The sequence below is a fragment of the Rattus norvegicus genome, chromosome 7 (genome assembly GCF_036323735.1).
Source record: "Rattus norvegicus strain BN/NHsdMcwi chromosome 7, GRCr8, whole genome shotgun sequence".
NCBI lineage: Eukaryota > Metazoa > Chordata > Mammalia > Rodentia > Muridae > Rattus > Rattus norvegicus.
The window spans coordinates 28,374,541-28,662,898 of record NC_086025.1 but is presented as its reverse complement, the minus strand read 5'-3'; the positions used below and the strand labels follow the sequence as shown (position 1 = coordinate 28,662,898).

The 288,358-nt window shown below is 40.4% G+C and overlaps 1 long non-coding RNA gene and 1 other non-coding gene across 25 annotated transcripts; both read left to right on the top strand.

The window, feature by feature from the left end:
- Positions 1–71,408: 71,408 nt before the first annotated feature.
- LOC102548260 (uncharacterized) lies at positions 71,409–164,798 on the top strand. Of its 24 annotated transcripts, none has more exons than XR_010053222.1 (14): positions 71,409–71,601; positions 71,873–72,017; positions 74,208–74,417; positions 74,533–74,592; positions 100,080–100,208; positions 100,929–101,070; positions 101,571–101,793; positions 102,328–102,529; positions 103,449–103,574; positions 127,502–127,604; positions 132,881–133,085; positions 152,262–152,470; positions 160,236–160,395; positions 160,499–164,798. It is a non-coding gene; the product is annotated as an uncharacterized LOC102548260 (long non-coding RNA). The 24 variants fall into 24 exon arrangements; XR_010053229.1 differs by adding an exon at positions 124,315–124,531 and having other exon boundaries at positions 71,448–72,017; XR_010053224.1 differs by having other exon boundaries at positions 71,462–72,017; positions 160,472–160,734; positions 164,537–164,798.
- Mir135a (microRNA 135a) lies at positions 163,634–163,733 on the top strand. The gene has a single exon (NR_031881.1). It is a non-coding gene; the product is annotated as a microRNA 135a (primary transcript).
- Positions 164,799–288,358: the final 123,560 nt, after the last annotated feature.

Genomic DNA, 288,358 nt, shown 5'->3' with positions numbered 1-288,358 from the left:
TGGCACTTCTTGGAATCAGAGAGCCCATCACAAAGAGCCAGAGATGGCCCGTGCACTTCAAAACTCTAAAAATCATTTTCAGTGACCTCCAAGGTGATTGAGGCCCTCGAGCCCATCAGATGGGCAGCACTTATTTCAATGGAAAACAACTGAGAAGTGAGTTTATAAGCATGAGTTCTTCAGGGCAGGGGGTGGGGATAACGAAAGAAAGCAAGCACATTTCATGGTGCCTGGTTAAGGCTTTGGATCCTGGGGAAAGGATTTGAACGGTCTAGTGCCTCCTATAAATTGAAATTCTGTCTGGATTTGCTTGAGTCTTGGTTTGCAAAAGGTTGGGGTATTTGCTTCCTCACCACCTTTTCTTCCTCTCCCTTTTCCTTCTTGTCTCTTCCCACTAGCATCGCAAATCCCCTCACAAAACTGTATTTCAGATTATGAGAGAGGCTGGCCCTGGGAGCCTATACAGCGTTCCATGTTCTCTTTCTCTTCCACACTTCCTTTCTTCATTTCTTCCTCAAGTTTCGCTAGTGGCAGAGTTAGCGGCGGGAATTTCAAGCAAAGGATGCTGCTGGACCTGCAATATGAAACAGAGACATCCACTGTTGCTGTGGGTGTTGTCATACCTTAGTCCTCCTGAGAAGAAAGTCAGCCATCATTCGCAGGGACATGGATGACAAGGAACTGTTAGGAGAGATGCTGTTCCCTATGAGGTAGAGCAGCCAAGTGAGTCTGGGAAAGCTCTACCAGGGCTCTTGATATTTTCTAGCCGAGCATCAGGATCACCCGGATGTTGAAGAAGATGAAGTATTGATTGATAATGAATCGACAAGTGAATGAGAGAGGGAGAGGAGAAAGATGTAAAATTGAGGTGTCATTTCTGTCTTGGTAAGCGAATCAACATCTGAGTGCATAGAATCCCATGGCTGATTTGAGAACTCAGCTACTTAGGGGAGCAAAGCATGAACACATTGAGGACTTGGGTACTGTGTGTGTATACACGTGTGTATGTGCGTGTGTGTGTTCGTGTGTGTATATACATCTATGTGTGTATGTTCACCTCTATATTGTTCTATCAGTGATTGACTACATATTTTATGTTATTAAAATACATTTTAATTAAAACAGAATTACATCATTTTCCCCCTTTCCTCTCTTCAGACCATTCAGCAATCTAATCACTAGCCCCATTGTCTTTACTTATTACTATTATATATTATATATAATGCAAATGTAATATATATTATTTACATATCGTACATATAACATATCATATATCACACATGTATATGTGTATGTGTATACACACACACACACCCACACACACACACACACACACCTATACACACACATACACGGTCCCAGCTTGACCATTGTAGATTCTTCTAAGGTAGGCATTGTTGGAATCAATGAAGGTGACTGGGGCTGTAGAATGATATGAGGTAGAAGAGAAAGCACTGAGATCTATATTTTATAGGATGGCCATGGTACTAGTATGGGGTGCAACTTTATGGCTTTTGTGTATAGATTACAGAAGCAGGGGTCAAGGATCCCTGTTTAAGAGGGAGGAAGAAAGAAAGTCAGCCCACAATGTTTCGTTTTGAAACACTTGTGAACCGTGATGTATTTTTTATAATGTCATGGACAGAAAAACTTTACAAAAACATGCAAGAAACATTGGATCTTAGAGAAGTTTGGAGAGATACTCAAAGCAGAAAATATCGAAGGCTTGGCCTAGGCAACTGTTTTGTGTTGTTAGGAACTACACTGAGCTAATTCTCTACTTAATCATTTAAATTCCCGTGTTATATTTCGGAGGGCAGTAGGGAAGGGGAGGGATTGGTAACATGCAAACGTCTGTATAAAGTCAGAGAATTTGTTTTAGACTCCCCATTGCTACGAAGCCAGCCAGGATCCATCCTCATCTTTATAAATCTTGTTTGTTTCAGAAGCAGAGAAATATCAAACATAGATTCCCTTGTATCTGAGTCCTACTTCAATACTGAAATGGCTGAACTCATAGATATTTCAGAGAAAGAAAAATGGCTGTCCTCAAAGACTGTAGGTTGAATTGGTTGTTCTGTGGCTGCTGCAGGAAATTACAAAATACCAGTGGCTTGGAAAAAGAATTTCTTCTATTGTACTATTCATGGCTAGAATTCGGAAGTTAAAGTGTTGACAGGGCCGTATTCTTTCCAAAGGCTGGAGGACAATCCATCCTTCCCCTTGAAGCTGCTAATGGCTGGTGATATTCTCTGATTGGTATCAGTTTAGCTCCAGTCACCATCTCGGCCTGCCTCCTTCTCCATGTTTATCAGTTCCTCTGTGTGTCGTTTGAAAAGGTTTGGATATTGCAATCCCACTCAGATACTCCAGAATGGTTTTCTCTTCTCAAGATCCTTTTAATGTCATGGCATCTGGGAAGATCATTATTCCAACTGAGTCACACCCACAAGTTCTAGGGATCAGGACATAGTCAAGTCTTCTACAAAAGCCACTATTTGACCCTCTACTGAAGGGAAGAGTCTTCATATCAGATTCACCTATAACGATTTCCCAGAAGGTCTAGCCTACCTGGAATCTGCTAAGTAAGTGTCCTCAGAGGTCCATGTATTAATTGTTGGGCTACACACTGTGTGCTACTGAGGGGTGTTGGACCCTTAAGAGGGGGGACCTAATTGGGTGGTAGGAGAATCCTAAAGTAACAGGAGGTGTGCCCTTAAAAGGAGGGTCGGAGGAGCCCAGGTCTTTCTTTACAGTGATGAGAACAGCTTTTCCTGCACTACATTTGCAATGTAAGCTCTGCCTCACCAAAAGTAGTGTAACCAACCAACCAGTGCTGCCATCTTGAATGGTGAGTCATACATTGGTTATCTGGCTCATGTGTTACTGTAACTGAGAGCTGTAGCCTGGTGAATAGCAAAGGATGATGCACAAGCTCAGAGGGAATACTATATTCATTATTACTATGAAAAGGCATTTATTAGTATAAATTATATGGTATTATATTACTAGTATATACTGGTATATATGTTTATGCCTATATACAATAATGTGCGTATATAAATGTATAGTAATATACATATATTATGCAAATACACATATACAATATGCACAAATATATCATATATAGTATATATACATGTATATGTATATATTTTCCTATGACACTGTTCTGGGAAAGTAACACTACTTCAGTTACTTCTCTTATCACTTTGACAAAGTACCAAACAAAAGTCACATAAGAGAAGGATGGATGAATTTTTTGGCTTTAAGGGTGCATCATGTTGGGGAAACCATGGCAACAGGAGATTGTCATGGCCCCTGGCTCAATAGACCAAGAAACAGAGAGGGAGTGTTCTAGATGTAGAGTCCATATGTAATTTATAAGGTCTACTTCCAGCAAACCATGGTCCCACCTCCTAAAGGTTCATCAAATTCCCCAAACAACAGCATCTGGGAACCCAGTGTGCAAATAGAGGCCGTGTTACCTTTAAAACATTAACAAAGGCCTAATAAAACAAAATAAGGAAACATACTGCAAAGGTTTTCTGAGACAGGTCCACGTATATGTACAACTTGGAACAATTACCTAATCTCAGGACCTCAAAATCTCCTCTGTGAAATAAGTCAAACAGAATGGCTTGAAGTTCCCTTCCACTTTCAAGTTTATTTCCCCCTGTAGGAATTATCCAGCAGGTGTCTAGTGTCGCGCCTTGCTCGCATTATAACAAGATAGCTTGCAGGCGTCATTGGAGGCCTACCCCAGAGCATCGCGTTTCTCTTCCAGTAAATGGGTCTCTGGAGAGCCCCTCAGCCGAAGCTACCTCCTTAAGCAAATTAAAAGTTTTATTGGTGAAATATAACTTGATAACGTACATGCATTGTCATTAGAACTTAACAAGAAAGAATATTCAATTTGAGACACCAACAGAAGAGCGGGCAGAATGGCGGGTGCTTAATAAATGCACTTGGATTTGAACACCCGGGTCCCTGGAAGGAGCTGCTGTGCGGTCTCTCCCTTTAAATGGAATCTCTGGAGGACGAGCCTTGTCACCCGCTCCCCTATTTTCCTTTCTGTTTCAGAACTGGGGGCCTGGGACTTCACTTGGGCCCAGGGTTCAAAAACAAAAACAAAAAAAAATCCTTCAGTGCCTCCAAAGCTTTGGCCTGGTTGAGATGTGGCTCTGTTCACTTCCCTTCCTGTTGGAAGCCCCTGGCATTGTATCCACTCTAGGACTCTGGGATTCAAATAGCCCTGCAGCCAAGATCTGCTCTGGTGCTAAATGGCCTCAAGCAGTGTGAGGGTTTGTGCCTTTGAAGCCTAGCACCTCTGGGCTTGTGGCTTCGGTTCTGTAAACCCTTGTGTGGCCTGTTCCCCTCAGCACCAATCCTTCAATTAATTGCTTGTCCTAATTCCTGGCAAATACCATTCCTTGGGGCTGGCTTGTCATCGGGGGGTCTAGCCTTTGACTTTTGCTTTTTCCCAATGAGGAAGAGGGAAACAAGAGTCCAGCCAGTTACTAGGTGTTCGCTCAAGTTCTGGCCCAACTCTTGGGCACCTGCCTCTCAGGCAGCTCAGAGGCTGCCTCAGAAACTGAAAAATCCAGCATTCCCAGGGCACTCAGCCCTCATAAATATTGATGGGTATCCTGAATTTACGGTCTCTGCTCTCAGATCCAGCAGTTTAAGCACAACTTCAATCCACTTTCTTCAAGTAATGAAAGACGTTATTTTTTTTTAAAATTCCTTTCTTGAAGAGACCCTGTTTGTTGAAGGAGCTAAGGAGTGAAACACAGAAAAAGCTCCAGTAACTGTATTATAAACAGGTATATGGCTTGACATAGGCATGTATCCATGGTAATAGTCTCTAACACCATAGGATGAACTCCTCTAGAGAATGAGGTACACATTCAAGACCATCTACACATTAACCTACCCTGGTTGCTTTCCAGGAATGATCTATTTCCCAGGAAATAAGTCCACTTCTATTATAAAATTTTATACCACATTTGGCTATCAATATTTGACCACATCAAGTGCTAATTTTTGTCAATCTTTAGCCAGATAAATATTTTCAAATAACCTAACATGTTTAGCTATGGTAACACGTTTATTATGGTAGCTACTCCAGACGAACAGGTGGAAGCATTGGCATTCAAGGCTGGCCTTAGATAGCCTAGCTATACTGTTTCTTAAAACAGCGAATGAATGAGTGAGTGAGGAAATGAATGAATGGAATATTGAGTTGTCCTCGCCCTCCAAGAACTCAAAGATATTGTCTTTACTTCAGTGTCTGCACTCACTTTTATTCCACTCCTGAAATGCTTGCTGCTTCTCTCTGCCTCTATTCTCAGTCCCCCTTAATGGCTGCCCATCAAGGCACACCGAATATTACAATAAATCAGGGTGTGTGATTTCATTCCTCCCTAAATAATAAACTCCCTCAGTTCTGAGGCCCACACACTCTTGTCCACATATCTAACATGTCTGGTCCACAGAGAACACCACAGAGTATAGGACTCGCTCCCTCCCTTCTCTTGCTGGCATGTGCTAACTTTGATCCTCTAGTGTCGACAGTGGACCTTGGGCTGGGCTTTAGCTCTTTGCCTGGGCTTTCCTTAGAGAACTGATGTCAGCACAGATTAGATAGAAAACTGGGCCAAACGGCTAGTGTTTAAGCCTCTAGAGCAAGCTGTAAACATCCAGAGAGGGAGGAGATGTTGAGTTCATCATCTCCCTTCAACGGTAAGAGCAGCAGGCAAACGTTCCCTGTTCCCTCCCGGAAGCCACAGACCCTCCCTAAATCCCAAAGATTGTTTAGATGAAGAATTTCAGACCACAAGGTAGAGATTGCTGAGATCTCTGTAAGTAGGTAGCTAGTTTAATGGGAATCTGCAAGGTAAAAATGACCCCAAAAAACAAAAACAAAAACCAACAAAAAACAAACTTACAGAAGGAGCCTGCAACCCTTATATTGAGGTACTCTTACCTCTCTTTATTCAAATACTTCTTTGTGGTGACAAATAAAACTGGAATATTATCGTGTCTTCAGCCATAATCTTCCTCTAATACAGAGTTGTTTGTTTGTTTGTTTTCTTTTTTGTGAACTCAAAATAGAGCACAGGGACGTGCTAAGAATTCAATGTCCTCATTTCTAGACTTTTGAAAAATGACTGAACTCTTCCAAATATTTTGTTTCTTTCTCCTTTTAAATATTAAATTTTTATTGTTGTAAAGGATATGTACATGTCTCTGTGTAGATAGATAGGTAACCATGGCTGCCAGTGCCTGTGGAGGACAGAGACATGGATCCCTTGGAACTGGGTTTACAGGCTGTTGTGAGCCACTGGACTTGGACACTGAGCAGGAAATCAGGTCTTCTGCACGAGTTCTATGTGTTCTGAGTTGCGTAGCCATCTCTCTGGACCTCGTTTATGTTTTGTGAGACAATATTTTTCTTAAGCGACAGGAGTACTTAATGTTAAAAATGAAAGTGGTATTGACTGTTCTGTCAAAACTTTGCGGTTTTTTTCTAATTCAATCGATTTCTAGAACTTTCTAATTAGGTATTTATAGTTCATGAACAGTTTTTTTTTTAGAGTTTTTATTTACTCTCTGAGATTTTTCATAAAATATATTTGAATTATTTTCTTTCCTTTCCTCCAGCTCTTACAATATCTCCATCAACCTCCCACTGAACTTCATGTTCTTTTTCTAAACAAAAGAAACAAATTTTGTGTTGGCCGGTTACCCTTGGGCATCAGGCCTGGCCTGCATTATGATTGTTATACCCAATTATACTGATTTTCCCTCTTCCAGCAGATGTCAGTTGTGAATAGCTTCCTGGATAGCACTGAGACTTCGAGCCCACATTTCTCTCCTCTGTGCTGAGGTTTCTGTCTGACTTGAGCTTGTACAGTGCAGGTCATGTGTATGCTCCTAGTTTCTATGAATTCACATGTTTAGCTACCCGGCTGTGTATGAAAAAAATGTTTCCTTCAAGTCCTTCACCACCTCTAGCTCTTATAATCTCTCCATCTTCTCTTCTGCATACATCCCTGAATCTTGATGGGAGTAGTATGATACAAACATCCCACATAGGGATACACATTTTGAAATCTCTTAGTTTCTGCATTGTTGAGTTGTGGGTCCCTGTGTTAATTACAATCTACCGCAAGAAGAATCTTGTCTGCCTAGAGTTGAGTGACACACGGATCTGTGGGAGGAGCAATGCAGCATTGAGGATCATCTTACTTACAGCACTGAGGGTCATTGTGCAGGATAATGACAGTAGCTTTTCCTCTAAGCCCTGTGTTCTCTCTAATCTCAGGTCCTTGGCCTCATTAATAGACGTAGGTATAGATTGAGTTTGCATTGAAATGTGCTAGAATGCTGGTCTACAGATAGAAAACCCAAGTTTAAGCCCCAACCTTGAGAGAGAGAGAGAGAGAAAGAGACAGAGAGAGACCCAGAGAGAGGGGGGGAGAGGGCGGGAGAGGGAGAGAGAGAGAGGAAGAGAGAGAGAGAGAGAGAGAGAGACAGAGACAGAGACAGAGAGACAGAGAGACAGAGATAGAGAGAGACAGAGACACAGAGACAGAAACAGAGAGACAGAGACAGAGATAGAAAGAGAGAGACACAGACAGAAACAGAGAGACAGAGACAGAGATAGAGAAAGACAGAGACACAGACAGAAACAGAGAGACAGAGACAGAGACAGAGAGAGACAGAGATAGAGAGACAGATACAGAGAGAAACAGAGAGAGAGACAGAGACACAGACAGAGATAGAGAGAGACAGAGACACAGACAGAGAGACAGAGAGCAATCTTGAGCATGTAACAGAATAGGGTGAGCCATAGCTCGGTTGGAACTCCCCCTACCTTCTCTCCTCATCCCCCCCCTGTCTGCTGTACGTCTACTCCAGCTCCTACCAGTGAGTCCCAATGCCAAGGACACATGTTTAAGGAGCTACCCTTTTTGGAAGGCAGCTGGAGTCAATGCAGACACAGTGGCTTGCTGTTTTGTTCCTGCTGTTTTTCTTTGAGTGTAGAGCTATACAGCATGATGCTACCCCTAGTCTGTTAGACTCATCCTTAAAATTAAAGGAAGCTAGAGAATCTCAGAACACCTCTCTGGCTCTGAAACTCAATAGCCGTGTATGCACCTATGGGACATTAAGTGGTTGCTTGTAATATCAAGATGTGAGGCAAGATCAACTTTTCTCCTTCGGTTGGTGGTTTTGGGCCTTCTTCCTTTCTTATCCTCTTGAATCTTTAGGAGCTCTCTAAGATCATTTATTCATTCTCCATTTAGCCTATATACAGTGCACAGTAGATAACATTCTCTGTTTGAGACACTGGGTTACACAGATAAGTAAAAATTCTTTTGCTTCTCCTGTGGTACCTGTTCAGAGATGCAGTCACTTCAAGGCAAACTTATCAACACGTATACGAATATGGAAAGGTGACTGGTCTCCATCTGATGATAAAGGGAATTGAGATACATACATAAGTAAGATGTGAACACATAGCTCTTGAAGTCCTAAGGAGAGAACTTTGCCAACACAGGGCATCCAATCAAGGACTTGGTGTAGTTAAAGGCCTCATAAAGAATATGAGGGAACCCAGGGCTACATAGCAAGACTCTCCCAAACACTTGAAAAACACAGCAAAGTCATCCACAAGATCAACTGAAGACAATTGGGTAGCTTTAATTTATTGATTTTCATGGTGAAATGGACTAAAGTCAGTTTCTACTTTCATTAGGAAACTAGACATCCTTAGTTTAAATATGCTTTATGTATTGGACATACACTAACGGTTCTGGCAAATTAAAATCTTAACTGACTTCCCCAATTGCTTGCTTTCTGTACATAGTGGGACCCTAGTATGTTTGTTCCCCAACCTGATATAGCTCAATGAAATATTATATAAGATAGATAATGGCACATAGAACTAAGGGAACAGGAGAAGACAAGTCTCTATTCTAGAAGTTAAGTTGTTTTTGAGGGACTCTTAATATTAACAGAAGAACTCTTCTGAGTGGAACCATATTAACAGAAAAAGCTTTTATTTTTTTACCTCAAACTCCAGTTAAGTGTATTATTTCTATGCTATCCTGTGTAACTTGATATTCAAATCTAATTTCACACATTACATATCACTCAATGCTACCCATAGCGCTGGTCTGTCCAGACTGTCAAGTTCAACTGCAGATTTGGTCAGAACCATGAATGAACACTGCAGACACCAATTGTTCTTGGGTTTTAATTTTGATTATTCTGAGGTAAATGCTAATAGTCAAGTTTACATTCTCGCCTCCACAAGACCAGTACTTCTGAGAGGCTGACACCACAAATTCCAGTTAGAGAGGGAGAGAGATTCCTGGGAGATCTGCTGAATATTTTCTCTCATTTTTTATTTGTTCTTTGGGCCATCCCTTACATTCTACTTTTCCCCTAGATGTTAACTTCAAAGTCTGATACCCTCTCCATATTTTCTGTTTCCTGTTGACAGTTATACATCTTTTACCTGGTTCACAAAACCTTTGTAAGTTGGGGTATTTCTCACCTCTATTATAGTTTAGTACCCCATTTGTAATTGCTAGTATCCCTTTGCACCTTCCCCAAGAAAGAATATCCAAATAGCTCACCTATTATATGCTTCACCTAGCAAGGAGTATGCACTACACTTAGATACTGTGTGCTGTCAGGAAGTGGTCCAAAAGGAAATACGCCATAAAGACAAAGCTTCATGTGCTTAATAAAACCAACGTAGAGTTGAAAATTTTTGAACGGATTTTGTCTTATATCATTTGAGACATAGATTTCACGTCACTATAACCTTGGTAGGTGGTTCTATTTACTGATACTATTACCAATATTTTTCTATTCTATGTTTGATGAATTATGTATCAGCAAACACCTTACCCATACCTCCTATGTATTGTAGGACTGTTAAACTCTAGCTTCTACCTAATATGTCTGTGTGTTTCCACTCCTAGCTCAGAGCCTGACACATGAAAATGCTCAATAGGTAGTTATCAAAATGGGCCAGAGAAAGCTCTTTGATGATGTTTGTCATTTAGTTAAGCAATCCATGTGTAAGTCCTATTTTAGATAATGGCCTACCCCAATGAGTATATCCGGTAGCTAAAATTCTAAGCAGCTAAATGTAGCCAATATCGTTGGTTATTAGAGAAAATAAAGGCTGGTATTTATGGAGTTGGCATGGTTCGTTTTATAAGCCGATTCTGGGTTTAGTCAAGTCAGGGAAGAAAAATACAGTCATTGGTTCTAAGAGAGGCCACATACTCACACATTAGGGAAACAAATTTTCTGACATTTGTTTCTTTCCAGTTGAGCAAACTTTACTCACCTACTTGGACAGCCACTTGACTTCTGTTTGAGTTTTTACTAATGAATAGGGATTGATAATAATAATAATAATAATAATAATAATAATAATAATAATAATATCTAGCATATAAGCTATTATCAAACATTTTTATGATGATAAGACATATGCCACCATTTGCACACACACACACACACACACACACACACACACACACACACACACACACACACACACCTTATGTAACTCAGGACAGCTCCAGACTCATTGTGTACTCCAAGCTGGTCTTGAACTTGTAATCTCTAAGTCTCTTGTATCTAAGCACTCTGTACTTAATTTGAATTACTTAGGACAGTGCCTGGTGTCTTTAATACTATATGTGTATTCGCTGTGATTATTAGGTATGACCTGGTTCTCTTTCAAGGTTTAGCACTTTAGCCAGACCCTCTTCTTGTCTCATTTGACTGATTTAGTGGGGCCCAGAGAAACTAAGTACCTGCCTAATAAGTGAATAAGCTCATAGCAAACAAATTATTAAGTATCTTTCAATTTTTGAAAATTAATTTGCAGCTGGGGTCTGCCTGTAATCCCAACACATTTAGAAGGATGAAGCTGGGGAATCAATGCCTTAAGGCTTTGTTGGTCTCAAAGGCATTACTGTCCAAGTTCTTCCTCCTCTTTCTCCTCCTCCTCCTCCTCCTCCTCCTCCTCCTCCTCCTCCTCCTCCTCCTCCTCCTCCTCCTCCTCTCCCTCCTCCTCCTCCTCCTCCTCCCCCTCCTCTCCTCCTTCATCATCATCCCATAAAGTAACCATGACCTATCCTGTGTTAAAGGTCCTTGCTGGGCATTGTGATCCCCCAGTTACTTGGAAGGCTGAGGCAGGAGGATCACTGAAGTCAGGCTTGGGTAACATAAAGAGAGGCCATCTCAAATTATTTTGAGGGGGATTATGAGAAATCCATGTGCATGTGAAAACAGTACAAATGGCTGATGGCTGAGCAGCTAAGAGGTTATATACCAGGTATAGGAAATTGATCTCAAAACAACCTCCAAACATCTGAGAACACTTTTTTTTTGTTTTTTTTGTTTTTTTTTTTTGCTACAACTTTCTATATGTGTCTTACAGGGTTGATTTGGATCGAAATTTGAAGTACTATGGTTTTTCATTTTAAAATGCATTTCGCACGCTCATCTCTAATCGAGAAGTTATTCATATTTTCTGAGAAAAAGAGACCGGTAAAGTTGTTGGCAGTGGACCCCAGTCATCCTGGCCTCAGATGCTCCTGAGAAGAAGTTTGTAAAACATAAGGGCGTTGCTCCTCAACCCCAACTAGTTAAGAGAATGGGTTTGGTGTGCTCTCTTCTCAGGTTAGTTCCAGAATGTCTTTTAAACTATTCTTCCCAACCCTCCTCTCTGGAGTCTGTAGCCAGGAGTGCAGACAGCTAAACAAACCCACCACCATCTGGTGGAAAGGGGCTGAAGTGCAAGTCCAAGATCCCGGGCAGAAAAACTTTTTGAACAATGGCCATTTTGAACAGGCTTCAGAGACTTAAGAGCCAAGCAGGGACAGAGCATGCGACTGCATTTTACTGCCTGAAGAGTATCTGAGATGCCGTTAAGCCCACGCAGTGGATTTGGAGATGTTTTTTGGCCATTACTTTTATTTGTTTTGGCTCAGGATCTCGCCACATAGAGAGCAGAGTTAGTTAGAGCAAGCAGCTTCACGTCTGTTTCAAACCGGAGGTCATTTTCAGCAGAATCCAAACTTTCTCTTTTCCTTGCCTTGTGCCTGCCCTGCCGGTGTGGACCGTCTTCAAAAGCTCCCAGACCACAGCTGATGGACAGAACACTGTCTTTTGTGAACAACTAACCGGCAGGAAGGTTAGTGAGTTTCCCTTGGCGGAACGCGCGGGTTCGGCTTTCTTAGCACCGCACTACACGCCTGCCTTTTGGCACTAATCAAGCAGTTCTACATCCTTGATTTTCTCACCCCAGGATGAGGTTCCTGACTGTTAGAATTCCATTTGCTGTTTCTTTCCCATTGCCGTCCCCTCCCTTCTTCCTCTTCGAGTGTGCCACTTTCTAATTCACATGCTGGAAATTCTTCCTTCCTCTCCTTTTTCTCTCTTGATTGGTTTCCTCCGGTGTTATTTTGTTTAGCGCCTTTCTGTAGGAATCCAAAGGCAAAGCCAACAGCCCGTTGACTCCTTGGAGAAGTGCCATTAACCTAAATTCCTCCAAGGGCCAGGTGAGTGCTGAACCCTATTAATCAATCAGATAGGGACAGGGCTAGACAGAGTATAATAATGTGTTCAACTGGATGCTGCCTTTTTACAAACTGGCCTAAGGTCTCCAGAGGTCAGTAACTCAAAGTCTTTAAATGAAACATCACGGTTTTAAATTTTTCCATCATTTTCGGCTGGCTTTCTGTGGCTGACACAAAATGCCTGAGGTAATCAACTTCCAAATAGCAAAAGTTGATTTGGGTTCACAGTTTGGGAGGTTGTAGTTTGCATTCAGTTGGACCCATTGCTTAGGGCTTGTATAAAATAGCTCCCCATTCTGTAAAGGGGAAACTCCTCACCGGGAAGCAAAAGATGCACAAGTAAAGATCCAACATCTCACAGTCCCTTCCTAGGGCAGGTCTCAGTAACATAAAGATCTCCCATCATGCCTCACTTTTCAAAGGTCCCAGGATCTCCTGATAACTATCCTTAGTATCAAGTCAATATTTCCTTCATGGGACCATTCAAGAACTATTCAGAAAATCCTTGCCTATGCTAATTAGAACAGGGGATAAAGACAGCCCACAGTTCTTTTATCTAATCTTGAAGCAGTGGTTTCCTACCCAGTCTTCTCCCCTCTCTGCCTCAAGAGGTTGGTTCTGTCTGTTGTTTGCATGTCAGTCATCTAGGACCACCGAGACCAAGACATGTGCAGGACCTCCTAGATCAACCAGGTTAGTCAGGACGTTCACATAATTGAGTGGCATGGAGGTTGGGTGTGTCCACTCTTCTGGGTTTCAGGGACATTGAAAAGGCGCCACCTCTCCCTACCAAGCTCTCACTCATTTCTTCCCACAGTCAGAGGAAAGAGTTAGCTGCCCGGAAATAGGAAACCAGGAACAGGCACATAGCTGTGTGCTGTACCTTCTCTCTCTGAAGTAGGAGGTTCCCATTTTATTCTTCTGCTGATGTAGCAGGTCAGAAGCCTACTGTGGCTGACTCATGTGTGATGATGGATTTATAGTTATGACACAGTGAGCATGAGAGATTATCAACACTGATTGACAGCAACTAATCAGAATCTTTCAAAATATCTAGTGAGGAGGGTTGGGAGTGTTACCACCACAAAGAGGAGGTATGGCTGAGTTGGCCGAAATGCAGGTTCCTTGATCTGATCCATGCATTAGCTTGTGTGCACTGAAATGGCATACTCCACCCTATAAGTGGGAATAGCAATACAATGACTTGAAATATATATATTTTTAAAAGAGAAAAACCCTGCCAAACTGCAGCAGTCTTAAAGAATAACCTTTAGATATTTTCAAATTACATACTTCCTACTTCGAGCCCACCCTCGAGTCATTTGTTCTTCTGTGCTCCCTGGACATAACACGTAGGCTCTGGTCCTGTATTTCATCCGTGTTCCAAAAACGGGTGACACAGTAATATGCTGGATGAGGTGGTGCTGGAGAAGGCTGTCTGTTGCCTTTGAAATTTGCAGTCAATATTTTATTTCATTGCACTTTTTATTTTTATCTAAGTTGCTGTTCTGCGGTTGTGAAGAGACACTGTGATCAGGCCAACTCTTATAAAAGAAACATTTAACTGGGAGGCTTGCTCACAGTTTTGCATGGTTAGTGTGTATTCATCTTTGTGGGAAGCAAATAGGTGCTGGAGCAGTAGCTTAAAACCACAACCCACCACCGGGGACCTACTGCCTCCAACAAAGCCAAACCTACTCTACAGGGCACACCTAAATCCTTCCCCAAAAGTTCCACTGGAGAACAAAATAACTTTATGGGAGGTCGTTCTCATTCAAACTGCTATAATATTAAAATTAGTCAATTAATTAAGTGGGGAGTGGGTAAGTCAGAGAACAACTTCTTCTGGGATTTGGGTATTTTCTTCCACCATGTGGGGCTTGGTGATCAACTTAGATCCTTAGATGGGTGTCATGAATCATTATCTGTTGAGCCATGCTCCATGTGCCCAAAATTCTAGCAGTTTAGATTTTTAATTTAAAAAGTCAACAGTTTATATTTTAATGAAAAGTGTGTGTGCGTGTGTGTGTGTGTGTGTGTGTGTTGGGAGGAAAGAAGTCACAGTGGCACAGTGCAACTGTAGGTGTCAGAAAACAAATTGAGGGAGTAGGTTCTCTCCTTCTTATATATATGTGTGTATGTGTGTTCGTGTGTGTATGTATGTGCATATATGTATATGTTTATATATACACATATACACATATGTATACATACATGTAATATATGCATATATACACATACAACAATATATATTATATACATTATATATACACACTATACATGCACGCATGTATGTATGTATGTATGTATGTATTGAATTGTGATCAGTCTTGGTAGCCAGATACCTTCCTATTTAAGCCATCTAACCTGACCCAATATTTCCATAGAACTGGGAATATACATAAGTGAAATAGTACATGCTTACATGTGTGAGGACCTGGGCTCAATATCCAGCACTCAAAATGTGGCCTTCTGAGAACCTTCTCTTCTAGGCATCAAACCTGGACTTGTATCCAGCGATTGAGCCTCTTGTTATTTTCTTCCTTCCATTGAATTCATGGGTTCCGATTATATTTATCTTTTCTAAGATTAGTCCAGGACGCAGAGCCAATACATTTTCTACTCTCATCAAATATCACCACATATCATCAAATGTTTGTTTCAGGAGCATTTGTTTTCTTCTAGATCTTCTAGTCACATTTATATTAGAAGGAGGAAACTGAGGCCCATATATACTGGACATGAGAGGTTCTTTATATTAATCAAAGTCAAGTTCTTCACAATTGGATTTATTAGGAACTGTTGATCCCTAGAGCTTTAGCAGTAGAGAAGAAACCAAAATTTAGGGTTTTGTGAAGAGGACCACAAGCTTGGAACTGTTGACAAAAGCGTACTCTTTAGTAATCGCTGTGACTTATTGAAGCTTGGCATGTAACGTTCACATCTGCCCACAGCACATATGTTAAGTCTCAGGATAGAAGATTTGACTAGTGGATGTATAATTCTGATCCTCCTCTAGAAGGAGATCTTTCCAAGCATGTGGGAGAGGTATCATGACATGGGAACTGCCATTCTCCTTCCAATGCACTCTTACAGACACATGCATACACACACGCACATGCACTCACACTCGCACCCCGCCCCCCACACACACACACTTTCCTCTCTATCGATTTTTTTACTCTGTTTTCCATAAAATGTGTCTTTTCTGTGGGGATGTTTTCTTAGATTCTGCTTCCTTGTAAGTTAGCCCTCCGTTCACCTCATTGTGAAATGGTTTAGGTCAGGGAACAATTAGTCAATCCCCTTTACTCCCTAGTATCTCCATGTCTTTCTTTCTCCACAATCACTTGGCAAAATAGAATCCAGACTTCTGCCAATAGAATTAGTCTCTTAGAAAATAAACACCCGGAACACACTGGTCCACTATCTGTGTTTCTTCTTTATTCTGTTTTCCCATCTATACCCTCTTAAGAGTAACATCTATACAACTAGCGTCTAACATCCTGAAATTGAGTGCTTTCAACTCTGATGATGTTTCTATGGTGCCACAAGCCCCTAATGATCTCACTCTATTTTTTGCAAGTTTCCAGTCACACTCTTTCTATTTCTCATTTTAATCATCCTAATAGTTTCTCATTCTCTCATACCCTGGCTTCTTCACCACCTTTAACACTACAGCCAGGCTTCCAACTTGTAAAACATTTTCCTGCCTGATGTCCTCAAGTCCTCCTCCTCTTGTGGCCCTTTAGTTCTCTGCCAGTCTACTCTTCTTTCTCCTCACCCCTGTTAACCCAATGCAAGATATCAGTTGATATTTTGTGCAGGATAGTGAAGCTTTCACTGTTTTCTTCCTCTTTTGCTTTCTGTTGCTCATCTTTCCCATGATAACCTTGTTCATATGAATGACTTTCGGGATCACATTGGTGCATGTTATTCCATAATTCTCATTATAGATTCTTGTCTATTCTGTCCCCCAAATCTTCATTTCCAATTACCTTGCCAATATCACCCTATCAGAGTTCTTTCAAAGCCAGCCTGTCCTCTCCATTTCCTTTGGTGTGGTAACAGGACTACCACTCCTACAATCACGCAAGAAGAACATGGTCTTATCACTTCTCAGGTTAATCTTCCACAGTTTTCTATCTCTGCCATATTCCCACGTCTCCATGATTGTTCAACCCCATTACCTCTCCAATATCATCATGGTCTCCTGAATGGTGTCAGTTGGATATATATCCTAATTAATCTTTTGAACAAAATCTTCGGTTTAAATTGTTTTAATACCTCCCTGCTTTATGCCAAATATAATTCAAACACATTGCAAAAGCACCCCATACTTGGTCACCCATTATTTTAGATTCTTCTAGAATCCCATTGCATCAGTTTCATATGTGTGAGAAATCTACAAGGAGAGAAGCTTTTTGCATTTCCACTATTTTCCATATTGAAAATCATCTTACTCTTTTCTTGCCCTGGAAGTGTGATTCCCCATGGTTTATTATAGAAGGAATCTACTCTATTAATTCTATCTGATTCTATCAATTGTCTTCTTGTCATGAATACCAATAGTGTTTTACTTCAGTCTCTTAATCATTAGTCTGCCTCACATCAGAGTCACCCAGATTTCTGTGCCCCCAGGACCTCAAAGAGTCAGAAAGAAGCAGAGGAATTTCCACAGACTTCAAAACCAATTTAGTGCTTAGTGTAAGCGGTTGCCATCTTTAGTCATTTATTCAAATCACTAAGTTTCAATGACTTAAGTCTTTTTCTGGAAACTTGAAACAATAATTCCTTGTTTATGCTAAGGATTAAGTGAAAGTACAAGCCAAAAATCTACCATAAATTTTGCTAGACAGTAGCCTCAAACAAGGAAATTATTGCTAGAGCCTAAAGGAAATCTCCCTTTATTTAGTTTATATGTCTGTCTTCATACCATGCATGGAACACCTTGGTTGACAGATGTAACAGCTGGTGTTGGTAGAATCCATAACTGAGCAAGTGGATGAATTACCGACCAAACAGCACTGTGCCGAAATTGTTTTATTTATTAATAGAAATTACTGTATTCAAGTATGAACACACACATAAATTCAGTACTGTTGACTTCTTGATGAAAGAAGTTTTCTTACAACAAACTCCCGCAAACAGCTTGGCCAATAGAAACTTGTTGTCTGGAAGTTCTAGGTGGTAAACATCTCAATTCAGGGTCAGCAAGATGGCTCAGTCAACAAAGGACCCGGTCACTAAGCCTGATGGCCTAAGTTCAGTCTTCCTCATGGTGGAAGAACTAATTCCCACAAGGTGTTCTCTGACTTGTACATGCATGCCATAGCACACACACACACACACACACACACACACACACACACACACACACAGACACACACACATACAGACACACACACACACGTACACTCAACATATACACTACACACACACACGGGGGGGGAGAGAGAGAGAGAGAGAGAGAGAGAGAGAGAGAGAGGTTGGGGGGAGATAAATAAACATAAACTTTTTAATTATAAAAAAGAAGTGTGAGTTCAAGTTATTGGCAGGGTAGTTGCATCTGAAGGCTATGTAAGCCAACAGTTCTTTAGTTTCCAACCTGTGGGGCAAGACCCGATTGAAGGTCACGTGTCAGATGTTCTGCATATCAGATATTTAGAATATGACGTATACCAGTTGTGAATAACAAGGACATAATTTATGGTTGGGGACATGACAACACGAGGAGATTTTTTTAAAGGGTTGCAGCATGAGGAAGGTTGAGAACTTGTGACCTAAGCTAATATACTCCAGGCTTCATGCCCAGCTCTTGGGTTTGCTGATGAACTTTAAAATTCCCTGGCCTTCCCCTCACATATGTAGCCAATGTGTAGCTTGGTCTTCATGTGGTTCCTGAACACCTGGAGCAGGAGCTACCCCAAAGGCTGTTTCCTATACATGGGATGTGTTCTTCTAGCTGGGCTGCCTTATCTAGCCTCAGTGGGAGAGGATGCACCTAGCCCCACACGGACTTGATGCACCAGGGGGATCCCACCCTCTCAGAAGAGAAGGGAAGTGGGGAAGAAGAAGGTTTATTGGAGGGGGTGACTGAGAGGAGGGCATGAATGGGATGTAATGTGAATAAGTAAAAAATAAAGTAAGAAGAAATATAAATTAAGAACTATAAAAATAGGATGAAAAGAATAAAAAAGAAATGAATTCCTCAGCTTACAGAAGCACCACTTTGCCCTCATGTTTCATGATGGTCTCTATGTTTCCCTCTCATCTTCTGCATCTCTTTATATGTGTTTCTTATGTCTTATGCTGTCAATTTCTTTTAAAGACACAGTTGTATTAGGCTAGAGCTCACCTTAGCAATCTTATTCTATCTTGACCCTGTCACCTGCAAAGATCCTCTTTTCAAACAAAACCATGATCACATTCTGTTGGAGTGGTAGTTAATCTTAACAGTCAGTGCAACAGGGTGTAGAGTCACCTAGGAGACAAACCCCTGGTATATCAGTGTTTCTAGGGCAGGGTAATTATGCTGGGAGGATGCAGCATCCTATAGGCTGAGTCCCAAGGCTACATAGAAAGGAGAAAGTTGGTGAAGCACAGAGGCACTGGTCTTCCCCTGAGTTCTGAGTGCAGATGCAATGTGACCTGTCACCTCACATTTCTGCCACCATGCATTCCCTGCCATGCTTGACTGCATCCTTTAAACTGTGAACCAAAATAAACCTTTCTTTCCTTCGGTTGCTTTTGTCCCGTACTTTTTGTCTCGGCGATGAGAGCAGTGACTAGCTTCAACATGCTTGTAGGAAACACATCCTAGCTTATATCAGCTTCTAATTTATAGGAGCCATAATCTCTAAGAGGATGAAAGACCAATATAAAAGTAATTGCTGGACCAACTATATAAAAGAGTATATATTTAATTACTACAATGAATGACATAATCCCTTAGCTGTGCTTACACTTAATAAAGATAGTGGCTTGCAGGGCTGATGAAAACCTGGTGGAGCAAGAGTGCCTTGGAAGGTGGGCTGTTTCCTTAAATAAATGTTATTCCTCAATAAGTATTTTTTAATATATTGCTACTGCTTAACATTTTGAGACAGCTTCAGATTACTGGAGCTAATGAGACAGCTCAAACAATAGGATCAGGCTGCACACAATAAATGTGTGTTGAGAGAAAGAAGTTTCCAGGGAACCAGAATTGCTATGGTAACCTGATATATCATTAAAAATGTAATGAATAAATATCATCAGGGTCTCAGATTCATCACACAGGAAAACTTCAAGACTGAGATAACTAAGTCATTCTCACATTGACTGCTTGGTAGTTTGTAAGCTAAATCAGGGTGATAGTCCATTAGGAAAAAACTAGTAATACTCAAATAATCCAGACTCCGTAAGGCACATAAAACCCCCTTGGTGTTGCCTTTTCATTGAAATCACTGCCATTTTCCTCAAAATATTAATTTGAGCTGTAAAGTAACAGTCATAATAATAGACCTGATTATATGCTTTTCAGAGGAAATAGTATTTTGCCAACTCCTAAGAGCACAGCCGACACTAGTGTTTGGTGCGTGGCATGGCATTAGGGAAGAGAACCAGTTCCTGCTGCTAAGGGATCTCCTCCTCACACCCCACCTTCTCCTCTTCTCACTCCCATCTCAGCAGCTCACAGACACCCTCAGCTATGATTAGCACTTGTTCACGTCTTGAATCCCAATCCCATTTGCTCACTACATGCATAAATGAGGCAGCTCCCTTAGCATGCCCAAGGTTAACTGAAACTGAGCTTCGGGGGCCTTCCGATCTGGAACGTCCAGCCTGGGAAGGGGTGATAGAGAGGACACAAATCCCTGCTCCCATCCTGTCTCACCATCTCCTCCTGCACTGTCCTCCTACCCCATGCCCATTTAATGAGCAGAGTGTGGTAATCTTCCCATGTCTTTGTTAGATGTCCCTCCTGACTCTGGGCCTTTGTGTGGGGGCATCCCTCTCTTTGGAACGCCTTTTTCCCACTTTGCCCGGGTAATTATCCGCTTGTCCTGGAAGTTCCAGCTCTAGTTCTCCTTTCTCAGGCAAGTCTTCCCTGGGCTGGCCCCATTTGCTTCCCACAAGCTCTCATAGTCCTTAGTACTTCCATTCATAGTACCCGTCATGGTGGCATTTTGTATGAATGTTCAATCAACGGAGGTTTCCTTCTAGTGATCCAGTCTATCTTGTTCGTCACCGAGTTTCTGACTTCAGCACATAGCACCGTCTCCATAAATGCCTACCAAGTAACCGAATGGATATCTATGCTTCTCAGATTACACTTAAGAATTTCCGACAAAGGGCACTTACATCTGGTATATAGATTGGTCTCTGTTTGTGCTGGCCCAGAGTGTTGGCAGTTAGAGTGACTTGTTCGCCCAGTCTATAACTGGGCCGCTAATGGCTGGTGAGAAATGGAAACTTGTCTCCTCTGTTTTCCGGAAGTGTGTTTTGCAAGTCCAGTTACACAGTTAGAGCATTGTTATTCTTCCTGTTGTGTGTTATTCATACCATGGAGCTCATGGTGATGGATGCAGTGTGGATAGGTACTCCCTGTGGAGAAGGATGCCACACCTTAATGGTTTGATGTATGACTGCGTGAGCACTACTGTAAAGGAAGCTGAAGGAAGTGACAATAAATATGCAGTAAGTCTTTGGTGGGTGCAGTCACTTTTCTAGAAGTCCGGAAATGTTAGTAAGGTCAGAAGTAAGGTTTGTGCCATGGGTTCCATGTGGGTAAGAGATTAGAGTATTGTATCTTTGCTTTAATTGGTATAGTATTTTGCAAAGTTGGGGGAAAATTATGGGAGCAATTCCCTGTGCACAAAGAAGCTCATAATCTGGGTAGAAGTAGTCTACAGAAACAGAAAGTCTAGATATATAACAATGAAATTGCACACACACACGCACGCACGCACACTCACACGCACACATTAGTGCATTCAGCACTAACGCCAGGTTCCTTTTTACTCTGTAGTTTTGCTAACTTTTCTCCCCAGTATATAATTCCTATGAGATTTTGCCGTTCCCCACTGCTGTATCTCCAGTGCACAGTATAGCACTGACCATGTAGTAGGAGTCCATGTGTCAGTATTAACTGGATTGCCGAGGTGAGACCAGCCACTGTTCCTATTGCTCCCCTGAGTGCCCTGAGGGATGCTATATAGCCTGCCCTTAATAGATAAGTAACAGACAGTGGTATCTGATGATGTTCCTGCTTGAGTGAGGTGACAAACACCATAACCTCAGTATTCAGGAGGCTAAGGCAGGAGGATTACCAATTGGAGGACAGCTTTGGTTACAGTGTGAGATCCTGTCTCACAAACAAGATAACAGAAGAGTAAAGAAAGGCTTTCTAGAGACCCACAGACTGACTATCCATCCCATGATGCTATGTCTGGCATTAGAACACAGAAGGAGAGGGTCTGCTCCACATAGAGAGACATGAGAAGGTCAGAATAGGACAGTCAGACAGGCAGTCTGAGGTAGCCACCACCTGCCACACATTGAGAGAAGCTTTCATTTTCCTGCATATCCACATGTTGATAACTGGGGAAAACAAGACACAATGTTTGGACTTAGTGAAATATCATCTTGTGGGATGCTAGAAATGTCCCTGGTTTGCCTCTTGATGATATCTTGGCAAACACATATGCTAGTTATGCGTCTGTGTACTTTGAGTATACTAACTCAATTCCATCCATTTTTGCTTGCCATGTGAGAGTTGTATTTCATTTTTAAAAAGGGGGAACACATTTATGTTTGTGTATGTGTGCTCATGAAGGAAGCTCTCTTGACAATGACAAGGTCATGAGAGCTGTAGAAGCATTTAAGAAGGGAGAGATTTGACAGAGATATTTGTCAACCATAAGAGGTACAGAGAACTGGGGCTCCAGGAAGCAGAAGGCTCTGGGTTCTCCTAAAAGTGCTGAGAAGGTGGAAAAAGAGTATGTGTGGAGCCAAGCAGGGATGGGGAGGCTTAAGGACTTTCTTGGAACCATTCAGTGTCGAATCTTCATACAGCAAACTGTTAAAAGACTTTAAGTAAAGGAGCTCTGTCTAAAGATAAAGGAACAAAAGACAGAGTAGCGAATTCCAGAACTTTCTGTTGCCCAGGCATGGGGTAAGCTCTCATCCTTGGGGAAACTGGAGATCAGCTGAGCACCACATGTGTACATGTGAGGAAGCTCTAGAAATTCCAGATTCCAAATGTAACATCGCTAGAACCAAGCATCTGTGAGGACGCTTTGCTGAGCATGTGGGGCTGGTTTTATTGCACAAAGGTTAGAAGGGCATATCGGAAGAGGATCTCAGAAGCCTGTTCTGGTAGTTTTGGAAAGTCACAGTGTGGTTTCCTCCCTCTCTCCCTCTCTCCTTACGCTTCCCTCCTTGTCCATCTGTCCAACTGTCTCTTCTACTTCCTCCCTTATCCCTTTCTCTTCTCCATTCTCCCTCCCTCTTTCCTTTCCTTCCTCTTCCCTCCTGCTCCCCTTTCTCCTCTCTCCCTTCTTAGGAAAGCTTCAGCGACCCCTTGAATAATGGGACCAGTGATTACTTTTTAGGTATTATGAAAAGTATTTCATTATACTGTAGTCAATAAATTGTTTCCAGAATCAAATTGTTTTAATGTATTTAAATGTATTCTGAGTCTTTTATCTAATTGAAACCGTGAAGCAAAGTAGATTACTTATTTTTCTGCACAGGCACTTGCTTTCAAATCTGTAATAAGATTGTTTTAGGGTCAATAGCACCTTCACAGAAGGAAGGCAGAATCATTGACATTATAATCTCAGGTAAGCTGTGCAAACAAATACAACAGCACGCCTTAATTTCTTTAATTCACATGAAGTTGTTAGGGAAATTACTTATGTTCACAGTATGTATTCCTACTTCTGGGTCTTTAAGACTAAAACAGAAAGAAACAACATGAAAATATTGAGGGAAAAGTCAACAGCTAAAACCTCCAAACTTAACCTAGCCATCATCAATTAAGCAATCAAGGAGGGGAGTCTGTTTTGAGAGAGATTTCAGAAAATCCTTAATTAAAGGAGAGAATTCATTTTCATCCCTTACAGATATCGAAGGTGTAATTGAAATTCTAAATTCTATTTTTAAACTAGACACTAGGATTAAAATTTAATAGACTGTTGTATGCTACCTGAGGATTTACAGGGCTTCTTTTATTTTAAATATCAATTGGAAATAAAAGTTATTTTCACCTTTAAGTAAAATCGACTTTGGTAGGTTAATTTAAAAAAAAAAGTAAGACACATTTCTGTCTGTAAATGCAGATGGAGAAAAAAAAATCAGAAAATACAGTCTTTCCTGACCTCTAAAAAAAGGAATGAAAAGAAACAGGGGAAAGTAGAGATGTGTGTTCTCTTTGATCCAATCTCTGATCATAAAGGAAACTGGGGTTATGGAAATTGGTGGCTCTTTGATGCAGGTTTTGATCAGAATATTTATAAGCACTGGCGGAGTTCTTGCAGGGAAGTAGAGAAGGAGAAGCCTCCTACCCCAGACCTCCTTTGGCTCCAGTGTACCTGGCACAATTACAGAGAATGCCAAGGAGCTCAACTTTTGTTGAGGGGTTAAATCAGATTGCAAACCAGTATTTATCTGAGGTCCACAGGGCGCATAACTTTGAACAGCACTCCAGGTGCAAACAGCCACCTCTCTATGCTCGGCTCGGTGGGTACCAGACTTAAGTATGGTTAAGAGCTTCCCACTGGCAAACGTTGCCGTGGTTATTTTTAATCCAGGAACTGGCATTAGATCTGATCCAGAGCTCTTGCTGCTGTGGTAGAATTCAAAAGGTTGGTGTGGAAACTCATTTGTGTCCTGGGAAGACCACATCTGTGCTGTGTCTTAGTCTTGGTGTAAGCACAGTATTATCCTTTCTGAGTTCTTCATTCCCAACATCAAGTGGAAATTTCATTCTATTAATGATCCTGGTTATGCCCTTAGAAAACCAGTGTGGGCTGTGTTTCTGTACCCAGTAGATTTCTAATTGGATTTGGGTTCTTCTCCTTTTGCTTCTGTTGTACAGTTCTATTGCCATTGCGCTCAGAAGGCTTTCGCAGCTCCCTTGTATTCAGCCCATACTGAGGCCATACTGTGCAGTCAGCCATCTTTCTTTTTTTTTTTTTTATTAACTTGAGTATTTCTTATATACATTTCGAGTGTTATTCCCTTTCCCGGTTTCCGGGCAAACATCCCCCTCCCCCCTCCCCTTCCTTATGGGTGTTCCCCTCCCCACCCTCCCCCCATTGCCGCCCTCCCCCCAACAGTCTAGTTCACTGGGGGTTCAGTCTTAGCAGGACCCAGGGCTTCCCCTTCCACTGGTGCTCTTACTAGGATATTCATTGCTACCTATGAGGTCAGAGTCCAGGGTCAGTCCATGTATAGTCTTTAGGTAGTGGCTTAGTCCCTGGAAGCTCTGGTTGCTTGGCATTGTTGTACATATGGGGTCTCGAGCCCCTTCAAGCTCTTCCAGTTCTTTCTCTGATTCCTTCAACGGGGGTCCGATTCTCAGTTCAGTGGTTTGCTGTCAGCCATCTTTCTGAACCTGTTTCCTTACTCTCAGTCAGGTTCTAGGCTGCTTCATTTAAGAACCCTGTTCTTTCCTCTTTTCCATCCTGTGAAAATACAATCAAAAGTCAGTGGGATGGAGTTAGAGGTGCCAGTACCTCAAAGATGATCTTGGTTTTGAGGGCTTTTTTTTTAACAATAAAAAATCTCTTCCTTGATTCATTTCTGGAATTTTTTACTTTAGTGAGTTCAAGATGAATTCTGCTGATGAGATTGTTTGACTCTAAAGGTGACTAGGAAGTATTAGGGAAAATCCAAAAGACCAGGCGTGGTTATTCAAGCCTGTAGTCCTGGCACTATGAAGGCTAAGACAGGAAGTCAGTCAGTGGGTTCAAGACAAACCTGGAGTATATAGTAAGTTTCTGTCTCAGAAACCTAAAGAAAAGTATCAAGCTCTCCCCACCCTGTATCCGTGTGTCTGTATGTCTCTGTGTATGTTGGGCAGTGTCTGGGTTTGTAATAGGTATGTAGTATGTAACTGTGTGTAACATACACATTTGTCCATGGAAATGAGGACATTTTAATTTGACCCCGGCCGTATTGCTGTGCGAGTTGTGAATTAACGAAGTTCCACACACCGAGTGGCTTCAACAATACTTTATTTTGTCACAACTCTGGATGGCAGAGATCTGTTCTCTGTGAAGGTTAGGGGAAGGATCATTCTAGGTCTGTTTCTTAGCCTTTGGTTACTTCATGGTTGTGGCAGAACAATGCAAACCTCCCATATGGTTCTTCTAGCCAGTGTCTCTTTTGGTAGAGGTGCCCCTTTTATAAGGGCTCTAATCATATGTGATCCACCCTAATTACATCACTGCATTTTAATCTGCTCTCGAAATAGAGCTTAACACAGCTTAAGATGTGTACAAGTTAGCAGTGAGTTTCCTATCATGAGCCAAGCCCAGGTGTAGCCTCTAATAGCAATTACACTGGGTGTGGTGTTGTATCTGTAATCCCAGCCCTCTTGGAGATGGAGGCAAGAAGATTGAAAATCAAGCTCGTTCTCTTCTACATAGCAAGTCCAAGGTGAGCCTGGTGAAGAAATCCTATCCCAAAATAGGAAGAAAGTTACATGCTGTGCTACTGACCAGGATTACAATCTACAAATGTGGTGGTAGGCATAATTCAACCAAGCACGTCCCCAGTGAGCTGACAAAAAGAAACAGATGTGGGAGCCCCTAGTTTCCCCCCATGTCTCATCTTCATGCTTCTCTCAAATTTGATCAGAATCTCTGGAGAAATGGCCTCTATGATTTCTACGCTCTGCCCTTGAGGTCGGCCAGCCAGGCTGATTATGCTGAGCATCGTTCCCGAAACACAAATCCTGCCTCCTGCTGACTTTTACTTCCTGACCATAAGTGAACACTGGACCAAGACAAATCTCTTCGATGGACTACTGGCAAAGTTTATTTCCACTAAAAATCCAACCCACCATCATTTCTTTCTAATGGCTCAGATGATGCCTGATCAAGGTCTACAAATCCAGCGAGCCCACAGTCCTCATCACTTTGGGAGACTAAAATGTCAGATATCTTCTTTACTAGGCACTCTGTCATGCTCCCCTGGGGCTCGCTTTATGATCACCTTGTCTTCGAGGCGTGGTCTGTGCATAATCTGAAACAGTTGGCTACCAGCTGAACAATCCTGATTTAAAGAAAAATGTTGTGGATCCCTGGACTCTCCCTTGCGAGTCATCTGCTTAGAGAAAGGGGGTGAGATGAAGCTCAGAGTGAGAAATGGCTTGGGTCTCAGCACATTCATATTCATGGAACTCAAGGGGACATAGAAAAGGTTGCTGCCATGTAGAAGAAACTTCTATCAGGAGAGGATTTCACTGAGCAGTTTCACAGTTACTCTGAGTAGCTCAAACAGGAGAATAGAAAAGTATATTTGTACAGAACTTGTGAAGGACATCTGATTTCCTACCCTTATGTTCAAGGTGTTAAGGATTTGTAGGAATGGATACAAATGAAAAAGAGGGAGACGCTTCCTGTAGGATCTTTCAAACTTCGCAAATAATATGGAGTTGATTTTGTAGACATGACCACTAGCTATCAGAGTCGGGGAGTGCGGTCCTGTGTAGATGGAGCATGAAGGTGTCCTAATATAGATTAATGTGTATAAATCAAATAGAGGCTAGCAAAGGTATTCCAGACTGTTTGACCATGACTTGCGGCTGATTATCTTACATTTGGATGTAGATCATTGCACTCACAAATCTATGAATCTGAAGCTAGCTTTTAAAGCCATGTCCTAGTATAACGTGAAACCTTCCCCTCAGCTATCTTTCTTCCCTTTCCATCAGTTGAATTTCCTTCCTATCCCTTCTCTGCTCTATTTCCTTCCCCCTTGCTTCTGTTCCTTCACTCTCTTCTCTTCCACTACGCACTTCCCATATTCTGTCTCCCCCTCTGCTCCTGTCTTAGCTCCTTCCCTGCTGCTCTGATAAAAATACCCTGACAGAGCCATTTATACTGGAGGAAGGATTTAATTTAGTCCACAGTTCTGGGATCCTGGCCATTACAGCAGGGAAGTCAAGGATTTTGAAGCAATGGGTCACATCACACCTATAGGCAGAGAGAGGAGTAAATGAAAGTTTGTCCTCTCCACTTGATGCAGCCCAGACCCCCACTGGTCGCCACCACCCAGTGAATGGTTTGGCCCTGATTAAGATGGGTCTTCCCATATCCATCAATGTAATCAAGGAAGCCTGTCCCAGACACTCCACAGGGATAGCCTTTAATCTAGGTTATCTGACTGTCCCTTAGTTGGACTTAACAGTACTAACCATCACATCTCTCTGTCCCTGTATCTTTTATCTCTAGGCTCCACTCTTTTCTCCCCAACTCCCTCTCTTGCTGCACCCTAGTCCCTTGTGCCTCATCCTACTCTCTTCTCTTTGTCTTCAGTCTTTTTGTTTCTTCCCATGATGCCTTACATTACTGCATTGATTTTTCACAACCCACCTGCTGCATCCCACTATGGTTCTCAAAGCTATAGCTCTTGAGTAAAAGGAAAGTGGAAAATTGGAAAATGGGGTGAATGTTTCTGAGCATGCAATGACTGGGATTTAGTTCCTTTCATCTTTAATAAGTGGTAAGAATATTCATACACCAGTGAGTTGTTTTAGACTTCATGATTTACCATCAATAAATGGCCTATCTCCCTATGTCATACAGCTCCATACTTAGGGTTGTGTAAAAATTCTTGTGTAAAAGGTGGGAGGACACAAGCAGAAATGCTTAAGAACTCCCGTTAGGGAGCACACCAGGCAGGGGACTTGGCCCAAGTTCTGTGGCTGCATCAGGAACGCAAGATGTGTCTGACACTTGTCATCTGGTTGCATACTGAGGCTTCGTCATAGCCACACTTTTGAGAACACTGCACTGCACATGTCTGTGCAGGGCCAGCAAATGCTGTTCGAGACAATTGGCTTGGATTTGAAACCATGTAAGGAATGCAGCCTTTTGAATACATAAATAAAGCTTTCAACTATTATAGAAACATAGTATTTTAACTATGCAAAACATTTTTAATAATCTAATTTGTGTATAAGGGTTTTTCTTTTCTTTTTTTTTTCTTTTTTTGCCTGCACGTATGTCTGTGCACACATGCAAGTCTAGTACCTGAGGAGGCCAGAGGAGGGCATGATGCCCTCTAGGACTGGAGTTAAACAGTTGTGAGTCATCATAGGGATTCTGGGAATCAAAATCAGGTCCTCTGTATGAGCCACTAGTGCTCTTAACCTCTGAGCCATCGTTTCAGGCTCAGAGAATAAAATGCCTCAACGGATTTGATGCAAATGTTTCTAAGCACGAAAGCCTCAAATTCACATGTCTTTGGATGGTGTTGTGTTAAAATATTTGTCTTTAAAAATTGTTATTTGGCAATTTGGTGTTTCTCAGAAAACTGGAAATAATTCTACCTCAAAACCCAGCTATACCACTATACCCAAAAGATGTTCCGCCATCCTTCCCGGACACTTGGTCAACTATGTTCATAGCAGCTTTATTCGTAATAGCCTGAAACTGTAAACAGACTAGATATCCCTCAACTGAAGAGTGGATAAAGAAAATGTGGTTCATTTACTCCATGGGATACTAATCACCTATCAAAAACAAAAACTTCATGATTTTTGCAGGCAAATGGAACTAGAAAATATAATCCTGAGTGAGGTAAGCCAGACCCAAAACAACATGTGTGACAGGAACCTAGGATAACTGTTCTCTGAGAGGCTCCATGTAGTATCCAATAGAAAGAGATCCAGAGACCCACAGCTAAGCAGTAGATGGAGCTCAGGGAGTCTTATAGAAGAGTTGGGGGAAGGATTGAAGGACCCGAAGAGGCTAGGGACAGCACAGGAAGACCAACAGAGTCACCTAACGTGAATACCTAGGGGTTCCTAGAGACTGAGCCACCACTTAAAGAGCGAGCTCAAGACGGACCTAGGCCCCTGCACATATGTAACAGATGAGTAGTTTGGTCTTCATGTGTGTTCCCCAATAACAGAAGGGACTGTCCCTAAATCTGTTGCCTGCTGGCCTATGGATCCTGTTCCCCTAACTGGGCTGCCTTGTCGGGCCTCAATGGGAGAGGATGGGCCTTGTCCAGTAGTGATTCTATGTGCCTGGGTGGGGGTAGATATCTAGGCAGTGCCTCCCCTTTCTCAAAGGAGGAGAGAGGAATGGGGAAAGGGTCTGTGTGAGGGGGTACTGGGAGGAGAGGGGGTACCACTTTGGGTATGAAAGTGGATAAATAAATACATTTAATAAAAATTTAAAAAATCTTCCCATTTGGGTAGCAGAGCTGAGTTTCACTGAAACAGCAGCATGAATGAACCTTGGCTTGAGAACAGAACTTTCACCAGTTTCTGAAATGGCCCTAAACATACTTCTGCATTTTGTCTGAATATTTATAGAGAGCAGCATTTTCAGCATTGACAATTATAAAACCAAAATACCATGCCAGTCTGAAAAAAACTACTAAGGTGCTCTAGGTCCTGCAGCATCAAATATTCAGCCAAGATTTAATTCTTTATGCAAAATAAGCAAGCATCTTACTAGTCTGATATATTTCATCTTTAATAAATTGGTAAAAATATTTGTTTTGAATTTCATTGTGATTCACTATCGATAAATGTTTTATTTGAATGCCTATTTCCTAAAGTTTATACTGAGGGTTGTGTAAAATATTCATGGCAAAAGAGGGTCGGGAATGGAAAGATTTTAAGAAAGTCTCCTCAAGAGAAGAGCAAGTGGATCTCCAGAGCTATTTAGGGTGCATCACAGTTGGGAGGGTCTGCAGGGGCCAGATTTTATTGCAAAACAACGTATAATATAAACAGCACCCCTGCCATGCCAAGAACAGCTCTGCCTCAAGCAGTAATTCTCATATTACTGCTGTTGCTGCTATGGAAGCTGCTGGCAGCTACTGCAAGAGTTTGGGGTGCCAGGGTCCCCAGTGGAGAAGTTAGGGGAAGGACTGAAGGAGCTGAAGGGGTTAGTAACTCCATAAGAAGAACAACAATATTAACCAACCAGACTCCCCTCCTCACACCCCCAGAGCTCACAGGGACTAAACCACCCACCAAAGAGTATGTATAGGAGGACCCATGGCTTCAGCCGCATATGTAGCAGGAAGAGGCTCTTGGTCCTGTGAAGGCTAAATGCCCCAGTGTAGGGAAATGCCAGGGCTGCGAGACAGGAGTGGGTAGGTGGGTTGGGGAGCACCCTCACAGAGGGTGCCAGGAGGAGGGGGATGGGATAGAGGGTTTGTGGAGGGGAAACTGGGAAAGGGGATAACATTTGAAATGTAAATAAATAAAATATCCAATTTAACAACAACAACGAAAAAGTATTGTGTGCCTAGCTTCCAAATAAGTCTTGTTAATGATTTCAGTCTAAGGTCCACAACCCTGTAGAAAGGTTCTTAACTCATTCCAGAAGCCAAGAGTAGTGTAGAGCAATTGAGCCCCAGGGTCATCCCTGATATCTTCCTATAAGTCAGGGCAGAGCAGGCTTGTGTTTGTAGGGTGATCAGCATTCTGGTGACATACATGGGGTCTTCTCTGATCTTAGCCCTGAAAGTCCTGTCGTCTGAGGACTACTTCAGCACTTGGCAAGCCGGGACACTTAGTCACTCCATCAAATACAGGAAGAACAAGTCTGCTGATACCAAGGAAGGGTGCTCGAAAGGCACTGCTTTCTGACTCGTAAATCTGATCGCCAAGGGGTGTGGAGGGCTTGGAGTAAACTGCCAAGGAAGGCATCTTTTTTTTGTTTTAAATGTTATTAAAGGTTTGGGGAACAGTCTTGTGAGGAAAGGCTGAAGACCTACGTTTTTCTCCCCAGGATGTGAACCCTGGAGGGGAGAAGGCCTTAATCAATGTCTTCATGGGAACCGGGTGTTGCTCCTTGAACGGTCCTCAGCAGCTGCGCTCAGCCCCCACATTTGACAGATTAAGAGGGATTCTAATGAAACATTAGGAAGAACTTCTTGCCTTTAAGGACATTTTTTGGACTATCTTATTCTCCCGCCCTTCCCCCCCGAGGAAAGAAGGTATAAGAGTCCATCTTCAAATAAATAATTTTGTGAATCGGATCCTCCCTGTAAGCAAGGGACTAGCAGGCCCCCTAGCACCCCTTTTTCTCACTCCATGAATGGTTTAAATCTTTACTGGGTATGTGCCTAAGGCCAGTTGAACTCTGGAATTAATGAAAAAAGACACAAACCCTGTTCCTTAGGAGATGACATTCCCCAAACAGTCAATCAAACATCAACCGAATCCCTTTTTTTAGGTCATATCTTCTTGAAAGAGTCCCTAGAAGGATTTTTTTTCCTATTTCCTGCAAGCCAATTTACTGTGCTTCTCAGATAGTTCCTCTCAGACCTCAGAACTTCAACTAATTAAACTTCAGCAAGTGGCTGCACGACCGCCACCCCCTGACCTACTTTGAGGGCCATTTTGTTGTATTTTACTCCGGCCTCCTTATATCACGTTCGTAGAAGGTCAACAAAAAAATATTTCAGAGCTCTAATTAATGATAACAGCATTCATTCCTTTGTTTTCATTTGACACCATAGAAAAATTTCCTCACGTGTGCTCTGAATTAAGGTGACAGCTATGGACAAAGATGACTTCTTTGGACACTCTCTCTCTGGATGAGATGATAATAACAGTTTCCCTTGTGCAAGCAGAGGATCTTTCAAAAAGGAGGGAGCAGGGAGGCATTTCTGCGCTGGAGTAAGTGTCTCCAATCATTCTGAAAATAGAAACTAGTATGTATTTCCCTAAGCGTCGAGCTCTTGTATAGAGGTGACATCTTGGTGGAGCCTGACTCAGGAAGTGAGTGTCCTGTTCATTGAGACGGAAAGTGCCAGAGCGGAGCAGTAGAGAGCCCAGCTGCTGTCACCTCTTCTACCGCTGTCATAGACCCTTCTGGGATTGCAGATGAGGGCATCCAAGGGGCCGTGTGCTCCCAAATGAGGCTCTTTCTCTGCCTGCCAGGCTGTTTCCCCATGCAAACTGCATTCCCTAACAAGGTAACACCTCATTTCCTTCCCATAGGAGTAAAGCGTCTCTTTCTGAAAGCTCAGGGACTGTGTGTCACTGTGTTTACAGTATTTTAATTATTATAGACCCATTTGCTCAATTGAAGAGGCCGTGGATAACACTTAAATATCTGAATGGTCTAGCCTGTGTTCAGAGAGTCACTGAGCTCTGAAATGCTCATTTGCCAAACCCCGTTGTCTCGGGCCGTTAGGCAGCACCAAGATCTGTAATGATTTGGCCATTCTTAGCGACAAGCACAGAGAAGTAGTTCATTACCCTTAGTGCCCACAACTAAATATCCTGGTTAGAACTCTTATCCGAGCGGTTGCTTTCTTAGTTCTGCCTGAAGTGAAGCTGAAAATAAAAGCCACACTTTTCCTCCAGCAGCTGTGTTCATACTTGTCTCGGGATGTGTACCATGCCCTTAGCCCAAATTGAATGTAGAAACCTCGCTTGCGTTTTGGGTAAACTACCACCAGACAAAGCTCTTGCTTCCCGAGTAGAAAGCATCTGAACCAACTGCCCGCACGAGGTGATGAACTTACCTGACTGCCTGTTCAGTGGCCACACCACGGCCCAGCATGTGCCGAGATCCAGATGATGCAGAGGGAAGGTAGAAAGTGAATAGAGATGAACGCATGTCCATTTTCCAGTTTGCTATATGTTCCTTGGCTGGGCAAGAAAACTCATTTGATAAACAGTAACCATTGATGAACTTCCGTTCCTGGAGTAAAAACAAGGATGCATGCAAATACTTCAAATCCACAGCTAATCGGTTTAGGATGTCTGGAAGAGAACGAGTAAAGGGAGAGGAACAGAGCAGAGGTACGAAACATGCTAGCAAGTGGATGGGGTCTGAATCATCTCAAGAGCATGGGGCCAAATACTGAATGTGGGGTGTTCATCTGAATATAACCTTTCTCATGTTGTCAAAATCTGGAGTGGTTCTTATCCTCCTTTAACAGACCATTGATCACCTTCTAAGCTACTACCATAAGTTTACTTGTTGATTTTCTAAGTTTGTTCATGGTCCAGTGTTGTCCTTTTAGATGAGAAATTTGCAGTATTGGGCATTGAACCTAAGGCCTTCTGTGTGCTGGGAAAGCATTTTACCAGCAGAGCTATATCCTTGCTCCAATGAGGTAGTATTGCCCACTTCATGATGTAGTGTTTGAATGAGGATGGTCGGTCTAGGCTCACATGTTTGAATGTTTGGTGTCCAGTTGCTGGAACTGTTTGGGAAGGGTTAGGAGGAGTGGTCTTGCTGGAGGAGGTATATTACTGGAAATGTGGGCTTTGAGGTTTCAAAAACCCAAGCCATCCCCTGCCCTCCACCTCTGCCTCGTGTAAGCTGTCAGCTACTTCTCCACTGCCGTGCCTGCTGCCATGCTGCCCCCAGGGATGGTCATGGATTCACCCTCTGAAACTGTAAGTCAGTCTCCAATTAAATGCTTTCTTTCATCAGTTACCTTGGCCATGGTATCTTTTCACAGCAGCAGAGTAGAAATCAGAGGGACTGGGACACTCAGAGTGGACAGTGGGAAGTATGATTTACTTCCCGAGTGAATAAATGGAACAACAGCAATTACTATGACCCAAAGCTTCCAGGGGACTTGGGGGAATTTGCAGACCGGTTAGACTGACTTGGGTGATCTTATTTAAATGTATTAGCCAGTGTCACCAGAAGGGTAGTTATGAGCAGCCCTTTCTTTCTTGACTATTCTCTTTCTCAGTAGCCTAGCTCTGACCTGCAGGAATCTCTAATCTCTCTCCCTATTCCAAATGCACGGGATAAGTTGTATGTGTTTTTTTTTTTTTTAGAAGAAAAGATGGGTAGATTTGTAGAATCTCATTCATTTAGGGATGGAAATGTTTTTGTGTGGCTTCACTTTTTTTTTTTAACATCATTATTTTGCTTCACGTGAGAAGTGCTTTTCTTTTTTCTAAATTCCAGAGCTTTCAGATAACACAAAGCAGAATCTTAACGTCGCAAATCCTGCTTCCTATTTCATGTTTTTCAGCTCTGGACTTTGTAAGCTGACAACTCCTGCGTTCAAGCGACTGAATGCTTGCAGGCTGTTATTAGAGAGACAGCAGACAAGCACTCGCAGTCCAGGGCAGCAGTGTGAATGGATGAAGCTGGCTTGCCAGCCAATGTAGGGAGGGGTAGGGGTCTAGGACAAACCAAATCTCCTTGCCTCATCTGAATTCAAGTTCACGTTTTCAAAGGTAATGGTGGCAAAGTGTAATTAACACATCTTTATTACCAGATTGGAAACGCTGTTTTCATAATGAGGCTGCAAAATATTTTAATCACGAGCGCCATGCTCATTGGCTGAGTTCTTAAACATTTCTTTGTTAGTTCTAAAACACACAGATAGTATTGTGCGAATATATATTATCTGAACATATATATATATACACAATGTATTCATGCATTACATTATCATTTATCGCACATTACATACCACTCATCACTGATCATATACCATATGTCATATACCATATTTAATATGGCACACATCACATTTCAATGATATTATATAAAATATATATTGTAAATATTATACATATTTAACTGCATACACACACACATATTAACCACACATGGATTTTCTGGGGTAGTTGTACAGAACATGGATACTCCTTAGATGTACATATTGTTTATGGAGGGTTATATATGAGAAATAAGAAGACAACCATTTAAATTTAAGTCGTTCAGCACAGGCTACAAAATAGAGCTATAAGTAACAAGGAACAAATGTCAACTGCTCTCCTGCCCTGAGTTTCTGCTGAGATCAGTGGGTATGAGACCTTCTGACTCACCACACTTGTGTGTAATCAAACCTAGGTCTGCTTGTGCTTGATTTAAATCTTGGTTCAGCTTCACTGGTTGTATGACCTGGGAAGTTACTTGGCTGGTCTGCTGTGGTACCCTCCCCTGTCCAGGAGGGTCTGTAGTGGTTGGTGCTGGTTGGTGAATGGGAATCGAGGGGTAGTTACACAACCGGAGATGGCACTTTAAGAGCATCTCGAAGATTGATTGATTGATTGATTGAATGATTGATTGACTGAATGAATGTTGTTATTAGAACATCTCTGTTATTTCACAAGGTGGCAAAGCTGTGCTGACAGGCTGTCTTCACTATCCCTCTCATCTTTCCTGACACATATGATGCCCGCTTGTATATGGGCAAATTACAATGGCTGAAACTGATCCTATAAGCTCAGTACATATCTACTGGTCATCCAATCCCATATTTTTAGAGGGAAATTTTGGGGGATTAATGTCTTTTTAATTTTAAGCAACTGAAGTACAGGAGACATGACTCCCTAAATAACGGCATTCCTAAGTCAGTCTCAGTCTCTCTCTCTCTCTCTCTCTCTCTCTCTCTCTCTCTCTCTCCCTATGACTGATGTCAACTCTGTCGGTAATATTTCACAATGTTGTGGAATTTTGTAAGTCATTAGAACAAGACCTGATCAATTGATTCAATAGATTCCTTTCCCCTTTCCCCTAGAGATACGATAAAAAAGGAAGTTAGCTCCCTTCCCCCGACTCCCTCCCCCCCTCACACTCTCTCTCTCTCTCTCTCTCTCTCTCTCTCTCTCTCTCTCACCTACACATACATACAAACACACTTCCATCATCATCAAGGAAAAGAATAGTAAAATCTTATTCTTTCAGTAAAACTAAAACAATCCCGCTATCATTCCAAAACAAGCCCTCCAATCCCCCGTGCACATCAGCACATGCTCGGCAATGCTCATGGAAACAATTGTCAAATTCACCTTGCTAACAAAAGATTAATCTGTCCCCTCACAGTCTTAACAAAGAAGACCGTCAGCAAAGACACCCAGATCCTTCAATGAGAGATGAGGTTGCCTCTGCCGGCTGCACGTCTCTCCGAGGCAGCCCAATTGTTTTGAGTTCATTTGTAGGAGTTGGGTAGAATCGATAACATTCTAAATGAGCTGGCAGAAACTCGAAGAGGGAGAATGGAATTTGGTTCTGAATGCGGCTACTCACTGGTCTGAAATTCCAGACTAGTTTTTAACATCTTCCTGAACATGACATTTCTCTAAAGTTAAAATGAGAAGGATACAAGACCTCACCAAGTTGCTGAGAACCAAATGAAATTTCCAAACAGACCCCTGAATCTACCATAGCTTTCTTAGATGAAGAGTAGCCTTGACCAGACAGAGAGAGAAGATTACCACAGGGCCATTGGTCAACAGCTTATGGTGTATAAGGATGATTCTGAGGTTGCTAAAGGTGACTTACTCTCAAACCTTTTATTTTTGGAATAGGATTTTTTTTTCAACGTCTGTCTACTTGCCCCTGCCAATTTTTACTTTACTTTGTTCTTTAGACTCTTGCTATGCAGTCTAAGCTGGCCTCAGATTTCCTTTGTCTCAGCTTAGCGAGTACTGGAGTATCATCTGTGTGCTGCTAGGCCTGGCTTCTCTTACCCTCCTTACAAGTATTACTTCTACTGGATCCAAACACAGTTACAAAGGTGACAAGTTGATTATTTTTAAAGTCTCATCAATAGAAGATAAATGCAACCTTCAAACATCGTATAACCTCTAGATAGCAAGGTAGAGCACGGCCCTAGCTAATTCCTCACATGACACAGGGACCACAGGATTGTCACAAAACCACAGCAGGAATATAAAAACCTGTCAAATCTCAGATGCCAGAACTATCGAAGATTTTCGCTATGGACAGCAAAGGTGCTAAAGAAATGTTGTTATAAGTCTGATTTACTTATACATACATATGGAATATACACAGAATTCCAGGGAGCAGCACACCCTTATTTCCAGGATGAACTAACAGTTGAAAAGAAATGAGCTCTCCATCCTGTCTTAAGCGTTCAGTTCTGTGCCAGGCACTGTGTCTAAGAGCTGGGTGCGTATTAAATCGCAGCTGAACAGAGATTCATGCCTAAGGTCACAGAGGCTGAGCCAGGATTTCATCAGACACGATCTGAGTTCACATTGCTGTGGTTCAGAACTGAAAATGACTACTACTGTGAACTTAAAGATGCACTGTCCAGCTTTCCTCTTGTTACGCAGTACGGTACCCAAGAGCTGCCTGTTCTTGTGGGCTGTGGCTAGTTGCTGGCTAGTGGGGACTAACAGGAAGGCTGTGGGAAATCCCAGGAAAACAATTTCAATAGCTCACTGAGTGCTGAGATGCTGTGTACTTCTGATTTCCCGCTTCCTTTCTCAGACTTACAACTTGAATGTGAATGCTGATCTCATCACACAGGAGTGTGTTCTTGGAGTCCGAAGCCATATGTTGGGATGATGGAGCAGAGAGCTCAGAGCACTGCATCCTTTATCTTATTAATATCCACAACTTTTATGTGTATGTATGTATGTATGTATTTAGTGTATGTACCTGTGTTCATCTGTGTGTGTTCATGTGTGTGTGTGTGTGTGTGTGTGTGTGTGTGTGTAGGTGCATGCCTGATTCAGTGTGCACATAGAGGTCAGCGGGCAATTCATAGGTTTAAGGTTCTCTCCTACCCATTTGCAGGATTCAGTAAAATTCATGTCATCCAACATTCATACAAACTCCTCTACCTGATCAGATATCTCACCAGACTCTTCATTTGGGGATATTTCACTTCATTTTTGTTTCCTTAATCTTCCTGTAAACCTGACCTGCCCATTATTCTACATCTCTTTATATCCTGTATTTTTCCGACATGTGTCTAGTGTGCTCCTCCATTCACACCCTTTTCCTCTCCCTCCCTCTCACCACCACCATCATCATCATCATGATCATCACCACCACCACCACCACCACCAGCACAGCACCATCACCATCATCATCACCATCATCAGCTTCTTTCCTTTTCTTCTATCCAGATCGCTTACAAACTCTGCCTGTTGCTCCCTCATTTTTGAAAGTAGGATGAGAATTCAGAATGCACACAAACTGTGAGCTGCAATTTTGAATGCAAATACAGTAATTGTATTTGCATGGCAGGATTACGGATAATTTCATGACTACCCTGTCACTAATAACGCATTACGGTGCTCTTTGTTTCCAATGAAACAGAACGGGAGACTGCTCCTTTGTAACTCTAAATCAGTATTAACTGTTTTGAACTTGTTTATAACTTTTATTAGGTTTTTGTTTGTTTGTTTTGAAGACTATGCAAATTCCTCTCACCTGTCACAGCACCAAAGAAGAATGACCAGAATTAGGAAGCTAAATTATTTTATTTTTCAAAAAAAAAAAATCATAAAGCAGCGTTTCATCCCCTCCTAAACTAAGGATTTGGGAGTTTGTCTTCTGGTCAATATTATAAATGCCCATGAGTGCTCCATGCAGCAGTGGTGCTAATTGAAAATTAGTATTTGGCTCATTTAACCCTGGAGGCATATTGTCCAAGTTCCCTTTCCTCGCACGAGGACAAAACACGTACTGAGGAGGAAGAAGGGAGAACAAAGAGCCTGTGCTATTCGTTGTTGACTTCCTGCAGCTTGAACAGTGAGGGTCCGATGGTGCTTGAACTGAACGCTTCTTTCTTGGGCGTGGTGATGCACGCTCGCGGGGTAGAGACAGGCCTGAACCGAGTTCATGGCCAGCCTGGGCTACCTAGAGAGTTCCAGGTTCATCCGAGAGTTCAAGATTCCCGTGGTGAAACCCCGAGTATGCAAACAAGGGCCAGCGATGTAGCTGGGTAGCAGATGCTTGCTGTAGTTGCGGTCATGCGCAAGGCTCTGTGTTTGGTTCCCAGCGCCGGAAAACGAACAAACCAAATCCATCAGCATCGCCTTCCGTTTGCTACTCTCTGGCCACCTGCATCGTTAGAGCTCCACCCTATCTCATCGTTAGAGCCCCACCGTATTTTACAGACCCAGACTTACCGTGTCCAGTATTCTGGTTCTTAACATCGTTGGCTAAAGAAGTCTATTGTGAAAACAGTTTGAGGACCCGGCATTGTCTTTCGTCGGTGCGTATTTTCATGTTGAGGCAACTCGTAGCTTCAAATACAGAAGCGATGGTATTGGCTTTTCTGTAAATCTTGAGATTATGTAGGTTCCAGCAGAGATTTTTATTAGGACAGCCGGGGAAGAGAGATTCTGATTAAAGTTTCTTCAAAGAGGAACATTCTTGGCAACTAAAGTAAAATACACCTTCATTTCTGCAGCCGAAGTCGGAGCAAACAGTGATCCGTTTTGAGGCACTCTGGGAAATTCGCATGAATTCTGGGAGCCTGGTGCATCTGTGTGGATTGAATCCCGGGGCTATTAATTGGAGTGGCAAACCAAGCATTTTCTGGCCTTATTTATTAATGTTACCTGGGCTTTCAAGGGCGGCCTACCAGGTGTTGTAGTTTATACTTGAAGCTTTCAGAGTCTTAACTCTTTCATGCCACCTGATGTGTTTCTCGGAGCATCTCGATTTGCAGTCAATAGCAAAAAGCAGGTGGCTCTGATTGGGGTAGGAAGGAAAAACTGCTCACCGTTTCTCGCCAGCTATGAAGACATGTAATAATTAAGTTATGTTCTGTGAATTATAAATTGTGTTGTCTCATGGAGGTAGTTCAGATGTTTGTTGTCTGTTCATACAGTAAATCTCTCTTTTTTTCCCCCTCCCTTCTCGCTCCTTTTTTCTTACAGTATCAAAAGCCAGTTCAATGGCTTCCTTATCTGAAGAGACCAGCTGTTTCCTGACAGTTGGATCTAGTCTTTCCTTTCTAAATCAATGTCTGTCATAAGGAGACAGAAATATGTGTGTGACTTACAGGATTTGTCTTCATAATGATGAATGTTTAGCTAGAACATTGATTATAAAAATAGAATCCAGACTCTGAAAAGCAATTTAAAGCCATGGTATCTGTCTGTGACGATCATTAAAAGCTAATGAGTATGTTTCTTTGTTGTACTTAATCTTCCCACAGTCTGACTGGCAGCCTTAATGTCGGAGAGATTACACTCGGAGTGTGGCAAGCATTTTGTTTATTGGTCTCCAACTTCTATGCTAACTATCTAGTCCATTATTGAAATGGGATATATGCTAGAATCTGCTTTTTAATTAACAGACAGGAGGAAAATAACCCAGAGTCAGGCGAATGGAAAGAACATTCCAATGGTCCGTGCACCCCTTACTCGAAGATACATTAAGTGTGATTAGGGTTTGAAATCCATGTGAGAACGGTTGTTTTCCAAAGAAATGCAAGTGGGGTCTGTGCACATCCTTCTGCTGCTGCCTTATAATTTGATCAAATATCTGATGAGGCTAATCAATTGATCAACATTCTCCATGCCTCTTGCTAGCATGATAGGGTTTTCTTTTATTTTAAAGACTACGAAAAATAAGTGAAATTATAGGTTTTTTTCTCTAGATTGAGTGAGTTCATCATTCAGCAAGTAGCTCCCCAAAGCACCTGAAGCTCATTTGAGAAATCTGAAGGTTTTTTTTTAAAAAGTATATGCAATTATTTAGTTAACATATTCAAAGAAGCATGTGTTTTTAGGTATGGGATGTAGTTCAGAGACATTTCCTTATTCTAGCCCTATTTAATTTGTCAAAAGAAATTTTTAAAAAGCCAAAAAAAAAAAAGTCAGTCAGTTGTGGGGGAGTGGCTGGAGAGATGTTTTGGTAATGTTTTAGAGGCTTTGAAATATCACAGAAGCCTCATCTTTAGAGGAAATCATGATTCTTCTTGAAGAAGAGAGTATCTCCATCCTCAGAAAATCCCAGAACACTGCCCAACATGCTTCAGGGACACTAGAGTCTCTATGCAGCTAGTGTAGTTTAGGTGCCATGCAGACTTAAGTAACCAAGACAGACCGTTCAACCATTGGTTCAGTGATGGGCTCAGGGTTTGAACCACTATGGCCACTGCCTGGACGTAGAGAAACACCTATGCCTCCCTAACCTTCACCTCCGTCTCATTGTCACAGGGCAAGGACCACACCTTTCGGTGTTCACTGATTATAAAGAAAGGCTAAGCTCCTTGAAGAAATTAAAGAATCCCTTCCATCTCAATCAAACTAATCATGCAATCTCATTTTATAGGCCCTCTAACTAGTCAAACATGAACTATCTATGATCGTTTGGTGTGTGATCTATTTAATCAAAGTTTTAATATTAAGATTGCCCCTTCCAAGTCTTCACCTTATCTGTCAATCAAATTATCCAGGTAGCTTTCAATTTTGACTTATTTTATATTGGAAGCAGACAGTACTGGAAAGCCCTTCTCTGCAACATTTTAGAACCCAGATTTTTTGAAAGAACGTGTGAGGTGGAACCGCAGAGCAAACAACGGTTGCAGGCAGTGCCTTGCTTCTCGCTGTGCTTTCAAAAACCTTTTCGGCTTGTCTTTTAGCATTGTTGGATTGAAAGGTCATCGAGTCTACCTCATCTCTAAAGGGCTCTAAAAATCCCCCAGGGTTCCGAGACTTGCTGCGGACTAGTTCGGCAATCAGTTAGCAGGACACAAACTGACAGTTTCCGAAGGAACCTTTCTCTGGATGAAAGAAGGTAAACGCTGAGCCTGGAAACCGATTGAACATCAAATCGCCACATTTCCTTTCGTCTCTACCACTGTCCAATGTGTGGGCTGAAAAACCATTGTGAAGGCTGTGTCTCTCGGTTGCATTACTTCCGGGAAGGCTAATAGTGCCTGTCAACGATTTCAGAAGAGAAGTAATGTAAAACAATACGGTGAATTCCTTAATTGAAAGTTTTCTTACTGTGGCGCCGATGACAATCTCACAATCCCATTGAAATATTTTATAGTGTCCTTTTCTCCTAAGAAATATAGAACAGCTACAATTGAGCCCACATACGACACAAACAGAGAAGTGAGTAAACATCAGAGCAATATAATAAGTCTTTGAATTGTCCTGCTCGTATCACGCTAGGAGCAGCATTTGGTGCCAAGGAAGATAGTGACAATGTTCACAGTTACTGTGGTTACAGCTCCGTTTAGAGAGGTTAAGAAACTCGAGTTAAGACACCGGGAATAACCTTGGTGACATCTATTTTGACAACCTGATCTAAGTCATTCAGTTTTCTCTCATCAGTTGAAACGGTAAAAATGTATTTTTAAAGTGAGTTTTTATTGCTATTTTAATAAAAAATAAAATGATATAGGGAAATAGGGGGAAGCAAATGGAGAAAGGGGAAAAAATCACTCTATTTCTGCTAGGTATGGAATACTGGTGTTACCTGAACCATGCACGGTTTGCTCTGTTCACTTGGGTATTACGTTCTGGTATTTGACTTGTAAGAAAAGCAGAGAGAGCTTACAGAGACCCAACGGTGACTCTATAATGCAGTAACGACTTACCAAACGATAACTGTGACAGCATCGTGTCCAGTGCTGTAAAGATATTAAATTTTATACAGCTCACAAACACTGCTGACACGGGTGGAGCGGTACCCAAAAGCCCTGCTGTAGCAGCACCCAGTGCACAAGTGAGGGAATTGACAAATACACTCAGCCTGTGTACATGGTCTTACACATCCCACCCTGGGCTACCTGGCCCCTCAGCCTGTGTTCTTAAACTGTAGTTTACACTGCCATTTGCACTGTCCCAACATTCTAAGAAACACCTTGAAATACAAGGCCTTGGGACATAGAAAATACCCAAGAACGGCCCTAATAAACAATTATTTGGACCTCTCATGCTTCTCTGAGATGTGCTGAGTTTCCAAGTAGAGCCGTAGCTGCAAAACCCTATCTTCTAACTTGCTGCCAGAGACCATAGAATTTAAATATGTGGCATCAATGCAACAGACTCCCAGGATATGGTCAAGATGATGGACAATGTACTCGGTAGTTTATTGGCCTTCCTATAATAGAGCGCTCCAATCAGAGTCTTTCATGAGCCTGACCTGCTTCTATTGTTAACTTCCAGAATGGATATGGTGACTAAAGCAATTTTTTCCTATTGCAAATCACTGCTAAAAACATTTTTTGTTGACTTTAAATGTTAAATGATAGCATATTAAAAAAAAAACCCAGAATGCAAAAATCTAGATTCCTTCCCTTAGGGAGATGGATAGAAGATCGTGGCTTCTGACTCTGTGTTTCAGTGTGTAGAGTCTTGCTTTCTATCTATAGCCTTGACCACATTTCTCAGTTTGTTTATGTCCTTGTTTCCCCATTTGTTAATGGCCGGTGATAACTTGTCACATCTTTAAGGTGAGTGTGAGCATTCTTTTAATAGCAGTTCTAAATCTGTTACCATGTAGTGAGTATTTAATACTATGTGATGTTTACAAAAATGTCATCAATAAAGGTGTTTCCGGAAACAACCAAAATGTCCACCCACAGGTTCATGACTAAATACATTTTAGTTAATTGCACTGTGGACTCTCATGTAGCCACAGAAGTTAATCAGGTGAATTTCAAGTGAACCATAAAGGCTGAACTACAGGTCAAAGCTCCATTCTCAGGCCTCAGCTGACACATTGACAAGGCTCTGTGTTTATGAATTTTAAAAGAATGTGCCACCTTAGGGATTACTAATTATAATTACTATTATACATTAACTAATGAAAATGGATAGCAGAATTTCTCTGTTTGCCTTTTCTTAGCCCCGATGATTTTATGTCTCTGAGATCATTATCTGATATCTTTAGGTATTTTCTGTACCAACCCTGTATTTGTCTTCTTAGTTAGGCTGATCACAGTTCTTTATCCTTTTATTTCCATGTAAATCTGAGTTTTTGTCTATGTTCTTATAATAGGAACATATAGGTTGAACCCCTGCCTGTTCTCACCATGATAACCCCAATAGTCAAGCATACAGTACACACAGAAGAAGCATGGTGGTGCACACAGCAGGTACACAGGAAGGATTCACGGTAAACTGTTGGCTGGGATTGGTTAAGAGAGTGCTACAGTAGCTGATTCTTTTCAGATTAATCTTTTTTAAATAGTGTGAATCCCATTTTGGCTACCACATAGAACTCTGTGAGCCTTCAGATTTGGCTAGGACATGTTAATATTCACTAACCCATTTGGGGATAACTATTACCCTTCATGACATCTCCATGAAGGACTCTGACAATGAAAGAGGTCGGTTCCATGTCCTCTGGTTCTGTATTAAGGAGCTTCCGAGTTCATTAAAGAATTTCTAGTGGACTCACACTTTTCTCTACTCTCTATAGCTCTGGTTTCTGTTAAACATGTTACTTGGTTGTATATGTTTTGCTAATGAGTTTGTTTAGAATGCATTTTCTGAGACTCTTTCTCGATGTGCTGGTATGTGGCCCCAGGTGCTTTGGAAGATCGCTTAGTTATAAATAGTGATGAAAGGAGACACACTGTATAGACGGTAAGACAGGAGAGCTGGGGAAATTAGCACAAGGCAACATAGGCTCAGAGAACCATTTGTTCATCCACATCTGAAGGCAGAACAAGAACGGATCCTGACACCTGACAGTACTTCCGCAAAGATGGAAACATGTGGCCCTGAGTAGAAACTGGCCAAATGCTTGCCTCAGGCATGCTGATAAAGCTAGCTTCAGAACTATGCATGCCCAGCAGAAGCCTCTGCCATGGAGGAGAATGGATGGAGTTTACAGATCCTGTCCCCTACACACACACACACACACACACACACACACACACACACACACACACACACACCACTTTCTGATATTTCACTATGACAACACACAAGGGCTCACTCCCTTAAAACAAAGCTTTTCAAACTTTGTTACGTAGCATTTTGGGTCAGAATGTTTTTGTTGTTGTGAGATTGTTATACATATTTCTAATTCATTTTGTTATCTAAATATTCTTTCCCTTTCTCCCTCCCTCCCTCCCTCCCTCCCTCCCCTCTCTCTCTCCCTCTCTGCCTTTCGAAACCTCAACATCCAAGTATTAGAACAGGAAGACTTAGGGTTTGGGAAACAGATTCTTCTAATTCAAATCTCGGTCTCAATAATTCCAGAACCACTTCTCCCAAACCCCCTTCTCGGTCTCTATCCGCTAGATGCAAAACTTAATTCTGCTCGCAACTGCAACAACCAAAAATGTCTTCAGACATTGGCAGCCGTCTGTTGGAAGTCAAAATGCCCTCACTGAGAGCTGTTCCTCTAAGCCACCTTGATCGAGTAATGAGAGTTGTGATTAATGCCGCCGTTTCCATTTGTCTAGCACCTCACGGGCCTACAAAGCCATCCGAAAGTTTCAGAAAATCAATTCTGTTGTCACCAGGGAAAGCAGTATGAAGAGGTAGATGGTTGTGTCTTACAGTGATCTTCCAAGGGCTCTTATTACAAAAACTTGTTGCTCAGCAGGAAGCTGAGGAACGGAACATGCCTCTTGGTTTTTAGCTCCTTTGATGCCACCTGCAGTTCAAGATCCTGAGGCACATTTTTTGTTCACTCTTTGCCCCTCCTTTTTTAGGAAATGTCCAAAGAAATACTGCCTGGAAAGAATAAGGCATAACTTAAATTATTAACTACATTGCATTCGTTTATCTCCTATATTCCTACTCTTCAGGGGTTTGGAAGGAAGCAGGGAGGAAACAGTCAATGAAATTCTCTCTCTCTCTCTCTCTCTCTCTCTTTCTTCTCCTTCTCCTCCTCCTCCTCCTCCTCCTCCTCCTCCTCTTCTTCTTCTTCTTCTTCTTCTCCTTCTCCTCCTCCTCCTCCTCCTCTTCTTCTTCTTCTTCTTCTTCTTCTTCTTCTTCTTCTCCTCCTCCTCCTCCTCCTCCTCCTCTTCTTCTTCTTCTTTCTCTTCTTCTTCTTCTTCTCCTCCTCCTCCTCCTCCTCCTCCTCCTCTTCTTCTTCTTCCTCTTCCTCTTCCTCCTCTTCTTCTTCTTCTTCCTCTTCCTCTTCCTCTTCTTCCTCTTCCTCTTCCTCTTCCTCCTCTTCCTCTTCCTCTTCTTCCTCTTCCTCTTCCTCCTCTTCCTCTTCTTCCTCCTCCTCCTCCTTCTTCTTCTCCTTCTCCTTCTCCTTCTTCCTCTTCCTCTTCCTCTTCTTCTTCTTCTTCCTCCTCCTCCTCCTCCCTCCTCCTCCTCCTCCTCCTCCTCCTCCTCCTCCTCCTTCTTCTTCATCATCATCATCCAAAAACCTTTGGTCACAGCCTGTAGGACAAGACCCAACTGATGTGTATTCAGCTGAATTCACAAAATGACCTTGAGGTCTTTAATATTGTGTGACCAGTCCATTTAATGGTTGTCTTGACTTTGTTCGCTCTATATAAAGATCAGCTATTGATCTTTTCCCCATATGTGATGTTGTCTAACACTCATAAATTTGTCTGTCCCTCCCTTCATCCTCCCCCTCCTCCTTCTCTCTCAACACTGTCCCTCCTCTTCTTTCCCTCCCTCCATTCCTCTCTCCTCTCTTCTTTTTCTTCCTTCTCTCCTTTTCTGTTTGTCTCTAGCACATCAAACCTGGGCCTTCGGGCTAGAGTAAGAATAATGGCTTTAGAACCAGATCGTTTTAAATTCAGTCCTTGTGTCAACGGGTTTATCATTTTCTGCATTTCAGTGGAGTTCGTGATGCAAAAGAACAGTGCCTATTCTACCAGCCCAACCTCTTGAGTCACGATTGGCACAGAGCCTTCTACAAGATGTCATAAGGGAAAGATTTTGAGGGAAAAGTCTGAGAATACTTTAGGCAGTTAGTCCTAGGTGCTCCATGGTACAGTACTGATTCCCTTTTCCCTTCCAACGTCACCTGTCACCTACAAAGTATATTCTCGGATGAGTAAAAACGAATGGTAAAGTTGGGAAATCAAAGCATAAGCCATGCGGATGTCCTATTGGGCATCTGTGGAGCAGTACATGAATGGAGGAACGAATGTTTCAAAGCAGGACACCGAATTCCACGTGTAGGCCTTGAAGCTACCCTATCAGACTGGCTTCTTCCTCTCCAGATCAAGCGACAGTTTTGAGTTTTTGTCCCCGATGGGGGTGCAGGTTGATAACTGAAGCAGAATGGACAGGATTAGCTCTGTAGTATGTGCTCCTTCACTTCAGCATGGGAAGCTGAAGGCGAAACCCAGTCCATACTATAAAAGGGGCTTGCCTGGACGGGCGTCAGGAAATCCAACAAGAAAACAGAACGGAGTGAGAAGAAAAGTTCGTAAACCTGCTGGAAGTTGAAATATGCATTAAATCACCTGACACAAAAGCATCCTTCTTGGGTAGTTTTCTCCTGCCACATGCTTTGAAAATGACATCTGGCTAGTTCAGTGTCTTAACATATTTTTGTGTAGTGTGTGCATATGTGTCTTAGACTTCCTTAGATTTCTAGAGATAGTTTAAATACCAATGATCAGTGAGTATTTTCACCTCCTGTCCTGACCCTGATTCTTTTCCTCCTCTGCCACCTTCTTCTACATAAATTAAAGTCCCTTTTGCATATGTCATTGTCTTTTCTTTTTGAATGCCATATGTGTATCTTTAGTGGTTTATCCAGATGCGCATCGAAAAGACGCTGTCACGCCGTCACATTGTATCCCGTTATCCAAATGCATATGCTTGTCCCCGAGATAGCGGATGGGAGAGCTGCATATTTATGCTGTAATTTACATCTTTCCTCATCGGATTCCATATTTCTACTACTGATCTGCTTCTACGTTCGTGTGTTTGGTCCTCCATACTTTCATTTCCAGTTCTCTTCTTGTGATAATGACACTCTAAATATGGCATGACCAGTAGCAAACAGCTGTTACCTGAATCACTTGGGCTCCTGTCGTCAGAATTTTACTGCCAATTTTAGGTGTTCTGTCATTTCGGTTTATTAATAGCCTCTTTGACGGAATGGCTGCTTGATAGAGAGTCATTAAAGAAAGATTCAGCTAGTGGGTGACTTTTCTGGTTTTGTTTCGGGCTCACTGAGACCAGGTAACATTTTTTAATTCTTCATTTACTTGTTAATTTTTAAAAAGTATTTTCTCTGTGCTCTAAAGAAAGTCTCTTTTCTTCTTTTAAAGATTATTTGTTAGGTACCTGAAAACAGAAATGTTCTGTTTTCAAAATAAGAAAAGTTATATGTATATTAATGTACAATATTTACTGTTCTTTGGCTTACTATAATCATTGGAGATATATAGGTATACATGCAAATATTATAGATATCTATGTAACATATCAGTGTGCCTCATTTTCTTTATTCTTTGCTTTTACACAAGGATACATGCATCTCAAAGGGTGGCCTGCAACTTCAAAAATATCATTTTTGTCATTCCGAAACTGACCTTGAACTTCGGATCCTCCTCCATCTACTTTCCAGGGGGCTAGGACTATGGGCATGCCCAGTTTCATCTATTTCTTTTTTCCTCATTAATTTGTTTATTTATTCACGTTACATCCTGATCCTAGCCATTTCACTGCCCAGTCCTCTTTTCCCACAGTCCCTATCTCCCCTTCTTTTCTGAGAGGGTAGAGGCCTCCCCCTCCAGACAAACCCACTCTGGTACATCAAGTCTCTGTAGAACCAGGGATATCCTTTTCTGCTTAGGACAGACAGGCAGGTAATAGAGCAGGACAGCCCCTGCTTCGGGTGTTGGGGCACTCACATGAAAACCAAGCTGCACATCTGCTATATGTGTGAGAGGGTCTAGTTCTAGCCTGTGTATACTCTTTGGTGAGTGGTTCTGTCTGTGAGAGCCCCAAAGGTCCAGGTTAATTGATTCCATTGGTGTTCTTGTGGGGTCTCTATCCCCTCCCCCTTCGAGTCCCTCAACCCTTCCCCTAACTCTTCCACTAAAGCCCCTCAGCTCTGTGGGCCTCTTCATCTGTTTTGGTCCACTGCTGTGTGACACCTCTCCTCTCTGAGGACAGTTATGCTGAGCTTCTGTTTGCAAGCATAACACAATGTCATTAGTGGTGTCAGTCATTGGTTGGCCACTCCATCAGTTTCTGCTCTGTCTTTGTCCCTGCACTTCTTGTAGACAGAACAAATTTTGTGTTTAAGGTTTTGTTGGAAGAGTTGGTGTCCTTATCCTTCCACTGGATTATTTCTTATTGTGTAACTTGTCATTTGGGCCTGAGGACCATTGCTGTGTTCTTTGGTAAACACACAGTGAGAATCTCTCTGTACCTTGTACCTTAAAAATTATAAAGTAATCTCCATGTACTACTAGTTTTATGATATATGAACAACTTCAGCTGTTTTTGCAATACCTTGTTCTTGTCATTTTATTCTCAATCATTCTTAATTCCCTTGCATTTTTCCGTTCATTTTTCTTTTCTTTTTTAAAGTTTGAGACAGAGAAAGTTTCACCATATAATTCTGGAAGGCTCAGTACTTGCTGGCTTCAGACTAGCAGAAATCTGCCTGCTTTTGTCTCCCAGGGTGTTGGATTTAAAGGCATGAGTCACCGTGCCTAGCTGCCTCTGCCTACTGTATCATACAAGATGGAGACTTTCTACAAATACTTTTCCTTTTAATGAAATTAGGTCTGTTTTGAGTAGTGATATGACACATGTCTTTGGTTCTAGCTTTGGTACTTTATGTTTGATTTTTGTTTTTATTACTTCCCAATATTTTCTGTGTAGCCTTTTCTTTATTGCTTTATATATATGTTTTTTTTTCTAGCAGGTCTGAAGATTTTTTCCATGTTGCTTATATTACTGTAACTACTGTTTGTGTTTTATTGATTTATATAAATATATGTTTTGCTAAGAAGCTTGAAGCTTTTCATGGTGTGTGTGTCCGTCTCTCTCTCTCTCTGTGTGTGTGTGTGTGTGTGTGTGTGTGTGTGTATTTGCCTATCTCTGTACCAACTTTTCATGATATCAGTTATCCTTACCCATGAATCCCCCACCATGAGTAACAACAAAGGGCTTTGTCTTCCTTCTGGCTCCCTTTCCTCCACCTCTCTCCTATCCCATGGTAGAATCTCTTCTTATCTCTTTATGGCTACCTTGGCAACACTGAATAAGTCTTTTCTTCTTTTCCACTGTGTGTCAGCTTTAATTGATTGTCTTTGGTCTCCATCTGTGAATAATATTAGAAAAATCACCGGGAGAATTTCACATCCCATCTTACATCTTTCAACTTTTGCTGCTCAAACCACTTCTAATTCCCCATGTTTCTATCACCGTGGAGTTCTCTTTAAGACAATGCCAGCATTTGTTTCACTCTGAATCCTACCTTGGAATAGATTCAGTTTCCACTATTGATCCATTGCAGCCGTCTTTTATTTTAAGTTTATTCCTTCGTTGGCATATATTTGCTACCTAGTAGAATCTTCACGAAGTAGTCGTAAAAGATGTTTTGAATCCTTTAATATTTAAAGCTAATGATTTTCTTTGGACCTGAGTGGCGTTTTGACCTCGATATTTTAAGGTCGAACTGTGTGTCCTTTGGGGCTTCCGGGTTGTAGATTGCTTTGGGGGTGGGGGCTGGAATAAATGATCTTTATTTTCGTGTTTACAACTTACTTTACCACTCTGTCTGAATACCCAAGAATACTTTAGCATCCTCTAGGAATGTGTCAGGACTGAGAATGTGGAGACTTTCCACAACAGAAATGGTGCACATTTCTACCAGGAATATGTATTTGGTTATAATTGGAAATGTTTTTTATATAACTTAATGTTGTTCTATTTCATTAATTTGGGTTTTTTGGGAGATTGCAGATATGAATTATTGCAGATATGAATTATGTTTCTATGGCTGCTCATGTAAATATTCCTAAGTACCCTCTTTCTACCCTCACTTCCCTCTTTTAAGAAATCTCTTCCCTACCTTCCCTTTCTTTCCTACTGTTTGCTTTCTCTTGCTCTCCTTAATTCTGTTCTTCATATCACCTAGAGTGACATGATGTTCATGAGGCCATACTCTTAACACTTCTGCCGATTCATTTTTTTCTTGGATATTTTATGTGTTTGCATTTCAAATGTTATCCCCTTTCACAGTTTCCCCTCCACAAACCACCTATCACATCCCCATCCCCCTGCTTCTATGAGGATGCTCCCTCACCCACCCATCCCCACCTCACCCACATAGCATTACCCTACTCTGAGGAATCAGGCCTCTACTGGACCAAGGGCTTCTCCTCTCACTGATGCCTGACAAGGCCATCCTCTGCTACATATGCGGCTGGGCCCCTCCAAGTGTATTCTTTGGTTGGTAGTTTAATCCCTGGGAGCTCTGGGGTGGGGAGGAGGTTCTGGTTGGTTCCTATTGTTGTTCTTCCTATGGGGTTGCAAACCCCTTCAGCTCTTAGCTCTTTCAGTCCTTTCTCTAACACTTCCATTGGAGTCCCTGTGCTCAGTCCAAGCCAGGCTCTGGCAGAGCCTCTCAGAAGACAACTAAACCAGCCTCCTGTCAGCAAGAGTATCTGAGTTTGGTGTCCGTATAAGGGATGAATCCCCAGGTAGGGCAGTCTCTGGATAGCCTTTCCTTCAGTCTCTGCTTCATACTTTGTCCCCATATTTCCTTTAGACAGGAGCCATTCTAATTTGAAAATTTGGAGATGAGTGGGTAGCCCTATCCTCCAACCTGGGGCCTTGCCTAACCTCTGGATATGGTCTCTATAGGTTCTCCCTCCCCTTTGTTGGGTAATTCAGCTAATCCCATTCTCTTTGGGTCCTGAGAGGCTCTTATTTTCCTGGCATCTGGGACTTGCTGGTGGCTACTCCTAGTAAAAAGCTCAAGTCCAAGTGGATCAAGGACCTTCACATAAAACAAGATACACTGAAAATAATAAAAGAGAAAGTGGGGAAGAGCCTTGAACCCATGGGCACAGGGGAAATTTTCCTTAACAGAGAAAACTAGTGGCTTATGCACTAAGATCAAGAATTGACAAATGGGACATCATAAAATTGAAAAGTTTCTGTAAGGCAAAGGACATTGTCAATAGGATAAAATGGCAACCAACAGATTGGGAAAAGATCTATGTTTGATAGAGGGCTAATATCCAATATATACAAAGAACTCAAGAAGTTAGACTCCAGAGAATCAAATAACCCTATTAAAATGGGGTACAGAGCTAAACCAAAGAATTCTCAACTGAGGAATATTTAATGGCCAAGAAGCACCTAAAGGAATGTTCAACATCCTTAGTCATCAGGGAAATACAAATCAAAACAACCCGGAGATTCCACCTCATAGCAGTCAGAATGGCTAAGATCACAAACTCAGGTGACAGCAGATGCTGGTCCTCACCTGTGGAGAAAGAGGAGTACCCCTCCATTGTTGGGATCGCAAGCTGGTACAACAACTCTGGAAATCAGTCTGGTGCTCCAAAAATTACTACCTGCCGACCCAGCTATACCACTCCTGGCATATACCCAAAAGATGCTGCAATGTATAACAAGGCCACTATGTTCATAGCAGCCAGAAGCTGGAAAGAACCCAATTGTCCTTCAACAGAGGAATGGATGCAGAAAATGTGGTACATCTACACAATGGAGTACTACTCAGCTGTTAAAAACGACTTCATGAAATTTTTAGGCAAATGGATGGACCTAGAAAATATCCTGCTGATTCATTTTTATGCTTTCTTTGTTTCCTCTTTCCCTTTCTTCCCAGTGTAGGGATGAATTAGAGGGTCATGAGTTTCTAGCTATCCTTCCATAGAGCTCTCTGGATTCAACAATGAAACACACACACACACACACACACACACACACACCAGTTAATTTTGATATGCCCTGGCTAGATCAATGGTTGTGCACTTATAATACTCCCTGCTGCTAGCATAACTTTCCTTGGGGTACTCCTGGCTAACACCTTCTAATTTTATGTTTTATCTTTGCTGCCTTGACCATCTAGGAAGGTCCCCCCCCACCCCCAATAGGACTGCTTTCCTCTTCCACCTACATTTTGGATGATTTTTCTTCTGTAGTTCCTAAACTCAAAAACTCTGGATTTGAGTCATGGCGAATCTCCTTTTGTGTGTGTGTCTGTCTGTGTGTGTGTGTGTCTCCCAAACTCTGGAATCCTGAAAGACCTGCCTCTGTCTTCCCTGCCCAGCCATTGGCTGCTAGCATCTCCTGGAGAGCTGCTGGTCTTCAATCTACTTCGGAATTCTGAAGTAGGTTCTTATATCAGTGAAGGAATGCCACAGCAACAGGATGCATGAACTTGCTAGAGAGAGAAAGGACAAACAGGCAAAATCAGTTTCCTTCTTCCATGTTCTTTTATCTGGGCAGCCACTTGAAGATGCCCTTCAGGTCCAGGGGAGGACTTCTTGCTTTAAATGATCTGATCAAGAAGAACTTTCACAGCAGTGCCAAGCTGCTTGTGTTTCAGTTGACTCTATACGCAGTCCAGTTGATAACCAAGATTAAACATCAGTACTCACTGTGTTGATAAGGGAAAAACGCTTGAAATGGTGTCTCAAACGTAACATCTGGGATATGGCAATGACTTTCAAACCTGTTACAATCCTTGACCAATCTACTCTGATCTATAAAGTACTTGCATGGTTCTCTACCTCTCTTAGAATATCACTTGGAACTCTTGTGCTTCACCTCCTTCCTGCCTGCCCAACTCTGTCTCTCATCTGGTCTCTGTCTTGCTTTTACTGGAATAAATATTATTGTTACCATAATTCTTATCATATGCCCCCACCCCAGGGCCTTTGCGCATGCTTTTCTTCTTGCCTATATTTTTGTCCCTGAGTTTTTTCTCTTCAAGTAGTATTACACTTTAGATCTCACCTTATGTGTGTCTTCTTCAAGAATTCATCCCTAGCCCTGACTGAGTTAGCCTTTTTTTCTTTTCTATTTCTTTCTTTCCTTCTTTCTTTCTTTCTACCTTTCTTTGTTTCTTTCTCTCTTTCTTTCTTTCTTTCTTCTCTCTCTCTCTTTCTTTCTTCCTTCCTTTCTTTCTTTTTTCTTTCCTTTTTTCTTAGCCTTTCTTCCTTTAAAAAATCTACCTTTCTCTCTCAGGTTTCACATCCCCTTTAGGAACTATGAGCTCTGTGAGTCTGCCTGTTTGCACAATACTTCACTCACAGTGCTTATCACAGTGTCTAGAGCATAGCAGGTGTTTAATAAATCATTGTTGAATCAATAAGTAAATAGAACAATTAGTTAAGAAACTATCACTGAGAACCAACTTGTATCAGCCATCTGCCTAATTTTTATCGTGGAACAGACATTTCTTTGAGAAAACATGACAGAAAGCAAAGATGTGTTTAAAGAAAAAATAGAAAGAAGGAAACGAGCCTATTTAAGTGTCCTTGAGGAAATATTTTGATGTTGTAAAGTTTTGCATATTTACTTCATGTGTTGGTTGAATGGGAAAGGTACCCAGGAGTCTCAAATTTGCATCCAAACTACCCAACATCTTAAGTTATAAAAATGAGCAAGGGTTTTTATTACTTTTTGACACACTTTTGAAGATGTGTTTGGCCTTTTCTGCCTTAACTGACTTAGAATTACAAGAAACAGATCAGTTTTTCCCACATATTTCTTATTTCACCCCTTAGTCCAATACTAAATCAAGCAGCCAATAGCAGTGAGTGAAATAGACTTTTTACGTACTGCAATCAAGGCCTTTGTTTTGTGGAATAAGATAGATGTAACAAGTTCAGAGCATTAATTTCTCATATTTATCCTGTGTTATTGTGCAGTGAACATGCTTACTTTGAGTTTGCAAGAGGAGAAAGGGGAGAGACAATGGTTGGAGACAAAATGGGCTGTATTTGTTCAGCTGCAGTTCTGTTACTGATGAGACACCACCGGGCAGGCAGGGGTCAGGTCCAAGGCTGCACCTGATGTGTGTCAAATTAGATTTTCTCATGATCTTGGCATACAGAGAGAAGAGGAGCATTATTTCAAAAATGAGTTTTCTAAAAGTGCCAAAATAATGTCATAAATACATATCAATTTTCAAGTCCATGGTCTTTTTTTTTCTTTTCTTTTTTTTTTTTCAGAGCTGGGGAACCGAACCCAGGGCCTTGCGCTCGATAGGCAAGCGCTCTACCACTGAGCTAAATTCCCAACCCCAAGTCCATGGTCTTTAAATGTGTATATGTGTGTATATTTGTATGTGTGGATATGTGTCCGTATCCGTGTGTGTGTGTGTGTGTGCATGCGTGTGTGTACAGTGGTATGTGATACTTGAACAGCCAAAAGAGTGCACAAAACTTTGGCATTAGCAGATATATGTTAGCTTCTAAGACCCCTTTAGTTATTAGCTGAACAAACTTAGGATTTCCTCTCTCTCTCTCTCTCTCTCTCTCTCTCTCTCTCTCTCTTTCTCTTCCTCTCTCTCTTCCTCCCCCTTCCCCCTTCTCTCTCTTTCACTATGTGTGTGTGCATGTGTGTGTGTGTGTGTGTGTGTGTGTGTGTGTGTGAGAGAGAGAGAGAGAGAGAGAGAGAGAGAGAGAGAGAGAGAGAGAGAGAGAGAGAGATATGTTACGTATGTGTGATATGTGCACAAACGAATGTCTGGGTACCTGTACCTGGGTGCATGTAAGGAGACCAGATTAGAACATTAAATGTTCTGCTCTATTTCTATTTTACTCCATTGAATGGATTTTTTAATGAACTTAGAGTCAGATTGGTAGCCAATAAATCCCAGCCATCCTCCTGTCTCCGTCCCACACAGTGCTGAGGTTACAAGCCTGTGTAAACCATGGTCGTCTTTTTACATGCATGTTGAGGAACCTGAACTTAGGTCTTCCTGCCTTCAGTACAAGCACGCTGACCCATTATGCCTCAGAATCTTGGTTTCTGTATTATCAAAATTAGAATACTGGTTCCTGTTTCATATTTAGTGAGTCATTATGCAGATAATAAGCCATTATTACATTAAATAGTTCATGTTTTGCTGTAAAGAACAGATGCTACAACACGTGTGCATATTAAAGGTGCATGTGTCAGCCCAGTGCCCTCCTTGTCTGAAGACTGATGGCACCATTCCTTTCTGCTTGAAACTACCTCTTCCCTCCTCCAGAGGCACGCTATTGAGGGCTCTCAGGAAACGCACCATGGAAATATATCATGTCAGCATTACCTGACATGGAACATGTGCTCACTTTTTTTTTTTTGTACTAAGTATTTAAGTGGTTTATAAAATAACCCCTGTGGTGATTGCCATTTTAAATGACAAACTTTCATGCTCTTGTGATTGAAAATTGCAGCTACGGGCACACCAAACTTCTGCTAATGTGTTGACGGGGACAGTATTTACATGCTCGCATCAAAGTTCTGTCAGTTTAAAAGATTTGACTATCAACCAGTAAAATAATAGGTTTTTTTTTTTTTTTTTTAGCGGAAAACTAGCAAGACAAATTCAGTCTGCCTCATGAAGCAGATTTAATCCTTTAGAAGGAGAGAGCAGTCCTGTGACACTAAAAGAATATAACATAGTAAGCTGAAAGGAGGTTCCAAACCTGCCCATTCTGAATTTTTCAATTAGAACTGATAACGGTTTGAGGGAAGAGGCATTGACTTTAGTGGATCATTAACATGATCTTCTACTTCCAAGTGCCATGGAGAAGGATCTGAATTGGCTTCGTGGTGCTCTAGAATTGCTGAAAGATTGGGAATAGGGATTCAACTCTGTTTTCTCCTGGCGCAATGTTTGATAAATCTACATCCCATTCAGTCTCGTCTTCCTAGTTAGTAGTAATAGGCCTCAAAAAGGCACTAGCAAACACGAACGCATTCTAAGACTACCCCACTTTATAAGGGTTTCCCTCCTGGGGTTGGAGTCTGGTGCCTGGCATCTCATGACAGATAGGTGTCTATATGTTTGCATACATAATGCTTCTGTCCCAAACTACATACCAAAAGCCCTGGGGGAAAAGGGACTTGTTAATCTGTTCCTATTCTTGCCAATTTCTAGGTCAAATGTCCTGATTATGTATTTAATGAGGTAGTTTGAAGTTAGTCCCAAGTTATTCTACTGATCTGGTGAGTTCTTGCGCTCCTCACTGTAGCCTGGATTCCTGCGTTTGTGCATCATGCCTTTTCAAGGACCTCATCTGTTTGCAAGAGAAGACAGAGGTGAGGGTTTCTCAGCCTACAGGGTAGGCTTCCCTGTCTACCCAAATATGCCTTGAGGCAATGATGTTAGCCTAGAAGGCTCTTGACAAAGGACAGAATGAGTGTGGCTTAGGATCACCCAACTTTCAGAAACCGAGGCATCAGATGATTTTTGCTTTCGTTGATGTTTACTACACCAGTGTATTCAACCGCACCTAGAATTTCTCCCAGAAGTTGGCATCACACACATGAATTCGTGGGCTGAAGAACCAGTGAGCCTTCTTTCTCCTCCTGTGGATACACTCACTGTTTGTCCTTTTCATAGTCTGGATGTTTTTCCCATTCCTCAGTAATAAAACAATATTATTGCTTCTTTCCCTACCCCAAGGTTTACCTATTTCCAAAGTCCCAGATGTTCTTTCAGATAAAGAGGGGAAGGGGAGGAGAAAAGCTTGGGCTTTTCTCTTGCTCTTGCCCTCTTGCCCTCTTCCCCTTTGTCCCTTCTTTCCCCATTCCCTTTCCCCCTTCCCTCCACCAGCCCCAATTACATGGTGTTCTTTATAAGAGTTACCTTGGTCATGGTATCTCTTGACTGTGGTGAAACCCTAAGACATTGGGTGTGGTGGTTCCTATTTTGAATCTAGTTTTAAGGTGGTAGGGACAGGCAGAAACCCAGGGCTCCAAAGCCAGACATTCTAGCCTCATAATTAAGTTCCAGTCCAATGGGGAGCACTATCCCACAAACAACAACAGACAAGATAGTTGGCTCCTGAGGAATGAGACATGAGGTTGAACACACACACACACACACACACACACACACACACACACACACACACACACACACACACTGTCAGCTTATCTTTAAATGTCTGAAAGCCAAGATGCAATTTTCGAGCTTTCAGAATTTTGACTGTATAGCCTGTGGGCAGAGCATCTGTCCCCTTCTGGTTTCTATTTTTCTCTCCCCAGGTTTTTGTCCATGGATGCCTTTGGAGACCTCCCTGATGTGTTTTCAGTTTGTAACTACTATAGGTTCTGCCCCTTTGAATGTGAGTGCTCTTCCACTGAGAGCGAAACAGAATAACAACAGGTGATGCTGACGGGTCCTGTGACTGTTGAGGAAACCTTTCTTTCAGTATTCGTAACTGTTCAATGTGGTATAATAATAACAAAGAAACCATACATCCTATGCAGGGAGATCAGCAATGGGTGAGATCTTCAGTGCAGTATGCAGGTGTGGAAAACTGTGCATACATGCATACATTGCATACATGAAGTGCAGACTTTTTTACCTACAAACTTGGAATGCCCAACCAAGGCTCATATCATATGTCTACTACCCACTGGCTGCTTAGTTTGCAACAAAAAGTGTTTAGCTGTTTTCTGTTTCAGTTTCCTCATCTGGTTTTAGTTGCTAGGACCTATCATAGCGCTACTGAAATTAAATGAGTACTGTTTTAAAACATCATTTATTCAGAATAACACCCGTCATACACACAATCTCAATCCTAATTTTCATCTTTTGTTATAATATAGCAGAAACAACATGCTCTGGTCCCTTACTCCCTTCCCCACACAGCCCACCCACTACCAAGAGTCAGCTCTCCTTTCTCCTATGCCACTCAGTATGTTTATAACAGCCCTGTATTGGATAATGATGGTCTCTCTCCAAGGTGCTAGTTGTCAATGTAGGGAAATGTTCGTGACTGCTTGTAAAAGCCCTTGCCTCAAGGTCAGCTTTCCACCAGCATTGTCATAGGCTGTCTTACTGGTGCCTCTAGCCACCTGCTGATGTTTTTGTTTTGTTTTGGACTTCCTTAAAAATGTAACAAATGCAATAACATGCATGGGTCTTTAGGAGTCCCCTGTAGTGCTCGCTTCTATTCTCCCCTTTAATTGGCCACTGCCCAACTATGCTATCTTTCGTGTTTAATTTTACCATCTCCTCACCTGTGATCTCTATAGTGTATGGGCCCATCCATCATCCTTTATCCACCTTTCCAGAACTGAAACAGACCTAACACCTAGCTTGCTTCCTTCCTTCCTTCCCTCCCTTCTCTCTCTCTCATTCTCTCTCTCATTCTCTCTCATTCTCTCTCATTCTCTCTCTCTCTCTCTTCTTCCTCCCCTCTTTCCCTGCCTCCCCACCTTCCTTTCAGGTTGCTACTAAAACTCTTTCATCGTCAAGAAATAACATGAACTTGGCTGTAAAGTTTATAATCTCTACATCACCCCACAGTATAACAAATATGATAGGTCACAGAACAACTGCTACATCTATAATAACCAGTGCATTAGATTATAGAGATGGCTTTATGAAATAAAAATATATTCATTTTCTTACAGTCCTGAAGTACCAAATATCCAAATATTTCTTAATTTTGAGGAGTATTTAGCTCCCGGACTTTCTGATAAGAGACTTGAATGGTGTGTGTGTGTGTGTGTGTGTGTGTGTGTGTGTGTGTGTGTGTCTGTTTGTCTGTGTATCTGTCTATCTGTCTGTTCAGATGAAGTTAGAGGTCTATTTCCTCTGCCATTGTTCAGGTGTCACTGGCCTGGCGCTCACTCAATAGGCTAAGCCGGTTGGCCATTGACTCCCTTCTTCCCTGGTGCTGGGATTACAAACAGACACCAAGCTATTCTATGTGGATTCTGGGGATCAAACTCAAGCCCCTGGGCTTGTGTACAAACACTTTACTGAGTGAGCCATTTCTTTGCTCTGGTTTACAGTCTCAGAGATTCACTCCATTATCATCATGGTAGGAAGAATGGCAGCATTCAGGAAGACATGGTGCTAGATTTCTTTAGCCAATATTTTTCATTTTCTGCCTTATCTCTATAAACTGTGAGCCTGGTTGACCAACACTGCCTCAGATCTCTTAAATACCCCACCTGTAAATGTAAATGACATTTGTGTCCAACCAGGGAGGTCAAAGCAAGATGGAATGGCTTATGGAAATTATTGTAAACATGGCTTTTCTCAGAAGAAATACTCACTTACTTGTTAATACTACTTTTTCCAAGTTTGTTTTAGTATTTGTGGTGGTTTAAGTAGGTTTGGTCCCCGTAGACTCATGTGTTTGAATGCTTGGTCCATGAGGAGTGACACTATTAGGAGGTGTGTCCTTGTTAAAGTAAGCATGGCCTTCTTGGAGGAAGTGTACCATTGTAAGGGTGGGCTTTGAGATCTCTATACTCAAGCTCTGCCCAGTGTGGAAAGATTGTCTTCTTCTCTGCCTTTGAATCAAGATGTAGAGCTCTCAGCAACCTCTCCAGCACCATGTCTGCCTGGATGCTGCCATGCTTCCGCCATGATGACAATGGACTGAAGCCCTGAAACTAGAGGCCAGCTCCAACTAAATGTTGCCCTCTATGAGAGTTGTCTTCGTCATCGTATCTGTTCACAGCAATGAAAACCTAAGACAGTATCTCTGGGTGTTGTCTAACTTTATGTAAGAGCACACATTAGAGACTTGTGTTTGAGCTCTTAGAAAGACTGCATGAATGAAAGATGACTTCATTTGATCCAAGTAGTGAGTTGATTCCTTGTTCTTTCTTAGAATATAGACTAAAAAAGAAAATAGAAACCTTTTCATTTGTCATACTTCTCATAGAGTTTATTTCACCCTGCCCTTTTCTTCCTGACACACTCTTGTAACTTTCTGCCTGCTTACATGCTTGGATTCATCCACATCTGTTTGAAGCACACCTTGACAAACAGTAATGCTTTCTTCAAGTGTCTCTTGGTATCTCTTCTTCATCAGTCGTATTATTTTCCAGGATTGAGGTTCTAATGAGCTGGTCTTGTCCTTGAGGCATCTGCCTTTTTGTTATTCTTCCTAGAACACAGTCAACCATCTGTATTTACTAGGAGCCTTCTCAAATCTGCATACAAAGAACACACTCATCTTCCGAGACTATTACAAACCACAAATAATAGAGATGTTGCAACAACCATCACCCTTGGCCTTAATGAAACTATACTACTCATGACATCTCACTTTCAAACTTTCATCTTCTCCCTCCCAACTCTATTTATGTTTAGAGTCTTCAACCTCTTGAAGAATTTCAACCATTGACCCTCGCCATTTTTGTTCCTTGGGAAGGTTCTCCTTTTATCCTTTCTTAACCCTAATATTGCCTGGATCCAGTAAATGCTCCTACTGTTTCTCCATACTACTGCCAGGGTCCAGCTAGGGTTCCTACTGTTTCTCTTGCCACAGCCTCAGGCTGATGCCTTCTCTTGCTGAACAACTCAATTTCATTGTTGGCAAAAGCAAATATGAATCCAACGTTGTGCTTCATCTTACATTCAAGATTATCAACCTTAAACTGGCATTCATGGGGGCCTGATCAGCCTTCTGTACAATCATAGGAAGCCCATCTTCCCACCATATAATGGATGAAGCATCTCTCCTTCACTGGAATCCATGCATTCTCCTCTGAGACTATATTCCTAAGGAGCCCAAACCCTGAGAATTTTTTTATAGCACGGTAAGTGCATTTTTTAACAACATTGCTGGGTCAACTTAGTGAAAATTGTCCATCCATATTGTTTGATCATCCTCCATATCTATTCAGTGCCTCATCCCCAGCCTTAATATTTTATCTTATCACATTTAGCTCTTGTCAAATCTTCTTAGATAACCCCCGCCCCGTTCCTGATATTCCCCTTAGCATTTTCCATTCACTGCCCCAAATTCAGTCCATGGTATTGTTCAGAATTTAGCTGAACTTTTTCTTCATAGCAAAACATCTACTTCAGTAGCCTTTGCTGGATGAAGTCAAGAATTAAGACCCCTCTTCTCTTGACCAACTCAATATCCTTTCCTGTTTCCTCACTTCTCTTCTCTTCTCCTGAAATGGAGAAATGCCTCTTCAGAGAGGCAAATCCTTTTACCTATCTTCTGTATTCCATCTCTCCTTGCCTTGTCAAACATTTTGTTGTTCCTTTATCTTCATTTTCCTAGTAAATACCATTAATTTCCTACTAAATTCCCTTTTCATGGACAGTTGAATCTTGTCACCATTTATATGCTATGGTAAAGACAGACAGACAGAGAGGGGGGGGGAGACAAGAGGCAGACAGACAGACAGACAGACATACACACAGTGGGGGGGAGGTTGTCCTTTGGACAAACACACAAGAACCTATCATATCCTCACAGCTCCTGGGTCATCTCCTGTCTTTCACGAGGAAACTTTTCAAATATCTATAGGACATAAAATCTCTACTTTCTTATTTCGCAGTTTTCTCTCAGCCTGTTATGATGGGACTTCGACTTCTGGCATCCCGGGTGACCACCTTTGAATTTCACATGACTTAGCCCCAGGATTTTTTTTTCCTCTTCCTCCTTGACCTCTAGCAATGATACCCACAGTGGGCCACCTTCTGAGATGGCCTCTTTCATGAGTTTCCGAGGCTCCGTGGTCACAGTTTCCTCACTTACTCTTTGTCTACCCACTCCTTTAAATGTCAACCTTCTCAGATCTCCAGCTTTCAACACCGATTCTATATTCTGTGCAGAGTTTCTGTGTGCGAATCTGTCTCTTTCTCAAAAAGAAAACAGAAGTTCTTTATATGCCATTTCTACGTTGACACCATACAAGTTTGCATGTTGAACCCAGACCATCATTTTCATTCTTCTGCATTCTTCACCCTTAACTACCACTGCCCCATTCAAAACTAGCCCCACCTCCCACACAATCTTTCCTGCTCTGCTTGCTGACAGTTCTACCACCCTCTATACAAACTCATCCCCATTGTCTTAACAGCAATCCTCCATCTTGGCCCCTAGCACCTTTTACCGGCTCAGTTGGTTACCTCTAAATGTGTCTTCTTGCTTCTACATTCAGCTTGCTCTAATCTAGTTTACACAGGGGAATGTAGGATGATCATTTAAATCAAATTTTGGTTGCATTTCCCTCCTGTTTAAAACCCTTCCAGGATATTCCCTTGCAGCTGGTATGAAATGGATCTGAACCCTAGTTTTCATTTCTCTAACTATCAGCTCACTTACTTCATTGTATTCATGACAGTATCCTCCTTTCTCAGACACAGAACGATCTCGCTGTGTCTGGAACATTTCTCCCACACAACCCACATCTCAGATTACAGATGTCTGCTTCAAAGACATTGCTATTTTCCTTAATTAAAAAATAAATGTGATGTTTTACTAGCGAACTAATTTTCCATCACTCCGGCATCTCCTCCCCAAATTGAAAGTTCTGTGAATGTCAGGGTGGCTTGCTTTATTGAAGGAACATGCTCTCCCCACCCCCCACTTGCCAAAAGCCCTGCTATGTCATGAGTTTAAGAAGAGTTTTCAGTGACTAAACCAGGAATTTAGATGATAGGTTTTACTGCTTCTTGGGCTCTGGTTTTAGACTCCAAAGTTTAGGAATGCCCCATAGATTGACACAAAATCTCAGTATTAATTATTACTTTGTTTTCTCTTAGAGAATGCTCCTTGCCAAAGTATAGGAAATCAGTACCTCTTTACCTTCAAAGAAGTTTGCTGAAAATGGTCTTTCGTGCACGTCTACCCGTTCTACTGTGTCTTTGAATTCTCACAGTACACGCCAGTCCTTATATTTTATTTCAAAGTCTATCTTTTACTTATTTTCCAGGTCAGTAGTATAATTTTAAAAACCAGGATGATGGCAGAGCCTACAAAAAAAAAGGAGTAAGACTAATCTTACCATGGCATGTAATTTTGTTAACGCTAAAAAAGTTCAGATATTAGCTAGCCAATTTAAGCTGAACATCCCTTGGACATTTTAACAAAAGAAAGTCTGAGATGGAATAAAATATAGGTCGTAGTAACCATAAAGTGAAGCTCCTAGGTCTCAATATCTATATAGAAATTATCTTTTAATGTGAAGAATATAATAAAATGTATCTTTACTACTTTCATGGAAATGTTTTTTTTCTTAAGTGACGATTATTCTTATATTGACTGCCATCTCCGTACAGTAATATATAGAAATGAAAACACTCAGTACAGTAATAATCGACAGTGAGATTCATTTTCTTGTGATCTGAAAAGGCATTTGGAGCTAAAAGTTTATTTGTCATATATCCACAACTCTGTGACAAGAATTCAATATATTTAATAAGTAGTTAGAAAGCAGACATTTCCCCGAGGAGTATAGCAACCTCTAACTAGGATCATTCAGGTACTAGCATTATTAAATATGATGAGGACTAGAAGAAAAATCAGGGTAATATTTATCATTTATTTAAATAGTCTATTTTAATAGAAAGAAGAACCCCCATAAGATGAGAGAACCATTACTAACCCAATCCTTGCTGTAGTGGGCGCCTAAGAGCAATGCTTGATTTCTTGCTCCGTTTTTTACTGTTTGACCAGAAGTAGGTAGTGTGCATTGATTAGCAAAAATGCTATGCATTTTAAAAGAATTGGGGCGGGCATAATAATCAAGTAAACTGAGAAAGAAAAGAAGAACCAGTGCTGGATTGCATGGTGCCGTGAAAACTAAAGTAACTAAAATTGAAATGTTTTCATTGTGAACTTTTATGTTTAACAAGCCCAAACACTCAGAACCCTGTAAGCGATATTAAAGCCTTTTATGAAGGGATTACGTTTTGTATGATGAGTGTTTTAATATAAGTATGGTACGCTGCATAAAATATAACTACATTTAACTCACAGTAATTATGAGAGTTCAGGCAAAATTATTTTTCTCCTGTACTATCACATCGATACACGGGGGGAAAAAAAAGAAGAAAATCTTCTGGAACCTTCCAGTGGCGTGTCTCTGTTTCAATTATTTTTGGCTGTATATATCGCATCCCTGCATCGGCTACCTTTTATATCGACAGTTGGAAGCACAAGCCTTTTAACACACAAAGGGCAGCAGTGCTTCAGCCAATCTGTGATAAAAGGGGGAAAAAATGAAATCGCTATGGAAACTGCTCGAAGGATCTAAACGCAGTCTTTATAAAGTAAATGCCTGATGGTTGTGACTATGGGCAAAAAAATTCATAAATCCGAAGCTATCACTTCTGATTTGTTGTCGCTGTAAACGCCAAGTCCACACAGCCTGACCTCTGCCTCATTGTGTGTCCTGTGTTCGGGAGTAGTGAGGATTCAACAGGAAGAGGACCCACCGTGGTCTGCAGGGAGCACCGAGGGGCTGCGAGCATGCGCCGTGCAGGAATGAATGAAGAAACTCGCTTAGAACGTTTGTTTTTCCTCCTCTTGCCTGCTCTCCATTTTCTTTTGATTTGCAGTAACTTTACAGAGTCCATAATGTCTAGTCTGCTCTGTCTTTTGTTTTGGTTTATTCCTTGATAAATAAAGGTCCGGTCCTCAAATTTAACTCAGAGAGCAATTTCCTCCCATTGAGCATCAGACTTTGATCTTGTATTAAACACTGTCAACCCTCTCCCTCCTATCCAGTACGTTACTCCGATGAAGTAGGCTTTCGCAGTTCCCTCTCGTGATTGGGTCCTGAAAATTATTAATAGTAATAGTAATAATAATGATAATAATAATAATATCAACAACCACCTAATGGGATTGTAATTGCACAGCTCTGGTGACATTAGTTTGACTCTGGACAGCAGCAGATAGAAGTCAGGCTCACAAGTCTGATGATGTCCATAAAGTATCTGAAATGTGATTTAAATGTGGCTTTTTAAATTTAATGATGGTTCACGGGTAGAAGAGGGACCTTGGGTTCAAGGGGACATGGACAAGTTCTCAGAAAGTGAAATGCTTCAACTTCAAGAATAGATTCTTAACTCAGAAGAGGATGGATGTTCGAGTAAGTAGGCTGTGTTTTAGACCAGCATAGCTACTTTTCTTCCTTCTCCAGTGTTTACAAACACGTCTCACTTCGTGAGTTTGATTTTTAATAGTAACCGTTAGTGCTCGCTGTTTGTTTGCTTGTTTGTTAAGTTTATGGCAATGGGGGAACTGTCAGAGACTGCCGTCCACGGTAATTGACCGATTTCATATTGCCATGCTGTATTTAGTCGATTATTAACATTGCTAATCTAATGTTTCAAGGTACTTATGGACAATTAGCGATCACACACTGGCTTCTCAAACACACTTTATGCGAGCAGAGTATCCAGAGGAAAGCCCTAACATCCTCAAAGGGTAGTCAGAGAACAAGACAGAACTTTTCTAGGATGGACGTTGCCGAAAGTCAGCATGATGACCACCAGGGAGGACACATGGCTCTCTAAGCAACTGGCTTGATATAGTCCACAGCACTGACTATTAGAATTCTCTTACTACTAATGACTAGCCGGGCTGTGGAGGTGGCCTTTCCAGTTTCCATGGGTGCTTCCTCTTCCGTTAGAGGAGCGTTAATGATCAGTTACACAGAATCAAATGAGAATGTGTTTGGGCATGCGAACATAAATACAGACGTACTTTTGATTTGAAAATATTCAAATGTCTCATGCACGCTGACTTCACTGATGCTTTTTGTGCACATAATGAAAGTCAATTATCTGTGGAGAAAACTTGACTGGGTGGAAGGAAACTAAATCGGTTTTTAAAGACTTCCTTAAACAGCAGTGGCTAGGGAAAGGTCCAATAACATTTTTGGTTCAGATTGTAATGACTATGCCATGTTAATAAATCATGCCTTATCCCAACTTTTAGCCAAGGATGGAGAAGATTGCCTAGGACAGAATTGTAAGAATGGAGTACTTCCTGTGAAGCTCTTCTGTATCAGGACACTACCGGTTGCTATCCACCTCTTTCTTAGAGAGGCCAGATACGTCCTGTTTCACTCAAAGATCTGACTACAGGTATATAGATAATGAGTACCTATTAAAAAACAAAAACTTCCAAAACTGGAATTCCTGAGGAAATATTTGTTCTAGAATGTTTTATCTTTTTAAAGGCTTACGCAAAGATGCAAAGTAAATATAAGAAATCGTTTTCATTCCCTTCCCGCGCCCCCCCCCCGCCCCCGCCTTGGCTAATCCCCTTGTGGGAGTCTCCTAACTTCTGTGAAATTCTTTTGTGTTGGGTATCAACTCTCATCAGCCAGCTTCGTGTTGACTTCTTATTCATTGTGCTGGAAGTCTGAGAGCACGTTGGGAGCACATTTGCAGGACTCAGAACAACATATTGTTTCTTTTACACATGCTACGGTGTGAATGCCTTCCTTTTGCTACTACTCAAAATATTAACATTCTCTTGCGTGTGTGTGTGTGTGTGTGTGTGTGTGTGTGTGTGTATGTGTGTGTGTGTTCTCAGACTTGACTTCCAGCAGCTGCCATAGCACAAGGAAGGCAGAATGCTCTGCCGTTATTTCAGAGCACCCTACTGCCTACTAACAGATGAATGAAAATAGCTCACAGGGCCCTTCTAAAGCCATGTCTTATCTCATTTAAAGTGTAACACTGGGACTAGATCAGCTAGACCACAAAGTAGATCAAATCGTGGGATGGCAAAAGACTAGCAAGAGAAAATGTGAAATTTTGCTCCCACTAAAGACTGCATACTTTGGAGGGTGTCAGGTACCTCCTAATATTTTCTATTAAATGATTTGTGACCTTTTAAAACAAAACTCCCAGAAACAATATCTTTATCTGACTATGAATTAAACGGAAACCCAGGTAGCTGACTCACTCTGGATCTGAAATCCTGCAATGTCTTGGCCTATACTTTATTACATGTTCTCTGAAGTATATACTTGGGTCTTCCCCCCAACCCCCAACTTTGAATGTCATTGACACCAATATTTCCCCCCTGCTAGCTTTCATGACTACCATTTGACAACTTTCAAGAGAGTAAATTTCTGGGCTACGGAGGTCGCCGGGGCCTCTTTGGAACCCTAAGTGATCACGGTCTGAAGAGATTGTTGGAATTTGTTCGTTGCTCTAATTTTCTGTGTACTACAAAAATCTCTATAACCGTGTCACTAACGGGCCCATCAGAAATCGCCATCCCTCACCAGTTTTCACTCCAAATCAGAATTCACTTTGTAATCTCACATCAGCCCACGTAGATAAGAGGGAGACTTTTAATTAGAATTTTAATATGCAATCTAAGCCACTTGCAGATTGCGCACAGAGGTGATTTTCTGTGTATCTAATAGCTGCATGGAGAACTTAGATAATGTTTAATTTGGTGGAGATACTATTTTTAACTTGACTGGAGTTGAGTTACTTCAAGCATTCCTGAGCAGTCCCTCGGAAGTCACAGGAGCATGAGGCTTTACTTGTGGGAATGAGTAACTGAACAAGACCGTGGAAGTGACTAGGGGGGAAATTATTAAAAACTGGAATATTCACTAACGTAATGCTGACATCATGTTTTCTCCCACATCTCTTCTGGAAAACTCTGTTTTAGGTCTCTCAGATCAAGTTATGTAGACCTAAAGGGTTAAATACCCAGGGGAGCATCATAGGACCCAGAGGACCCTATGAATAGTAGGGCCCCACACTCTCCTCTCTTTAGATGCTACGAACCCAGCACACATGACAGTTTGTCTTTCCTTTCGAAAATCAGTTGGTGCATCCCACTGAGCTCTTACTGGAAGTAGGCAAATTAGGGAAGGATGTGATTTGTAAGCTTAGAATATTGATGGATTGTAGGATTGTAGCGACATCATGGTAGGAACTGTATGAAAAGGAAGCACTTAAGATCATTTCTCTACTTCGAAACACAGAAAGGTGTACGCTCTCCCCAAACTCTGAAACCTGTTGGTGCACAGCAGACACACCTATGGGTCTACACTCTCCAGAGTGTGCTGGTTTTGTGTTTCCCTGCACACAGGACACTCATTCACATCGATGGCCCTCTCCACACGCACCCAGAAAATGATGCACTCTGACTACGAGAGCTGACCGTAGTCAAACCTGTTAAGAGCTGAATATTTAAAAACCAGTTTGGCATACCAACGCTTAGTTTTCTGAAGAGAACAGGAGTGGAACAGAAAGACCTAAAGGGGGAGGAGATTATTAAAGATAACATGTGGATGGGGGGGGGCTGGGTGATGCTCTAATTAAACGCACTTACTCGTAAGTCTTCTCTTGTGCTCAGGAGTGAGAGGCTACAGGTTCCCTCAAAACTATGGCCAATGGGCAGCATTAAGGGCTGGGGTTGGATGCTGTCACCTCTTCTGTGGAAGGTCCTTGCTTTCATGGGATGTGCTTCTGTTATTTTCTTATTGAGAGAGTCATAACAAAGCTGTCCGTTGACAGAGAGCACATCCTTTAAACTGGGGTGCGGCAGATCCGATTTTGAACAGGGAAGAAATGAGCTACAAGATCCTCTTGCTTACTTCCTTCCCGCTTGTATATGAAGATTGGGCGCGTTTAGTGAGAAAGTGTTTACACTTAAGTTTTCTTCTTTGCTCAGTTCTTGAGATTAATAGGAGCACCCCCATGAGCAGAGAGTGCTAGACAGTCTTTTCAGATGTCACCAAGTTAAGCAATTTTTAACTTCTGGTTTTCTAAAGCCTGTATCAATTGCTTAGGGTTCTAGTCAAATCGGCGTGACTTGAAATGGTTTCAAAGTGTTGGGATTTAGAACAAGAGACGCTGTCCTTTTTTAGTGCCCGCCCTCTCCCCGTGCAGTTTTCTGAAGCACCCTGATGTCATGTCCTCTCCTTACTAGTTTGCTTATAAAAATAAATAAAGCAAGCCCTAACTACGTAGGAGAAACTGTTTGGCGGTGCATAGCTGTGTTCTACATGTCTCATTACCATTAACAGCCATGCATGACTAAACCGCCTTCTATTGCTTGGAGTATTTACCCTCTGGCTTTGTAGAGTGATGCCTGAGTGTGGATTTTACAAAGGAATTTCATAGCCATCTCTGCTCTCTGCAGCACATCCACTATCTCAGAATCCTGGCAACGGTGCTCAGGGAAAGTGAAGGGCACGTAGTGAGTCCTTTCCGGCTCACCTCTTGTCTTAACTCAGGGACAAGCTACTTTCCTTTAATTCTGTCCCCCATTTCCCACTACTGTCATATAACCAAAGGCAAAGCCTCCTTCTTTGTACACTGCAAAGGAAAAGAAAACCATCCAGTTAAAACACAGACACGAAAACTAGACAGCACAGTGTGGTCTGTTGAGGGCCAGGAATTTAAAGAAACAACTGTGTTGTCGACCAAGGAGAATGGAGAATAAGCCATCTCTCCCCACCCTCCATCCCCGCCTTGGAGTTTCTGTAATTTTGCAAGATTTAGGCATTGGTAAGGAATTAGAGATGAGAGACATTTGGGGGAATCTTGAGAAAGCAACAGAGTTTAAAAAGGGACAGGAGGACCAAGGAGAGTTCGGTCCCTAGGGAAACAGGTTTACTAGGGTGGCATTTGACAGAGAATATTTTGAATGGGCTTTACCCCTATGCATAAGATTGGGACCCTTCTGGTTGAAGGGACCCCATCTGTACTGGGACATCTATATTTCCATTCAGGGTATTTGAAATAACCTTGATTCTCATCTTCCTCCCTTATTAAATTGGCAGCCCTGCTCACGGTACACATCAAGGTTTTGTCTTATGCGCCAAGTCTTCCTCTTCTAACCCTTTCTAACCCTTCATTTCTTCCCAGAGAAAGAAGTCATTTACCGTCAAATGCCACGTTTCAGGACTAGTAGCTAAAGTCCCTCTTTGGGGGGGGGATGCGGGCTTAGCTCCTGCCATGAGCTCATCTGTCTCAGCCCCATTTATTTCTCCTGGGTGATGAGAAGACCTGTGCTTCTCCGTTAAAAGGCACTAGGAAAGAAGGAGTTAAAGTGAAGGCAGGCTCGCTGGTTTGCTGAGATCTGTCAGAGGCTGACTGGCTGGCTACATATCTGTCTCTGGAACAATAGGTACCTGTATTCTGCATGGGCTGCTGGGCAGGCAGTACTAACACTCTGGAGAAGGTCTGCCTCTGTCTGAGCCTTCCTGGTGAGATTCCCCAGTAACAGTCCTACTTTTCAGAGGAGAGAGAGAGAGAGAGAGAGAGAGAGAGAGAGAGAGAGAGAGAGAGAGAGAGAGAGTTTGAGGCTGTCTACTCTGTTGATAGAGGACAAAGCTTTGATCATTTTTGTTCAGGCTTCACTTGGTGAGAGGTTTTAGGTTCTTAGTCTCAAGTCAGTAGTTGTGCTGCCTTCCCCCCCCCTCCCCTTTCTTTCATATTCTCTTTCTGCCGCCCTCCCTCTCTCATTTCTCCTCATAGGTTCAATGCAGGCAGATGAGTGCCACAGCTGTAACTGAGGCGTAGAATAATCAACACATCGGAGCCAATCCCCCTGACACCAAGAGGGGAATCCGGCAGAGGTGACCGACCGCGAGGACAAGACCGTTCTTCTGACAAGTTTTAGGTAAGGGAACATTTATATACAATTCTTGCATTTCTGAATCTCGGTGACTGAGAGAGACACTTGTGATAAAAAGAAAGGGAAGTCGTTGTAGGTAAATATTTTTGAGAGGGCATCCTTCTTGTTGTCCGTTGCTTGCAGAACCTGTCAGTGTTTATGCGGGGGCTTTGTGTTACTAGAATCTTCAGAGGTGAGGTGTGAGCAGGACTGGAGGAAGGGTGAGCTGCTTTTTATGTCTGTATGGTGACATTTACCATGCTGTTTAAATCTGTATCTGTTAAAAAAAAAAAAGAAAGAAAGAAAATAGAATTTCTGTTTGACGATAGTAACGTTTTGTGCAAGGCAGAGCATATGGCTGTGCAGAATTCAAGTGGCGTTCTTTTATTTTTAATTTGTAATTATTTTTACATTCAACTGTACTGAGGTCAGAGAGTTTTAAAAATTAATGAGATTCCCTGTGGAGTTCAAATAGTAATATCTACGTGAGCCTCCACAAAGAGATAAGATTAGGCCAGTATATATGTATTTTTTTCTTTCTTTCTTTCTTTTTTTTTTTTTTTTTTTGGCCATGATTTGGCTGTCTTACTTTGAATACACGCCATCTGAAGCATATGTAGGGTTCAATAGTTTCTGGGAGTTGGTGTGATTTGGAAGACTAGCCCTTAATTTATTGTTTAGTGACCAAGAGGCATGGAGCCCCAGTTAGACTGCTGAGGATGAACACTGTTAGGTGGGGACATTCCTAAAACTTCACAGACTTTATTGTCATGACAATGGAGCGAGTCTTAGACTTTCGAGGAAAGAGCAAATGATAAATGAGGCAACGTGCTAAGAAGAAGAAGAAAAAGAAAATCTGCGAATGTGGCTTTATTTTAAGTACTGTGTGAAAATTCTAGGTAAAGACAGTTATTTAGGATCAAAGCTTGCTGGTCTGAACAAAGAGGCAAAGATCCGCACAGGTGAAAATTCTTTGCCACAAAATGAATCTAGAGCATAGATTAAGGGCAGGAAGTGATTTGGTGATTCACTATTTTATTTTATTATTATTTTTTTAACCTTTATTCTTGCCCCATAAAGGTAGTTCACTGGGTTGAGTCCAGGCATTTACAACTTTGATTTCCCACAATTTAAAAGCATTGTTTGTGTGTCCGTGGTCTAAGACGCTGTTTATAGGAGAGGCACTGAGAAGTAGTCTGAACAGAGGGTAATCTGGGCTTCCATTTACAAGATCCATTCAGGTCTTCCTGTGATATATTGTTATGTAAATACTTTTCGGCCAGGGAGAGCTGGGCTATGGAGATTCAATTTACTTTGAAAGTTGTTCATTATAGCAAGGATGAATGTTATTTATTTGATGCGATTCAAAGACTGGAAATGACTTTTTCATTGTGGTACTTTTTGTGATGGGTCCAGGGTGATCTAATCTTTTTAATTTTGGCTTTCACACCAGTGGAGATGAAAAGAGATCTGAACTCATTTATCGGTTGCTAGGTCTTTCTGGAAGCCCAAGTTCTGTTTGTGGTTGCTATGGTCAGGCTGACCTCAATCTCTGTGGTTTGAGGGACTTAAGCAGTCATTTTTTTTCTTTTCTTTTCTTTTCTTTTTTTTTTTTAATTGAGGAGCATGTACCTTGATTTATGTCCAAAACTGTAGCTGAATGTCTTTGTCTGCGGGTGATATATGGTGCAGAACAATTCATCTGTTCTTACGAGTAAACACCGCTGTCCCACTAAAAATATGTTTTGTTCGGAGTTAATGGTATGGAACAAGGCATTCTCCACAAATAGCTATCTTTTATTGTGTTGGGGCCGCGGAAACGCTGAGCAAAGTGCAGGAAATTGGCATCAGTCCTCGCGTCTATTAGCATTTCATTTGTGAGTCGCATGATAAGACCGGTAGGTGGACAGAGGGAGCCAGGAAGGGTTGTTTCGACATCTTCACTTTCTCAACTGGGACCGCCTAGCCTGACCCGCATTCGCCAGGACCCAGTAAGTCAGCGTTAGTTCCCCCTGACCCGGTGAGCATCGTTTCGCCCAAGCGCTAAAGCACACCCAGGCGGACGTGCTGAGGCTCAGCGCTGGGGACCGGTATTCTTAGGCTCCTTGAGGGAAAGTTGCTGGGTCCGATCTCGGCACCACCCAGGACTGTAATGTCTATGCGCTACTGAATGGTCCCCGGTCGCCTGCTTTCTAGACTCTTGTTAGAAAGGAGCCCGGGTGAATCAGAGGCTATGGAGAACGCAGCCCAATTCAGCAGATGAGCCGGAATACAGTCCTGCTCCCTTAAAAACTGCTAATTGATGGATGCTGCGGGGGAACAGACACCGCGAACGAGGGCAAAATAGGAATCAGGAGAGGCACGTATTGCCGATAGCACCACCGATTTCCTTCTCAAAGCAGCTTGGTAGGTCTCTCTCTCTCTCTCTCTCTCTCTCTCTCTCTCTCTCTCTCTCTCTCTCTCTCTCTCTCTCTCTCTCTCTCTCTCAATATGCTAATGCTTTTTATTCTAAATCGGCCAGCACGGACTATCCTCAGGAAAATGAGATCCAGGAGAAGTGACGCCCTCCTCGAACTGAAAGGTAAAAAGAAAAAAAAAAAAATCAACGTTTTTCAAACATTGCATGTACTTCCTGCCAAGCGGTGTTGGAAAACTGCTTTCTAAATATGACGATTTAAAAAATCTGAGTAGTTTCCTTTCAGCGTGTGAGGTTCGGAGACAACCAGTTAGAATCTTATTGTTAGTCGTTTTCAGAAGACTGCCTAGCTTTTGTTAACCAAGTGCAATCAGGTGCCTCCGGTGTCCTTTTCATCCTCGGGAAGCGAGAGCTGCTGATTGCTTTGGTGTTGATCCCCATTGGGGTTTGGGGGCGGCGGGGGGGGGGGGGGGCTGAGGGTGTGGGGGGGCGAGGCAGTGTCAATAAAAATAATCTTTACTTGTGTAGATTTCATTGTTAGAGCTAGCTAACTTCAGCCAGAGCTACGGCATGGCAAAGGTCTCTTCAGGCTCGGGAATTCTTTACAGGGTCCTAGTTTCCCCAAAAGCTTGGGTAAAGATGCTTTAATTGTTTAATTGCTGTGAGCTGACTAGCTCACCTGCAGCTCTTAGCAGAGAAGCTTTTAGAAGTTCTGTGCTGCCTTGCTGAAGTAATACATGGTGGCTTGTGTTAGTTTTGAAATAATTGATTTTTTTTCTCCACAAGGTTTGGTTGTTGTTGTTGTTTTATTTTGTTTTTGCTTTCTGCTATAATGAATGCTTTGCGAATCTCAGCTTCTGCAGAACTGACCCCAGGCTCCCTTTCCTGGGGTTACTGGCCTCAGGTCTTCTCCAAGGCAACATTTTCTGTGAGTTGTTAATTTCCTAAGAAATATTTAATCGTAGGTGTCTGAAGACAGATATATCCTGGTAGGTATATGAGTGTGCTGTGTGTTTGTAATATAAGATGTCATAAATTTCACATTGTGTTTTGCTCTGCTGTTATTTCAGAAGATTATAAGTGAATCCAGGATAGCACTCAATTTCCAGAAATGATTCAGTTCACTCTAAAGAGTCTGGGAGGAAAGGCCTGTAATGACATTTTGATGACTTTCATTTTAAGGTGCAATAGAAATTAAGTAAGATATTTTAATAGCTACTCTCTAATATCTCACCAATGCTGTGTTCTCATCGCTCGTTCTAGCTTACTGTTTTATGTTGGCTGGTAATTGTCTTCTTGTATGTGGGAATCATTTTATCCTTCTGTAAAACTTATTCCAGAAAAGTCTGGTTGTCTTTATCACAGCTCAGCTCTTGAGATGAAACAGTGAGTATTTCCAGCATGTGCCTCCTTCCTTTGTCATATCTTAAGGATGATTGGTTCGTTCTTAAAGAGAGGACCATCCAAGATGTTAGCCTGTGGTTAAAAGACAGACAGAAAAATGGCATGCAAGTCAGAGGAGACTGAGGAAAACAGAAGAAAGGACTGATGTGTGCGTAGTTCTATATTTTTAATTACACTAAGTAATGTACATAAACGTGCAGACATATTTTTTATTAATAGGTAAATGCAGATATCTCAGCTTAATGAGATCTCAGTGAATGACACCAGGAACATATCTGCACTTCTATTCTTTGGGGAGCTGTATACACAAGTAGAGTTAACCACATAGCTTTTACAGAATAAAATCCTTTGGGAACTGAAGTTGTGACACAGTGGATCAGTTTTCATGGAAGCCAAATAAATCCCTTACATCAATTTTCCTGTGCCAGTTACACAAAGTCAATTCCTTCCCAACTCCATTGTTCTAAATGCTAATTAGGAATTAAAAATACAATTTAACTTGACATGAGTGAATATTTAAAGTCGCAACAGAATCCTGCTGAACGAATACACCATTAGTTTCATTTTTTCATCAAAGTAGAATTAAACTCTCATATCTGATTAAATTATTCCATTCTCAGGGTATATTTGAAAATACCTTGGCATCTGCTTTCTTTTTGTAAATAATATTCTTTTCCAAATATTACAGGCAGAGTGCAGTTGAATCCTGAAAGGCTATTTTTTTTTCCTTGCCTACTCTAGTTTTGTCTTTTGTCTTGATGTATGGTTATTCTTACCTGTCTTCAAGAAAGGTATATTGACGTTGACGCCATTAACCTAACTTATTTGTCAGAGTTCGGGATGAAGTATAACTCCAAACTTGTTTCATTAGAGATTGTGTCTGAATTATCAAAAGGTGTAAGTTGATCTTGGGATGGTGTTTCAAAAGATGCTTAGGATGTATTTTCCTGGCAGTTAACAAGTTCCTTGTGTCACTGTATTAAGTATTTCCTTAAGCTACCTCTCTTCACTTTTCCCAAATGTTATCACCTAGTAAATGTATTGTAGCATGCTAACTGTCAGGGGATGGGCCTTCTGGGGTGGTACTGATCCCAGATCCCTTTCTGGATCATCATCCAAGTAACTGTTCTAGAAGCTTGTCAAGGATCGATGATTAAGTTTTATCTACTGGTTTGTATTTAATCATGTTTGTGATCCACATGCAGATTTTAATTCCATGGCCACCAGTGACATCCGAATGGTTTAAGAAAATAAAAAGTTATACTCAAAGCTTAATTGTCTGCCCCTTACTTTAAAAAAAGTGTTTTGGCTTTGGAATGCATAGACTGTATTAATGGTGTTTCTAATCTGATTGTGTGATTCTTTTCTCCTGATCTGTTTCTAAGTGGATGGCCTGTATACGCTTGCAATGACCTTGAGTCCTTGTGAAGTTGCTAGACTTTATGATTTTCTAATAATACACCACAGCATACAGAACCTCTGAGTCCTTAGTAATGTCTCTAAGGCACGGATTGATGCCCTGGATGTTTCTTGACATTATTTAGCCACAGTGCATTTAGCGTGTGTAAATCCTTGGATTTCCTGCATTTTTCTGACAATTGAGTTCACAGTTCAAATGCAAATCCTGAAATAAATTAGTAGGCTAGGAGTTTCCTTAGAGACAGAAAGATAAGGTCACACGTAGTGAATAGGAACATATGGCACGTAGTTAATTATGAAAACCTTACGGATTTGAACATAGTTTGCTGCAGACATTTTGAAAAATACCTATTTTTAAGGAAGCATTGGAAGAATTCAATTTACTAGAAAATTGAAATGTGGAAATCAGACGTGTTTTTAAAGATATCCTTCTGTCATGAAATTAGAAAGTATTTGTCCCTTCAGAAAACATTCTTAAGTATCTACAGTACGTTCACGTGTCACTACTGATTAAGTTTTCAACACTATTTATCTGGTTTTGATAAGTATAGGGAACTTAGATGTACATTTATCACCTTGGAACATATTTCTCTTGCTGATATTCTAAAATGGCTTAAACGTATCACACGCACACAGACATACACACAAACAAGTCCACAAACACACAAACACAGAGACAGACACACACGTGTACACACACCCACACACAAGTTTACAAGAATACTTAGATATCTGTCAGTCAGCATGCACTTCAAGTCGTCATCTTACTGATGTAAATTTAAACATATTATCTAAATGCAGCCCTTCTCCCCAACATTCCGCTCTGTGATGCAACACACACTAAACAGGTTCTTCCTTCCCTCTTCCACTAGTTCTTATACTGTGCTGGGAGTATGTTGATGTTATAATCTACTATTTAAAGAAATTCTAATTCTTGTGATTAATGGCTAGCACCTATTCACTCCAAGACCCTTTCCTCCATTTTCTAATCTTCTTAATTACTTTGCTAGCAAGGTATCCCCACACTCTGATTTGCAGATGAGGAAAAGGAGGTTCTGAGAAGTTAAATAACACCCCTCCCAAGGTCACCAAGCTAATAAACAGCTGAGGTGACTTAAAGCTCAAGTTCTTCAGGTTTATTAATTTTTCTAGTCATTCAACAAATATTACAGAGCCCTTGTGGTATCTTAGACTTGTTTAGGAGTCTCAGAAGAAAGGTGAAGATGCAGTAGGCTTTACATCCCTTGGACTCCATGGCCCCAATGTCTGCCTTTAGAGTGAATCATCTCATAGTCACCTTAACACTGTGATGCTATTTCCTCAACATCCCTTGAGCCAAAAGAACACAATTATAAAGTGCCCATGTAGCTTCATTCCTTTTTTGCAATTGTATCATTCCCTGTTTCTGAACAGGCGTTGTGCACTGGAAAAAGCTGTCTTTTCCTTGCCCCAGTAAAGCCCGTCTTGCATTTTCTCTGATTATCCCTGTACCCAAAACAATTTTCCTGTGTCCTTTCATAGAGTTCCTCCTGTTCTCTAGTGCCTGCACAGGGGTGGGGAGTGGGGAGGGGGGACGGGGACAACAAAACCCTGGTTCCCAAGAAACACATTTTAGAAATGAAACCTTCACATTCACTTCTCAGCAGTGATCCTTTGACCTGTGACATCTCCAACACCTAAGGTGAAGCAAAAGTGGAAAGGGCTCCTCTCATCTCTCGTGTCAGTGTTTGTGGATGTGCCCAGCTGATGAGCTGGCAAAGAGTTCGAGAAAACAGAAGTAAAATAAAGGAAGAAGGTAGAAAGTCTAGGCCTGGAGAGCTCGGGGCTGCATGCCCTGTTGCCTAGCACAGTGCCTAGCAGGGCTGAACAATTAGCACATAGTCTGCCCAGACTGAGAGGGTGAAAGACAGGGAGGAGATGCTGACCACAGTTAGGAGATTTAGCAGGAAGAAGGACTCTTAAAATCAGAACTCAACATGTTTAAAGACGTTCAAATGCTTATAGCATGATTAGTGATGGCATTGAGGAATGTAAGGTATGTGCAATACATACGTTTTTTAACTGTGCTTTGCTTCTTTTGGGGATAAGCTACCATCTATTGTTTCTGAGAGAAAATGCCCAAGTGACCTGCTGATGCACTCCCTATTGGCACCACAGTGCCAATAACACGAAATTCATGTTGCTGGTTTCATGATTTAACTCCATTTACTGTTATTCCTCCATTATCTGCCGCAAAGTTCATTATTATAAATGCTACTCCCCACACCCCCACCCTCACCCAAGAGCCACCCCTTTAATCAATATGAAGTTTTGCTAGTTAACTCTTCCTGGTAAATCTTTACCTTCCACCAAAGTCAAATTTAATCTTCAAGGGCATGATGCAAATCTCCATTAACCCGTCAGTTCTTGAAGTTACTTTTATTTATGGTTTTGTTCTACTGTATTTTTTTTAAAAGCAACCTTGGTACAGGAAGAAAAGTTGCTGCAGCCATATTTTTATGCTGACTCATTGCAAGTTATTAAGGGACAAATTGGGTGGGCATTTTCAAAATCAGATACTATATCTAATCTATTATGGGGCTATACTGCTGCCCATGATAGCCAAGTTTATATATGTTGATATGAATATAGGATTTATTCTAGTGAAGTATATATATATATATTATATAAAATTGGCATATGATATATGATATAACATATATATATCACCTGGTATAAATATATGTTTACTATGTGTTTATACATAATTATAAAATATAAAAATTTATATATATATATGTGTCATTTGTGCATAATATATTATGCGATGTACCCTTTCTGACTTTTAGGGATGCATGCCTTTGGAATGGTTCTGTGCTTTAGGGATTCCTTGTTCTTTGAAATAGGAGATGGTTAAACTTTGGCCATAAGGCTCTGAGGCTGGCCTCACTTTAAAAACTGAGAGATTTCTGCAGTTGTAATAGCAGCAGCAGCTGAACACACCAGTGGTGTTCCAGAACCAAACTAGGCTCTATGTGCTTATCAGCTACTGGATTAATATCGATAACGGGCAATGATGAGCTCGGAGTTCCTTTAACCCCAAAGTATTACAGCTCCTTCATTTTAGCCTTCATTTTAGGCATGAAGCTTGCCTAACACTTACAGCGTGTAACTGTTGGTGTCTGGCTGCCACCTTGATGCACAGTGGAGAGCAGCGGATGTCTGACAATATTTAGCTCCTGTGATTTGGCCATAAGGGCCGTCCACGTGCCGTTGATAATAAATATTCAATTAGCCAGTTTTCCCAGTGCACTCCCAATGACTCAAGTTTGGTGGAAGTCCCTGACCCACTCTGAATTTTTGATCATCTCTGTCCTGAATTCAAAATACCGACATTGCATATTAATTGGTATCTACAAGTACAAGGAAGACGCTTTAGAAATAGGCTATTTATAGCGAACTTTTATCAAAAGATGACAAAGAAAACCTCCTTTCAGCCTCACTTTGTTAGCTGAGGACGAGGAGTTAAGATGAAAAAAAGCAAAGCAAGACAAAGCGAAAAACAGCTGTAAGTGATGCCCAAATAATATCGCTCTGTTTTTAGGCATGTGGAACGATGAGGCTGTTGCTCTTTAAAGGAAATTCCATGTGCTGACATTTGCAAAAATAGTTTCACGTTACCAGCTTTTAATTTTAATCTAAAAGATGCATGGAGAATGACGAGATTTCAAGTGGCAAGGCAAGGAGCTCACGGACTTGGTGGAAACAGATATGCATGGTGACTCCCATTCAGTGCTCTGGTTACGTTTCACAAGCAGCAAATGCTACAGAATTAAAAACTATTTGAGTAAAGGAGCGATCGTTTTAAGGACTACTTAAAAAACAAAATCCAGTGGTTTCGGAGAGCTAAAAACCATTCGAATCCATTTGGTAGTCCTCGTCTTCAACCCATAATTCCACACAGTGAGCTCTCCCAGCTACCTGGTGCGTCTCTAGAACATCTTAACCTCAGCCTCTCTGGTGCTCTTACATTTTTGTTAGCCATCCACTGGAGCTCTCCCAGCTACCTGGTGCGTCTCTAGAACATCTTAACCTCAGCCTCTCTGGTGCTCTTACATTTTTGTTAGCCAAATACAATAAGAAAAATGGCAATGGGGTTTTCAAACTTTAGCCTTGCTCTAGGGTTTAGGGAACTTAATGTTTACATTTCAAATATGGAGGAAGTTGGTGTCATGTATGGCCTTGCTCATTCAAACGCTGTCTCTCTGATTCAATAAATATGGCTGTTATCATACACTTGGAAGAGGGAGCTATCCCTTCACTCACTTATTTTCCTGGCCTTTCTCCTCCCTTTGTAAGCCCATCTGACTAGTGTTGCTAAGACTACGTGAAGGGTTTTATATAAGGAGGAAATGTGATCTTCCCTTCATCAACTGTAATAACTGGAGAGAGAAAAGGAACCTTAAAGAACTAATTGGCTAATATAATGAAATTACTCTCCAGCAATCATACTTGAGCACTAGGAAGGGAGAAGCTTTTTCATCACAGGTGCGAAGCAATATTAACAATTAAATGGAGCTTTTAGGCATAGAAGGTTGGCTCAGATTATCTGCGAGACAACACAAATATTCAGAAGGAAGGCTGATTCTTGAAAACGGGGTTGAGGATAGGTAGCTGTTGTTTTTTTTTTTTTTTTTTTTTTTTTCTGTCCTCCCAGTGAAACCACAAGATGTCTATCTCATCAGAACTTTCAAAGATTAATTATGTAAGATTTTTAATTATTAAACTGCTGCATGCTTCATCAGAGTGTCATAATGAAAGTGAATAAGTCTGTGTGTGTGTGTGCGTGTGTGTGTGTTTGTGTGTGTGTGTTTGTGTGTGTATTTGTGTGTATGCGTGTGTGTGTGTGTTTGTGTGTATCTGTGTGTGTGTGTGTGTGTGTGTGTGCATGTAGAAGATTGAGGAGCCAGTAAAGCTGACTATGACTACAATTATACTTCAGGATATTCTTCAGAAATTTGTACATAAATGTACATTGAAATGTTGGAAAACCTCCTTATCATTGTTTATTCGTCTACCCCTTGAAATACTTCAATCTCTTTTCCATCTTAAGAAGACAGGCTCATACACTGTGATGAGAAACTTGAGAAACTGTCTTTATGACCTCTAGAAGTATGATACGCCACAGATAGATGCCTTTACTTTGTAGCGGAAATATTATGCCATTTCCACTCCCATTTAGATTAAAAAAAAAAACACTACTATAACTAACAGCCAACCTTGGATTCTTAGTTTTAAATATAAAATTTTAGGATGTAAAAAAAAAAAAGACTTTATACCTATGTGAATCATCCTTTCCCAGGAAATCAAACTTAGTCAGCTACAATATTTCAAAATTTCATTAAAAAATTAAAGGTATGGCCTTGCTTCTTTGCACTGAAAAGCAAAAACCCAGAAATGACTTAGTCTCCTCTTTTTTTGTAAAGTTTGAGAGAAGAACTGTGTTATTTGTTCCCTTTATGCTAGGTAGGGGAAGAATTGGATGGAAAATAATGTAGGCAGTCTTGTGACTTATCTCCTGTGGGTGACATGTGTTGGTCTTTAAGAAGAGGAAGACAAATAACATTTTCTTCAGGGTGGTGGTAGGGGAGACAAAGTATGTGTCCCTTCAAAAGACACAGAAGGAAGTTCTGTGAGAATACAGATTGCAGTATCCTCTAGGACATGGCAGCTGTGGATTCTCTGTATCTTTAGGTGACAAGGTGCACCATCCACCTGTCTAAACAGATACTTAAAGCAGAGGACCTTCTGCTTATGTCTAGGGTTGCCTTTGGGCCTCCCACATAAAGATGCTCAGTCACTCACATCTGCTTTGAGTTACACTTCATTTTGATAGTTGTTTGCAGAAGGTACTTTTGAACATTATACAACATGAAAGCTATGACGGAGACATCATCCAACGGGATTCTTTCTCCCCATCTCCATTCCCCACGGGCTGATATAGGACATAAACATTAGTGACTAGAGGAATGGTGCCTGCCCTTCTGCTGCACGTATCCTTTTGGATCATAGTGTTTGAAACAAAGAATAATATAGCTGAGGAAACTTGAGCAGCACACCCAAGAAGTACACACTGGAGAATACAGTAGGTGCTTAAATTTGTAAATCAGGAGAGTGGAAAGCAATATTTGAAGAAGAGGGTCAAGTATTCAATTATGGAGTCAACTATTTCCATTTTCACCTTGCTGAACTAGATTGTGGTACTCAATTTCTTGTTCCTATCTAACTTTAGTGCTGTATGTTGAAGTAAATACATTGTGGAGTAGGCATCCTCAAACTGCCCACTCACAGGAGATGATAAACCACCATGGTGGGTCTCCAGTGTGCTTATTCTTAATCATTTAACTTTGACATAAGATGCTTATCACCATCAAGGTCTTTAGCCTAATAATGTAGCTGACTTATTTTGAATAATGGTCTTCTTGATGGTAAATACAATTTTCCAGGCTTCATCTTGAAATATTTAAATAAGCAGTCGGGTTAAAGTGTTGCATTAAGGTCCAGGAGCACAGAGCAATTTTCTTGGCCCGCTACTGAATTCATTTCTTGTCAGTAATCAATGCATTTCTGATTCTCACAGATGCGTTCATTTTCTCTGAACATGAAAGCCCTGAGGATGGTTTCTGCCATTTTTTTTAAACATTGAAGTTCAGTATCTGGTTGAGGGTATTAGATATTTTTTAAATGTCTGATATCCTAAACTTGAGCACACATTCTAAAGAGATGCTAGTTAGAAGGCCTCTGTCCTCTGTGATGATGGCTGGGGATCCGTCCAGTTCATGTCTCCTTTTCTTGTTCATTTTGAGACGCAAAGAGAATCAGTAAGCTTGATGGTCAGATGATAGCTAGAGGCTCTAAATCAGACAAAATCAGATCAGCCTTCCAGACCTACTATTTCCTTGGTCCATGACTCAGCACTGAGAAGCACTTTCTTCTGAAAATAAAGCTTATGCCACTGACTTTGTTAGCATCTTTCTGTCCATTTTCTCTGTGTCAGGTACCATAGCTAAATACAACATGGGGTAAACCCATCTTTAAGTAACTACTTTGGGCGTGGCAAAGAAAAGCATCACTGGATAACGACTTGTTAAATTCTTATTAATTGGTTCTTTTTCCTTTTCTCCAGTGAGTATTGCTTTCAGAAAAAGACAAATGGGGTCAAATGGTCCATAGGTAAATCAGTTTTACCAAAAGGCTTTGCATGTAAGATTGACGCTATGATGCAGTGTTAACTCCACATGGCCACATCTCACAGTGATGCTCTCTGAGAGTGTGCTTTAAGTGGCTGTAGAGGGCTACATGCTATGAGAGCTGCTTCATGCCTTTCGTTGTGGAAATGCTGATGAACTCTTAACTTGATGGGCTTCACTCCTCACTAAAGACTCTAGATAAATATCCACTGCTTGGAACGAATGGGAGTCTACAAAGCAGGTTTTATACCTAAGATGAAGAGTGGACGCCATTTGCGAAAGGGTCTGACATTGCCCGGACTGTCTTTATAGCTTTAAAGATTTCTCTATCTGTGATTTTTATGGCTTGATAAAGGGGGGAAAAAGAAGCATGAAGATTTGCTTAAAATTTAAAACTTTCATTCTCCCGTGGTTTTACCTGCTGTCCATTTTCAGGACTTAAAAAAAAAAAAGTCTGGCTTCTCCTACTTCATCTGCAGGCTCTTGAAGTCTGTGGGATGCCCAAGTGTGTATAGAAACTCAGAAATAGCACAGTCTCTTTAGTTAAGAATAACATGTCAGTTTTCCTCTCTTGCCTTTGTGTGCTCTCTAGAGCTCACCCATGCATGATGTACCGGTTGACTTCAAAAGCAAGTCTATGGTTGGATTAGCTCCACAGGATAGAGAACAAGGTAAGAAAGAGTCTTAGTGCTTTTATGGCCCATGGGGCCACGTAGAGCCAAGCTATGTGGCTACCAGGATGAATTTATTCAATGGTATCCTTCATCTTGAGACAGGCAAATTCACATAATTCTTAACTTCAATGTCACCATTACATTTTCTGTATTCTAAAATTATGAGTATCAATAAAAACATGTTTTTAAATATCCAGAAAGGTTTACATATAACTATAATTTCTGTACCTGAGTTTGAAATTCCTCGGAGGAGATAGAAACATAATCAATTTGCAGAAAAAAAGTAGTGCAAAGTCATGGGACATTCATATACAGGAGCAATTTAAGTTTCAGAGTGGGGGAAAGTGTAAAATGTGGCATAATGTAAGAAACGACAACTGAGAGGTGCTTGCTTTCCAGATATTTCCAGTAGGATTGGCTTTTCTATCAAAGACCAGGTAGAGTCCTGGCTAACAGAGGGCCATGGAGGACGCTGAGTAAGCTAAGGATAGCATTGTATACTTGGAATGTATACTGGCAAAGGGTAGAGAAGTGAGAGCAGAATGGTTGAATGATGTAGGCTTGAGATAGGTAAGGCAGGGGATAGAGATAAGAGAAATCTGTCACAGTGGGGTGGTCCCATCACTGGGAAGTAAAAAGCGCCAACTATATGAGGTATCACTGTGGACATCAAAAGAAGAAGTCAGAAAGGGGTAATGGGGGATAACACTGACAGTTCTATGGTGTACAGATGACAGGGTTGTTTGTGAAAACTGGGAGCCTTAGGAATGCCTCAGAAAGTGGAGGACCAGATTTAAAACAAAAATAAAGCCAAAGAATCCAGCCAGATGGGTGATCTGTAAGTCTTAGACCAAGACTGTAGATACGATATAAAATAAACAGAGCTAAATTCAAGAGCTAGAAAGGATAAAAATCACACAAAACATGGACAGAATTCAACACTGTAGAAACAGAGATCAAAACAGCCAAGAGTAGGAAGGAATTAAAAATTGCTTTGATTGGCTGAGGCTATGTCGCCTTCCAGAATGCTCTAGAGAGCAAGGCTGGCTGAGGCTATGCAGTCTTACAGAATAGTCTAGAAAAAGGACTAACCAAATTTACTGCCATGATTCCATCTGTTGGTCTGTGGAAGAGAGAAGAAAGAGTGTGATAATAATTCTTTTCAATTTAATCTATCCCATTTTATCTCCAAGATGGCAAATATGTGTTGCTCAGATTTACATACAACTAAAAGTGGGTTTTAATTGCCTGGCTTCCTCATTCTAAAGTCCTTTGAGGCCATGTTGTTCATCGTTGTCTGTGGAGACTACAGGAGGAAGCAGCAGTCTGTGAGGTGACTGAGCACAGAGATTTTTGTATTACCGAATCCCAGACTGAGTCTGCACTGTGGTTATGTTCTAGTGAATAGAGCAGAAGCAGAAATGAATCGTTTGTCTCCAGAAACTGTCACTTTTGTGTTGCTTTTGGAGTCGCTGGTCAGTGTACTGAAGCTGTAACAACACTGCTTTGATTTGTCATCAAACCCTTGGTAGGAGACTTTAAAAGGAGAGACAAATATTGTGAGACTCAAATGAGCTTTCCATTTGAGAAGGAAAAGCCAGTGTGTGGAGTTATCGTTACCAATTATTACCGACAAGTATTTTTCTTCTAAGACATATGCTATGATTATAAGACCCTTAGTTACTCAATATGTAACATCAACATGAAACATCTCTATATTTAATTTCCTAGATCTCACAATGCCTGGTTAAGCTGTTTATAATCAATTTCTCCTATCTATATATTCTGGAAGAGGAATCCTTAGTAAAATAAGATGGCTATAATGATGGCTAAATTTGGAGTTGGTCCCATGGCTAAGTAGTAACAAAACCAGGCAAAATGTTTTTATACTAGTATAAGTCTCTTTTTAACGATGTTGTACTCTCCACTCTGGTATAGGAGAATAAAAACTATAGGAAACTATGGGTGACTATAATCACTATTCATCAATAAATCAGGTCTCCTGCTGGATGTCCCATAATGTACTGGTACGTATATTGTAAAGGAATTACTGTAAAGTATAAGTGAGCAGAGAATTGGTGGGCAATGGTTACGTGGGAATGAAATGAAATGTATTCTAAAAATAATAATTATGTAATAGGTGTCCCTTTTTCTCAATTTGTAAGGAGATGTAATACTAAGAAGTTCTGAACCTGGCTTATTTTGGGGGGGGGGGTTGCTTACTAAAGAGGTTGATTATGACCATCAGGACTTGCCTGAAAATCATCTCCGATATGAATGTCATGGGGAACAGATAGAACAAAGTGAAGAGGGAAAGGGAAGAAAACTCCCTGGAGAATCTAAGGTTCCTGGGAGGAAGCTTAGGTCTGGGCTGGACTTTAACACAGATGATCATGGTTCAAGTACAGCGTTTCTCCTGTCCTTAATGTCCTCCCATTGTCATGGCCCCTCCCCATATTAATTCTGGTCTCTCCATCTTAACTAAGCATTTAACCTTGATGTCCATGGACTTGAGGTTTGTCACTGTCTCTCTTTTACACTTTTTAACATCTGGTGCCTGCCTTATCTTAAGGCATCATTGACCTAATATTTTCTTGGTTGTGAGTTCCAACTGGACTCTTTGGTGCCGTCCTAGCTATTCCTATGTGTTTGGTCCTGATGATCCATTCTCTCTTGGAAGTTCCTACTTCCCAGGGTTTCATGGTACTAGGTCATCCAGAGGCGGTCTTCCTTATCTGTTTCTGTCAGGGACTTGACAGCCTCCCTTTCTCCAGGTCTATCCTCTGTTTATAATCCTTCATACCATGCACATTGTTGCCCCATGCTGTCATCCTCGGACGTAATTTATAAGAGTCTTAAAATTGACATATATCACTCAAGTCCCTCACATGACATTTAGAACTGAGTTCTCAACAGCTTGTTCTGTGCATCAGGGACCCCGCCCCCAATCTAATTACGTACAAACTAACTCATCATTGATTGTCCCCACCCTCCAGTTTCTCATTCTAACTTCTTTGTTGGGATATACTACTCATTTTTACCCTCCCTTCCCAATGTTTGTAGTTTTGCACATCAAACCAAGGGCTAGAACTAGTTAATTTTCTGTCCTAAATATTCCTTAACTCCCTTTATAATGTCGTTCATTATCATCACCGTCTGTAGTGCAGAACCATTGCCTCTTGGGGTTTGTCTCCTGCTGGGACATCTAAACCATTTAAATGTCTGATCCATTAGTGTCAAATCCATCCAATACAGAACCTACAGCAGATCAGCTGTGGCAAGTCCAAAGGCTTCCAGTGTTTCCCCTCCCTGCCAGACACAGAACAAAGTAGCCTCAGCCTACATTCTACCTGAAATCTACCACTTCCTGCCTCTTTCTAGTTTCCTCCTTCTGAGCACTCAGGGTTCTTCAAATTTTCACATCTACCAATATTGAACAATGTAGTCTTATACTTATGAACACTGTTCGTATGCATTTGCTATCTATGGTACTCCAAAATCCCTGTTCACCCTTCTTTCCTGCCCTGTCCCCAGCCCTCTTTTAGTTGACACTCTGGTTCCATTCTAGAGGGCGTCTCCTTTGTGCCTTGTCTTCTTGCTCCTCCCAACTATGCTAAGCCTTATCAATACACTCTACCTAAATCAGGCTGTGCGCTACTTACACGACTTTTCAGCTTGTATTGGTAGCTGTGAGAAACTTACTTCCTTTAAGACTTTCTTAAATAAGAATTTATCCCAGAACTGGTAAACATGTTTGCCCATTCCACTACTGCTAAGTGAGCCATTTTAGAATACTTGTGTGGATAGGCGTTTACCTTTAATCTTTCCTTTTACCCCAGTAAACTGAGTCAAATATTACAATTACCATTATTTTACCTTCTTTCCAAGCACATACACTACATGTTACCAATATCTTATTCTCAGAGAAGACAAAAAGTCTAGCTTTTTGGCTTGCACAGGGTATCATAATTAAAGTGTCACAGGAAGCTCTATTCTGGATTCCAAATCAGTCCTGTTGACAGAATAAAGGCATTGCTTCTCTGTGATTTTGAAACATTTAAAGGAGTTTTCTAAGCACTTTCATTCAGGCACATACATAGGCACATCCCAAGGTAGTCAGTTGCAGTGCCAGAGAAAGGCTTTTTAAAGCTTTATTCATCCACACCTCAGAAATACATTTTTTTTATATTGAAAAGTAGCACACTAAGTGTTGCTGTCCTCAAAATATTACACATGCTATTTTCTCAGGAAGAGAAGATTATTTTTTTGTTAATGAAATGCCAAACAATCCCAGCCAACTTGCCAGGCAGAATGAAATCAGAGCGTTCTTTGGCAGTAGCTTGCAGTGCTCCGTCCACGCAAATGTTTTGCAAAAATTTAGCTTAAGCAATTATAATCTTTTTTGGGGGGGGGCAGGTTCTTTTCAGGATAAAACTGGGGCATTCGGGAATTGAGGAAGTAGCCAGGATGCCAGAAACACTTGCGAGCACATTCAACGGCACCCGTTAGGATTGCAGTCCTTCAGACCCAAGGCTGGTCTAGGAACAACAGTAGTGTAAATGAGGTGGGAAAATTCAGATTTAAACATCTATTCTCCCTACCCAGGTTTTTATAATAGAATGTGTTCCCTGTTGCTTTCTCTTCCTCTGTGTACCTGAGGAAACAAATGCATACCCATGCCTCAAGCACTCACTATTAAAAGTCTCTTTCAAAACAGGAGTCCTCCAAAGAGCGGACCAAAATAGAAATTAGAGACATAGGAATGTTTCATGTTTGTAACTACAGCTTTAGTGTTTTGTTAATATATCAGAATCCAAACAATTAGTGAGTAGTTCAGCTGTCACGGAAACCATGTTATCTTCAGTGAAGCCTCTCCTTTTCTGCGACAGCTCTAAAGCAAGCAGAGAAGACACTTAGACACACGAATGCGGCTGTTTCAATAAAACTTTATTTATGCAGACAGACAGCATCCTGTGTCCTGGTGGCTGTCTGCCAGTGCCTTCCAGCTCATTCCTTCTGCTATTAACTCTGGTTTAGATTTTAATTTTAAAGACACGAAACTCAAGACAGGTACTTATAGCACCTTGAGGAATAAAACTTTAGGACATATTCAAAACAAACACCTTAATCCTTTAAGGCTTAGGCAAGATTGATAGATTTTAAGATTTTTTTTCTTTTCTTCTGTTTGATTTTTTTTTAATGGTAGGTTAAAAAAAAAGTCACGTCATGTCTTTTATCTTAGTACTTTAGCTTACCTAGTTTAACACAGAAAGAAAAATCCCATTTGCTATGAACATGAGTTCAGAGCAAGGTGGATTTACTGTTATTTTCTACACCCTGGGCTGAAGGTCCTTACGGACGTCATGTTCTGGAAGGAGCTTTGTAAGGTCCTGTGAAGGGTCAGTGGCCCTGGGCCAGAGAGGGTGCTACATCCATCCCTGTCAACTACAAATATTTACCTGGCAGAGCTGTGTGACCAGCAGAGACAGTTGTAAGCCGGATTGCACTGCACGAGACTCAGGTTACACCCAGTGTTCTTTGGGTACAATTGCTATGGCCTCTAATTCTTGTGTTCAAGAACTAATCAGAGATTAATTATACAACTAAGAACAAAATTTAAAGCGTACAAAGGAGCTTCCTGTCTCTACTTCCTGCTCTTCCCTTTTCACTTCCCCTTCTGTTCATGGATAGAACAGCAGTGAACAAATTGGTTTGTTTTTCCTTTAGGCGCTCATGTGGCCCAGGCTGGCCTCAAACTCACTATCTGGCCTAGGATGATCTTGAACTCCTGATCCTTCTCACACTGCCCCGCAAGTGCTGGGATTGCAAGCCTGTGTCACGAGGCTCAGCCTTTTAAACATTTTGATTTTTAAGCGCTTTACACTTCTCCACTTGCATTCTTGTCCATTTGTAGGTAAAATGGAGCGAGTACTATGTTATATTTGATATTCTGTGATTTGCATTCACAACCAGCCTTTGCAATGCAATCATTCCATGCCAGCAGAGCTCTTTGAATGCCTCTACTCTACTTCCGGATGCAGCCCTTTACGTCACCACTGTACACTTTTACTCCTGATTGGGCATTGTGGACTGTATGCATGTGCCTATAACAATATTGTAAGTGAGTTTATTTTAGTTAATTAAAGAGATTTTTTTCTAAAAAAAAAATCTCTTTCCTATAGTGGGGAAATGGTTATTTGCTTGTAGCTAATTTTTCTTTTATATCATTCAAAAGTGATGGTTAATGATAATGTGGAGTTTTTACTGTATTCTCCTGTGTGCACCTTCTCTTCTTGTGGTATGTATTGCTGCATACTTACATAGGTTTAATAACTATGCAACCACACATTCATGATCATGCACATATACAGGGGGCAATTCACAAATGGAGATCACATTGACTGTATCTGTTGTGATGATGGCATCCAAGTGGAGATAGTGTGCAGATGCTGAGCTTCCAGAATATTTTACCTTTCTTATAATAATCGCCATGTGCTTCCGACCACACAAGGAACACTTTTCCCCTTACCTGCAGATACCTTTAAGCTCCCTTCATCAGAGATAGTTATTTTTACATTTTCCGAATTTGCTTGCGACCTTATTCTCTGCAAGATCTTCCTATCCATTCCAACTCTGTCAAACTATGACAGAAACAGATGGAAACAGGGGTAGACTAATGTGTCACTCACGCTGGCTGAGAGATAAGCTGAGAGAGCAAGAATTGGGTGACGAAGGGGGAAAAATGTGTCACGGTTTCAAAAAGATCTTTTCTTGTTCCAGGCATATATATATATATATATATATATATATATATATATATATATATATAAACTTACCTATTGATAATGATGAAGGTGATCATTAGCTACAATAACTCTGTACATGTGTCTAGGGCCACATAACTTACAAAGTCCTCTTCGCCTGTTAATTCATTTCATCCTTTGACAGTCTGTCAGTCTGCCAGCACAGACCTTATTAGTTCCTCTGTGTGTCCCAGCCCTGCAGTTCCTTCCTGCTGCTCTTTCTAAACCTGGTACCTCAGATCATAGGCATAGGAGAAAACCAGCCAGGCACACCTCCCGGAAGGCACGGCATTTGGCCGTCGTGCTTGGGTGATATGTGGAAATTTGCACGCTGCAGTGAGTTTCTCCTCAGAGATAATTCAAATCATTAACAACTTGCGGTCGGATAGCTGAAAATTATTGAGGTCATGCTATTTTTTTTTTATGGAGACATGCGACAGCATTAAAAATGGATGGTATGGATTAATTCCAAAAATGTATTCTCACTTTTATCATGGAGTCACTTGGGTTCCATCCATTTCTCTTGTAAATTAGCCTCTGATAATCATAATTGTGACCCTTAGGTGCTATAAGACAATGAAATACCTTCTAATTACTAGGAGGTGTTCATGTGTGTCTTTTTGATATACAGTTTCAAAGATTTTAGTGCCTTGTCATTTCTTGAGAATCAGTCACGTGCTTATGCAATCTGTGCATATGATTTTAATATTTCTTATAATATTTCTTTTTCTTTTAAAGTCCTCTATATAGTGCTGAATGAAGTTAAATAATATAGGGACTTCCCCCTATACTTCTGGTTAATGTCAATTATTCTGGTTTACTAGCTCATTAGCCTTACGTCCTTACTGAATTAAATAACTGTGTTGAGTGACGATTGCCATAATACCATATCATGAGTGAATGTTTTCTATGTCACATACATAATCTGATATGGTATAAGACCCATGAGGTATTAGTCCCGGCATCTTATCAAGTCAGCCTCAGGAATTGCACGTTGCTCAAGCAAATGTTGCTCAAAGCCAAATAACAATACATGGCAGAGAAACAAAATTCTATCCACAAAAAGTCAAAATCTTTCCCCATCAAAGCACAGGCATGTCAGAATCCAGTCTTGCAGAATTGATGCTGGGTGTTTCAGCAAGCCCTGAGTTTCTTCACATGACGACTAGCTTAGTAGTTCTTGATCCTGACTAGGTAATATCAACCAACACATCTAGGAGGTCAAGACACTTCCTTGTAATCATCATCAGTGTCCAGTGATGACCTTGGCATTCCCTTACAGTGCACCCAATTTAGGAGAGGCCCCGCCCATTCCATTGTGTCATTTTTTTTCCAGAGGAGGTTTTATTTACTCTGAGTTGAAACAAGACCATGATATGACAAGGCCCTTGGTAATCTTTATTTTTCCCCATGTATGAGAATAGGAAGCTTTGAAAGGAAATATGGGGACATGAGCTCTTGGCTACAAAATAGATTATTTTTTTTCCTGCCTTTGTCTGATGAATAAATAGAACAGGAGGTACCCACTCTTCTTGGAGAGGGTGAAATAAGAGATAACTTTGAACACAGCCTTCTGATCAGCTTCTCAGTCTAATCAGAACCCACTTTTAAACAAGTCATCCTGATACTAACAAGTGACACGGCAAAGTCATTGCCTTGAACACGCTCGTCTGAAAGGTGGCACGGGAAGGTGAGGGACATCTCTGAGGAAGCTGAGCGTGGGCTATTAATTATGTGTAAGGAACGAACAGTCCCTGGGAAGCCACACACAGCTAGAGAAACCAAAACATGGGGCTGACTTCTACTTTTTCATGAGGGACAGCTGACTCCACATGCAAATTGCCAGTCAGTGAAAAGCCGCTAACAGAACAACACCATGCTTCCCTGCTTAGGAATACCAAAAACAAAATGTTGTGTGTATTTATTAAGCTCTTATAATTACTCCTGACGTGTCAAGTGCAGTGGGAATAGAACTAGAGGACAGGAGAGGAGTGAAAATTTAACATGATGTCAGTCTTTAAAGAATGGACTGAGTAGCCCCAGAAATCATCATCCTTTAAGTATGACTCTATCATTTAATCCTTTAATTAGAGAGAGGGTGAGGAAGCGGTGGGGGTGGGGGATATTGAGAGGAATTCTGTCATCCTCCTGAGTAATTTTGAGCAGTCAGGCATAATGACAAGATCAAGCTTGATGTCACACCATAAGACTTGTTAAAACTTAAGGACAAAGGGGAATGAGAGGTATGAGGCAATGACATTCGAAGGAGGATGTGGGACACTTGATGGTCCAGGCCTTCCTTCCTCTCCTCTGACCTTGCTCCTGTGCAGAAGGCTTCATAATGGAAAAAAAATAGCAGAGCCTAAGCAAGCAAGATTTCTTAAGAAAAGAAATTCTGGTGTCAGTACCAAAAGAGGTGACTTGTGCATCTGGGATGTCTAAGGGCTTCTGAAGTGTTGTCTCATTAAAATGTATGACCAGAATTAATTCACGTTCATTTTGTTAAGAGCCAAATCACCTGGGTTGAATATGTGTGTGGAATCATAAATGATGAATAATAAGAAATGACAACAGGTTCATAGAGTGGCCAAGAAGAGAGCCATAGGTAAAGCAGAGCCTCTCCATCTACCTCTGCTGCTGCTGCTGTTGTTGTTGTTTTTATTAATTTTTGGTGAGCTGGGGAGATAGTTCAGTTACTAAAGTCATTGCTTTGCAAGCATGAGAAGCTTTTGCCATCCACGGGATCCATGTTAGGAAAAAAGAAGCAGGGTATAGTGCCACTGTTGGGGAGGCGGAGACAGGACAGGCAGAACCCCAGGGCTCACTAGCTTTCCAAGTGATTTTACTTCATGAGTTCAAGGCCAATGAGACACTTGGTAGGTCGTACCTGAGGAATGACACTAGTTGTCTTTGGGTTTACACACACACACACACACACACACACACACACACACACACGTACGTACACGTACATCCACACATACCCACACAAAGTTTTTATTGTATTTATAGAAATTATTCCAAAATCGTATATGGTATGAAATAAGTAGAATCTTTAAAACAAATGACAGGTTGATTTGCAAGTGTCTTTCCATGGATTCTAAGTAATACGGTAATAGGGGTAAAAGAAGAGAAAAAGAAAGTAAGAATTACGCATTTTGATAAGACAGTCTGAAAAGCACATTTAACGGTCTCATGAAGCTGGGTGAGGAGAGAAGACCCAGGATGAGTAGATTCATGAGTGGGCCTCAGTAGCTAGCAGCCACACATGCCTGTGGTTTCTAATGATTATAATAAAGACCTGCTGTGCCTGACCCTGTCATACTCAGGGGTAGAAAGCGAGAGCCTTAGCTTAGCTTATCTCAGAGCTAAAAAGACAATGTACTCTGCCTGGCACAGATGGCTAATCTTTACGAGTCCAGACTGGAAGGCTCAATGGCTTCCCAACCCAAGGCAACATCCCCCTTTGTACTTCTACTCTATAGATGGTGCCCAGGAGATCATGCTGTCATCTCTTACCAGATTAAGACATTTGTGTTCAATTAATATCAGGAAATGTAATGTTTTCCTGAGACTTCAAGCACTCCTGACCTCCCAAGGGTCCTAATTTTAGAACTGCCCTTGATTGCTAGCTGACTACCTTGGAGACATACCATCATCATCTAGAAAACGAGAGGCTGAGTGTTGCCAAGACCTCATTTCAAAATGAGAGTCTCCTAGAACACGAGGTGTTAGGTCCCTCCTAGCTAAGGCAAGACTTGGACATTGATGAGGATAAATTCTGCAGAGACGCCTGTAGGATCAAAAATGGAGACTGTGTGGCCTTTGTTTTACTATCTATTTTTCTATCTTCATCTCAAGTGAGGCTGTTCGCACATCCCTTCATCAAAACCATAATTCTGGACCAAGATGGTGCTTTGTACATCAAGGTTTTCCTTCACTCAGGTATATCAGAGAACGTCTGGTCTCCAAGGCAGACAAAATTAAGTATAGGGGCCTCACACTGTCAGCCTCTTGGGGACCAAGAATTTGTTGTCTCATCTGGCAGCAAGCAAGCCACATAGGCACTTCAGTGCGTCCTGGGGGAGTGACCCAAAATAGCTTCTCTTTGGGTCTCCTGCTGTGTCTCTGAGCTTTTCATGCTCTCTGGTGGTGATGTCCATTTTAAGATAAAAGTGAAAGAAGTTTTATTTCATTCCATTTTCTTTGTGTCTCACTTACTGTACACTGTCATGGAAATGGGCACCAAACCTATCATTTTCTCTTAAAAACTTGTATTACTCTTCTTTTGGGATACGCACTTTTATTTTAGGTTCCTGCCTTTCTCAAGACACCCATGTGGTCTCAAAGAAGTCTATGCTCAATGTGTGGGTTGCAATACCTTTAGCAAATTTCTAACTCAAAAAATATTTACATTGCTGTTCATAACAGTAACAAAATTGCAGTTACAAAGCAACAAAAATAATTTATGGTTGGGGTCACTACAACATGAGGAACTGTATTAAAGGGTCACAGCATTATGAAGGTTGAGAACTACTGACTTAGGGTTTCAGAAAGGAAAGCTGGTCAAGTAAAAACAGGTTTGAGGAACACAGAGTTTCCTACTCTCAAATTGAATAGTTGTTAAAATCGTGTCACCACTACCCAGACCAACTGGACGTGTCTGACTATGTGTTGAAATCTGGCCTATGTTTTAAGGACACGATTAAGCCAGTCATCTTGTCACAGCATCTCAAACCTTCCCTTCCCACATAGGCCCAGCTTCTTCTCACTTATGAGATAACTGGCTAACATCCTTAGGTGATTCTGACAGGTTCCATGATACCCCTATGTTCCTGTAAAATGAAGCAGAATGACGTCATATATAGCTATGGATAGAATGACGTCATGTGTGGCTATAGGTGACTATACAATTTCAAAGCTGTGTTGTTCCTGGGCTGGAAAAATTCCATGTCCACATCTACCTTTTCTAAAATACATACTGCTTTCTTACCCAAAGGATGGCTTTTGGTTGTTAGTGTCTGATGACAGCTAGAGGCTCGCGCGTGTAATCTAAGTTCTCTCCAATGTGCACTGCACTGAGTTAAGCCTTTACCATAGATTCATTCACAGTTTAGTTACTTTTTATTCCTATTTTGTAGACAAGGAAGCCAATTCTTGAAGAAATAAAATAACACATCTGACTTGCAAAAGACAGGGCTAGGGATGTGACCTTATCGGGACTGATTTCATAGGTGACACTTAGGTCAATGGTCTTCTCAAAGGTTCTAGATAGCCATTTTTGTGTGAATGAGAAATAGACAAAAAAAAAAGGGGTCAGAGCAGATCACAGCATCAAGTTTATTTCCAATCTAATTGGTTCCATTCTGATAGAAAGAAAAAGCCAGTCCGAAGAAATCACCTTTTTGTTTAAGTCTCTGGGAATCCAGAACTTAAAGATCTTCATGATAGGCACATGCTTCAGATAGGCACATGTCTGGGCAGCGTGCACAGAAAAACTACAGGGAGCCGGGCTGCCTGTATTAAAATCCCAGCTCCACCACCTGGACACTATGCGACCCCAGACAAATGACGTGCTGTGTCTGTGATTCTGTCCCATACCGATGGTGAGTGTCTCCGTTCTACAAGGCTGCTGTGCTGTCATAGGGTTCAGGTAGGCAGATTTAGACTAGTGCCTATGATGGAGTTAAGCGCACTGGATGCTGTTTGCTTTCCTGCCATCCTCATGGTCAGCTCAGAGGATGCAGAGAAGAGGCTGGCAGTGATAGAGGTTTATGTATTTAGAAGCTCTCAGGGCTTTATATAGAAGATACCAAATGTAATTCCTATTAGATGAACATCAGTTGATTATGACTACCTTTAGCTAGTCTAGACCGGTAGTTCTCAACCTGTGCATCCTGACCCTGCAGGGGTGCATATCAGATATTGGATATTTACAGTATGAATTATGACAGTAGAAAAATTACAGTTATGAAACACCAATGAAATAATTTGTTGGTGTCTAGGGGGGTGGAAGGGTCACAACATAAGGATCCCATATTACAAGGTCACAGCATTAGGAAGGTAGAGAACCACTGCTCTAGAGCTCTGGCTTTCTCTCACTGGAGTTGAAAGGGAAAAGCGAAGGGAGCAGTACACTGGATGCCACTGTGGTAAATTATAATTTTGCACCTAGACAAAGGGAGTTTAACGTAATGTATAAATCGCATGATTTTCAAACTGAAACCGAGGGAGCAAAGCTTTATTTTGAAAGCTTGAATCTTGATCTAGGGCCAATTATTCAGTCAATAAAATGTTCGGGTAAGCATGAAGACCCAAGTTCAGATCCCCAGAGCACACAGAGAAAGCTGGTGTGGAATATGAGCCTGTTAATCCCAGTGTTGGAGAGACAGACATAGAAGGGTCTCTGAGATTTCAGGTCAGCTAGCTAGTTCAATTAGTAAGCTCTGGGTAAAGTGAGAGACCCTCTCTAAAAAAAAATATAAGGTGGACAGTGATTAAGAAAGATACTTAATGTTAACCTCTAACTTCTACACATTCACACACATGGGTGAGCACACCCACATACACTCACACACACACAAACCCACATACACAAGAAATCTGGAGTCTTGACATTTAAGAAAGTAGGACATATTGCAAAGGCCAAGAGATTAAGAAGCCAAGATGGAGTATCTCTCTTGATAACTCCTCTGAGGAAGATACAGTAACATCTGATATCTTATAGATATGATTGATTCCCACATGGCTAAGCCTTCATTTGTGTTTTCTCTAAAGAGTCAGATTGGATGCTGGGAAGGCCTGAGAGGGCTTTCATGGGGTTAGGTAGGTTTTATGCCTTTAAGACATTTGGGCCCAACTCTCCCAGTCCATCAATGGGAAAGGCTGGCAAAATTCCAAAGGTGATTAGCGTTCTATCTGTTATTTCACAGGGTGGAGCATGTTTGGGTGGTTGAAAGGGAAAGCCTATAATTTTATAGCTATCAGCAGAACATTTCTGCTAAAGCTTTTTCTATTCTTAAATTTGGTTGAAAGAATCCTAGTACTCAGGACAATTCTAGGCCACTCTGTTACTAGAATAGAATCCACCCAGACTTGGTACTGAGTCATGGCAATGCAAGTCATCTGAGTGTAAGTATTGACCCCAAATTATTGGTTACCTTTGTCCCTCCCTCCCTCCCTCCCATCCTTCCTTCTTTCCTTCCTTCCTTCTTTCCTTCCTTCCTTCTTTCCTTCCTTCCTTCTTTTTTTTCTAAGAACAAAACTGTCTTTTGTGAAGATTTTTTTCTGTGTAAATGAAGAGGCATGGTTTTGAACTTAATCCTAACTGTAGATTGTGAGCCATCACATAGTTCCACATTGGTAGCCATCACTTGTGCCAGATGTACACACGTTCTTCTAGCTCCTTGAACTGCATTCTAGATAAATTCGCCGTAAATGTGTTAGAACAACAATCATGAGATGGTTTTATTGTTGTTGTTGTTGTTATTGTCGTTGTCATGGATTACCTTCTAGTGATGCTTAGTGATGCCGTTACACTTGGGTAATTAGGTGCAGGAGCGCCTCGCGACCATCCATGGGTCAGCTATGTGGACTCTAGCTGCCAAAGGCGCTTCTCCTTCTGAACAGAGCGCTTTGCTCAGCCAGTGTAGACATGGCCTGATAAACAATGGAACTTCTCCCTTGAGAACTGGAGTGTGGATTGATCTAATCCTTTAACTGAACATTATGCACAGGTTTGATGAATGGTTGAAATGACTGCATTCTAGTAAAATGGATCCTAAATTGACAATAATGGGATGCGTGGCATAATTGATAATGAACTTGAAAGGGGGTAGCACCGAGTGCTGCAAACGCTAATCAAGGGACCAGTAAATCAAAGTTTTCTCATGAGCTTAACCATATGTGGCAGGGAGGTTCTTGCAGGCTTATATCTGTCAGGTCTGAACACTGAACCTGTCAGAGTCACTTTTTAAGCCTGGTCATGTCACTTTTAACTAAGATGTCGCCTACCCCACGAGAAGCAACCTGCCTGCGTTCTCCTACTTACATTTTATTGGGGGTAGCAAACGCAGACGGAGTGCCTCCGTTAGCAGTGTGAACAGCAAGCTTTCATTTTACAGATACTCATGCTAATGGTGTCACGGAAGAAGCGATGTATCGACAGCTCAGGATGGCTGCAGGGGACATATTCAGACGTGGCCCAGATTGTCTGCCCATGGGGACTGAGATACCTCTGAGATTTATATCAGGTGTGTGCAGGATGCTAGAAACTTCAATTGTTGACGGTGTGGCTGGCTTTCTTTTCTTTTTCTTCTTTCTTTCCTTTCTCTCTCCCTCCCTCCCCCTCTCTTTCTTTCTTTCTTTCTTTCTTTCTTTCTTTCTTTCTTTCTTTCTTTCTTTCTCTCTCTCTCTCTCTCTCTCTCTCTCTCTCTCTCTCTCTCTCTCTCTCTCTCTTTCTTTCTTTCTTTCTTTCTTTCTTTCACTTAGACCCACTACAGAAAGTGGGGATGTTGGTAGCTTAAGTCTTATAGTACACCATGATGCCAAGACACTCTCTCCTAGGATTTGACATTCTTCCAAGTCAGGCTTTCCCAGACCCTCCATACCTCCCTAAGCTTCTAAGCTTTAAATTTTAAAAGCATGATCGTAGTTTTTCATATATTAAAGACTACTTGTTTTTGGAGCTATCTTTAAAAAAAAATGAGACTTGAACTTTTTTTTCAATTGTCTGTTTCCTGACAGGGAGGGGAGGGTGTTATTGGTGATATGAGTTAACTGTGAGAAATGTAAGAAAAATATTACCTCCAAATTCTCTTCAAAATAGAAACTCACATTATCTTTAAATGGCTGTTAAGTGGTTCAGAAAAAAATAAAAATGCCAGCAAACACTAACAGCCTCAGAAAATATAAACTGTGTCTCTTTAGAAGATCAAGTTGTGCTTAATAGCCTATATGCTTAATTTGTTCAGATCTCCACAGTCTTTGTCGCTGTATTTTGTTAGAAAGAAAGGCGAGGCTGTTTCTACAGGTGCCACAGAAAAATCGATGCCGAGTCACGGATTATTGGATCCCACAGAACCATGGAGACTTGGCGGTGAAATTCTTCTAAAGGTGAGTAGGAGCATTGATTTTCCTTCTCATGCTTGAAGAAATATGGCACCAGGAACAGAGACTAAATTTAGATTGGAAGCAAGTACAACATGATATTTTACTTCCAAAAAAAATACAGTAACTTCTCCCAACAATAAATGTGAAAATTCAGTGACCATGTGAGTTTATATATTGGTCTCAATCAGTTTTCTTAGATTTGCTTTAAAAAATTATTCTTTGTTTAAAAAAGAAACCCAAACATTTGCCATTTCTGTAGTTCAAATTCAGCTAAAGAAATTTTTGTGGAATATTTGTGTCCTATAATATGGAAGTCTCCCTATTAAATTCCTGATTTGGATACAGTAATCTTTCAGTTTCTATCTCATAATTTATATCGTCTCACTTAAAAATAAATAGAAGCCTATCTGTCACTCACCTAAATCCTTAAATTGTATTTTCCCATCTAATTTGCACTACGGCTCTCAGACGTAGACTCACTTGCTCGTATGTTTACATTACAGTTTCTTCTGGCTATCAGAGAGTTGAAAGGGGAAAAAAAAATAAAGAGCCAAAGCTGTTTCAACTTCTTGGTTGTTTTACTCCATGGCTTAGCATTCCATCTGCGCAGGCAGAGGTGTTCCTGGTTTGGGAAGTATAAATCCCGCGGGAAGTCAACTGGAGAACATTTTACGCGTCCGTCACTCATCCTATTATGAGCCTGCTGCTCTTCCTTCTCTGGACAAGGTAAGAGATTTATTGTGAACTGACTAGAAGGAGTAGGGGATACTGCAGCCTAGCACAGCCTGCTTTCAGCACCTGCATATTTTGCAAGTTAGAACGAGAAATGTGCAACTTGTTTTCTGCACAACTGCAACATTGTAGCAATTAAGCTCCCGGCATACAGGATCAGGACAACCTCATCTGTCCCTGGAGGGTGCCTGTGTGTTCTGGCCTGGGGCCTGGGTTCTGTGCTGTTGTCTTTCTCCTGGGAAGTGGTGTAGGGAATTCTTTTATAAAGAATTTGAGCAGGGTTGGTGGTCCAGGAAGGTAGCGTGTACACATGAGGGGGATCAGGCTTAAAAGCCGAAAATAGCCAAATTGCTACTTTAATTGCTATTTTAAGAGATGTATTTGAATTATACTCATTTGTGCAATCAGAAATTGATTATAAAACGTCAAAATATGAAAAAATAATGAATGTGATGATCTTGGCTTTGATTTATTTATTGGGTATATATGTATGTATGTATATGTGTGTATGTATATATGTTTCCTTAGCCTAAACTTTAAGATTTGCTGAACAAACCTTGTGTCAAATTTGGACCACCTAGACAGTATTCCACCCTGATTGTATCCCATGTCACTATTCTGTGCAAGGCCACCGACTAGAAGAGCACAGAATTATTAAAAAGAAAACAAAAAAAAAAACCAAAAAAAACACAGCTGAAAGTGAACGTCTTTGGATTTCCCATTTAATGAGGTAAGATTCTGTCATTTGCCACGAAAGTGCATCAATGTCCTCACTGTCCATCACGCCTCATGTTTCTTGTCTGAACTGTGACTCCTACGAAATGTTTACAGCTAGTCCACTGGATCATCATGTTTATATAGAAATCATATTATCATCACCCCTTTCCGCCTTCTTTAGCTTGTCTAACTCAGAATACCATGCGAAGTATAAAAATAAACTAAATGGTATCTATTATACCTCTTTGGGGCAAAGGACGTATTAGTACTTCTTGCTGAGTTGAATGACTGGCGTGTGAGTTCTTCAAAGTGAGCAAGGCATAGGCAGCAGCATCCTTTTGGGTGCTCTGATGTTAAAACCAGAAATAGAGACCTTGTGATGAGTGATAGCCGCATATACACTGTCGTCACACTGGAGTGTGTTAACAAGGAGACTAAAAGGTACAACCGCCAATCAAGGACGAGGAGATGCAGGGGCTAGGTGTGGGTACAGTCCCCGCTACCTGTGCACACCTTTCAGAATGTGCTAGTATCTCTCTCTCTCCATTTGGCATGCACGCCGTATAGCCCAAAATGGAAACATATTTTTCCTACCTGTCAAGATCCCAAAATTGGAGTCTCTTGTAAGATACTGAATATTTGCTCTCTATATCGAACCAGTACGAGGCAGCCATTTTCGTTCTAGGTTAAGCAAGAACGATGGGGTTTTCAAGGTGCATATGTCCTAAGTGATTTGGGGGCGGGGAGTGGCATTTCATTGCGGCACCCTTATCTTTAGTGTGTGCAAGCTGTCTGAGACGCCAACATGGCAGATCGCAATGTCTTTGACTTAGAAACGTCTTATTTGCTTGTGTCTCGTCATCCTTTGGGGGTTTTTCTAGACTCCTCCCCACCCCCTTCTGTTTCTCGTTGACACTCCCATTGTATTTCAGTTGGCAGCTAAAGGACAGGAGCAGCAATAAGGCTGCCTGGCTACATTTTCATAGTGCCACCAACTGCGAGTTAAGCTGACAAACATTTTGAGAGCTCGGCCCATTTCATTCACAGCAGGATGGCAGGTAAAAAGCATTGCTGTATTAAAATACACATTTTGTTTCTTTGCCGTTTGGGTTTAATTTTTCTGGCTTTTCCATCAGGGGGAGAAATGGCAGTAATCTGGGGATCAAACGCCTGGGGTATTTAATCAAATGCCCAGCAACTCCTGATTACAGGATACAAAAATTTCACTTTTGAGGGTTACTGTGGTGGATTTTTTGTCAACTCAAATGGGTGCCCCCTTCCACACATCATGAAATTGGGCTACTTCCTTCTCCACACTGGCTGAATGGAATATACTGGAAGAATTGCAAAGTGTTTTTATGATATTATTAGAAACTAAATGTGTTGGGTAAGCATTCTCTTAGCATATGTATAGTGGTGTTTGATCTGTGAGAGTGAGGCTGTGTTCTGTTGAGTCGATTATGATTTCTTAAGTTGTAATTAGGAGCCACCTTCCATGGCAGATGAAGCCAGCTTGAGCAAGCAAGCATCACAAAGCATATCACATGCTAATCTTGGACCATGTGACCTTTCACTCAGCTGGGCTAAAGGTCATGCAAATAGGAGCTTGTGGGCGCTAGAAAGCTTTTCTATCTGAAGATTGAGGGAAGTTCCCCCATGGATAAATGTAGATAAAATAACATCCATTTGCATTTGTGCTTATTATATTTTTAAAGATGGTTAGATCTTTATGTACAAGTCACCTGGGAGAAATGAGTATAATATTGACACACTGATGGGAGGATTGAGGCTCTGAGATATGGCAGATGAGAGGGATGAGACCATTTCTTACTATGCGTAAATCCAAAGGTCCTCAGCTGGTGTGCAAAGACTCAGCTATTGAGATTTCATTTTTCTATGTTTCACAGAGCTGGTGGTAGCATGCAAACAAGTGCTGTCTTACCTTGGAGTCTGACGGGTGATTTGTTCTGTATCCTGTACATTATTTCTTTTCAGACTAGGTCAAATTTTAATAAATTTGATAAATAATGTGACAGGAAAACAACAGAGCCGTTTTCAGAAGTTTTATAAAGCAATTGAAAGCCCCTGAATGCCCACACTATGACTGTGCCTAGAATCTGGTCAGAAGATATGTGGCACCTTCTGCCTTAATAGTGGGACAGTTCCTCTAGCCAGTTGGTCAAGGTTGACCAAGATTTTCTATTTATAAATGTTCTGTAGGGCCCACAGGGAATGTTGGAAACCCCTTTATTTTCCAAAGTAAGGGTCAGGATGAATAAGTTAAAAGATAGTTGAGAGTTACTTCTCTGCTTGCCTAGGGCAGCATCACCTTGGAGATAGCTCAGAAGTTGATCCACTCAGATGGTGGATAGGGGCAGCTCGGCTGCACTCTAGAGCTCTGGATGGCTTCATTTTCTATGATCAAGAAGAGGCCTTACGTTTGTGTTTTGGCTTTCAAAATACTTTGACAGGATAGTTATATGTGAGGCCAAGGTTGGGGATAGTAGAACATGGGGGGCAATCTTCCAAAAAGTTTTCTTTTTTTCTTTTAAATTGTAGTCTGTAGAATAAAAAAAAAGCTAGAAAAAAGGTCTTTGTCTTGGGATCAAATAGTTGAGTCAAATGCAACACAGTATACCTGTTGTGAGAAGGACTAAGGGAAGAAAGGCAGTGTCCTGTAACTGCTGTGGTTCCTAAGGACCCACTAGGCTGTTAATGAATTTGAAGCTAAAAAGATGTACCACTGCTATCTAATGTTGCATAGAAATAACAAACCGTCCACCTTGATTTGGTCCTTTATTAACTGTTAATCCCAGCGGCCCACCATGCAGGTCAAATATGAGCTAACGTGAGGTATCCACCAGCATACCTCCTTGTTGATATCTTTCCTCGAGTAATGAGAAAGGCAGGGGAGGGAGACCTCAGTACTTGGAGGTGCCACTCCGATGCAGGATACTTTAAATTTGAAGTTCGGATTTTATTTCAGCAATACACATTTTTGCCGTTTAGTTTTATCACTTGGCTTTCATTGCTTAAGAAACATTTCAATATGATTCTCTTTGAGTAAAGTTGGTGTTTGAGATGGGGCTTGCCGTCTTCTCCCCTCTGGACTCTGATAGACCTTTGCTGGGTGCCTCCTGTGGTCCACCAAGCAGATTTATGCCCAGATTTATGCCTGGATCATGCTCTTGGCACTTTATTCAAGTTTGGAAAATACAGACTAAAGAAACACGGAGTTGTGACACGCGAATTGGCAACAGGGAATCCTCGTAAATGACGGTCACTGATCTGAAGCCCTTTTCCTACCCAGAGATTATGGGTGATCATCCTCATAACGTATAAATGAGTTTTCAGTGAATTTGCAAAATCGGATTGAACTGCGATCAGTTCTTCTGGGCTTTAGGAGGCTGCGGCTTTGTCCTCAGCAGTTTAGAGGTACGGAAACTTCTTGGTTCCTTGTCTCTAACTTTGACAAACGCTCTACACTTTAAGATTCTATTTTCTTTTAACTCCCCACCCTCCCTCTGGAAGATTAACTGTTACCTTTTATTTCCTGGTTCAAATTCTGTTCACATAGATTTTGTTAAACTAGAAGAATGAAAACTTGGAATGGGGGGGTTCTGGTTTCCTTGGTTTGGGTCTGGAATGTTTAGCGCGTGCGCACGTGTGTGTGTGTGTGTGTGTGTGTGTGTGTGTGTGTGTGTGTGCGCGCGTGCGTGCGCGTAATCCAGTGTGTGTCTCTGTGTGTATATGCACACACCTGTGTCTGTATCTATATGTGTATGTATGTAATTCAAAGGGAACATTGCAGTTCATGTTAGTGCACACATGTACTGGTTAAACTAGAATTAATTTAAGTGTTTGAATACCCGCCCTTAAGTTTCTAAACCTGCTTCTTTACCTATGAGGCTGTTCAGCCTCACCCCGATACCATGGCAAAAGAAATTAAATGGTACAGTGAAACTAAGAACAATGCTTAGTGTATGGTAAAAGATGAGAAAACACCAGCAGTCACCTTTCAGGTAGCTACCATTTCCTGTGTGCCCGCACACGCGTGTATAACCCACATTCACATTTTCTCAACACCGCACATTATTATTCAAAGCATGCTGGCTAATCTTCCAGGGGAATCGTGAAAAGGCATGGCTTGCCACGAGCATTGGCATCTTCCAGTGAGCAGGTGCGGCCTCATCTTACTCAGTCACAGTGCCCGGTGCCCTGTCTCTCTGTCCCTCTTTGCTGGCAGGGTCCTTTCAAGTTAGAACCTGCATTTCATCCACATGAAGTTGTAGATGATGGGAAACATTTGCCGTACTGCCCTTAGGAAGGTCACTGACCTCTTATCAGGGATCAAATACTGAATTGAGGAGATTTCCAGCACAGGCAGCAGCTGGAGAAATTATGCTAACTGTGAACTGTGAATTATGCTGCCCGAGTTCTGGAGAGGTCCCCAGAGTCCGGGTGGTTAACTGGGCCAAGAGGTGAGGTTAGTTCAGCTGCAAAGGTGCCTGCTGGGGTTCTCTGTGGGGTTTGCCCGACATTCTCAAAGGCATCTTCTCTCTAAGCCTGGGGCCATTTAGGAATGTCTGTCAGCTTTTCCATTTTTTTAAAGCCCCCTTTTATTTGTAACTGTGGGTTTCTGAATCTTGTTATGCCTTAGACACAAGCTATGGCACTTTGAACAGTTTTTCCAATATTATTCTTCTTGTTTGGTGAGTCATGTTTTTTTTTTCCTACCCATATCCTATCCATATATTCCATTACACTTTCCCATTGCATTGTTTTCACAAAGGTTTGTATTCTAGAAGTTCATATTTCAATAGCTCTGTAATTTTTCTTGGATGTCGTGCACTAAATGAAGGGATTCTGGGGTAGCCATTGGCAGCTTTGCTACAAGATGTCACAGAAAAGCCCTTCCAGGTAATGGGGAGATTTTAAGGGGAGATAACCCTATCTAACGTTTCCTAGCTGCCTTGTTGGTCCTGGGGTGGGAATTAAATGGGCCCTCCCCCACTTTCCAAGAATGTGTCAGATTACTACATTTTGTAAACAGCAAACTGGTAGAGCCTTGTTCCCAGCCTGTCTAAAGAGGGCTCCTGCTTTTCATCTCAGCACTCAGGAGGCAGAGGTATGTGGGTCTCTTCGAGTTCAAGACCAACCTGGTCTACAAAGTGAGTTACAGTCCTGTCAGGACTACACAGGAGGACACTTTCTCAGGGGGAAGGAGGAATGCTTTTCCTTATCAATTACCTTCTTAAATAGTTTTGTTCTAACGAAAGGCTTAGAGATGCAGTTTATTTGCTATAAGGTAAATATAAGCCTCTATTTTATATAAGATTATCCCTCTTTGAATGACACCTACCGCCATTGACTAGAGTATCTTTTCTGGGGAATAGATTATCCTATAACATAGCTGCCAATAGCTACCTTGGAATTCTTTTACTTCATGCACAGACCTCCAAGAGGAGAATATTCTCAGAGGTCGACAGGACAATGGCTGGTTGCTGGCAGATGGACTTCAGCAGGGTCCAAAGCATTGTGCATTACCTGTCCACGTATGACATCCAGTTCGGGTCACTCTAAAGTTCGCATTAAGGCCACAAGGCATGCTATTTTCAACACAAATGAGAAAAGATGAATGTTGATGTCTACTGGGCACCAAGTATACATGAGACACTTATAATAATCATTGTTATATAACAATAATAATGGTAGGGGTAGTAATGGCTTTATTTGAGTTTTTTTTAACCCAGCACTAAATAGACCCCAGTTTGTACAAGTTGTCTAAGTTCCTAATCCAACCTCTGACATTTGTGTCATTGTTTGTTGTGAGATTGAAGAAACTCAGACCAGTGCTTAGTAAGTATGTCCCAAGGATTCTGCTGTACAGATAATATTCTGCGTATTGAAGGGTTGAGGTCACTGAACATTTAAGTCTCAACGCATCCAGTCACTCAGCACCAAACTGGCCTTTCTGGTTGGGATTCCTAGGAAGGACTTTCACCCTTGATTTATTGCTTTTTGCTTATTAATTCACTATGAATTGATACATTCTTCAAACAGAATATGACATTACTAGAAAACTAAAACGATAGACACACACAAAAACATTTCTTTTAGAATTGAATAAGAGCATATATACATTATATATGTAATGTGTTTTTCTTTTAACTTCTAAAAAGTCATATCATATACTATATTTTAATTATGTTTTCCTTCCCCCATCTTTCCCATCTCCTTACTCAATGGGAAAAGATCTTTACCAATTACATATCTGATAGAGGGTTTGTATCTAAAATATATAAGGGAAAAAACTTAAATATCAAGAAGTAGCCTAATTAAAAAGAAATCACCTATAGAATTAGGCAGAGAGCTCTCGAAAGATGACACAGAAATGGCTAAGGAAAAACAAATTAAAGGGATGCTCAACATCCTTAGCCGTCAGAGAAATGCAAATCAAGACTACTTCTGTATTATTGTCTGTTCTGTAGTTGAGCAAACTGTATCTTATACAGGTCAGAACGGTAGAGATCAATAGCACAAATGACAGTCCGTAGTGGCGGGGATGTGGGGAGCACTCATTCGTTCATTGCTGGTGGAACTCATATAGCCGCTATAGAGATCAATGCGGCAGTTCCTAGGAAGCTGAGATCTGCCTCAAGATCTAGCTCTATCACTCTTGAGGGGTGATACCAAATAGACCTCTATAATATACCAAGTATACCTCTATATATACCAAATAGACTTCTATATATACACCAAATAGACCTCTATATATACCAAGTAGACCTCTATATATACCAAACAGACCTCTATATATACACCAAATAGACCTCTATATATACCAAGTAGACCTCTATATATACACCAAGTAGACCTCTATATATACCAAATAGACCTCTATATATACCAAATAGACCTCTATATATACCAAGTAGACCTCTATATATACACCAAGTAGACCTCTATATATACCAAATAGACCTCTTTATATACCAAATAGACCTCTATATACACCAAGTAGACCTCTGTATATACCAAACAGACCTCTATATATACACCAAATAGACCTCTATATATACCAAGTAGACCTCTATATATACACCAAGTAGACCTCTATATATACCAAATAGACCTCTATATATACCAAGTAGACCTCTAAATATTTAGAGCAGAGGCAGAATGTAGTACTTGGTTTACACCCAAGTGGGAAATACAGTTAGAAGTCATTCTTCATACTTCTTTTTTATTTATCCAAAATTAAATAGAATGTCTTCACAATATACTCAAAAGACTTAAATTCATTTTGTCCAGGATGTGCCTGTTATTAAAGCCCACTGTCACACAACTCTCACAACCAAAGAGCAAAGTCCCTGCTAAATGAGTTCCCTTGAGAAAATAGAGATACCACTGTACTGAAGGTATTGTTCCTCTCCACTCAGGGTGACAGGATCACTGTTAGGTGGATTCATTAACATTCTATCCCATTGCATTTTGGGAGGTTCAAGAAATTCAAAGAAAGGGACAACAGAGAAAGGAAAGCAAACATTATAGGTTGTGTCTACAGATGGGAGAGATCCTTTCCCACTGTGGCTTACTGGACTGAACGAGACACCTTAGCTTCTCTTCCCTTTCTCCCATCCCTTTAAACAAATCTTAAAGTAATGCTCAAGTAACTAGGAAACCATTTCTCCTGAGGTACGGAGGGTGTGGAGGTACTAAGGTGGGCACCAACATTTCTTCCACCTAATAGAATTATGTACAGAAAGTGATGAGAAGTAAAGGATGAGTCAAAGTCCCGTGTTTATCCAGCAGCAGCAGCATGGCCTAGATTCCAAGATAAAGCTTAGTTTCCTTTGACCTTGCTCACTCTTCTGAGCATACCACTGATTTCTGTAATGTCGTGTCAGTGGTATCAATGCTGGCTTTGAGAGCCTTTCATAGTCCTATTTTTTGTTTGTTTGTTTATTTTACTCTTGCTATGTTGACCAAGTCTAGAAGTTGTGGTAATGTTTCTTTGTCTTTGTCCCTGCCCATGCCTCTGTCCCTGCCCCTTCCCCTCCCACTGCCCTTGCCTCTCCTTTGTGAGCACTATAAAGACTTGTATCAGTCTCCCATCCCAAGGCTATTCTAGGTCTTAGTTGAGCTTCAAGAAAGAGGCAGTTGATCAGAGTGTTTAGACCCTTCATTATGCTTCATGGGTCACATCCATGTCAGTGTAGAGCTTCCTCCATAGTCAGAGAAGGGAAAAAAGATGCCCAAAGGTATATGAGGACTTTAGCTTGTCCTTATAATGGAACCCTTGATGGTCATTACATTGGCCATTTTAGGACCTTGAAATTGATACACATTATTTTTCTTAAGGACTGCTCTATTGTGAGATCTAATCTGTGCTTCAAACTGAGTGTACACAGCAATATTCTGATCATGTGACATGTGATTATGGGACACTCAGTCTACATTAGGTTCCATAGTGGGTGGGCCTTAAAGTCTCTGAGATACAACTGTGAACAGTTGACTTCACCAAAGTAAATGAGTGCTTGGTGAGGAAGGGCAGTGCTCATAGCAATTGCTATAATAAAAGGATTAACTGTCTCTCTGAGTGTGGAAGTGACACACTTGGGTGGTTGAAGTCAGGAAATGCTTCAGCAAAAGATTGACATTAATGAAAAAATTAGTAAGTTGTTGATGACTGCCCATGGGTTCTTCAAGCCTATCTCCCCGGGCCCCTAGCCCAGCCCCTAAGACAGTCTCCCAGCACAGTGGCTGCGCCTATGGAATTGTTCTTATTTTCTTGCATCTATACATCATCTTCTGTACAACAGCTGAGAGTTAGTATGGCAGAATGCCAACTTTACCTATTTGTAGGTAACGTGATTACCACCTATGATATGCTAGATAACATCAGCTTTCTCCTTTCAAGCACTCAGTGTCTACTGGTTATTTTTATCTCTTCGTCTTTGACCAACCATCAGTAGTTAGTATGACAGGTATTGCCTAAATAGTAAATGGAACTGTAACTAGCATGGAGCTTAAAACCACAAGCTCACATAGACTCCATTGAAAATATGGAAACCAAGAAAGGAGAGCTTTCATACAAAGAAAATGAGTTAGTAAATAAGATAATTTGAATCTCCCTTCTTTGAAAAAAAAAATTGCAGGGGCCTGAGAAAAATGCAGTTCAGTGATTGACTATTCAAAACATCTTGGGTTCCATTCTAAGCACTGTAGCTGAGAGATTTAAAAGGAAAAAGAAGGAGGAAAAAGAATATAAATAAGAACGTCGGGAAATAAAGCCCTAAGTTCACACTGCAAGCCACAAGTCAGAGAGTCCAGAAAGAAAAGAGAGCACATTTACCACCTGCCCACACGAGCCACTGAAGCTAGTTACACATCAGCAAAGGAGGCATGGGTGGATCCCCACAGAATGGAGGAATCACTCATAAACACCAACACTGCAGGAAATGCCAGCTGACGTGTGAAGGTAGCAAGACTTTCCACTCGCCAAATGGGGGGCTGGGTAGATGCTAGATGTCAGTAGTTCGGTTTGACACATACTCCATCCCCACTCAGAAGGCCACATATTTCACATGAAGAGAGTTATACATGGGATGGTGCTGATAAACTATGTCAGCTGCTCTTCATCTATAAAGAAAGGTCACCACTGTTAAAACAGCATTGCCTTTAAAAGAAAGTTTCATCACTGTCGTGGGTTTCAAGTTAAATTCTGAATTTCAATACTAAGTGGCATGATATGGGTCAATGTAAAATGCACTCACACACACACATACACACACACAAATACACACACTCATACAAATATACACATAAATATACACACACAAATACACCCACACAAATACACACACACAAATACACACACACAAATATATATACACACACAAATACACACACACACACACACACACGGTGGGGGAGGGAGAGAGAGATACAAAACATATATGAATTATAACAAGAAAACTCTGCCCTTAGGTACAAATGAGTAAAGGAGAGTCAGTCATATATCCCCAATCATTTGAACTAAGTGTCATTGTCATATTAATAAACCATACGCTTTGGTATACAAAAAGAACTTGAGGCTAGAATACTGTGCGGTGTGGCTGGCAAACTCAATGTTCCTTTTCACCAGACAGCTCTGACATTTTTCTCACCCAAACCTGCTTACTTTCTCATCTTTTTTTCCCCTCAACTATAAAATTTAATGCAATCCTCAGAGCCAGATTTGCTGACTTCAGAACTGACTGTGCCACTCCCTTATTAAAAAATTCAGGCAGCAATTCACGAACAGCCTCAGAATCCAAATCAGAGCCTCACACAGTTCCTTGGGCTGTGACTTTCTTGTCACACATCCCACCTATCCATTCTGCTCCATATTTTTATGTAAAATTGAACTTTCTGAAACACGTTTTTTTCCGTTCTTAACTCTCAGCAGTTTTTTCAAAACACACACACACACACACACACACACACACACACACACACACACACACCCCAAAACTACAACACTTGTGATTATTTTTCATGGAGTTCTAGAAAATGTAAGCTGAATAAGAAATGCGAAACTTTTGAATTATTTATTATTATGGACCTATCTACTAAACTTTAAGCTACTTAGAAGTTGATGTAAGTACCTGATTAGGAACATTAGACACTTACTCAGTCTTTAGGCTTTATCTAAATTTGAAAGGCCATAACTTGTGGTGGACGCCATTTTTCTCAGCTTCATTGAGTAGATTTGGATCAGAAGTAGAGCTAAATTTTAAAGACCAGTTTTCTTGAAATGTGCTTCTTAATTTATGTCAGCATTTACAGCGGAGCATTAGCACCTTGCCCTAAAACTGTTATCAGCTTGTGGCCTTTTCTTTCTCATTTCCTTCTTTGCAACTCTTTACTAGGTAGAAGGCTTGGCGCTTGCAGGGCACCAACCACGTGCCCCTTGACCCATAGTCTAAAACCATGAAAGGACAAGAGGAAGTGTACCATCACGCAGTTGGAACTTTGGTACCTTGTCAGTTTTAAGCGATCAATAGAACGGAAGAACATGTCAGTGGGTATGGAATGAAGCAAAAGAGACTCAGACAAAAGTTATGACGTAGAAACCAAACAAAATGGCCGTTATGCTGAGTGGGACCCTGGTATCAAGGTTCAGTAGGGTTACAAGTAGTGGGAAGACAGGCGGAAGTAACATCAGGCTTTGGTGAGAATTGAGGACGTTTGTGGTTCTCTCCGAATGAGTGAATAAGTGGAAGGGACGGGATTTTGGCATGACTTGAGGAAGCTAAATCAGCAATGGCAAACAGTTTACAGTTTCTTCTGGTCTGATGCTGGAGTAAAGGAAGGAGAGGGTGTGGTAACTACAAGGGATGCTAAGACCAAAGGAAGACATTTAAGAAAGTGAGGCTTCTCTAGAGAGAGGTACTTGTAAGGAAATGGGAGGAGAAGAGACACACATTACCTACATAGCTACTTAGAGGTAGAGGAGGGTCTTCTGAAGAAAATGAGAATATCTCCCTCTTCCAAGAGGGAGGAGAGAAGCTAAATTACAATGGGTAAATTGGATCACGTATCTACTTCAAGGGCTCATTGATCCTCAGGCTGTAGGAGGCAAGATGGCTACCATATCCCCAACAAGAATACCACACATATGCATGTAGCATTTGCTTTGAGGAGGAACAGGACAGAACAGGGAGCTGAGGAGAGGCAAATGGTGGCATTCCCTAGAAGCAGGACAGTGCCGCACTAAGACCTAAAGTCATAACTCTGATGGACACCATCTTTCTCAGCCTCATTGAGTAGATTTGGATCAGAAGTAGAGCTTAATCAGTTTACGAATAGTAGGATGCTCACCCAGAAGTACAGCAAGAAGGCAATGGGACAAAACACAAACACACTAGAGGAGCAAGGCAAAGGACATGATAAGCAGAGACTCGGTGCTCAAGGCTTACTCTGTGTTTCCCTGCTTTAGTCTCAGAGGTATAGGTAGAATGACTTAATTCATTCCAAGGCAGCTTTAAAAGAAAGCAAGTGTTTAGACAGGAATCAACTTTTCAGCCTTTCTTACTTTCTTTCCTTTCTTTCTTTCTTTCTTTCTTTCTTTCTTTCTTTCTTTCTTTCTTTCTTTCTTCCTTCCTTCCTTCCTTCCTTCCTTCCTTTCCTTTCTTCCTTCCTTCCTTCCTTTCTTTCTTCCTTCCTTCCTTCCTTCCTTTCTTTCTTTCTTTCTTTCCTTTCTTCCTTCCTTCCTTCCTTCCTTCCTTTCTTTCTTTCTTTCTTTCTCTCTTTCTTTCTTTCTTTCTTTTTCTTTGTCCTTCATTCCTTCCTTTCTTCCTTCCTTTTTCTTTATTTTTTTTCTAGATTCTTCCTTGTGTAAGGCAACACCGGTGAAGCAAACCAAGAGTCTCTGGCTTCGTTTTCCTGAGCTTTTATAGTAAATGAATTCTCAGAAAGTTCAGACTTTGAATAGGGTTTTAACCAGAGGATCTTCAACCCTCTATCATTTCTCATTGTATTCAGTCGGTGTGGGATAAAGAGGGCTGACCTCTGGGGAGAGATATGGGTGCTCCTTGAGTTTCTGTTCTGTTGTCCTCTGAAGTCAAACCTTTAATTTGTTGCCATTGAAATTTGCTGGTCTGCCTTTGAGTATAAAAAGACTTTCCCTTAATATGTTCTGTGGGATGTGACACAGTGTGGGGGATGCTGAAGTCACTGGTCCTCTTCTGCCATCAGCCACTTAAATCCAAATACACCACTTTCATCTCCGAGCTTCAGTGAAATATGCATAAAAATACCTGTTTTTCCTCCAAATTCAGATTGAGATTTCCAGCCATGTAGAAAAAAAATTAGATCTGGTAATCATATAATCACAGGTGGACAACCCGAGTGTTCTTTCTACTTTCTGTCTTTTTCTTTCTCCGCCTTCTACCCAATCCCTTCTTCCTTCTCCCCCCTCCCCCCTCCCCACTGAATGACGTCTGATTATTCCGGAGACAACTATTGTTAGTAAAGTCAGACATGCTTCCTTGCCCATCACTCTAGTACCCTTCATAGATATTACTGCTGATGTAGAAGTTGCTCCATTGTGTTCCCAATCCATTCGCTTGTTCAGCCAGTCAACTAGTATTTATCGAGAGCCTGCTATGGTGTAAATACCCTTCTAGGTTTGGCAGCTATTTATGAACTTAAATGATGCTCTAATAGCTTTTTTTAATCCCAAGGTACTGGTGTTTTGCTTTTCAATTTGACTTAGCAGCTAGACTACACTGACCTGAAGAAGAGGGTCATGGGTCATTATCTAAATCCCTACCATCTACTATAGTGGCAGATATAGAATAAGTAGTCAGTAAAGCTTTTTGAATAAGTTCATTGGAAGCTAGAAATTTTTTACTATATATGTATACTTATTGCCACTCCAAGATTTACAATAAAGGACACATATTTGGGGGATGAGCTCCTGTAACTCTCCATAGTGTTCAATATAAAGAAATTTATTTAGCTACATCTGTCTTTTTTCCATGACGTAATAAATGAAAGCGACTTCATAATTCTGGAACAAATTTCTAGTTAAACTTTCAGCAGAAGCATTTTCTGAATGTGCCAGTAATTAACGAAGGGGTTATGAAATTCTGGTTATAAGAAATGAGATGCACATGAAGGCTACAGAGGAAAGATCTTCCTCCGTGTTCATAGTTGCCATCTGCGGAGTGATTTCCGTGAGTCACTCATTTGTTTTGTAATTGAGAAAGGCATAAAATGAAATGAGCATCCACAGGTAAAAATGAATGACCATGCTCTGTTACCTTAGAAGAAAATTTCTGTGGTCATTAAAAAAGCTTGGTACATCGTCTATCTATAATACAATATTCTTCAAAGACCTGATTCGACTGTTTCCCCCAATGCACAGTTAGCTGTCTAAAAGGACCATTTTCACCAAAATGGCTGTTGCTTGAATTCCTCCGTTAGAATCTCCAGAATCTCCTTAATCTTTCTTCACACTGTGAGGTCCTTGCTGCAGGGGAATAGGTGAGATCAATATTAATCAGGAATGGTCACTCTTTGTGACACCTACCAGTACCACAGTTGAATAAGAGTTAGCTAAGCTGCTGCAGTGAAATGGAGGAAAAAATATTTAAAATTTTAATTTGTCACAGGTCTATTACGTCATTTCCGTAAGCCAAGTGTGCAGGTTTTTATAAAAATACCATTTATACAGCATTTTCTATTTTATCATTTGAATTTGGGGGAAGTTCTCTTTCCATGAGGGTAGATATAAATTATTCAGAAAACTTTCTGCCCTGCTGCCTCTCACACCACGTTATAAGTCCCTAAGAAAGATTGCATGGGTTAGAGAAAAGAATATAGGGCTTGCAGAGTGTCGCCATAGGTTAGTCATGCATTTGAAAATCATTTCCTATTACTGAAACTCAGCCTGACCATGTGTTGTTTAAACAACAGAATTTTCTAGTTAACGAAACTGAAAAGAAGTTTTTATAAAGGTACCTAAAGAGTGCTAATTAATAGTAGCAATTTCATGTCCATTTTCTATTTGAGGAAAGTCTATTTTAATTGTGCCATTATGTTCTTGTGTATGCTTTCTAATCCCAAATTAAAATCTCAATGCAAATTCATTAAAATATATAGGATTTGAATTCTATATTGTTTTTCATTATATTAGCCAAGATGTAATGCCTTTCTTACTATGCCTTAATTGTCTCCTGTAGGAGCGGGTGCTATTTAGAAGATCAAATGAAGTAACTAATTACAATAAGATTAAAAGCAGAGTTAATTAATTTGGGAACAGGGGTGTTTATTTGGGAATTGAAAAACTTACAATGCAGAGGTTCTCAACCTATGCGTTATGACCCCTTTGAGGGTTGAATGACCTTTTTACAGAGGTCCCCTAAGACCATTGGAAAACATAGGCACTTAAATTACAATTCACAACAGTATCAAAGTTACAGTTATGAAGTAATAACACAAAATTTGATAATTGGGGATCACCACAACACGAGGAACTGTGTTAGAGGGTCCCAGTGTTAGGAAGGTTGAGAAGCACTGTTCTCTAGGGTGTGACATATATAAATAACTGAGTCCATGATGGGTGCCTAGCTTAACCAGATCATTCCTTTAGGCTTAACCCCCTACTATTTATGTATTTTAATGTAATATTAGCTATTAGAACACTTTGTCTAAATCAACAAGATGATATTCAGCACACCCTAACCCCTTATTTAGATTAATAAGGACGGATTTTCTCAGCAAAGACTATGAGGAACCTAGCTTGTTTATAAGTAGTAAGTAAAAGAACTTGATAGGTGGTATCAAGCAAAGAGTCAGGAGAGATCACACTTGATTTAAACCTCTGAGCAGCTGATCTAACGGCCAAATAATATACCTCGTTTCTAAAGTAACCATGAAAGACAAGAATTAATCAGTAACTGTTTTTAAAAAATGGTGGATTTTTAACTTAAGACCAATCCTCTTGTACAGTCTTGTAGTCTTCTGGTTACAAGAGTTAGTCTGTAAACAAGATTTCTAAGAGAAGTGGGTACCAACGTCATCTTTGCTAAAGGTAATTAAGTCGAAGCCCAAAGGATAAAGTCAAGGCTATGTCCAGATAGAGAGTGGGTCTAGTGTGCCTGAGAATCTCCAAGTTTCTAAGGTCATTTTTGACCTATAATGTATAATTTCTCAAAAATCAGAAAACATAATTAAGTCATTGATTGATTTTGTATATATGGATGTGTTAGCCTGTGTTTGCTTGCATGTATGTCCTTGTAGACTCCAAAGGACAATTTCCACCTTACATCTACTACATTTTTGTTTGTTTCTTTGAGATAGCATCTCTAACTAGCTTAGAATATGTCAAGCAGGCTAGACTGACTGACCAGTGAGCTCCCAGGGTCTGCCTGTCTCTGCTCGCCTACCTCTTGGGATTTCAGGCAAGTGTTATCACACTCAACCCCTTACCTGGGCTATGGTTTTCAATCTTGGCTCTTCATTTTTGTATAACAAACATTTAACTGACTGATCCACCTTTCCAGCTCCCAGAGCCAAGAACTTTCTACATGACAATACGCCTCTAGGCAATAACGCTTCACGTTTGGCAATTTTAAAATTATTTCTCTGTCCAATAAATTTTTATAGAAAACTGAAATGAAGCTTTTTATTATTTATCAGCATTGTTCGTGAAAATGGTGTACAATATGTGGATTTCACTTTTTTTTTTCAATTTTAAATGGTGACCCTTAGAGATTTAACTGTCTAAATCCATTTTCTTGTCAGGATTAGAAATGACAGGTTATTCTAATGCCTCAGTATTAATTTTTATGGCATATCTGTGTATTTCATCAGCAAACCCTTCACTGAATTTTCTGGATTTCGATTAGTTTGTCCTAAACTCTTGGCAAGCTAAATTTCTCTAATAGTCTTCAATTCATTGCATTAAATGCCTGTTCAGCCTTGGATGATATATTGATTTTTTTTCTCAGCAAAGTGACAAATACCATTTTCATGACCATAATAGAGATTGATTATATTTTATGGAACATACACAGTGAGAGAGCTGATCTCAGTGCGACAAACAAGGGCCTTCCAAAAATGAAGTGAACTATAAATTAATAATGAAGCTAATGGATTCTTCTGTTGATGATGAGATAGAAATAGTATTACTAGGGAAAAATGAAACATTTTTTAGCAGTGCAAGCTCTGTAGAACTAGATGGATTTCAATACTTTGGGAGTTTCTGCTTCTATCAAAACTTTTAAGCAAGCAAATAATCACAGCTTTCAAAACTCAGGCTCTGACGCGGTCCCTCAACCTCCTTGAGCATGCTTAAGTTAGAGCAAAAGTAAAGCAAGATCAATGGAAAGACAATTTGAACTATTACAAGCCTATGGGGGAATAGTTAATATTTCTGATGTGATTTATGCAGTTTATATTTAAAATTCAACTGGTTCCATTTTCGTTTAGTTTTTTCATAATTAGGGTAGCGCTTGACCAGGCAATAATACATTTTTATTATTCTTCCTTGCTGCTCAGTGATCATTCATTGAACACCTAAGGATACTGCTTATAGCATAAAAATGCATACTTTGTCAGTCTTAAATTATGAAGACCACGTGGGAAATGAAGAGACACTAGAAGCACGTTGATTGGGTCGTTGAACTAAACACTGGTGGAGGAAGAAACATGGTTAGAAGATATCACATCCCTTTTTTTTTCTCTAAGAAAAAAGAAAAGGGGAGGAAAGACAGATAGAAGCACAGAAAGAAGTCAGTCTATGCCTTCCCAGAATGGTACCTATTTATCTATCTCCTGTGTTTATCAACTAACATTGTACCCAGTATTGTGTACAGTGACACAAGTCTCCAAATAGCTGCTAAGTGAACACCCACCTTCCTGACTGAACTAGATAAAAGTTCTAGAAAAACAACTACAGGCTTACAGAATAGACAGATAACAGAAAGCTCTCATAAAAGTAAACATGGGAGACAACTTACCAGTACAGAAGTAAGGAAAGAAACACACCAGGACACACAGACTATTACAATCCATTTGATAATAATCTCAAATTCTGGGGGGGGGGAGTCTGTGAAACTATATGCACAATAAAGCCTTGATTTGAAAGAGTCAAGTAGATTGAAACATGACATCTGACTTTAAGGCAAACAAGGGTGGGTTCCCATGCACATCTGTGGGTGAGTTTTAAGTTCTCAGAAAATCCTCCATCAACAAATCACAGAGCAGCTCATGTGTCCTGAGCTTCTGATAAGGGGCTATGGGATGCTGCCTGTTTGAGCTCTAATCTTGATTGCTGTATGATATAGAGTGATGAATCCCAGGAGTGGGGTAAGTGGAAGACCATAGGCATCAATGAGGCTGAAAATGATTTAAATATACAAAAAGCATCCAGGGATTCCAAGACTTTTTGAAAGTCCAGTTAAAGAATACGCATTTTTCATAGCTCTATGGCTCAGTCATCCGAATCTAGAGTTGATGGTTTCCATTTATCATGAGTTAAGAGATACCTTTGCTGTGACTTCTCATTCATTCAGCCTTCTAATTTTCCATGTATGAAAGAATCATTTTATGCAAGAATGCAATGAATGAAGAGCACTTGCTCAAGCATGCCCACATTTTAAAACACAACTTTAAAAGTAATTTATGTTGGGGCAGTGGGTATATTGTGGTCCTATCCTATGAAATCCTGCCGTCCTAGTTTTATTATCAGTGTTTCCTGATGAGACCTGGTGAAAATCTTCCTTGTCTTGAACAACCATTGAGAGGTGTGTATGTAACAGTTGTGCTATCAAATTAAAAGATGTTAAAGTTTGATCTAATTTATGTCATAACTACTTGATAATTTAGCTTTTGCTTCATGTTTCTTAGCATTGAAGTTAAAGTAAACTCTGGTTAGAGTCAACTACTTGAAAATGTGGGTAAAATTGAAAGTTTCATGGCAGAATTAAATTCTTTATGAAAATATTTAAATTTACCAAAGTCACTTTTCTAACTCTAAAATTTTTTTTTAAATTTAGAGAATACTTTATTAGTTTTTGTAATCAAACCCACGTAGATAAGACCTTACATATTTAATACAGTGTGTTACTCCTGTACAAATGGAAAAAACTTAAGTTCAACATTTCTAGACCAATATGGCTGTTAATTTCTGTACAGTGCCAACTCAACACAGTAAACGGGGATACTTTTTTCCAAAGTTGACAGCACAGCTAAAGTTTCAAAAAATTCAAATTATATATCTGTATATATATATATATTTATATTTATATAAAAAGACCAATAATAGCAGTGTGTTATGCATCAACAGCAGCAACAGCTTTTCCAGGTTCTGCTAACTCTAAAAATTTATAAATTAGTTATGTTTCTTTAAGTATTGCTGCGATGAGTATAGAGAAAGATCTTTCTTGTCCTTGTGGAACTAATTTCAATTGAAACTATGGGAAATCCTTTTCAGAAAGAATTGCTATTAGCTGCTTTCTTGTTTGAGCTATAATATTCCATGAGAAGCAGCTACCTCATCATGTTAAGTCAAGGACTAAGTGGAGGTTACGCTAATTCATCAAGAGGTTACATGACAGAATTTAGTCTAAGAATTCAGGCACCAGATGCAGGTATTTATTTCAAATTCTAGTTCTTGAGAATTGTAAGCACAAAGTCTTTTCCATCAATGAAAAGACTGATAGGCCAATTAAGATAAAAGGCTCTTTGAATGCAGTAGTATATATACCCATTAACTTTTCTAAATGATTTTTAAAGGCTGTAATTGCATTAAAATATGAGGCTTAATTAAGCAGAAGGAACATACTCCCTTATAACCTTGTGACAGGATTGCCTGAAAATTTTAAAGATGTGTGATGAACATTTAATTTATTTTTTTCAAATAGCTATACATTTTTAAACTACTTGAAAGTTAACACGTTTTTGCCTTTTAGATTCCTTTAAATTAAACGAGAACACTTTTTCATTGTTCAGATACTAAAATGATACTGCAGTAGGTAAAGTAGAATGTCTTATTGTTCTATTTTTCATGTCTTCTGTGAGTGGAGGATTTTCTGGAAACTAAAGCTCGGACATCATTGCCTGACTTCTGTGTATGCTAATTGTCTCCCATGTCACATGGATGAGTCCTCTCCGTTCTCTGTCTGTCATGTATTATGTAGCTGTGTAGCTGCTTCTGTAAGGTGGACCATACTCATGGTTGCTGTAGACTATATACAATGGGAATCTCAAGTGACCGTTGACATAATAGATCATGCTAAGCCCCCAAGGCTTGTTCTCGTCCGGAATCTTCACCAGTACTCAATGTTACTCCTTTTCTTATAACAATGTGACCATGTTGTGGACACTTTGCTATTTTTTTTTAAGTGGTCACCCAACCTAACATTTTTTGTGGAATGGTCAGAGTTAACATATATTTTCTGGAAGTGGCAATTGAACTAGAACTAGCAGAAGCAGAATAGAAGATATTCTATTATAAGATGGCTTAATGAAAATATTTTGCCGACATTAGTTGAAAGTTATTCTTGGAAATAATCCAGAGCATTCAACTAAAAAAAATTTGTTGAGATTTTGGCTTATGCTTTTTGGAAAAATTGAAAATATCAGTGTTTACTTTGAGCAAAAATAATTATTGCTACTATATTCTTAAGTGAAAATAAAGAGTTGGGTTTTAATTTTTTGTTCAGTCTCTCTTACAGCTCCTTTAGTTTCAATCTTCCAAAATGCTCAGAGAAATTAAAATAATGTATTCTACAAATGTATTCAAATCTCTAGTCACCATGAATTATCTCCAATGATTTAGTCTCGATGTCTGAAGTGGCTCTGATAACTTCAGAGACTGAGCAGAATGCATGCCAGGTGCTTCCTAAGTCTGCTTTTGGAGAAATAGTTGGAAAGAAAATTTAATTTGCTGATAGAGTAATTGAAGACTCCTTGCACTGAATTTCATGATCTTTTCTATGGGGACCTCTCCCTCTAGTCCCTAGACAAATAGAGTCATCTACTCACACATAGAAGAGTCTAGTCCATTCTGTCTCTATCCCTCCAGCCTTGAAAATGTGACTCTCTTCTCTACCTTGTCTTTGATTACAAAATCTTAAACCTAATCCCACGTCTTCCATGTGACCTTTGTATGTCCACAATGAGCCTACTATCGTAGGTTTCTCGTGTTTTTTTTTTTTTTTTCTTTTTTCACATTGCTGCTTATGATTCTTCTCTAAGTCCTGCACATTGACTTAGGTCACCAACATTCCGTAAACCTGGTTGAAATAGGAATGGAATGGTAATGCCAACAGAAGCCTGCACTTTTAACCCCACTCCAGGGAGGCCATGTTACTCAGCTTCTAACCGGATGTTCCTTATTTTGGTGACTACAACAAAAGCTAATGGCCACCATTTATTCGAGTGTGTTAACTGCATAGTTAAATCACCGGATATTGAGTGCTTGAGAGAGTTAATCAACACCAAAGTTAGAGCTTCTAGATGCTATTTGAAATTCATCTGATAAAACAGTAGTGGTTCCCCCTTGTCTTTCTATCTTGCAAAAGACCTAGCTTGCTTAACTTTTTTAAAAAAGAGTTCAGTTTTCTTCAAAGGAAATTACCTTAATAGAATAATTCATCAGTCGTTGCACGCAAACATTGTATTAAGGATATGAAGATGAACAGCGTAGGCACAGACCCTTTAATAATTTTAAATTCCTATGCTGTGTTCATTGAGCATAGAGCTAAGTTACACGGTTTGTTTTGCCAGAAGTAGAATTTGGCAATGTATTCATAGCGCATTGGAGGTGTTGTTCATGTGACTGAAAAATAATACTTTTTGAGGTTGCAAAATAAAATTTTATTGACCAGTGTTTGTAAGACTGTCTTCTAAAAAACATTATTCATTTGAGGAAGATGAAGTCCATGAGACAGCTATTTCCCAGTAAACACAGTTCATCACGTATTTCCTCTTTTATTCTGAAAGCACTGGATAAGTCACCTTGGAGAAATGGAAGCAATTTATTAATTTGTCCCTTGCCGGGGATGAAATTGTTTGGGAGAATAAAATGAAGTACACTGGGCATGCTTGCCTTTCTTTAAAGTTAGTATGTCTTCAGGCCACATTAGTAGCCTGTAGGTTGGTTGGGGAGGAGCAGGTGTTAGCCTCCAATGTGTCCTTACAAGGGTCTCAGTGGGCCTTCCCACCCTTGCTTCCGCAGGAGACAGCTCATCTGTTTAACACTTATGTTTTAGTCAACCTTTCTTATTATACACACAGGGCTCCAAGGCTCGGCTGGATTTTGACGCTGGGAATGAATTGATGGGGCTCTTTGATCTTGGCTGTGCGTTGCATCTGTTTTTATCTTTCTTCGTAACACAGTCTTCCAAACTCCAATTCTAGCTGGCATTCCTCAAAGAAAATCCAGAATTACACACACAAAACCTTGCCACTGAAAACTCAGATGTAAACCTCATTCTTTCCCCTTTGTGACATGGTGAGCTTTTTCTTGAAAAAGAAAGAAAAGGGGGGGGATTTAGTTCACTACTCTGGACAAGACTAGAAAATTTGGGAGTATTTAGGTACCAACTGGTATGTATGTATCTCATGGAGTAGGGCCACATGCAAGGAAAATGACTATCATCAGTCTTGCAATTACACAAGTTGGCATAATATCATTAAAGCTGATTAATAAACCACATTGTAGGGGGAAAAACAAACCTTAGAAATTCTACCAAACAATATGAACACCAAAAAAAATATTCCCCCTTTTATGAGAATGAGGAAATCTAGGTCGCAGAGACAATTATTTGAATCAGAACAAATTATACAAAGAAATCAGTTTCAGGATAGGATGCTAAAATATCTCTTTCCCCCAATATATATCTTTAAAATAAACTACGTATGTTCTGGTATGTATGAACTAGGAGTAAAGACATGTTAAGGAATATTGAGAAAAGGATTATTTGTTTTCTTTTGTTTTTCACGTCCTTGAAAGCACAGGGAGTGGTGACTAATTGAACTCTTAAGTTGTCGATTCTTGATGTGAATTACTTTGATATTAATCTAGCATTTTCGAGACCTATATTATTTTTACTTCCAATTCCCATGTATCTTCACTTTCCTTTAAGGATACCATGATCTCGTGATGATAATGTAATGTCAACGCTGTCAGAATAATTCCAGCTGAGCAAAGAATTGATGGCTCCTAAAAGCCAGAGGCCTCTGAGAGTTATGCAAATGTGTCTCAGAGAGGAGAATGCCGATATGCCTGTCCACTCTGTCTGCTCTGTTTAAAGCAGACTTTAGCCCAACATATGTGAACTAAATCTGTGGATAACTCTTAGTGTTCTGTCAGAATATATGTTTTTCTTAGACACACAAAAAGATAAAAACAAAATTTACAAAGGGTTTGACTCACCATCATGGTTACAATATTGTTTTTATAGCATGCATAGCTGTGGTCCACCCTCAGGCTCCTATGCGATATCCAACTCAGAACTTGGATTTCTCAAGGCTATTTTTATTTCTCATATGGAGTCTTAGAATAACTCTGGAGGAAGGAGATGTGAAAGGTTACCCAGTCTTTCTGTAGGCGCAACTGCTCAGAGATAGGCAGAAGATGGCTTTCCCTCTTGTATCTGCTAGGTCTATCTTGCTACTAATTTCAATACAGTCTTATTTATTCAGATAACTAATGGTTCGACTTGAAAGAAAAGACCTAGCCCCCAGTCAAGCATAGAGAAGTGGTTTCGGTGTATTTCACTTAGTTTCCTTCACTTTCTCTTGCTTGGTTTCATAAGTCACACACCATGCTTTTATAATAGTAAAACAAAATGTCCATATTCTAGACTATAAAGATTCTCAGCTAGTTGAACGTCTTAGAGGCTTTATTTGGCCTCTCCCACATAAAATGGGACAAGACAGATTAAAAAACCACCCAATGTTGTGCTTTCTTGTGATAGATGTTCCTGAAAGTGGCTTGACATGATGGCTCTCAGACTATTGATGTAATACTAAGGGGAATTCTAAAGTAGAAAGTCAACTTTTTTACTTTAGAATTTGTATTAAAAGTGATAAACAGTGTCTTACACAGGCCCATGTGGTTATCAATTCTGACCTCCTTCATTCCCAACTTGCTTTACTGAGCTGTGAAATCGACCTCGATCACTCTAAGTCTCTGAAGCTTTGCCTTTATCTCCAGAAAAGGTGCTAGAGCAAACATTTGTATTGAATTTGTTGGTGGAGACATGGTTTCTCCTGAAGGACTGATACTAGAATGTCCTCACATAAACTTCCTGGCTATCCCTTTGGTCTGTGGCTTTCACTCTGTAGTGTCACTCCTTGAACATCTTTTGTAGTCATGTACTTTCAGAGGACCAGGTTCAGGTCTGAGCATTTGCCAAGTGATTGTCCTTTTCAAAACCATAAGCGTGAAGGGCCGGTTAAAACATCGTGGTGGTTGTAGGGAAATGACTCATTTGGGAAAATACCTGAGGCACAGCCATAAGGACTGGAATTCAGATTCCAGCACCCACCCACTTGTCTGGTGGGTGTGAAGGCCTGCCTGTATTCCCAGTGGTCAGAGTTCAAATCCTACCACCCACTCTAATGGTATCAGTATTCCCAGTGCTCAGAAGGCAGAGATGAAGGAATCTTCAAAGCAGACTAGCTGGACACACACACACACACACACACACACACACACACACACACACACACAAATAGATGTCATGAAATCTACTAAATAATTGTAAATAAATAATATGAAGATTATAAACATCAAAATACACTGCTTTTATTAAGCTAAGTATTGCTTTATGGGTACAATTTTCTACAAATATACTTTGAGTCTGTGTTACTCTTGGCTATGTTACTAATATTTTCTTATGGATTTCAGTGGAAGGAATCCTGAAAAGGGAAACAAAATCAAAACACGGAACCAAATTATTTATCCTCTTGTAAGATTTTACCTGAATGTTAGCCCATTACATTTAGAGTATTATTTTTCCCATTCTCTTTTTAAAACAATTACCCTCAAGCAAATCAAGAGAATTAGCTCTTGGCAAAAAAAATAGTCATGGAAGCTTAGCAAATGCTTCTAGAATTATTACAAGCTACGCCATATCCGCTTACAATGGTCTTACTGATTAAACCATTTAGTTTTAGGTAGCTGTGTTAAAACAAAAATACGTGAATATTTGGTTGTGCAAGAAAAACGTGGGGATCATGGGAAAAGGATTGTGTGAATTCCTTATTTTGTTATTGGGTCAAACATGATGAATATAAACTAATACTACATACCTAAAGCACAAGAAAGAAAATAGACCCAGGGTATTTAAAAAAAATAAATCTTCACATGTTTCAAATTCTGTCTTCACTGATAAAAGTGCTTTAAAGATGTCACCTTTTTTCCCCCATGAGGAATTATATAATCATTTGTTTTTCTTTCCTTTGCATCTGACAGGAGTTAACTAACACTGTAAAAAAAACCTAACTAAAAATCGTGCCTTTACTGCACATTTGCACAGAATCTCAGGACTGAAAGTGTCGAAGTTCTGCTCGACAAGGTAAGTGATAAAGGAGAAAAGGCTATTCTTCGGTCGTGCAGGAGTTTGTACTTTAATATTCCTGTGTTTGTTAGCAAGCATGTCATTTTTATTCCCTGCACTGTCCACAGTAGGATAGTTTTGCTATCCGCGGCCACCAGCAGGGATATCTGTCATCATGAAAGAGCTTGGTGGGAATGTCAAATGTCGAATTCCATCCAAAACCACTGAATCAAAATTTATACCATACCAAAAGTCACAGAGTTTCCCGCAATTTAAATTTGAGAGAAACAGGCAAATGGGAGATGCACCAGCAGTGGCTGTGTGAACTGCGTTTGTTTCTTAGATGAAATTTTCATTCACTACAAGGGCACGGGCTTTCTACTGCTGTTTAAAATGAATTGGAATGACAGTGACAGTGCCACCTGTTGATAAGACTACCCATTAGTTACCAAGTACATTCGGGTGCTGGCCGTATCATCTATGATATCTAATCATTCATTGCCTTTGAACTAATGCAGTTTGGCAATTGCCTTTCTTCTGTAAGTTCTGTGGACAGTTTACAATGTGGCAGTCAAGCAATGGGCTACCCTAGGCCATAGCTGCTTAGCAACGCTGGCGCCAGCTATGCCCTAGGCAGTGTAATTGGTGGTTGCACCTTCAGAAATTAAGAAACATCTTTTTTTGAATGGAGAAAAAATGTGACTCTTTATGTGTTCTTAGGAGAGTACCGGCGACCTTGAGATGATATGTGTAATGAGCATACATTGTCGGATTTGCATATTTGGGAAGCCATGGGATACCTTAGGTTTTAGGCACATGGCAAGCGTTGACATCATCATCAGTTCGCACCTTTTCGTGTGTTACATGGCTTCTTTTGCTGCGTTAGAAACCCTAAGCTCTATATTCTTCTGGAATGTAGACATCTTGATGTTTCTCTCTCTCTGACAACAAGCATTTGTATGTTTGTACATGAGAAGCGAGCCCCTTGCTTGATAGGACTCTAAAATTGGGTAGAATGTGGGAATAAATCTTGAGTCTCACTCTGAATTAAATCTTGTCTTGGAAAGAGGAGATGCCAAAGACATGCCAACATTTTGAAATTCAGTACATGTAGAAAACCTACTCAAAAAACAGCAACAACTGAAAAACCCAACCAATGGTATTGAAAGTAGTGTTGAAATGAGGAGTGGAAGCAAGAGGTAGTAAAGCGTGGTTAGGACACAAGTGGACATAGAAGGCTCTATGTCCTCCCTGCTATTACTTAGCCCCACGAAAGTTGTGATGACCATTTAGAGCTGTGTGAAAATGGAAATTTCTAGAACTATTTGTACATATTTGTACAAATATAAACTATTCATTCAAACAAGTACACTTGCTTTACACTTTCTTTACCAAGTATTCGTTACATATGTTACTATTTTTAAAACTGCATATATGTGTGTATACAACTATGATATTGTAAAGTATGCACATTTATGTTTCTACATATCTATACCTAGATATCTATCATTATACCTATATCTGTCCATATCAAAAATTGTTCAGCTGCAAAGTATAGTCTATGGAAAGTAATTCTATTCCAAGACCTTTCCCTATCCAGGCATCCATCGTGAGCAATTCCTGGGATAAGTTTTACAGGTATTACAATATTCTTATTATACAGTAGAATTATACACAACACCTATGGCTTTGTGCCATTCTTTGTTTTAAAATGCATCATAAAAACAACTCAATCTCAGAACTTCTTCATTTATTTTAGTGACCTCATGGCATCATTCTGGTACACCGTTTCGCTTACAAATAGTGCTACCTCTGGGCTCTTTCCCATGCATCCTCAATCATACATGACCATATGTAGATATATAAAATGTATTATATACCATATAATGAAATACCGTATATGCCATATGTTTTGCTGTGCGCGTATGTGTGTGTATTTGTACTCCCAGGGTTTCACATTCAAAGTCCTTATTTGTTTAGACTGAAATGAGTTGAACAACAGCAAATTACTAACCAATTAGCCTAGAAGGCAGAGCAATAATAATTGGCAACATCATTTACTATGCGGTACTTGTAATTACTCCTTTAATTCTTATTCCTTATTGAGGTAGATATTATCACTTCTCTTATTGTTGCTATTCATCAATGGAGAAAGGCAGGCTTTGAGTCCACTCACAAAGCCTAACCATGAAGCCTTTGCTGTTTTTTGCAAAACCTGTGTTGATTCCCAGTGATTGTGTTGCTGTTGTGCTAGGACTAGGGCATTTATTGGACACCTACTGTATGATAAGCAGTTGGCCTGTATTATGGACAGCCTTTGTGGTGTATTACCATATGTTCTTGTTGTCTATAGTCTTAATGAGGTCTAATAACTTTCTCAAAGTCTCGGATGTAATAAATTAAGACCTAAGAATGGAAAGGAGGTGGGACATCAGCCTTCCAGATGAAGACAAGGAGAGGAGGAAATTAATTTATATGCTTAATATTCTGGAAAGCTGAACTTACATATGCATAATACATGTATATATTATATATGTATATAATATATACATATATCTTATGTATGTATAAATACGTGGACCTATTATACATATATGATATTATTGATGTGTATGATGTAATTAAATATACTCAAGCCATCAGAGAGCTAGATAGGAAAAGCTGTCTCAAGAGCCATTATTCTGGTACACCTTTTCTCTTTCAAATAGTGCTACATCTGGGCTCTTTTAGGGCACACCTGCACCAGCATCTGCAGCACAGTCAGGCTTAGTGGCTTGTGTAGCCCCCAAGAGGAGCTGTCTCATCCTAGGAGAGTGACTCATCATTACTGACTGTTTCCACCTCTAAAAACATCCCACATGCATGTGTTGTGTTTATCTAACAACAGTTCGTCATGAGGAGAGGCGCTAGATGGCACCGCTCTGAGTCAGTCTTTGTGGCATGAAGAGCAGAAATTGGCAAGTGTCAAACTAGCCAACGTGATTGCCCAGCAAAGAGGAATATGCGGCTTCGCCAAACGCTGTACGCTCTCCATGTATTGTCCATGGTGTGCTAGCCATGGTTCTGGAAATTCTTATCCACATGGATAAAGGCAGCTTTGTAGCCCTTTAAATGGGACCTGTGTTTTCATTTGTGGCTGAAATTTTGTGTATTTGGAGGCTATCATTAGTGTTTTCACTGTTGAATTTTTCCATTTTGCAAGTTCTACAATCTTGGTCATAGCCACATATGGTGTATTGAGTTGAAAATATCCCTTGTTCTTTGTTGTTTGTTTCAAAATACCTCATTTAACTTGCTTGTGCCCTGTCACAAGCTTCATGTTTCACATCTTCCAGTTCTGTGCCTGTGATGTCAACTATCTATAGATTGAACCATTCAGGGGAAAGGCAGTGAGTGTTATCAGAACTAGAGACATGCAGGTATTTTATATGATACCTCCAGTCTATATTATCTTGAGTGTAATTGAGAATGTAGAGAAGAGTTGCATGAGGTGTATGTGAACACTGACTTGATCGATGTAGCTCTCGAAACCCCCTCCCCCACATGCCACAAATGTTGAGGGAAACTGTGGTCCCTATTAGAAGAGCATTGCTCCTTCTAGGCGTCTCGGTAATCATCATCATCAGAAGTTGTCAGCCCCAAAAGTCAATTTTCTCAGCCTTCCTCATGATCACATCGTGACTACCTATGAGCAAATGCCAAAGTTTGTTTATGATTTTCTTTCTTTGAAGACATGAAATTCATTCCGTTTCCTATAGGTTCTATAGCATATTTTATTCCCTTTGAATTTCCTAAGAGAAAATTCACATCCTCAGTCTGAATCAAGATCTTTTAGACAAATTGTAACTTCTTTAGCTGAAATCATTTCAGGGGAGAATTGTTGAAACAGTTGACTTTTTTTTTTTAAATGCCGTTTTAACTCCCTGTTTTTGGAATTGTCTTTTCATCATTTAAAGTAGACCTTTACATACGTGAGTAATTAATATATGTTCATCAACAAAGGGCCCTAAAGAATGAATCTCTGTATTATTAAGATGATGGACATAGGCTAAGTAGCCACTCTTCATCAACGTACATAACCACTATGTGCTAGGACCTCAAGGAGCTGCCAGAACTATCACAGTGACCCTAATAGGAACAGCACAGTTCCTCACAAAGCATATTGAACGTGATTATCAAATCTTTTCTCCTCGAAACTGAGTCATGACAGACAAACTTCCATCCTCAGACATTTCCAGCATCTTTGTTCTTCTGCTTTTTATGATTCATTTTTTTTTAAGTGCCAGCCTTAAGAGATCAAGGTTGGGTTGGGGATTTAGGTCAGTGGTAGAGCGCTTGCCTAGCAAGCGCAAGGCCCTGGGTTCGGTCCCCAGTTCCAAAAAAAGAAAAAAAAAAAAAAAAGAAAAAAAAAAGAAAAGAAAAAAAAAAGAGATCAAGGTTAAAGTTACATTACTCTCAAGAAGAAACCTGATCACAAAGATGTGAATATATATATCTGAGATCTTTCTAATTCTGGTGGGATTTTGGAGCACCCCCAAATGCTACCCCAAATACATATATCTTACTATTCCCAGTGAATAGCTTTAAGTCATATTAAACTATACATGCCTATTTTCTTAGGTTTTAGGATAAGTAAACCAAATGTGGAGACTTTGAGCCCTGTTGTGCTGATGTCTTCACATGTAAAGAGAATGGGCATCTAGGATTTCATGTCGGAACATAGCTTCCACAGGATTGATCTCAGGCTACCCCATTATAAAGCCGGGTTCCCCAGGTGACACTGCTCTTAGACTCACTCCGAAGGCAGGACGGGGTAGGGAAGGAAAACAGAAGGGCATCTGAAAAGGGAAACACGGATGTATAGTTTTAAATCTATATAAATGTGTTTCATGTTCTTGCCTTAGCTATCGAGGCTGACGTTTGTTCCTCTATTGTAACTTTGCACCTGGATTATTGTCTGAACTCAAAACCCTCGGAACTACATGTCTGAGATGTGACTGTGTTCTTGGTCTCAAATCAATCTTGTCAGCCCTCTGAAAGCAACGCAAGATAATAAGTCGTATTCACCTGATTGCTTTCCTGCGCCGAGACAGCTAGTGACGTGTGTCTCCCTGATAACCAGGAGTTTCAGATCTGAGGCAGGGATAAAGGGAAGCTCCGGAGCTCACGGAATCTAAATTTGACAGTCGATGGCTGAGGAAAGGGTCAGCAGGGATAGATTCTGTGAGAAGGGAACAAAATTTATCTGCCCTGGTTGCAATGATTAGATGTCTCTTTGTCTGGCTTCCTTACAGCGGGTGACTGATTGTCCCTGCCAGCTGGCTAATATCATAATTAGCAAAGTTGCTACCACATCTGCAAAGTTTAATCGAAAAATTTACCAGTGGTATGATGGCATTGTCACCATGATCCCAAGGGAATCGGAGTCGACTTCTGCTTCAGGAGGAACGGCAAGGCTGTATAGCTGAGATGAGAAATTGTAAACTTGCTCAGCCAAAGGTATGTTTTCTTTATACTTCTACATCCAGATTTGTCTTACTAAGATTTTTATGTGGTAGTTTGGTGGCTTCCTTCCTGTTCTGTGATGGAAATGCTTTATTAAAATATCTGGGGTTTTTTTTTTTTAATCACTTATATGACATTCTCTGAAAGCGTTAAGATTTTATTTTTCAGAAATCTGAAGATTTGAAAATATAATTAAGTAGCTTTTGATACCTAGGATGGATTAGAGAACAATATTTTACCTTTAAAAAATCTAGCTTATTTTTCAAAAATAATTTTCAGAATTACTATTCGGTAGCAAATATCAACTGAATGTTTATATTGTGGAACACTGTAGATTTTTTTTTGTTTTGGGGGGCTTTTTTTGTTTGTTTTTGCTTAACCGTATAAAAGCTGTTGTTTTGCCTTCTTTTATTATCAACTTAGTCAGAAGAGAGAGAAAAGGGTAAACGCTGCTATAGACTATGTAAAGCCTATCTTAGTTTGAAGAAGGGATCAAATTGGAGGGTAGTGGGCTTTGTGCTTGACTAAGAACCCACAAACTAAGTACCCTCTCCTACTCTCAGACTATTTCTTGAAACAGTGTACTATCGTCAGTCTGGTCCATGATTGTCCTAACTGTGTTTTCCTTTCCTTGTGATTTCCTTAGTTTGATTGAATATTCAAGCTCTGGGGTGTTTCTCGAATTATAGCCTTCACATATTGTTAATTAATGAGTGTGAATATTGATGAGGAGAGAGCCATGTGCCTGTGTGAATATGTCTGTGCACTTTCTCTGAGTACAAAGGAGGAGGGAAGGGTCTTGAGACCATGCAAAAGGCAAAGTTCACTTATTTATGCTGTGTCACACCACCGCCATAATTATTCTGGTGATGGATATGCAATAGAATTGGGGACGTACATTAGGGCTCTTTTACGTTCCCTCAATCCAGTCCATTTTATTATGACAAAAGACAATAATTTGACTTTTGCCTATTACTGTTGTCTTTTGTCATAATAGCCATTTTAAAGCCCACGACACTTTCTAAAAGATGGATGCAGAGTGTGTGTGTATGAAACATGCGCATTTCAACTTCCTCCTGATTTGATTCATAACCTTAGATGGCATTATGGTCTCAATATATTGATCCGAAACTTTGCTAATTAGATTATACATGATCAAAATAAGAAGTGAATCACCACATGGAATTCTCGGCTTTTGACCTATTTAGGTATGCAGATAATTTTAAGCACAGTTTGTCAAAACCGTGATGTAAGTTAACTTTAACTTTGCTCAAGCCTCCATTAAAGTCTAATAAATCTGATGAGAGAAACAGAAAGCAGAGGTTTTTGATTGTTTTGTTATATCCCGAGCATCAATTGTATAGGATGATGTATCAATAGAGACCCTTTTATTCTTTAACTTGAAGTTCTCCTCCCTAGAATCTGCTCCATAGCAGATAAGACACTCGCCATTTATCTCCAAATACAACAGGTACTGGGTTAATGAATTTAAGTATTCTGCTCCTCTTCAAATACGATTAACATGTACTTCCTCCAAATAAATAGTTTTGGTTCCCAATAAGCTTCATCAACAGAAACAAGCAGATGATTAGCAAAATCAAGTTCCTATCACCACACACTGCTGTTTTAGCCAAAAACATTATTGCATATACTGGAGATGAACAGCAAAGGTGTCTAAGACATAGAAAGGGCTAGGAAAAAAAATCATTCAAGCTGGTAGTGTGGCTTCGCGTTGTTCAAAAAAAATAGATTATCTCTTAAGATATGCAGAAATGAACTTTTCCCAGAGTTCCAAAAGAATTTAATATTTTTAGTTGAATTCAGTAAACAGAAAGAGACATTTGGTGACACATAAGGAATAAAATGTGTTCTTTCCCATGGAAATGGGAATATAATAAATGTCCTGCAGGTGATTGGGCCCATCGCAATTTTTGTGAAGATTAAAGTTTGACTGACCTTTGTTAGGGTGATTAACCTTTCTGAAATTAAAAACTCCATCTGAATTAGTCTGTCTAATTTAAATGCAAACATCAAGCAGGCCCCGAGTCGTTAAAGTAATAATAACAATAAAACCCTTGTATTTTAATTTTCTTGTTTGCATATCTTGATGATGTGCTGCCTGGGAAAGATCAGAGCCCTGGCAGGAACACTGCTCAAGCAGAAACATCTAGAAATAAATGCATACCTAATGGTGAACCGTGAAGGGTAAGTTCCAAATACTATCTCTTTGCTAAAACCTAAAAGACTCCACCACACCCAAGGCATGGAGCAAGGAGCCCGGCTCTATTCAAGTGAAAATAAGTGCTTTCCATAGAGAAGCAACATTCTGAATGGCAGCACGATCTTTGCCCTAACCCCAAGGCAGCAATGAACTCTGCACGCTATACCAGGGTTAAGTTTATGAGGAGATTCCTCAAAGCAGAGGCCTCCTCCCACAGCTTCTCCTTATTGAGCAGTCCTGAAAGTTAGACTCTCATTCCCAGGATCTCCTACAGTCTATGGCTCTACAGTCAGTATTTTTAGTGAGCTCGAAAACATTATAGGAAAGGCAAACTACTTCTCTTTGGAATTTTTACTTTGCGAAAAGTTTGCATGTTCACGATGCTTCAAAAAAAAATGACTTCACTTCTCCGGACCATATTAATTTTCTTATTACTAAGTCAGTCAGTGCGTCTTTTCAGCATCGGGTCCTTCCCCACAGTGAATGTGTCCTCTTTTTATGTGTCTGTGAACTATTAAAATGGTAATAAAGCGCCCCTTCGTATGGTAGGCAATTCATTTCTCTCTCTTTTCATCAAAGAATCCACTCTGACTATGTGAAGGTAGAAAAGTCCAAGGCATTGTGGTGTAAAATTAAGAAGCCTGAGGTACTCTCATTTATTTTTGCACAAGCCTTTCGTGTGTGCTCTTAACGGGCTTCTTAGAGATAGGCTTCTATAGTGGGCCTGTGAAAAAAAGTCACAGAAGAAATACTTGTCACAGAGAAACTGAGACAAATCAACTGGCAGAACGACTCTAGCCTCCAGAGACTTAGAATACCTCAAAGCATAGATTAACAATCTATTTAACTAGAATCTGTTTGCTATAAGGATAATTTCCTCTTCTTATTCCTGGGACAAAGAGTCACCATAAATTATAGACAAATGTATTCTTCCGATGAGATGGAGTCTCTCAGCTTTAGCTTTGGCACACAGAATTGTCAAACTACGAAATTCATTCTCTCTGTGTTAATACTTGTCTACTTATTAAAATGATGCTTACAAATAACTGATATATAAAATCCTCCAATACACCATATTCACTTTTCAGACATAATTATGGAATTTGTCTAATGTAGATAATCTCCTTTGAGTTCTCACAAGAATGAACGAATGCAGTTTTTTAGAGGACATTGCTGCAAGTGTAACGTCTGGGAGCGTAGAGTGCTAAGACGCTAATGTGCGGACACCATCATGACCTATACTGTCACTAAAATCCAGGGGACTTTCCTCATGGAAGAGAATCAGAGCTGGGAGGGTGAAATGCACACTTCTTGGTGTAGAAAAATTAATTGCTATAAAAGGAAATGGAAGGAAAAAAAAATAAGGTTCTATGCTGTTACATCTAATCATCTAGTTTGCTTCACTGTGATTTGAAAGTGGGGTGTGTGTGTGTGTGTGTGTGTGTGTGTGTGTGCCCACGTGTGTGTGTTTTCTGGCAGTCAGTTCCCTTCCTAATCTAACTTTCTCTGACATTTTCCCTTGTGCTTGCAAAATAACACCATTTGCTATTAATAAGTCAAGATTAATCCGTGTGTGATCTTTCTATGGACTGCATATTTTGAGTAAGATTCCTTCTGTTTAAAAACCTCAGACTTAAAAAAGCAACCACTGGTGGCATTTAATTTATTGCCTATTGTCCCTTGCTGTGTATTGTGTCAGCAACTTAAATTCACAGAAGTCAAAAGTATGCCTCCCGTGAGTAGTTTTATTTCACTGAACAAAAGAACAAAGTTGTGGATGTGAAGGTTTTCAGTATTTTCATACTGAAAAGGCAGTCACCTACAACTATTTTCAAGATGTGACTCTGTTCCATAGACATTAGAGTAAAAGTATTGGCTAATAGTAATTAAATGGACTATTTCTTATAATCTGTTTGATATAATCTAAAATAAGAGAATACTTAAGAAATGATAAATACCCCAGCATTAACTTCCCAGACTAATGAGAACTATTAATTCCTTAGTTAACTCTTAATTCACATGATTGTTGACCTGCTATAGTCAGATGGCTGTACCCTGTTTGACATAGTCTGTACCATTTGTACTAAAATTATGACACCACTTAGTTTATCTTCAAAGGCTGAGATGATGGCTCTGGTGGTACAGAGATTGCTCAACAAGCCCGACAGCCTATGTTCCAATCTCTTTAAACCACTGAAATGACTGACACAGTAGCACAAATATCTCTGAATACCAGAGAACCCCCACCTGGAGGAAGGAAGAAGAGATAAGATGTGTCTGGGTTAGACTGGGGTCTGCAAAAGTGGACCTGAGACACTGTCACAAGCAAAGAGAATGACTTCATCTGCCCCCCAAAGCTATTCTCTGACCTCCAAACTTAGAGCTGACACCCTCACACTGACACCCCCCCACACACACAGCTTAAGCACATACAACACACACACAATATAGACACATACAAATGAAAAGCTATTTTAAGATGTTTATACTTCTCTTTCATGTAAAGCTTCTAAGTAACTTTGTTTACCTAAGAAGTGTCTTGGCCAAATGTTCTTTACACCTTGTGGTGACTGCACTCTGACAATCTGTTGATAAATGTGCCTATCTATTTGACAGCTCCCATAACTGAAATTATGTCCCAAAGACAGCATCTGCCAGGTTTCTCTGTTGTAGCAAATGGTCCGGTTGTTTACGATAAATTTATCTAAAAAGGCTACATGGTAAGAACGTCATTCTGAGACACATTAAAAATAAAGGGTAAAAATTGTACTGGAATCCTATAGCATGGAGAAGGGGCAGCATGCTGCTTCACAAGAGAACTTTTGCTATCATTTCCTGATTTATTATCAGGGGGAAAGAAAAAGAATTATCCTGAGTTAGACAAAAAGGAAATCTCCAGAAGATTAGCCCAGGAGATTCTGGGACTTGGGAATATACAAGTACAACTGTCCTTAGTGACCTTTCCACCTTTGAGAGTTGATTCTCTTGGTTTAAAAACTGTCTGAAGTTAGCCCAAAGGAGTGCGAACACTCAAAGTCCACCTTTATACTCGCATACCCTCTCAGCATTTTAGGAAGTGCCTAAGAGACTGAAGCCCTGCTTCATTAGAAAGGGCAGGTGTGCAGGAAACACACCACAGTTTCAGGAAGAAAAGACATTGAGAGAATGGTGGGAGAGATAGACGGATGAGCCGTTGGTTGGTATATCAGATATCTTTTATAAAGTAAGTCCCCCCTAAGCTGCTTAATACTTACCACAAAGTCAACCAGTTTCTCTGAACTGTGCTTTCAGAATTATCATTTTGGCTTGTCTTTAAAGAGACAAAAACCAAAGTGGAACAGTTCAATGTATTCATTTTGAAAACCAATACAAAACCCAACTAAAGGGCGTTGTGTAGAAATAGGAGCGTGAAGTAATATTGGCGTGCAGATAGGGGTGGGAGATGCCATCCTGACTCAAGCTGTAAAAGGAGAGGAGTCCTGGTAGAGGGGGTTTCAGTGTATGGGGAGATGAGTCACCAAGAGTCCAGCCTGGAGATGGGAGGCGAGATGGCTCACCAAGTGTGAGCTGAGTCTCCCGCCCCACAAGTTGTAGGAATCCTTGAGGATTCATTAATCATTTGCATCTTGCTTGATGGTGATTGCACTCTTAGGCAGATATGAATCAGCTTCACTATATGGAAACATTGAGGAAAACATTTATGAAAAATATGATCCAATTTCCGAAAATACAGGCCAATTAAAGAGTGAGATTTAATTTCGGATTTCTACTCTGTCTACGTGATGTATGTATTAGCGACGATTTCTCTCCCCTCATCCTTCATCTTCATAAACAAAATGAGATTTTTTTTCTTTTTACTTATTGACATATTACTGAAGAATCTAGCTTTTCCCCCAAAATTACACATTTTTTGCATAAATGTGCCTAATTACCTGAATTCAGTTTTGATTAGCAGTGTTAATTGATGCAGCTGTGGACGGGATCTGTTTACCTAAATTACCATGTGCAAACAGCAATATGTCTGGAAGTGAATATGGTAACGTGAAAATACTAATTAGCTAAGACAGATTGTTATTCAAGTCACATTGTGGAGCTTTCTAATGAAAGCCTCGGCTATGTCAGGGTTTTATGATATTCAGACAGAAATGTCTATATTACATATGATTGCTAAATTTAATTCATAAGAGCAGATGGGATGTCAGCCAGGCTTTTTCTGCATTATCCTTTTATTAATGTGAATATTTTACTCCACTGGCAATATATTCATATGGTTTTGTGGGAGATCCGTTGTATGCTTTGACAGCATGCCAACCTTGCACACAGAGCCTTATCTATTTCTTGACCAAGGTAGTCACAGATTATATCCATCCAAAGAGGAAGGTAAATACAGCATCTTGCAAGCTTAATCACACCATTTGTTTCGTTTAGACTTATGCCAGAGAGGCTGGTTAGAAAGACAGCTTACGCCATTTTATTTTTGTCTTTTATCTTGGCATCCCAAATAAATAGTAAGGATTCAATCCTAAGATTCTTCGATGTCCCCTGGGCTAAAAGGCGAGTGTTCCTTGTTTGTACATGGTCCCCATCTCCATTCCTTTTAAAGGGACTAAGAGACAATGGTTCTTTTCCAGTGTCTGACTCAAAATGTTATACTCTTTTTGTGTCTGCCTTTGTTTCTCATTACCCTTGTTTACCCTTGTCCTAAAACATGACCTGCTTTGCTTAACGTTTCTCTCCAAAGAAAACATTCATATTTTACCATCTCCTCTATTTCTCTGCTCTCATTAATGGCAGTGTGCCTCGCAGGTATCTAAAGATTATTGTACCAACCCTACATGTCACAGTGAAGAAATAATGGACCATCTTTCCTCTCCCAAAAGGCTACAGGACTGTGTCTAATATGTGATGTCTCTTCCTCCCAAAGGCTGGGGAGATAAGGCCTCTTGACTCTACCGGAAGGGCTTAAGATCCTCTGTTAGATATTTTAAGATGCCGTGAGCAAAATGGGGATAATTTTCATGATGCAAATTTGAACATAATTATAGTTTGGCATATTTAATTTAGGTTTAAGTGAGAATTATAATTACCAAAAATTTAATTATTCCAATTATGCAAATTTCTATCCCCAAAGTTTTGTGTAATTTGGGTTCTCTTAAGATAGACTGAGACATAACAAAATTACAATGGAGTTTAATAGGAAGAATGAGAAATATGAAACGATGAATCTGTTCTAACTACAGCTTTGCTATCAAACTGCAAAGGTGTGCAGACTAGAGATGGTTTATAGGTTTACATAAAAAGCATGCTGGGTATGGGGAAGATGTTGTGTATTGAACGTTCCATATTCTGTATCACTACCAATGCCAGCATGCAATTCCCCCTTGGCTCTTTACTATCGAATTAATACAGACAATCTCAGTCAATTTTGGAATGAAGTTCATATGTCATTCATATGTCATAATGATGACCTGTATTACCATATCTTACTTTGCTTTTGATTGTTGTGCAACTATCATTTTTCCAGAGGTGCCTTGTATAAATTATTATATTTGAGGTTTAAAACAAAACACAAAACAATGCTATCAAAAGTAACAGCAAAAAAAAAAAAAAAAAAAAAAAAAAAAAAAAAAAAAAACTTGGAAAAGTTCTATTTCCCAATGGCTGAAAGCAACTTGCTGGATGTTGTAGTGTTGTATGAATTCTTTGAGAAAGAGTTTAGCACTAAAAATTCAAAAGGTGTGTGTGTGTGTGTGTGTGTGTGTGTGTGTGTCCCCCTCAAAAACACACTATATAACCAAAGAATTTTGATGCTGTGTCTGACCAATTTTCTGGGTGGGACATTTTTTCTTCTGCTAAAGAAACTGATGGACTTGAAACCCAAGACTATGTACAAGATGCAACCCTTAAAAAGCAGCACCCCTGAATTCACAGCTCCCTGCTCTCCACGGAGCAATGTCTAGGCCACTCCTCAATGCCCATGGGATTCTCTGATATTTCAGCAAAAACTGTGTTTGTTTGTTTGTTTGTTTTCTGTTTCTGTTTCCGTGTGTAGGCATGAGCGTCTTTTGGTTTGACTCTGTCGGCACACGTGAGTGTTTCTGCAGGGACACTTTGACAAGGGAGAGGGGTCAGGGGTGCCAAATGAGAGATGGGGCTGTGGTGTCTTATCAGACATTCCAGTAAATTGTCTTGGGGCAAATCACTTAACCTTGGGTGTGAAAATTAGTTAATTTTAAGAATAAATACATCTATCTTTCTGACTTATTAAGGATTTATCACATGTGCCCCAGGTTCAACTGATCTCCAAATGAGGTGTATGAATCTTTTCTTTGAACTCTAATTGGTGTGTGTGGGAGGCAGGACTGACTGGTTAAAAGGTGAAGGACTTAATCCTTTGAAGACATTTTGATTTCATTTTAATACTTTTAAGTATTGCTAATGCATTCTGAGATTAATTTGACTCTTACTGCTTCACTTACTCTGGTTTCCTTCCCAAAGGGTAGATTGAAGGCACCCTGAGGGAAATCGGCTGCCTCAGTAAGTCTGTCTCACACCTTGCACACAGCTTTAGTCTGAAGAGGCAAGATGCACACAGTAGGTGCTCTAGGTGCCCTTGGAGTGACTAGTGGCTGCTAGATTAAGAACTATGACCACTAATCCTATTTGTAACCCTGAATAACCATATTACAAGATCGGCATCCCTAACAGAGGGAGTCAAACCTTCTGAGGACATTGAAAACCTCCTAAAGCCCCTGATTCTTTGAGGAAGCTGGCAAGTCTTCATTCGTGTGTGTTCTGGTCAAAGGAACACTCGCTCATGTTTCTCAGCAGATCTGACTAGTGTAAACTGGTTCTCAGAGGATAAGTGTGGCATTTGCCGCCTTGGGTTACTGCACAGTTAAAGTGGGTTTGGCCTGGTGAGCAAAAAGCGCTGGGAACGGGTGACTTCATTTAAGGTTGCTAAAAGTATAACTTTGGGGTGTGTTTTTTAAAACTCCTCTGGGTCCTAATTTACAAAACCCTTTGTTATGTTTGTAGGATGTATGCTTTAACCAATACCTGGTATCATGAAGAAAGTGTCAACTGTAACTACTATGTTACACAGTAATTTTGTACTAGAAACCAACACATATGAGGCTGGGGGAAAGTTCCAGTCAGAAAATCTTTGTAACAGAATCATGAGGATCTGACTTTGGATCCCTAACACACAAACAAGCCACACATAGTGGCACAAGTCAATAATCCCAGTCTAGGAGACATGGAGACAGGCAGGTCCCGGGAGCTCATAGGTTCGTGGGTCTAGTCAAACTGAACCCCAGGTTCAGAGAAGGACTTTGTCTTAAATAACAAGGAGGAAAGTAACTGAGGAAGACACCCAATGTCATCCTCTGGCCTCTTACATGTTTGCACGTGTGTACACACGCGCACACACAGACACACACATACACATAGAGAGGGAAGGTAAGAGAGAGGGAGACCAACAAAAGCAGGTCATTAACTTACTTAAATTGCTATGTATGTGTATATACATATACATATACATATATATGTCTTCATGTATATATATATATATACATATATGTCTTCTGTCTTGAAGTCTATGTATGTTTGTAAATCCAGATAGTTTCATAGTTTCTTAGTTCCTGTGTCTCTATTAGTTTTTAACTTAACATTTGTAGCTCAAAAACCATTTTGTACCTCTAGTCTTATGTGATTTCATAGCAATAGAGGAGGACAAACATTACCTTATCCCTTATGAATGGAGCATAGCAACTTACCTCAGGTCTCTTACTGCACAGGGAGAGAGAGACATATAGTAGTAGTACAGTATAGCTGACATCTTTTTCTAGATAGGTAACAGTCCACGGTGCCATCTATCTGTGGGATATTCTCTGTAATTAGCATTACAGCTGCATTCAGAGGCAACAAATATGGATATTGAGGAATCCACAATATTAACCAGGCTTTGCCAAGCAGAGAATTTAGGTTCTCCTCCTCAATACACATTCTTTAATATGTCCTTATATTATCTACAGTAGATAAATATGTATGATCTGTATTCTACTGAGGGACTGAGTGAAAAATGGGTGTGTCAGAGTTGGAAAAGCTGAGACTAGCTAGGAGCTGAGGTCTCGCTGAAGGTTGAACAAATGTCCAACAGTCTAAACATGGGGAAATGTCTAAGAATTTCTTAAGAGAGTAGCACATAGATAGGTGTAGTAGCCTTGCCATTGGTTCCAGCACTCTGGGAATAGAGACAGGAAAATAAGGGTTCATTGCAAGACTTGGGACATAATAGATGTGGATGCACGAACACCTTTTATCTGTGAAATATTTTAAAAGGTATGGTAAACCTAAAGAGGAGAGGGCACTATGCCTTTAAGGATTCTGAACCACCAATCACTAAGCTATATCATGATTATACACTGATTCTTCAGATGGACAGTGGTTAAAGTTGTCAATCCAGCTTCTTTATTAAAAGGGTATTAGGAAATACTCATTCCTATCTCTATTTAACAAATATTTTCCCCCTTGCAGTGGGTATCAGAATATACACACGAGCTTAGAAGGTGGATGGCCTGAGTTCTTACCCTTGCTGCTGTCCTAACTATGGGCCCAGTAAATTATATGAATCTTCAGCTCTCTTGTCTGTGAATTTGGGTTGACTATGATAAGACTGACATGAGCGTTAAGAATGTGAGTAAGGAGCAGGGATGGACAAATAGGAGAATTGAAGTAGTCACATACCGGCACAAGCAGTGTATCATAGTATAGACCCTAAATAAGTACCTTTGAAAACAACCGGTATTCCATGGGGTTGCTAGACTGGAGAGCTAGGAAGGTCAAACAATAGCAGCAGTCCTTCCTGTTCATTGTGGTGTCTAGAGCAAGCTATTCTTTTGTTCAGTATGCTTAGCCTGGTGAACATTTCCCTAGTAGCCACTGTTAATTCAGGGACCTATGACATCTGTGCAATTTAAATAGGACCAGAGCTCAAACCCAAAACACATAGGGCATGATTTTTTCCATTCCACATGGTTGAATAGGACCCTATCTATGGGGCTAATTGACTCTGGGTCGCAGCCCTCGTTGAGAGGATACACAGTAAAGTTGGGATCTGTTTGGACTCACTCGGTGTTCTTACGTCCAGAAAAACCTAAATTAGATTTTTGTCATTCACTTGTCAACCTTATCTTACCCACTTAATGAAGTCTGCAGTGGAAGGTCTTGAATGCTTTGTGGCCTTTGTGCTTCGGCCCCTTTTACTTTCAACTGTGTCTGAGGGATCGATGCAGTAACCACAGTGTTAGCTTGGGGTCTGCTGCTTTGGAAAACACACCCTCGTACATGTTTTGAGTTTTTAAATTTTGTTTTCTAGCTTTTAGAGATCACAGCCTGGTGGTGCATTCAAGTGCTAGAGAAATGAGACCAGATGGAAGTGACAAGCAGCCATTCAGCAAATTGCATACACATTACATTTCAGAAAGCCAGTGTACATATGTCTGTCGGGATGTGTTCATATGTTGGATTATTTCTGTTTCATTCAAATGGTTGGGGTTTCAGTGAAGTGGTTACCTAGAATGCCTGTCAGCATGGGGATTTTTCTTGGGGGGAAAACAGGGCTTTGTGGTGAGCCATTTTGTCAAACAGGGCTGAATGTGGGGGCAGTAAGTGGCCCCTATGAATTTCTTCTCATCTTCTGTAGTTGTCTCCCACAGCATTCACAGATCCATGACATAAATACATTTATTGTATATCATACCCCTACAATGTAAACTTTAAGGACAAATATTTTTCTGTCATTTAACCCTGTAATGTTTGGCCCATTCTAATGAATAAATAGGTAATGACTGGGATAACTAAATGGTATTTTGTTTTTCCTCATCTAAAGGCAAAAGCAACAGAGTTTCTTGTGTCTTTTAACTGATTGTGAACAACAATGATAGGCAATGCCTACCTAACACTACTTACATGACATTTGCTATATGCTGGGCACTGTTCTCAGAACTTTACCTCTAACACAAGCAGAAACCTTTGAAGCAGGGGCCACGGTTTTCCCGATTTTATGAATGGGGACATTGAAAGACTCGTACTGTGTGGCAGAGCCACACTGAGATCCATCAGTTTGATATTCTATATTATGTAGCATTGAAATGTAGCCTCTGGGGTTTGATTTTATGGCATCTCAAGAGCTCATCCACTCTTTCAATTAGCAAAACCTATCCCAATCATGATCTATTAGTTCTACGTCATTCTTAAATATGCTATTCAGTTCAATCCAGCAGTGCAAAAGCAGGTCCCAGTTTTACCCTGAGATGCAGTTATCGAAAGAGGCTCCCATATTCCCTGTTTGGAGTTGCCTTCTTCATTCATCTCCTTGCCTACCCTCTCTTCAGTAGAAAAGGAAAAAGAAAATGGCATGATTGATGCTATAAATTACCACCGAGGGGTTCTTTGATTGTTAAAATAGTGTGTTAATAAGCCCAAAGCATATTGCTAGGCTGAATGGAAATTTTGGTATTGAGGATCTAATCTTGCTTACTCACAATGAGTCAAATTCATTTGACACAAATTGTGATAGAACTGTAAGATTTAAATGGAAGGAATAACACACAGTGTATTAAAAACGAATGTGTCTGGTCAATTAAGTTGGTTAAGTTTATTTTCAAAATCAGCTAGATGGTTTCTTAGCACAGAACAGATACAGTGTTGCAGGCTCTATCCAAGGTGAATGTTGGGTAAAATATGGAGAAGCCAAAACAAAATTGTAAGTTCCCTAAAAACAGGTGTACATTCACTCTCAGATATTAGGACATTATGTAGGATACTATATAGGACATTCTGGCTAACACATCTTCTGAACGTGATTTTTTTTTTCCTGATTTTTCAGGAATGAAATTAGGTTCTGACAGTACCTGACCAAGGCCACTAGATCTTTAGTAGAATTGGAAAATTCGACTCTAACTTGTACAATTTCCCCTTCCCTAATATTGATTCATCCTCCACACAGCAGTAAGATGTCACTAATTCATCCCCCTTCCACCTCTGCCAATCAGTCCATATCCCTAAGTCATTTCTGATATACACGAATCAGTTTCATATCATAAAGTCCGAAATAAAGTAGGCTTATCTGGGGTTTGGGTCCTCTTGTCCCATTTTTTTCCTTTTATATAATATACAGTTATATCCTACACTATTTTGCTATTGTAGAATCTCCATCCCCACTCCCCAAAAACCTGAGATCACTCTCACACATTTCCAAGCAATATAAAATAGCTGGTAACAAATCTTAATGCTGTATTGGTAGACATTTTTTTTTTTATTCATGAAGATCTTTAGCTACCTTGGGAGAAAATGCAGAACATCCTTTCAGTGGAGACCTCCTAGATAAAGTCATGTTTTTTTTTTCTTTTTCCTCAGTCAGGGTTAGATCACCAAAACCATGTTTCTATTAAGTGATGGAGTTCCTTGCGGACTTAGGCTCTCTCTACTCCATTTACTTATGTATTTATTGCCTGTATTATGAAAACCTACGGTCTACATTTAGAAATCGTCATCACCATGATAATCGCATCTTCCCCAGCACTGCCAGCGTTTACAGTGTACATAGAGTGTAATTGTGGGAGTTGAGGAGGAAGAGTACATGAAATTTGATTTAAGGAGCGCTAAAGACCCATATTCATTAGTAGTATCCATCACTTCAACATGCACCCCAAGTTTAGAGGCCACCTTTGTCCTTGATGACTTCTATCTGGGGTAGATGAGCAAGACTATTTTGTCAGCATTTCATGTTCCCAGTCCCGAATAACATATGAAAAATACTAATTTTGTGACTATTTTTGCTGGTGGAAGGTTAAAAAAAAAAACCTTCGTTTTTCTATTTAAGACAGCATTTTCTTATGTAGCCAATGCTGAGATCAAACTTGCAGTCTTCTTGCCTCAGCTTCGGGAATATTGGGAAAAGAGGTACATCTGCATTAATTTAATTAAAAAAGTTTATACACACACACACACACACACACTCACATATATATATGTGATATATATATATGATGTTTTAAAATATGCATAATTTAGAGAGCGGTCTATATATGTATATATCTGATATACATATATATATATATGTTTTAAAATATGCATAATTTAGAGAGCGGTCTATATATGTATATATCTGATATACATATATATATATATATATGATGTTTTAAAATATGCTTAATTTAGAGAATGGTCTAACTGAGCTAAATAATGCACTATTCCACAGATGTTTTCTGTGTATGTTAGGAACATTTAAAATCCATTCTTAGTGATTTTCAAAAATGCGTGTGTGCTATTATAAACTGTGCTCATTTTGTTCAAAGCATAGCTCTTAAGTATATTTATCCAAAATAGATTTCGTATCCTTTGAATGCATTCCCTAGCATTCAACCTCCTACTCCCACTTTTCAACCTCTGACACCATGATGCCCTCTCTAGACTGAATCTCTCTCTAAAAGAGGCCTCCCTGTGCCTGGCTTACTTTTGGGTTTTGCCCATGCTGGTAAATGTCAGAACACAGCTTCATCTGTTCAAAGGCTGATGGCCCTCCAGATTTTTTTTTTTGATACCTCATTTTCTATATCCACACATCTGTTGATGGAAACTTACATTGATTCTACTTCTGGGCTGTTGTGACATATGCTACAGTGAGCATGTGCATGGCATACAGATATCTCACCAGCGTACTCATTTTATTATAGTCTTCTACTTTGTACCTAGTGTGGGATTGCTGGGTTCTAAAATGGCTGTCCTAATTCATACTCCCACCAAGGACCTACAAAGGTTCCCATTCCCCCACATTTTTGCCAGGGCATTACAAAAGTATTCTAAGATTGGCAATACCATTTCTCAATGTGGTTTTAATTTGTACTTTTCTGGTAACTAATGATAGCTGAGCCTTTTTTCATACACCTGTTCGTCATCTGTGTGTTTTCTCTTGAGAAATTTCCTTCATCTCTTTTGCCTGTTTCTTTGGGTTGTTTGTTTTCTTGCTACTGAGATGTTTCGATCTCCCTGTATTCTTCATGCCCTTACTACTCAGCAGATATATAGCTTACAGACAATTTTCCCCATCCCATTCTTTTTGTTCTTTCTCTCTTGATCCATCCCTTTGCTGTCCTTTTTAGCTTGTTGCCTCTCCATTTGTCCCCTTTTTTTAAGCCATAAAATAGTCATACCCTACATCCATGTGTGTATCCCATGTGTGTATCCCATGTGTGTATCCCATGTGTGTATCCCATGTGTGTATAGTCACTACTGACTGGACTCAGTGGGTCATATGGGGGTGGGAAGAAGAGGATAAGAAATCAGGAATGAAATGGAGTGGGGGTCTGGGAGAAGCTGGTATATTGTGAGAGTGAATATGATAAAAAAACATTGTATAGCTATATGAAATTCTCAAAGAATAGAGATATAATAAAAATATAACTTATTTCAACATCAGGGAGATCTTTCCTCTGTTTTCTCCTAGTAATTTTACAGCTTCAGGTCCTATATTTAACACTTTAATCCATTTAGAGTTTCTCAATGGTATGAACAGACTCTATTCCATTTTCCTGCACATGGATGCCCAATTGCCCCAGCATCATATTTCAAAGAAGCAATCTTTCCACAATGTGTATTTTTATCATGTTTGTTGAAGATCAATTGACTGTTAAAAGTGTTAGTTTATTTTAGTGCTTTCTAGTATGTTTCATTGGCCTAAGTGTCTGTTTTTATGCTAGCCTCATGCTGTGCTGATACTACTGCTTTGTATATCTTGAAATCAGGGCTTCTAATGTTGCCAGTAGTTTTATTCTGTTTAATGAAGAGGGTTTTTTTTGTGTGTGGAAAAACAACATGGTAATTTTGATATGTATTTTAACACAATGTATAGGTTACTGTGGGCAGTATGTGCATTCAAGTGACATGAGTGTGTGGACATGGGAAATCTGCTGCTTTCTTGAGTCTCTTGAGTGTTTTGAAGGTTTCATTGCATAAGCCTTTCATCTCCTTGATTAAATTTATTCATATTTTAGATCTATTATAAATGGAATGCTTTTCATGATTTCCTTTTTAGAAAACTTGGTACAAGTTTTCAGATATGCTTAAATAGGATCCCTAACACAACCAACCACAAAGGATTTCTTTAGGAATTACATGCCGATGAAGGAAAAGGCTGAAGCTCTGGTACAGAATAGGAACTTGCCTTCCAAGAAGAAAGCTGCCCTGCCCGCAGGGCCAACTCATGGCTCCACTGACCTGTGTGTATCTCCTGGTTTTTGTTTCATCTATTCTCTGAAACTATAGTACTGGAACAGACAAGGTAGAAAGAATCTAGAAGCCCTCTTCCCCAAATTTGGGGAAAAAACTGTAAATACATCCATTTTCATTTATGAAGTTGTATTTCCTAATTTCCTTTGAAATATATGGAAACCAAGTTGATGGGTTTATGGGTCTAAGTACCTGCTAGCACTTCTCAACTGGGAATGGATAAAAAGCAAAACTAGGTTCACTACACTTAAGAAATAAACTCATCTAAGTAAATTTAAAAAAACAACAACAAGTAGATATTGCCTTGGGAAGGTTTGTCTTTCTTTTATTTTTCTTGTATGGTCTAAAGTTTGAAATGCAACTTTAGGCCTAATGGATTATATGTGAACGTCATTAACATTAAAACAAAGCCCAGTGAGAACACGGAATAATCCTAATTCTTGAGCCTGGATTCCTACCTGGATTGCAGAGAACATGTTTTCCTTTTCCCAGTGACTGGCAAAGCATATAGATCCATTTGTATTTAGCCAACCCATGAAACAATGCTTTCCCTTCATAAGCTTGCAAAATGTCTGGGCATCGTGAAAGCCAATGACATAGTAGCTTATGGTCTGTTTACTGCCAGTTTCCTTTTCAAACCAGTCTGAAATGCACAGTCCTTTATATGGTCCAGTGAAGAAGAAAGACAAGGACTGGATGATATTTGGCAGGATTGCCCTGTTGTATGATGTCAGCCTCATAACACAGACTCTGTGAGGTCAGTTTGAAAGGGAAGAGATAAACAGTCATGATTCTGATCCTACAGAGCAGTTAAAACTTCCTCAGCTCCACTATATCTTAGACACAACTGAGGAGTATATTTGTTAAGAAAATACGAAAATGCAGGCTTTTCTGTCCTCTCCTCCAGTTTCATCATGTGTGTCAGGAATATGCAAGGTGATGATGAGACTTAAGAATTCAAGAAAGGTAGGCTTTGATGATGAGAAGCTCATCATCATGTAAGCAGTGTCAGTTAAGGAAAGGCAGGACTGAGGCATGAGCCACATAGAAAGACCAGAGCTACAAATCAAGGCTGACTTGCCAACTTTCATAGAATCTGTTACTTGACAATTCTTCCAATATGCTAGGAGGCCTTGTAATGTGATTGTTGTCCATCAGAAGTTCAAAATTGGAGGAAAATTGAGAAAACCAAATGATATTTTGGTGGAAACATTCTTTCTTAGAGTCCCAAGTGCTGTACTGAAACCTTTTAAAAATCGCAAATTATTAAAATGATCATCCTGGCATGGTGGTACAGGCCTCCCGTTCTAAAACTTGGAATTAAAGGAGTGAAGATTTCAAAGATAGCATGGGCTTCCTAAAGAGCTTCAGACCAGCCTTGGATACACAGTGAGATCTAGTCTCAAAAATAAATAAACAAATCAAAATAACACAATACAGTCCAGATAGGAATACATCCTGTTTCAACTATGAAACCTGATTCTTGTTTGTTGTCTGTGTCATGTGATTTTGGTAATTTTGAGTGTGGTGAGTGAATCCTTACCTCTGTATTGCACTCTACGAGATAGTCATGCATTTCTGCTAGTAGTTACGAAGTTCAATTGGAAGCCCCATTTTTGCTTCTATGGGATGAATTCTAACTCTAGAATCTTTATTTTCTTGGCCACTTTTTAGATGGGGGAGTGCATTTTTACAATGTCATGTCACTGTAGATCCATTCTTTGTTTTATGGTATCTTTCTTTAATGACCTTGGACATTATCGAAATTTGTGCAAAATTAAGGTGGGGTGGTATTTAACTTACTGAATCTTTAAAAAAAATCACAAAATGTAGACTCTTCGTTGATGTTATTAAAGAATGTGAACTAAAGTTACAGTGTCAGGTTGTGTATGTTCTTTATCCTTGTCTATCTTGATAAAATGTAAAATTATCACTGCTTGATAAACAGAAAGACTGTTGACTTAGGTGTAAGTCATTGTTTCCAAGGATAGCTCAGCAGATTTTAAAATGGGGACCAATTCCTGTTCTTCCTACTGTGCTAGCCTGTATCGTTCTCCTATCTCAGAAACAGCATCTATTACAAATACCAAAACAATTGGTTTGAGTTTATGGACCATTGTGAGTACAAACATAGACTAGTATGCTATATTTAAGCTAAGCTCCCCTGTCCTCTTGGTAATGATTTCACCAGTTCCAGCATTTGATAAGCCATCTAGAAAACTATGGAAAGGCAGATCAAAGGAGAGGGTTGGAAAAAGAAAATAGAAGCTTTACATCTGACTATTTCATGACTTGTGAAGAAAGTAAAAGGAAGATGTTTGGTTTTATTTCTGTTTAAGGAAGAAAGGGATAGGCAGTGTGGGTTAAAGGATGAGGGGAGAATATTTGTGTGGTCATACTGACCAACTAAAGCAGAGGAAGGAGAGTTAAGAGTTGGGGGTTATTTCTCTGTCTCCCCATCATTGTTCCCTTCACAGAATAAGAATGTTATTTTGGCTTTCAGGCTAGAGTCGTCATGCAAGAAGAATACGCTAATTTCGTATTTTCTCATCCCTTTCTATTGGGGCTAAGCATTTGGGTTTTCTGCTGTTTATTATTTCAAAGGCATCTATATGCTAATACACTTTATGCTAATTATTTTCATGTTTGCCCCTCAGGTTATGCTTCGCATCACCCACCAGGGAGGATCATCTCTCATGAAAACTTTCAAATTTGATTTTGAAAATTTATTCAGAAAAATTTAAGCCACGCTCTTTTTCAACACAGAAAATAATATGCTCCAGAGAATCCTCTAATTCACAGAAAATGGACTCGGATAACATTTGGGTTCTCATACTACCACAGTTCTCTTGAGAAGGACAGCCAGGTACACAAAGCATTTAACATTCTGACATTGAAGTATTGGAAGAATGATTAAAATAAAAATCTAATAATATGCTTTGAGAAATCGCTAATGTAGTTTGTGTGGTCCAGGAAGGAGGAAAGGGCTGTTTTCATTTCTCCACTGTGTCTGTGATGTGTTTCTGCTTCTGCTAGAAGACCATGTTTTAATTGAGTGTCATCATCCCATAGCATTGTTTCTACACAGTTCATTGTGACAGCGTTGGTACCCACAGCTGAGTCTATGCATACAGAAAGGATCAGGCAAAGCAGAAATCTTGTGCAGTGGTCTAGCTTGATGTTTCTTCCAGTGCTTTCATGCTGGAGATTTTCTTTATAAAATTGTCATTTGTGAGCAAATTGCTATTTGAAAAAAATCTTAAATTAGCTAATTAGCTTGTTTCTAAAATATTTCTCAGGGCATTCCTCTGTTGAGATAAATGGGCTTTATATAAAATTCCTTGACAAAACGTATTGAGCATACACGGTTTGGGACAGTGTTTTACATTCCTTCTTGGTTGGGAATTCTGTTCCTTTTGTTCCCAATGGGGGGGGGGACCCTCCTAATACACTCTGCATATTGTCCTCAGTCCTGCGCTGTACTGAAGAAAAGAAATGAGCCTGAAATACTGGAGGGGGCGGGGAGCATCCTGCACATTTAAGCTCCTTCAGCGATTCAGCTTCTTTACCCGTTCCTCTTTGCACCTCTCCGTAGCTCTGCTTGATTGCCTCTATTTTAAACACTTCCACCATTCGTCCCTAAGCGTGACATCATTTTGCCTGAAGTGCATTCCAGGTGTTGGGATATCTCCCATTTTAATGGCTCTCGAGTTCCAAAATACCGTTGTCAGTAGGAAAAGTGTCTTTTCAGGCTTGAGTTGTGGGGACGTCCCTTTCTGTAAAGGGAACTGATGCCTTAAGGAAGTGTTCTTCAGATAAAAAGAAATCTGAGGGAGGAAGACACTATGTACCAGAAAGCCAAGCAGGATTTTTGACATTTATAACCATGATCTCTGCAAACAAGATGAATCATTGCTGGGGATTCAGTTAGCAAATCAACGAAAATAGGTGTTTGTCAGGTAATGATAAAATAGCGTTTTGTTGAAGTCTAACGATGTATGGTACGCCTTGCAGCGATCAAAGACTTGCAGTATTTTCTGTGCTAAACTCCAATGACCCATCATTTATTTCCTCTTTATTCCAACTACTTACCTGTGATAATAACCAAATAGCTGCACATTACCCCTTTCAAAGTTGTGTCTCCAGAGCGGCTCACTGACCTCACACATTAGCCCTCGTGCAGCTCCAGCTGAGAAGCCTGCTCTCCATTTTTTTTTTCTAGTGCATAATTCAAAGATAACCCAAATAAGGACAGCAAGTTCTGTGTCATCGTCACCAGACTCTATCAGGGGGCGGGGGTTGCTTCTGAACCATGAACCACACGACCTGATTAAGGAGGTTGCTTGTGAGTGGATTGTAGTCTTTGTGAACTAAGTTCCAAGATGACAGAAAATAAACCTAAACAGGAGAGCTATTTCACAACTCAGAGATCTGCAGAGTCGGCTGCCATTGGTTGAGTTGAGGTGAATTTCCAGGGGCCCTGGCTCAATGTAGAAGAGCAGGAAGGTTGGCTCAGCACAGTCCCAGGGTGGGCAGCATGCAGTGTGAGTTGGGACTGGCTGTCCTAGCTCAGCCTTGCCTGTGGGACATGGATCAAAAGCGTAGAACTTTGGAAGAAGTAAACAAGTCTTGGGCGGAGTCCTAGTTTCAATAGCCACATATTTTCAAATCTAGACAAATATTCTAGCCCCATCTCCTCATTCAGCTTACTCCAATTCTCAGAGAGGACTGGATAGGACAATATATTTCTTTGGATGTTCAACCCAAGTGTTTAATTAACGGTCACTATTTGAAATATTCTCTTCTGTTATCATGGTTATTTTATTATGACTGCTTCTTGCTATTATTAATAAAGAAGACTTGGAAGTGTTCTTGAGTAACATAAACAGTGCAGGCTGTCAGATATTAAACACGGTTTTTTTACAGGTAAAAATATAAAAATAAAAATGTAGGAAAATTCCTATGTTTAGTGTGACTCAGTGGAGGGCTTTGTCACAAAGGTCTAGAATGACCGAGGACCTCTATTATCTTTTAAAGTTCTTGTATAAAGTGGAAAGTTTAAAATTTCACCAAATTCTGTTGCTGAGCATGAACCACTCCCAAACACTGAGGCTACATGTATAGAAAAAGCCAATTACAAGCAAGAGCATCCTGCTTTCGCTGCCAAAATCCAGATGTCCAGTTAATGGGCTTGCTGCTTCCCTTTGTATGGGTCACGTGACATTGTGCAAAGCCTCTCTGTGTTTGGTTTCCTTCATTGTTGATTGTGATGGTCTGTGGAGAACCTGAAGGCTGTCCATAGGAAAAGACATCCTGCTGGTTGAAAGGCTCTAGTAAGCTGCCAAGATACCCCCCATGGGGCCAGAACATCTTAGGAAAGCATGCAGACAGGTCTCGGGGCCATTAAAAAGTTTAGCACTGCTTCTAAACAAGAGTAAACAGGCTCGTGTTTGCTTCCCCACAGAAAGAGAAGTCAGATGTTAATTAAAACTTTGCAGAGCTGAAAAGGATCACAGCATTCTGTATTGAAAAGTCAGCTTTAACTTCTAATTGGATGCCAACAAAACAGAAGGGAGAGGCAGGGGGAAAAAAGAGAGAGAGAGAAAGAGACCCACAAATATATTTGCTAACAAAGGCTCTTATTGCATTCCAATCTCAGTTAAAGAGAAATCTTTGTTTTCCCTTTCTCTTTTGGAGAACTTTAATGACAATAGAACCTTTAGTAAAATAATATTTTCGATGGATATTTGTACGCTTTCATTTCACTGTCTCCTATGGGTTCCCTGCTTCCCCACAGCCACCCTCAAAAGCAGTAGCAAAGTAATGTTCATGCTCAGCTGTGCCTCCTGGCATTTCGTCTTAATCATTTCCCCAGAGTATGGTGCAACAGCACGTAGGTTTCCTTGTGCTTAGCATATGGTAGAGGTGAACTAAATAGCAATGAGCAGAAATAGACTTGCCAGAGCTATACGGATGCTTGCCTGATCTGCCCTCCATTCTTGTCAGCCTGCAGAGGAGGGAAATCGAGTAATTTCTCCTCAAATGGGCAAGACTTGGAATTTTTCACAGTCACGAACGAGAGAACAAAGTCAAAGAGGTTTTCATTTGTAAGATTGCCTTTCCCTTATCTGCCAGTCTTGTCTCCCAGACTGTCTGTCTGTCTCTAGAAAGCAAAGTCAATAAAAATGATTAGAGTTGGCATCTCACAAATGTATACCCTTAAACCATGAAGCAGCGCTGTGCGGGAAATATTTTTCTGACCTTTTCAAATTGCATCCAACTGTCTCGGGAATTTCTCAGGGACTCGAGGTAATAAGGTTCAATCCGTTTTACTGTCTGCCTTCAAATTTACTTCCTCCAGAGCTGAGACTTATCTATTCCTTGCATCCAGGCCCAGGCATCCAGTCAGAAATCCATGCATCTCATCTTTTTACCCCATCTCAGGCTTTTCTTCCTTCCTTTCACACACTGTGGCATCTACAACCGTGCCAGCTTCCACTTCCTGCCCTCTTCAAAAGCAAAATGCTAGACTGAGAGGAATTTGATTATGTGGTCCTTTGAGAAGTTCTTGTTGAATTTAATTAGCTTTTTGAATTTGATTCTATCTTAAACCTCGGGTCTTTACCTATGGGATTTGTTGCCTCGGTGGTCTTTAAAAAAAAAAAAAGCCAAAAAACTTTTTCAACTTAACTACACTTTGGGCACTCTTAAGAATAAAATACAAAAGAGTCAAAAACATAAAGGTGGGGGGGGTTCTTTTGTTCTGAATCGATTTCTGCTTTTCTTCCCTGAGTCCAAATGGAATGGACAAGCTCCCTGGAAAGGAAGGGAGTTATCCAAGTGTGACGTGTTAAAAAGCAGCTGAGTGGCCCATTCTTCCGTGTCCTCCTTGAAGGAGAACAGAAAACAGAAGCTGGGGACAGATTTTTTTTTGACCTCTTGAAAGCCCCTGGTGTCAGGAAGCCTTGACAAGCAGTTAAAGAGCCCCTGTGGTGTCTGACTCCCATAGTCACAGCCATGCTGCAGTGAGTCTGGTGTTGTAGGCCCCTCCTGATCTAACAACACAGTCTGCTTAGTTGCCTTACCCCTTGTTTCTGGATTGATTGCTGCAGAGTGGATTCATGGCTCCAATGCCACATGGTCTGGGGAGCCCAGAGCCTCCTTCCAACTGGGGAGGCTGGTTCATGGCCAAGCATCCTTAGGAGGAAGATGACTTTTTCAGGTTGTCTGTCTTAGAGTCTACTCTTTCTTGTATATTTTTAGTTTGATCACATAAGGCCTCTGCCTTCCTAACGCTGTGATGATTTCAGATCACGCTATTTAGAAAGCAGGCTCTGGGAAAGGGGTGAGGGGCTCTTTTTATATTTACAGCAGCAGGGTTTGTTATTAAAAAAAAAACCTAGGCCATGCATACGTATAAGAAAGTCCATCTTCCATAATATAGCTTGCTTTTTCACTTAAAACAGTGGCTAACCTTTTTGGTAAGATACAAAATATCTTCAGAATGTGTTTGAATGTAAGCTGTGGTTTTATCATTTGGAACTTAATCCATCTTACTAGTGGCCTTCAGGCTCTATGTCCTTTGATAACCTGGACGTGGTTAGCTGGCCCTTCAGTAAGGACGAAGTAAAAACATAGAATGACAACTTTTACAATTCACATTTACCCACTCTTTGAAATACAATTAGTGTCTTACCACCAACTGAAGAGAGAAAGTTTTCACATGTGGTCATTAAAGAGGGCTGATTTCTATATGCGTGTGCAGCCATGCAAGAGACATGCACAGGATTGGGATCGGAAGGCAGCAAGTGCACAGCTCAGAGGATTCTAGTTTCTCCCCATGGATATCTTCCTTGGAAACTTAGCTGTGCCTCATGTTCGAGAACACAGTGTGCATGTCACTGTCTTGTACTTAGTGTTGCCTCCTTCCTGGTCCTAGACCATCATTTTTTTTCTACCTTCAAGACTCATACGTAAAGCGAAGTCACTGTGTAGACTTACCACTGAAATAGTAAAGTGATTTGACTCTACCGGAATTCAACCTGGGTAGATTCACAACACTGGTTTGTATTGTGTTTATTTTGCTATGAGTCCTCGGGAAGGCTGAAGAAGAACCCCAGTAACAAACATGTCAAGAACAATGCTGGCTGTTCCTGAAAGATGGTGACTATCAAGTATCTCAAAGACAGTAAGAACAAAACACGCTCTGTTTTGAGGAGTGGCACTTAGGTTTTTCCTGATTGCTTTCTCTTCTCCCTACGTCTCCTTTTCTTCCTCTGTCTTAATTTGTTTCTCCTCATTCGTTTTTTGTTTCCTTTTGCTTTTGTCAGAGAGAGGACAGACCAGGTCCAGACTATTGAAGCATCCCTTCAACTTTAAAAAAAATATGGCTGCCATGCTTGCTCCATCAAAGAGTTGCCTTCAGCAGAGCTGCCAGCTGTAATGGTGGCCAAAATTGGGATGGGTGGGTAATGTCATCACCGTGTACTTCCTTATTACTTTAGAACAATGACACAATGATAACCACTTATAAGCTCACGCTCACTGTGCTCATCCTGGTTTGTGTGAATATCTACCCAGGGTCAAAGGGACAGAGTATGGGATATAGTTCGAGGCAAGAGTATGCTTGAATGTAGTATTTTATTTCGATGTGGACAACCTGTTTCTATTTGGATGATGTTTGTCTATTAGAATATCTAGGCACAGTACATCCCTTCAAATATCCAACTGAGAATTTGTTTTCTATTTGCCTCCAACATTTCTGTAACAAAAACAAACATTGCAGATTGCCAAGGCAAACTTGTTACTGTGCCTCTCGCACAACGGAGTTATCGACACTCAGGGTTTCAATTTTCCTCTTAGGGTAATGTCTAATATGCTTCGAGATGTGGCTCAGGAACAGGGCTCTGTTATTTATTCAGGGTAAACTGGGCTCTGTGGGTTGCCAGGGCATCACTCAGGCTTGGGAGCCAGGGTGGGCACCTGCCCAGAGCATTGTGTGATGGGAAATTGATTCAAATCTAATCAGAGTAGTAAGATCTTGAAGGCTGTCACCAACATTCACTGCATACATATTCTAAAGAAGGTGCTTGGAAAATTCAGTCGGCATTTCACTGGAGACAAATACACCCCTTCAAAAAATTATTTTCAGACAGATCTACATGGAAAGAGTCAGGATAGTTTTAAATGCAAATCTAATTTCAAAGTGTCTCTCTCTCTTCATTTCTCCCTCTTTCTCTCTTCCCTTGGGTCTGAGGTCTCTTAAATATGCATGCAGTCTTAGTTCAGGGTTCAGGGGAGACGTTGTGCTTTGTCCAAGATCCCCATTGATTGCCACTGTCAACCTTCTCAGAATCATACGAGCAAACACGAATAAATCATTCTCAAGCCACCTGATACACCCAGCTCTTCTTCAGACTTTGCTGACAGCAAGGCTCAGTCTGGTTTCAGAGTAGCACACCTGCCCATGTACTGTGATCTACTGGTAATCTCCTCTTGCTGTCAGGCTACAGCAGTGTTTGTTTTGCCTTAATTGGAACCCCACTGGCACCCCATGGGATTTTCCCCCCTTGGCAAGGCGGTATTTCCATGTAGACCTATAGCACTGTTGCTGTAGTCTGGTGTAATCTTATAGTCAGCTATGTTAACATTGGGGTCAAAATTTAGGGAGGACTTAGATTAATGGAATTCCTCTGCGTTTTTATTTTGGTTTGGGTTTGGGTGGTGTTAGGAACTCACGATTTTTCTCAAGTGTTTATTTTCAGAGTTATTGTCACAGCCCAGGGGAAGCTCAAGTTGGTCACTTTGTCAGAGTTTCTCCTGTTTCAGCTCTTTAATTCACTACTCAGATGAGAGTTCAAAATCAGAACTGTCAGCATTGCCACATAGCATCCCTTTACCAGTTAGTAAGCAATCAACATAAATGTTATGGCATTCTATGTAGAAATAGCACCCTGAGAGTTATGTATTTCCCCCTTTCTACATGAGCCAAAATAGCAAGGCAGCTGGAGAGCCTTACTTTTATCAAAATTAAATTAATTATAATTTACAACTCCATCCTGTTGATCTTAACTTTGGGTGTCAAAACAAGGTTTGTTCCCTTGGTCTCGGTGGGCAGCCCATTGTGAGTTTTTGGTTTCAGGATCTGCTTCTCTCTTGTGCTAATTTTATTTTCATCATTAAAGTTCATGAAGACTTAATCATTAGCCCTCTAATTTTCCAGGAAAAAAATGTTGATTTATTGAACTGGCTGCAGCAAAAGAAGATCAATCTGACATTATAGGTTAATAGTACGGAACAAAACACATCCATAATTAGGAGAAAAAGGACTTTCCTTGTTCGTTCCAGTTTATAATAATAATAAAAAAAAAGCCCCTCGCCAAAGTGTCTTGGAAAATAATGCATTCAGACTGGTTGGTCGAATTACCACCTGGCACATTCTATTTATCTGTAGCTTAAAAAGCAGCTGCGGTTTTTGTAAGAAGCGATGAATGTGGCATTCCTACTTAGAGGTAGAAGAGAAAGAGCAGCCCTTGTTTTATAATAAGGGGATTTTTCAATTTGAAAGAGAGAGTGAGCCTGTTGTGTGAAGTAGGGTTATTACAGCCTCTGTATTCTATCTCCCCCACCAGGAGGCTAATAATGAAGGGGCCAGGGAAGGAGGCCAATGCTACAAGGGTTATCTCTCAACCTCAGATGTTGGATAAGTCAGGGAACAGCGTCGTTTCTGGATGGCTTCAGACAGGCCGGACTGACTGTTTGGAAGAGAAAAACCTGCTTATTCTTTCAAAGGTAAACAGTTCATTTCATTGGGCAGGTGCATGTTATAGCACACAAAAAATACGTTTTTATAAAGCTATCTTTAAAGCCTGCCTTAAAACAACTGTCTTTTTAGGTACATGAATGTTGTCCACACCTTCCCGTCTAAAGGTTAGAATCTTGCCTTAGACAAAGGATGCTCTTGGAGTCCCACCACACCTAAAACCACGCTTTGAAGGATCTGCCAAGCTCACTTTTAATCATGAGAAAGAAATTACCCACATGGAGACAGCAGAAAATGAGAAAGGAGAGATCGTGCTGCGAATAATTCCAGCGAGTGCCAAGGGGCTAGTTGAGGAATGGCTTCATGAGGTGAATATCTTAGCTTGTACTTAGAATTTGGTTAGCGTATAATCAGTTTCTCTTTTAGGAGCGAATACAATCCTAAGTGTATTTCCCATCTGAGCACCGCTCAGGGCATTTATCAGGATGTTGACATATTTAATATCGGCCTCGTCCTCGCCGTTATTTATGATGACTAATTTTACACTTATAAATATGCAGAAATCGATGTAGGTGGAAAGGCTCTCTGAGCCCCATGTCTGTCGCTAGCCGTCTGTCTTCATGTGCAGCGCTCTGCTAGTGTGGCCTGTCCAGTAATGTGTGTCTCTGTGTATGTGCGTGCTCTTGTTGTCTCCTCTCCGCTGTGAATGTGCATTGGGAGAATTAGCCTTATGACAGGATATCAAAAGATGGGCCCAAGACTTTCATTTTTGGAATGGAAAGAAAAAATAATGCGTAACACTTTGTATCACATCAGTTTCAATTCTTCCTGAGAGGGAGGGGGCCAATCAGGTATGAGTCATCACAGGGCAAAGCAACCAGGATTCAAATTGAACATCACCTTCAGTGTCAAATTAGTTGAAAGTCCCCCTTTTCCTTTACGGTGACTGGCTGAAACCCCTGCCATTATGTCTGTTTGTTTTAAAAGGGTGGGGGGAGCTGCCTGAGTTCATCCACAGTGCCATGTAGCTTTTCTTTGTTTCATTTTTCTAAGGATCAGATCCAAGAAAAATAATAGGTTAGTAATTCAAGACCATCACTACTTACACGGTTCTCTCCCGGGCATGTCATTTCTTTGGGTGCCAAGTTTCATCAAGATCACTAAGTAAACAAATGAGCGATAACTTTTTTGCTCCTTTTTTCTTTTAATTTGACTAGGGAGTAAGAACTGGGAAAGTCAAGTGTCTTTATGAGTCACAGAGGAAGAATGCAGGAACCCCCACCCCCACCCCCCAACTTCTGGTCTCAGACTTTGATTTCCCACACAACCAAGTCACGGGATCGCCATGCCAACCTTAAGCAATTTTGGCTCCCAGCAATCCTGTGCTGGGGAATCTTTCAAACTACCCTTCAATCCGGGTCCAAAGGGCCACAGCACAGACTAGTAGAAAGAGTGCATTATCTGAGAAAGCACCAGGCTGCTTTCCCATTGGTATATGTGTTTGGTGCCACGGTTAAGCACCGCTGGGGTCTAATACGTGGATGACCCCCTTTATAGAGTGTGGGGGCTTCTGAGGAAAAGGCAAGCATTGACTAAGAAAAAGAGTCATTCTTCCATGTGTTTTCATAAAAGGACAAGGCAGGCCTCTTTGAGAGCTTCTGAAAGAGAAGAGGCATGGGAGGAGATGAGCCAGCTGGGGGTGGGTTGTTTTGGGGAGGGGAGCCAGCTGGGGAATGGAGAGAGAGAGAGAGAGGCTGGGGAGATAGCCAGCTGGGAGAAGAGGTAGGATAAAGCCAAGGCACAAAGGTACAGGCAGATGAGCAGCTGTGTTTATTTGAATACATATCATTTAACCCTCACCTAAAAACAAATTGGAGAGGTTTGGGAGTGCATTAATCTGGACCCAATTAGCATGTCTTTCCCCTTCAAAAGGTGCAACCTGAGATTAATGAATATCAACCAGAGTTTCAGAAGCAGCACTTAAATCATTTGCATGTTTGTGCATGATAATTGGATTTATGTATGCACTTCCTTTCATTTAACTATTTCCAGTCTCCTTATGAGTGAGTCATACAACCCAAAACTTCATTCGAGTGATTTCTAGGTAGAAATAGCTTACCTAGCATTCTACCCCTAAGGGGGGAAAAACTCAAGTGGTTGTACATTTTGAATTTGAATACCACATTTCTTTCTTTTATTATTATTTTTTTTAACATAGAGGGCAGTTGATAATAGTGTGGAATGCTGCTGCTTCTGGAGTTGGTAAATAGGCACCACAGATTTATCTTTAAAAGGCTAGGAAAATAAGGAAATTTCCAACATCAAGCTTTCATGGCTTCCGTGTGGCCACTAGTAAGAGATTTTATAATGCTAGGAACGAGGCCACTTGAATGCCGCATGGGGAATGTTCTTGGTGTCTGGACCTGTGGCAATTAGATCACAGAGACATCAGCATCCAGGATGGTTTATGGCATAGTTAGAAATGTGTTTCTATAGAAAGAGATGGGAATGCGGTCAACATCTGTGAACTGCTGTGGACAGGCAAGGAGCATTGTGAACCCTTGATGCTGTGGGTTTGGTCCTTCTCATTTCCTCCCTCCCTCCCTTCCTTCCTTCCTCCCTCCCTCTCTCCCCACCTTCCTTCCTTCCTTTATCCCTCCCTCCCTCCCTTTTTTCCTTCCTCCCTTCCCCTCCTTCCCTCCCTTCCTTTCTCCATCTCTCCATCCTTCCCTCCCTCTCTTTCTCTTTCTTTTTTAGGTTATTTGGGTATAGACAGCTTACTGATGACACAGCACATTCAGGTCTTAAGATTCTTCCTTTCCACTTGGTACCACATGAACTATGAACACAAACAGTGAGTGTGTATGAAAGCTTCCGTGGGAGAAAGCAGAAGCAGAAGGCTTTAAGTTATTCTCCTGGCTTCAGTTTGTACAGTGATTTGTCTGTCTTCTGTCTTTCCTTCTGTGTTTCCAAGTTCAATGTCCAAGTGATGAGCTTTTCTCCAGGAATTCTCCCCAGTGTCCTTTGTTTCTGGTGACATTCTGTGGTTGAATGTTACCGAGTGTCTCCTGGTCTTGTTTCTGGTCCTCGTAGCGAAGAATGTCATTGAAGGATAAAAATCTTGTTAATTTGTGATGTTCCAATCTAAGTGTGCTTCGTGTCCCTTACGTGTTAGCCTAAAATGTTCTTTAATGTAGCATGAAATGATTGGTTGGCTTGGAAATGGTTTTGAAGTCGTGTGAAGAAAATAAGTTTTACATCCGGCCAAGATAAATTCACTCTAGTGCTTTATGGCTTTTTATTCCTATGTGATCGTAATAAAGTCTCATGTAGGGATGGAAGCCATGAAATACATTGTGAAAATTCATCAACTAAGAAGGGGCCATCAGAATAGAGAACTAGAGCCTCTGGAACGTGCTGGAGACGTGAGCTAGTGGACAGCTCTGCTACCCTCTTTGGTGTTCCTTGAGTGTCTTCATCCTTAGGCATTGACAGCTAAGGAATGGAGGTTGCAAGAGTTCTGTCATCTTCCTGACCACCGATTAACATGCACATTTGACTTTGCGCATTTCTGTCTATCATACATTTTTTCCCCTCCGTTTTTCTACTAATGATCATGCTCTGGAAGAATGGTTAATAGCCCACTCACTTGTAGGCAGCATTCCAACCTTCTGTGACTTTTTCTCGACAACTTTTGAGGTCTTTCTTCTGAAACAAAGAAGAAATAGACAAACCAGATTTGTCCTCTTGGAAATGTGGTCCAGATTTCTCTACTCCCAATCTCCAAAATAAAGGTATACCTCGCACGGGCTAGCCTCATACCCAGATCCAAAGATTCCATAACAGTCATTCTCCCTTTACAGGTGTGGTAGAGTGAAGCTTTGAAGGGGAGGCTGGGTTCTGCTATCTTCAAGTCAGCTGTGTGACAGGGTCATGTGAATTAAACTGGAGGAGTCCATCCCTTGTCTTTAAAAATGGGGAGGGGGAGGGGGAGGGGGAGGGATAATACCAACATTGTTATAAGGATAAAATGAAGTAACATATCTACACTTTACCTAACATTATTTTGCCTTGACTTTGTTTTTAAAAGCTTATGAAATACTAGTTTTTCTCCCTTCCCTCCTCCTCCTGTCCCTTTCTCTCTCCCTCCACTACCCTTCCCTTCTTCAGATGTTAGTCTATCTAGAACAACACATTTGGATCTAAGCTGGACCTTTGAGAAAGAAAAGACTTCGAGGAAAGACACCTTTACATATGGTTTAATTACCTTTTACCTCAATTGTTTAATACAAACTATCCAACTATATCCATCTTTTCTGCTTCTTGTATATTTCTTCTTTTGCTTGAACTGTTTCAGTATTGACTATTGAATTACATAGTCATTCTGGATTTTTAAAAAGAGAATTCTAATAAAACTTATATATGTTGCTAACTTTTGTCTCTCTGTTTCCTCTGTACAATAAGGTAGTGCTCTGTGTTTTACAAGTGTCTGTCTGCTTTAAGAGGCAAATGGTACGTCTCCTGAGAAGGCTCTTGGGGGAGGGAGGGGTACCAGGAGGACACTTTCCCATCTTCCTCATAGCTCACTTCCTGTCAGCAAGTGGGAAAAATTGCCAAGATAATTGTAACTCTGATGGTTACTTATCTTTGAAGTAACTAAACTGTAGACTTTGAAAACCACCCATGTCTGAAGAATCATTGTGGATAAGCAAGAGCATACATAATGAAACTTAAAAAAAATTCCACAGTAATGTAATTGAATCACCATTAAAACACTATATAGTGAAAATTCTATATAGCGAGATACTTGATTGGTACCTGGAGCGTTTTTATTATCATTGATTTTTTTTTCAATCCAATGCCCACCCTTACCTCAGTTCCTCTTATATGGCTCCAATATTGATGAGTATTTAAAGAACTATAGAATGGAATTGAAAAAGAAGACATAAGGAAGAGAGGAAGAGGAAAAGAGGGAGACTATAGGGTAATGAAAGGAGGAAAGGACTCAGTTACGTGGAAACATATTGTGTTTAAGGAAGAGAGGGAAGACACATTTGTAATTCAGTAGCTAGCACTAGGCCACTCAAGATAAATGTCATGGACATCCTTTGGGTAAGGCCCTACACAGGGAAGTTCCCTAGAATTGAGGGGGGGAGAGAATCTGTATTAGAAGCTCAAGCAATTGCCGTATTTCCATAGGCCAGAGTCAAAGATGTCAAAGTCATTTGTCAAGGAATGTATGAAAAGCTTTATGAATGGTTCTTGGAAAAATTTTCCAACATACAAAGTATTCTACCCTAGAGAACATATTTACTTCTAAAAATCTTCACAAGTATCATTAAAAGCAGAGAACAGATTTTAATGGAAACTGTTAGATTAATTAATTACTGCTGTGTCTCAGTGGGCTGCAATTAGCCATTACCCTGTGGGGTAGGCTGAGGGTAAGCTGCCAGAGTACCCATGAGTTCAAGAGTAGCCATGTATTTGCATGCACACACACACACACACACACACACACACACACACACACACACACACACCCCACCCTCCCTATTCCTTTTGTGTGATATTAAATTTAATACTTGGAGGATTTAAGCAGTTTGTAAGCCAGTAAATGTCTTTAAGGAGAGTTTCTCAGTCGGCACTGGCTTGTTGGGATTATGTTCTAGCAATATATCCCAGAGATTTTACCAACAACTTCATGATGATTAATGGAAACTAGTATCTATGTGTTCTGGGTTTGTGCAGCTTAAAATCCACATTGTCCAACATATCCAAAAATGGTGCCAGGAGTGTATGTGGTCTCCTAAGAAGATGAAACAAAGAGTTCAGAATTCTTTTCTCCTTTGATTGGTACAATAAACTCTGACTCAATGCTTCACATCACAGAAACTCATCTGTTTAGTAACAAAAGAGCCTCACTTAGGTGCACTGTCCTTGCACAAGTTGGAAACTCATGCCAACACACACAAACGGTCTTTCTCTTTATGATCTTCTTTACCAAAATCACATACATTTGCTTAAGAAGCAAGCGAGAGGGGAATCTACAACCCCATATTGAGGTAGCAATCCACACAGGCAAGTGAGGGCCCAGAAAAACTGTCTGGAACAATAAATATGAATGTTGAGCATGCAAACCAGGGCTCTCATCTTAAGACCAAAGCTTAGAATCCAGGGAGGGTTGTCATGAAAAGTACAGGCTATACTGTCATTGGAGGGGACAAAATGATGCCCACAGCGTGAAGTGGGATCAGACTTAGGAATATTTGTCATCATTCTACTACCTGGTCTTTCTCCCTATAAGGAAATGTGCAGATTTGTGGCAATCCAGACATAGATAAAGGTAGTAATGTTCTGGCCGTCCTACCTTGCCTTTAAGCTCTAGCTCTTATCAAAAAGAATGCAGGGATGGTTTCACATGAGATTCATTGTTTCATTCCATTAGCCTTCATCTCATTCTTGTGTTTGAGGAACATCAAATACTTGTAGGTAAGAAATGAGAATTACACTGGAAGGTGAGTTAGTGGAGAATACCCAAGCAACTTGTTTGTACTCTAAAATTAAGTTTCACAATGAAGGTTTGTTCCACTGACAGCCTCAAGTAGGAGTGCAAATCAAGCAGTCCCAAGTCCTTGTAGTCACCAACCGGCCCATATGGCCTATAGTCAGCATTGTTCTGAGTTTAATCTGCCACTGTTCCCAAGCTCATCCACTGAATTGGCCTATTTTGGGAATATACCAGATAGATTTCTGCTACAGAGCTATTGAGGGTGCTCCTGACACTCCTGATTACCCTTCTGGGACATCTACCTATGTGACCTATTGTCTCAGGACTCTGAGAGAAATTCTGAGATAAAAATGTCAGACATTTCTTAGTGGTAATATTTGTCCTGATCATCCTTTATAGAATCATGTCTTTGCCTCCTCTGGATTCCAGGCTCCTTATCCTTATTGGCTCTTTTCTATGGATAAAACTGACTTTTCTCTGGTTCTCACCTTGTTTGCTTGTTTGTGTATTGTTCTACCAGAGTAGGTCATAAGCTCTAGAAGGCCATAGATGAATCTGCCTCTGTGTATGATTGGGTTTCCCCAGTGCCTAGACTTATATCCATATCTAGTAAACACTCAAAAACATTTGTTGAAAGTTATCGCATTCCTGACATTCAGGACTCTAGATACTGTTATTATTTAGTACCACAATGAAACATTTACATTTATCACTGCATGAATTGGCCATGTATCTGGTCACACATATGACTTTGCTTTCCTTCTTCTCCCACTTAAGAAGAGTGCTCAAATATATCTTTGCCCATCGGCCTTTGTCCATTTCCTTTGTGGAATGAATTCCAAATCAGAAGTTACCAGGTAGGTAGCATATTCCTATAGTTCTAGCACTTGGGAAACTGAGGCAAGTTCACAAATTCAAGGCCAATCTGGGACACATGGCAAGCTCTTGCCTTTAAAAATGTTAATATTCATTTTTGTAGCTCTTCACACATGTGACCAAACTAATTTCTAGGAATGATTCACTAATCCCACTGTTAGGAGAAGTTAAATGTCAGAGAATCCCATTGACTACTTAAATATCAATCTTATGCTAATTTCTACTAAGCTACCCAAATCTTCAGATCTTCCTAGTGTTTAATCCTTTGGCTCATCTTCCCTAGAAGTGTCCAACAAATTATAATATTTCATTTAGTTTTTCAGTTTAAAAAGCATTTAGAAATTAGTAAGAAATGATTTCAGAAGTCAAAGCAAGCCACAAATTATATTCAGCCCTCACCTGCACCCCATGTTATCCATCTGAGGAGTTGTAGGCTGTTGTCATTCTATTGGTGGCTTCGAGGGCTCAGAGGGAGGAACTTGGGATAGGTGACTCAAGTCAGCACTTGCAAATGGTTAAAAGCATGATTCAGTTAAAAAAAATGTAGAGAGAATACACCAGGCCACCCACCAGTATCATTGTCTGCCTGCCCTTATTAAAATGCATTTCAAAGTGTCCAATGAATTATCTCTTGATACTGAGAGATGAAGTATGTTCACAGTGTGCTGGATGTAACTCCAAGCCACATTCAGTATTCTGCTGCTAATAAGTCCTGCCATTCTTTGGCTTCATCTCTTAGTCTACACATTCTGTCTCCTTCACGTTTATCATCTTTATGAGTTTCATAACATACAAATGCAGCAAATATATAGACTCTTTACTACAGAGAAAAACATGCTTTTTTGCAGTCAATGCAAAATTATGGTTTGGAAACTCTTGGGGCAATAAGTATTTAAGCTCAAATATCTGTTTATATACCTTGCTGAAGACATATTAACAGCCATTTTCAGAGATAAATACATATAATCTTCCATTTCTATGCAAAGAAATATACATCAGCATAATATTTGGAATTATATTTTGTCTTTCTTTTGAAATCTTTAAAATTGGTCCCATTTTTGCTTATCTTCATATAATTTCTCTTCAGTTAAGGTGACCTTACCTTATTCATATATTGGGTTATTATAAAACTATCAGTACAGAAGGCCACATGCAGTTAATATGATTGTTATAAAACCCACCATTAATAGACTTTGTGTTCAAAGATCATGAAGAATGAATTAGTTAATAGATGAGCTAGGACACCGTGTTCTGATAGAAGCCATCAGTATATAAATAAATGTAAACCTTAGCTTGCTTGTCTACTTTCTATGCAACAGGTCTAAAATTTCAAACAATTTACACATAGTCATTGATTGTGCCTTGTTCTTATCAAGATGATAGAATGTCACTTCAGCACATATTTTCTTAGCTTTGTCATATCTAAATTGTGAATGTTAGTTGGATTCCCAATATGTGTCAACAGTTGCAGTCTGTCAAGTCTAGACATCAACTCTCTATTTAAGTGTTTGTGGCTTTACCACTCAACCGCATCTCTGCTGACTTCTGCTTCAATATGCAGAGTAGCCAAGAAAGGAACAGTCTATCCATGACATGTTAAAAGCCATGTCATTCACACACATCACGTTGATTAATCTTTTCAACAACATCAATAACAGGTTGATATACTCCAATAAAAAATAACAGGATTTGGAAAATAAGACTCTGAGATACTCAGTGTAATTAATGGGTTCCTGTTGGCAATATTCCAACATTGTCTCTGATGTCAGTCCTCAAACCTAAAGCATGGTACTTATTGAATGCAGTAGCTATCAAGGTGTCATCTCTCATCTGCAATCTGCTTTGTGTCTTTTCTTTTGGTTACACAACAAGGGTTCTTCTCAACCTTTTCTATGGTTTTAGATCAAGAAGCATTACCTCACCACATCTGTCCATAAAGACTTATGTTTATGGCATCTAATGACTGAAAATACCCAGAGAAGGGAAAACTTGATTCTTCCCATAACCTCCCTATATCTTTCTACCCGTGTTGTCAACCATTTTGTATAGTGCCTACTGAAAATTAAAACAATGCCAGAGAAGGCAGGGGAGCCCCTATAAAGGTACATTGCTGAGTTCCCATGTGGCCAAAAAAGAGTCAATGGTTCTTCTTGAGGAAGAGTTTTGGAATCTTTTTGTTCTCCACCTCCCTGTACAAATATACATCAAGAGGACATGGGTCCTAATTCTATTAGTATATTTAGAATTTAATAGTACGTTTGCCAAAATATAAAAAGCTCAAGGGAAGGAAAAGGAAACTTTAGAAACTTCTTAATGCTTTTTTTGATTACTGGAAACATTTTCTAATAAAACACAGAGCACAGTAGACATGTCAACTAGGAATCAAGATAGCAGGCCAAGACTACAAGTTTTAACTCAGCCCCTTGTTGGATATGTATCCATGAGGTCATTTACTTTCACCATGAGTCACCCCAAATCAATTTCCATCCTAACCATTTTAAGGTATTTTGAGCATTAACTTGGGAACCTGATCTCCTGAAATGTTTTGCTAAACTGCCACATCACTCTGGACATAGAACTTCTGCACAGTTATTTTGCAAAGTGAGATAAAAAGCAAAGATATCATTTTATTTGAAATTTACATAGGATCCTGGTCCAAAGGCTGAGAGGCAATTTACTCAAAATGTAATATGCCTTCGTTCACTTCGTTCTCTGATTCATGTGCTGTGCTTTGAACCTGACATTGGAGATATCATCGAGAAGAGAATAAGTAGTCTCCGGTAGAGACTAATGACTTGATGCAAAGACCCAGAGTGACCAAATAGTGAGAGTAGAAAGAGCATTAAAAAAATGGGTACTAAGAGTTCTAGAGAGATGAATAGAACTACTTTGGGGGCACATGTGTCTAAGAAAGTTTCCTGAAAGGATATCTAACCCTGTGTGTTATTAGCTTTCCACTCATATAACAAAGTTTGGGAGGCACGGCTTGAGATCTTGGTCAGTCAGTATTCACCTTCGAAGCATGATGTACAGAGTTCTGTATACAACCTGCACAATAAAAGCCTAGTGGCAAGTACTTGTCATCCCAGCACTGAAGAGACGGAGATGAGCAGATTATTGGGACTGTCTGGTTAGCCAGCCTAGCATACTGGGCTAGCTCAGGACAATGAGAAGCCCTGTCTCTAAAAGCAAGTGGAAAGCACCTGAGAAAAGATATCCCAGGTTATCTTCTGTTCCTCTCATGTGTGTAAATACATGTGCATGTTCACACACGCACACACACACACACACACACACACACACACACACACACACACACACACACACACGCATACACGCATACACACAGAGACCATACCTGACCATACCTGAAACAAACAGCTTAAAAGGAGTCAAGAGGAGATGGTTCGGTAGCCCCAGTCCGCGATCATTTATCTGTGTTGCTATGGATTTTGCTATGAGAAAGACTATACAGAAGAAAGCACACTGATGAATAGATGCGTTCAACTCATGGGAACTGGAAACAGAAAGAACGAAGGAAGGAAGGAGAGGAGGAGGGGCTAGGAACAAAATATACTCTTCACAATTATGCCCAGTGACCCACTTTCCTGAAGGGGGTCCCAACCTCCTCATGTTTCTACTGCCCTGTCATAGCTACTTCCATCCCCGATGTAACAAAACATCTGAACTAAACAAATGAAGAAAATGAGGCTTTATTTTGGTTTATGCTTCCAAAGACATAGTCTATCATGCCATGGCAGTGGGAGCAAGAGGCTCATTGCATAGTCAGGATGCTGAAAATGATGAACCCGTGCTCATCTAGGCTTCTCCTTTATATATGAAGTTCATGACTCAGTCATGGAACGGTGCTGGCCACTTTTGAGGAGGGTCTTCATACTGTAAGTAACCTAGAAAAGAACAACTCCTATAAGTATGACCAGAGGCTAGTTGAATCTAGATATATTCTCACAGCTATGGCCGAAAACTTATCTTCTAGATGATTCTAGATCTTAACAAGTTGATATAAGCTACTACAGCTTTCTAATACCCTGTTAAACAATGGGTACATACATGGATTTGACCATTGATCCTGATCTACTAGACTATTAAATGTGATTCAGTCACCTCCCCCAGGACCCTCCTCTAAACACTGCATTGAGAGTGGAGCCTCAAAGATCTAAACTTCTGAAAACCTTGGAGATCCATAGCGTGATACTCTGGTTTTCAAGACCACGGCTTGCTTAGAAACCAGGTTCGTGGCCAACTGTGCTGCAATTTCCATACCTTATTTAAAGGTTCAAGGCAGTTCAGTCCACACACACACACACACACACACACACACACACACACACACACGTAAAAATAAAATTAAAAGGAATATGTATTACCAAAGCATAGTAATTTTTGCCCAAAGTATTTTTCATGTTGAGTGATTCTCCCTGGAGTAGCTGAACAGGGCCCGATGTCATCACAGTGACATCAAACAGAGGTACAGCTCCATTACCCCTGACAGGTATAAAACAGCAACCACATCTCTCCTTCCTGAAGGGGCTGAGAATATTTCTCCTCTATCTCCATATGCAAGCCAAGAGCTTCCCTCTAAAGGTTAAGTACAAATCAAGTCGAAGTTCCCCAGCTGCCTTCAGCCATTTTCCTAATCAAATCTCTCTTCCCCACATATCAAACTTCTCTAGAGGATTGTCATTGTATCTGACCCTGGCTAAATAATTTAGCCTCCGTAAGGAAAAAAAATAGTAATACTTCCAGGATCTTAGAAAGATTCTGAAGATTCATGAAGAATAACTAAAAACAGGGCCTAAAGCAGAATATGTTAGACAAGTGTAAGCTGATCTTGTGATCGCAACCTTCGTCTCATTTTCTTATCCTCTACTTACTCTCGATTCAGTCCTTTTTGCCCATGCAACATGACATAAACTTATAGATACCTCCTGTTAAGATCATCAAAAACTTCCACATAGCTAAATCTAATAAACTATTTCAGCCTTTGTTTTACTGACATCTTCATAATAGTCCACTCTGCTGATATGACACTTATAAAAAGCAACAACAACAAAACCCCCACGTATTCTCTTCGGGTTCATTTTGGTTCTAATGTTATAATGATGCTTCATCTTTTTCTTCTAATCTTCCTTAAACCATAAGACAACCTCAATACTTCCTTCTTGTCATGTTTTTGTCATAGCAACAGACAATTGACACTGTCTTTCTTCTCAATTCTAACTCCATAAAGAACTGTCTCCTAGACAGTCTGACTGGAAGGTTGTCATCACAATATTGGCTTACACTTGTCTAAAACATTCCATTCTGCATCCTTTCCACATCTACAGCCTCGTGGTGCAAGTACACATTAATGTATCAGACAGAATTCCTACATGAGAGTGTGCTCTCTTTGAAGTCCTGCAGTGTTCTTCCTTATGCTTTTAATGGTTGTGGATGTAGAGAACTATGCATGCATGTTTTGTAAAGGTGAATGTGGAGGTCAGAGCCTTAAGGTGTCGTCCTAAGAATTGCTGACTACCACCCTTGAGACAGGGTCTGCCATTGTCCTGAAGCAAACAAATTAAGTTTGACTGATTGGCCAGCCCGGCCTCAGAATCCTCCTGTTTCTGACACGCCAGCACCAGGATTATAAGCACACACTACCACACCTGATACATTTTACTTTAGTTCTGAGAATCTAAGCCATTTCACTTGCCAGGCAAGCATTTTGCCAATTTAGACAGGGTCCCTGTCCCACTTTAATGTTTTCTAAATAAATTAAAATATGCAGCATGGAATTAAAGAGTCTGATACGATCTGAAGCCTATCCCTATTGCTTTAGACATCACCCCCACATCTTCTGGGTCCTCAGATGGGCTTGTTTGTCTCACCTCTCTCCTCTCAGCTGCTCTCCACTGGAAACCTCTCCAAACATATCACCTTTGTGTCCTGGCTAGTTAATCTCTTCAAATTTCAATTCATCAACTCATATTCTTCCTCTCTAGCTGCCCATTCCAGATAAGATTCATCTGTTCTATGTTCCCATTGATGAACTTTTTCTTCCTCTCTCTCAGGACATTTGACTCAGCCTTTCATTAATCACTCCTTTGTGTCATTAATTCATTTGTGGTCCTCTAACAAGTTGTAAGCACTTGTGCTCTGTGAAAGCAGGGTCTGGCCCATAGAAAGAACTCAAGATCTGTTGAATAATTGAAATTAACAATTTCTCCATCCTAGGATAAGTTATTAGAATGATTTGTGTTTCTTTGCAAAACTTCCAAATCATCTCCATGGCTTGAACTAAGAAGAAATAGAAGTGAGAATTGTCATTGAAATTCTCGCTAAGATTTAATTTTAGTTAGCATTCCACTTTAATAGATATGATCTTCCTTCTTTAAAAAAATGAGATTTGTTAAATTATGATTTGGAAAGATTTGTGTAAACAGCTTCAGATAAATCATCCAAGGCTCAAATGTCAGAAGAGCTGCAATTAATTTGCAACCTAAATTGTATTCTTGCATTAACTAAGTTATAGAAAAACGGCATTTAGTAATTGGTATTGTGACATAACTTCATATGAGAGTTGAAGCACTTTGCACAGCTAATATCTCAAACAAGCTTGGGGTCTGTCACATCCTTTCATATTCTGATTGATTAAATGGATTATTTGGCATTTTGACAGATCACAGAAATCAGTGAATAAGAAAGACTTTTTATTCTTTGTCATTTTCTTTCTCTGAACACATGCACATGCAAATTTTTTAGAAACAAAGGCATGATATTTTCCCTCCCATAATTTTGTTTCAGTGCTGTATTTTTACTGATAACAATAGCGGTGCCTGCACAAAAAGTTCCCATTATTAACTTTCATATCATTTTTTTCTAATTAAAACATAATGTATAATGAGACGTGAATTTTGCATTACATTCAGACTTTAATATTCTTGCCATTTATATGGCAGATTACATGGTTCTGTTCTCTCATCACTAGAGCATGGAATCTAAAAACAACAACAACAAAAAAGTCCTGAGTGGTGATAGAAAATGCCTTCAATTCTGGCTGCCACTGTGTCTCTTGGGACATTGAGTATTCCAGGTGGCCAGCTAAGTAGTGGTTTGGTCAGTACTCACACCCGAAAGATTGGCCAGAAAAGAACATTTTGGTTCCAAGCTCATTTTTGTCTAGTCTATTCAGTTAGTGTCGATTATATAAATCTTGCACAGTTGTCCTTCATTTGCTTGGACACCCACAGATGTCTGCTTCTAGCCCCCACACAGCCTCTAACTTCCATAAAGGTCTTCAGCACAACCTCTCCAGTCAGATATTCACGAATGTGAAGAGAGACGCTATTTATTACTGGACAGATTGCCTACAAAGGGCTGACCACTAAAAGCACCTATTCTGTCCTTGCTATGCAATGAGAGTTGCCTTAGGTTTGGAAATGGATACTGACTTCTCTCTAGCACAAGATGCTCAAACTTGATTGAAGGAATCCTCAGGACATGATAGTGTAGGATGATGTCAAGGCAATACATGATTGGATAGTAGAGAGTGGGGCGGGGGCAAAGTTTTTGAAAGGCCAGAGGAGGAGGGAAAGAAATCAAGATGGAGATGAAGGAAGAGGATGCTGATCCAGGTGGTCTGGGTCAATTTTATCTTGTCTAGGTGGGTTCAGCCATTATTAATTGGCAGTGAATTTATTCTGTGGATGTATTGTGCATTGAGTCTTTAAGATATAAATCTAATTGCTAAATTACCAGTTTCTGGAACTTTGATTTTTACCCACCAAGGGGACAGTGTGTGAAAGCAGCTGTTAGAGAAACAGCTGGAATGCTGAGTGAGAACTCGTGGGAACTGGTTCGCCACTCTTATATTCTTACCGCAACATAATAGAATAACCAGGTTATTAGAGGATTTGAACCACAGTTGTCCAGAAGGCCACAGCAGGGCCCACATATGAAGAATAACTGGAAGGAGATACATGAAAGAAGGCTGAAGGAGGAATGTAGAACATGAAGCATGAGGACAGCAGTTGTGGGAAGCAGGGACACATCACCCACTAGGACAAGATTCAAAGTATGTAATCAATTCAGTCCATCAGAGGCACAAGTACAAGAAGAAACATGAATGGTATCAAAAGTGTGTGTGTGTATGTTTGTGTGTGTGTGTGTGTGTGTGTGTGTGTGTGTGTGTGTATGTATGTGTGTCTGTGCAGTACAGAACCACTTAAGATTCAAAAAAGGGAGAGCTGGTCAGTCTTACTCCCTGGGAAGCTCTCTCCAGCTGCAGTGGAAGCAAAAGATAAGGTGTGGGCAGGGCAACCCATCAGGAAGCTGACACAGTCATCCATGAGAGAGCTTATCAGAAGCCAAACTATAGCAGTAGCTACAGAGTTGTGGACAACAGGAGGCAGATTAGAAAGCCATTAAGGAGACCTGTTAGGTAGGAGGTTGCAACTGAGTGATCAAGGCAGGGAAAAGGGAAGCAGGATTGAGGACAACACATTGTCTTCTGCGAGTTCCTGCGTGGATGGAATTCCACACTGTGTGACAACACGAGATCCCTGCTTGTAGTGCTAATTCAAAAAAAAAAGCCAAATATAAACCAAATTAAAAAAATACAGGTGCATTCCTGGATCCTGGACAAATAAAATAAAGGGGCCTATGTCATGCTTCGGGGGAAAACTTTCCTCTCTAGGTAAGAGATTAGCGTGTGTGGCCATTTTTTCTCCACAAAGGGTCTTCCTTGAGAGGCACTTTATGTTCTTATATCCACCCTCCCCTCTGAACTTAGCTGCTTTGTAACACATCTCAGAAAGGCTGTTGCTATTTTCTTTCACATTTTTCACCAGCAGACTGTAAGTTTATTTGAGCAAGAACTATACCTTGTAAATCCATTACTAGGACATTTGTGAATCTAGTCACATACTCGATATTCCTAGTGTCTATCATAAGTCAGACACCATTTTTTTGTCTATTGGGGATCTCACATGGTAGAGAGCACAAGGTTTAGTTGGCTAGCATTTGCAGATATTTTTCTGTACTGTGAGACAATCTTTTTTTTCTTTTTTCTTTTTCTTTTTCGGAGCTGGGGACCGAACCCAGGGCCTTGTGCTTGCTAGGCAAGTGCTCTACCACTGAGCTAAATCCCCAACCCCATTGTGAGACAATCTTAAGTGGTAAGCCTTCTGCAACAGTTGCTAGACTTTGTATGCTCACCTCTACCTATTGAACTCTGTTTTTAAAAGAGCATATCTGTCTGTTTACCCTTCTGGTTGGGTTATACGTTGGTACCCATATTAAAAAATTTCTTTTGTTCTTTTTCTGGGCTAGCAATGATTAATTACTGGCAGTTTCCAATCAATCCAATCTATGTACAAATCCCAACTGTGTTATCCAGTTTAAGAAGTCACAGGCCTCAAAGCACTCATGGTTTTCATATTCATCACAATAAGGACCGTAATAATGTATTCCCCATTGATTTGGTTTAAAGATGAAATGAACCAGGAGGAACCTAAAGGAGTAATTGCTATATCAAATTCACTGAACTTACCTTAAAAGATTTGGTTGCAGTAAAACATTTCAGATTTTCAGTTTTGGTTCATAACATGCTAAGTAGCACTGAAGAACAAAACCTTGAGGAAAAGAAGATAGAAAGTGAGGGAGCAAGAAATATGGCACAAAAAAGGAGACATCTGGTAAGCACCAATGCTATCATCAATTTCAGTTTCTAGTATAGATTTTACAAGACATTAATGCCCGACTCCATTCAGAACCTGGTTTATATAGCCTGGTATTAATGTAGCCAGAGCCTGGGTCACTTACAAGTCTTGACATATACTTTGGGAAAGTCTCCTTTGCTCAGTCAGTTTTAGAACCATCAAAGTCATAATGAATCCATTGAGGGAAACTATTCTCAGTGAAGTTTACTAGGAAAGCTTCCTATAGAGTTAGCTCAGAAAAAAAATGATCATCTTTGAAAGTTAATATTTTTATTATAGGCAATCAAAATTCAGAGACATTTTTTCCAAAAACAAAAGTAAACCCAGGTCTCTAATCATAATCTTTTTACAGCAACTCTCTGTATATATAATATATTATTGAACTATTCCGTACAAATAGAACAGGAGCCACAAACTCAACACATGCATGTCATTTAAAATTTCCCAAATCTACATTATAAAATTGACAAGGTATATAACTTTGTTTTTAGATTGAGCCTAATATAACAAAATCTTATCATTTCAATCTGTAAATAATATAAAAGCTGTTGGCTTGTAACACACTGTTCTCTGATAGTACGTTTTTACAACTCAGTATTTCATATTTGTAGTGCGTGTTAATTGGTACAAGCCCCATCTCAAGTTTTCAGAAGCTACATGTGAGTGACTGGTGTCTACTATGCTTGACAACACGGTTCTGAAAGGTCTGTTTTCTGAAAAATAGAGTTACAGATTAAATTTTTGTGAACGTATTTTGACTACTAGAGTGTAGTACAAGACAAAGTTCATAGATTAAGAGCACAATATGGATTGCCTCGAATACCGAGACAATGAATTTGTATTTTATTAAATGTACATGAGAAACCACTGATAGTTTTTTGGGGGGAAAGACAGTTGAAAGAGAAAAGATCACTTAGAAATCCAAGGGAGAGGTAATCATGGCATATATACTAGCCAAGGGACAGGAAACAGGATGGAAGGGACAAATGAGACAGCACTCACAAAGGCATGGTAGTTTACAAAATTTCAGATTCCATGAGCAAACAAGAGCTCAAGATGGCACCTCTGCCCCTGGGAAAATCCAAGGGAAAAGTTCTTCTACCTGTTCATGAGAGGTCGTGTCATTTTAGTTATGCTAAAATTGAGTTCCACACAGAATATTGGAATGTTGGCTTGGAATTTACATAGCGTGAGGGCTGTGCTCTGCAGAGGGTAATGGCATAACAGAGTTGAACTATACAGGGAGGCACCACCTGTCTTAAATGTACTAAGAAACTTTTAGAAAAGCAGGCACACTTATGACTGTAGCACTAACAAAAGTGCCAATAATTGGCAAAAATCATAGACATGCAGAATTTAGCCTTTTCTGGCAAATGCCTAATATATAATTAGCTTTCCACACAGTCACACAAAAGTCAAGCTTTGGCATTCATAATCCTGATTGTCAGCTTGCTTGGGTTATGAGGTGCCATAGTGAGCTCTCTCTTGGACTTCCAATCGATTTTCCCACTTCTAACTCCCCTTTCAATTGCCATTGTTCCCAAATGCGTATTTAATAAAATATAAATACATCACTGTTGCAATAACACCATTTAAAGCAATGGTCCTCCCTTTGGGGGTTGAACAACCCTTTCACAGAGGTTGCCAAAGACCATCAGAAAACATATATTTATATTATGATTCATAATAATTAGTTATAAAGTAATTATGAAGTAGTAAAATTAAAATTATGAAGTATCAATGAAAATAATTTTATAGTTGAAGGTTGTCAACAGCATGAGGAATATATTAAAGTGTCATAGAATTAGAAAAATTGAGGACCATGGATTTAAAGCGCCAAGAGGAGAAACAAGACAGTTTCTAAACTGATGACAGTTTGAAGAATCCAGATTGAAGAATCCAGAGTTAACAAATTCCAAAAGATTCAAATGAGATAAATGCAAGAAAAGTGCTTATGGATGAAGACAGACAAAAAATTAAAAATATGGGGAAGTTAAAATTTAAATTTAAGTTTAAAGTAGCAACCATAAGACTACAACAGACTCTATGATAGCGGTGACAGAAACAAAAAGATAATGAAACATTATTGACAGTCTGGAAAATTATTTTCAGTGTGGAATTCTATATCAATGTGAAAATATACATTTAAATAAAGACATTTAAATAAAGATTTTGCAATTAAAAGCAGAAGATTTGTATGGAAATACACAGGAAGGTGCCTTTGGCAGAAAAATATTTATGTGATTTAGACAGAGCATTGTGAACTCAGGCAGAAGCATGAGAGCACGAGGGTAATAAACATTACCAGAAAGAGTGAAGTCCGGACAATTGGTTATTTTGTCAGCAGCAGGGACTGGGGAGCTATGAAGACACACATTTCAAGTTTCCAGAGTCAAATCCTATCGCTCTCTTTCATATTTCATGCTAGGTTTGGATCTAACTGAGTTATGGCACTGGATCTCTGATCTCCAGCAGAACCTGGAGCAAATTTATGCACAATCATGGTCACGTGGTAAGGTTTACTCCTCTAGTCATATATTTATTAGAAATGCCACATCTCGAGCAATTGAACCCAACAGAGTAATGCATTGAAGACCAGATCAGTGAGCAACATAATTAGTTTTGTTTGAACATTTTAACTCTGTCCAACCATATGCAAAATGAGAGTACTATGTTAATTTTAAATACTATATTCTTGAGTATTTATACTTTAAGACAATAGAGTAGACTCAAGAGAAATTTCATTTAATATTTCCTCCAATTATTAAAAAAATTGTTTGAATGCTTTTAGAAGAATCTTGAGAAAGAAAATCTTTAATAATGAGTTAAACACTCAGGCTAGGGTTATTATTTAGAAATCAAATAGTAAATTCAGAAGGGCCTAAGGGTTGAGAAAGTTCTGGGGGCATGGGGAAAGGTGGGAGGAAGGTCAGCTGGGGTCTTCTGATTCTCCTTCAACCAAAGTCATTCAGGAAGTTCACCTACTAGTGCATCTGGAGAGAGATTTCCACCATATTACAAAAATATAGACAGAAGACTTCAGAGTTCATGGCAACCACTAGACTAGTCTAAGATCTTCTGTGAAGACATTTTCTGGACAGACGTTTCATATGATACCACTGTGGGCCCCTAAGAAGCGTGTTGTTTTTAACACTCCATGGGATGAAATGCAGATGCTTCTGCATGCTTGTCAAGTGCTCTACCCCGAGCCCCAGCTCCAGCGCCAGCCCTACTATTATTTTTAACTGTGAAGAAAACCCAAAGCTTTATCCAGTAGGGGTGTTCATGTGTGAAACCTTACATTACTCAGGCAGAGAAAATTACCTGGATGATTTCACTGGAGAATAAATCAGTAATCTGGAATGATTTAGCATGGGACTAATGACACTTTATATCATTTTAAGTACAGTTAAACTTCTTAATTACAGACACTCTAGAGACTTGGAAGAATTGCTACAATAATGGCATGTCATTAATTCTGAGGAAACACAGCTTCCTAGCCAACACCTGCTACGTCTATACAGTTGCCGGGTTAATATGGAGTCTTAGAAATTGGTAGTTTCCCTGTTCTTAAACTGCAAAAGAACTTCCAAAATCTCTACCCAGCTGCATGGAAGCTATCAAGATTCATTTCAGTGCTTCATACTTGAGGCCCACATTTTATAACTTTTGGGGTTGAGAAAAGTCAGAATGAGTATCACGTGTTAGTCATGGAATAGGTAGAGAGGCTGACTCAGAGAGAGCTGCGGGCTGTGAAAATGAATCTTTTATGAGAAGTAATATGTGTTCGGCACAAGGTGAGAGAACAAAAAAATAAAATAAAAGATGCCATTCCCCATGTAGCTTTGTCACTTCCCACTACCAAAGGGGAGCAAATAGCAATATCCTTTCTTTTTATCATCTCATAGCATTTGGCAACTAAGAAATATATTTAAGCTCATTTTCTTGGGCTCTGATTGTATTATTTCTGCCTTTAACTATGAAAGCATTCCAGTGTTTTGGCCCTTCAGATTCAGTCAGAATTCTGCTTTAGCCAGCCAACTGCAAATATTGTATAGTTATTAGATTCTCACAGTTGCATAATGTTTCCATGTTCTTTTTTGTAAACATGGTGATCAAAATGGTTAATGATTGTGTAGCAATTGGTAGTCTCATCATGGGCTTTCCATGGATTATCCAAGTATTATGCAACCAACTAATCCAGACTATAAATATTCTTTTATTTTTATTTTTTGTATATTCACAACTTAGGTACAGGATGGAAAATAAAGTGTTGGCTATTACATGATTGTCGATGGCTACTTTGAATGGAGAAACTTATTTATTTTACTATTAAAAGAGATTCTTCTCTCATACAATATATCCTGGCCACTGTCTGCCCTCCTTCACTCTTCCCAGCTACCCCCAACTTCCCCTCTGATCCCCTTGATCTACTCTCTCTCTCTTTCCCTTTAGAAAAGAGCAGGCATCCAAGAAACAACCAAACATGATAAAACAGGACAAAATAAGACAGGCAAAAGCCATCATTTTGAGGATAGAGAAGGCAATGCACTTGGAAAAAAGTTCCAAGAACAGGGTCAAAGAGTTTTTGTCTTTTATTTTACTTCTGAATGTGTGTGTGTGTGTGTGCATGTGTGTGTGTGTGTGTGTGTGTGTGTGTGTGTGTGTGTGTGTGTGTGTGAGAGAGAGAGAGAGAGAGAGAGAGAGAGAGAGAGAGAGAGAGAGAGGCAGGGGGGAAGTATATGTACACAACATATGTATCCACAAAGGCCAGAAGTCATCAGATCCCATGAGGATGCAGTTAAGGAGACTCACGAGCCACCTGATGTAGGTCTTGGGGACTGAACTTGGGTTCACTACAGTAGCAGGATGCACTCATGACTTCTGAGCCTCTGATACTTACTTGTTCCTTATTCTACGTTTTATGCAAGAAAGACTATGAGTGTGACCAGTTAATAAACAATGTTTTGTAATATGCAAACTCCATCATAATGCCTTTTAAAATTTGATTCGGAATATCTTCCACTGAATTAAGGTTAGTAGCCTATAGCATGCCAAGTAGCCTATATATCTTCTTTTGCTTTTTTTTTAGAGTTACTCTTTTGTTTTATTTTTACGAAGCAATTATCACTTTAATACTAAAACTAATCAGCGAACTGGAAGACTGATTTGGGGGAAATTTCCAGGTTACAAAAAGAACGATAAAACAGAAGAGAAAGCCATACTGATGAGAGCATTTTAAATTTAATAAAATGGGTGGACTTTTTTCTCTAAGAAAAAGGATAGCCCATCTAAACTCATAGAACAGTCCATAAAAAGCTCTTTCAAAAACCAAAAATATGTTCTCCACATTGAACTTCATGAAATTATAGAACACAAGGAATAAACAGTAAATGTGATTTTGAACTAGGTGAACAGAGAGCTAGCCTTTCTAAAAGCACTGATCATGGTGACCACACACATGCCAGAATCCATGATATAGTAGAAAGGAGTAACATCTTCAGTCAACCCTAAATTCCACTTCCTACTAATGTCTTCTCCAAGGTGCAGTCAAGATAAATACACATCCAGAAAATCACAGAGAGACACAAATGAAGCTGCTCCCTTGAAATATTATGGATCTATGAGTGTATTCTTTTATTCCCTGGGAATTTATATACTTCAGGGAAATATTACACACTCCCTTTCCCACCTGTTTTCACTGGTATCTCATTTTAGATTAAGTAGGTCTATTATAGTACAGTTCTTTTCCCAATTTGTTTTCTGGTTGTGATATGTAAAAATTAACCTTCATCTGGCAATGGAACCCAGCTGTAGAATGTTTGCCTAAAAAAAGGTCTTGTATTTGTTCCCCAGAGGTTAAGAAATAAATAAAAAAAATGAAGAAACAAAAATTATCTTCATTGTGTGTGTGTGTGTGTGTGTGTGTGTGTGTGTGTGTGTGTGTGTTGCTGAGAACTGAACCCCTGACTTGCACATGAGAGGCAAGTACTCTACCACTAATCAAATTCTGTGTTGATTTGGCCTAAGTTAGAGTCATTTGGGAACAAAAGAACTTCAACTGAGAATATACTTTCTTCACTTTGGACTGAAGAAAAGTCTGTTGGTCATTTTCTTGATGTGGAAGAGTCCATCCCATTGAGGGTGACAGCTCCCCTAGAGAGCAGGTTCGTAGGCAGTGTTGCTTTGTGCTCTCTGCTTCATTTACTGCCCCCAGGTTCCTGTATTAGTCCTGTCCTGGCTTCCTTTGCAGATGAACTGTAACTTATATGGTGAGATAAACCCTTTCCTCCCGAGTTCCTTTTGGTCAATATTTGATCAGGGCAACAGAAAGCAAAGTAGTAAAACAAATAAGTTAAGTTCCCATCTCTTTTCCATTCTTTATTTGGAGACAGGGTTTCCAGACAGGCCTTGAATTTGTTCTCCTGGCTCAGCCTCTGAAGCAACAGTGGTTCTAGGACCTTTACATGAGACCTGACCACAGTGGTTTTTTACTCAAAAATTCTCAAGGTTTTGCTTTCCAATAAAATCAAGACTCAAAAAAATTGTTCAAAATATCTTAAATATTCTGTACATTGCTTTGGTTTGTGGATTACATATTTCTCTTGCATATTCTTTAACTGCTGCTTCTATCACTTTAAAAATATCAGAAGGATCATAGTGCACATGTTCTAGAGAAAGAGGCTGGTAGGAGGCATTTGTTAGCATGTCTTTTACTATCACGATCTAAGCAGCTCATCCTTGCGTGTCCTATGATTTCTGGCATAATTTCTTACAAATATTATACTACAGGAAGAAAATCCTATTCTGATTAATTCAAAAGAATGAATGGTATTCCCCACAAACTACAAATTGTCTCTTATAGTCTATGTTAAATGTTACAGGTTAGTGGAGAAAGGGAGGCTGTCAGCCATTGGGATTCAAAAAAAAGAAAGGAAGGAAGGAAGGAAGGAAGGAAGGAAGAAAGTAAGAAAAGAAAAGAAAAGAAAAGAAAAGAAAGGAAGAGAAAAGAAAAGAAAGAAAAAATAGTTCGTTTTTAACAGGGATGATTTGGAAATGAAGATTCAGTGTTGTTGTTTTGTTTGCTTTTGTTTTGGAGTTTATCAGATTATACATTTATTCTTGGAATCCTGTTCACATATGATAGACTACAAAACTGAAAGGGTTCTCTTCAGAATCATGAATTAAAAAACAAAACCAGCTTAACATTACATCTAATGAGTCTCTCGAATAGATAAGACAGTAAATTAATTGCCAGAGTTGTGTGATAGCCAGATTTCCCTCACTGTGCCAAGACCCCGAGAAAATAAAGTACCTGAGGGAGAGGGTTCTACTTTGCTTTAACGCTTCAGATGAATCTGGTCATGGTTGCTGATCCATTGCTCTGGTTATGCTATATATATAGTGTTCTATGAGGAACATGGGGTATTGGAGGCTTGGTCACTTCACAACAGCCAGGAACCAAATGGAAAGACGGGGTCTAGGACGTCAGAAATCCCTTCAGGAAGACATTTCCAGTCATAGGACTTAATTCCTCAAAGCCATACTTCCTACAAGTTTCAGTACCTACTTTTTTGAACATTTTTTATTTTATTGGTTATTTCTTATTTACATTTCAAATGTTATCCCCTTTTCTGGTATCCCCTCCAGAAACATGCTATCTCCCCTTGCTTCTATGAGGATGCTCCCCCACCTACCCATACACTCCCTCCTATCTTCCAGCCCTGAGGGCTGGGGGGAGGGAAAATCATGGAGCCTTGACAGGACCAAGGGCCTCTCCTCCCACTGAAGCCCAACAAGGCCGCCCTCTGTTACATATGTATCTGGAGCCATAAGTCCATCCCTGTGTACTCTTGGGATGGTGGTTTAGTCCCTAGTAGCTCTGGGGGTTCTGGTTGGTTGATATTGTTGTTCTTATCTCCTTAATCTCCTTCAGTGCTTTTCCTAACTCCTCCATTGAGGATCCCATTCTCAATTCAATGTTTGGCTGCGAGCATCCACCTCTGTATTTCTCATGTTCTGGTAGTGCCTCTCAGGAAATACCTATATCAGTCTCCTCTCAGCATGCACTTCTTGGCACGAGCAATATTGTCTGACTTTGATGACTGTACATGGGATGGATCCCTGGGTGGAGCAGTCTCTGAATGGCCTTTCCTTCAGTCTCTGCTCCACAATTTGTCTTCAGATTTCCTCCTGTGAGTATTTTGTTCCCCTTCTAAGAAGGACTGAAGCATCCATATGCTGGTCTTCTTCTTGAAGTCATGTGGTCCATGAATTGCATCTTAGGTATTCTGAGTTCTTGGGCTAATATCAACTTATCAGTAAGTGCATACCATGTGTGTTCTTTTGTGACTGGGTTACCTCACTCAGGATGACATTTTCTAGTTTCATCCATTTGCCTAAGAATTTCATAAAGTCATTATTTTTAATAGCTGAGTAGTACTCCATTGTGTAAATGTACCACACTTTCTGTATCCATTCTTCTGTTGAAGGACGTCTGGGTTCTTTCCAGCTTCTGGTTATTATAAATAAGGCTGCTATGGACATAGTGGATCATGTGTCCTTGTTATACATTGAAGCATCTTCTGGATATATTTCCAGGAGAGGTATAACTGGGTCCTCAGGTAGTACTATGTCCAATTTTCTGAGGAACCTCCAGACTGATTTCAAGAGTGGATGTACCAGCTTGCAGTCCCACCAACAATGGAGGAGTGTCCCTCTTTTTCCATATCCTTGCCAGTATCTGCTGTCACCTGAGTTTTTGATCTTAGCCATTCTGACTGGTGTGAGGTGGAATCTCAGGGTTGTTTTGATTTGCATTTCCCTGAAGACTAAGGATGCTAACATTCCTTTAGGTACTTCTCAGTCATTCAATATTTTTCAGTTGAGAATTCTTTGTTTAGTTCTGTCCTCCATTATTAAAAAGGCTTATTTGATTCTTTGGAGTCTAACTTCTTGAGTTCTTTGTATATGTTGTATATTAGCCCTGTATCAAAAGATCTATCAGATCTTTCCCCAGTATGTTAGCTTCCTATTGACAGTGTCCTTTGCCTTACAGAAGCTTTGCAATATTATGAGGTCCCATTTTTCTTTTTTTTTTTTTTTTTTTGGTTCTTTTTTTTTTCCGGAGCTGGGGACCGAACCCAGGGCCTTGCGCTTCCTAGGTAAGCGCTCTACCACTGAGCTAAATCCCCAGCCAAGGTCCCATTTTTCAATTCTTGATCTTAGAGCATAAGCCATTGGTGTTCTATTTAGGAAATGTTCCCCAGTAGTCATGTGTTCGAGGCTCTTCCCCACTTTTTCTTCTATTAGTTTGAGCGTATACGGTTTTATTTGGACATCCTTGATCCATTTGGACTTAAGCTTTGAACGGGGAGGGAGGAGGATAAGAATGGATTGATTTGCATTCTTTTACATACTGGCCTCCATTTGTGGAAATGCTGTCTTTTATCCATTAGATGGTTTTAGCTCCTTTGTCAAAGATCAAGTGACCATAGGTGTGTGAGTTCATTTCTGGATTTTCAATTCTATTACATTGATCTACCTGCCTGTCTCTGTCCAATACCATATAGTTTTTTGTTTGTTTGTTTGTTTGTTTGTTTTGTTTTTTGTTTGTTTTCATCACTATTGCTCTGTAATACAGCTGGAGTTAGGGATGGTGATTCCCCCTGACTTCCTTTATTTTTGAGAATTTTTTTTTTGCTATTCTGTGTTTTTTGTTATTCCAAATGAATTTGCAAATTGCTCTTTCTAACTCTGAAGAAGAATTGAATTGGAATTTTGACGGAGATTACATTGAATTTGTAGTTTGCTTTTGGCAAGATGGCCATTTTAACTATATTAATCCTCCTAATCCATGAGCATGTGAGGTCTTTCTGCCTTCTGATATCTTCAATTTCTTTCTTCAGAGACTTGACACTCTTGACTTACAGATCTTTCATTTGCTTGGTTAAAGTCACACTGAGGTATTAATGTTATTTGGGACTATTGTGAAGGGTGTCATTTCAGTAATTTCTTTCTCAGCCTGTTTATTCTTTGAGTAGAGGGAGGATACTGATTTGTTTGAGTTAATTTTGTATGCAGCCACGTTGTTGAAGTTGTTTATCAGCTGTAGGAGTTCTCTGATGAAATTTTTGGTGACACTTAAGTATATACTATTATGTCATCTGCAAATAGTGATACTTTGACTTCTTCCTTTCCAATTTGTATCCCTTTGACTTTTTTTTGTTTTCCAATTGCTCAGGCTAGGATTTCAAGTATATTGAATAGGTAGGGAGAGAGAGGGCAGCCTTGTCTAGTCCCTGATTTCAGTGGGATTGCTTCAAGTTTCTCTCCATTTAGTTTGATGTTAGCTACTGGTTTGCCGTATATTGTTTTTAAGGTGTCTAGGTATGGGCCTTCAATTCCTGATTTCCTCAAGACTTTTACCATGAAGGCTTGTTGAATTTTGTGAAATGTGCTTTCTCAGCACCTAATGAGAGGATTGTTTGGCTTTTTTTCTTTCAGTTTGTTAATGTAAGGAATTATGTTGGTGGATTTCCATATATTGAACCATCCTTTCATCCCTGGGATGAAGCCTACTTCATCATGATAGATGATTGTTTTGATGTGTTCTTGGATTTGGTTTGTGAGAATTACATTGAGTATTTTTTCATCAATAATCATGAGGGAAATTGGTCTGAAATTCTCTTTCTCTGTTGGGTCTTTGTGTGATTTAGGTATAAGCTTAATTGTGGCTTCATAGAACAAATTGGGTAGTGTTTCTTCTGTTTCTATTTTGTGGAATAGTTTGGAGAGTATTGCTATGAGGTCTTCTATGAAGGTCTAATAGTATTCTGCACTAAACTCAAATGCTTCTGTGCTTTCTTTGGTTGGGAGACTTTTAATGACTGCTTCTATTTCTTTCAGTATTATGGATTTAGATGGTTTATTGGATCTTGGTTTAAGTTTAATACCTGATATCTATCTAGAAAATGGTCCATTTCATCCAGATTTTCCAGTTTGGTTTGGTATAGGCTTTTCTAGTAGGATCTGATAATTTTTTTAAAAATTTCCTCAGATTCTTTTGCTGTTTCCCTTTTTCCTTTTCTGATTTTGTTGATTTGAATATTGTCTTTGTGCCCTCTGGTTAGCCTGGCTAAGGGTTTATCTATCTTGTTGATTTCTCAAAGAACCAGCTTCTGGTTGTGGTGATTCTTTATATAGTTCTTTTTGTTTGTTCTTGGTTGATATCAGCCCTGAGTTTATTTTCTGCTGTCTACTCCTCTTGAGTGTATTTGCTTCGTTTTGTTCTAGACCTTTTATGTGTGCTGTCAAGCTGCTAGTGTATGCTCTCTAGAGTTTCTTTTTGGAGTCATTCAGATCTATGAATTTTCCTACTAGCACTGTCTTCACTGTGTCCTATAAGATTGGGTATGCGGTGCCTTCATTTTCATTAAATTCTAAAAAGCCTTTAATTTCTTCTTTATTTCTTCCTTGACCAAGTTATCATTGAGTAGATCATTATTTACCTTCCATGTGTATGTGGGCTTTCTGTCATTTTTGTTGTTATTGAAGATCAGTCTTAGACTTGGTGATCTGATAGGATGCATGAGATTATTTCAATCTTCTTCTCCTGAGGCCCATTTTGTGACCAATTACATAGTCAGTTTTGGAGAAGGTACCATGAAGTGCTGAGAAGAAGGTATATTCTTTTGTTTTAGGATGAAATGTTATATAGATATTGTTAAATCCATTTGGTTCATAACTTCTGTTAGTTTCACTATTCTGTTCAGTTTCTGTTTCCCTGATCTGTCCATTATGAGAATGGTGTTGAAGTCCCCCACTATTATTGTGTGAGGTACAATATGTGCTTTGAGCTTTAGTAAAGTTTCTTTTATAAATGTGGGTGCCCTTGTATTTGTAGCACAGAAAATCAGAATTGAGAGTTCATCTTGGTGTAATTTTCCTTTGATGTGTATGAAGTGTCCTTCTTCATCTTTTTTTTATAACTTTTGGTTGAAAGTTTATTTTATTGGATATTAGAATTGCTACTCAAGCTTGTTTCTTGCGACAATTTTTTGGAAAATTTCTTCTCAGCCTTTTGCTCTGAGGAAGTGTCTGTCTTTGTCACTGAAATGTGTTTCCTGTATGCAGCAAAATGCTGAGTCCTCCTTACATATCCAGTCTGTTAGTCTATGTCTTTTTATTGGGGATTTGAATCCATTGATGTTGAGAGATATTAGGGAACAGTGATTGTTGTTTCCTGTTTTTTTGTTTTTAGAGGTGGCATTATAATTGTGTGGCTATCTTCTTTTCGGTTATTTGAAATTAGATTATTTTCTTGCTTTTTCTAGGGTATAGTTTCCCTCCTCATTTTGGAGATTTCCATCTATTATCCTTTTTAGGGCTGGATTTGTGGAAATACCCTGTGTAAATTTGGTTTTGTCATGGAATATCTTAGTTTCTCCATCTAAGTTAATTGAGAGTTTTGCTGGATATAGGAGCCCAGACTGGCTTTTGTGTGCTCTTAGGTTGTGTATGACATCTACAAGGGTCTTCTAGCCTCATAGTCTGTTGAGAAGTCTGGTGTAATTCTGAGAGGCCTGCCCTTATATGTTACTTGACCCTTTTCCCTTACTGCTTTTAATTTTCTGTCTTTGTTTAGTGCATTTGGCGTTTTGACTATTATGTGACAGGAGGAATTTCTTTTCTGGTCCAATCTATTTGGAGTTCTATATGTTCTTGTATGTTCATGGTCATCTCTTTCTTAAGAAAGTTTTCTTCTATAATTTTGTTGCAGATAGTTACTGGCCCTTTAAGCTGGGAATTTTAGCTCTCTTCTATACCTATTAATCTTTGGTTTGATCTTCTCATTGTGTACTGGACTTCCTGGATGTTTTGGGTTAGGAGGTTTTTTGCATTTTGTATTTTCTTTGACTGTTGTATCAATGTTTTCTATGGTATCTTCTGCCCCTGAGATTCCCTCTTCTATCTCTTGTATTCTGTTGGTGATGCTTATCTGTGATTCCTGATCTACTTCCTAGGTTTTCTATCTCCATGGTTGTCTCCTTTGTGATTTCTTTATTTTTTCTATTTCCATGTTTAGATCCTGGATGGTTTTGTTCAATTCCTAAATCCTGTTTGGTTGTGTTTTCCTGTAATTCTTGAAGGAATTTTTGTGTTTCTTCTTTAAGGGCTTCTATGTTTGTTTGCCTATGTTATCCTGTATTTCTTTAAAGGATTTGTTTATGTCTTTCTTAAAGTCCTCTATCATCATCATGAGATGTGATTTTTAAATCAGAATTTTGCTTTTCTGGTGTGTTGCAGTATCCAGGACTTGCTGTGGTGGGAGAACTGGGTTCTGATGATACCAAGTGGCCTTGGTTTCTGTTGCTTAGGTTCTTGCACTTTCCTTTTACCATTTGGATATTTCTGATGTTAGCTGGTTTTGCTGTCTCTGATAGTGGTTTGAACCTCCTGTAAGCCTGGGTGTCAACACTACTGGGAGACCAGCTATCTTCCAACCGAATTTGGTTACAAAGAGCTGTGGCACTGGGTCAGCTCTGGGTACAGATGGAAAAGGGAAGGATCCCATCCTAGACTGTTCCTTGGGTCCTGTATTCTGAGCTTCAGTCAGGTCTATCTGAGCAGAGGAGATGATCTCACCTGTGCTTTCAGGTGTGTCAGCGCTCCTGGGAGACCAGCTCTCTCCCAGCGGCATCTGGGTACACAGAGCTGTGGCACTGGGTCAGCTCCGGACACAGACTGAAACCGGAAGGTTCCAGTGCCTCTTAATATCATCACAGACTAGATGCTGAATCATCGATAGGTGGGACTCTGGGGGACATGTATTAAAACCACGATGGGATTTAAATCTGTATAGGACCACAGAATCTAAAAAGAGAAGAGGTTTTAGGTGGTTTTGATAAAGAATTCACTCTTAAACTCATGCTCATCAATTTTGAACAATTTTCTAGTGTGAAAAATTCACAGTAGAAGTCTAGAGATGGCTGTGCAGTTACCACTTACCATTCCAAACTCAAAAGCAAGACTCTTCTGCCATTTAGAAAAACAATTGGTCATTTCAAGGTTGTTCTTAGACTATGTTTTTAGTTTGAAATTTAAAACTTGTTCCTGTGATTTCTAATTTTTATTCTCTCAGGTAGATCCTTGTTGTCTTCCCATAGACTATTCAGAGAGGGTTTACAGTGAATTTTGTCTTACTTTGTGTAAAGTGGAATTACTGTGGTGTGTGTGTGTGTGTGTGTGTGTGTGTGTGTGTGTGTGTGTGTGTCCATGTGTGCATACAGGCATGTGTGAGCATGTATGCCGTAGATGTGAGTGGAAATGTATATTGCTGAAGATACAGACATTAAAAAAGGTACCTTTTCGCTTTGTTTTCTTGATCTCTTTAACTACCTACAAATACCTATGAACACTCCCAACCATCGCTTCTACTGTTCAATCAAAACCCCAATCCAGTTATCTTCTAGATCCCATCCAGCCCAGCCCCAACCAATCTGTGCTCTAGCCATGGCATTAACAGAATATATTAAGTTGCTTGCAAAGCTTCATTCACCATAATCAGAAAAAGATGCCAAGCTAGCACATTTATCACAGTGACTGTGGAGTGTGTAGGTGAGGCACTCCAAAGGGAGAAGATACCTTTGATTAAGTTAAGACAAACTATAATGGATGAGAGCTCTTCTCGGGTCCAATAAATCACCAGAGCCTTTCTAAGCTGGCAGACATAAGAATCGTTGGTAAATTAAAACTTACCAGAGTAAGTATGCTGAGGCCTCTAATGTGTCTTTTGCAGAGGCTCTTCTGCAGAGGCAAGCCAGAAAAGGAAGCAGAAGCAGTCTTGAGATATTTGTAATTGATGACAGCAAAGTTGCGTGACCCATTACATGTATCCAGGGCTATGCTTTAATGAACCTGGGTCTCTTTTAATTGTGGGACATGGCGAAAGTCACAAGGCACACTGTTAGTGCCCATGACATGACAATGAGGGATCATTCCAGCATTGGGATCATTCCGTGAGAGGATCCAAAAGGTAGCCTTTGAAGTAAAGAAGTAGGAGCCTTTTTGTCTTGGTTTTCTCCACATCTTTAAGTCTCTAGAATTTTTTCCCTGGGATTCTGAGACCATGAATAAAATATGAGTACGATCTATTTCTTTTTCCTTAATGAGAGATTGCCCAGGATGCTAGGACATTCCCTACACAAAGAAAGTCACGAACTGGATTTATTAACTCTTAGCAAATGTTTGTTCGATGCTGAGTAACGAGGAGGTTTGCAGGTACAGCAAGATAAAAGACTTCGCCACTTCATGTTTATCCTTTGGGTAATAAAACAAATTGGCGAGTTTGTATTTTCCTGTTGGAAATGCATAAGGTCACAAGAGATGAGGGTAAGGGGGAGGTTAACTGGCAAAAAACACTTGCCTGTAAGCAAGGTGCCAAGAGCGAAAGGTCACAGACAGATGAAATATCTTAAACCATACCCAGGGCTGCCGCAATGTGAGGCCCCAGGGAAAGAAATTGTATTTAATGAAAGCAGTGCCCTGGGACTTGCACTGACTGACACGTAATGCATCCTGTGTTTGGAGGACTTTCTGAAGATCCAGTCAAATAATAGCCCAGCTCCCCCGCCCCCTCCTGCTGTCCACTCTTGACTGCTCTGTTGGGCACCGCCCCACCCTCCTTTTGTATTTTGTTGCTTTACCCCATTTCCTCTTTCACTTCTCCCTACAGAGAAAAGCTTCTTGTTAAGGAGTCACAGGGTACCAGTTGGGCTTGGGGATCCTGGAAAGTATGGCCTTTGAATGATTGATTATCTCTGCCAAGTTCAGGGAATGCAGACCTGCCTTAAGCTTCAGTTTCCTACCTTCTTTTGTTGACACAAAATAAGACTCTACTGGTCCTTCCTTCTTTCCTTCCTCCCTTCCTTTCTTCCTTCCTTCCTTTCTTCCTTCCACTCATTCTTTCTTTCTTTCTTTCTTTCTTTCTTTCTTTCTTTCTTTCATCTTCTTCCTCCTCCTCTTCTCCTTCATCCTCTTCTTCTTCTTCCTCTTCCTCTTCCTCCTTCTCCTCCTCCTTGTCCTCCCTTAGATACTGAATTATGAGGGAACTATACAGATAGGATTCTATGCCAGTTCATGAGTATTTCATAAACTATACAGCTACAGAATTAAACTTGTCATCATTCCCTCTGGATGACTAGTAGGACAGTGTGGTTGAGAATCCTACTAAGGTAGAGGACAAAGGCCAAGAAGACTCATAGCAACCTCACTGTCTGCTCTGGGAACAATCGCCTCTGGGAATATCTATTCCACCTTGCATCAGTCCAGGCAAGTTCAAACTCAAAGGAAAACTCCCAATTGACTGCTCTTCCTGGAAGCAGAATAGGCCTTGGATTGGCAGACTGGATGATGACTGTCACTAGAGTAGGAAAATGAAAGGTGGATGGAAGAAAACAAATGGAAATGGAAAGGGGAGATGGTGAGGCTGGGAAGAGAAATGAAAAGACAGCAGCAGTTGCAGAATTACATGATGAGGATGGAGAGAACTGTAGAAGAGGGGAGATACTGGGGAAAATTGAGCTGAATACAGTTTGTTTAATACAGAGTAGACAATGCTTGAGCGAAGTAAGTATAAGAAAAGAGGATTGGGTTGGAGTTCAATTATCTCTCTAGTTTGTATGTCCTCTGCAAGTGGAAAACTACTGCATTCACATTGGACCAAAAGAACCTCTTCATTCTGTGTCTGGAAGAACAGGGTGGTGGCTTGAATATGCTTGGCCTAGGGAGTGGCACTATTTGAAGTCCTTGTTGGAGTAGATGTGGGCCTTGTTGGAGGAATTGTGTACTATGGGCATGGGCTTTAAGACCTTTATCTTAGCTGCCTGGAAGTTAGTCTTCTCCTAGAGGCCTTCAGATGAAGATGTGGAACTCTTAGTTCCTCCTGTACCATGCATGCCTGGATGCTGATGATAATTGACTGAACCTCTGAACCTGAAATCCAGCCACAATTAAATGTTGCCCTTATAAGAGTTGCCCTGGTCATGGTGTCTGTTCACAGCAGTAAAACCCTAACTAACACAGATGGTAAGTCCAGAAAGTCCTCACAGGAAGAGGTGTGGTACATGCTAAATCTCTGATGAAAAATTTGAAGAAAGATACACAGATTATGGCACCTTCAAGTTGGAGAGACCATTGACTGTGGCTGAATCTGGTGTGGTCATTCGGTACATGTGGAAGCCAAGGTCTAGCTTAGAGGAGGGTTGTTATAGTGTCAAAACAGCTTGTTACTGGGAGGCAGCTGGGATTTGAACCTAGATTCTTTACTGGCCTGTCATATCAACTTCTATAGCTGCTGCCAGAGCTGACCATTTATTCTTTATTGCAGGTGCCTAGTCCCTGACAGTGTCCTGGGCTTCTGCCAGCTGCTCACTGCTCACAGCTCAGACATTAGAAGCAATGAGGGCCATAAGAGGTTTCCAAGCAGGGGAGAGAGGTAACAATAGCCTACTTGGCAGAGAACCATTGTAGCAGCTGAGTGTAGTGAGCAGACCATAAAGAGATCATAATGCCATACAGAACTGATACATTATTTGTGTGACTCTGACAAACCCTGGGAATTCATGGTCCTGGTTTTCTCACGCAAAAAAAAAAATGATAGTATTGGATGGCCTCACACACCTTTAGCATTGTATCAGGTTGAACCGCACCTGCCATTTGCTATGGTAACAGTTAACATTACTTAATTGCAGCATCTGGCAGGCTACAACATCCTTGTCATTTATTTCACTCACTGTTAGCCACATAGGCATGGAGGGAAACTGGCCATTTCACAAACAAATCATTGAAAACTAGCAATTTTAGCAGCTTGCCAGAGCCTGGGCTGTGGGCTCAAGATGGGCACCCACACATGTCTGTCTGAATCCACTGCCTTTGATTAATGACTATTCGTCAAGGCAATAAACTTCAATGGCAAAAAAAAATTTACAGAAACTCTCCAGAAATTTCTCCAGCTTCTACCAACTAATAGGAATTACCATCCCAGAAGTTTTGAGGGAAATAGTTCAGCGTTTAATTGAAGGCAAAGAAATAACAGTCAGCTAATACTGTCACTGGTGACATAGTGGGCACGAAGAAAAGCTAACTCCCTAATTGTTTCAGATCAGTTGCGCTCTTGCTTTATGTTTTAAAAGATGTCATTTCAAAGAAAAGGTCATCTCATGGCAGAATTTACCCTTTAAAATCAAGTTGGTAATAGCCCATTATAGAAAGAAAGGGGTCAATAATGAGAATTTGGAAGATAGTTAGTTCTTGTCATATAAGAAGACAGAAGAGCCCTTCTGAAGGAGGAAAAAAAAATGTTACATAGAAAATACCATTGTGATATTCTCAGAGACGTTGTGTGGGCTTATAGTCATAGAGCTGTCTGAGTTTTCCTTTTGTTTTAACGGGAGTTTCAAATGTTTCATTAATACAGGTTTGGGGATATTGAATAAAGACATGAGAGGCCTTAACCAGAATTTATCATTGGAAGTTTTAACTTTATATCCGCACGTGATACAAGAAAGACGAGCAGAAATGTCGCTATAAGCTATAAGTATTGATAGCTCTCTGACAGGAGGTGCAATAGTGAGCCTGTCTGACTGATCAGTCTGAAGGAGGATACCTGCTTAGGACAGCCTTTATCCAGACGGCCTTCATCTTCTTTGAATTTTCTTTCTTTTGCTAGGAAAGAATCCATAAATCAAATCACAGCATTCACAACAGGACTTTGTTTTTTGTGACACCCCTCCCTTAAAGATTTCCAGATATAGTTACTGATTCCTGTTAAACAATTAGTCTCAGTCAGATGTTAACATAGTAATGTTGTGGCAAGTCCAAAAGTACAACCAAACATTAACCATGTTAATACCAATGCTGGGGGCTGGGAGTAGTACCCTTACCTACTAGATAAAGGTAGGTCTAGATAGTAAGCAAAACAATGAAATGATCAAAGCATCAGGTCTTATAACACATACTCACTTGGGGCTTCTGTATATCAGACCCTGGGCTGTAAACGTAAGGTCACCATTTCCCAAGCTCCGTCTGATTATTGCATTGAATGATATTATCTGTCACTCACGACCTATTGGAACTCAAGCATTTACTGATAAGCAGTAACCTCTTGTACTTTTAGCCATCCTTTTAACACCAGCTATTCTTTTGATCATTTAAGTTAGGTTCTTAGTATTTATGTCTCTGTGTGTCTGTGTATCTGTGTTTAATAGGTGAGTATGAGCAAGTGTTCGCATGTGTATGGTACATGGGCCATTGCATTTGGCTTTTGTTTTGTGAGTTCTTGGATGAACCCAGGTCATCAGGCGTGAGCTGAAGTACTCTTACCTACTGAGACTGTTCCAAATGTATGTATCTTAGTTAAAAAAAAAAACTCTCAGAACTAAGCAGTGTTTAGATAATGTCATCCGCAATGCTACCTTTTATCTCATTCCCATTTTCCTCTCATCAAGGTTTTCAGATTTAGGACATAAAAGAGACTTTTATGTTAACAAGATTGATACTTTCTCTCTACACCAAAATATTCATGAGTTTGATGTGTTGACTGAGCAGCAACTACTTTTGGGTCCTAAATTTAATTTTCTTTTCTTTCTTGTTCTGTAGTAGTCAACCTGATTGTTTACTGGATGCTGACTTAGTCTCTGTGGTAATTTGAATTCTTAGTGATAGGAAGAGGCACTTGTTAGAAGGATTAGGAGGTGAGGCCTTCTTGGAGGAAGTGTGTCAGTGGGGGTGGGCTTTGAGATTTCCAAAGCCCAAGCCAGGTTTAGTATCTCTCTCTTCCCACTGCCTGTATATCTCAACGAAGAACTCACAGCTATTTCTCTAGCACAGGGGTGCCCGACTACTACCATGATTCCCACCACGGTAATAACAAATTAAATCTCTGAAACTGTAAGCAAGCCCCAAATGCTTTCTTATAAAAGAATTGTCTTTATCATGTGTCTCTTCATAGCAAAAGAACACTGTTGTGTCCCCACCCCTTTATTATGTCCTACATGGTCCTTTCTGAGGCAGTTTACCTCGGTTTTGCTAGAGTGTACCTTCAAGTAACCAATTCAAAATCAGAAAATGAACATTATAGAATTCTCTGATTTCAGAAAATGTTGGGAGTAATTCTGATTCAGTAATAATTAAAAATTAATTAATTTGATTAGGTAGAAAGCCCTAAGATTACATTTATTTCTTTGAATTTCGAGGACCTTGAGTGTTTTTGTTTGTTTGTTTTCTGTTTTTTGTTTTGTTGTTGTTAATTTTCTAGCACTTTTTATTTCCTCTTCTGTGTATGACTAGTCTTTTGTTAATTGTTAATTTGAATATTATGTAGCCCAAGCTACATAAATTAAATTCATTTTCCTATTACTTTAGTCTCCTGAGTTTTGTTGAGATGTTTTTACCTCTCACATTAACAAACTGTAGAAGATACAGGATGGTATTTATTTCTTTAGATTCTTTTGCTACTTGACATGTTCTTTCAAGTAAAAACCCTTTCTCTTCAGTGAATTCTTGGTCACACTTATTCATTTTTTTATCATTTTAATTCTTATTTACAGTAATTTACATAGATCTATCACCCTTTAATATAGTTCTCATGTTGTGATCACCCTGAACCATAAAATTATTTTTTGTTGCTACTTAATAACTGTAATTTTACTACTGTTTATTACAGTAATGTAAATATCTGATATGTGGGATGGTTGTAGGTGATCCCTGTGAAAAGTTCATTTGACCCTCCAGAGGGATCCAATCCATAGGTTGAGAACCACTGACTTAGATGTTAGTGCTCAACTCATTTGAATATATTCATTATTTCTTCACAACTGAAACTAATATTGTAAATGAGTTTTATTTGTAAAAACAATAATAATAAAATGATTTCAGACCTCAGAAAGCCTTCTTCATAATCTCCTCTCACCATCTGCCAAGCCGCACCAGCCTTGCATCTAAAAGAAAGATTAGATTCCCCACCCCCCTTTTTTTGCTTTTACATAAATGAAATAAAGAAATGTCTTATTGTGGGTTTATCGTTTTTTTTCTAGTTATAGTTTTCACCCTTTTGATTAAACTCTTGAATATTGGACTTTCTGTACTAATACTTTGTTGTCCTACTTTTTCTACACCTTTTTAGCTATACATACTGCAACATAGCCTTAACTTATTTATTAATACTTCACTTGGAGGTTAGTATGGCTTGGTCTATAAAGGTTTCTCCTCCCCCATCCTAACATATGTGCCCTGGCCTTAAGCTGATCATGCTCTTTTGAGAGTCAGTGGGACCTGCCTGGCACAGGTGGGATACCGTGGTAGACTTTTGTAGGTCATAGTCTAGTGCTGCTTTCAGTCATGTTCTCTGGTTCATCATAGGCTAAGATGTGGACAGCTCCCATTTCTATTGACATGGATTCAACTGCATCTGCTGAAATGCCACTCTGATGGCTTGAAACCTCCTGATTCAGTAATATTAAAAAACACTTGAAATTGTTTGGTCACAGTTGCTGGTCAGTTGCTTGGTCACACTAACGAATATGCTAGCTGTCTTAGTTAGAATTTCCTTTGCTGGAATAAAACATCATGACCAAAAGCAACTTGGAGAGGAAAGGGTTTGATTCAAGGTCCAGTTGTAGTCTATCATGGAGGGAAGTCAGGGCAAGGACTAAAGACAGGAACCTAGAGGCAGGAACTTAACAGAAACCAGGGAGGAAAAGGTGCTGCTTTAGTCACTTGATCTTGTGACTTGCTCAGTCTGCTTTCTTACAGACCCTAGGAAAACCCATATTACTCACAATGTATCAAGCACTGAGTAAGAAATTGCTGCAAGCTTGGTGACAAGCCAATCTCATAGATGCATAGTCTCAATTATAATTCCTTCTCAGATAATTCTAGATGGTATCAACTTGACAAACAGAAACCACACAAGAACAAACCAGGACAGTAACTTACATAGGTCTTTTTTTTTAAACTAAGGTCTGTGTGCCTTTATTCTTATCTAGTGCACACACACATGCACACACACACACATGCACACACACACACATGCACACACACACACACACGCACACACACAGATGCAGACAGGCATGGTCCTGGAGATTGAATCCATGCCCACACACAGCATTCACTTTATACTGAGCTACCGCCCAGCTCCATTTATTTTGCCACTTATGCTATAAGTATAAATCTAGGATTCTGCCACAGTAGACCCTAAACACAATGCAGAAAACAGAACCTTCCTTTCAACTCTTGGATAATTGAGCTGGAATGGATGGGGTAGCTGACATACCTGAAGCCATTCAGTAGCCCATGTCCAGACCATTTTGTAGACATGTTATCCTCTTAGGCTGTTGTTGCCCTCCACGTGAGCTGTGATGGGTTATGGCCACGTCACATAGGAGAAAAAAGTAAATTCTAAGACTAGAGATGCCCACAGAACTTCTGACATTAAACAGAATATAATTTCTCCACCTATCAGGGCATGCTTGAAGGAAAAATACATCATCTGGCTGTGTGTCATCAGCAAGAGGAGATCTGCCACGCCATCCTGTACATGTATGATAAAATACCTTCTCTGCTTTCTGATCAAATATCTAGATGCTTGTTTTTCTTCTTACAATAATCTTCTTTTTGGTCATCATTTTCTTGTTGCATCTGCACGTGCATGCTGTTACTGTTTTCTCACTTTGTGTTGGAGTTTGTATTCATCAGCTCAGGCTAGAGTAACAAGCAATGTCTCAGTTTCTAGTAGATTACAAAAATATATAGTAACAGTCTACTCTGAGTCAAGTGACAAGGTGAAGGGCTGCTTTATAATTGGTCCAGGATCTTGAGTCTGGATCTAATGAAGTCACAATGCTAGGTAATTCCTCAAAGTGCCTTGGGGTATTTTTTTAAAAAAACAAGTAGAATACATGCAGGCCAACATCACACGTGCACGCGCGCGCGCGCACACACACACACACACACACACACACACCATACGCACACACACACACACACACACAAACCATGTGTACACACACACACACACAAACCATATGCACGCACACGCACATACACAAAGAGACCTACCCTACCTTTTAAAGTCTGCTCTACGTTCATACTTAGAGATGTTTATATCTCAGAAACATGGACCTAGCATTCCTAGACATATTGGAGTTCACTCTGAGAGAATTTATGCCTTTATTCTCATCCTCCACAGAACACCTTTGAGTTTCAGCCCTGCACATTTTACAGGGAAATGCCAAGCCATAAAGAAACTAACTTCTTGGCTATGGGTCATGCAACAACGTCTGCTCCTGTATATCCTCTGGACTGGAAATATCTCTTGGCAAGAAAATAGTCGAGTTACTGGCCTCATCACAAGAGAAAGAGCCACGGGTAGCTTATGTCTGGAATAAAAAACCCAGTGTACAACAGATTGTCCCCAGTGCTGGTGAGCCGTGGGCAGTGACAAATGAAGCCTTCTCAGGCTGGCTGGGCCTTGTACCTTACTTGTGCGTTGAACAGGCCATAGCTGTAGCTGAGAGTCCCTAAGGCACAGTGCCCAGCTAATCCTTAGTGTCTGTGCCAAGACTGTCAGGACAAAGGGTCCTATTGTTGTGGCACAGTAGGGTTGTGGGTACCGGTATACTCGGAGCTGGAGGGAGACCACCAACCCATTGACTGAAATGCTTTTCCCCAACCCCTTCCCCAAATGGAAATCAATGTCTGGCATTTAGTATTCATGAGCAATACCCATCTTGATGTGCATGTACTTGCGAAGCAGGAAAAATGGGTAAGGCAAGCAGACTTTTCTCCCGAATCGCAGACGAGTTACGAACACCCAGAAAAAAAAATCAATTTAGTAAAATTTAATGGCTGATCCTGACTACCTTTTTAATTGGATGCTATGCTTAGTGATAACAGGTCAGATTTTCTTCATGCATTAAAAGAAAAAAAAAGGAGGAGGAGGAGGAGGAGGAGGAGGAGGAGGAGGAGGAGGAAGAGGAGGAGGAGGAGGAGGAGGAGGAGGAGAAACAGAAACAAAAAAAATCAGGAATCAAGAGTCCCTGGAATTTCCTTCTAAACGCCCAGCCTCAGCACGACACGGTTGGCTCTTTCTCTTCGTTCTTTGCTAAATGATTCTCTTGGTGTTGGGCGGTTATTCTCTCAAACCGTTGCAGACCGGGCTCTTATTACTTTAATTCTCAGTAACCTGTTGGCAATTGCTACCAAATTGCTTCATGGATCAATGCTTCCCACATAGCCCATTACATTTTGCTTTTTTTGTCCCGAGTAAGAAGTCACAAACACATTTAGTTACATTTGGTCAGCGGGCCATGGGCCTTTTTCAGACCTTCGTGCAATAGGCTCGCATTATGATTTCTGAATGTCCTGTGTTTATGGGACTTTTTGATATTCAGCCCCACACCTTGCTGTTAGGAAAAGGTCTGCGGGGATTTATTGCTGGTATTTGCCTGAATACTTAACCAGGAAGAAGTGTACGTGTAGAAGCTGTATTTGTGAATTCCCAATTGTTATTTCGTAGATTATGAAATTAGTAATCTTTCCTGGCTAAATTACTATTTCTTTTATTCACTTGGCAATGAGCAGCTGGAATTTGGATATTTCCCTACCCACCAATTGTCTGCTGTTCAGGGACTTTCATTCACCAATGTTATGTTGCAGAAGTTAATATGCCAGTCACATGCCTGGGCTCCCAGAAGCCACGCTGTAAGGAATCACCACAGGAGAACAATCTCAGCCTTGCCTACTAGAAGATAAGAAGCTACATGGAGAATAGACATGAATCTTAAGTTTCCATAAGCCCATCTAACCTGGATTCAAACTCCAGAAACAGCTAAGCCCAGCCTGAATTACTAACCCCTCAGCAAAGAAAACAATTTTTGATTCAAGCATTGAATTTGGAGATAATTTTTGATAGCACAAATCATAATTGATAGAACTTGAGCTTCCTTGGCTCTTGTGGGACTCCATGCCTTTACCTTGTAAATCTATCAGAAGGTGAGAAATCCTTGCTGTATGCAAGGCTAGCAAATGGCCTATTACCTTGTTATTTATATCTGCAATGGTATATAATGCAAACTCCCTCTTAAAAAGCTACAAACAGCCCCTCCTCCCAGATGTGATTTCAGCTGATTTCTTCATCCTTATATCGATCTCCTTCCTTCCACAAACTGGTTCTAGATTTTATGGAAGCTTGATTTCCCAAATTTGTGATGGCTTCGTTTTCCCCATTTTCTTTGCTACTATTCCACTGACTGTAAAGGCCTTCCTTGTTGCTGCATGGCAAAACCTACAGATCCCACGGTCTCAAGAGTTTTTCCTAAATACCCTAGCCAGAAGGCTTGACTTCCTTCTTTCCTGGAATGCTGAGTGACTTCTCTGTCTCTCAGCAGTCACCAACGTCAGCCATCATAAATCTCTATTGCTTTGTCTTCTGCAATGTTCTGCTATAGGATGCCATGACTACCATTCTCACCATAGAATGTCTGAGGTAAGACCCTTCGCTGTCTACTTTCCAGATGCCAGCTCATTCATTCTTCTTAACTGTCCCATCTAGTAAGATTAGGAAGTTTCAGTTTATAGATAAGATAGAACACAAAAAACTAAATACTGCCCAAGGTCTCAAAGGTGCCAGGCAGAGACTATGACATTGAACATGATCTTTTGTTTAGCCTCTTGGCTCTCCTCCAGAGCTTCCTGGGCAAGAACATTCAGTGTATATTAGATCAGTGGCTTGGGGAGAAGGTTGGCTGAGTATTGACCTCATATATTGGCCAAAGGTAGAATCTTGCCTTAGGGTAGTCATTTGAAGGAAAACAACTGCCCAAGTTAGTTGGAGATGCTGTCCTGAGTAGTCAGTTGGTCACATGGAGCTGGACCAGGGCTTTTTTCCTCATCTTTGCATCCCTGAGAAGACTCTAAAATACTTTATGAGTTATCACTGCCCAGTAGTGACTATTATAGACAGTTAATAAATATCCTGTTGGTATTGTTAATTATCTGACAACAAAATGTGCCCCCTTCTTGTTATAATGAATTTTTATCCACTTAGCTTTGCCCATAAGGTCAACTGTGAGATAACCCAGAGGTTGGTGCTAACTGATCAGACTTCAATATGGCCACTGTTGTCGGGCCAGGTACCGCTGAGCAGTTTGGCAAGACAGATTCTGAAAAGAGAGGGAGGAGTTTGGCTCTGTTGCTTATGGGATACCAGGGCTACTTTATTTGTTCAGAAAGCCATGGATTGTTCTCCACATACATGCCCGTAGGTATGATTTCCTTCTTAAAACTGTAAAACAGAAAGGACAAAATGGGCATCATTGTTTGTGGTTATTGAAAGGCAGAGACCAAAAGCATGTGGATTCTGTTTTTTAATTATGTGGTGCAGAAAGGAGACCCAAGTCTTCCAGGCTGCTATACGCCAGTCATGGACACTGGAAATTCTGTTACTCAGCCTTCTGTGTAGTTGTGATGTGGTGTCTACATGGCAAACAAGGCTTAAACATCATTCTAAGGTCATTAAGAGACAGAATTCTTGACTAAACCAGTGTTTTTTGTTGGAGAGTAGCCTAGGTCCGTATCTGGCAAAAGTGTCTTAACTTGTTAGATTCTCAATGTGGTAGTTGTAGTCAACAGTGGACTCCATTTTACCCTAAGACATAGATGACCAGGGAAGGTTTCCAGATGTTTCATTTCTCACTACTAAAGTATCATATCAAATTTAGAAAATGCCGATACCCAAGTCCTTCCCTGATTTCTTTTTTTCATATATATAAGATATTTTTTATTTACATTTCAAATATTCCCTTTCCCAGTTTCCTGGCCATAAGTCCCCTATCCCATCCCCATCCCCCTTCTTCTATGAGGGTGTTCCCCCTCCCCATCCACTCCCACTTCCTGGCTCCCCACTCTGACATTCCCCTACACTGGAGGGTCCACCCTTGGCAGGACCAAGGGCTTCTCCTCCCATTGGTTCCCAACAAGGCCATCCTCTGCTAGATATGCAGCTGGAGCCATGGGTCAGTCCATGTGTACTCTTTGGGTAGTGGTTCAGTCCCTGGGAGCTCTGGTTAGTTGGTATTGTTCTTATGCCTTCCCTAATTTCTATGAAGACTGGACCCTAGGGAAGCTTTAGCATGTTGATGGCAAACACGCCCATGATTTGCTTTGCTATACAAACATCTGCAGGATCTCTGAGGGCTGCCACTGTGCTAGGCACAGGGGAGAGATAGATCTGAATTCTACTTCCCAAAACTACTTCAAGGAAATGACTTAAAAACACCACAGCAGTAAGTAAAATACAGGGAGGCATAAGTCATAGTCCAGCCTGCTCCTCATTGTTTCTTTTATACTCTTGCTCTGTGGGTTTCCTTAGTATTCTAGAGTGGGCAGAGGTTATTCTACAGAGCTCCAGCGATAACGTTTGGCTGCCCTTGTGCTACTGTAGTATAGAATACAGTTCAGAGCTCTGTTCTCTCTGCCTTAATGGAATGCTACTCCTATTTCCCATCAAACAGAACAAAGTGCTCTCATTTCATTTGACAATGGAGACTTCCCTTCCTTGGAACATTCATCACCCTACAGGTAAGTGATTACTGAGGAACTCTTCAGTGGTCTCAAGCCTTGTCCACCTCTTCAGCTCTATCAGGTCCCCCTCTTAAGGTACTAAAATAATTTCTCTGACAAGTTCCTTATATAAACACATACTTGAGCCACAGGCACACTGCCCAACCCAAGACTGTCTTCCTAAAGCCCTGGATTATTAAATTCATCTAGACATACTCTCATTGGCCTTGACCTCTTGACAATTGCTTTTAGTCAAAGAGACCACTCGTAGAGCCAGCTTCAGCAAGATCTCCCAGCAGCTACTACATGGCAGATCCCAACAGCAATGTCTCCTGAGAGCTGCTGTTTGCTTATGAACCTACTGTGTGCAGACTCCTTAGTTACTTAGGCTAAGCCTGTCCCTGCAAGTTTCCGCTCAGTGTAGGACTCTCCTTGGAGCAACTTTAAGTGGCAGTGACCATGAATTTCCTCAAGTGGAGACAAAGAGCTCTTCTCACCTCAAATGCTCTACTTCTAAATCTCTACAGTCTTCCTGAAGACTCAAAGTCCAACCTGAGCCTAGTCTCAGAAAAAAAAAGCTTCTCTCAGGCAGGTTTCTATATACTTCTAATACTGTAGTGAGAAAGAACAACTAAAAAATATCATCACAGCCTTCAAAACCACCCAAATACTAACTACTTCTCATAATTTACTCCCGCCAACAGGCTTACACAGAACAACACTTAAGGAAGGTTACTATTTTTAGACATTTCCCACATGCACACGGAGCACTCACATATTTAGCAATATGATGCTTCTGTGATGTATATGCACCCAATACACATAGAAAACACGAAACTGGGACTTATACCAGACAAATCACTTGCTCAAAGTTCCTGTGTCATACGCATTTAAATTCAAGGCTGTCACACCTCAAAACCATTGATTTTTATCTTCAAACTTGCATTTGTTCAAAAACATCCTGTAATGGTTAATCACTATCAACTTGACTGAATTCAGAGTCCGCATGAAAGCACTCCTCAGTTGAGCTATGCGTATGTTTCCAGGAAGTTTTAACTGAACAGAGAAGACCTATCCTGAATCCTGAGGGCACAATCCCTATGAGTTGGGGCTCCAGATGGTGTAAACAGACAAAGTGAAGTGAGCAGCAGAGGTCATCTCCCTCTGTTTCTAGGCTGTTCAGTGTGACCAGCTGTCCCTTGTTCTTACTGCCACCATGAAGGACTATCCCTTTGAATTGAAGGCAAAATAAACCCTCTTTCCTTAAGTTGCTTTTCTCAGAAACAAGGCATAACCCTCAGTGTACAGTCTTTCCTTAAAGAGCAAGTAAGGAAGCAGCCATTCTTCCAAAGTGATCTCTGCTGGCTGGAGTATCTTCCAGCTCAGCATGAGCTCCCAGACTTCTGGAAAGTCATCCACGGGCTTTACAAGTACCTGTCAGGACACTGATAAGAGCTTAAGTTCTGAATCACATCCTTATCCCCTTCTCTTTTACCACCCACCTCCTCCCTCTGCAAAGCAAATCCTAGGATCCATCATTTCACCCAAGACCGGCTAACCAAATTCCCAATTTTGGCTGACCTAAATTCTCTCAAAACCAATGATGATGAATATGCCTTACACTAAATAAACTGATTTGTGGGTCTCTCAGAAAGTAAGCAGAAGTCAAATCTAATAACCGGCATAAAATTCCAACTTTGATTATCCGTGAATGTAGTATCCATGGCAAATGCCTAATCCCACATGAGGTAACATATGCAAAAGGGCTTTGAAATGTATAAGATACTCTACAAATGCCAAGTACAATTATTCTTGTCAATGCTACGCTTGCTTGCCCAGCAGGTATATGCTGAGGGAATACAAATGACTTCAGGATTACTCTAAGCCAAATATAATTGAAAGTGTGAGCTCCGTGATAGTTTGGGACAGGGTGTCAGGGTAAGAGCCATCCTGTAACAGGGTCTGATGGCTGAGAAATGGAAAAGCCACTGACTTTCTCTGATCTTCATTGTTTTGCTATTCACCAATAATCACATTATATTAATTCACAAGTATTGATGGATTATCCTGTATTTATTCCAAGCTGTATGCTTTTACTAAGAGCCTTATGAATAATGTCTCATTGTATTTTCACAACAGTCCCCTGTGCTGTTATTACCCCCATTTTACAGATGCATAACAGAGACCAGGAAACGTTAAATGTTACCCCACTTCCTATAGCACATATGTGTGTATATGATTAATATTTATATATCATATATGTATGAATGAATCCTACGCCAAATTATGGTGCTAATCGTTGCAAAATCAAGTTGGAATAACTTGAGGGCGTTTTGTTTTCTGTATCCATTTCACTTTCCTGAGAATTAGCATGGCAATACTTAAGAGTTCCCAAGGAAAGAAGAGGCCTCTCGTTAGAAACCCAGGAAGAGCAAGTTGAATCCCAATGAGGAATACAGGAACATGATGGATTATGACGGTCTCTTAGCATATGAGCTTCACCTCACCTCTCTCTCAGGTGGAGAATATTACCAGAAATATCTTAGGAGAAAATGAAAAAATTGTGTTTCTGTCTTTGTCTTGTAGCTTTCATCCGAACGCCCTCCCCTGCCATGTGCATACTTATTCATATGAGTGTGTGGGGTTGCACATATGTGTGCATGTGTACTTGTGTGTCTTTATGTGTGAATTAGCATATGCATGTGTGTATGCGTGTGTTTGTGCATGTTTGTGAAAGCGAGAGGGTGTGTATCTGTGTGCATCTGTAGTGCTTGCTTGTGCCTGTGTATATGCGCATATGTGTGTGCTTGTATGTGTATATGGATGCCTGAGTTTCCTACAAGTACGATTTTAACCTAACTCACTGCTACCTATCACAGTTCTTGGTAAATAGAAGATCAATAGGAGAATTAATGTACACGTGTTTGCAAACTGAATGAATGCCTAGTTTTGTACCTTTCCAATTTTCTGCTCCATCCTACTGGAGTCAAATAAATCCCTAGTAGAAATAAATTACCGATCTCTTCCTTTATCCTTTAGAGTCTTAGAAACCCATCCCAGTGGCTTATATTTTGAGTCAATCCCAAACTCATGTCTTTTGCTGCTGTGGATCTCTGTCTTCCAATTTGTAAACTTCTAGTAGACATTGTTATCCACGAATATCAGAAATCGATTTCATCTACTTTCATAAATTCATAAACTCTCAGTTCATTTGGTTCTATTGGCCTGGGCACGATTCTTCCTTCAACTCTAGGAGTGAATCTAAAATACAGGTATGAACAGCCAAGATAAACCCCTCCACCCTGTCCCAGTCAGAGGAGTGGCTGTACCAATAGTCAATCATTCTGGTGGCACAGACTGCCCAGTACATATGCCAGCTTAGTCTGAGTTCCTCTTTCTGCATGGGCATCCATTCTTAAAAGTTGCCTTACCCCTCAAATTATCTCAGTACATCCTAAAACTTATGTTGGACCAAATAAGATATTTTTGATTTAGGAAACAAATTAGTTCAGCGTCAACTTATGACAGCTAGTGGCCATCTTATAATTTCAAGAGCAGCTAAAAGAGGAAGAAACCTTTTTTTTTTTGACAGCCCTGTTCACTATTTAAATTCTTCCATGTGTTGAGCCAAGTCTGCTCTTTGTCTTCAAGTGCACATTCCGATGAACCCAGGCTCCTCTGGTATGGGGAGAATGTGCATCCACGTGATTGGACTACTATTCTGAGCAAACATACACCTCACCTGTGCCTCTAGAGAACCGTGCTGTAAGATTGTGACCCAACTCACTCCCTTGACAAAATATGGACAGCTCTTCTGTTTCTGACCCAGATCACAGTTGTGTAAAATTAGTAGCCGCCCCCCACCCCTGTTTTTTTCTTTTTCTAGCGGTTGGACTATGTGGCAAAAACTGGATTCTATGGTTGTTGTCTTGACGCATCTCAGTGGGAATAAATGAAAAATTTCAGGTGTGGATATAAATGTGTGGCCTCATAGTTCAGAACGCTTAGACTGTTTTAAAGTGGGATTCCATCCTCAGCAGATGCAGACTGGTAAGCAAATGGCTCTGCCTCCATGACACTCATAACTCTTGACTATGAAATGGGACAAGAATACCCATTCTAGAAAGATGCTAAAGGAATTAGTGTAATAAATATATAAAATAGATAGAACTTGGAAATACATATTAAATATTCCTTAAATAGGAAATATTATGTAAGTTTCTTTTCACAGGCTTAACGATTGCTATAAGAGAGATGTACCTTGTCTTAAAATGGATTTGGGGCTCAGTGGACATGCTGAAAGTTGGGAACCACATAAATCAGAGCTGGGTTTAGAACACTTAACCCATTGCACATCATAGTGTAGCAGTACTGTACACTACTGTAGAGGGTCAAGTATTTGCCTTTGTGGCTGCTTGGCACCCTACATCATACAGTACATCACTAGCCCAAGACAAGAAATGAAATCAAAGTATGATTTTTACTCAATGCAACTTGTTTTTATACTGTTAGTTTTGAAGCACATCAATCAAAACATTTGCAAGTCTGTCACTCTCTCTGTCTGTCTGTCTGTCTGTCTCTGTCTGTCTGTCTCTGTCTCTCTCTCCCTCTCCTCCCTCCCTCTCCCTCTCCCCCCTCTCTCTCTTCCCCCCTCCCTCTCCCTCTTCCCCCTCCCTCTTCCTCATCTCTGTCTGTCTTTCTGTCTCTCCGTCTCATTTCCCTCAAACCTGGATACTGTGGAACAAAGAATTCTACCACAAAGAATGAAGAATGCCCCCTAAAGCCTCTGTGAAGACCTTCAGATATCAGAGGTCCAGCATATGCTGTTTTACAATGCTGGTTTCATAAAGAAAGCACAATACAGTGAGGTTGTGCTTTGGGTCTTTTTTTTTCCTAAAGAGTACTTGGGCAGAACAATAAAAACTTACAATTTATAAAGTGTCAAATAATTTATATGAATACAGAGAAATATGGAAAACCATTTTAGATTTCATTAAAAAGGATTGCAGAAATATGGGTAGGCCTTGATATGAAGCTGACTAAATCAAATACCACAAGTAAACAATATGTGGAAGGCTTTATTACTGTCATTTATTTGCACATATGCAATATTGTAGCGTGAATTTTTTAAAAGGCAAATGTATAACACAGAAGGAGATAAAACTAGTCCCTGGGAAAAAAAAATAAAGATACGAAATGGAGTGAAAAATCAAAAGGAATATGTCAGAAAAGAACTATGAAGGAGCTGAACACTGCAATAGTTTTCTGAAAACTCCTAAGACATGAAGGTTCACAGAGAAAGGAAATAATGATTGGCAGAGACGATGAGCTGCAGATCAAAGGACTAAAGATGGCACTGTGCTGCAGACATCCTTGAACTTGCTCAGGAGAAAATGCTTTCTGACCAGCAGAAGAGGTTAAGTGAGATGAAAAATATAGATGAAGAATTTGAGTCTGAAAGCTGACAAAGAAGAATCAAAGAAAACCTCCCCCAAGAGCCTTAAACCCACAAAGGTATAGATAGCATGGTGGAATTAAGTCAGGGAGAATCCAAGAAGAAGCAAGAGAAATAAGATTGGGAGAAGCAGGAAGGATAGAGGATTTAAGGAGCAGACAGTGGCATGTGAATATTCCCCAGAGTTTCTTTTAGGCAACAGAATCACTAGGGTGCTCAGGGGTGCAGTGTAGAAAAAAAAGAGGGATCCAGGATCTATTCTCAGGTAAGTCAGGGCGGATGGTATGAGGTTCCTCATGGAAGGCTGTTGGATCTTTTGAGGGAGTGTTGAATGAATACTTAAAAGAGGCGCGTGGATCTATATCAAGAGAGGGGAAGGAGACAGCAAAAGGGGGAAGAGGGGGAGCATGCAGCTTGTCAAGCTTTTTTTCTGTCTTAATTAAAAAAAAAAGAACTAAAAAACAGAGCACCATGGATAAATGAGATTGTACTCTGTCTAACAGTAGCCCACCCCTCGGCAAATATGTCCCATTGGCCAAACAATAGCCATAGAATTACAGAAGACATCCTTCCTCTTTTTTGTACTCCTGAACCCACAGTTCAATAATCTCCCAGTCTTTAACTCTGACACCAGCTCACACAACAAGGCTGTTCCTTAATGCTGAATGTACTTTTCAGCTTTCCAGTAGGGTAAGCAAAGCCTAGAGCATTGCAAATATGAGTCCTCTCTGTACATTTCTAATCGTATTTGTACCTCACCATATCCTAATGCTAACTGAGTAAGTCCTTTATTTATTAATATATGCTTATTAATGTGCCTAAACGAAGGCCTTGCAGTCTGGTCACAAGCACCAGCAGTGTTGCTGTGTATCTCAGAGTTGAACTTTCCTTAAGTAATTGATTGTGTTGGGGGAAAAACAGGAAAGAAAAGTTGGTGCCCCGAGAGCCCCACTGATTGAGAGCTGAAGGCTCTAGGATAGAAAGCTTTTCCTTAGCTCAGATAAAGCTAGATGCCATCTCCTTTGCCGTTGGCCCTTTCTACCATCAGCCCTTTAAATGTCACATGTGCCTTCATCACTCATTATATTCTGTGTAGGTCAAGATGTTTCCCCAGCTCGGCTAAAAAGGATGAAGTCTTAGTGCCAAGAATTCATCATCTTTATAGATGTGGAACCTGCTTGGTAGTGGAAAGAAAAGTCACAAAGAAATGTCATTAGGGAAAACTGCACAAGAGCTCTTAATTCCAGGAATTTAGTCCCAAGAAGTATTTTGAATGTCATTCAGGTTTGTCCTGTAGCTCCTTTAGAGGAAAGAGACTGCTCACTGATTAGTAAAAATCACTTGGGAATGGTCATTTGACCACTTCAATTATCACTATTATTTCTTCTCCCTGGGCACACATGTCCATCAGGTGTGCACATCTTGTGCTGCAGATGCCGATCATCTGGGGAAAGTAGATGATTGACAGGGGCTTGTGAGACAAACCTGCTGCTTTGTCACTGGATCTCATCTGTGGTGTCTGTGCAATGCTGCATGGTGAAGGTGTGTTTCAGAAGTTCTCCTTTCCTACTCCCCCTTAAAACTTGTAATTGGAGTGTTGTGTTTCAATCATAGTCTAAGTTTTGTTTCCTCAGTTAGCTTTCCCCGGATGTCTATTTTGAACAGAAATAGCAAGCAAAGGAGGCGAGTGTTTTGCCTAGAGAATTAATCTAAGAACCCAAACAGAATTTTTTTCCAGAGGCAAGAAAATTGACAGAAAGTGATGGGTGAGCCACAGCTTGCTGTCAGGGTAATCATCTTCAGTTGTGGGGAGGGGTGGAGGCTCTGAATGAGCACCATTAAATGAAACAGGTATTGTGGAGACCGCCTTTCCAGGGGCACATTCTAATGGAGATGCTTCATCAACCGCCATGTCTCTCTGCAGCTCTGCAAGGATCATTCTGCAAATGGCCATCACCGTGTGGATTTCATCAGTTCACATTTGCACCTTGGAGCTTTTAAGGGCCATTAGAACCTAAATACTGCCCCATCAAAGCTCAACCTAAAAGGGGTTATTGCCAGCAGCTAGATAGCTTGTGGAATCTCAGCCTTTGACAGTTCTTAATGGCTAAATACTTTTGCGTATGAAAGAAAATGGTGATGTGGGGATTTTGAGACTCCCTTTCTCTGACTGTGTCTGTCCCCAAGCAGTTGCAAATTAGACATCAGCTACCCTAATAGTCTTAGAATACCATCATTGTCTTGAAGGGTGGGCTTGAATGTCTCGACCTTAACTTTGGAATATTTTGCATAATATGGGACATTAAAATTAAGGTTCGTGTTTTACTGTTCAGTTATCTTGTAGGTATTACCAGACTTGCAGTGAAATATTATTTTCCTTGGAAATGCTTTCTGCCCCTGCCAGTTACTGAATGCAATCACATAGCTTAGTGTGGGCAAGCATACCAATTAGAGGGCTCATCTGGATGACGTGTGATATATTCCCTTCTAAACTCAATGATTCGTCTGCAGACAAACACATACAGAGAGAAGAAAACCCAATTCCCATAAAAACCTTGAAACCGATCCTGCTCTTTAAATGACATGTATACATCTCCTCAAGGTGGGAAGGAAAATAGCCATAAAGTGTGGCAAATAAAAGAAGATTAATGAGAGAAAGGATCTGACAAAAATATTTAATTAGAATGCAATGGCCTGGCCCTATTATCTTGTATTATTATACATCTTGTCATTAACCAAATCTGTAGCTAAACTGTGGGCATTTGTCTTCATTATCTAGAAAACTGTATAATGAGCAGGTTCCAAATAATGAATAAATGCCCTGAAATGAACACAAACCTGGAGAATGGCAGAATTTTTCATTTCTATTCAAGGGGTTCTGAAACAATCCCACCCTTACTTTGAAACTTAACTGAAAGAAATGCTTTTCTATGTTTGAATTATGGCTAGAGTCACAGAATCTGGGTGAAGCCCTCCAAAATTGCCATGCATCAGCTTGGCCCCTACTCTCCACTCACCATGAGACCTCTCTTTTTTTTTTAAGTGATACAACCACCTCATCTGTCAGACATGATGAATCTCTCATGTCAAAGGTTCTTGCTAGTGCTAATATCCTACGTTCAAGAAAATGATATGAATTGTTAATTTCCATCTAGGGTCAAGTTTAACTAACATCTATGAAGCCATTTCGTGTCCATTCATTTGTCCATCCTTCCGGATTGCAGTCAGTAGAGTGCCAGATACAAGCAGTAATGGTACAGAGATAAAATATTCTGCCCTTAAGCTAGTTCTGTGGTACCTAACTTAGCTGCACCATTAACCAACTGGAGAAATATTTTAAAACATAAATGCCTAGGCTCTAGCCTCAGAGATTGCAATTAAGTTGGTTGACAGTGGGACTCTGTATATATACATTTTCTGTTGCTGTGGTAAATACTTGAGGCTGGGTAGTTTATAAACATTTTAAGAGGTTTATTCAACTCATAATTTGTGGGGTTCAAGGGCACAGTACCCGCATCATTTGGCTCCAGAGAAGTCTTGGTAGCAGACAGCATCTTATCAAGAGCACAGGTGGGGGTAAGATATGTACTGAGACATGGTGGTATGGAAATTATAAGAGCATCCATTTGTTCCTTTATTCTCTCCTGAGAGAATTCTTGTGAGAATAATTCTCTCAAGGATAAGAACCACACCAGTTATTTCATGTGTAACACTGTGGAGGAGGGTTCAACCCTAAATGGAACATCTATATCATATCCCATTGAGGGACCATGATTTTACTCTGTTACAGCAATGTAAGTTCCCAGCTTGTTAATAAGCCACTAGAAAACTCCTTTCTTGGGGAGACAAAAAAAATCACTACTTTTGGAGGGCTGGCTTTATGAGTACCTGCTTTTGTGAAGTTCTGTCCTTAGAAGTCTAGCATGGGAATGTTCACAAAATCCTGGCCAAGGAATAAATTCTCTGTGTGGTCATTTTTTTCACAAACTACCCTTTGCCCTAAGACAAAGTGAGAAGAGTTTTGGTGTGTTTGCCATGTATTACTATTCCTCAAAGTCTAAAAATTATAGATGAGTGCACTTAATTCTGTATCAGAGTCTGCCTTTAGATGAGTAAGGCTCGGGTGTAATTCCAAAAGTCTGTATTATTAGAAAGTGGCTAGAGTTGGTCTTTTGTTTAATATGCTAGGATATGGTTCCAGCGTGCAATTCCTAGCCTCTGGGGTAGTACAAGCTCTCAGACATTTTATTGGGTTTTGATTGAGAATATTTGCAGGAGCAATTTCCAGGGGGAACATTTAGGTGATATGCCTCAGGAGGCTACAGAGCTGGCTGCAATCTTGGGTCCCAAGGGGAAGGAAATCAACAGTGGAAACGTGGCTATTACTGGGGAAATAGATCTTCCTGACAGGACATAAATCAGGAGCTCTGACCAGATGTGGCAATGAAAATGCCCTTGGTTGTCCTATGAGATCAGAGGTTTTAACCCTACCAGCATCAGGACAGGCTAACAAAGAATATTGGTTTGCACCCCAGAGAATCCCATCCTGCCAGGCTGTCATTTAGAGACTTGCCTGCATGTGCTAGGAAACGTATAAATACGACTACATCTGTTATGGGTGACTTTCCAGTTGCTGTTAGCGTCCATCTTTGTGTCTCTGCAGCTAAACGTCCTTATTCAGCTTTATGCAGGGCACAAACCAACTTGCCAGCCATCTTGTGGTTCCTTTTCCCTATGACTCTCTGTTGTTGTGGGGTTTGTGTAGCAGGCAGCTTCCCTTCTGGTCTTCCAACCTCCTTTGCGCCTGTCTACTCTGACCTCATCTCTTCTCATGCTTTGCCCTTCATACGGTTCCATAATGCCTTTCCCTGATCTGCAAGGTTCCAATTAGAACATGTTTGTCAAATACTTTACAGCTCTTCTCATCCCTTCTCATCTTGTCCCTAGCTTGGCAGGCTCCCATTGCCAAGTAGTGGTAGTAGTGGTGGTAGGGAACAGAGCATGGCTACGTCTAGATTTTCTTCCCTTTGTCTATGCATTCCCTTTAAGGAGCAGCAGTTCTATATAATGTGTTCAGCCCAAGAGTCTGAATAGTATACTTTTGTGTTCTCCACATTCAAAGGGCTCCTGTACTGGTGAGTAAGCGCTCACACTGAGTGTGGATGGTTCTAATGATATAACTAACAAGTGGCAGTGGATACTACAATCACATGGGTAGGGTACTAAGAAGCAGTAACAAACCACCTCCTAATACACACCTCTCCTAAGAATTACAACATGAACACAGGAACAACAATAGATAATAATAATTTAATACGATATCAAATGAAGGAGGGTCAAACAGGAAACAAAAAAGGAGAAAGATAGAGAGGGAGAGGAAGAGAGAGGAAGAGAAAAAGGAGGAGGGGGAGGATTTATGACAGCGGTCTTCTATGACAGAAGAGACCAGACAAGCTATAAAGACCCGACCCAGGAGCCACCCACCCATATTCTATATTCAGAGTGAGCAAGAACTCTAGCATTTCTAGTGAGCTGTTTACCATCTCTCTAAGAAGATGGGATGCTTGATCCCTGGCGCTCTTCCTCTGGATCTCTTGAGGAATAAGGAAGTAAGAAGCTAAAGTGTAAAAAACACTGAAGTTAAGAAAGATGGCATTTTAGTCACAGCGTTCTCACTATCTGAATAGCCCTGGATAGGTAGGTCACTTCCTGGGGTTCTATTTGCTTCACGACAAATGTGGAAATATAAGCATCTATCTGAGGAGGCTACTATCAAGACAGGAAGTCCAACGGTCAGTATAGATGTGATCACCTGCAAATTAATCCTTTCTCTTCTGAGCAGTAATCCTATCTTTATCGGATGGCGAGATTGTTTGCTTTTCTCTCTCACAGGACTCTTAGGATCCATCATTAAGTAATGTACATTAAAAGAGCAGCACACATCATAAAGCTCTGGAAAATGTAAGCGAGGCATTTCTGTTGTTTCACCGCCTGGTAATTACTGTTACAATTCCTCTAATGATTATTTATGGGGGGCCTGAAATATAGCGCTTTGCTTTTAAAATGTTAATGATCCAGAGTTTAAGAAGTCCAACTATTATGCTCATCGGCTGTTCTCCTGGGAATGATCTTCTTACATGAAAGAGGAGAAGAGAGCTAATACCATAGAAAAGTCTAGTAGCACCCTGCAGGAGATGGAGGTGGGAGAAGAAATGAACAGAGATGCAGTAGACTGGTACCCGGCCTTGCCGCTCAGGATGGCAGGAGAAAGTCCTGAGTTGTTCTGTTAAAAGAGAGAGAGAGCTGTTGCTTTACACCATGCAATCATCCTTTTATGATGGAAATTTACCAGCTAGGGCTGGAGAGGTGGCTGGTAGTTTAGAGTATTCCCTGTTTCTGTGGAAGCCCTGAGTTCAGTTCCCAGCACAAAACTAACCCTCTGTAACTCTAGCTCAGAGTGAGATCTGGCACCCTCTTCTGTCTCTCCATGGATACCCACAAACATGTGACAAACACACATACAAAATTTTTAAAAGGCTAGAAATTTCACCAATGGATGAACTTCTTATCCTTATCCTAAAACTCAGCTCATAATACATGTATGTTATAAGGTTCTGACTTTTCTTTTTTTTTTAAGATTTATTTATTTATTATATATAAGTACATTGTAGCTGTCTTCAGACACACCAGAAGGGGGCATCAGACACCATTACAGTTGGTTGTGAGCCACCATGTGGTTGCTGGGATTTGAACTCAGGACCTGTGGAAGAGCAGTCAGTGCTCTTAACCACTGGGCCATCTCTCCAGCCCCAGGTTCTGACTTTTCTATGTTTCATAGCACTCCATTCCCCTAGCCTAGTACAGAGTCATTTGTCCATCCATCCTTTCATCCATCCATCCATCCATCCATCCATCCATCCATCCATCCACCCTTCTTTTTTCCACTGCTCAGTGAAGATCTTCCACAAATCAGACAGTAGAGCAGCTGCCCAATTCTAATAGCTTGCTCACTCATTGTTTCCCTCTACTAACCTAATAGTGGTGTGGCTTTGTTTTTATTCATGCTGATATCCTTGGGGCTCTGCCCAGGGCCTAGTACCTAATAGACACTCTGGAGACAGTCTTATGCAGCTGTTATGAACCTGGAAAATCCTGAACACTTTCTTTAAGCCTTAAACCTCCTCTTCTTCAGCAGTTAGAATACTATCCTCTCACTGTGCTGCTAGAACACAAAGGAGACACTTGTAAAAGCATCCAGTAAGGCATGAGGATCTGTTAAGTGTTATGCACCTGACAGCTGCCATCAGATGAAGAAATTACATAGATTTGTACTACCAGGCCTGGGGACTTGAGTTATCAGCATGGATGAGGAAGAAGCTTCATCCTCTTCTTTCCTCTTGCCCCTCATTACAAATGCACCCAGGACTGCATTCACAGACTGGAGCATCTTCATGGATCCTCAAAGACAAGAGCTTATCTGGAGCAAAGGACTCACTGTAAATACTGCCTAGCTCCAGTGTGTCATCTGTTCAACTCTAAGTAGCTCTGTCCCTCTTTCTGTTCTCACATCCAACAGTCACAAAAGCCACAAAGGGCAAAACTCTTAGAGGAGCACAAAAATGCTTCACTTTCGAAGCAATACTGAGAATGTCTGATGAGGAACAATGCCCCTTTTCTCCAGGATTAATGTTGCCTTTTCATAGCTGCTGATCAAATTAAGACTACAATGTGAGAAAGCAGAGACGGGCAGACAGGAATCTGCAGAGCACAGAGAATCACTGTGTCCTCCCTCCAAAGCCAACCGCACAAGGCTAGAAGCTAAAATAAAATTAAGGAGAAAGAGAAAAGAAAGCAAACTGATTAGCACTGGTATGCAGTTAGAAAATCAGTATAATTGGATTTTTTTTAAAGCTCTGTGGTGGTCCCCATTATTGGGTTTAAAAATTTATATCCTGAAATAAAATCTACTTTGTCACTCTGTCCCATGGCCAAGTGAGTGTGGTACTCAGCTAGCAACAGCTACAATTATAATGTCACCAGCAATAATTGTAATGAAAAGTTTGGCTTTGTCTCACTTATAAGCTAAGTTCCATTCTGGGACCACAACTTTTGAGCTGTGGAAAAATTTTGAAGTTCTCTGAGCCTGTTTTGCCGTTTGTCCCATGTCTATAATAATACCCAGCTCACACTGAAAGGTACGATAATGTACCTTTAATCATCTTACATTGCTGTAACAAAACACCTGAGACTGGGAATAGGTTTATTCTAGCTCACAGACTGACAGGCTGGGAAGTTCAAAAGCAAGTGTCTTAATCCAGTTGTTTTATGTCAAGAGCTCTCTCCTCTATTACCATATAGCAGAGAAACGGAAAAGGAAAGCAAGTGCATGTGCCAAAGGGACACTTGTGAAGGAGTGTTAGGATGTTGCCAAGCTCACTTAGTAATGATTCACTTTCATTAGAACTCAGCCATTCCCATGAGAATTGACCAAATCTTAACAGAATCCAGTCCAGCCCCTTGATAAAGGCATTAGTACGTGTACAGGCTCCCTTTAAAGGCTTATTTATTCTGGCAAACAAGAAAACATTTTAAAATAGGTTTTTAATTAAAATAGAATTGCATCACTTTCCCCCTCCCTCCATCCAGCCTCTTCAAGATACCCTTTCTCTAGCCCCTCCCATTCCTCCTCCAGTTAAAAGCCTTTTTCACAGTTATTATTGCTGTGTATGTGTGTGTGTGTATTTGTGTGTGTGCGCGCGCGCACGCACGCGCACGCGCAAGCACGGGATTATATAAATGCAAATGGCTGAGTCTGTTTTTGTTGATAGTGTGTGTGTTTATAGTTTCAGGGCAGGCCACTCTTCATTGAATAACCAGTAAGTGGTTCATCCTTGGAAGATGTTAATGCTCTTTTTCCTATCACCCATTAGTTAGCTGTAGTTCTTTGTGTAGGGTAGGACCCTGAGAAACTTTCTGCCTTTGACATTCCTATGTCCATTGATACTGCCATTGTTCTGGTCTTGTGGTAGCAATCAATTGTTAACATGAGCTTTGGCAGGATGAACCATGTCCAAACACCGGCAATATGTAAACTGAGAGGCTCCACCTAGCAGCTGACTGAAACAGATGCAGATGCTCACGGCCAAACATTGGACAGAGGGCAGAGGCCCTTATGGAAGAGTTGGGGGGAAGAATTGAAGGAACCCCAAAAGAAGAACAACAATGTCAGCTTACCTGGACACTTAGGAGCTCTCAGAGACTGAATGACCAACTAAAGAGCATACACAGGCTGGGCCAAGGCCCCTGGCATATATGTGGCTGAGGGCTGCCTTGTCTGGCCTCAGTGGGAGAGGATGTGTATAATCCTGCAGAGACTTGATGCTCCAGGGTTGGGGGTACCTGGGGGAGCACCCTTCCAGAAGCAAAGGGAGGGATTGAAGGAAGGATTCTGTGAGGGGGGACCAGGAGGGCAGCATTTGGGATGTAAATACATAAATGAATAAATAAATAAATTAATTAATTAATTAATTAATAACTCCAGCAATATGGAAACTGACTGGCCCGTAAGTGGCTGTTCCAGATGATAGTTCTTTAAGATTACATGTGTGAAAAACACTACTTTGCTTCTGTTTATTCACATTAAAATGCAAATTTCCATAGAAAGGGAAACTGGAAATTACTACTCGTTATTTATTCCCAAATAGGCTTTGTATTAATTTTTCCTGACTAAATAAATAAGGACGATTTTATGGTACATGAACATGCTCATCCCAAAGAAGTCATGGGACTTTGGAGAATGGCACTCTCCAGGGTGTCCAGAGCAAGAACAGCCATGACATTGCGGTTCCCTTAAACGTTTACTGGTATCTGATAGTTCTCTCACTCCCTTCCTTTTATCCTGTCATTCTTTTCTCCAATTTTACAAGGTTTGATCTCACAGTTGCTGTCCTATTGCATAAAGTAATGAGTGGTCAGTTCAAACAAATGCCTGTGACAAGTGATTGCCCCTTCAACACACATAGAAATGTGTCTTGGGACTTTTAGCCATTGTAACCATGGACAGAGCCAAGGCTACTTGCTGCTTATTGCTTCTTGGCTTTGTGAAGCCTTTAAAGACTAAATGGGGAAACACACACACACACACACACACACACACACACACACACACAAAGAGAGAGAGAGAGACAGAGACAGAGAGAGACAGAGACAGAGACAGAGACAAACAGAGAGACAGAGAGAGACAGAAATTTTATTGATATATGAAACCAACAAGTCAAGAGCACCAGTAGGTCCAAAGGACTCAAATCTCTATATATTCCTTTCTCTGTTTTTTCTGTTAGGCTTGTGCTTGGGCAGGGTTTTTCTCAGTTGTCTTTAGCCCAAACTCCTACTAGTCTCTTAATTCTAACAACCAGAGGTTATTTCCCCAGTAAGCCCCTACGATAGGCTTAATAAGGTTCATTTTGTCCAATGCTGTATTAGATGCATGCTCATGAAGCAGCTGCCATGACCCTGGAGCGTGAAGCTCTAGTGGGCCAGCTGCTGTGTCCATATCAAATCTGAGGAGGCAGAGGTACCTGATAACTGAAAGTGTGTTCCTCTAAGAACCAAGTCACATATCTCAGAGCCAAGGGAGATCATCCAGGCTTGTGAACACGTGTCCACCACAGCGTTGGAGAAAATCAACACCATTGTCTTTGTTGCACAGATGAACAAATGGAGAACTGAGGAGACTAGGTGACCTCATCAAGGTCATAGAGATAGCTAATGGCAGACTTGAGCTGACATCTGTCAATTTTAGGACATTTGTGTCTCTTCAGTGTCAAGCTGTACAAACTAGAACTTGACATTGAATGAAGCAGGTAGCTTGGTTAGTCTGAGACGGTCTCAAGCTTGAGAAAATTCATTTTTGATTGTTTTAGAAGTCATTATAAAATAGATGTTTTTCCTCTTGGCTAACATATCCATCTCTCTCTCTCTCATTTCCTTCTTCTAAACAGATAAAGGCTATCTGCATTTCTTGACAGGCAGGGCTTGCATGTAAACAAATTCTTATTAGCAAATTTAGCAGTCATGTTCATCTGCTTCCAGCTTTTTATTAAAAAAGAAAAGAAAATGGAACAAAAGCATTATTTCTTGGCAATGTCATCCTTGTCAAACTGAGAAGTGTAGAAATTTAAGTGTGGCAGTCAGGAGCCCATGGTGGTGATAGATTTATTTATTTATTTATTTCTACATTTGTGTTAAGGTCAGTGTATTCATTTCACAGTAGGAAAGGATGAATTTTGACATTTTTATAAGGGTGATTGATTGGTTTGTGTCCATTTGTGAGACTACATGGCAAGAGGCCATAACTAATGGAGAGAGGAGGATGGGAAAGGGGACTATTTTTATTGGAAGCCTGCCTATCACCATTTTGGATGATACCCAGAAATATTGAAGAGTACACTAATCTGAGGAGAAAATAGAACTGTATTCGACACACATTAAAGTACAAAGGAGATCTATAGATAGGAGTTGCATTTAAATTATGTATTCTAGCTACCTTGAGAAACAGTTTTTCCATTTCTCCAGGCTCTCTGTTGCTGGCTGGTAAAGTTTCTGGGCTGATATTAATAAACCATTGCAGAAGAAAATCTCTACAAAATGGTAGCATGTTGGACCCTTTGTTAAGAACTGTCCCCACACACTTTGGCTTCCATACCCTCTGTCGGGGAGAGGTGGGAGGCTTCATGAATCCCTACACTCTCTGTCCTGACTATTTGGCCTCCACATGATGGTAAGTATCACATTTAACACTAGATGTGTCAAGACTCAGGGGTAAGTACAGATAATTTAGCAAGGATAATACATAATATTTACATCAGACACTCTCAAACAGTGGCTGGATCACTCAGTAAATAATTGACTTTGCAACCAATCCTCTGTATCTGCCTTTTGAAAGGTATCCTGACTAAAGGAGCTTCATTTTAACTGCCATTCTGGGACATTATGTACTCATGAGTTATCAGAAACACTTCTCTAGGAAGTCATTCCCCTTAAAAGTCTTAAAGACAAAATGTTCCTTGATAATTTCCCCAGGTTCTTCTGTAATAACATTCCTGACTAACCTCAAGAAAGCCTTCCTATGACTTTGAGAGCTATTCATTTGTATGAATCCATGGACACCAGGCTTAGAGTGTTTAGAATCAAAAGAGTTGAGTATGGACATTGGAATCGGTCATCCCCATGCTCTTTAGTCCCATGGTGGCAATCTTAGATGTAGCATCTCATGGCTGCTCTAATATTTTCATCGTACCAGGAGTTAGAAGGCAACGTAAGCAGTTCCTCCCATAGTTGTACTACCCAGAGACTCACTGTGGTTAATTACATCTACAAGAGTGTTACAGCCTCTGCTTTGGACATTAGCTTGTGCCAGATTGCAATGGGGCAAACTTATATTAATGTATTCTCACTATATACCCCCTTTTTCTGCTTTCGTTCCTGACAGAAAAATTTATTCTTATGATTTCCCCCTTCCTCATTGATAATAATTACCCAAGTGGTTCTGTGTGACAGAATGTAAAATGTAAAAGTAGACTATGAGACACTGTTCCAAAAGTAGAATATGGAGATCTATCTAAGAGGTGTTTTGTGGTGGTAAAATGAATTTACCAATGTGTCATCCTCAGAGGTGGTGAGATGGGTTTAGGGAAGGAGTATGATATTCCTGCTTTCATAGGTACCTTACTGTGTGGGATGAAGGTTCCAAGAGAAATAAAATGTTATAGTGAGAAGCAAATAGGGAGCCCCTGCAAATTTTAAGATATTGGGAAACATACATGAATCATAACAGTTCTGAGGATTACTAATAACAATTTCTGTGAATTACATATCCCAGAATATTTTATGGTTCTTAAGACATAAGATATTTGGAGGTTTTGTTGAACCATATATCTCTTGAAAAAAGAAATTTGTTCAGAAAGCATCGAACAGACAAGAACCCAAGGCTTTCCAGACACATTCCACATGTATCCCTGAAGTAAGTGTCTGTCTTTCCTTGCTTCAGGTCCCTTTAAAAAAATCCTCTCCTGAGTCTTTTCACCTTCTGTGCATGTTGTGGGAGTCTGAATGAAAATGGCCCCCTGTGTTCATAGGGAAGGATACTGTAGCCTTGTGGGAGCAGTGGGGGCTTTGTTGGAAGAAACGCTTCACTGGGGGTGGGCTGTGAGGTTTCAGATGCTTAAGTTTCTGTCACTTAAGGCTCAGTGTCACTCTCTCTGGCTGCTGCCTCCTGTTTTAGATGTAGAACCCTCAGCTCCCTCTCCAGCACCATGTCTGTCTACGTGCCTCCCACCATGACAATTATGAACTTAACCTCAGAGCTGTAAGATCTATCCAATGTAATGTTTTTTCCTTTATAAAAATTACTGGAGTCCTGTTGCCACCTCACAGCAGTAATACCCCAGCTAAGACACATGTCTGCCCTTCCTAGTTTCACATTGGAACCAACTTGGACATCCACTTCCAGGCTGAGGCAGCCATGGAGTCTGTGTGAACACCATCTTCTCTGTGTGTCCTTCATTCTTCATCCTTGGGCCTTAAATAATCCTTTGAAAACCATGATTTCTCCCATAAGATAAGACTGTTTTAGAGTAGCCAAATGTCCTGCACCTAACTTGGACCTTGGAAGACAACTTAGGGAGTGCATGGTTCCCTTTCTGAATGGCTGTTTGAAAGGGTGTGTATGGGTTTGCCTCAGTAACCCTCTACCGTGCTACCATTACCAATAGAACCTAAACTCATGAGATTATTTTGACTACTCTCCTCAGTCACCTGTCAGAGAAAAGTAGATCCCTAGCTCAGTTCACAACATGCCTTGTGCCCTTTTCTGAATTTGCCCTTTTCAAACTTCAGAGGATGGCTAATTGCATACATATTTTCTCAAAGGTCTAACCTGCTTCTGTCTTCTGATGTAGATGGGCCAATTATTTGTTTACATATGGTTTTCAATTGACAAATACAATTGTATCTATTTGTGGCACATGGCAAGACAGTTTGATGTACATGCATTTTGTGGGATGACTAAATCAAGTTAATTAAATCCACCTGCATGATATCACATGTTTTGTTTTCTGGTGAGATTACAAAAGAACTATCTGAGCAACTTTTAAGAATAGAATACTATAGTTTCTTTAGTTGTTTTTTGTACATTAGCTCTCTTGAGTTTCCTTCTTCTGTCTTTACTGGAATTTTGTATCTCTTGACGTATATTTCCCCAATCTTTCCCACCCTCAGGCACCCGCAGTTCTACACTATGAATTTATGTGTTCAACTATTACAGATTCAATGTAAGAGGGAGATAATGTGGCATTCATATTTTTGTGCTTGGTTCATTTCACTTAACATAATATCCCTAAGATTCATCCCTATTATTGGAAATAATGACAAGATTTCTTTTTTTTTCCTTAAGCTGAAAATTTTCTTCTATGTATATAGTTTATATTTTCCTTACCCTTCAACTTGTTGATTTCATCTCTTGGTTACATGAATGAAACTTTAATTAACATGGGAGTCTCACTTCTCTCTTTACCAAAGTCATATATATATATATATATATATATATATATATATATATATATATATATATATATATATATATCTTTCTCCTCCTCCAGTTCTATTTCTTCCTTTCTTTTTCACTTACAAACTTGGAAGATACCATTCCACTCTTCCCAGAAGTCCCGCCACTAGCAAACAGGCAGAGAATAAACAACAAAGAGGCCTGTCCTTCTAAGGTTCTGCATTGAACACAGTATTAGACGCATAGCGGGTACCCAATAAATATTTATTAAAGGAATTATTCTACTCCAAAGATCCCTGTGATTGTGTTCTCACAGTATCAGGTGGGATGGAAAATTAAGTTATCAGGTTAACACACTTAGAAATTGCTCAACAGTAGTGAATGGGGTTTTATTCGCTCAGACAATAGAAATTCTGCCTGAGCTTTTAGGGCAATGTCTGGGGCCCCAGGTGTTACCTTCATGTCTCATTCAGATGGATAAAGAACATGAGCTTAGATGACCCAAAGCCTTTGCTTTAAACCCCGGGCTCTATCGTGTTATTACCTACAAGGCTTTAGGAAAGTGACTCAACCTCATTCACTCTTTCTTCTCTTTCTCCTGAGAAATAAAGATAACTGTCTTCTCCACAGTAAGGGGAAGGAAATAAGAGGAGGTTCAGGTAGGTTGGCCAAATGGTGACTATTCAATCAATGTTTACTGCTGTAATTGATTCATTGAAGTTGCTACCGCAGAACACGATAAGCTTGGAGCAGAGTTAATACAGATTTCTTTAAGAGGGAGAGAGAGAGAGAGAGAGAGAGAGAGAGAGAGAGAGAGAGAGAGAGAGAGAGACAGACAGAGAGAGAACATTTTACCACAAGAAGGTTGTTGCCATCCTTCTCGGCCACATCTATTTTTATAGTGAAAGAGTATCAGCGATGAAAAATTCAGGTTCACCTCGCCTAGGCAGAGGTTAGTTCCCTCTAGAGAAAATGATTTCTCATTACCCTCTACCTATTAGCTCCTTGTACACTTGGAAGCCATTAGCTGACCTAGAACTCCAGAAAGTAAAATTTGATTTCACTAAGCCTCTTTGTTGGCTTTCTCCCCCGGACATAATAGAAATAGCTGTGTCACAACTCTTCATGTCCCGAGTCATTGTCTGTGGTGGAAAACCAGCCCTTGTTAGCACCTTCGTGTGGGCCTGTGGAAAGGGCTGCTGTGGTTTTGGTTGTGTTTTGTTTTCTGCTTTCATCCTTTTGGCAAACATCCTCAGGAAGCTAGTCATAAATGCTAATGAAATTGCAATTTCTATTGGAAGATGCAATCCCGGAGTGTTTGAAAGCTCAGAAACTCTCTATGCTGTGTAGTATATTGTCACGCATATTAATACTCTTTTGAGACCCAGCGGGTTTTTTTTTTATCTGTAAATATCAATTTAAAAAAGAGTCATCACAACTAATCGAAGTCTTTGAATTTGTGCACCATGTTCTGGGGTGACTTAGCGTCAATCCCCGGCTCAGGTATAAGGGATATTAGCATTCCTCTTTGTGTATTCAGGTGCCCTGATGGTAAGAATTACCTAAATCTATAGCTGGGTAGATGTGAACTGTCAGTCTCTCAAGAGAGATACAAATAGGAACACACACACACACACACACACACACACACACACACACACACACGGCGCCATGTTTTTACATCCTGAACTTCCTTAGAACCATGATTTTGATAAGCTGTGGTGTTTGTCAAAAAGAAAAAGAAGGGGCAAAAAAGAGCAAATAAGAAAACAGAAGAATTGATATAAAAAAAAATCACACTACTTAATGTTCATTTTCCAAATGAGCAAAAATTGACTCACAGCAAAGAGGCTCGAGATGTGGGTCTCGACAGCTCAAGATGCCATCGAGGAGTTGTGAAGGGAAGAAACGTACACCAGAGTCAACAAAAGGCAAGGACACTGTGCACTTTCTGAAGAACGACTCGGTAACACCGTAATTATAGCTTACCTCCCTATGTTAATTTGTGTGTTCTTTCTCCCACACAGCCTGATCCCCTCACCCTATCTCCTGCTGCACACTGGTGTCTGGTGCTTCACTGTAGCGTTTCAGTTCTTGACAGTGTTTCCCATCACAGTGTGAAAATTTTCTATTTTTCCCAGGCCCTTGAGAGGCAGCTCTGTCTTTTGTGAGAGGAGGCTTTTAAAAGACAGCTGAAGTGGATAAGAGCGACTCCGGGCTCGCCAAGGAGGAGGCCGCGCTTGAGCTGCCAACCGCGGCATTAGCAGCTCGGGCTCAGCTCTGGAATAGCTTGTTTGGAGAGGTTTGGCTTAAGCCTATGGAAATAAAAAAAAGACTTTTCAATTCTACCTGTCGCTGGGATGGGCCAGAGATATCACTCAGAGAGCACAGGGGGGCCCAGCCAAGAGAAAAGCCAAGGAAACTAATTTGAATTGCAGAAGCAGAGTCCCACAGCGCAACACTTTTTAACAAGGCCAGACTAATGCAGCCCTCTCTGTCTTGGCCTTCTTCTATTTTCTCGGTTTATTTATGCATGCAACGATGCCATCAGCAGCCATTTGAACTCATCTCTCCTTGAGACATTTATGCCAAGGTTGGACTTCTGAACACAGGGTTCTGTACATCAGTCAACCAAATTGCTGTCCGGGTTAAGTAAGGAGAATGCTGCTATGTGTATCATATAAGAGAAAAAGCATTTATGCAAAATCAATATCTCCTTAAACACCAATTACTCTAATCAGGTTGTGAGAGTGGAGAAGCTGTTCTCTAAATACAGGGGGTGCGTTTATTGCACTCTTGTCTTTTTAAAAATAATCTTTCATTTCAACAGGTTAAGACACCGTGGAAGCTCTTTCTTATACCCTGGAGCTGGTTCCCTCTGCCTTGGGAGCTCCAGAAGTCATCCTAATATAGCAGTTAGGGTTGCCATAGGAATTATAAGCTCACCTTAATATGAGTTCAGATTGGCTCTGCGAATCAGCACAGATAACAGAGAGGTGTCTTGGACCAGGACATTTATTGTGTAGTTCTGTGGGAAATGATGCATGGAAGATTCGCTGATGTTATTTCTGGCTTAAGCTGGAGCAAAATTAATCTTCATTTCATCACACTGGCTAGAGATAACCTGCAAATATAAATGCCTCTGTGAGAAGTGTTACTGTCAACGCACGATCACTTGCAGACAAAATCTTTGTTTCTGCTGAGACACACTTCCACACCGAGAGATCTTTGGGTGGCTAAGAAAAGAATCTGCTATTGTAACCAAATGAAAACTTATAGACATACTAGAAGGCCCCGTCTTGCTCCAAAACACAAATCTAATCCAAACCATATTATCATTGAAGTGTGTGTTTTAGCTGTGCTCTCTGCTGGGTACCTACAGTGGGTATGCATTCCTATAGAGACACAACTTAGTTGAGTCTTGAAGGTCTTTAAAATCCAAAAGGAAACACTGTGCATCAACCTCTGGGCATCGTGGTGAGAAGAATGGAGTGAGAGCCTGGCAGGTGCTTCCAGAAGTGAAAAAGATACCAGCATGGATGGATGGATAGGTGGATGGATGGATGGATGGATGGATGGATGGATGGATGGATGGATGGATGGATGGATGGATGATAGATGGATGGGTGGGTGGATGGATGGATAGATGGATGGGTGGGTGGGTGGGTGGATGGATAGATGGATGGATGGATGTTAAGAGTGACTGGCATTTAATTTTGGCCACAAACAGAATAAGAATAACCTGGAAAAGGCTAAAGGCACATATGCATACTTGTACTGGAAGGTGACCCTTGTGGGCAGTTACTGAATGCATTCCAGTTCTCACCCCTCCTGTTTTGCAGACATGCGTGTGATCGATCTCTCTCTCTCTCTCTCTCTCTCTCTCTCTCTCTCTCTCTCTCTCTCTCTCTCCTTGAATATAGTGACTCAATTCTAATGAATAGAATATGTTAGGTAATACAGCGTCTTAATACCAGGGTTAGTTTACAAAGAAGAGATGACATCTCTGGACTCTGGGCCCTCTCTGATATTTGCTCCTTGCTTGCTTGCTTTGTTGAGGCCAGATGCCACATTGGGAGCTGCCTATGGAGAGGCTCGAGTGGCAAGCAACTGAGGGTGGCCTCCAGCCAGCAGCCCAGGAGGAACTTAATCCTGCCAACAGCCACATGACTGAACTTGGAAACTGCTCATTCCCCAACAGAGAGACTTGAGAAGACTGCAAGTCAGACTAGCACTTGGTTTGCCATGTGTGAGCAATCCCAGAGCCATATGACCCAACTAAGCTGCACCTGGGCTCCTGAATTACAGCTACTGTGAGGAAACACATGTTGTTCAAAGCCTCTGAGTTCGGGGTTCTTCCAGTAGCTGTAGATACATTGGAGCAGTCTCCTATAATGAATTCGACTTTAAATTAATATTTCAATTTTAAAGGACTACGATGGTTTTGTGTTTAGATTGGGATTCATGCAATACAGCAACAGTAACTTTTGAACATCAGTTAGCTGAGTTACTGTCTGGGTTAAACAAGGAGATGCGTGTCATACAAGAGCGAAACAAATGTGCAAAATCAGTATCTCCTCAAGTACAATGGTTGGACTAATGTAGATTAGAAAGCTAAATGATCAGAAAGGAAAGCAAACTTAAAGGTGAACCAGATCTAGACTGGAGACATCCAGAGGAAACAGTAGCCAAGATGTCTTTCTGTTTGATAGATGACCTTGAAAGAGAAGCCAACGCGGATGTTATTGGCCTGTGCTACCTGTAATCAGTTAAGCCCAACTGATGAGCTGTGGCCTTAGGGAAGAGCAAGCCAGGTAAGCCACACTGGCATGGGCCCTCACTAAGAGGTCAGGATATGGACAGTAATAATATCACAAAAGCCTGCTTCTGAGAGTTCTGTTGGTATTGAAATGTGCTCAGCAAATTTTTCCCTTTAATCAGATATTAAATATTTAATCTTCTTGGGGCATACGGTCCTAATGTAGACACGCAAAAGCAGCCACAGAGCACACAAAAATGAACGAGCATGTCTGAGCTCCAATAAAGTCTCATTTGCAGAAGTAGGATGCAGGCCAGAGCTGGCCTGTAGGCTACGGCTAGCCTACCCCGTGCTATAGAATAAAGTATCCTGCAGTATAATCAACCCTAAACAAAACAAGCCCATAACCAAAGGCCAGAAGCAATATCCAAAAGCCAATGGAGAAGTGAACAGTGCAGAAAGCAGGACTAGACAGAGCAGCCCAGACAGCTCTTCCGTCTGACCTTTGGTCTGTGTTCAGAGAAGCATGAAAAGATGGGTGAATGTCGAGACCACGGAGAGTCTCAAAGTGAGCACAAAAGGAGCTGGAAAGAGGACAAAGGACTGACTTGACTTAAAAGAAAACAGTGTGTGGCCAAGTGCACAATATTGAACTAATGTTAAGTGTCCTTCTTCAGGGATGGACGGGGCAGGACTCGGGCCAGATGCTGCCTCAAAGCTTGCAGCAGGATTCTGTTTCCAGCCACTTTGCAGTAGGCAGTGACTTCCCGTATATCCCCATCTACTTCAACGCTGGAGTTCAGCCTCACCAGAAAGGCATTTGTTGATACTCTACATGGTGAATTTGTTTCTAAATTTCTTCATGGCATACAAAGGAGCAGTTTGATCTAAGAGATTCCATTTATACTCAAAGAATAAGGCCATAATTCATCTTTTATGCCTTTCTGTCTTGTCTGACAAATGGAACTCAAATTGGCATTCTTTGTTCAGAGGCAAACACCATCTTGAAATTGTTTGCTCCCATTGTTTAAAATAATTCTGATTCTAGATGATTCTTCTACCTTGGGAAAACAGTATACATCTGAGAAATTAAAAGTCAAATTATTTTTTCCATTGAAATAACTTCCATTTAGAAAAACATTATTTTGTATGAAAATGGGATGTCTCAATACTTCCTATAATTTTTTTTCACACAAAGCAGGATGAGTTATGAATTAGTAGGCCAGATTCAATCCCACTTCCAACTCTGAAACTGATTATCATGTGTCTTCATCGGAAAAGTTTTTGGTTTTATTTTATTTATTTCCTCATTTTCAAGAGAGAACGGGTATTTGTTTCTCTTCTAGCTATAACATAGGAAAGAATACGCTGAGCTAAGCCATGCAAATATGTGATACAAATTTAAAATTCTGTAAGCATTTTAGGTATTATCCACCAGATATTTATATTAAATATCAGTATATGTACATAAAAACAAAAATAAATAACACCATTTTCTTTTCTATTGTTTTGGTCAGTTTTCTGATGCGCAAGGCAGGATACTTTATATAGAAAAGAGATTTATTTAGTTTGTAGCTCTGGAGGTTGAAGAGCTCAGTATAAGAATGTATTTGGCTCTGGTTATGGCTTCTAATGGCTGCCATGACACTTCAGGAAAAGAGCTCCTGTGGGAATAGTGAGCAGGCAGTATATCCAGAAAAGGAATTCCAAGAGGGTCCCAAATGCCTTTCTAGCAACCATCCTCTAATGAATTAGTCTACTCAGACCAGCTTTAACCTAGTCTGAATGCAGAGCCCCATGACCTAATTACCTTCCACTTAGACCCCACCTTTAAGATTTTTACCACTTCAACGCTACCATATTTCCAGAACCAAGCTTCAAGAATATGAACCATGAAGTGACGAATGCACTTGAACTGTATCCAAACCGTAGCACCTCCCAGAGTTAATTGTACTCAGCGTTCTTATGTAAAGAAACTTACTCTATAGGTAATGCATTTTTAGAATGATTTATGTTCTTTGCTTACTATGTGTCTTTCATGTAACTTTTATAGCATGATTACAATTATTATTTCCAATATTAACAGCAGTAACAACAACAAACGTAAAGGCAGATCACAGATTCGCTTAGCTATCTACTAAAGTGACTGAGAAAGACCCGACCTAGAAGATTTATTTCTGCAGTCCACATGGTCTAACATAACACCATATTGAAGATTAGGACCATACACATCTGCATTGAAGTGATAATTTATTCTAGACCATAACCAGAATATTGAAAGTCGAGATGGCTAGGAAAAGTAATTATTCCCCTAAGTGATGTTTCTATAATTAGTATTTACCAATGTGTAATCTATTAATGGTTAATCTATTGCTTTAATGTATTTGTGTGAAAACTACATGTATTTCCAAGGAAAATGTCATTTTATTTAAAAACTATCATTTTCATTTTTGTACTTTTCTACATTTGTTGTTGTTGTTGTTATTGTTGTGACTTTATAAGGCACCCCTGGAGGTTTGTATCTTTTTCTACATTTACTATGTCATGAGTTGTTGTTTTTGGATGACAAAAACAGGCCTTTCCAGATGCTCTTGGAAAGAACACAGCATTTAAATTTTTTCAGAGGATTGTGACAATCCGTTGGTAATAGAGCAAGCCCCCAACCCCCAAATGACAGTTTCTAAATGACTAGTTGCAGTAAAGTGAAGGCAGCCATGTGAGTAAACTCTTCATCCTTGATGCACTTGTTTCCCAGCCTAAGCCTGTCTCGGACTTGAGATTTTATCTATCCAAAACTTTGCTCAAAAATACCAGTTTATGGAACCATTTAGCTCTACCAAATTTGACATTTTTCACTTTGCAGTATGAAACACTGCATTTATAAATGTCATGTTCATCTTCTCCCAAGAGTCTTGAAGGTTTGGGAAGTTGCTGACTTTGCAATGGTTCTACAAGGATCTCAGAATTCTGACATTGATTTTGAAGCTCAAATGTGATCATCAATCAATCATCAATGCTTTCTTTAAAATGATAAGCATCCTTACAGTGGCCAATCTTTCTAGTTTGTCCCTCATTGAGGGACTCCCACAAAAGTGCTAAAGTTTCAATCCTAATACCAGGAAAATATTGAGAACCATCCATAAAACATCTACCAACTCCCAAGTAAACATAACTGTAGTTTCTCTATTAGTTATTCTCTTAAATAAAAAAAATGATGTTCCATGACAAAATTCTCTAGTTCACCTGGCAACACATATCACCAGGAGGGGGATTCCTTCAGGACAATGGTCTTTGTTGGTATGAATTAGCTACGATTTCTATTCATGTTAATGACACAGAATACAAAAAGGACTTATATTCAAGGGTCAGTGTGAGTAAAACAGTAATTTTGTCAGCTCCAGCAGTAGCATTTTAAAACAATTTAAAATAAATACAAGTACAAAGAAGTGAAGGCTGTGGTAAAGTACTCTCACACAGTGTCACTGGAGCTGTGCTGAGCTTGACACATCACAGAGTCATGTCATTATTGGAGACTGTCCGAATTATCAAAGGAAAGCAAATGGTGCTTTTATCCATGTGTATGCCCAGTATCTCCAAGAGTCCAACAGCTATATTTTGAAAAGCCATTCCCTGGTCCATAAGTTTCCCAGCAGCTATTTCTCTGTCACAATTTGTTCCAACATGAATCACCTCATGAGTCCATCTTCCTTTCCTCCCCTTGTGTCTTTCCAAGGTTTGGAGAAGTGCTTGTTGTAAATTCACAAACTTTGAGTGCATACTCTCTGAGGACAATGGAATGAAGACTCTGTCTTAATATCTACATGAATTTACCATTAGGAGCTTGGTAATCTTTGTGATGACAAATCTTAATTGTCAAACTATTAGCACCATGAGAACAAATGCCTGAGAGTGTTCGTGAGAAACTATCTGGATTAAGTTCACTGAGGTTTGGAGAGATCCACTTTGGGTGTGGGTGATATCATTCTGTGGGCTGAGGTCCAAGAGTGAATACAGAGGAGAAGGCAAATGAGCATAGGCATTCATTGCTGCTTCCTGACTGTGATCACTATGTGACCACCCATTTCCTGGTCCTGTTGCCATTCCTTCCCTGACATGTGGACCACGGGCAAACAAATTAAAACAACAATGCCTACATTGAAAAAAAACTCACCCTCCTTCCTGTATGTTGTTTTTTTGGGCTATTTTGTCATAGTATCATAAAATGTATCTAAAGCAGTTAGGATGTCCTCTTATTTAATTTCTAAGTGAATCCCACGTGTTATTCTGATTCCCCTCTTTATGAGAACACACACAGAACATAATTCACTCACACTGCATTATTTTAATAACCCTTAATATCTGAACAGACAATAGGCAAGATCAGGGCATGGAATGAACACTGACAAAATGAAAATCGGACCTATTTTCAAATTAGCAAAAGTTTATTTTTCCTTACTGTAGATTAGAATGTATTTCATTTTGTACTATTAAAAAAAATGCCTTGTATCTGAGACTGAGATTCGGAGGAAGCGATCTCAATTGGAATTCTAAAAATAAAAGTGATGTCATGCAATCTCAAGGTCCGGTCTCAGCATTAGACAAGGCTGTGCAATAGGAAGTGGGTGCCAAGGCAGCTTCCTCAACAGAGCTGCTCAGGAATCTTCTCTGTCAGAGCATCTGCCATATGTAACTAAAGAATGAAACCCAGTATGATGGTGCATTGTTACGCTAAGGGTGCACAAGCCACAGATATGAAAAGAAATCCAAGGTGAGACTGACAGGTACTTGCATTACTTGGAGGCAGGCATCACGGTGCTTTAGAGCAAAAAAATGTAAGCCAGAATTTATCTATCTATACACTTGTACCTTTTGCTTATGTGCCACTTTACAGCTTATTGAAGTTTAACATGTACTATCTCCAGCTCTTCATGCCACCCATAAAATGATCTTTTGTGATTTTTTTCTTTGAATGTTTGTTCATTTTTTATGTTGGACCCAAAGAAGCCAAAGCCACAAAATTATGCGACGTCACACTACACTCAGTGTCCAGTTCAAGTCTATGGACCCAGAATCAATTACTGTATCTAGTAGACTTCAAAGGCCCCCTGGAAACTTGGATGATATTGAAGGAAATGTGAGGTTATAAAATTAAGTATGGTAGAGTAAAAAATCCCTCGTTTACCCACATTTGTTAGACTCTTGATAAGGCAGTGCTGTTCTCTTCATCCCACTGCATTCAAGGGACTAAAAGCCAGGGGGTGTACATTTCCTAGCCTCCCTAGTCAGAACGGTTCTGAGTTCCTGTGTGTTTGTTGCTACCGGGTAATAGAATGGAGGCAGACAGGGTTGTGTTGTTTCTTGTGATGGTGGTGGTGTGGGGGGAATATCCAGATTCATTGAACCTAAGGCTCTCAGCTATCCCCAGCTGCTTTTCAGTTTTGCATCTGATTTGGTGTCTTGACTGTCATGGGTCTGCTGGTGGCCTCCTACAGTTCTGAAATTCTCTGGCTCTCTAAGAGCTCATGGTGAACCTTAGCATGCAAAGAATTTTACATCTCTGCAACCCTGCAACCATTAACCGTCACCATGGGGTCCCTAAAGTCTACAGCTCCTGAACTAAATAATAATCACTTGAAATACCTGGAGTTGTTCTAGTCCTCTGAAAAGTACTGATGGTTATTTTGACTGAATCCATTAATATGACAGTGAGTTGGCAAAAGAGACATGAGAGGGTGGGTTAAAGTGTCAGCAGAGAGAAACACCATTTGGTAGCTATAATTGTGATTCAAACATGGAAATGGATATCTGAGAGAGTAGAGACTGAAGGGTAAATGCATGGAATGAGGAAGCTAACTCATACGCTGAAGATTACTGGAAGGAGTGAGAAAGAGAAGAGCCTAGGTATGTTAGACATTGGTAGACCAGATGGAGTTAGGAATAGGTGAACTGACACAATATTTAAGTGTAGTTTTGAGATGGGCAACCCTTTTCTTTAAAGGACCATACATTAGTCTACATAGTCAACTATAGCAAAATTCAATCAACTGAATAGCTTAGAAATGTCAAATGGAAATCTGTTTCTCTTAGTTCTATAAATTGAAAAAAAAATCCCAAATCAAGGACCTGGCAGTTAATGTCTGATAGTGTGACCTCGAGGTGACCTCACATATCAAAGCTGGGACTCTCAGATAAGGTACCACCACCCCCTCACAGTGGTTCTGCCTCTCTGACATAATCGTAGATCATATAATCATATACTCTTAGGACTGTCACATAATCAGGGAGATTTTAATCTAGGAGTTAGGAGTATATGTAAGCATTGAGACCACAAGAGGCCCAATGGCAAATGGTTTAAATATTATGTACCTTATAATCTGTCAAAGCTAGTCAGTTCAGCTGTTGCATTATAACAGCAACTGTAGATACTACTTAAGTGAAGAAATATAATTGTGCTTCACTAAAACCCTATTTATAACACAAGAGATAGGTCAAATTAAGCCTAGGGCCTCCAGGGACCATTAGGACCTTTTATTATAGTGCACCATCTCCTTATCCAAGAAAAGCTAAAATAAAGACTCTATGGTTATAGATGTCAGACAGAGATGAATAGTGGCTGTAGGTGAACCTTACAAAAACAGAGCAAACACATAAAAACCTGAACATTGTTTCATGAGCCCCACAGAAACTGGAACTACCCTGGAAAAGATGCTTTCTAAGCATAAGAAAATATTGACAGAGGAGTCTCTAAAGGAAAACTAGTGACTCTCTAGGAGGAATGAAAATCTAAAGTCTGCTGTCCTATAATGTGATAGATCTAGAAAATAATTGTACATATTATTTGGACAGGTTGCAATGTAATGAAGAAAATAACTACTGAGGCATTTGAGGCACGGCGTACAGTGTTCATGAATTCCTGATGTTCTGGTAGCAGGTTCTTCTAGTCTAATCCTCCAGACCAAGAATCTGGAAGTTTGAACCTTGAAACTGAATAGCCTAGAGGAAGTTGCATTGCATTAGAAGAGGTAAATATTTGGAGTCCAACTGGTAAGAGTAGAAGCTACTAGCAAATTAGGAGATGGAACTGGTAATAGCCCATAAATAAAGAAAACGCTATGGAGTGTTTCCAAGCACAAATATGAGCCAAGAACATTATTCAATTTCCACAGCCCTAAATGAAAGATTTTGGCTAAGGTAGAACAGTACTGGCTTTTCTCCTTGATGTCTCGGCTGTGTATCCTCCTGTTAATGATATAATGAAAACTTCATTAAGTGTGCAGTAACACGTAGTTATGGTTTGGATAGGAAATGTTCCCTCAAGTCTCACATGTTTTGAATTTGTTCCTTGGATTGAGGTTATTGGATCAAAAGGGCACTAATGTCATTAATGGATTCATTCATTGATGGATTCATAGTTGAATGGGCTACTGGAAAGCAGGGCCTGTCTGGAGGAAGCAGATCATAGAAGAGATGCTGTTAAGGTTATTTCTTGAATCCAGCCTCTCCATCCCTGTACGTATTTCTGTCCCTGTCCCTGTCCCTGTCCTTGCCCCTGCCCCTGCCCCTGTCCCTATCCCTGTCCCTGTTGCTGCCTCTGTCCCTGTTTCTATCACTGTCCCTCTCCCTGTTTCTATTTCTCTTTCCCCATCCCTCTCAGTTTCCATACTGTGAGAAGCTTGACTCCGCCATACTCTTCCACAATGCTGCACTACTTCACCACAGTCCTGGAAATGATGGGACCATCATAATGCAGGCACTTAAACTTCTGAAATGTTAAGTCATGAAAGGGCTTTCCTCCTTTAAGTTGTTCTTCCCAGCTCTGGTTGATTCCAGTTGGCAGAAGTATTTTATAATGGGAGTTTAGGTTTTCAGTACACGTGCCATGGAGAGGATCAGATTATGAGGATGTGACTTAGACAACAGACAAATGTGAACTAACTATGCTGGTCTGTTTCAGTCCTTTGGATTGTTATTGTATATGTTTGTATAGATAGATGACAGATAGACAGATGGACAGATGACAGACAGACATATATGTTTGAATGTGCATTTTATATGTTAGTGATAATTCATCTTGCACCTGGAAACAATACTTCAAGCAAGAAAACCTTAAGAGACACCCATAAGGAAGGGGAGGGGGGAGGGGGATGTTTGCCTGGATACCGGGAAAGGGAATAACACTCGAAATGTATATAAGAAATACTCAAGTTAATAATAAAAAAAAAGAAAGAAAACCTTAAGAGGGAGATGGCATACCCCATAATTCATTCTCTGTGGCTATGAAAATGTATTTGGATGACTAAAAATCATCTCAACTGCCTTTGCTAATCACTGTGCTTATTACTTGTCACAGGAAGAGGATCAAGTCTAATCTAAAAGATATAGGTAAGAGCTAACAAAAGAGCAGGCTTTCTTGGAGATCATGTTGGCCTTTTCCCCTGGTGATTGCAAGTAACTAAAACTACATCTTGCTCTTTCTTTAAAATAGAGCAGATGACTGTGGTGGTTAATTTTATGTGCTAACTGGAATGGTCACAGGGTGCAGGTGCCCATGTACTGGGTTGAGCATTACTCCGATTGATTCTCTGAGAAGTTTCTTGGATGAGACTAACACTAAATTGGGAGACCAGAGGAAGTAGAATATTCTTCCCAAAGCAGTGAGCCTCATCTGTATGTGGAAGACCCGGTTAAAACCAAATGCTTGAGCAAGGGAAAACTTGCTACTGTTACGTTCAGTTTCCTCTGATTGGAGGCGTTGGTTTTCTCCTAGGTCTGAAATTGAACTTATACAACATTCTTCCCAATGTCTCCACATTGTCAGGAGCAGACCTTGGAACTTACCTTCTAAAATCATCTCAGTAAATGCTTTAAAGTTAACACCTGCATTTATTTCTACAGAATCACATTTATCTGTGTTCTCTATTGCATTGTTTTATCTTGGTGCACAAATGTGTACCATGTGTTTCTCCCCTCCCTCTTCCTCTCCCCCTCCTTCCCTCCTTCCCCTCCCTCTCTTTGTGGTGGTGGTGGGGTCTATAAGTTTATGTAAGGCATCTGCCTCTTCTGCATCCACCTTCATTTTGAAATATTACCTCTCAGTCTACCTGTATCTCCCTGGTTAGACTGGCTGGCCAGTAAGTTCTTTGTAGATCTGTCTGTCTCTACCACCCCCACACCAAGCTTTGCATGTGTACTGGAAATCTGGACTCAGATCCTTAATACTTATTCATCAGGCTTGTTACCCACTGAGCCATCTTCTTAGCCCAACAACTCTGCTTCTTCATGATCTCATGTCGGGCAATATTTTCCCCATTTGGGCTTCCAGGGAAAGGTTTTATTTAGTATAGCGCATCAAATAAAAGATCGTGCACATGTGAAAGAAATGGGTCTCCTGCCATCTGCTTGGAAAAACACACAGAAGATCCAGAAGTGCTAATTATTGATGATTACCCATTGAGAAGAAGCAGTAGGTTATAGATGAAGTTTTGAAACTATCAGGCCAGACAGAAACGGCTCTCTCTATATTCATTGTAAGGTTTCTCACTAATCATAATAGGTTTCTTACCAAAAGACCATTTGGGGCCCAAAATACATGAACATGATAATAAATCTCTTAGTAAATTTAGTATTGATGTCAGGGGTCAAACCATTACCAAAGGTTATTTAATTGGTTAGTAGAGGTGGATCCCCAATCCAAATTCAGTTAGGGTCTCTGAAACTTCAGACCCAGATCCTCCCACTGCATCTGAGGTCTAATGGTTAAGGAGAATGTGCTGATATTACTAAGTGATGGCGTTCTCTGGTGCTACTGGAAAGAAAATCCCATTTGCCGCAGGATCTGATTTGACTGCACACTTTTAATGAGGGAAGGGAAGCTTCATTTGGCACGAACAGTTCCTATCATTCCTCTGTTAGTCACTGGAATAAGGTTACCCCCTAAAGAAAGCCTGCAATCTTATGTCTTGGACTCCTTTTAATTAAGGCTCTGAATGGCTAATGACCAGCCTTCTAGGGGTTAGGGTGAGATTGTGCGCACGGTATGTGGAAGTCTCTATGGAGCGAGATGCCACTGGCTACACAAACTATTAGATACCAGGCATCTAAGATCATTATTCCTAATTGCTTAAAATGATCTCAGACTGGCACTGAGATAAAAGTTGAATTATACTATTATAAAAGATAAATTTATTTTTATAAAGTAGATGCAACGCCATAAAAAAATTAAAAAAATTTAAATGCTCTATGGTCTTCAAAGCATTCATCTACCCATAGGCAGGATGTCACGGGGACTCTTGTAATTAACACTGGACTCATGACATGAGCTACCTGTCAGTGTATCAGAGTAGAGACACTGTCTATTACTAATACAATAATAATACATGCTGCTGAGTTAGTAATACAAGTTTGTGTTAGTAATATAAATTCGCCCTTTATATGATTGTATACCTCGGTCACACATCTACCAAGTGTCCTCATTTATCTGAGGTAATCAGAGATTCTTATTTCCAGCTAGGAATTGTCTTCTGGAGAACCCAAGAAACTTGAACTCTGACAAGACAGTAACAAACAAAGGTAATTTGCTTCTGGATAAAGCCCCAAATCTTTCATCTCGTTCCAAGTATTGCGTATTTCCTGGAATGTAGGGCACAGCTTATCACAGTTGTGTGCAGCTATACAGAGCGCGGATTTGATCTTCTGATATGGCAAAGGGCAACTCAGACCCAATTCCACTGCTGATCACAAGAGTCGCTTTATCCTCACTCCTGGTCACGTGGGTGCTTTGAAGACCCTGGAAACATTTTAAAAGACTTAAAATCTTGTGTGCTTGTATATTAATTTTAGATATAATAAATTCATTCTTCCCATTATAATAAAAACCTAATAAAACCTAGGTCTGTTGTTCTTAGCATCTTGTATGAGGCTCCAGAAGAGAAAATGGTTAATTCTTTTAGAGTATCTCTCCCCACAAAGAAAGTATACCCTCTTACATATGCATACATATATGACCAGGCACGTGTGCATAGACATATACAGATACACAGTTTTCCATTAGGTTTTAGGAAATTCTGTTTCCTTGGCTGTGGGCCATTGATTATTGCCAAGGGATAAAATAGTGTAAGGTGTGGTCTGGTTGGGCAGTGTATCTGTTTACGCTCGATTACTGTAACAGATAGTAGATGCTGGGTAGTGTACAAAGAAGAGTTTTTAGGCTGCAGTGAAGGTGCTCCTAGATGCATTGTACCATGGCATGATGACAAGGAAGTGAGTAAGACAGAAAGGTCAGAGGATAAGATAAGAAACCAGAAAGTATGCCAGGGGTCAGGCTCACTCTTTCATAGCATCCCTATGAGAAGAACTATTCCCTGAATTGAATACTACCAATTCCTTCCTTGATTGACCCAACTATTTTGCACTGGAATTCACTTCTTAGAACTCCCTCCATCTTTCTTACCACCATTCTGAAGACCAAGCTTTCAGAATATGAATGGTTGGAGGTCAAACTCAAACCAGATCTAACAAGGATGGGTAAAAGAAATACAAAGTGATGGAAGACATTGCTTCAGTTTGCAATTTAAAGAGCAAGTGTTGATTATGACTCTGAACAGCATGTTTTGAGCATCAGATTCCTCTTCATTTAAAATGCTGGGAAACTTTGATCACTGATTTTATTTGTCAGCTTGCCTGGGCCATGGGATGAGCAGGTATTTGTTTAAACTTGAATTATAGTGGGAACGGGAGACAGGACATGGAGGGTTCTGGGGAAGTTAATCACATACATTTTCATGGCTCAGTTTTTAAAGAATCTATCCAAATGGTTAAAATTAGAGAAGGGACGGTGAAAGGGAGCAAAAGTAAACTGGAACAAAACAAAAAATAAAGTTGAGAAGGAAAGGAACAGAAAGGAAAAGAGGAAGCAGGTAAAAAGGGACAATGAAAGAAGGCTAGAAAGAGGGCATGTAGATATACTAACACCGCACGTGTCCTGGGGTGGTCTGCAGACTGGGGAAGGCACCGGTGTGGGATCCTTTGGGTATATTGACAGGCACTCGAACTACTCCCTTGGAACAACGCTTGATCTCAGGAAAGGTTTCCAGGAAGAGGAGACTGAACTGTGACAGTGATGTCAGGAAGATGAGCAGGGCTGCATATTTTCAGGCTTCTGGAGTGAACATAGACTTATGCTGACAGTGTGAATAGATCACACTAAGTCCTCTTCCATGTAGAATCATTGGAAAGACACAAGTTGAGGATCTGCTCGAGGAGAGGACTGGGGAGGAAAAGGCCCATCACACTGGTCCTGTATTCTGCAAGAACACAGAAGGTAGAGCGAGGTGAGTTAACAGGAGCTTTGAGTGCATAACAGAGAAAGGCTGGGAGGAGAGCAAGCCCCAGGGTGGGCCGCCCCTAGCATCTTTAGAACTCACAGACACTTTCTGAGTTCTGACAGCATTAAAAGCAGGGGCTGACAACACACCAAGCTGTGGTAGGCTACCTTGCTCCACTGTCCCACAACTAGGTTAGCCTAAAGATGTGAACCCCCAGAATCAAAGGCAGGCAAGCTTTCCCAGGTGACCCCTGTTTACCTTTTCCTCCACGTTGCTATTTTGTGGGTTTATTATTTTTGTCTTTTTTTTTTTTTGGTTCTTTTTTTTTCGGAGCTGGGGACCGAACCCAGGGCCTTGCGCTTCCTAGGCAAGCGCTCTACCACTGAGCTAAATCCCCAGCCCTATTTTTGTCTTTTTACTTTGTTTTTTGGTCAGCCCCTAGAAACTACAAGCATAGTCAAAGAAGTCCCATGGAACACAGCCTACATAAGCTTAGGTTATTGGAGAGAATAGCATATATCTAGAACATATATATAAAGTAAAGCCTATACATGTATATATGTTATAATGCACACATATATGCATATCTCAAAGCATACATGTTAATGCATATATTGTAATGCAAACACATAAATACATATCTCAAAGGCATATGTATACAAGCATATGTATTATAAAACACACACATATATATTCGTGTCTAGAAAACATGTATGTGTATATTTTATAATGCATGTGCATGCACATGCATGCATGCGTGCACACACAAACACACACACAAACACACACACACACACACACACATTTGCTGATGCCAACATCAACCTTAGTACTCAGCGCTGAAGACAGAGCAAGAATAGCAAAAAAGCTCATGTAAAATCCCAGTCTGCATAAAGCTTCCATAGTCATTGGAAGAAGGACCGTACACTCAGGTAATGAATTAAATGCAGTCACATTCTGTGACTAGTGGTCAGATGGCATATGACATAGGATTACCTAGTGCTAATATAGCCATCTCAGTTTGCATAAGTACATACTTTGCCTGTCACTCAACAATAAAACTGCCTAATGGCACAGGTTTGAAAACTTATCTCATGGATAAGCAAAGCATAACTGTGAGCGATATGCCATCTGTATAAGTAGTCGGGAAGACAGCAAAGCCAAGGAATGGGTGGGCGATGCTGAAGTGACAGGACAATATAAGATAAAGGTAGAACAGACAGGAATGGTCACGAGTGGGCAGCACACTTTTCAGGGTTCTACACAGTTTTGTTCCTCAGTCTCTCTCTCTCTCTCTCTCTCTCTCTCTCTCTCTCTCTCTCTCTCTTTCTGTGTGTGTGTGCACACATACAGGCATAAGAAGGGAGGGTTTGTATCCACATGTGTGTACATGTATGTGAAGGGCAGAGGATCACTTTGGACTTGTTCCTCATGACCTGTACCATTTGTCTTGGTTGGTTTTTGTTTGCTTGTTTTGAAATAAGGTCGCTCACTGGCCTGGGACTCACCAAGTAGCCCAGCCTGGCTGGCTAGCAAACCTCCAGAGATCTGCCTGACTCGGTATATATATATATATATATATATATATATATATATATATATATATATATATGTATATGTATATATATGTATATATATGTGTGTGTGTATGTGTATGTGTATGTATGTGTGTATGTGTATGTGTATGTGTATATGTATATGTATATATGTGTGTGTATATATATACATATACATACATAATATATGAGATGTTGGTTCTGGGGTTTGAACTCAGGTCCTCAAGCTTGTAAGACAAGCAACACTTTATCAACTAAGCTACTTCTTCAAACCCTTTTGCCTGTATTTTAATTAGATTATTTGTCTCTTTTTCATTGACTTCTAGATGTTCTTCATATACGTAGAATATTCAACCTTTACCAGATAAATAGCAAATGCTGTCTGTGTAGAGAAGATAGATACATATACATTCATATACGGATTTTCATATATATCATATACACAAACACATACACATATACATATACATAAACAGGCTTTCAAAAGCGTACAGATGGAGTATGACAGATGAGAGAGTGTATGTGTGAAGATCATACTTCTTTGAGACTGTGTAAGAGAAAAGGGGTTAAGTACAGATATAATTTGTAAATAAACTTGCGTATATTACAGGTTAAAAGGGAAAGGGGATACAGCAAACATTGATAGGTTTAGATGGGGTAACTGACGTGGTGAGGGCGCCAAGGTGAGGGTGGAGAAGGCAGCTAGGATGCTGAGCCCTACAGTGCTCTGGTGCTAAGGCTTGACCCCTCCTTCTGACTTAAAGAGGACAGTGACAAAGTCTGGCCCCTGTCCTCTCTGCCATCTTGTTAATGTGAGAAAGTACTGTGTATGCCGTCAGCATCTTTATTGTTAAGTTTCTCCTTTATCATTCCAACACCTCACCAAACAGTTATTTCTCTCTAAAACATCTCCAAAGGTAAGCAGAAAGCCAGTGCCTGTCCATTAAAAAATGCAAGATCAAACATCACCTAAAAGCCCCCTAGATAGTCCCTGCCTGGTAATTCCCAGAACTTTTTTCACAGAGAACTGCTGGTCCTACTGGTGGGGTTCTGGAACTTTTAGTTCGATAAGGCTACTTCTACAACTAATATACATTTGCTCATACTGTACCCAAGGTTACACCATGAATATTCATTTTTCGAGACTCACAGTTAAGGGACCTTGGCCAGTTGTTTCTGAAAGATCAGCATTGAGTTGCCTCCAGAGAGATAGTCTGTAATCATGAAAATTGAGAAACATATCCTCTAATTTTCCCATTCTTGGACACTGGGTATTTATTACCACATTAAAAGACCTGAGAAGCTCTGGTGGGGGGAACAAATTTGACATGATTAACCAGATTTAAAAGAACAAATAATCCAAAATCCACCTCATTTGAGCCTAGAGTGTATTGCTCCATGCTCTCACCTGTCAATCTGCCAAGGACGGGAGTTTGAGAAAATGCATTTTGAGAAATGCTAGCCAGAAGGAACAAGTTCTCCTCCTCTGAGTATTCTTCCTTTCATCAGTTCTAGCTTGCAAATCTCAGAAGAAAATCTTATTCATCTTTGTGGGTATTCATCTTGCCCCCTGCTGTTCTTTTTCTCTTTGCCTTTTTCTAGGAAGTATCTAGAGTGCTGTGTCCATGACTGGCATTCTAAAGAATCAGCCTCCAAGGAAAAGCTGAGGTATAATGAAATGTCATGCATGGGCATGTGCGAGCTCACACACACACACACACACACACACACTCTTATGTGTACATACATACATATAAATGTGCATGTAAACATCCACATATGTATGTATAAACATGTGTTACTGCTGTTATTATCCTTTTTATTATAATTGGTTTAAATTCTTTTTACTGCTCCCGTTTCCAATATCCCTATGGCAGTTTCATGGACACTTTCCCATGATGCGGGGTTTTCAAACAGAGACAGCTCCTATGGGTGTTTAAATGTGCCCTAGGGGTGTGGAAAGGGCTGCAAATTGGGCCCCATGTGAACGCACAGGCTGACAGCAAGGTGGTTTGGTGGCAGGCTGCCAGCCTGCTTGCATGCACTTGCAGAGAAATGGACAGTTGGCTTGTAATGAGGTAGTCTGATAACCCTGTACCATCTTACCTGCTGCTCTCTGATCCTGAGCCTCTACACAATTACCAGGAGGTGACTCCATGTGCATTAGCACTGCATGTTAAACAAGCAGGATAGCCTCAGACAGCAGATGCCAAAATAGCAGCAGAATGTTAATAAGCGCAAATGTTTTCGTGTTTGACAAGGCATAACAAAACCCCCTTAAAGCAGCATCTTTCCTTTTGAAAGATGCCAGAGAGTCTGGAACATACGATTCCCGTCAGATGAGCGTGCAGACAATGGGCAACACTCAAGGAAAAATTCTAAAAAAAATATGAATGAGAATTTCCCCATTTTAAGGGAATGCATCGAGTTGGCATAGAATCGGAATCGCGCTGCTCTTTAAGTATAGAAGTCAGAATTTGATAGCGGGAAGAAGATAACAGGAAAAGGCACTGCAATCTGGGGATATTTCTGAGAAAAGGGACAAACTAGACCCAAAAATAGCATAGCAGATATCTGGTTAGAAGCTGTCACAACAGACAACTCCTCTAAGAATCTGGAGAAGGGAAACGAGAAAAAAAAAGGTAAAGTCATCAAGACAAGACACAATTTATAAAATAGACATGAACGCTTATGGTAAATATAGAACAAATGGGAGATTCAACGAGACAAACTGGAGCAGTCAGGGAGAATGTTCCGTGATTCAGAGACTCCATATCTGTGACTACAGACTCCCATCCCATCAGCACGGGAGTCACTGCCGACTGATAACAAGCCCTCGGATTCCTTATCCACTACTCTTTCTCGTAGCCATTTGGAGTCAACTAATGTAGGTGTGCACAACAAAACCTTTAAAGACCCAAATTCCTCCATCACATCGAGCACCCAGGTCCAGGTGCCAGAACCCAGCCAGGTACGTATTGAGACATGAAAGAGAGAAAGGTACCTATAGCAGACAAAAGGTTTTAATGATCCATTCAACCCTCCAAAGAAGCAACTAAATTAGACAAAAGTGAGGTATTTGATTTGTGTAGTAGGAGACCTTCATGGAGACTGTTGTGTGCTCCGTATGTGCTGTGGTATCTCTGAAGTCCAGACGGGAGAGGGGCTGCCACTGTAGCATCTACGGGAAAGGCAGATGGGTTCTATTCTCAGGAAGCAGCGCCAAATTTACAAGTGAGGAAATTGGTGCACACTTGGGCAGAAATTGATAATCGATAATCAAGGAGGGGATTTTATTTTTAATAGTAGAAATCGCAAAACTATGCTTAAAACTCTGGATAGAAACCCCAGGGACCAAAGCTCTATTTCATAATAGCAACAGAAAGAGATGAAAAAATTCCAGAGAAAAGCTGCAGGGGCAAAGCTGAGTGACCAGAACTCAGAAGAGCTTAATAAGAGCCCAGACATGGCCCCACAAACAGAAGACTCTGAGCAGCAGGAGGAAAACTGCAGACATTCAACAAGTCAGGGATGGACAGAAAAAGCAGTCAAAATTAGGGCAGGTGGATTTCCAGTCAGCAATGTAAACAGAGAAAGGGACATACACAGCAGTTGAGGGGCTTGGTCCCACAGTGGTTTTGCCAGGTCGTAATCTTCCATTTATAGCTTCTGCTTTAGCTTTAAAAATCCTTCACTACTTCTTTAAAAGGGGAACAAGAATAAATACCCTTGGCAGGGAATAGGGAGACAAACTTTAGAACAGAGGCAGAAGGAACACCCATTCAGAGCCTGCCCCACATGTGGCCCATACATATACAGCCACCTAATTAGATAAGATGGATGAAGCAAAGAAGTGCAGGCCGACAGGAGTCGGATGTAGATCTCTCCTGAGAGACACAGCCAGAATACAGCAAATACATAGGCGAATGCCAGCAGCAAACCACTGAACTGAGAACGGGACCCCCGTTGAAGGAATCAGAGAAAGGACTGGAAGAGCTTGAAGGGGCTCGAGACCCCATATGAACAACAATGCCAAGCAACCAGAGCTTCCAGGGACTAAGCCAGTACCTAAAGACTATACATGGACTGACCCTGGACTCTGACCTCATAGGTAGCAATGAATATCCTAGTAAGAGCACCAGTGGAAGGGGAAGCCCTGGGTCCTGCTAAGACTGAACCCCAGTGAACGTGATTGTTGTGGGGAGGATGGTAATGGGGGGAGGATGGAGAGGGGAAGCCCATACAGAAGGGGACAGGGAAGGGTTAGGGGGATGTTGGCCCTGAAACCGGGAAGGGGAATAACACTCGAAATGTAAATAAGAAATACTCAAGTTAATAAAGATAAAAAAGAATCCCCTCTCTATTATTCCCCTCATGTGCTAGCGCCAATCCATCTCATCTCCCTGCAACTCTGATGCAGGAGATGGACACAGCAGGCTGGACCAGGGTGTGGTGCTCAGATAACCAGGGTGCCGGCTCTTAACTGGGCTGTTTATTTACAAGGACGGCTTTCATCTTTTAAAACACTGTGATACGAGCAGAGAGATGAGTCATGAAAGGCCTCGTCCTCACAGCTTCTTCGCAGAACCTAGATTCTGTTTAGAAGAAAGGGGATGCCATTTGGTAGTTCCCCCACAGACCAATGTCCCAAATGTTTTATTAGTTATTTGCCAGACATTGAATAAAAAATAAATTCAATAATTTCTGCTTCTGGCCATGATAGAATGACTGGATTCAGATACATTCCCTCTTCAGGAAAAATGAGAAGCAAGCATGGAGTGTAAGCGAATGCTTTCAGACCTGGAGCTACACAGGACTAGGACTGTGGTCATTAACAAAGAAAATAGGGGTAAGCCTTGATTTACCTCTAAGGCTGGCTTTCTTGCTGAAGGGGCAGGGAGAAGGGACCTAGGAAGTGTGTCCCAGCCCAGAACCTCAGGGATAAGGAAGTAGAGATCAAAGTCTGGGCGAAAGCTTAGACAACTAGAATTTGGGAACAGAATATCAGAAAGTGTGGAGCAAAATAGGTCCTAAAAGTAGCACAGAGGTGAAGTTGGTGTTCGGTGTTTACCTGTCTACACGGGGGCTAGATGAAAGTCTCTGAAATAGAGCAAAAGGAGAAACTCTGAGGGCAAAAGCAATTCTAGAGAGTGACAAGCTAACACTGCTAGGGTTCACACAAAGGGGCGGGGACTCCTTACGTTCCCACCACCAGAGTGGAGTGGCCATATGGACCCACAGAGTGTTTCGTAGAAGCCTAGAGACAGGCACAGCTTGCTTTTAGGAAAGGGTAGCTGTATAGTCACTATTAAAAACCCTTGAAACCAAGTCTCAAAGGATCAAAGCTTAGCTGCTTGACCAGCTGCCAACAGCACTCATTAAAGGAGTTGCGAGGAACCAAAGCAGCCATCCGAAACAAACAAAGAACATCCTATAAGGCAAAACCTAGTTCCCACCACAGCACTGAAAAAGTGGCAAGCCATGCAAATCATCAGTGAGTGCAAACAGATCTTAATGTCTGATAACCACAGGTCGGCAAACAAGGAAGTTCGAGACGCTTGAGAATTTGAGAAAATAACGTTAGTGTGACTTGGGTGAGGTGGAAGACACACAAAAGGTACGAATAAAATTTGTGGAAATAGAAAATAATGGTGTTTGAAATGAAAATCTTGCTCGCTAGGATTTGCGGCAATCTGATACTAAAGGGGGAGGGGGACAGAGCGTTACTTGAAACTTGATAAAAAGAAACTCTCTTTAAATTATGTACACAATCAAAAGATGGTCCACACAGGTAGCAATTAAAGAACTGCGACAAACAAGGTTCTTGTGTTGGAGAAATGGCTCAATAGTTAAGAACATTGGCTCTCCCGAGTAGCCGGGTTCAATTCCCAGCACTCATACCATGGCAAAGAACCATTTCTAACTCCAGTTCCAGGGGATCTATCTCCCTCTTCTGGTCTCCATCGGCACGGTATGTGCACAGTGTAGAGTTATACATACGGGCAGATCAACCATACACATAAAATAAAAGTAATTCTTAAAAAGAAAGCAAAGAGTCTCCTACGTGTATAATTGGATCCCAGGTAGAATGGCTTTTGTGAGATTACAAATCTTCTTAAGGGATATGGGCGAATCATAATAATTGAATTTCTGGAAGATAGAGATAAGAAGGAAATCATCAATGTACTAATGCTAAATGGTTACAAGGTTAAATTGGAAAATACTATTATGTTGGAAATTGAATAGAAAATATTCTAGATTCATTTATTCTATTTTATGTGTAGGGGTGCTTCGTCTTCATGTGTGCCTGGGCACCACATCCAAGTCTGGTACCGTTGGAGGTCAGAGGAAAACATCAGATTCCCTGGACCAGGAGTTACAGGTGATGGTGAGTGGTCACAGTTTTAGTCATGGTAGTAAAATGTTGGAAATAACTCATGGCTCTGACCAGGGGAATATATTTAGTAAAACTGTAAGAAGAACACACAGTAACTACTTCACAGGAAAAAAATAACTTCAGAGCAGATGAATCTTAAAAACATTTGTGTTCTATTTAAATGGAGATGAACACACACGAGACTCTTATTTGGTTAATTTATATGAAACTCTGAAGAGAATGAGTCTGGGAAAAAAAGTAGAGAAGTAGATCAACAATATTTCGGGGCTCCTGGGGTTTGAGTATGGATATTGAGTGGAAAGAGACATAATTAGATTTGGGAAGTTAGTAAAAGGTGCATTATTGATTCTGGTCGTGTTATAATAAAAGTTATCAAAACTCACAAAGCGATATCCCAGAGCCACATCCGTTTTATCTTCTGTGAATGACACCAAAACTAAATCGATTTTAAAAGTAAGTTGAAGAGCTGGAGAAATGACTCGCTGGTTAAGAATACTGAATGTTCTTACAGAAGCCCTACATCTGGTTCCTGGCACCCAAATCCCACGACTCTGAGGCTACAACTCGAGTTTCAGCCTGCTCTGATGCTCTTGTGATCTCCATGGGCACCCGCATACATGTGCACATAGCCTTCCCCATACACACAATTTAGACTAATATTAATAAAATAAATCTTAAAATGCTATTCTGTTTGGGAAACCAGGAGTGATGTCAACAGCCTGAGTTGTCTGGGGGGTCTCCAGAATACCTCGACCAACTTCGGGAAGGGAGATAACCCCAGTTGGCATTGTACTTTTTACTAGGCAACCTGTGGCTTCTGAGAAGAGCATTATTCCCTGTGCAGAGTGACCTCAATTCACAACACACCCTCCTGTGTGTGTGTGTGTGTGTGTGTGTGTGTGTGTATTTACAAAGATTACAAAATAGCTGGTTTTCATACAGTTTTTTCAAAAGTTGTGACTCTCTCACCCTCACATCCTATCTCCTACCTTCATCTCCATCCCTCTCCCCTCACTATTATTCCCCTTTTCCTTTTCATATCATTACTCTTCTGGGATTCCCTCTCTTAAGATACACCCCCCCAAAAAAAAACCCAATTATTCCTTTCTTGTGCCCTGGGATTCAACAGGTACTTCAAGCTAACACACCAAGTTTGATGCAAGGATCCTGTGGTCGTTTGAATAGGTATGGTCCCCATAGGCTCCTCTATTTGAATGATTGGCCATAGGGATTATTAGCAGGTATGGCCTTATTGGAATAGGTGTGGCCTTGTTGAGGGACACTGTGTCACTGTGCAGGCAGGCTTTGAGGTCTTATATACGCTCAACCTATGCCCAGAGTGACACACAGTCTCCCTCCGCCACCTGCAGATCAAGTAGAAATCTTAGCTTCTTCTCCAGTCCCATACCTGCCTGCACCCTGCCGTGTTCACCATCATGTTGAGAATGGACTAAACCTCTGAACTGTAAGCTAGCCCTGGTTACATGCTTTCCTATAAGGGCTGCCTATGTCATGTTGTCTTTTCACAGCAATGAAACCCTAAGACAGATCCACATATGCATAAGAATATTCCAGCCTGGGGGAATTATCGACAGTTTATGGTTTCTGAGGGAGAAAGAGTGTGACCCTTGGGAGGTCAGACAAGCTCCAGTGCCCAGCCTCACACGCACGAGTATGCAGGAGCGCAGATTGGACTCAGTAGGCTATAAAAAAAATAATAAAAATAAAAATAAAATACAACATTGAGAAGATGTAAGGAGAGAGGGAGTAGATCTGGGAGGAGTTAGGAGGAAAAATACTATGTGGCTGTGATCCACTGTGTGCATGCAAAAAAATCTCAAAAAATGAATTCAAATATATGAAAAATAAATCTTACTTTTTTTCAAAGTTAAATTTCTCTTTTTTCTTTTTTCTCATATTGCCCCAGTCTGTACACTTCCCTGCTGCCATTAGTGAAGCCGATTTAAATCAGTGGTAAGGTGAACATTAAGATTCTACAAGTGAGGCAAATAGAAGCAACATTTAAAAAAACATTACATCTCTATTAGAGTCACACACAGCTCTGCTGTTTATGTCACATGAACAGCGTGTCCTTTTGACTCTTGACTCCGTGCTATTTTTGTTGACTCCCTTCCTTTGAAAGTTCACCAGCAAATGGGCTTCCCGTGTCCCTCCTGTAACGCTTCCCCTTTGAGTGCTGCTGGCTTTGCTGTCTGTCCTGGAGGTTTTCAGTGACCGTGAGCAATGAATTTTGACGTCGCTTTGGTTTCTACCCATTCCGTCCACTGTTGTGGTGGCAATCAGTTCGACTCCTCCTGGTAGTGTCTAGATCTTCTTCCTAACGTGGCTTTCCACTCTGGATTCCAGGATTAAATACTTCCCAACAGCCGTAGAGTAGCCTGTACGGCTTGCGTCCATCCACCTCGCCCCAAATTACTTTTAACTTCCCTCCCTAGATGATCTCCCTTGACAGCTCTGGTGCTCCTCACCGTCATCAATACAATATGGCGTCTCCTCTATGCTTAAGCCTTCCCATCTTGCCCTGAGTTACAGCATTCCGTATTGGTTATACATGCTGTAGGAAAAGCCACTGAACAGCCTCCTCTCTCTCGCTTTCTCCTCTCCCAGTCAGCCACCACTGGCATCATGACCCGAGAGGCAAATAAGTTGATGTTTCTTTCTCTCTTTAACAAGACAACGGATCTTTGCCTAACACATGGAATCCCAATTTCCAGCTTAGGATCAACAGGATCCTTATCCATTTGTTGAAACCCTTTCGTGGTTATCTCTGACAGTCCTAACCAAACCCTCCTGGGGAAATTGATGCTTTCCTTCAGTACATTTCGCACTGCATTTCGAACCTTTGATGGTGGCCGTATTAGCCCAGTGAGCTACGGAAACAATCAATGAGCGCCAACTTCTACTGTGATCAGATAGAGAACACACACACACACACACACACACACACACACACACACACACACACACACACACACACAAATTAGCAAGAGTAAAGGGTTTCTGAATGCACAGAACTAAAAGTTGATTCAAAATCAACATGCATACAAATCCGAAATGCATAACAAACCCGGGTGTTTCTGGCAGCTATTTCATACGTTGTATCATGCGACTTCACTGAAATCCTGGCTCTACACACACAACATACACTCTGCCAAGGAATGATTCCTGAGACTCCAGTCTAGGCTCAAGCCTATTGTGTTTTTATTTTACATACAATATTTTTGGCTTTTCTAAAAACATAAATATGGAAAACAGATTTTTAGTCATTCCTCTTATCAGTCCTCAGCATATACTGAAGTCTTTGGTCTGCATTGTGTTAAAATGTTTACGTTCTTTAAATGGCAGATTGAGTTGTGGTGTGGGATTAGGATTTTCTGAAATAGCCCTAAATATACTCCTGCCATTTTATTGCTACTTGTTTACATAAAGTGTTATTCTCAGCATTAACAATCATAAAATCAAAATATCTGCCAGCTCTGAAAAACCTTGAAGGTATTCTAAGTCCTACAGTCTCAAATATTTATCCAAGAGTTAACTCCCCCTGGAAAATCAACAAACATCTCATTAGTATGTAAATTTGCTATGTATTGTCTTCAATAAGTGGTAAAATTTTGTGTCTACCAAAAAGTACTGTAAAATAAATTTCTTCATAATTTAATTATCAGTAAATATTTGTTATATATATATATATTCTATTTTAAAGCTGTATCATATACCTATATATCTGGGTTTTCATTAAAATGTCTTGAAAAAAAAACAGGCTCCAGTTGAAGGGCTTAAGCAGCCCTGGCTTAAACAACAGACTTTAGTTTTCATATAGAGCTGAAATAAAAGCATCTGGCTTATGTTGTTGTTTGTTTGTTTGTTTGTTTTCCGGGATTTTCTTTTCTGCTTGGAGGTAGTTGCCTTCTGTTTGTGTCTTTTAATGACCTCCTTCTGCAGGTCTTTATCCTGACTTTTTTATTTTTAATTAGGATGCAGGTTCTGTTGGATTAGGGCCCACACTGAGGACTTCATCTTATTTAATTAATTACCCCTTTCAAGATTCCACTTCCAAATGCAGATTCATTCTTTGACACTGGAAGACAGTGTGTATATATGCTGTTATTCTCATGTGCTGGAAAGGGTTTCTGGCTTCTGAAATTTGAGGGAAACACTGTCTTAGAATGCCTGCCTTTCCAAACCAATGCAAACACATCCCAGCTTCCAAGACCAGACCAGCCACTGATCTGGTCTGGAAGGTTCTCCATAGAGGAATACTAACTAGCTCCTCATGCACTCTTCTGACTCCTTGAGACATTTAACCCATTCATTTTTCAGCACGGAACACAAGCACTTCACATGACAGCTACAAGCATGCTAGTCTCTGTTTTTCTGTTTTAATTCCTAACCAGCATTCATTACTGGCTCAGAGCTTGCACGAGAAAACGTTGCAATTGAATGTGGACTTGAGATGTTTCCCTCTGGACTGAGATTTCTCAAGAGCCTAGGACCTCTCATTCACCCTCAACCCCCCATTTGCTCATTTACAGCTTTAGTTGGTCTACAACATCAATTTTCTATGAAGCGTGCCTCACTAAGTGAAAGGATGTTTTATGCTTTGTCTTAGTCAGGGTTTCTATTCCTGCACAAACATCAGGACCAAGAAGCGAGTTGGGGAGGAAAGGGTTTATTCAGCTTACACTTCCACATTGCTGTTCATCACCAAAGGAAGTCAGGACTGAAACTCAAGCAGGTCAGGAAGCAGGAGCTGATGCAGAGGCCATGGAGGGATGGTACTTACTGGCTTGCTTCCCCTGGCTTGCTCACTTGCTCTCTTATAGAACCCAGGACCACCAGCCCAGGGACAGTACTCCCCACAATGGGCTGGGTCCTTCCCCTTGATCACTAGTTGAGAAAATGCCTTACAGCTGGGTCTCATGGAGGCATTTCCACAACTGAGGCCCCTTTTCTGTGGTAACTCCAGCTTGTGTCAAGTTGACGCACAAAACCAGCCGGTACAGCTTTGGAGATAGATTTTTATTGTGCAAGAGCATGAAAAAAGTAGGGCTTGGGATATAAAAGAAGGTTAGGAATATAAATATTGAGATCTTACCACAAGACAGAACTTTAAAATTCATTTAGTCTATTTAGTCCTCCAGACAGAGTTTTAATAGGAACTGTTCTTCACTATTTGGGGAAGCTCTAGAAGCCTGAGGGGGTGCTACCTAAGTTTACTCAGGGTGTATACACAGAGGCTGAATCTTGTGCCTAACCCTCTCTGCCTTACCACGTCCTGTCAATCATGAGGTGAGTAACCTCTATCCTGTCTTCACACCACCATCATGATAAGTGCAGAAATACAGGACCTGAACATGAAGGACTGAACTCTCAAAAGCTATGAGCCCAAACACATTCTTTCTCACTGACTTTCTATTTTCTTTTATAAAAGAGAACTCTGAGACCAGAGACACTAAGTTGCATGTAGTTGGCACTATGAATTGGTTATAAGAGCCATGATAGACCAGTCAGTACTTGAATACCAGTCCTCTAACCACTTTATAGCCCATTCTAATCATTGCACACACACACACACACACACACACACACACACACACACACACACACATTTATATCAAAGGACCAGATTCAGTATTACTCATAACAACAGTAGTATACAGGACATACTAGGTGGCAGATATGATTTTAAAGGCCTTATAGACGATTATAGATTATCTTAATGACAATTTAGTGAGGGGCTAGACAGATGTCGCAATGATTTAGAGCGCTTGCTGTTCTTACAGAAGACCATGGTACGCAGTTTACAACCATCTGTAGCTCTAGTTCCAAGGTCTGTTGTACCCTCTCATGAGTTCTGAGGGTAGCAGGCATTCATGCACAGTCCACCTACATACATGCTGGAAAAAACACTCATACACATTAAAACAAAAACAGAAGCAAACGACAGCAATTCAATAACAAAAATCCTCGGTGAGCTGAAGCTCAGTGTTTTCCATGAGAGGAAACTGGTCACAGAGGCACCAAGTAATCTACTGTAAGTTGCATTTAAGTCCCGAGAGGTAAATGACTCAGAGCTAACACAGCCTCACTAAAGCACCACCCTGGACCATCTCTCGCCACAAGTTGCCAACGTCATTGATGCCCAGGCTCCACTGGGTGACTGCTACCAAGCAGAATTCCTCCTAGTCAGATGGCTGACTGACTAGCAGCCACTCCAGTCAGATGGCTGACTGACTAGTAGCCACTCCAGGGGAAAGCGAAGTGGGGATGTGTCCGTCAGTCAGTCACACCCTACTAGGCTTCTTTCTTGCCTCAACTGTAGATGATTTAAGTACACTCTGAAATAAAGGCTTTCCACTGGAGCTTCTCACTCTGGGAAACATGGTCCCCCATTGACATGGCAGAGCACATCTCATCTCAACACAAGCTGGGATGACAACTGGGTTCTGAGTTTCCCAGGAAAGGTAAGTTTCACACATCTGGTTGATCTCCACGGGTTGCCCTTGGGCTTGTTATTATTTTTACTTTTGTTTAAAGATGGAAATGTAAGTTGGAAAATTGCCCAAAATGCTATTATCAATTATTTACACTGCTTCTGTGTGAACCTTTCCCTAGCTGTTGCTATAAGACAGGACGACATTTTACCAAATATTTGACCTGTGATAACATCCTCCTGCATCACCCATGAGGAAGCAAATTGAATTTTGGCTAAAAAGCAATATGAGGCATATTTCTGAAAAACTCATCCCTTCTTTGGGCTTATAGGAGCGAGTGGTGCAGACTTATTTTTTAATGCACTTTGCCTCTGAGGAAATAAAATGATTTATGAAGTTAGTCAATTTGTAACTAATTCTGACTCAAATTTTGTTCTGCTTTTATATTGTCAAAAACAGTGCCAGGTACAACAAAGGGCAGAACTGCAAATTCATGCGACTGCTTCATAGCTCCAGACACAATCTATGCATGGGACTACAAGTTCAATATGGATTTAAGTTTTATACAAGCTGTGTGGTGGTTTGAATATGCATGGTCCAGGGAGTGGCACCATTAGGAGGCATGACCTTATTGGAGGAAATGTATCGCTGTGGGCATGGGCTTTCAGAAGCTCCTTCTTGCTGCCCAGAAGCCAGTCTTCTCCCAGCAGTTTTCAGCTGAAGATTTAGAACTCTCAGCTTCTCCTCCACCATGCCTGTCTGGATGTTGTGATGCTGCCATGCTCCTGACTTGATGATAATGCACTGAACCTCTGAACCTATAAACCAGCCCCAATTAAATATTTGTCCTTATAAGAGTTGCCTTGGTCATGGTGTTTGTTTAAAGCAGTAAAATCTTGAAGACAAAAGTAAAGATAGTAGATAGATAGATAGATAGATAGATAGATAGATAGATAGATACATAGATATATAGATACATAGATACATAGATAGATAAATAAATAGATAGATAGATAGATAGATAGATTGATAGATAGATAGGCAGACAGGCAGACAGACAGCAGACAGACAGGCAGACAGACAGACAGACGGACAGACAGAACTTAGGGGCACTAAGTAATATTCTATGATAGGACTCAGGGGTAGTAGATACAATAAGAAAAACAAACAAAATGTCTGTCACCAAGATGGTGGCCTTTGTGGAAGCAAGTGTGCTAGTGTGCTGAACAGAATTTAGTTTTATGTACAAGACCCAAAGAAGAAGCAGAAATTTTTGGAAAAACAAAGAGCTTCCCTCAGGCAATGGCTATCATCCAACTTTCTAAATGCTATTAGGAGGCAGGAGGATCTCAAGAGAGCGTCTCTGAGGAAAGAAAAAGGCACCGTGGAAACAAATGCTTTTTCCTCATGTCCATGATGGAAACTGCAGAATGCCCAAACTGAGCTCCAGCAGGGCCACTTTTGCTGACTGTGCCCTGGTTCATGGACTGTGACTTTAGAACAAATGGTGACTGCTAACCAGCATGCTCGCAGAGCTGAAAGTCCCCGCCAAGGTCATTATGTTCTTGGCATTACGTTGTTCTCTCTGTTTCAGACAAGGTGCATCCGGTGTTGGCTTCATTTGCTTTTCTCTTTAAGTTCTAGACTGTTTAAGGAGAAACAAACTACTGCTACTCACTGGTCGGGTCTGAAGTCAAATGGACTGAGGACTGTCAAGTTGCAGTGCTAAACAGACATGCCTACTGGGGTACAGTGCAGTTCCAACAACCTGTGTCTTCCATCCCAATGTCTATGAGATCAGTCAAGAATCCCTGACCCTTGCAGGCAGGTCCACTAAGATGAAGAAAGGTGAATGGTGAGGACAGTGACCCTCCTCGTTCCTCTCCACTGGGATGATGAGAGTTGACTGTTATTCCATTTCTTACCTGGTCACCTCATCCACTGCAGATGCCACCTGACGTGTAATTGCTCGTGCTGAACAGGCTCACCAACTGGATTGCTAAAACTGTTCTCTGGAGTTAATTTTTGTCAGGTAGACCCCATCAGTGGAATTCAGGAGGATTAATGCATAAAAAAAGCTCGAATTTCAGGAGCCATGCTGATTATCTCCAGTTATGGAAGACTTTGAAAGGATTTTTCTTTAAAACTTTTTCCCCCACCACATTGACTATCAGTAAATGTTTATCTTTAATTTTAACCTGAAACTAAGTTTGAGAAATTCTAGTCCACATGGATTTTGTTTTCACAAAACTCATCAAAAAGGCTTACCGGAGATTGCCTCTGATGGAGAGAATGGTGGTGAAATTGCTACTTCAACTCCAGGAACGTCTGGAGTGCTGTGTTTATTATGACCCCATTTACTGACAAATCTCCAGCTGGTTAAAATGCAATTTAAATAGATGCAGAAATATGAACACTTTTTAGATTGAGGGAGAGAGAAAGAGAAAGAGAGACAAAGAGAGACACACACAGACTGAGAAAGAGAGACAGAGGCAGAGACTGAGAAAGAGAGAGATAAAGAGAAAGACAGGGAGAGGGGGAAAAAGAAAAGACAGGGAGAGGAGGAAGGAGGACAGACATGTTGCAGAAGATACATAGACCTCTGACCACTTGTTACAGTCACACAATTAAAACAGTGGTCATTGAGCTGGATTAATGGCCAAGCAGTCTCTTCATTTGCTGTTCTCTCAATTAGGGTTCACACTGAACAACACTAGCAACAACCTTACTATTGCCCTCTCCACTTCCGTATTCCTCTAAACTTGTACTTGTGCCAAAGACAAAGAATTCACCTCACATCCTTGTATCTCCTCTCTTTGCTTCAGCCTGAAGAAAATTCATCCCGCAGCAAAGAATAAACGTGAGGACTGGAGAGAGGGGTCTGTAAAAGAGAACCCTTACTGCTCTTCAGAAGGATCCGGGTTTGATTCCTAGAACCCGTCTTGTGGCTTATAACTCTCTGAAGCCCCAGTTCCGATGGCTGGTGTTGGCCTTTGTAGGCACCGGCACACATGTGGTGCTCATACATACAGGCATGGGGAACACTCATAGACATAAAATGAAAATGAATAAGTCCTTTTTAAAAAACCACAACCACAAGAAGAAAGAGAAAGAGGAGGAGGAGGAGGAGGAAGAACAATGAGGAAGGAGGAGAAGGATGATGATGATAATGATGGTGGTGGTGATGATAATGGTGATGATGATGAAGAAGATGCTGAGAGGCAAAAGGAGAAGGAAGAGGAAAGGAAGGAAGAAAGGAAGGAAGGAAGGAAGGAAGGAAAGAAAGAAGGAAGGACTATAATACAAGCCAAATTTCTAGCCTCCCTTGCAGGTCTCTAGACTTTCTTCTTGCTTGGTGATCCTCTACTCATTCCACAAGTCCTGATGCTAAGCCTGGATGTATGGGTGAAGAGAGAGAGTTCCAAGTTCCCCATCAGATTTGGACTTGTCTCAATTCCCTAGGCTGTGCTCACACATAACTGCTTCACCCGTGTATCAGTAGCTCAGCTCAGAATGGGAGGCCCAGGCTGTAGCCCCAGAGAGACCCCCATTTAAGCTCTAGCCTTTAATTTGATCAGCTCTGTAACCTGTACTTGGATCTGTCTGTGAACTTGTCTTTGTATGAGATTAAAATTTGAATGGGAAGACCCGTGGACTTCTTCAAAGGGAGTGTACCATATGATTTACTAAATTGGAAACAAATGTTGCAAATAAATGAGATTTTTCTTCCTGAGTGACTGTCTTGAGTTGGAGACTTAGGCTCTTGCTTTTAGGCCCAAGTTTCTTGTATCTCAGGTTTTTTCAGACTGGAGCTAACCATCTGACTCCTATATCTCCCAGCTGGCTGACTGTGGATACCAAGACTTTCTAACCTATGTAGTCACAAAGCTTAATTCATCACAATTAAGTTGTATAATTATATACTTCATATAAAAATATGTTCTTAAATAAACACATATAGGGGTCATATACACACATGGGCATGCACATCAAATGGGCACACTGGCATGCACATACACACTCATGCACACACACAAGCATGCACACACACACTCATGCACACACACAAACACACACTGGCATGCACATACACACTCAAGCACACACACAGGCATGCACATACACACTCATGCACACACTCAAACACACACTGGCATGCACATACACACTCAAGCACACACACAGGCGTGCACATACACACTCATGCACACACACAAACACACACTGGCATGCACATACACACTCAAGCACACACACAGACATGCACATACACACTCATGCACACACACAAATACACACTGGCATGCACATACACACTCATGCACACACACAGGCATGCATACATACACATGGGCATGCACAAAAACATGCATACACACTCATGGGCATGCACACACACAGGCAGGCATATACACAGGCATGCAGGCACGCGCGCGCGCACGCACACACACACACACACAAACACACACACCCCCTTAGAGCATCTTTACTGATATGAAGACCCACCTTTGCCCCCTGGTTTTCACACTCTATAAATTTCGTGCCTTGATTTTTTTTTTCACAAGCTCCCAGCACCACCCTTGTGTCTGCATACAGAGTCCCATCCCTGTTGCCTCTCTCTGAAGACAGTGAGCTCAAGCCTTTGCCTCTAGTTCAGGAGTCAAGACACTGAAAATGGCCAGATGGAAAAGGCACTTTCCGACTTTATAGGTTAAATAGCCTCTGCTGCACTTTCCCTCCTTGCCAAAGAGAAAGAATAAGTAAGTGTGTGAGTCTGAGGGATGATGGGACTATAATCCCAGGCTTGAAGAGAAGTGGGCCCATTTGTGAAGACCATTTGTTCACCCCTACCCTCTGACTTTATCCATTCTTTTCCCTCCGTGTCCCCTGGGTCTTCACATGCAAAGCCACTTTAACCAAGTTGTCTCCGCCACCTCACGGGGAAGGACTCTGCTCACATGCTGCTCTGAGCCATGCTCTGCCTCCCGCATGCCCACTGTGCCTTTGGTACTTTCTTCTCTATTGGCTCACTACTCTATTGTCTATGTACACATTTGTGTTCTCTCTAGACTGTAAATTTCACAGGCAGTGGCTAGGTTTGCCTGATTGTCATTTTATATCCAGTGCCCACATCTCTGGGCATGGACTACATAATAATTCTTACAGTTATTTCTTCTGCTGTGTGATTTTATGAAGTCACCAGTGTGGTGATTCTGAATATCTAGCTATTCTTCCATTAGAAATGTCAGACTGACAGACTCACAAGGGAGGAATTTTCCTAAATGGGGCCTGACTTAGCATTGGATGAGAGCAATTTTAGCTAATAAGCTTGAATAATAACCTATAGCCCGAGCTCTGATACCAGTGGTTCACAGCCTTTATGTGCATTGAATCATCTGAAAAGGGTTTGGAAATTATCTATATCTAGATTTTTTTTACCTGCACATGTCCTTCAATCATTCTGGCAAAAGTCCTACGGACTGGGAGCTTCACAGTGACCCCATTCTTGTTAGATTCCTAGAGCTGCTACAACTGACTTACACTGGGTGGTTTAAAATAGCAAATTTATTCACTCTCTTCTGGCAGTCAGATGCCTGAAGTTAAGTGGCTGACTTGGTTACACACTCTCTCTCTGGAAAGCAACCAAATAGAATGCCCCCTTGCCTCCATGTTCTAGAACCTGGTAGCCCTTGGCTTATAACTGCAACCTCTCAATCTCCCTTCTGCTTCTATGTTGGCACCATCCTCTCTGTGCCTGGTCTCCTCTGCGTGTCTCTTAAAAGGATCATCACTGGATGTAGGACCTGTTGGAAGTATCTAGAAGATTGTACTTGAAGAATTTGATGACATATATGCAGAGCAGTTTTTTTCCTGATTAAGTTAACAGTTTCAGGGTCCAGGAATTTAGTAATGGGTCTAACTTGGGAGACAGCACCGTTCCCTACAAGCTACCAGGTCGGTACCAAAGAAAGGTGAAAAGAAAGGTTGGAAAGGTGAAGTGGGGGTTATGAATGGGTGATGAGAAAATACCAGACAACCGATGCAAAGGACCTGGAGCTAACTGTTCTCTGACCTTCTTTACTTCAAGACTGCTTTTCTTGCTGTAGAGAGTCTCTGAGACCCATGCGATCAATCGTTTGTTTTCCCTTTTTCTAATTGAAGAATTCTGTCCTACACAAAGCATTGTAAAGGTAGAAAACTCTTCTTCCTGGTCCAAAGAAGAAAATCTTAGAGGAAGATTTAACTTAGAGGAAGATTTAACATGTCATTTGAGTTGATGGAGTCATCTAGGTAAAAAAGGGGACCCTTAGATAAGCTGGCTTGCCTTAAGCTAGGCTAAAGAAGTGGACAGGATTAGTCCTTTAATGAGATACCACACGTTCCCTTCTCATAGCTTACCAGGCTACAGTCATTCAGCGTCCGAAGTAGACCCACTTGCTGAATTATTCAGAAGAGTGTACCCTTGCCTTTCCTTTTTCCTACCTCTTTTCTAATCATGCCTTCCTCAAAGTCTTGGTTTTTCAGCATCTTGAGCTTCTCTTGCTCTTTATCTACTGCTTCTCTCCATCCTGTTGCCGCCTTGTAGGCCTTTTATCTGACCTCCGTGGTAGCTGTTTATCTCGTTCTCTTCTACTCTCCTACTTCCAGGCACCTACTGAGATTTGCAGCTTCCCTGGCCTCAAGTGTCCTTCTAAACTCTCATAAAATTGTCTCTGAGCTCCCATTTGAGTCCACTGTTAAATTCTTTTATTAGTGGGACTAAGAACCCTCTGAGGGGGTTCCAGTTTTCCCTGTAATCAATGGGGAGCTGCAAGGGGACCTCTGCAATTCTAGTAACACCATCTACAATATTGCTTCGTATTGTTCCAGACACAACTGTGCTCTTAGATACAGGCAAAACCATCAAGAGATGGATACTTCTTATGATGAACCAGTGGCTACTCCATTTTCAGAACAGAGGAGAACAGGAAGCAGAATGTATCCTTACATGTCTGAAAGCGTGGCTGCCAATCACTGAGTTTATCTATCCCACCCCCACCCCACCCCACCCCCGCCCATCCAAGGCCGAGAGAAGAATAAAATCGTGCAAATTTCATGAAGTAAGGTCCCCTTTATGCATCTGCTTGTGTTTAATTTCCAAGCTCTCAGCAGAAATAAGTCTGGGAAGTAGCCATGATGGTTGGGAGGTGATGGGATGGGGGTGGGGCGCTCTGCTACCTTGTGAGTTTTCTGTCTGCCATCTTTCTGATGACAAATGTCATTAGAACTTTCAGTAGCTACAATACTAACAGTTTTTTAATTAGATATTTATTGGATATTTACGTTGATTAGTATTTACATTTCAAATGTTATCCCCTTTCCCAGTTCCCCTTCCCCTTCCCCCTGCTTCTATAAGGATGCTCCCCCCTCTCCCCCGTATCCACCCACTCCCACCTCAACACCCTGGCATTCCCCTACCTTGGGGAACCGAGCCTTCACAATTCTTATGTGATGGTCCTTCAAACAACCTCCTTGAAGGAAAACATCTCGTCCTTATTTAAAACATGATATGAATTTGAAAGAGGTTGATATTTGTAAATTTTGGTTTAGCTGAATTTTTAAGAAAAGAAGGGAAAAATAAACTAACAGATGCTATGCTATGTTATTTATTTATTTATGTATGTATGTATGTATGTATGTATGTATGTATGTATGTATTTATTTATTTATTTATAATGAAGGGTGTGGAAGACTATGGTATAAGACATAGTAGAAGAGCTCATTAATGAATGCATCCAGCCTTCTGGAATGGGGGCTAATATGCCCTGCAAGCTGGTACCTGTTCTTTTCTGCTGTTTTGTTGGGGAAGGAAGATAGAAAGAACACACCCCTTCTGTTCCTTCTAACCGGATCAGCTCATTTCTATTCTAATCTCCAAACAAGAAGTGCAGGGTTTCTGCTGAGTTAGGACTTTAGACAATTTGGAAAAAAAAAATTTTCTTTTCTCGTCCCCCCCACCCAACCTAATTTGGATGATGTGAGAGCAATCTTGGTAGACTAATTCAGGTAATTTTTCAGGTTATCACTGAAATAAGAATTACCAAAGATGTGCAGAATTTGCTAGTAATTCTCATAAATGCAAATGTGGCCTTTATTCAGTTTAATGTGAATAACCTCGCTTGGGCAACAACAGGAGATGCAATTACAATGCAGTCACAGTTCCAAAAAATTTACTCTTTCTTCCAACTAATATGACATTCTTAGAGAGAGAGAGAGAGAGAGAGAGAGAGAGAGAGAGAGAGAGAGAGGGGAACAGAACAGAAAGAAAATGGAGGTATGTGGTTTTGGCTTTAGATACCAACACAAAAATGCTAATTTAGTCTGGGTTTTATTTTAAAATGTCTGTTCTTGTGCAAGTATTGTCAGAACAAAGTGGTAATAAAGAAGTTTTATGCCTGCATTGCCTTCATTATGGCTGGGTTTAACAGCAATGGAGCATGGGTCAGCCGTTGTTAAGAATGACAGTGGGTGTTATTCTCTACCGAGGAATGCGTAAAATATCCGTGTTTATTGCCCATCATATTTCAATGATTTTATGCCATCATCTGGGAGATGGAATAGATGACACTGTGGCAGGCATGCATGTAAATAAATTAAGCATTAAGAACCAGCAAGTTGTAATCATCGTTCTTTGAGAACGCACTAAATAGTTGTAATCAGCGAAATGGACGAGAAATTGCACTCAATTGCCGTTCCGGTTAGCAACACACACTAGCAAAACAAAACTGGGGTGAGAAAGGACATCTGAGGGGAGAAGGAGGCCTTCTGGGTGTGCTGCAAGCTCCAGAATCACACCAGGCAGATGATGGATGGGTCACTTTGCCTTCCTAACTGAAAGAATCAAGTATTGATGAGCACACAACATAAAGAAATTCTGCCAATATATTACCATTTCCTTCACACACGCCTTCAAGTCTGCTGGGCATGAGAATCATGGCAAATGCAAAACCCTTGTCTCGTAATGCCTCTTAGGATGGCCAATTTAATTATTGAAAAGATCCCTTTAAATATTAAGATTAATTGGGATGCTAGACATAGTGGTACACTGTTGTAATCCTAACACAAAAGCAAAGGCAGGAGGATCCAGAGTTTGGGGCCAGCCTGGGCTACACAGAAAATTCCAGGTCATCCTGAGCAAGAAAGTAAGACTGTTTCAAACCATACAAAGAGAGAAACAAAAGATTTATTGGACTATAGGTGAAGGGGAGTTGTTAAATAGGTAAGGTTTTTTTTTTTTTTTTTTTTTTTTTTAGTGTGGCATTTCCCATCCCTGCCCATTTTCTTTCACAAAGAAACTGGAAATTGCGTGTGGTGGTTATTTAACTGTTTTGTTGAATGAATGTTTGGCTGTTAATGCTATAATTCTTTTTATAAAGTGTACACCCTACTTTATCTGTTTTTGGTTTAATAAGGAGTAAGTTTTGCTGTCCTGGAAAAGCACTGTAGAGAAAAAAAAAACTTCATTTCTTCGATCTTATGGTTATTATTTCTGATATACATGAACAAATTTATTTATGGAGACCCTTCAGTGCAGAGTTGACAACCAGTTTCATTTGTCACCGTACTCTGATTCAATGACCTTTGATATTTACTGATAGCCTACGGAGTACATTGCTTTACCTGTGAAAGCTCTTTTCTCATTTTTACAAATAAAACAGGAATATATGTGCCTTTTAAACCCTATAACCAGGTCCTTCGTATAGTACCTGCACAACTAACAGATGTTAGAACTTTCGGTGTGGCAGTCCAGACAGCCACGCAGTTGGTGTGTTGTTCCTGGCACACTGCAGGCTGGCACACAGCTCACGTTGACTGGGCTTCTGCTGCATGCCAGGTGCTCTAATGAACGTTTTGTGTGTGTCATTCTATCCATTCCTTCCAATAATGGATCTCACATGATTGCATGCTGCAGTGAGACTAAATGAAGCTCATGGAGCAGGTAACCTGCTCAGAGACCATCTGCCAAGCTGGAATTTGGATCCAACTCTTCTAATCTAAGCAAGGGTCTCTCTCCCTCAAATGTGACCTCAACCACGTGTACCAGCCAAGGGAAAGGGTCTAGACTGAAGCTAAGCCATAAAAGCCTTGTCTGTGACTGTATTGTTAACGTTCACAAAATAGTTACCTTGGAATCCTTTAGATCTGTGCTAGCTGTGTGACAGAAGAGTTCGAGAGAATCTGGTTTAGACATGGTGGATTCAGGGATCACAGCAATTCAATGTCCCTTCTCCATGTTTCATTTCTCACCTAACTTTGGGTTGTGTCATAGTCAGATACTCTTTTTCCTCTGTCTGGTGACCACCTGGTGGCATGCTCCTACAAGTAGCTTCACAACAGAAACAAAGTCTTGTCCCCCACGTTCAGTCTTATTCAGTAATTAAGACCATTTCCTGAGCCCATCACTCTTACCCAGGTAGCTAGGTAGTACCAAGAATTGAGCTCATACCCACACCTGAAGCAAATGTCACCTAATGGAGGTCTCTGCCACTGCTTTCGACGTCCTGTGCCTTGTCTGAGTTTGTATAAGCCCTCATCTTCACTTAACGTTTATATGCTTACATTGCTGACATTGTCTTCCACCAATAATTCTTCCTTAACAAGAACGAGAGCAGGTTTTATCAGTGTTTTAGCTTATTCTCATAGCCTTCTTTGCTAGAAAATCTGGCCATAGTAATGTTCAGTAGATTTTTTTAGAATGAATGAATGAATTAATTAAAGATATAAAAGTGCCGAATGCAAAACTATAAAGACTACAACTAAATAGGTAGTACTGGTTTAAAACCATACCATTAGCTAGCCCATCAGTGGGATTTTTATTGGATATTATCAAGAGTTATTGGAGGAATTTTCCTGTAGTTTTCCTCCTATGTATTTGCCCAGATGATATGAAGACAAATGCAAAAACTTGCACTGGAACACCTATACCACTCTTATTCATAATGTCCCCAGTCTTCAAAGAACTAGAATGTCCGTGACAAATGAGTCGATGAACTGAGGTATAACCAAATAAAGGAATGATATCCAGTGACGGGATGAGCTACATAGCTATGAAAAGAAATGGCCACATCTGTTTGATGTATACTGTTAAGTGAAAGAAGCCAGTTTAAGAAAATCATGCACCATTCCCAATATATGGCATTTTGGTATAAGAAATTGTTTAAAGAGAAACAAGCGAGTTCTTGGCAGGAAGTTGGAGGATAAGGAAGAGAAGGTTGTGTAGATGATGCCCAGGTAACTAGTACAGATATCATCATCATGTGTGGTACCATAATTCTGTGTATGCCACTTGGCATTTCTTAGAAACCACTGAATTTTACAGCACAAAGCATGACTGCCAATGAGTACAAACAGAGGTCAATTATTTAGCGTGTCTGAGAATTCCAGGATGAGGTGTAGAATGTGGGAAATAATCTGACCACACCCCAAATGTAGGAAATAGCCTTGCTGAATGATAGAAGGTTTGAGGAGGTGCTCACCGAAGTGAGTTACAAAGAGTGAAATCTATAAAATCAGAGGCCTAGGGAACAGCATCTAAGTGTATTATAGCTGATAAAGTTGGATCCCATAGGGATATAGGCTAATAATTCTGGAGCTTTTATAACCCTTGTGTGCTGAAATTAAGTAAATGGGTGGCAGATGGTGGGAGCCTGATTTCTCTCTTGTTGGGGTGGGGGTTACATAAAAGCAGGTGGGGGGAGCTGGAATGATTGATGGTACTGCAGACTAGAATTTAGGATGTCAGGATGGACTCAAGTTCAGCTTCACACATATATGCAAATATTTATGAGTGGAAGACTCTATGGCTATGTGGACATCTGAAATCTATGTAAATCAAGACACTCATTTCCGTCCTCGGTCTTTGAGGAGAAGGCTGAGAGGCAATAACATTGCATCAGAACAAACACATAGCATTCAAATCTTGGTTTCGAGAAGCATCCTCTAGTAAAAGGAAACAAGACACTGTCTTAATCATTTTACTTTTTGGCTAAAACAACTTGGAAAGAATAATTCATAAATAACAGAACTATGTTCCTTACAATTTTGAGAGCCGGGGAGTCACGTGCCACTACGTGGAGATGTCTGTGACAGTTGAGTTGCTCTCTGCTTCTGTGCTGCTGTGTTCTCACAGGGCAGAAGAAGAAATGGCAAGAGAGGCTTCTCATCAACCTCCAGCCTTTCAGAAGGGTGATGATGGCATTCCAGAGGATGCGACTTGCATGACGTCACCACTGACGCCATGGTGGTGCAGACCTCACAGAAGGCTGGGTTGGCAATAGTATTTCTCCCACGTAGTTTCCTACTTTAAGCTCATGACTCCAATTATGAGCTGTAATAATGATCAAGTGATTTGGTAACTTGGAAGGAATCTAGGGGCAAGAAAGTGACATCTGATTAAAAAAAAAGAAAAACTTGGGAAATTGGTACAGACTCCAAGTAAGAATGAGTCAACATTGACCTCATTCATGACAATAGCACAGGATGATGCTTACAATGTAAACTGAGTTCATAGCATATGGATTTAGAGTCCGTCTCTGTAGAATATTCTCAGTTTTTGTAAATCTAAAAATAAAACTTAGCTATGCAAGAAAAAGTTATCGAGGACTGAATCTCTGTTTGAAGATCTCATTGAATTAAGGTGCCATAAACAAAAATAACAGAGGTAAAGAGGAGAACTGGGCAGGCAGGGCTTAGACCTTAGGTTGGACAAACTCATGGTTTTATCTACCTCCTCAAATCTACTCATCCAGCCCCTATTGAGGACACACCTGGTAGTGAGTCATTTCATGAAAAATGAGGGCATAAGGGTGAACCAAAAAAATGTCATAGTCTACCCCTAGGAGATTGGCTGAGAGTGGAAACATCATCCAAGTAACTAGGTGCAGAAATGGAGAATCCCTTCCATGGTTAGTGTTTTGAAGGAGAGTGTGCACTCCATACACACACAGGAGCTCATCAAAGTGATGCTAAGAAAGGCATACCTGACCCAGTCAAACCTCAATGTTAACACAGGAACTCCTGTGAGAGGGCAGAGGGCAGTAGAGCTGCTCTCCTCACAGAGGGAGCCATTGGTAATATCTCAGGCTCATTGTGTCTGTGGTCAGCCTGAGCAGATCCGCCACTTTTCAAACAATTTCCCTTCTATGGAATTTTGAGCAATGTCATCTTATAGGCGGCTGCTTCTCAAGAGCGGGAACAGTGGAGATTTGAGCAAGAGCTCAACACTTGTGAGAGATGTTACCTCTTTATATTTGCTTTTGGGACTCTACGATTTAACTTTCTATTTATTGCCCCCAGTCTTTTCTTCCACTAATGATTTCTCCTTTGATAAAATAATAATATTTGCTTTTTTTCTTGAGAAATAAAAAGAATATCCCATGGCTATATTCCTTGCATTTGGCGAGTGCGAGCATTGTCTCCTCGGATCCATTGTTAAGAAGAAAAGGCTTTTAACCTCTTCCTTCTGCTCATTATGTAAATTCTATTTTTCAGCTTTTTTTCCTGCCCCCTCCTACCTTCACGTTCACTCCTCTTTCCTTTATTTTTCTGAGTATTTTTTCCTTTGTCTCCCCCCAAAGACAGATATTATTGTTCATATTCATTTTGGGTTTTCGGGGGAATATATTAAACCCATTCATGTATTTACCTTTATATCTATTTTGAATATGGTAAAGGACAGGGAAATAAAAGGAGCGGGCTGGGTCTCCTGCATAATGGCAGGGAGCTTCCGGGAATGGCAGTCTTTTTCTGAGCATTAAGTGGTAATCTGGTTGCATTGTGAGAGATAGCCCAGGGTGCAGCATTCTAATCTTTTCTGAGTAACAACAGCCCAAGTATATTAATTATAGCTTAGGAAATCAACGCACTCTCCCATCACATAAGCACAATTTTCCAACAGACACAATGAGACCATGCGAGCACAGAAATAAAATAATCCCCCCTGTAGCCGCTGCTGTGCCGCTGACCTTTGCCCCCATTTCCATTCCTGTTTTATGTTTTATGCAGGAGTAACTAAGCAGGTGAATGTCACGGAACTGGCTGTGATTATTTTTAGTTTAAACAACAGAGCCTGTCCAAGATAAATGCACGTGTAGGATAGATTTTAACCCTGAGAGCCGGGCGGCTTTCTCGCTACACGCCATTGCCTCTGCAGTGTCCCACAAATGGCCTCTGAATGTATGTATGGGTTACATCATCACATTAACCAAGGATGAGCAGACTTCAAAGGTTCGGCGCCAAGATGCGCCTGGACTCTGAGACTGAGACTTAAAAGCGAGCTCCCATTAAGTGATCCGTGAAGCCATGTTGGGGACACCTAATATCATTGTCAGATTTCTTTGAATGGCTTTTAAATGAGACAAATCGAATGCAGGATTCAACGCTTCTATATTATTCCCTCTAAACCGAGGCTCTGAAAGGAACAGTTGATCGAAACTTTTATCAAAACTGAATATTAAAAGGGGCACCTGATATCAGTCCCTGTGGCCAGTTGTGTAACAAGCTGTGTCTATTTAATTACTAAATAAGAAAAAAATGCGTAACTCACAGCTTGGGGCCCATTAAAGCAAAGCTATTTATCAATTGATTGTTGTTTTTATTTGTTGGATATGCCATTAGTTATTGACTCAGCAAATACGTGTTTGGCTTCCATGGCATTGGAGCACCACATGAAAGGATAGGTTCAGGAGGATAATTATTGTGACCAAACTGTGAGCAGAGACGGCATAGGCTAATCATAGGTAAGATGTTTTCATTCGAATCCAGTAGCCCCCCCCCCAGTATTTGTGCATAGTATTCAGTGAGTAAGTCGCCATTGTGTTGAACTATGGGGTTTTGAAATTCATGTATTCTTGACACATAATCTTGTTTTTCTTTACAAGTTGAGTAATTAGATGTCCATTTAATAACTAGAATGCTATGAACTATCATTAACCAAGTTCACTCTGAAGATCCCACGTAGAAGTCATTAACACCCTCATATGAGATTAAAAAGTTCAGCGGTTAAGAGGTATATACCAAGTTCCCAGGGTGGACAGTCAGAAACACAATAGACCAAAAGTTCATGCCCATAAATGGTTTATGCTCTATGCACCAAATTTGAGGGCTTCAACCAGAACAAAAACGATCTTGTATGAAATCTACAATTTTTTCCTACGAAGGTCAGATGTGTTCAGTTCTCATAAAAAATGCACACTTATTGGGAGTGAACACTAAAGTGCATTTCACAGGGAATTTCAAGATGTCAGTCCAGTGGGACTTTCTCAGTAGTTGAATAATTTAATGGGACGTTAACTTTTATAGGACCCACTTTGTGTGACATGTCTTTTTGGGCACAGATAGTTCATGAAGACACACCAGTATGTTCCACAAGTGGACTGTTGCTGCATGAAAGCCACAGTGGGGAGAGCAGAGAAGCAAGCAGCATAGGATAGCTGCCCGTGTGTGTGCATGACTGAGAAGTACCTAGAGTTGGTATATCCATTGACTTGTGGGCAGTACAAATGGGCTGCTTCGTTGACTAATGAACTGTGTGAGAAATAACATCAAAGGATTGATGGCAGAATGGTCTAGGAGAAAGTCATGCTAAAGGATCTATGAAAATAGCATGAACAATTTGGCTTTAATATTAAGCACCAGAAGATCAAAAAAAATGATCTCTAACATGATGCTATTTGAGTAAGACTTCCCATCATTCATAGTCATTTGAACTTTCTTTATATCATATTTATATTAAAAGCTTACTATTATTAATCACGAAGAACCTTCCAAAACCTTACTGACTTACGTATAGGCAAGTGTTCATTGGAAGGTTAGAAAAATGTAAGCCTGATACCAGATGTTCCCCAGTTGCCTACTAAAACTTTTGCAGATGTATCTCTTGCTTCATGATCTCAATATTCAACTCATCTAAGTTTATATGAGAACACAGTCTATGGTATCTAGTAGTAAATACATTTCCTTGCTAAAATGAGATTTCTATTTTAAGATCTTCAAAGTAAAATGTAAATGAATGGATGTTGGTGGGCATAGTCATACTAACAACCAAATGAAGGTGCAATTTTTTTGAAAAGAGTTCTTGGGGCATTTTTGTTCTAGAGATTCTTAGGATGTATCTCTCTCATGCCCCCTTTTCCTAGGAACTCCCTGAAGAGTTCCTACTCAGGGACATACTATAAGTCTTTTGTAGTGCAGAGAGGTATAAGGGAATAGTGGATCTGAAATGCTTGAGTGAACACAGTGGAGAGAGCATTAGTGATACCACAGACATATTCTCTGAGTCATTTCTGGAAGTAGATGACCCTGAAAAATGGGTCCAAGTGGTGAGGGTATGTCTAGAAAACATGGACCAGAATCTTGGCTATAGGGTTTGCTCAGTAAGATGATTGGAAATTAGTAAAACCTCATACTAAGATCTCTCATCCACAAGACACTTATAAGACAAAATATCTATTCTGCACACATAATCAGGCCTTTGTTGATTAAATTAAGAACATGGTTTTCCTTTATTTGTAAAATCACAAAAAAATATTACTTGGAGATTTCTGGGTTCTCACTTCTTCATATAATCTCTATATTAAAACTTGATGTGGAAAAGCACCAAGATTTCTAGTCCTAAAGCTATAAAGCTGTGCATATAGAAATGCTAATTAAAAAATATAGATCTGGTTGCCTTATAGGTTACATTACCTTTATTTGTATGATACTCCACATTAGGGCTACAAGGATGCACATTTCAAGACCTTCAGTGGGTGTCTGAAATATCAGATTGGACTGAACATTGTGTACGAGCACTGGGGAACTCCTGGAATCAATTGATATCCAAGAAAACTACTAACTAATACGCAGGTAAGGTATATCACACGGTTTGCAGGACAAGGACATGTTGGACTATGGATAACAAGGGTAGTGTAAGATTTCATGGCCCTTCTCAGACCAGTATAATATCTAAGATAAATGGTTTCCTAGAATCTCCCATTTCAGAGTGTTAGAGTGTGTTGTTGCCCGTGGGTGAGCAAAACAGCAGAAAGCAAAACTATAGAGAAGAAGAGAATATTGTGTGACTGCTCTGAATATTGTGTAACAACCATCTTTATCCAAGAAAGGAAATTACAAACACCTGAAACACTCTACCTAGGACAGTGTGACCAGCAGGGATTTGTCTCAGTAAGGGACATTGCTCAGAATCTGCTCTCTTCTTGAAGGAGATAGCTGGCCTTTCCTAACCACCAGAGGGGAGATATAGAGCTTTATGTTCTGATCTGCACATAGGAGCCAAGAGCACAGGCCTTAAATGAATGAACTCACAGTGTGCATTACTCCAGAGTGCCAGCGCATCAACCTCTCACCAATTTCAAGGAGTTAAAGCCCTCCTCTCTTCTTGCCTCTGCTTTCCTTGAGGAATTAATGATATTCTGCCAAGGAATCTGGGGATTTTCCAAAGGGTCCTAAGAATGCTTTTGGAAGTTACCATGTCTTATTCTTCTCTTGCAGTGATGACAAACCACTCTGAGACTGGTCTGTGCCACAGGCATTGAGCTCCGCCTTGCTCATGTTTTCATACTTAATCCCCAAAACAATGACACGAGAAAAATCTCACACTAATGCCTAGGTCTTGGAAGCTTGCACACAGAAAATAACTGCAAAATTAGTGAAATGAGTTCATGCTTGTTTCTTTCCAAGATCTACAATTGCCAAGAATCCATAATTGGTTTTGTCTAAGAAATGCTTAATGGTATTAAATAATTAGCTAGAACCCCTAAAATGTTTGTATCTATCATGGCTATGTTTACTGTTCTAAAAGTCCAAGGCTGCAAAAATATTTATAACAGAAGATCATAGAGGGATAAAGTCTATTAGTCACTCTGTGATTCCAGTACCTGTTACTTAGCCTCCAGAAACTTCTATGGCACACTCAAGAGAAAACGACTGTAAATGAGGCAATAACATCTTGATATAATTATGAAAATATTTTGATATAATGTACCTTCTAAAGGGGTTTTGGCTATAAATGGACACCCCTAAACCACACTCAGAAAATAGTTATTGCAATCTTTCTTGTTGTACTGTATATTATAGCAACATCTCTTTTATGTCTAATGAAATGCCTAGACTTACATAAACATCTACAGATTAGAAAGATAATTTATAACTTTCAAATACTTTATTTCCATAACCAGAAATGCATCTCCTTTGTACCTTTTGAATGTGATGAAGACTTTATCTTTTCTCTCCTCAAACAGTAATTTGAGTAGTGTTCTAATGACATTTGAAGGTTATTGTCATCATCAATGTGTCAGTCAACTTTGTATCGCTCTAATGGAAAAGCTGAGTTAATTGTGAAGAGAAAAAGGGTTTCAGACTGTGTGATCCACTGTCTCTTTTGGTTTTTGAGCTTCTGGTAAAACAAAACAAACAAACAAACAACAACAAAGTTAACAGCCTTATGATTCCTCAATCTTCTTTAACACCATAAGCCCAATGACCTAAAGACCTCTCTTCCACCTGGATGCTCCTCTTAAAAAATTCTACAGACTCCAAATAGCAACTACTCTCAGGACCAGGCCTTTAACATATGTGTCAGCCTTTGAGTTATGTCCAAGACCCAAACTATAGCACCATTTCTTGAACACTTCCCCTTTTCCTCTGTCCTTTTCCCACCACAGCACATGTAAAGAGATGTAGTAGGTCGAACAATTGTCTAGTAACTGGGCTGTTCAGGTCAGGAAGCCAGGATTGAGGTCTTCAAGAACAAGTGTGGCCAATCCCTGTGATCCAAAAGCAGAGGATAAAGGATTTTTTTTAAAAAATCAACTAGCATTTAGAAAAATAACAGGACACATTAGGGACAAGGGAGCACACAGGGAGGACATTGAATTCAGCCTTTGGAGATTTACGAAAATGAAGAAATACATGGCTAAATTCAGGGCTGCATTTCAAAGGGCCTATTTTTAAATCTAACTCCATTTTCCAACTTGATGTCACTTTCAACATTGACTTCCAGTTTTCTCCCTTCTATTGAAATGTTGAAGATTTCTTTTTTTACACTCAGACACATTGCTTTGCATTTTCAAAGTCAAGGCTCATTGTTATTCCTTCTCCTGGTCCTTTTGTATCATTTCCCTGATATCCCTGGTATTCATAATACCTCCCAAATGAGTACCATCTGTGAATCTCATCAGCGCGCTGTCTGTTCCCTATTCTGCCTTATGAATGAAGATGTTAAATAAGAACAGACATTGTAGGACAGCTGCTTTCTGCAGCACCCACCAGGCATGCTCTCAGTGCCTGTGGTAGCTCCTGGATGACATTCATTACATGATGCTACAGTCCCTCAAGTAACTTTGAACCTCAAGAGATAAAGACACTCCAGTGAATTAAAACTTTTGAGTTATAGTACCGCATGGTTTGCTTAAATTTCTATTAAGTTTCGAGTTCTGGAAAGCAGTTGGCAGATCTCTTTTGTTCTCCATGTCTTCTCTACCTGCAGTTCAGAACCACTCTGCTCTTGGCTGATAAACTTACAAATCTACATGCTGGAACTGCTTTATCTCAACGTGCCAGATGAGAACATGGAAATGGGTACTATGATCCTATGGCAGGGGAGAAATGATGTGTAGCATGAGCAAGGGCTGTGAAAATAAGGCAGCTTGATAGTCTTAGTACTGCATCCCAGAGTGTCAAGAATAGGATTACTGGAGCTTGCAAAGGGACATGAACAGGTATTTAGGGTCCTGAAAGTTTCATCCACTTACTGAGGTGGAGGAGGGAGAAAAGTTTACCCTCCAACTCTCAAGTCAGCTAGAGAGCACACATAGGCTGCTTTAGAGTATGGGGAACAGTATTTTGAATTCTACAGGTGGTTACCTCAGATTTGTTCATCCACATCTTACAGCAAGAAGGGTGACTATATTAGGCAGTCCATTTTCCATGAATTAATTTGAGAAAACTGTGAGGCATGGGTAAGACAAAGCTAAGTGAACTTACTGTTACGTACTCAGAAATTATTATAAGACTTTAATACAAAGAAGCTAATGACACGGAGTACTTTCTAATGATAAAGAATGGAATGTAAGCATTCATGTAGAATAGAAATGTAGTCATATAAGTCACACGAACTGCATATGGCAATGGGGTTGGAGTGAGGGCGCCGTGAGAAATTCATGCATGTTAGCAATCTTTTGAGACGTAAGAAATAATCTGAAGACTTGGTCCTTAAAACAAGCATCTATTTTCTCTTGATTCCTCAGGCCACTCTATCAGATGGAACTCAGCTGGACACGCCGCTGTCTTGGCTGCCTCATACTCGCACCTATGACTAAAAAGGAGTCAGTTAAGGCTCAAAAACATTAGGCAGCTTCGGTTAGGGATAGCTAGTCTATTCCCCATCATCTCTTATCCTCTAGCGGTCTGCCTGAGGGTTCCGATGGTTCCTTTCACTTGTGAAATTTCTTGGATCTAGAATCAATGAAGGCACACCTGTCTGAAGAGTGTGGAAGAGGACTTCTGGGAAGAATTAATTAAAGAAAGGCCTTCACCAGGAATGAACAACACCATCCAGCACAGGCCCAGATATAAAGGTGCCTGAGAGGAAGTGGCTCTATTTTTTGCCTTCATTTACCTCTTGCTGATACGTGCATCTAATCTGCAGCAGATCTTGCTCTCACTCGCCCTTAACATCATAGCTGAGCTTCTTCAACATTCCACAGTAGACTCAAGACTGCTACTCCTCCAGAAATCCTCCAGGCCTGTATTGTCAGATTGGGACTGGTGAGGCATCCAAACTTGTGAACTAAGTAAGTGCTAAGTAAACGTCTGAGTACTAAGTTGTGAGTACTAAGTCCTAAGTACTAAGAAGTCTTGATTATTAAATCAGGTTCTCAGTCCTTCCCATGTGAAGACAGCTCGTTGTTGGACTCAAAAGCCAGGCAATAAGTTCCTTTTATGAAATATAATCATTCTGTCAGATATTTTCCTTTAGGGAACTTTGACTAATGTATGTGACATTAAAAAAAAAAAAACATCTTCCAGAGCGTGAGGGGTCCCTTGAAGCTAGAATATCTTTAACTTCTTCATAGTCTGTTAACCCCAGCAATGTAAAAGTCCAAGTCAAATTCCGAGGATGGGAAAAAAAATCTACATTTCACTTTAACATATTATTTTTTGCTTGTGTTCCAAAGAATTTTAATAAAACCCACCTTATATAGATCAGTGTGTGCTTTTAACACATTATGCACTTTATAACAGACAACATTGTCATTGTTAAAACATATATATTATAGCTGGGAAAAATTGTACTGCAGAATAAAGGTTATACTTCAAGTATGACATGATTTTGATCTTTGCCCATACATTTCTATTGGTAACATGAATATAGGTTTGAACATTCAGGGACTTCCTTATGGCTACTGGATTACAAGCATGTAAAAGCCCTCATGCTGTGAAGGGCAGCGGGGGAAGATTGCCAGAAACGGCTAGGGCACTAATGGCATCATTGAACTGCCATGGTGTACTTTACTGCCCGCTACTACACCTTTACTGCCTGAAAGAATAAAACCCCTTTTCTACGTAAGGTGCAGCGTGTTGGGGGCTGCTAGGTTTTCTACTGTGCAGCCAAATACACTTCTCACTGACACAAAACACTTTTATATGAGATGAGATCAGCTGAGATGCAAAAGTGAAGAGGGATTAAAGTGAGAGCAGAGTCATAAAAACAGGATTAAAAGTTATGTGAGGAAGCATCAACCAAATGGAATTTTTCTATACAGGCCAAAGGAGATAAAGAGGCTGAAAACAAGAGTTTAGCAAAATTGCCTCAATGGTTGGTACGCAACAATTATAAATGAGCTGATATTTATTAAATGTATATATATATATATATATGTGTGAGTGTGTGTGTGTGTGTGTGTGTGTGAACAAAACAAGACCTTAGAGCACGATAATTGTTGGGGGCATGAATTATATTCATGGAAAAAGTAAACACTGGCTCTGTCTCTGAGCATGACTCAATGTCCTTTGCTAGAGTGTTTTAATGGTAGGGATTATTCTGTGCACAGCAGGAGACAAATTCTCTACCACTGGGTCATGCATACATCTCCCTTTCCTAGAAATGAGTAAGAACAGAAATTTTTATGTATTATATGTCTAAAAGAAACAGATATGTAATCTATCCTTTTCATTTGTCATCCCTATATTTTGTCAACTGCACACACACAGACACACACACACACACACACACACACACACACACGGTTAAGAAGTAGACACAGACATAAAATAAACCTGATTCCCTCATGTAGGGTGTGGATTTGAGAAGCAAAAACAAATATATGCTCTCGACTGCAATCAGAATAAACTATACAAGTGTTTTTATGCATTTGAGTCCACTCTTGAATTGGGGATCTTTACATCCCTCGTGCTTAGTGAGGGATTTTCTAATGTAATCATCCAGCATTCCCACCGTCCTTTGCAATCTGCTGTCATCACTTGTCCAGTTGCTATGAAGCATCTGACGAGATAATGTGCTTTAGGAAGGCCTCCAGCATAGGATATACTCTTAGTTATTTTAAATGGGCTATTCCTAGTGTTTCCCTGCTTGAAATACATTCCTCTGTTACTTGCACTATAATCAACAAACCAGCCTTAAATATACAGAATCTAATTATTCTGATAGGGACAATAAAATTAGGACTGCACTTGTCCCTTCCTATCCTACCAGCTCAGTCATAAGGCTGAAGGGTTTGCAGACAACTTCAGAATGTGAGAATTAGTAAACTCTGTATTATAATGCACACACACACACACACACACACACACACACACACTCATATACATATTGGCACATATACATAATAAACATACCTATATACACATATATAAGATAATATTCTTGTATTTAAAAGAAAGCTGTTTATTAGCTCTCAGTGTTCTACTGGTGTGTGTGTGTGTGTGTGTGTGTGTGTGTGTGTGTGTGTGTGTGTGTGTGTAATTTTTCCTACACCAAAATTTCTGGGCATGAGTTTGACATTTTAATTTCGCTCTGATACTAACTACCTAGGGTATAGACCTCATAGGCTCGGGGCTCAGTTCCATAAGAACACCCTCACTTAAGATGCCAGTCTGAAGTACTGAATGCCCAGAACACTTACTTCTGCCCAAGCTGATTACAAACTGTCATCACCCTGTCTCTGAGGATAACAAATTGAGGTAACAACTTTAATAAGTCAGAAACTCTTCACTTAAATTCATCAGTAATCAGTATAATATCAAAACTATTACTATACACCGTACAAATCAAGAGTCAGACAGAGGGATACACATGATAGGTCCAGAAAGGTCCTGAGCACTAAAGCATCCACAACAAGCAGCCATGGATTGGCTTCTATTGAAATGTAATGTCCCCAGCTTCCAATAGGTGAATGTATTCACCAAGGTAGATATCTCCAAGGTCTGTAGTTTGGGTATTTGTACAGAGCTTCATTATATGAAATTACCTTATTAGCAACTCAATTCTTCATCCCTATCTTCTTAGAGATTGAGGAATGGGGCTGAAAATTCTAAGCTTTTAAGCATGAACTGTCTTTTCTGTTGCCCATTCATTCCCTATCTTGAAATTATAAAGACATCTGGAAAAGTTGTTTGATTAGAAGATGGATCTGTGCTCTAGGATGTCATGAAGCTCAATGCACAATGTGTTTTTAGAAATTTTGTGTCAGGTGGCAAGGGCAAAAATTATACATTATGCATTGTATACATGTGTACATCATTATGTCACAGTATTAAACAAATTATTAATATTTTTGTTCAAATGTAAATGCAACTTATCTTTAATAAAGAGCTAGAAGAATTATGATACTACCTTAATGCTGTTTTGGATTTTTCTTATAGTCAAATCTGTGATAGTACTATTGGTTGACATAGTCAGAGAAATGTCTCCTCTTGCTTTAGGTGTCTAGTTACTTAGTCATTGACAATGACTATCCTCAAACAACAGTCAAATATTAATTCACCATCAATTAACCATTATGACGAGCTTAGTTTCTCCACTCACATAGGCATTGAGGAAATCATTGGTTAGTACAAGAGTTGGATTATCTAGAAATAAGATTTAGATACCTTGAAGTACAAAAGCATTATTTAAGGTTCTGCAGATATGAAAATCTTGCAAATCTGGAGTTCCAATTTCCTAAGATCCTTTCTTTTTCACTCTAGGGCCCTGTATGGCACATGTTCCTCAATGTCAAATAGCATAGATGTGACTGTAGGCATTTGGAGGAAGATGGATGGGAGAAAGTCCAGTCGTTTGTTCACTAATGTGTTCAACGGCATGATATTATATGTCCTTTCTCTGTCATACATCCTTTAGATGTTTTCTGTCATCCTTGTTATAGATAGATAGATAGATAGATAGATAGATAGATAGATAGATAGATATGGATGGATGGATGGATGGATGGATGGATAGATGGATGGATAAACATAGCTTTCTGGCATTGTCCCATCAATTTCTTACTAACTTACTCCATGTCGCCACAAAGGTTAAAGGTCATACCTGCATGATATAATGTGCTATGTCACAAGAAATATGTGGGTCCTGGAGGACAAGCCCATGGTTGAAAACATGGTGAGCCAGTATCAAGTGTAGGTAAAAGCCACTTGTCACCCATGTTGCATAAAAAGCTTTCCTGTCAACAACATGTGGATTGCAATCTAAAGTCTGCAATCACAAGTAGTCCAAACATTTGTTTCCATGATAGTGACAAAAAGAAATACAACTCATTAGGATTTTCAAATGTACAAGGCCTAAAACTGCATCAGGATTATACATAGGAAAGAGCCTTGATAGCAATTTCCTCAAATTTATGAGATGTTACTGGTAATTAGTGTTAAGGGTAAAAAAAAAATCCCAAATCATTGCTATTAAAGAGCATGTCAATCAATAATGCTAAGAGAATGCTTATTTTATAGTTTTTTTCTAGAAATAATTACCCTTCAAAATTCTTGTTATGTTAAGAAGCAATCAGAGATGATGTAGCCAAAAGTATTACCGAGATGTGTGAAGAACTTCATTAATACATTGTTACTTTCTGAGATGTTTGTGATATTTGGAAGCATTGAAGATTTTTGTCTTTTCTTGTAATTTCTATGCCTATTCTAAATAAATAGTAATGCTCATGACCAAGAAACTATTTATAATTTTAAATTTGATTGTGTAAAGAGAAATGCCTACATTCCCAAACCTTTAAGCTTTTAGACTCAAAAGCTTAAATCTACCTAGGCAAGATTTAGGCTTCTTCCTAAACTAAGAATTTAGCTTTCTAAACTATGAGTGTTTGGACATATTTTCAAGTTTTGTCTTCCAGAACACTTGTCTATGGGGTAGCTGAGTTGATAAGATACTATTTCATCCATCAATTTTCTTTCTTTGTAGAAGGAGATTAGTGTTAATCATCATAAATGTGTGATGATGTTAACAATATGTAAAATATTTTCCTTGTATATAGTATTACCTCCCCCTTTCTCTTTTTTTTAAAAAACTCTTTTTATCCTCCTCACACACATCATGTGTGTATATAGGTGTTTGTATTCACATCAGTAGACATCATTAAGTATTGATACATAATTCGAGACAGGATCTCTGTTGTTCACGACTGTGTACGGCAGGCTAGCTGGCATATACACATACAGACATAATACGCATACATATACACAGATGCATACGTACATATACTCACATATACACGTATATCCGAGAATATTCTTGTATTTATTTGCTCAAAGTGGTTTTGATGGTGTGTGTGTCTCTCTCTGTGTGTGTGTGTGTGTGTGTGTGTGTGTGTGTGTGTGTGTGTATGTATCATGTTTTTACCACAGCAATCATTTCTGGGCCTGCACCTGCAGTTTAAAATTTTAATTTGTTTCTGCTACTAACGATCTAGAATGGAAACCTCACATGTTAGGGCTCAGGTCTATGAAACTACCCTGACTTCAGATACCAGAAGTACTGAACGCCCAGGGTCATTCTCTTTGTTTCCCATCTTAACATAGGAACATTAAAATTACAGATAGGCACTATGAAACCCAGATTTTACCTGGACTCTGGGGTACTTGGGTCCTCATGGGGCAAACTTTTGACTGATTGAGCCATCTCCATTCAACCTCCTTCTTGTCTCCTTCTTCCTCCTCACCTCCCCTTCTCCTTCTTTATAAGTTCTATACATTTAGTTTTAATTGTTTAAAAGAAATCCATAAGGAACATAACTATGCCGGGATGAGGACTTCCAGTTTCTAGGAGGCCATTCTGTGTTGTACCTGGAACTTCTCTTCCTGTGCTACCAGAGCGTCACACAGGACAGAAGTGTGATCTCTGACTAAGGCTGGGAAAACACAGAAGCCGAGTGTGATGAATATTCTTGGTTGTCAACTTAACGACTGGAATTAACCAAAATCCAAAACAGGAGGACATGTCTGTGAGGGATTAGATCCATCTCTAATCTGGATCTTTGAGGTAGGAAGGCATGCCTTTAATTCAGACTGCTTGAACAGGCAAAACCCACTACTCTGGGCCACGCTTTCTGGAAACCTACATAAGACATGGAAAAAGGAGGGTTTTGTAATTTACCTGCTTTCTCTCTCCTTGCTAGCACATCCATTCCCTAGTGCATTAGAACCTGCTTCTTTGGGATTCTGGCATATAGTGAAGACCAGCTGATACTTCTAGCATTGCGGAGTAAGCAACTACTGAATTCATGGACTCTGCTCATAACCAGCCATTGCAGCGTTAGCTGGACCATAGTCTGTAAATCATTCTAATAAGTCATCTTTATATACAGATAGTAACAGAATTTATAGAATGAATTTCTAGATTTCTCTCTTTCTCTCTGGGAAAAGAGAATCATTTTATAAGTTCTGTTACTCTGGAGAACCCTGACTAAATTCACCAAACACTAGTGGCTGGTTATGATCGAAAACTCTTTTTACTGATGGAGAATTTAGGTAGACCTAGAGTTCTGATAAGCTCAAGGACAGAAGTTGAGCACTTCAGACATATCTGAAGCTAAGTTAGAAATTACTGGAAGGCATGAAGTGAGTGCAACAGAAATGTTCAGTAAATCTGACACCGAAAGCAGGCATCTGCTGACCTGAACTACTCAGATATCACAACTTGAAGCTTATGGGTTGTTAAAAAGTAGATGAATAAAAAAAAATAAAAGAGGACATGAAGTTGTGGGTGGTGATATCTGGGAGGCATAAGGTGAGGAGTTGGGTTGCATATGACCAAAACATGTTGTTTAAACTGATCAAAGAGTTCATAAACAGTGTTTTTTAAAGCCCAAAATGGATGAAACGTAAGGGGAACAAAGTCAGAGTTGAGAGTTCGTGTAATGTGAAAGACTTCCTAGGTAAATTTAGCTGCCAGTGCCCTCAAAATGGTAAAAACAATTACTGCAAATCAATGTCCTCTACGTTGAAGGACTGGCCCTCACTGTTGTCTAGACATAGCAGGGCTGGTTTTTCCCATAAGGAGAGATTAGCATAGACTCCAGAGGATCAGGACCTTAGCTGGTTTGAAAAATGGATATATATCTCTTCAAGTACGGCTTCCAATTTTGTATGGGCACAGTAATGATGTTATATACACTCTAGGAAAGCAGGCTGTGTATTTAGGAGATGAGAGATGAGAGGCCTCGGCTGACAGTACTCATGGCATGGCAGCGCTGCTGGACTCAATCCTTCTTCTCTATTAACCAATATCAGCGTTTCCTCTTTATCATGCAAATAGATATTTAAAGCATTCATTGATATGGGATGACTTTAAAAAATACTTCATTATCTTGATAGTGATGGACTGTTTTAGAGGGTTTTTTTTTTCATTTTTCTTTCTCATTGCAGGAAAGTAGCAGGCATCTTGGATATTAGAATTCCTATTATTAGAAGGAATAATAGCTCCATCATTTAATTTTACTTACACATTTTATTATATTTGTCCAACCGAGTGCTATTATGTTCCAGAATAATGGGGGATATTCATAACCTTCTCCAATCTCAAAATAAACCAGAGACTTGAAGTTTTCCCTCAGGTACCTCCAGTCTGAAATTCAAGTATTATTCCTCCTCACACTCTCCTCCATTTTGTTCCTTCCGACCATCCAATTTTAAATATTGCTTCATATCCCTGAGGGCTTTATACACTGAATCACAGGCAACATTTAGACAGACTTCACTTGGAGTTAATGAGTTGAATGTGCCTACCCGTCGCACTCAGTCTGAGCAAATGCAAAATAAAGTAGGTTTATTTAAATATACAAAATGGCTGCCTATAAAGTCATAAGTTATCAGCTTGTAAAATTGGATTTGTTCTTTTTCCTTTGCCAAGGTAAAAAAAAATAGAGTGCTAATCTCCTGGTAACATTTTCTTACACTAGAAGAAGTTATAGTACTTTTGATTGCCTAACATCGTTAATATTTGCTGATGTGGAGAAGCTCTAGTCTGTTAGCTCCATAGACGCCTTGACCTACTTTATTTGATTTTCACTTCTTGCATTTTAAAATGCAGGATGAAGGACTGTAGATTTTGAACATTTTTCCTTAGCATTCTTTACAAGAAAAAGAATACTTTTTTTTTGAAGGAGAAACAGTGAAAGACTCTTGAGGCCAATTTGATAAAAATCATTGTTTTAAATAAGTTCTAAAATAAGACGCACCAAGATTTTTGCAAGGAGAGATACGGAATTGTCTTCAAATAGTGAAAAAAAGATAAAAACACTCATATTCCCAATGGATGCTTGGCTTGGAAAGTATTCATAAGGCAACACCTCTTATACCTGTCTTTCATAAATCTATCAGATACCAAAGGAGCGTGAGATATTGGGAGCTTTCTTTTGGAGTTAATTGGAGAAAGAGCTGTGCTCATCTTGGGGGAAAAGCACACTCTCCTGTGTCATATTTAGGGGCTTTTGATAAAATACTCAGCAGTCACAGTTGTCAGAGCAGATCACCCAACCCAAACTACAGAAGAGACTAATGGCATTATCTTTATCATGCACAGCTGGAGACAAGATGGGACAGAAACAGATTTTAGCTAAGAGTATTCTCACCAAGAAGCTTCAGGAGAAAGTCCGAGCAGATAATGTGGTCATGAGGAGCCAGCAAGAGAGACAAGGAGCTAATGGAACGGATAAAGTGTCTAGGGCAGTATTGAGCATGGCGGTGGCCAGCACATTGACATGAACAGATATCTGAGAAGGAGGGTTTGATCATTAAGGTAGGTGTTCTGAAGTAATGGGGTTCTGAAAGCCGGAGAAATAGGGTTCAGCAAGTATTAGTGAGTGTACCTACTGCCCTTGACAACAAAATTGTTTCCGCAAAGTTCCTGGAAAAAAAAGATTGTAAGAAATAACGCAGTCTTAGCCATGGTTCCCAGTATCTTAAAGTGTCAGTGTTGAGCAATGATCTGTAAATCTACCATTATGAGATCCAGGGTTGTTGCAGGATGTAGTTTAGTGAAGACTTCTTGACAAAGGATGGTCAATGGCTGTGACAACACCAGTGGACCCTGGCCAATTAGCTCAGAGGGAGAGGACCTTAGCTAGCACTTAGGACCAAAGTGATTCTTCTCCTACCTAGAATGGTCTTACTTTAGCTCATGCTGACATGAGTGTGCCAGCAAGCAGAATTGTCCTACGGAGAAGCTCTACCCATCACTCTAATCATTCTGCCTGTTGGTAGGATGCTGAAAAACTGCATTAAGAAAACATTCTGGAGTAATTCTTGGGCAATCACAAGGGTTATGACTCAAGATGGTTGAGGTCAGGTCAGGTTGAATCCCTGCAGTCATTGCCGTCAGATGATAACCTCTTCCTTGTTAACCTCATTTAACTTTAATTACTTCCTAAAAGCCCTATCACCAAACAGGATCTCACTGAAGATTAAGGCTACAGCATATGATTTGGGAGAGGACACAGTTCAGTCCACAGCCAAAGTCTTTAGTTTTACTGAACTGAATTTTAAGCTGCAGGCCTTTTATAAGGAGGAAAAGAAATGAAATACCCTTTGTGTGCCCAAATTCTAGGAATTGAAAACAGGATTTTCTCTCTAGAGCCTCTTAACTTCTTCCAAAACATCACCCAAAGATTTTTTTACTGGGGCTTTTGGTCATCCAACGGATATTAGACTCTGTTCGTCTCTGTTTGAAAAGTCATCAACAGTTGAAGTTGGTATCCAAAATGTCACCTAATCAATGTAACATGCAAGGGGATTGATATCGTGATGTTTTCATTAGCCTTCTAGGTTTGACTCAGGCTCAGATTGAATCCGTGATGCCAGTCGTGGATGCCCAACGTATGGACATACTGCTTTACTGCCCGCCATCTCTGTCAGTAAGCATAGACTTCCTTAAGTTGAAGTCCCTTCTGATGCAATTTTCGTTACCTTGAGTATTAATTTTTCGGAATCATCTCCAATCAAAAGCATTCATAGGAGACTGGAAACTAAGTCATTGGGAGTTCTCTTGAGACATTTGCATTTACGTGGATATTAATAAGGATCTGAACAAGTCTGAGGTGTAGCCACAATGAACCAATTTTTATAATGTCCACAATGAAGGATGACTAGAAGGGTTTTTTTTTTCCATTTCATTACAAGGTTTGTGGACATAGAGAACATACCACAGGCCATGCTTCTGCTATGTGCCTGGGGTAATTGCTATCGCATGTGACTTGCCATTTGATGTGTAAGTGTCATGGAGTAAAGTTTTAATATATGTTGGGGACTGTGCCAGGCATCTTTGTATTATCCCATGAATTCCCTCAACAGCCTTGTGAGCTCCATGGTATCCCCCTTACTTTATAGCAAAAATATGGAGCTTGCCTAATTTTGCAAGTTAAAGATAAGTCTTTCCTCTGGCTGCAAAAATCCCAAAGGCTTTCTTCAACACCTGAACTAATAAAAGCAGACTGTGCCAGGGTATCCTGGGAACCACAGATAAGCTATGGCCCACACCATCCTGGAATATTACCGCTTCTCATGGGAGCTACATTTTGCTGGAGCCACCAAAACAAAAACCATGACTAGCGGCACAACAGAAATTTATCTCCCTATAATTTTATAAGAAGCAATTTTCCAGGATTATTGTTGCTATTATCGTATTATTATTATTATTATTATTATTATTATTATTATTATTATTTTCATCTTCTCCTCTTCCCCTTTTTCATCCTCCTTATTTTTCAGACATTCCTAACACAAGAGGATTTGGGTTCACCTCAATGACCTAGTTAACCTGAATTGTCTCTTCAAGAACAAACCAAATCTGAGATCCTAGAGGACAAGAGGACTGTTACACATGAGACTGAGGATGCCCAATTCAGCCCCAAACAGTGGGAAACCTGAAACACCCAGGAAGGAAAAGGCCGTAGGCAGCCTAGACTCTAGATTGTGTTGCTTTGCTGGAATACTTGTTCCTTAACTAAGTAGAGAAGCTTACTTTGGCAAGTCCATCTCTGCTCTCCGGTCTCCTTTTTTTGAAGTGAGACAACAATCTCTTCCAAATCACCTAAAGAGAGTCAATGACTGAACACCTGCCAAGTACATATCTGAATTGCAGTAAATACAGCCCACTTGTTGTTCTTCTTAGGTCTAGTAAAAAAAATGCAGAAATTCTTTCACTTTCATTGCCTATGTTTAGGATGGACAATATGAAGTTTTGCCATGTGTAGTGA